Source organism: Pelmatolapia mariae, linkage group LG12, assembly GCF_036321145.2.
Source record: "Pelmatolapia mariae isolate MD_Pm_ZW linkage group LG12, Pm_UMD_F_2, whole genome shotgun sequence".
Classification (NCBI taxonomy): domain Eukaryota; kingdom Metazoa; phylum Chordata; class Actinopteri; order Cichliformes; family Cichlidae; genus Pelmatolapia; species Pelmatolapia mariae.
The window spans coordinates 7,822,586-8,110,943 of NC_086237.1; the positions used below are offsets into that span (position 1 = coordinate 7,822,586).

General features: G+C 39.8%; 15 protein-coding genes across 34 annotated transcripts; 10 read left to right on the top strand and 5 right to left on the bottom strand.

The window, feature by feature from the left end:
• The first annotated feature begins 271 nt into the window (after positions 1-271).
• On the top strand, positions 272-18,262 carry LOC134639223 (uncharacterized). The gene is made up of 15 exons (XM_063490336.2): positions 272-360; positions 456-462; positions 518-1,744; positions 2,847-2,882; positions 2,977-3,155; positions 4,685-4,856; positions 4,934-4,984; positions 6,233-6,325; positions 10,496-11,230; positions 12,040-12,204; positions 13,509-13,624; positions 14,920-15,024; positions 15,183-15,354; positions 17,920-17,961; positions 18,047-18,262. The coding sequence occupies exons 1-15, from the start codon at positions 272-274 to the stop codon at positions 18,143-18,145; spliced, it is 3,288 nt and encodes a 1,095-aa protein (XP_063346406.2). The 3' UTR covers positions 18,146-18,262.
• Positions 18,263-18,806: 544 nt separating this feature from the next.
• Positions 18,807-25,146, top strand: gtf2h2 (general transcription factor IIH, polypeptide 2). Of its 3 annotated transcripts, none has more exons than XM_063490474.1 (15): positions 18,807-18,912; positions 19,915-20,015; positions 20,101-20,178; positions 20,281-20,317; positions 20,763-20,849; positions 20,934-20,984; positions 21,584-21,638; positions 21,856-21,961; positions 22,041-22,131; positions 22,239-22,434; positions 23,200-23,263; positions 23,354-23,457; positions 23,561-23,663; positions 23,742-23,781; positions 24,413-25,146. In XM_063490474.1, the coding sequence occupies exons 2-15, from the start codon at positions 19,960-19,962 to the stop codon at positions 24,521-24,523; spliced, it is 1,179 nt and encodes a 392-aa protein (XP_063346544.1). In that variant the 5' UTR covers positions 18,807-18,912; positions 19,915-19,959; the 3' UTR covers positions 24,524-25,146. The 3 variants fall into 3 exon arrangements, with proteins under 3 accessions (XP_063346544.1, XP_063346545.1, XP_063346546.1); XM_063490475.1 differs by lacking the exon at positions 18,807-18,912 and adding an exon at positions 18,933-19,119; XM_063490476.1 differs by lacking the exon at positions 18,807-18,912 and adding an exon at positions 19,168-19,260.
• Positions 25,147-27,149: 2,003 nt separating this feature from the next.
• Positions 27,150-36,728, top strand: dhfr (dihydrofolate reductase). The gene is made up of 6 exons (XM_063489964.1): positions 27,150-27,280; positions 27,770-27,819; positions 31,663-31,768; positions 31,968-32,091; positions 32,333-32,448; positions 36,327-36,728. Exons 1-6 carry the CDS (start codon positions 27,186-27,188, stop codon positions 36,406-36,408), a joined length of 573 nt encoding a protein of 190 aa, XP_063346034.1. The 5' UTR covers positions 27,150-27,185; the 3' UTR covers positions 36,409-36,728.
• A 6,946-nt stretch (positions 36,729-43,674) lies between these two features.
• Positions 43,675-83,467, top strand: si:ch211-158d24.2 (multiple epidermal growth factor-like domains protein 9). Its single transcript, XM_063490275.1, has 6 exons — positions 43,675-44,362; positions 51,227-51,446; positions 66,920-67,059; positions 73,280-73,429; positions 80,932-81,201; positions 81,398-83,467. The coding sequence occupies exons 1-6, from the start codon at positions 43,816-43,818 to the stop codon at positions 81,907-81,909; spliced, it is 1,839 nt and encodes a 612-aa protein (XP_063346345.1). The 5' UTR covers positions 43,675-43,815; the 3' UTR covers positions 81,910-83,467.
• Positions 83,468-85,253: 1,786 nt separating this feature from the next.
• LOC134638844 (lymphotoxin-alpha-like) lies at positions 85,254-90,713 on the top strand. The gene is made up of 4 exons (XM_063489764.1): positions 85,254-85,632; positions 88,050-88,074; positions 88,161-88,220; positions 88,457-90,713. The coding sequence occupies exons 1-4, from the start codon at positions 85,408-85,410 to the stop codon at positions 88,864-88,866; spliced, it is 720 nt and encodes a 239-aa protein (XP_063345834.1). The 5' UTR covers positions 85,254-85,407; the 3' UTR covers positions 88,867-90,713.
• Positions 90,714-110,058: 19,345 nt separating this feature from the next.
• On the bottom strand, positions 110,059-134,018 carry LOC134638681 (endophilin-B2-like). 2 transcript variants are annotated; one of them, XM_063489486.1, is made up of 12 exons: positions 133,881-134,018; positions 133,155-133,296; positions 132,254-132,265; positions 127,480-127,608; positions 123,059-123,192; positions 121,385-121,477; positions 119,323-119,385; positions 118,030-118,053; positions 117,733-117,822; positions 115,210-115,310; positions 114,041-114,242; positions 110,059-110,970 (listed from the first exon to the last, which is right to left on the bottom strand). In XM_063489486.1, exons 1-12 carry the CDS (start codon positions 133,941-133,943, stop codon positions 110,863-110,865), a joined length of 1,161 nt encoding a protein of 386 aa, XP_063345556.1. In that variant the 5' UTR covers positions 133,944-134,018; the 3' UTR covers positions 110,059-110,862. The 2 variants fall into 2 exon arrangements, with proteins under 2 accessions (XP_063345556.1, XP_063345557.1); XM_063489487.1 differs by lacking the exon at positions 132,254-132,265.
• Positions 133,271-142,253, top strand: dph7 (diphthamide biosynthesis 7). Of its 3 annotated transcripts, none has more exons than XM_063489483.1 (10): positions 133,271-133,333; positions 134,986-135,159; positions 137,033-137,166; positions 137,235-137,322; positions 137,947-138,041; positions 138,135-138,292; positions 140,249-140,321; positions 140,407-140,472; positions 140,552-140,724; positions 141,602-142,253. In XM_063489483.1, exons 2-10 carry the CDS (start codon positions 135,028-135,030, stop codon positions 142,000-142,002), a joined length of 1,320 nt encoding a protein of 439 aa, XP_063345553.1. In that variant the 5' UTR covers positions 133,271-133,333; positions 134,986-135,027; the 3' UTR covers positions 142,003-142,253. The 3 variants fall into 3 exon arrangements, with proteins under 3 accessions (XP_063345553.1, XP_063345554.1, XP_063345555.1); XM_063489484.1 differs by lacking the exon at positions 133,271-133,333 and adding an exon at positions 134,633-134,671; XM_063489485.1 differs by lacking the exon at positions 133,271-133,333 and adding an exon at positions 134,659-134,671 and having other exon boundaries at positions 135,022-135,159.
• A 918-nt stretch (positions 142,254-143,171) lies between these two features.
• Positions 143,172-144,312, bottom strand: mrpl41 (mitochondrial ribosomal protein L41). Its single transcript, XM_063490029.1, has 2 exons — positions 144,234-144,312; positions 143,172-143,775 (listed from the first exon to the last, which is right to left on the bottom strand). Exon 2 carries the CDS (start codon positions 143,758-143,760, stop codon positions 143,353-143,355), a length of 408 nt encoding a protein of 135 aa, XP_063346099.1. The 5' UTR covers positions 143,761-143,775; positions 144,234-144,312; the 3' UTR covers positions 143,172-143,352.
• Positions 144,313-144,682: 370 nt separating this feature from the next.
• Positions 144,683-169,242, top strand: pnpla7b (patatin-like phospholipase domain containing 7b). Of its 6 annotated transcripts, none has more exons than XM_063489688.1 (35): positions 144,683-144,765; positions 145,417-145,466; positions 147,547-147,618; positions 148,949-149,036; positions 149,613-149,692; positions 152,189-152,283; positions 152,369-152,509; positions 152,837-152,996; positions 153,580-153,660; positions 153,823-153,951; positions 154,134-154,214; positions 155,086-155,206; positions 155,302-155,382; positions 155,877-155,953; positions 156,129-156,278; positions 156,463-156,540; positions 157,032-157,237; positions 157,330-157,461; positions 157,878-158,001; positions 158,117-158,306; positions 158,802-158,951; positions 159,143-159,206; positions 159,318-159,486; positions 159,817-159,999; positions 160,086-160,204; positions 161,996-162,152; positions 162,332-162,448; positions 162,580-162,649; positions 162,866-162,982; positions 164,115-164,263; positions 164,375-164,527; positions 164,616-164,732; positions 165,706-165,790; positions 165,949-166,082; positions 166,197-169,242. In XM_063489688.1, exons 2-35 carry the CDS (start codon positions 145,419-145,421, stop codon positions 166,260-166,262), a joined length of 3,984 nt encoding a protein of 1,327 aa, XP_063345758.1. In that variant the 5' UTR covers positions 144,683-144,765; positions 145,417-145,418; the 3' UTR covers positions 166,263-169,242. The 6 variants fall into 6 exon arrangements, 5 of the variants coding, with proteins under 5 accessions (XP_063345758.1, XP_063345759.1, XP_063345755.1 ...); XM_063489689.1 differs by having other exon boundaries at positions 147,550-147,618; XM_063489685.1 differs by lacking the exon at positions 144,683-144,765 and adding an exon at positions 145,184-145,310.
• A 4,832-nt stretch (positions 169,243-174,074) lies between these two features.
• zgc:64051 (leukocyte surface antigen CD53) lies at positions 174,075-179,983 on the top strand. Its single transcript, XM_063490522.1, has 8 exons — positions 174,075-174,209; positions 174,943-175,027; positions 176,040-176,228; positions 177,862-177,936; positions 178,029-178,130; positions 178,218-178,325; positions 178,440-178,523; positions 179,874-179,983. The coding sequence occupies exons 2-8, from the start codon at positions 174,965-174,967 to the stop codon at positions 179,943-179,945; spliced, it is 693 nt and encodes a 230-aa protein (XP_063346592.1). The 5' UTR covers positions 174,075-174,209; positions 174,943-174,964; the 3' UTR covers positions 179,946-179,983.
• A 459-nt stretch (positions 179,984-180,442) lies between these two features.
• Positions 180,443-204,294, bottom strand: araf (A-Raf proto-oncogene, serine/threonine kinase). Of its 4 annotated transcripts, XM_063490520.1 has the most exons (16): positions 204,230-204,294; positions 202,482-202,717; positions 199,643-199,746; positions 199,412-199,514; positions 199,089-199,243; positions 196,128-196,226; positions 195,870-196,020; positions 195,750-195,777; positions 195,526-195,656; positions 195,200-195,402; positions 194,772-194,948; positions 194,560-194,606; positions 193,892-194,010; positions 187,017-187,148; positions 186,542-186,676; positions 180,443-184,891 (listed from the first exon to the last, which is right to left on the bottom strand). In XM_063490520.1, the coding sequence occupies exons 2-16, from the start codon at positions 202,590-202,592 to the stop codon at positions 184,751-184,753; spliced, it is 1,836 nt and encodes a 611-aa protein (XP_063346590.1). In that variant the 5' UTR covers positions 202,593-202,717; positions 204,230-204,294; the 3' UTR covers positions 180,443-184,750. The 4 variants fall into 4 exon arrangements, with proteins under 4 accessions (XP_063346590.1, XP_063346587.1, XP_063346588.1 ...); XM_063490517.1 differs by having other exon boundaries at positions 195,526-195,777; XM_063490518.1 differs by lacking the exon at positions 204,230-204,294 and adding an exon at positions 203,860-203,933 and having other exon boundaries at positions 195,526-195,777.
• An 874-nt stretch (positions 204,295-205,168) lies between these two features.
• imp4 (IMP U3 small nucleolar ribonucleoprotein 4) lies at positions 205,169-212,721 on the bottom strand. The gene is made up of 9 exons (XM_063489863.1): positions 212,626-212,721; positions 210,877-210,985; positions 210,677-210,760; positions 210,473-210,582; positions 207,519-207,651; positions 206,882-207,036; positions 206,697-206,791; positions 206,541-206,614; positions 205,169-205,529 (listed from the first exon to the last, which is right to left on the bottom strand). The coding sequence occupies exons 1-9, from the start codon at positions 212,626-212,628 to the stop codon at positions 205,417-205,419; spliced, it is 876 nt and encodes a 291-aa protein (XP_063345933.1). The 5' UTR covers positions 212,629-212,721; the 3' UTR covers positions 205,169-205,416.
• A 265-nt stretch (positions 212,722-212,986) lies between these two features.
• si:ch211-102c2.4 (uncharacterized protein LOC568178 homolog) lies at positions 212,987-217,838 on the top strand. 2 transcript variants are annotated; one of them, XM_063490643.1, is made up of 5 exons: positions 212,987-213,070; positions 213,650-213,943; positions 214,428-214,517; positions 216,453-216,475; positions 216,555-217,838. In XM_063490643.1, exons 1-5 carry the CDS (start codon positions 213,034-213,036, stop codon positions 216,630-216,632), a joined length of 522 nt encoding a protein of 173 aa, XP_063346713.1. In that variant the 5' UTR covers positions 212,987-213,033; the 3' UTR covers positions 216,633-217,838. The 2 variants fall into 2 exon arrangements, with proteins under 2 accessions (XP_063346713.1, XP_063346714.1); XM_063490644.1 differs by having other exon boundaries at positions 213,650-213,937; positions 216,555-217,112.
• Positions 217,839-217,989: 151 nt separating this feature from the next.
• On the bottom strand, positions 217,990-236,834 carry rabl6b (RAB, member RAS oncogene family-like 6b). Of its 5 annotated transcripts, none has more exons than XM_063490636.1 (19): positions 236,702-236,834; positions 233,892-233,999; positions 233,603-233,758; positions 233,386-233,520; positions 232,630-232,644; positions 232,361-232,408; positions 232,173-232,202; positions 231,699-231,751; positions 231,417-231,505; positions 229,919-230,059; positions 228,008-228,113; positions 227,735-227,838; positions 227,004-227,386; positions 225,265-225,418; positions 224,844-225,047; positions 223,305-223,560; positions 222,967-223,153; positions 221,672-221,730; positions 217,990-221,182 (listed from the first exon to the last, which is right to left on the bottom strand). In XM_063490636.1, the coding sequence occupies exons 3-19, from the start codon at positions 233,730-233,732 to the stop codon at positions 220,991-220,993; spliced, it is 2,286 nt and encodes a 761-aa protein (XP_063346706.1). In that variant the 5' UTR covers positions 233,733-233,758; positions 233,892-233,999; positions 236,702-236,834; the 3' UTR covers positions 217,990-220,990. The 5 variants fall into 5 exon arrangements, with proteins under 5 accessions (XP_063346706.1, XP_063346705.1, XP_063346707.1 ...); XM_063490635.1 differs by having other exon boundaries at positions 233,603-233,791; XM_063490637.1 differs by lacking the exon at positions 232,630-232,644 and having other exon boundaries at positions 217,991-221,182; positions 233,603-233,999.
• A 1,105-nt stretch (positions 236,835-237,939) lies between these two features.
• traf2a (Tnf receptor-associated factor 2a) lies at positions 237,940-259,011 on the top strand. Of its 2 annotated transcripts, XM_063490641.1 has the most exons (11): positions 237,940-238,362; positions 240,559-240,637; positions 240,975-241,073; positions 246,007-246,168; positions 247,094-247,168; positions 247,297-247,371; positions 250,688-251,170; positions 252,534-252,711; positions 252,826-252,974; positions 253,930-254,148; positions 257,550-257,561. In XM_063490641.1, the coding sequence occupies exons 1-10, from the start codon at positions 238,175-238,177 to the stop codon at positions 254,146-254,148; spliced, it is 1,707 nt and encodes a 568-aa protein (XP_063346711.1). In that variant the 5' UTR covers positions 237,940-238,174; the 3' UTR covers positions 257,550-257,561. The 2 variants fall into 2 exon arrangements, with proteins under 2 accessions (XP_063346711.1, XP_063346710.1); XM_063490640.1 differs by having other exon boundaries at positions 253,930-259,011.
• The last annotated feature ends 29,347 nt before the right edge of the window (positions 259,012-288,358 follow it).

Below are 288,358 nucleotides of genomic sequence, written 5' to 3' on the forward strand. Positions count from 1 at the left end.
AAGCCAAAATTCCTCCACAGCAGCGTTGGTGGGTATTCGGTGTACCAAGTATTTATTGGAGCTTCTGTGTGGAGCACTGACACAGCAGTGCAGACTGGATAATCACAGTACTTTTATTATCTTAGAGGGATAATTTTGGAATTTGTAGACATTTAACTCCAAACAGTTTACTGTTCTTCAAATTGAGTAAAGACTCGTGGTCTGGGATGAGATGGTTTGGACATGTGCAGTGGAGGGAGAGTGTCCAGTTTATCCAAAGGATAATGAAATAATGAAGATGGAGCTGCCAGGCAGGAGAAAAAGAGGAAGACCTCAGAGGAGGTTCATGGATGTAGTGACAGATGAGGATGCTGGGACAGGGTGAGATGGAGGCAGATGATCTCCTTTGGTACCCCCTAAAGGAAGCAGCTGCGAGAAGATGAGGAATGAAACTAAGGCCTGTGTTTTTATTTTAGAGGTGCTGTAAGTTCAGATCTTGGTACTATGCCATTGTAATCCTCTCTGTTTCTCTTGGCAGAAAGTCAAAGCTGCGATGTTTTCAGGAGTCTCCAGATTTGACCGAGTGAGGGAGATGCCACTCTATGACCAGGTCCCAGCGGATTCCCTGTATGGGGACCTTGCGATACCTCCACCTCCACAACTCCTGCATGGGACAGTGCCAGCTGTCAGCTTAGACTCCCTGCCCCCTCCCCCTCTACCTGAACAGCCACCTGTTGGACCTGAAGCTTTCTATCCCCCCAGCAATGACGACCCAATGGACGAAGACCGTGACGCTATGGACATTAAGCCAGTTCGCCGCTTCATCCCTGACTCTGTCAAGAACTTTTTCCGTGGCAACAGCAGTAACCGTGGTAGCAAGGGTGGGTCTGGCCCTGATTCCCCTGCTCCTTCATCCAAAAAGAGTGCTAAGTGCCACACCACATCAGGAGTCCCCTGCTCACCGCCTCACTCTGCCCCTCCATCTCCCTCCCTTCCAGGCTCCTGTCGAGACCGCTATGGTGGCTCTGGAGGCAGCTACACATCTCAAAAGGTCCGAGATGGACTGCTGCTCGGTGCCGAAGCATTTGACTCTGCATCTGCAGTGCCCACCAATGTCTCAGTTCAGACGTACCAGGAGCGGGTGGAAGAATATCATGCGCGCTACGCCTACATGAAGTCATGGGCTGGCTTGCTAAGGATCCTGGGGGGTGTGCAGCTGCTGCTTGGAGCTGCAGTGTTTGCCTGTGTCTGCGCTTACGTTCATAAGGACAACGAGTGGTTCAATATGTATGGATACTCTGGGCCGCAGCTGTATGGAGGGCTTGGTGGAGGTGCTGCTGCATATGGGTCTGGGGGTTATTTATACACAGGACCCAAGACGCCTTTTGTTCTGGTTGTGGCTGGCCTTGCATGGATAGTGACAGTTATTCTGGTTGTTCTTGGCATGACCCTGTACTACAGAGCCATCCTTCTGGATTCCTCATGGTGGCCTCTAACAGAGTGTTCCATAAATCTGGTGCTGGGTGTGCTCTATTTAGCCGCAGGGTTGGTGTATGTGAATGACACAACTCGAGGGGGGCTGTGCTACTCGCCAGTCTTCAATAATGGAGTGAACGGTGCATTCTGTCGCACCGAGTCCGGCCAGACAGCAGCCATTGTCTTCATCTTCATCACCATGGTGCTCTACTTTATTAGTGCAGCGGTGTGTGTGAAGCTGTGGAGACATGAAGCAGCCAGGATGAGGAAAGAGGGGCTGGCACAGGAGGTCTGACACACACACAAAAAGCACAAAAATAATATTCACAGCTAAATACCTAACCTGACCTTTAATGCAGAGGCCTGGAGATACTCCAGAGAACATTTTGGGGGCTTAGGGTTAATTTTGTCATGTAATAAAACATTAATTTTATTACATGACAGTGTACCCCAGTAAGTAAACTATCATGTTAACTTATTTTTGCACCCATCCTGTGCTGTTATATCCAAGATAAGAGATCAGCACATACAAAACCAAAACCTAATGCCAATCAATCCTCTAGAAAATAGAGTCAGCATTCCTGGACGCTGTTGTAAGACCGCTTTGTAAGTAATGTTAAGTAATCACCTGCTCCACTGGATGAGCCTTTTTTACATGCAACAATTTTATTTTCAGTGTAATTCATTGTTATTTCTATTGCACCAAATGACAACAACAGCCACAGCAATTTCAAAGTGCATTACACTGTTAGGTAATAACCCTACAATGAAACTGAAAAGTAATACTGAGCAGTGATTTTTATCCTGTTGTGTTTTTGAATAGTTATGCCCCCCAAAGAACTAGCCATCTGTTATTCTCTTTGTCTCCAGTTTTTATTCTAATCTAATATTCAATTGTGTATAAAAAAGCATAGAAAAAAGTGCTTGTATGATTGGGTCAATAAGGCAAGTTGTATTGAGTGATCAGATGGATTAGAAAAGTGCTATATAAGAGCCAGTCCATTTGTTTATTCGTGTGTTGCACACCTTGATGATTTCAGCATGGACATTAAGCTAAGAAACAATCTGAAGCCCAGCATTCTACAGGGAGAAAGATTATTCACAAGTGGATGTCAAAGCAAATTCAACCCAAGGTCAGATTGTGCACTGCTCAGAGACACAGTAAAACAACCCAAGAGCTTCATGTCAGATTGTACAGGCCTCAGTGAACATGAGAGTTCATGACAGTAGAATTAGAAAAAGACTGAACAAGCGTGGTTTGTTTGGAAGGGTTGGGTGGAGAAAACCTCTTCTATCTAAAGAGAACATAGCATCACAGCTTAGGTTTTGCAGAGAGAGTGTATTTACCCAATGTCAGTAAACTCCTGTTTCACTTTTTCATTACACAATAGATAAGAACCATTGGCTCATCTGTCCCACTCTCTATAGTAAGTATGAGAAAGTGTTTGAAATGTTCCTGCAGACACCAAGGTGCACACAGTATGTATGATCTGAACATGTGTCTATGTTTACCTGCCGCAGCTTGGTCCATCCTCCAGGGTGTCGGAGCAGACCCCTCTCCCCACCATTCAGCCAGACATCATGGATGCTCCCAACCACTTAAAAGCTGCTCCTCTCATGGCACCAGAGCCAGAGATCCTCCGAGGTCACATACCAGCCGGACACATCCCCAAACCTGTTGTTATAGCCGACTATGTGGCGTGAGTATTACCATCTAGGTCTCGTCTTCCAGCTGTGTATTGTGCATTTAACAGGGAGGACCTAGTGTAGTATCAGATGTCACGTGTATATTTGACTGATTACAAACAGACTGATTAAACACAGTCCCCAATTTTGTTCTCTTGTTGCAGTGTTTCCCTATTGTAGTGTCTTTACCTTACATTATAAAGTGCCTCAAGGGGACTGCTGATTGGATATGATGCTATATAAATAAAATAGAATTAAATTAAAGTGTTTTAACAGAAATAAAACCTCCAGCAGTGCAATGATGACCACTATGTTTTTGTACATGGGTATTCTGGGAAAGCAGTATCACACTTACGTCTGTAAATGAAAAATACATAACTCCAAACCACCCAGAATGGTGTGGCCTCTTTTAGTTTGTGAACACTCCAGTACAGACTATGTGAATTATGGCTCTTCTAGAAAACTCACTGCTACAAAGGCTGAATAACCATTTCACCAGTGCTACTGTTTGTCACACTTTCATGTTAGGCCCATCTCACACAAAGTGGCATACAGTTCAGGTGTAGCTTGTTGCGCGTGTTTCTGTTTACACCATCTGATGTCCTCCTGTCGGTCCAGTTACTGGATCAACAAATTTAATGTTGGTCCAGGTTTCAGCATTGCAAGTGACTAGTCATACTGTAGTGATGTCATAGCTTTGCGATGTGGAAACACCATCACATCACACACCAAACCCTCACCACAATCACATCCTAACCTTGGCCCTAACAGCCCTCATTTTGGATTTATTTTTTTCTTGAGTGGACATCCGTAAAGCTATGACATCATAACTATGTTTGGTCAGATGCGATGTTGATCCTGGACAAATATTATTATGATGATCCAGGAACAACACCGACACACATCAGATAGATCTTCTGGCCCAGTGTGGGAGGGACTGTGAAGTGCTGGTCTTTGGCATTTAATGTGCTACACTGTCAAAGAATGCCCCGTGGAGAATCAAAAATAAGTATTGCCACACATTTAATTCCTTTATCATTGAACTCCATTGTTATCCAGAAAGTGTCGTCACACAGTGTCCTGCTAGCCTAAATACACAGCACACCTCTAAATGTGGGTTAAATCCACACTGCAAATAGTACATTATTACTCGTGCTTGATAACAGTTTGCTAAAAACTCCTCTGACCAGCTCTAATAGAACATTACTGAGCCTTCAAAAACAATTATTTTTTGAGTGCATATTTAAGCTGCTTTCACTGGTTCCTTTATGATCTTAGATCTTTTCATGGATTTGGTGTCAGTAAGACAAAAATTAAAGGTGCACACATGGTTTAGAAAGTAGTTTATTCACTTACCAGTTTACCAAACTAGCTATTTTCTAAACCATCCCCAGAAATCAGATTTTTATTAGCAGTTTAAGATCAAGAATAAGATAAGATAAGTAAGATAAGATAAAGGAGGGTATCCCAGTTAAACACCTGTGTTAGACACATTCAGCTGCCAGTGCTCCAAGAAGTATTGTTTCCTTTGCTGCTTCTACAGGAAGTATCCCAGCATTTACACAGATGAGGAGAGGGACCAGTACAAGGCTGTGTTCAATGACCAGTATGCTGAGTACAAAGAACTGCATGCTGAGGTCCAGGCCATGGCCAAGAAGTTCGAAGAGATGGATGAAATGATGGCGAACCTTCCATCCCGGCCCTCCAGCCAAATGGTAATTTTGCTAGCGAGCAGATAGACAGACACACACATTGTAACATTACATCCAGTAACACATTTGCTTTGTTTCAGGAGAAGGAGCGGATAAATGGTATTTTAATGGAATATCAGAGGAAGAAAGCTGTGAGTATACATCATGAATTGTTGTCTGTCAGACTGGGGTCTTAGGGAAGGGATACTGTTTCTATAAAAGATATCCCTTCATGTCTCTGCTAACAACAGTTATTATTTTTAATATTACTTAGATCAAAGAGCTGCCTCACTAACACTCTGTTGTGCTTTCATATATATATATATATATTTTTTTTTTTTTTTGAGGGGGGTGGGGGTGGTATGTTTTACAGAAAGGTTTGGATAAACCAAAAAACCTAGCAGACACTTGTTTGAGTGCATAACTCCAAACTCTCATCAAACCTCAGAAGAATCTATTTACAACATATGAATTTGTTTGGAAAATAAATGCAGTTTTTCAGCTGAGTCACACTTGTCTCACTAACCATTATATATCGTTCTTGTGTTAGCCTCATATTTTTGTAGTTTCCAGTATTTGTTTCATTATTGTTTTATTTTTATCCATCCATTTTCTGTTACTTCACTGGGCTTGGGTCGCAGATGCAACAGTCTGAGCAGGGAAGTCATTTTTAATTGGACTTTAGCCAAGGAACTGAAACCCCAGAGGTTAATAATCTAGGGCTTTACTGCGCAGCATTAACCTAACATGGTTTTTGATTACAGGAGCATCCTCACCTCCCTGACAAGAAAACAAACAAAAAAAACCAAACCTACAAGCAAACACAAAAACTCCTCATAGAAGGGTCATACCTGCTGAAAATCCAAACCCAGTGCACAGTACCCCTTAAAATGAATAAATCATTAAAAAAAAGTTTAAAAAGTGTTCTTCCCTTTTATTTTAGTGAAAAAGCACAAGTAAATTGTTTAAATTTACTTCACATCCACTGTCACAGATGATAGATGAGTTGGTTTTCTAAGTCTCTCTGCTGCTGTACATACAAATCCTACTGCAGGAATCAGAAAAATGCAGATGCCAAATCACCTTACTGTAGTGTGGTACTGTAGTGTGGTATAGCAGGTGATGGGTAATGGCTTTTGTAGGATAGAAGGCCATAACAATGACAGTGATTTGGAGCTCTAGCTCAGATTAATCATGGCACCTTTCTTGTACTATCTATCCTGTTTTCATATTTTGACAAGCAAATGAACACAAGTCTGAAAAACCCAACTTGGGACCTCTAATGGTGTGTCACCATTAGGGTTAAAATGTACTGCCTGGTTTCTTAATACTTGTGTGGTTTACTGAAATCTTTGTGAAGAAATCTACTCAATTTTACTGATTTCTGTTTTCCTTGTTAGGACCCAACATATTTGGAAAAAAGAGAGAGGTGTGAGTATCTAAAGAACAAGCTCTCTCACATCAAACAGAAGATTCAAGAGTACAACAAGTCCGTGGGCTACAGCGATGCCAACTAAGCAGTTAACACAGGTGTGCTCAGGTGTGCTCTGCTGCAACACAACAGTGGGACTGTGGTGTAAATTTAAAAAAGACGTTTGTCTCTTCCAAGTGAAACTCCCCGTTACTGCTGAACCATAATTCCTGACAACAGAGGTGACATTATCACATGGAAATAGATGGAAAACACTGCAGTCACTCCATCATGATGGATGGAAGACTCACTGTCACTAGAAGAAACATCGTCTGGGATGTGTCGTCATTATAGAGGGAATAGTAAAAGTCACGGAAAAAGTAAACTTCAACAGAGTGTTGGTAAATGAACATGCACACAGCACTCCCCGATAGGTGTAAAAGAACATATTGGGGATTTTGCTGTTTTAGAGACTGTAAGATGGCCATGTTAGCTTAGCATAACAGCAACAACAACAACTTCAAAAGAACACTGGTAGACAAGCAAAGAGATGAAATCTTCATGTTGGATGTTGCTATGGAAACATTAATACAGTTACTTTTATTCATGGGCAAGATAATAAAGATAGTTGACTGCTTTCCTCTGACTGGACACTGTTTTTTTTATCTGTAGTTTGGTTTGGGGGTCATATGTGCTACTACTTTATACAAATTGGCCTTTTCTAGATATGTGTATTTGCCTTGTTTTGCATTTAAACATGAAACCTGTGCTCTGAATTTATATTTTTAAGTATAATGTAAATTCTGCTTTGTGATTTGTACAACTTTGCCATAGTAAATATGTGTTTAAAATTGGCTGACATGGTGGTGCAATGGTTGGTACGGTCAGTCCACATGAAGAACAGATTCTCCACAAGAGATCTTTTAGGTGCTTGAAGTTAAAGCGAGATGGGGAGGTAGGGAACGTATCACAGCACCCTAAAGTTTCCCAGCAGAACCTTGAATCAGTTGACTATTTGAACTCTGACCTGTCTCCGACCACACAGCTCCATGAACAACAAGCTGTCTTCTGGTACCTTTCTTTTGTAACCATCATTAAAGTTTTTTGTTTCTATCAATGTGTGCTGCAGTGCCTTCCTTTAGTGCCAGGTTGTTGTTTTCTACTCACTGTTCATTTCATGGGAAAACCTTTAAAGCCGACCACTCTGTTCAAGGAACACAATACGACTCTCGGTGCCAAAAATCCTTATGCCAACTCCCATGCCCCCTACCTGAAACGGTGCCCATTGAAAGATTGGTAATAAGTTCTGCTTCCAGGGGTTTTAATTTTGCAGCTACTCTGATGAATAAACTAACAGCTATCCAAGAACAGCAAACCCAGCGACATTTTCCTGCAGCAGCCATTCCTGAAAAACTCAGTATTGTCACTCACACCAAATTTAAAATGGACTTTTAACAAAGAGTTTCTCTGCATTCACGTGTTAAGTAAGAGTATTTGTATTAATGAAAATGAATACAAAGACAGCAGTGACACTGATAATGGGGTAAAGGAATAGAACATTTCCTCAAGGTGTGTCTTCTAGAAACTGTCCAAAAAGCAAAGAAACAGGCGGGCTACTAGAAGTGGTCTACTGATGCAGGGGTCAAGGTGGCTGCTGGACTCACAGCGGCGCACTCAGCAGAAGCTCTACCTGCAGGACAGGTTTGACAGGTTACTGTTTGTCCTACCAAGTTTCACAACAGTAGGAAGACGGGATGGGGATATCGGCTCAGGTTTCAGGTACATCGAATTAGTGCACGAGCTGTATGCATTTTAAGATCAAGTCTGGCACGTCGGGATTCGCATTTCTTGATAGTAACCCTGCTTTTTGTCGAAATTGCGGGATAAATAGATGTTCAAAAGAGATTATGTTTGTTATTTTAAGTGGAGCAGATTGAGAGTTCATTTGTTTATAATCTGGTTTTCTGTATGAATGATTAAAAGTATTAAGAGCGATCTGTGCGTGGACTGGAAATAAAGCTCAAGCAGTTCCTGGAAGAGTACACGCATCTTCTGCCTGTTTCCAGAAGATGCAGGCACTGAGGACAGGTTGGTCCTGTTTCAAGGAGGAGGCGACCACGTGACGAGCACACGCCTATATGCGCGTCTCATTGCTACCTGAGTGCGCGCTGTGGATGGAGGCGGTCGCGAGCACAGTGTTTGCGTTCGTATTTGAGTGAGTGTGTATTGTGTTCATCAGCAGGACGCCGATCATCACACAGGTAGGTCCCTCTTAAAGGTGTAACTAGAATTTACGACAGTTTGAAGTAGAAGAGATGAGCATTGCTGTTAAAGTCAGTTTATAGGTGATGGAATGGATCTGTGTTATCTGCTCAGACAGCTGCTTTTAATCTGAAATGGCCACCATATTAACAGGCTTCCCCATAAACACAGGCGCTGTTTTCCATCGTAGTGCTTTCCATAGCCAGACACTGGTCCCCTGATACGTCACTAGTTTGTTAGATTTTCGCATTCATCGTTTGAGATTACCATAAAATATATCATTTTTAGCAAAGCGGCAGAATAAGGCACTTCATGAATATTAGTGCCAATCATTTCTAATCATTCCTAGCCCCACATTTCAGAAAATCAAACGCAATTTGAAGTGTTGAATTTTTGAAAAGTATGTATCACATAATTGATTCAGTTGCCTTAGACAAGAAAAACAAAGAAATCATGTGAGCTAGGAAATCTCCACAAACACACATTTGTAACAAAAGGCTGAGAGCTGGTATGTGACTCTGCAGGAAAACTAGTCTGACACATGACATTATACAAAAGGTTTTGAATGCTCATTGCTTCTTGTGTGTTGTCCTACTAGAGTGAGTGGAAGTTGAACTTAAGTATGCCGAGCAACAAACACAGCAACCACAGTGGCAAAAAACGGTAAGCTGAATTCCCTTTATCATTCACTATGCACAGACACCTGCTTCATCTAGTCATTTATGGACTCAGCTGACTTAAGCTCAGCGCAGTATTTATGGTAAATAAACCTCTGGAAATGTAGACATGTTTGAAGAAAAGCCTCAGAATTCAATGATTTTAAATGAATGTAAGGTTTAAAGGATTTTCACATAGCAAAAGTGACAAATTCCATCATTTTTGAGCAAGCGTTTGCTTGTTTTTAAATTGCCAGTAATACGTTTAAAAAAGCTTCAATATAGGCATCAGAAGACCGTAAAAGGTTGTGTGATGAAATTCAGGCAATTGGTAATAATAGTTATGCCTTTCTATTTTGTGGCTTTCTCTTGTTTTGTATATATTCCTCTTGACTGTATATATTTATCCTGTTTGTTATTTATTCCTGCTGTCCTACTGTATGTTTTATTCTGCATAGTTGACATGGAGCACCCATAATTTCATTGTACATGTGCAATGGCAATAAAGGGCTTTTCTATTATACTCTATTCTATTCTATTCTAACATTAATTTCAAATACATGACAAAAATGTTTCATTGCAATTTAAGGCATCAAAAAAACTGTTTCATTTTCACTGGGAACTATCTCAGTATTCTTTAAAGAGTGGCCCCCACCCAAAATTCAAATGACTGGATTGTTGTATTTGTAGGGCCACAGAATGCACTGAACCATATTTTCTGTTATTAGATAAACCGCTTCCGCGCCGGACTTTCTGACGTCTTTAGCTGTGCGTGCTTTTCCTGTTAGTAAAGTCTGTGTTCAGTCCCACACCATTTCTCATTGTCACCCGACTGTTGGCATAATTTTCATAGTTGCCAGTTTCCAGCACTCCAGTATTCACAAGGCATTGCTGCAGTGAGCCGATTCACGTTTGATTAGATTTTTACGTCAGATGCCCAACAGCATTAGTGTCACCTTTTGGGCTCAAACCATAGATCTTTGACTTATTAGTGTGTAAACAATTTGTTGTATTAAAAAAAAAAAAAAAAAACTTGAGTTCTACCAATTTTTTTGTTGTTGTTGTTAACTATTTGACAAACACGTCCATCCCTAATAAACTTTTTTTTTTTTTTTTTTATCATCTTTAGCCTTTGGAAAATGTGTGATGGACATCAATGAGGCTTTGGCTTAGTTGGGTTTTAGATGACATGAGGATTTTCTTTTTCAAAGTGATAACCTGTTCATTTCAATGACGTGAAGTAGATCACACCATTATGAGAAGTTGCCCTTGTGATGAAAACATTGACAATATTAGACCTTATTCTTGGGGTAGCCTTGCTATTTTTATATCAGTACTTGGTGTTTTCTTTTCCATGTCTTGACAATGACCACAACTCTTCTTCTCTCCTCTGTTCCAGCCACAGGCACAGTGAAGTCATGTCCAACCCAGCATTTTCCTATTATCCTGGAAATAAGGTGCTTCACTTCTATCGCTGGACTTCACCACCTGGTGTGATGAAGATAATGTGCATCATCATTATCATCATGTGTGTGGCTGTGTTTGCCTGTGTGGCCTCCACACTGGCCTGGGATTACGAAATGAGTCTCATGGGGGGCGGAACTGGTCTCCTGCCAGGCTCATATGGCAGTGGATATGGAACCGGTTATGGGGGCTCTTATGGGGGTGCGTATGGTGGCTCATATGGTGGCGCATATGGTGGTTCCTATTCCGGCTATGGAGGAACACAAATGGATCCCAGATCTGGCAAAGGCTTTATCATTGCCATTTCTGCCATTACCTTCATAGCTGTGCTTATTATATTCATCATGGTTGTGTCAAGGCAAGGTACTGCCCGTTCATCAAAGTTCTACCTGGCATCAATCATTATCTGCGCCATCTTGGCATTCCTGATGATTATTGCCACTATTGTGTACCTGGTGGCGATAAATCCAACAGCACAGTCCACGGGGTCTATGTACTACAACCAGGTAGTACAGATGTGTGCCCAGTTCCAGAACCAGGTCCAGCCCCAGGGCCTCTTCTTAAACCAATACCTTTACCATTACTGCGTGGTGGAGCCCCAAGAGGTGAGACACTTTTTTTTTTTCTCCTCTCTAATAATGTGTGGTTGGTTCTTTGGCACAGGTACTGAGAGTTTGTTTAGTTTCAGCCAGAGAGGCAGCAGTAAATTAAACTCACAGTTAATGGACACATGAAGATGAAATTACGACTTCAAAAGACTAGAAGAAAAATGCAATAGAACTGAGTGGTGTCAGGAAGAGAAAAGTCTGCAAATGTTCATTTTATTGGAAGTTTATGTGTTTGTCTATTTCAAAGTTATTAAAAGCAAAAGAAACAAAAGAAACCTGACAAATGTGTGTGCGCCTCTTTCAGTACTAAATCAGCTTGTTCTGGGCGCACTCAGGGACTGGTGCAATTGAGCTCCAAACTTTTCACATTTCTTAAATCGGGGAAAATACTGAACACCAGTGTTTGTTTGCCTTATTTTTGTTAAATTGACGTCATTAAATGTTACCTGTAAGAACTGCAAACATCACCATAACCCTGACAGAAACTGCGTCACTGACTGTCGTTTGTGGGCAGGAGATATCTTGAGCAGCAGAAGACATGTTGGTAATCAGGAGTTGCGGTGTGTTTCCACACATTTTTGCACTAAAGCAGCAATCAGCTGAACTGATTGTTTGTTCTACATGAATTTGGAATCATTGTTTCATGGCAGACTTGTACCTGCAAATGTCCTTTGGCCAACTCATTGTTTGGTGGCAGGTGTTATAAGATTGAGATTTTTAGGGAAATGTGAGAAACTTGCCTGTCATTTACATCCCTGATAATGGGTACTACTTCAGCTCCATGATCTTGGTTGTGGTTCTTGCAGGCCATCGCTGTGGTTATGGGCTTTTTGGTGTTTGTTGCCCTCATCATCCTGCTTGTGTTTGCGGTCAAGACTCGCCAACAGATCAGGCGCTGGGGCCCAGAACGCATTCTCTGGGAGGAAGTCAAGGTTGTCAATGTTGGTCACCACAACAGCGTTGGGGAGTGGGTGAGTCTGTGTGTGACTGTGTTGACATCAGCATCGCATTTACCTGTTTACTAAATAGCAAAAGCCTGTATCAGCTGCAGCGTAACTTTATTCAGTCAAATTAAGGTCGAACTAAATATATCAGGTCAGCTCAACAAATTCCCCACTCAGTCTCCAACTCTCTGTGAATATTTTTGAATATTTTAAATACTGTAAACATGACACACATCTGCAGTGAAGAGCTGGAACACACAATACATCTCTAGGGTGTGTCAGAGGGCTTTAAAATTTCCGCAACATTAAAGTCAGTTGCAGGGTGATAATGTGTTATCTGTTCTTATCTACTATTCAGAATGCTTGGTTTTGTGAAGTGATCTGTGTAATCTCTAAACAGACTGTTAAGAACATTAAAACAGTCTGGGACATCCTAACAGCACTGTAAATGGCAATAAAGATGCATAGGAGCATAATTCATGTAATTGGCTGTAGATTCTAACCACTACTACTACTTCAGAAATTACACAACTTGTTTGTTACAACAGCTGAGAATTGGTGTGTGTGTGTGTGTGTGTGTGTGTGTGTGTGTGTGTGTGTGTGTGTGTGCGCGCGACAGGTGAGAGAGACACTGGGCAGAGGAGGTTTCACCTGTAGTTTCTGGGTGTGGTCTGTTTAGCCACTCTCAGTTTCAGCATGATGTGCTGTGGTGTCACTGTGATGTCATCTAAAGTGAAACAGCATGCTGTTATATTTTTATCCTTTTAAACATTAACTCATTAGATCTTTCACATGTTCAGACTAACTAATTTATTCCCTGTCTTCCGATGGTAGTGATACAAATGGAAAATGTTTATCTGAGTATTATGTCCATAGCCCATGTAGCTTTGATTCCAGCTGTGTACTTTCCAAGTAGCACCTTCAGTCCTGAGATTTCATCAGGTGTGCTGGTTGAAAGGCACTGACTGAGACTTCTTGTTGACAATAGTGAAGGTATTTGTGGTATTCAGACATACAGGGACAAGTAGAGGAACCGGTTGGTCCCTGCGGATGCTTCTTGCTTCATATGGAGGAAACAGGTTTCCATGACCTCAAGTATGAGAGTAGTATCTCATTAGGTTATGATAAGGCACTCTCATTAACGATATGGGAGGACACTCATTAATGTGAAAAATCTTCGTGGTATTTTCACCTTAAACTTAAACTCAAAATATTTGTAGAGCCATGTGGCTACCACTTTCACCCTTAAACTGGTCATCATTTGGAAAAGTCCCTTTAATTTCAATCTGGCATTGTAGAAACTCTGAGGCTGACTATGTTTGTTGCTTCAGGTGACCAACGTGTCTGGTGATCCAGAGGTGTTTGTTAATGACCATAACGATAAAGTTGGGGCCTCTAGAGACTATTTAGACCAGCTGGACTACAACAAGCCTCTATACCTACCAGGGTAAGCATGTTCTTCATTGTTATGAAAAGGTATCATTAAGCATTGGGGGTTTTGGGATTTTGTTTTGTTTTGTTTTGTTTTGTTTGTTTTTTACAGATATAGTGATGCTAGCAGCTCTATTGGGTTTTTATTCTTGAATAATAAATTACTGAAATGACTGAACAGTGTTATATTATAATTTGTTTAGTTAAAACATGATAGCGTCTTACCTTAGCTGTCTGACCTCTTGCACATGCAGCATCACTGTCAGTCTGTTTTTGTAAAATTCCAATGAAGTTTTGTAGGACTAAATGTTCTGGGGTGGGGTGCAGAGGCGGGGCGGGGGGGGGGGCGGGGGGGGGGGGGGGGGTGGGGCTCACATGATCAGGACTGTGGCCTGATGGAGTTAGTTACACAATTTCCCTCTGTAAACCACCAAAGTTCATCTAAAATAAAATGGCTTGGAGACTTCTGGGTGGGGCACCTGGAAGCTATCCCAGCTGGTGAGGAGGGGTAGACCCTGAACAGTCACCAGTCTATGATGGGGCTAACACAGTGAGACAGACAACCATTCACTTTCACATTCACACCCACACCTACGGTCAATCTGTGTGTTCGGACTGTGGGACGAATTGAAAATGCCCCACACAGTACCCAAACAGACATGGGAGAACATAAAAAACTCCACACAGACCATGACACTTACAATCCACCACCAAAGCCTCTTTAATTATATTTTTAAAGTCGCTAAATTCCCAAGAAAAGGGTTTTGTATTGTTGGTGCTGTAGTGAAAACACCCACTGAAACACAGAGAATAAATAACATTTCAAATAGAAATGTACAATGAAGATACATTTATTTGTGAGTGTGGGTCAATAAGAAACTGTTCTTCATGGCTGTGTAAAAGTGCATCATTATCAACTTTGCGATGTTGAACATCTCAGCTGCTGCAGAAACTGTTTCCTGTGCTGTGTAGAGGGAACTCCAGCTGGTCAGACGGGGATACTTCTGTTCAAATCAGGTCAACAAACGATCAGTGTCCCTGTACCAAATTTGAAATGAGGTCTGGTGCAAAGAGAAGAGGTGCACATAACTCTGTAGTAGCACTCGATCACAGTGATCCACCTCTGATGGGTCAGCTCATCCTTAAGTATTGAAGTTTAAGGTGCTGAAGGATAATGGGGAACCATATTAACCATATTTGGTACCAGTTGGCTCTGTAAGCATGCTACAAGGGTTCAAGTGTGTTTGTTTTAATGGCAGATACTTATAAGGCTTTTGTAAAAATGGATGAATCAGTAAATCCTGTTTGCAGAGACTCTGACATCAGCAGCTATGTGGGAGGCCTGCAGCCCAGGCTGAGGGACTACGACACTGGTGTGGAATCTGGGGATGACCTAGAGGAAGAAGATTTCAGTGTGTGAGTGCATGTGATTCCATTGCCAGTTATTAGCTGATTGCAATTAATCTGCTATTTCTAGATCAAAGCTGGTAATAAAGAACTTTGTCTTTGACCTTGACTGATTTGTATCTCTTTTGTTTTACTGGTTATGTACTGAATTGTCTTCTTGCATATAGTTTGTTTCCCCCCATTTTGGATGAGCAAGAGCGTCTGGCCTACAAACAGGAGTTTGATAGGGATCACCAAGAATACAAGAACCTACAGGCTGAGCTGGACGGCATAAACCAGGACCTGGCCGACCTGGACCGAGAACTGGACCGACATTCTGATGGCAGTCCAGAGTTCATGGTAAGGGCAGCAGCATCTGTCTGGTTCTTTGAAGTGAAGGTGGCTGGTCCACCCTTACTTGACTCATGGGGCGATCGTGGCTCAAGAGTTGGCAATTCGTCTTGTAATCGGAAGGTTGCCGGTTTGAGCCCCCCGGCTCCGACAGTCTCGGTCGTTGTGTCCTTGGGCAAGACACTTCACCCGTTGCCTACTGGTGGTGGTCAGAGGGCCTGGTGGCGCCAGTGTCCAGCAGCCTCACCTCTGACAGTGCGCCCCAGGGCAGCTGTGGCTACAATGTAGCTTGCCATCACCAGTGTGTGTGAATGGGTGGATGACTGAATGTAGTTGGGGTCCCTAGGGACTAAGTAAAGCGCTATACAAATACAGGCCATTTACCATTTTTACCATACACGTATTTAGACTTCGGATTAGAGTTTCCAAAGTTTTACTACTACTAGTACTCATTTTTTTGCAAATCAAAGTTGAAGTCATTTCATAAATGTATGCCGTACCCTAGGTTTTTATGCTTAACCAACAGAAGGCATTTCAGGTAACTGAAATAAAAATTAAAACTGCACTTTTTAAAAAGTACTCTCCATATTATAATAATTTTAAAAAACTAAATCTAAAACAGAAACCAATGAAAACTACACAAACAATTTTCAGACAATAACAGTTAAGCGACCTAATGAGTATCTAACAAAAACCAAACACTAAAAATGAGTTAACAATGGCCGTGATTTAGATTTCAGGTCAGATAAAATATTTACAGTGGGTTATTTATTTTAAACATCCATGTAGATACTGAAAATGACATAGCATTTAATCTGTAATTAGAGCCAACTGGCTTCACTCAAAATGTAAACGAGCCCACCCACCACTTTAAGCACACTCTGGATCTTGTTCTTACATATGACATTTTTTTTTTTTTTTTATTTAACCTTTATTTAACCAGGAATGTCCCATTGAGATTAAAAACCTCTTTTTCAAGGGAGTCCTGGCCAAGAGGCAGCACATTTCCAAACAAATACATACAAACAAACAAGATTAAAAATTACACAAAACAATTACACATTATTGAGGCAGTCTGTAGGCCTTTGAGTTTAGTTTTAAAAACATTTAAAGACAACAGTTCAGTCAGTTTCCAGTCTTTCTGTAACAGGTTCCACGAAAAAGGCGCAGAGTGGACAAAGGCTTTCTTACCCAACTCTGTGCAGACAAGGGGAACCATATAACATTCATATAACATATAACATTCTTCCCAGAAAAACCTGTTTTGTCTGTTCATTTCTTTAGAATATTTAAATTTACAATATTACACAGTAGATGTCTTTCTGAAAGTGCTGTAACTTAGTGTAAGGATATAATTCCTCCACTGTTATCTTCTTCAATGATATGTGCCAGCACAATGCAGAGGAGCTACCTGAACTCTACTCCCACAGAGGCTGATTATCTTGCTAATAGTGTTACATTCTAACTGCGTATGACTCTGGATACTGTAGCTCCTCTGGAAAAAAGCCTCAAATCAGAAGTGGTGACTCCTTTTAATGACTCACACATGTCCACCTTAAAGCAGATAACCCATAAGTTACAGAGGAAATGGCATGTCACTTATTTAGAAGATCTTCATTTAGGTTGGAAAAAGAGTTTGCTGCTCTATTTAACAAAAAACAAAACAAAAACAACCCTGTAAAGCTAGAATATCTTACTATTCATCTCCGATTAAAGAAAATAACAACCCCTATTTTAGGCACGCTGACAAAAAGTCAGATCTCTGTTGAACTGACTAGTTCTTTAACCTTAACTAGTAATGACTTCATGATTTTTTTTTCACAAATAAAGTTTTAACCAAAAAAATATTCACATATTCTGGAATATGTGCCACAGGCATAAAATTCAGTATTGGAATTTATCCTTCTGAGTTAACTTCAGTCCTTACTTTCTGAACATGCAAAGTGTGTGTGTGTGTGTGTGGGGGGGGGGGGGGGGGGGTTGTTTTGTTTTAGACTCCATTCCTAAAGACTGTTCAAAAAAGTCTTGCCATCAATTAATCCTACAATTTTAAATCTGATGAAATTTACATTGTATTCAATTTCATTGTGAATGTACAAGTTGCAGTGCAAGGCAACAAATTAGCTTCTAACTGTCAACAGTTTAACAGCAGATGCGAGGTGGCTGAATTTATAGGAAACTTTATACGACTGATATGTTGGGGCGACCGTGGCCCAGGGGAATTGAGAAGCTCATCTGTAACCGGAAGGTTGCCGGTTCGATCCCCCTGCTCTCTCTGTCCTGGTCGTTGTGTCCTTGGGCAAGACACTTTACCCACTTTACCCTACTGGTGTTGGCCAGAGGGGCCGATGAGGCAGCCTCGCCTCTGTCAGTCTGCCCCAGGCCAGCTGTGGCTACAACTGTAGCTTGCCTCCACCAGTGTGTGAATGTGAGACTGAATGAATTGAAATGAATAAATCCAGTAATAAAGTGTTAGAAATGGTTTGAAAACTTTAGCATAAAAGAAAGTTCTGTGTGAGAATTTGGGATGATGCTTACTTCTTTGGACAACTAATATATGTAATCTGATTTCAGGATGCCTTGAGTGACTATAACAGGCTGAAGGACTTCAAGAAGGTAAGGTTATTATTCACATTCTCAGCAGTGAAATTTGTGTGTAAAGAATTCAAACAACAATACCTTTCTTATGTATTGTCCACAGTCATCAGAGTACCAGATTAAGAAGAAGAGGTGTAAATATCTCAGATCCAAACTGTCGCACATCAAGAGAAAGATCAGTGAATATGACCGTCGACCCTGAACCTTCAACCCAAGACCCTGTCTATGAACTGAACTCTCCAGTTTATGATGAACTCGTGTATGATTATTATAGTGATGCTCTTGCCTATGAAATGCATTTTTATAAGCCAATCAAGTAAGAGTTTTTCTACAACAAAAGGATAAATAAAATGTGGATTTTTTTTCTTTCTTTTTTACCTCTCAGTTCCACAAGGAACATTTTGAAAAACAAGTAAGGTTTATAGACTTTGTTTTTCTCTTGTGATCCATAATGTTTTGCATAAGTGTGGGCACAGTTAAGATGAGACCTATAAATTTGTTCGGTATCGGAGTAGCTGTGCATGTGCCCTTGTAAATGTTTATTTTTATTCTTTCGATTGTTCTGAAGTAAACTTTTCTATACTTTATTACCTTGGCATGATGGATATAAAGGAAAACTCTGTTTAGTATGGGCGCAGAGCTTAGGTTATTAGCACATAGCATAAATGTTCATGGATCTGGGCGCTAATAACTTTTAACAATTGCCATGTACTGCATTAAACTACCATTAAGCATTGTCATTTTTTTCCCCACTGATTTTTGCACTCTCCCTGATATGTACAGTATGATGTAAAATCACAAAGCTATTTGTTTGTATATGACACTGTGTAAACTTTCATTAAAATGCCGCGGCCATCATGCTGCGATCATAATAAATACTATGTCACCGGATCCCTTTTCTTCTTTGCCCGTTTCCATCCGGAGGAAAAGTCTTGTTGCACAGCTTGCGTTACAGTAGAGTCAGAGTTGGTGAGTGTTTATATTTATTGTTTAGTTAGTATAGTAAGTTATAAGGTGTTTAAAATCATAGTCCTGTGTAACTGCATGATATGAGTCCCGCATCATGCTTGTTGTTTGAACTGCATGAAAATCACCGATTTATCAGGACTTGTAGCTAGCTAGCTAGCAGGCGGAATAGAGTCGGCGAGCTGGAGTAATTCGTTGGTGGTGGAAAGTGTAAGTTCATTTCAAAACCCGACTTCATCTGTCGCTTCTCTCACTGTAAGGTCAGCGAACCCAGTGTCAGCCTCACGCTGTCCTGGAAGAACATGGAGGGCTATGAGTGGCTGTAGCTCAGGTGGCAGAGCTAATCAGAAGGTCGGTGGTTCGATCCCAGGCTGCTCCTGGCTGCATGCCAAATATCCTTGGGCAAGATACTAACCCCATGTTTGCCTACTGGTGGTGGTCAGAGAGCCCGGTGGCGCCAGTGTCCGGCAGCCTCGCCTCTGTCAGTGCGCCCCAGGGCAGCTGTGGCTACAATGTAGCTTGCCATTGCCAGTGTGTGAATGTATGTGTGAATGACTGAATGTAGTGTAAAGCGCTTTGGGGTCCTTAGGGACTGAGTAAAGCGCTATACAAATGCAGGCCATTTACCATGAGCTGTGGCTCAGCGGTCTGCACTTACAACATCTGTTATTTTGACTCTACTTACAGGCAGGTCTGTGGCGCTGATAACGACCCGTACGTAAAAGGTGCTGTTTGGTCTGATGATGGGGTTTTTGACATGGCCGCCTCGCTTCAGTCCGTGTTTTTATTAACATGTTTTTATTTACCGCCAACTTCCTAGAAGGTAGCTAGTCACCGAGGTAATCTACAGTAATCGATAACTGCCACTGTGCTTCTAAGCAGGGCACATGGGTTAAATGCAGAATGAGCAATAACCGAGATGTGGCCATACGTCCTATCCTTAATGCAGCGTGTCATGAGTTATTGTGAGTCTGTAGTACCGAATGTGTGTACTTGGTTTGGCAGTGATTTGGCTGGGAGCGTCTGTTGAATTTCTGGCCGCCAAACAGAATGGATGAAGAACCAGAGAGAGCCAAGCGCTGGGAAGGGGGCTATGAGAGGACATGGTGAGACTGCTCAGCCATGGGCATCTGCAACTTGAGCTGTGTGTCGTCATTCCCTGGATTATTGTGGAATATGTTTCATCCTCAGGGAGGTGCTGAAGGAGGACGAGTCAGGCTCACTCAAAGCCACAGTGGAAGAGATTCTGTACCAGTCCAAACGGAAAAGGTGTGTGTCTGTCTGTCTGTCTGTCTGTCTGTCTATCCATCCCATGATGAAAATGCTTTTGTCTTCTTCTGCTCCTCATCTCATGCTTTCTTTGCTGCACAGGGTGATAGAGAGCCATGGGCAAGTGAGACTTGGAATGGTGAGTTGTGCAGAGCCTTGTGTTTCCCACATGCGTAACACTTTTTGTGGTTTGTTATTGAAGTGGAGTGCTGTTTCAGTACTCTGAAATAAAGCATAGAAAATTTACACACAGTTAACTAATTATTCTAAATCCGTGAGTAGTTGTGTGTATATCTGTATAATAACATGTTTGCAGAATGCTGCTGGATCTTTACTTTTCAGTTTAAAACCTTGAAGTGACTGTTGATGTGATTTGGTGCTCTATAAATAAACCTGAAATGAATGAGAAGTTTCCTGTCGTAGCACAAAGCCAAGGCCTCTGAGCTATCATGTCAATATAGGATCTGCTGCACATTCTATATTTGTAGCCCAACATACCCGCTGGTTAATATTGTGCATAACATCTATTTTTTGAAAAATTTGAAAAAGAAGGTTAAGATGTTAAAGGTTGTTTTGTACTTCAGATGCGTCACCTGTATGTGGTGATTGACTGTTCGCGTAGTATGGAAGACCAGGACTTAAAACCAAACCGCCTCACCTCTACTCTCAAGGTAAAGCAGAGCTGTCTCCCTGGACACCAGCAGCTACATGGTGTGATTGTCTGCTAACCATCTCATCTCTTCTTTCCTCCTCAGCTCATGGAAGTATTTGTTGATGAATATTTTGACCAAAATCCCATCAGCCAGGTATGCCATAAGTCATATTAAGTCATATTCTGCCCCTTGTCACTGTATACAAACACACACTGGTTTCATACTTTTACTCAGATGCCCAATCCAGTTAGTTTCCCTTTGACTCTTAGCTCCTCCTAAACTACTGAATTCCTCATGCTCCCTCTAAGGCTGGGCTACTCAGCTTATACGCCTGCTGATATATGACAGACAAAAAAGTTTGATTTGCCAACCTGGAGCACAGACTTCATGCACAAAGCAACGCCTGATAATTTGATAAAAATGCACAAAGACAGTTGGGTGTCTTAGATTAGTGAGGGTGACAGACCCTGGTTGAAATGGCCCAACATGCAGTTCTAATGGAGAGACGTCCTGTCCGTGAAGGTCGACCGGGTTGTAAACATGCTTTCTAATCTGTATATGTCGGGTTTAACATACGAGTGTCCTGACATGCTTTCGAAGCCAGCCTTACTGGAGGCTGGAGGTACCAGAGTTTCAGCATTGGCCCCAGGTTGCTGCTGGGTTACACTCGGCTGTGTGCGGATGTTCAGCAAACTTCCAGAGACTAATGAGTGACTGCTAGTAAGTGAGTTGTGCTGTGTTTTGTTTTGTAGGTTGGTATTATCACCACAAAGAACAAAAGGGCTGAGAAGCTGACTGATCTGGCAGGTAAAAATTACAGATGTGATGCATTCACTGTGGTCTCTTTGAACCAATGTTTTTTGATTTGCCACTATTTCTTTTTTCTTTTTTTTTTTCTTTTAATTAGCGTCAGTGTGCCAGTGTTAGTTTTTTTTTTTTAACCTCACGTCATCTGTTCTGTAATGCAAATGTACTGTTTGTGTGTGTGTGTGTGTGTGTGTGTGTTGTTTCACGGCATCACCAGGAAATCCAAAGAAGCACATCACTGCTCTGAAAAAAGCTGTGGACACTGTTTGCGTAGGAGAGCCGTCCCTCTACAATTCCCTCAACCTGGCCATACAAACCCTCAAGTAGGTTGAGCAGAGTCATTGTTTTTGATTAGCTTCTGTAGTGAGACGTCATTGAGCTGCTGTCTGCCTCTGTGTGAAGGCACATGCCTGGACATACGAGCCGGGAGATCCTGATCATCCTCAGTAGTCTCACTACATGCGACCCAGCCAACATCTATGAGCTGATCAAGGTGAAGCCACTCTGTTTTTTGTGCTGACAGTCATCAGTCCATTGGTTATCTTATAGACAAGTTAGCTCAGGTCCAGAGACAGCTCTGTGCTCCATCTCCTCCGTCAGACCCTGAAGTCTCTGAAGGTGCGGGTGTCTGTCATCGGTCTGTCAGCAGAGGTCCGGGTATGTACAGTGCTGACGAGAGAGACAGGCGGCTCGTACCACGTGATCCTGGATGAGAGCCACTTCAAAGAGCTGCTGATGCTTCACATCAAACCTCCTCCTGCCAGCTCCTCCTCTGAATGCTCTTTAATCCGCATGGGTGAGTATGCTGACACCGTCTCCATCTCTTGGTATTCAGTCAGCTCCTCTCTCGTCACTTACCTACAGCTGCAGCAAAAGCCTTTGGAATTAGTAGGATTTCCTTGTGGATCAAAGTTATTAATAAAAACAATGGAACTAAACCAGTGACACTGGTGAACCCCAAGTAATCACTGGAAGTGTCACGTTCACCTTCTCATATACTTAAGCTCTTTATGTACGTTGCGTCCAATACTGAGGCCACCAGTAAAAGTAACGCACTTGTCCACCTGTCCAGGGTACAGTGTGGGTACATGCTGTCAGCAGGTCTAAACACAGAAGCTTTGTTCTGTTAAGCTTCAGTGCTTGCTGCTGCTCTGGTGATTCTTAAGTAGTGTTCTGCTTTGTTTTATTCCCTCACTGCATCAGCAAAGCTGACTCACTTTCAGCTGCTAGACTTTGGAGCTGTTTTCCTTCAAAATAAAGCAGTGGTTATTTCTGTGTCATCTGTAAACTGTTGATCTTATTATGTGCTGATGAACCTTTAGGTCTTTAGAATTGTGTTTGTATGCTTTTGTGGTTTTGTGTGTCTGTATAATGCTTCTTCTAAGCTCTTGTGAAAGTTGCTGTTCATGGTTAGATTAGTGTTTAAATCCTTCAGAGTTTCTGATAGCTATTTCTTGTGGTTACGTTTTGAAATGATTCCTTTGAAACAGAACCAAGATTTGGAAAAAAAAGCAAGTCATTCTCACTGAATCCACTTGATGTGAACCTTGTGTTTGCTCAGGTTTTCCTCAGCATACCATTGCCTCTGTGACTGACCAGGATGCCAAGCCGTCGTTCAGCATGTCGTGAGTAGAGAGCAGTGCGATTAACCACATGGCTAAGACTGCAGGTTAAAATGAATATTTGTTTTGACGCTCGTCTTTGTGTTTGTCCAGTCATCTGGACAGCAGCAGTGGTCCAGGACTGTCTCTGGGAGGATATTTCTGTCCGCAGTGCCACTCCACTTACACTGAGCTTCCTGTGGAGTGTAAAGTGTGTGGTATGTATTGCGGGACTGTTCAGTTAAAGGATTAGATGAAAAAAAAAAAATTATTTTTTTGTTGTTGTGTGTTGACTGGCCTGTGTGCTGTTTTATCTCCAAGGTTTGACTCTGGTGTCAGCCCCCCATCTCGCCAGATCCTTCCACCACCTCTTCCCCCTCCAAGCTTTTATAGAGAGTCCAGTGGAGAACATCCAAGGAGACAGGTAGCTGTGATCTACTCTCACATTGAGATGCAGATGGTGTTTCACTGCATGTCTTATACTGTTTTGGTTTGGTTTCAGGTTCTGTCAGGCATGTCAAGCAGAGCTGAAGGATAAAAGTGTAAGTTGGCTGAATATCTGTGCAGCACAGCACAATATTATTCTTGTTGTGAAATGAACTTCCAGTTTTACTCATAAAAGCCAGTTTACCTGTCACAGTCAACTGCCCTCAGTCTTTGCTGTGTAAATTGAGTCATTTGTCTAGGTTTACAAGTGATTTCTGCTCACAATGTTCCTCATTGTGAAATTGTCAAAACTGTGACTTGTGCCATAATCTTCAGTTTATAATAATAATAATAATTATATCAGTGTCTCCATGCTGCCCCTTTTATTATCAATATTATTGTTATTATTATATGTATATCATTTAGTTTTTTTTAAAGATTAAATAATTATTTAAAATATATGTAAATATAAATATGTAAATCTAAATATATACCCATCTGAGAACGAATGCAGATAGGATAAGTCAGCAGACTAGTTGATTATTTACAGATTTAAGCAGCACACTTTTCCACCCACATGTGCTGGCTGGCAGAGCTTAAGTTTTGGTGAATTCAGGGCCCTGCCTTCAGTTGCTGTGACACTTTGTGCCCTGCTGGATTCATTTAGATTTTTTCTTGTAAAAACTGTATAATGTCTTTATCTGCCTTTTATTTATTTGCTCTGTCTGCATGCCTGTGGCATTCCAGATGTTCAGCTGTCCATCGTGTCACAGTGTGTTCTGTGTGGAGTGTGATCTCTTCATCCACGAGTCTCTGCACTGCTGTCCCTGCTGTATTTACCGTCAGACTGCTCCCTGAATTTCTACACCAGCTTTATTCACATCTGATAGGATGAAAATAAGGACACGTGATTTTTCAACACGGATGATTCCTATGGAGCTTCTCACTGAACACTTGAGATCTGACGACTGGGAGTATGAGATGCTTTTAGTCCATAATTTGAGGTGGAGACTCCTGTCTATAGCGGTGGTATAGCGCCTCACTGCTGTCATCAAATATGTCAGAAATCATTTGTAAGCATTGTAAGAATATGTTTTTGTACTCTAGCTCTGGCTGTAGCATGATAGCTGAACACATTTCTTGTACTTCAAGTTCAATTTCAGCAGGTTTCATTGAGTTTGGATTTTCGGGGTTCCACTCACTCGTCAGTCGTAAGCTTTTTACATTTTATGCTCATACTTATGACTGACTTTGACTCACTTTACTTTAAGGCAGCAATTTTTTGACTAAATAAAAAAATGCAAATGTTTTCAGCAGAATCGTGTAATTTCACAGAGAAGATGAGCCGTGTAGCTCTCCAAAAGAAGAAGCAGTCATCTTTCATCTCTCATCAATATCTTTTCATGTTTGGGTGGCTTGGACTTTATTATTCTCTGCAACTACAGTATTCAGAAAATCCCAATTAAACTCTCAAACCTTCATTAACAGGCTCTTTTGGCATGGTCTTTGATCTATAAACATAACTTTTCTCCACAAAAATATTATATTTGGAACAACCGTAACATTCTATACAAGAATAAGTCACTATTCTTTGAAAACTAGTTTAATAATGGGATTCTTCTTGTAAGTCAAGTATTCAATAATGCAGGCTTATTATATAATTACTCAGTGTTCCTGTCCAGATATAACATTCCAGTATACCCAAAGGAGTTCTGTATTGTTTTTGATGCCATACCATCTCATACCAGCTGTCCATGTTGTTTAGAAATACCACTGTCTCCCCACATCTGTTCATGTCCTGCCCTGTTCTGAAAGAGTCTCCTTTAGGTCAGATTTTTTCCTCTTGTAAAGGTGTGAATGCCAAGATTGGGTCTCTTTTTCAAGAGTCACTCATCTCTGTTCCTCCATCCATTTCATTCTGGACTCATTTTGTCAGGACACTGACTGGAAAAAGGTTTGGTCTTTGTAACAAAAAATCCTCCTTACTAACAAAGTGAGATTTAATTTAAGCTAATTCATAGATTTTACCCTGTTAAAAGCTTCCTTTAAAGATATAAGTGATATAGACACATTCTGCGCCTTTTGTAAGATTGTCCCAGAGACCTCCTCGCATTTATTTTGGGTTGTGTACCTTTACTCAGATTTTATGGAAAGATATCACTAGTTGCATCTCTAACAGCATCTTATCAAAATTTGGAGTTTTTATTTTAATCAAAACACATTTTTATTTGGTTATACTGACTCTAGTGAGCTTTTTACCTCATGAATCTGATTTTACTCCTCGCCAAATACCGCATCCATAAATTCAATTTCAATTCAGTCTTTATTGACAGACTTTATTTCCATAGTTAAAACAAAAGAAACAAGACAAAACACAACATATTAATAAAAAAAAAAAAAAAAAATTCAAAAATATAAAACCATAATGTACATAAAATACACAATTATTTAGAAAAAAATCAATAAATACACAAACCAGTGCTTCCTCAGACTGGATGAGAAAGGATGTCTCACTGTCGGATCTGTGTGTGCTAAAATTATACTGTTTCTAGAGCCATCCCGTCGTTCTCTAAAAGTGAACATTAAATTCCTTAAAAGTCCAAATACCCACAGCTACAAACATCTGACTGGCACTAGACCCTCTAGGTATCCTAAGAAGGATTCTCATTGCATCATTATATGCAACATGCAACTTCTGCATGCTACATTGTTTGTAAGATGACCACAAGCGGGCAGCATAGCGGTGTGTAATACGCTTTAAACCCACTTTAACTGGAAGTGAAGAAAAGCTGAATTTGCGTACAATAGTATTTGCCTGCACATAGAGTTTACATCGTTGTCACTATATTTCATCATCATCATCATCATCATCATTTATTTCATCAGTAAGGGGGTAAAGGGGGTAGGAACAGTAAAAGTGTAAACAGTGTAAACTTCATCCTACTCCTTTTCGAGCACACACATTCTGTAGACATAAATATATACATGAAAACTTGATGATTTTTAAGTTTTGTTTGTTTTTTTCTTTTTTTCTCTTGTTATTTCAGTTATATTTGCATGTTCGAAATAAAATTCTATAATATTTTATTCAATTCTAATAATAAAGTGAAAGAGGTATTTCACCATTAAATGTAAGTTCTCAAACAAGAACCCGCACTTCTCCCCTTTCAGGAAAGAAATAGATCTCTGACTAGAATTTGTTCCTCTCACAACAAGAAAGCTTTAAAAACCAAACATATTTGTAATATTTTTAATCTATTTATTTAATTATTCAGCGTCACAGCATCTCTCGCCTTTGTCCCCCTTTTAACCTGTATTTCTATCCTATTTGTATAATTATACATACTGTTCCACTGTATTACAATTTTGCAATACAATAATACATTGTGTTCTCCGTGTATTATGCTTGCTGATGTTAAAAAAGGTTTCTGTTGAAATAAAGTTGGAGAAAAAAAAGAGAAGCAGTCGTCGTCATTTCCGGCGTTTCTGTGGCGGGAGTGTGCAGTGTCGGTCCACGGTAATGATGTCCCGCGTTTTGAACGCTATTGTGGCCGTGTGCCCTGACCGGGGCATCGGCAACAAGGGAAACCTGCCATGGCACCCCATTAGGCTCAGGTCAGTCCCGCCGGCCGATGTTTCTGTGTCTCTTATGTCGAGTATCTGTGCTTGTATTGATTAATCGACAGGATTTCTGAAATGAATCGTTTTGTATGGCACTGTACATCGGCTGTGCTACATTTTTAATCACTGTACATATCTTACATATGTACATATCTTCAGACAATCACTACGCTTTGGCTAGATCTTTGGTGAAGAAAACATTTTTAATATCTTATCTGGGTAATGGACATGTACAAGTGACTTTGGCAAAACCTGACAGTAGCTTCCACACTGACAGAAATGTTGTTTCTGGCTCAAAGTAACTTAATATCATTCATGAGAAATAAGTCTGAGATGTGTTTGACGGATTAAAGGCCAACAGTTCATTCACAACAGTTTAAATATGGGACATTTGTTGGTACAAGCTAAGTCTAACCTAAGGTCAAGCGAGCTGATGTAGCGACGTTAAAATGTACATCTGTTAACATACATGCTCTTTTACAGTAAGGAATTCGCACATTTCCGAAAGATGACAGCAACTCCGTCAGTGAAAGGTAACTCATCTCCACCTTGTCTTTGCTTAGTCACAGGTCAAAGTTCTCTGAGTGACATAACTTAAACATGAACATAAAGCAACAAGTGTGCTGCTTGTATCGAAGGGCCAGGGTTGAATAGAATAGAATAGAATAATTCTTTAATTGTCCCACAAGGGGAAATTTGGTTGTAACAGCAGCAAGAAAAACACATATACAAACAAACAGGACGCAGAACAGAGACATACACAATTTTTTACATATTTACATCAAGGACAATAGTCACCAAAAACACAGGTGACAAAAGTACACACAGTTATCACTTATTCATTAGGACAGATATGTGTGTTTGGGGTGGGGCGGGGGGACTTTGGTAAAAAAAAGTTTCAAAAGTTGTACAGGTGCTGCTGACGTTCCTGGGCCTGGAGGAAATTACTTTCCCTGTACCTGTGTCACTTTGCTCTCAGGTACAAGACGTTTCCGTCATTTCATCCTTGGCTTTCCCAAAGTCCTCCTCCAGATTGTCATCTGATGCTGCTTGGCTACAATCTTTCCTGACACCAACTTACAGTGTCCTATCTCTTTAAGACTGCACCTTACTCCACCCTTACCCTGTCCCTCCCTCTTCTTGAGGTACATGTCTACCACAGCTATTTCAATCTTTTTTTTTTTTTTCTTTGCAAAATCCACCAAGATTCATCCTTCTGGATTTCTCTGCTTAACATCATACTAACCCAACACCTACTAGTTACCTCTGTTATTTTACCGACATGTTGGTGAAAGAACACAACTTGGTGTTGGTGCTCTCTATGGTAGAGTATCACTCCCTGCTCCCGTTACTATGAATGATGGTGTTTTTGTGTAACTTATGTTACAATCGTCTATAATTTTAATAAAAAGCTAATAAAATGCACACACGCCAAAGCACACAATTTGATTCACCCACTAATTATATTTGCAGTATTCATTCAGTGCGTCTTTCAGGATTCGCTGGCTTAGTTTAGCTCGTAGCCAGATCTCTAGCAACATGGCCTCTCCACCCGTCCCTCCTGCACTTTCCTGCTCAGTGTGTCAGATGTTTAGTTACTCCTCTGCCTCCTTTAGTAATAATGATACTTGTACCTGTAGTCAGTGCGACCGAAGCCACCCTCATGTGTTGAGGAGCAAACTCTGGTTGTTGGCGATACTGTTTTGAGACGTAAAAATAATAAACGTGATAACCTCAAATTACAGAAACAAAACTGTCTAGATAGTGACTATAAAAACGATTGACCAAGTTACAAGTATTGCAGCTCATTTATTTAACTTTTTCTTTGGTGTGTGGGGTGACATAAATGGTGTGCCCATCAAAAGTCCCACTCCTGCCTGCATGGATTCTGAGCAGGGCTGAGGATTCGGCTCCCACATACCGATGGACAATTAATAACTGACTTATGAAATTATTCGTGGGACAGATATAATTGTGTCAGACAAAAATGGGCCAGATGTGGCCCGCAAGCCATACATTTGCCACTCCTGTTCTGGATCTTGTATCTGGCACATATGGCATAGAAACTGAACACTTAAGAGTATTTCCTGACTGTTTTTCTACTTTTGTCTAATCCTTTCCTATTAACATTTAAATGAATGGATTACACAGCACATCAGAATAGAATAATCTATGGGATAATCGATAATTACTTGATTACTAAAATAGCTGATAGCTGCAGCCCTACAGCTACCTGAATGCTACTCCGTTTTTGTTGTCAATAATTTTCCTTGAGAATTCCTTAATCATTAATATGCAAATTGTCATGACCATTGATCAAAAACTGATGAATGGCCTTGAGTACCATTCACAGAGAGTTGGGGAATAGGTGCAATCATAGCATTGTAAGATGTTGAAAGTATGATTTACAATCTTTCTTTCAACATCTTACAATGCTATGATTGCACCTCATGGTTTATTTCACTCACTGCTCAATGACAAAGTTTACGTCACTGGGATTCAAGCAGATTTGTGGAAAGTGGGGTTTTTTTCTCCCCTCCACAGAATCAGTGACCACGTGACATTTGACCACATAACATTCCTTTTTTTTTTTTTTTAGCAACATCCACATAAACTAAACAACATGGTAAATAATGTAATTTGCTTTACAATATCATTGTGAAACTGCATATTTTGGAGAGTAGTATATATCGAAAAGTAATTCACTGTGTATCATAACACACTCCAATTCAATAGATGTAGCTCAGGATTTTAGCACAGCTTTACCTCTGTCCAGACCCCTCATAATTATGTCATTATGTCAAACCCATATTTTGGGTTTTGTGAAAAAACAGAAGCTTGTCAGAAGTTGGTTATTATTATTAATTATTAATGGCCCGCTGGTATGTGGGAGCTGAATCTTCAGCCCTACTGAGAATCTATGCAGGCAGGGGTGGGACTTTATTTTGATGGGGCACACCATGTGGCCAGTCACATGAAAAGACAGACTGGGACCATACCATCATACCAATTCTTGATTTAACAGGGAGCCAATGAAGGGAAGCCAATATAGGAGAAATATGCTCTCTCTTTTTTAGTCCCTGTCAGTACTCTTGCTGTAGCATTTTGGATTAACTGAAGGCTTTTCCGGGAGTTTTTAGGACATCCTGATAATAATGAAATACAGTAGTCCAGCCTAGAAGTAATAAATGCATGAACTAGTTTTTCAGCATCACTCTGAGACAGGATATTTCTAATTTTAGAGATGTTGTGCAAATGGAAAAAAGCAGTCGTACATATGTGTTTAGTATGTGCATTGAAGGACATATACTGGTCAAAAAAATGGTTCCTCACAGTGTTACTGAATCTGGTGAGATACCATATTTTTAAGATTTTCACGGCCGAGTACAATAACCTCAGTTTTATCTGAATTTAGAAGTAGAAAATTAGAAAACATCCAAGTCTTTATGTCTTTAAGACATTCCTGCAGTTTAACTAATTGGTGTTGCTTCATGGATAGATAAAGTTGGGTGTCATCTGAATAGCGGTGAAAATGTATCCTATCCCTTCTGAAGATACTGCCAAAGAGAAGCATGTATAATGTAAATAGAATTGGTCCTAGCACGGAACCCTGTGGAACTCCATAGTTAACCTGTGTGTGAAGAGGACTCTCCTCCATATCTATCTTTTAGATAGATATCTATCTTTTAGATAGATATGATACAAACCACTGTTGGGCAGTACCTGTAATACGTACAGCATGCTTTAATAGAATATTATGGTCAGGGTTTTGGGTGGATAACGGGAGGAGAGAAGCTGCAGAGAGACATGTAAGACATCTCTGCTTCCTCCTCCCAACTCCGGATAATCACGTTTTGGGGGGGTTTAATAAATTTGGCCAGATTTCTAGAAATGAGAGCTGCTCCATCCAAAGTGGGATGGATGCCATGTCTCTTAACAAGTGGAGGTTGGCTCCAGAAAGTTTCCCAATTATCTATAAAGCCCACATCATTTTTTTGGACACCACTCAGACAGCCAGCAATTTAAGGAGAACATGCAGCTAAACATGTCACTCCTGGTCTGATTGAGGAGGGGACCAGAGAAAAAAGACAAAACAAAAGACTAGGCGGTCAGCTACCAGGACTTTTTCTGTAATTTTACACATTTATTTCTTACAATTTAAGTCTGAAGAGTTCTGACAAATTTCAGTTACATATTTAGCTTATTTACACAGACACAAAGTGGAGTTTCACTTGTTCGTCCCATTTAAGATCAAACTGGGCAGTATGTGGCCTGTGACGTAAAAGGAGTTTGACACCCCATGCTCTGGAGATTGCACGCTAAAACATGTGATAATAATAATTGATTGACTGAATTCAAAACTTGTCCTTGTGCAGGCAAGCAGAATGTGGTGATCATGGGCAAGAAGACGTGGTACTCTATCCCAGAGAAGAACCGACCTCTGAGCAACAGAATCAACATTGTCCTCAGCAGGAAGTGCAAGTATTTGTCACACACAGTTGGTGCCCTTTCACGGTGTCACGTTTTATCATAATGCCCAGTTTGCAGTGCATTGACTCCCTTCGTGTGTGTGTGTGTGTGTGTGTGGGGTGGGGGGGGGTTATTACTCAGTGCAGAGTTTTGCTACACAAAGTATTGCCCTGTTCTAACTGACATGCTGTAACTGGTCATTCTGGTCCAGAGTGCCCCCTGCAGGAGCACACTACTTGGCGTCAGACTTCAGCTCAGCTCTCAGGCTAATCGAAACAGAACTGGCTGATCAGGCCGATCAGGTCTGGGTTATAGGAGGCAGTTCTCTCTACAAGGTATGTTTGTATTCACTTCCACGTTTTTTAGAGTCAGAAATTGGTCATTTTGAATTAACTGAAAAAAGAGTAGGCCAGGCTAACTGATTACATATTAATAGTCAGCTGGCCTCTAAATAATTACTCCAAGTTGGTTTTTACTGTCACACTGGTGACTGCTACTATTGGTGGTTATAGTGAAGCACTTCAAGAGAAGCTGCAACTACACATCTTTCTCTTTAATTATGTTTTGATCACCCAGGAGATGATGGGGAGCACGGGAATGAGAAGACTGTTTGTCACTCAAATTCTGAAGCAGTTTGAGTGCGACACATTCTTACCTGAGATCAGTCTGGACAAATATCGTCTGCTGCCAGAGTAAGACCATCACACATGCTTGGCACTAGTTTATGCATATTTGTCACACATTTCAAATCATTAAACAGAATTTAATATCAGCTAAAATACTCCTGAGTCACACTAATTGTCGGGAATCCTCGAAGAACAGGCCGAGGAGGAGGGGGGTGTGGCAGCAATTTTCCACTCCAAAAACACCCAGATGGAGTTTATCGTATTTATAGTATTTATCGTCCACCAGGCCCTTACTCAAAGAAGTCCTACCATTAATTAATGCTTCAATTCTTTAATATGATCAACCTATCTCTATTAATTGGCTACGTACCACAGGCTGTCGAGCTGGCAGTAGCAATCACCTGACCCATCTGTCAGCTAATTATATGCCATTTGCCAACATTTGTTTTATCTCAAAAGTTCTTGAAAGAGTAGTTGTCAAACAGTCAGTCAGGTTTCAGAGCTCATCACAGCACAGAAACAGCTTTAGTGAAGGGAAAATGATCTTCTTATGGCCTCTGTCAGTTTACTTGTCTCTGTGCTTATCCTTATATTTTATTACAGTGGTTAGAGCATGCTGATAGGTAAGGTGATGCACTGCAGTTGCTTGAAACATATCTATCTAACAGTCTCCAATTTGTTTGTTTGTATTGAGTCCTCTTCACACACTTAATTACTTGTGTGTAAAGAGGATAATTTTGGAATTCTGGATTCTGTGCTAGGACCAATTCTGTTTACATTATACACGCTTCACTTATGCACTATCATTAAAAGGCATAGCAAACATTTTCACTTCTATGCAGATGATATCCAACTTTTTCAATCCATAAAGCCAGATAACACACACCAATTGATTAAACTTCAGTGATGTCTTAAAGAAATAAAGACATGGATGATCTCTAATTTACTCCTTCTAAAATCAGATAAAACTAAGGTTATTGAACTCGGCCCTGAAAATCTTTGAAATATAGTACTGAATGGGAAGTAGAGACTTCAGCTTCCAGGCCCCTCTTCTGTGGAACCAGGTCTCATTTTGGATATTTTTGCATATAGATTGGATCAGGTGACCCTGAATCCTCCTTTAGTTACGCTGCAATACGTCTAGGCTTCTGGGGGATTCCCATGATGGACTGAGTGTTTCCCTTTCACTCACTATGTGTTTATACACCACTCTGCATTTAATGATTAGTTATTATTAATCCCTGGCTCTCTTCCTCAGTGTGTCGTTGTCCTGTCTTCCTCCCCTCACCCCCAACAGGTTGCAACAGATGGCTGCCCCTCCCTGAGCCTGGTTCTGCCAGAGGTTTCTTCCTGTTAATAGGGAGTTTTTCCTTTCCACTCTTGCTAAAGTGTTTGCTCAAACGGGGTCATCTGATTGTTTTCTCTATTTTCTTTGTATTATTGTAGGGTCTTTACCTTATAATATAAAGCTTGAGGTAACTGTTGCTTGGAGTTGGCACTACCATGAGCCACTGATATTTGGAGGTTTTACTGTATTCCACCAGAATCCCATTTGTCCCATTGTGGGCCAGTGCATGAAATTCTTGTATCTTTGCAAGTTATATAATGGAGCCATGTGACTATTTTTTTTCCATGCAAGTGTCGAGAGGGAGTATCTGACACTACACAAAAAAATAATAATGCAGTGCATCATCCCAGTACAATTTTTTTTTATATGGAAAATCATTTGTTTGATCCTCTACACAGGGCATTTTGTATAGGGTCACATCAGCTGTGGCAGTTCATCTTGGAAAAACAACTATCAATCAATCAATCAATCTTTATTTATAAAGCACTTTTCATACAAAACAAACTGTAGCACAAAGTGCTTTACATGGTTAAAAGCAGCCCACCCCACCCCACCCTCCCACTCATCCCCCGCACTCTCATTAACAGAAACGGTCATGGATACACACACACACATATACACACACACACACACTTAAAGAGTAAAATTGGGCTGGGTACGCATTAGCCAAGTGAGGAAACACTATCACAGGGAGCCGTCTGCACCGGGAGCCAGTCACAGACCGCAGCCTCCAGGCTGGGCACACAGCAGGAGGGCGGCAAAGAAGCCCCCCAGCCAGGCTGAGAGGATCCACAGAGCCCCAGCAGCCACGGTCGATCACAGCCCCGGTGCAGAGAGCCCCCTCCGAGGAAACACTGGAGATATGACCTAATAAGAATATAAACAGGATAAAAAGATAAAATAAATAAGAGTGGGATACAATATAAATATAAGTATAAACAGAGTAAGAAGATAAAAAATGAATAAGAATACAATCAATAGATATTAGGTAAAACTAAATTAATAATATAAATAGAATAACAGGATAGAATAAATAAGCATAAAATAAATAAGCGTTAGTTATAAGCTAAATTAAAAAGGTGGGTCTTGAGCCTGTTTTTAAAAACATGAACGTTCTCTGCGGCCCTGAGCTCCTCCGGCAGGCTGTTCCACAGTCGAGGACCATACCACTGAAAAGCTGCCTCTCCGTGAGTATGTGTCCTGACTTTAGGGACAATCAAAAGGCCAGTACCAGAGGACCTCAGGGTCCGTGAGGGTTCATATGGTAAAAGCAGATCTGAAAGATAAGAAGGCCCAAGACCATTAAGACATTTAAAAACCAATAAAAGAACTTTAAAATCGATCCTGAAACACACGGGGAGCCAATGCAGCGATTGTAAAACCGGTGTAATGTGGGCCCGCCCTCTGGTCTTCGTCAGCACACGAGCTGCAGAGTTTTGCAAAAGTTGCAAAGGTGAAATATTCTTTTTGGGGAGACCAGAGAGCAGCGCATTACAATAATCAGTGCGACTGGTAATAAAAGCATGCATCAGCATCTCCGTGTTGGCCCGAGAGAGAATAGGGCGGACTCTGGCTATATTTTTTAGATGATAAAATCCAATTTTGGTTACATGTTTAATATGTGGGATAAAACCAAGCTCAGAGTCAAGAATAACACCCAGGTTTTTCACTTGTAGTGAAGGGCATAGTGAAAATGCCTGTAATTTAGACAGGAGTTTCTCTCTCTGAGCCTCAGGACCGATGCTTAAAACTTCAGTTTTGTCCTGGTTAAGCTGTAAAAAGTTTTCTGCCATCCAAGATTTTATATCTAGAATACAGTTAAAAAGGGCATCCATTGGTCTGGTGTCATCAGGAGACACGGAGATGTACAGCTGAGTGTCATCAGCGTAACTGTGGAAGTTCACTCCATGCCTCCTGATGACACCGCCAAGAGGGAGCATATACAAATTAAAAAGTACATTAATTTGGACATTTAAAAGTGCCATACTAAACAATCAAGTTTATTATCTAAAATTAAATCATTAATAATAAAAGACTTATTCAACAGAGAGCGGACATTTAAAAGTGCCATACTAATTGAGACTGGTGGATTTTTGACAGTAGAGTTCAATGAAGTCTGAGATTTTTGAAGAGGCCGGAGGTTATTAATGTTTTTGGAGTTACTGGATTTATGATAATTGTGTTGCTCTCTGTTTGTGATTATGACGGGTATTGTGTTGACTGTGGGAGACAGAGGTCCGAGTCCAGAGTTTTGTGTATTACTGTTAAAAGTGGAACAAATATAGGAGCTGGGACCAGGGGGACAACTAGTCAACACATTTCAACTTTATAGTCAAAATACTATTTCAAGAATTATCTCAAAATTTGTACCTCCTTCTCAAAATGATCAATAGCATTTCTTTCTTAATGTGGCTCTAATACTCCTTGGTACACACATAACAAAGTAAGGAAAATGTGTTTGGTTGATTATATAATAAAGTGTTATGTGAATGATGTTGAAATTGGGTATTTGAATGTGAAATAATGCACTTGCCTCTAAACTTTATTTGTAGATGAATCAAGATGCATTAAAGGTTAAAGATCATTTCTCCTACAGGTTTCCAGATGTACCACAAGAGCTGCAGGAGGAGAATGGGATTGAGTACCGATTTGAAGTCTATGAGAGCATCCAGGAATGAAGAGGCAACACAGAAATCAAAAAAGCTGATGTGATTTGTAAATGATCACCATTATGTAAATGCTGGACTTATTGTTTGGAACAGACGGCGGGAAAAAAAAAACAAACCTGTGTTAAGTAGTACTGGAATTGACCCACCACACTTCACAGGTGTGAGGGAAGTGATGCTGGGACCAGATCTAGTTTGATTTGAGTTTGTTCAGTTTTGTTTTCTTCAAGTAACAAATGATCTTGGAAAAGGAAGAGGCATGTAAAGGTGTATTCTCTGATCTCTTTTCTCATATAAATATGTCACAGCAAAGTAAACAAAATAAAGTGCAACCGTAGCTTTTGGAAAGTCACTTGTTTAATTTATTTATTATTTTGTCCTGTCTTTCCTTTTGCAATCAGAATTTTGATCTGAATGCACAGTGGTGATGAACACATTTTGCTTTTGCAAGAACAATTGTCAATTTTAAACAATACCTTATACATTTTTGATGACCATTTGGGGGCACAGAGATTTCGTTACCCAAGTAGCTTTTTCTAGATTGCGTTGACTGGGATTTAATTTTTCCTGTACGATGGATTTCAGTTGCTGATATTCAAGGAATTTACTGTTGCTAATTCTATAGTTATTCAAATGAAATACATCTGCCATCTTGTATAACATGTTCTAGATTTTTTTTATCCCTTTCTCATACCATGATGAAAAATTTTATTTTCTTTTGCTGATAAATATCTGGATTGTTCCAAGTGGGTGTTAGTTTACTAAGTTATTTTTAAGAATTCCCACAATCTGTCAGTGAAGCATTTATGCCTCAAGGCTTTGAAAGCAGTTTTGATGCTTAATACTGGAGCTGATGAAAGGCAGATTAGAGATCTTTACTTTTCCAGAACATGCTTGTTCTAGGTCCAGCAATCCTGAATCTCTCCCCTCAGTCCTAATGCTTCCAAAGATTCAGTCTTTCATTTACAGTCTGTGAATCCAGGCAACATTGTCTCTTCACTAATCGACTTGAGCCACCTCCTCTACATGAATGACACCAAGCTGAATGCCAAGCGTGAACGAAAAATTGATTCACTGATCTACACCATCAGTTTTATTTTATATTACCTTTTTGACAAAAGCTACAAAAGTTAAAAAATGGATGGCTACAACAGCTAAATTTGCTTCTTAAGCACTATATGTTCACTAATAAGGGTAGGATAAAGCTGTCATTGTATAAAAGGTGGCGATAGCTACCATAGAAAATTAGTTAGAGAAGCTTTGAGATGCATGTTTTCACCATCTCCATCTTAGCTTTTTCCAGCCAGCGATCAAATGTGTGAGGAAACTGAGGACACCACACACTAATTGGCCAACGGCTTGTAATTATCAACCTGGTAGCCAATGATTTATATTCATCTGTGACTCTAATGAGGACCAGAATTTTAAAAATGAGCTTAATGTTTTAATCCATATAACTTCAATCTAGTGAACAAGCCCATAAAGTCATCAAGATAGTGGTTCTTCAGGCTGGAGACCTAGAGTACTTTTGCCCCTTTTCTCATAGATTTACATACAATCAAAGTTGTCTCTGAAATCACAGGAGTCACCCTCTGCTGGCTATTAAAAGAATGTTGGTTCAAGGATTGTTAACTTGGTAAAATTTTATTGGAGTGTTAAATGGCTGCAAAGTAAAGTCTACAAGGCTTCCCACTCTGACAGCTGTCAGCTGATACAAACGACCAGGCGATCGACCTCCAGTACCTGCTGGGACAAAACTGCCCCCAGCCCTCTATTCAAGGCATTTGATGAATAAAAGGGAGGGAAAATTGAGTAGTGTGGAGTAAGGGTTCCCCATAGAGGGCCTTCTTTACCTGTACGAATGCCAGCTGGTACTGCTCCATCCACTGGACCAGATACTTGGCACCTTTTGGTCAGGTCTGACCACAAACCAGTGGTAGTAACCGGCCAGCCCCAAGACCTGCCTCACCTCTTCTTTTCTTTTTTTTAGGAATGTACTTACCAGTTACTGTACCTCCATCCATCCAATCCAAGAAAATTTGCCAGTAGCCCCTGGTTGAATAAAGAAACATGAGCAGTGTCTGCTCGGTCCAGGAGCTTGCTGACCCGGGCCATGGGATAAGCGTCAAACTGTGAGACCTTGTTCACCTTACTGATAGTCAACACGTGATGAATGACTGTATATTTGCACAATTATTTCTTCTTTGCAGCACCTTTTCAACTACCTCCTGCTGCACACCACAGCTCTCTCCTCTGGGTCCCAGCAGCAGAGCGACAAACCATGCCCTGACACAGCAACAGAGGAGAGCTGCCTCCATCCTCAAAGACCCCACACACCCCCAACACAGACTGTTCACACTTCTGCCCTCGGGACGAAGGTTTAGAAGTGTGAAATCCAGAACATCCCGACCCAACAACTCCTTCTTCCCCACTGCTATCAGACTCTTGAGCAGCTGACATATTTTAACAGTAATAACAATTTTTGCACATCAGGTCATCTTACATATCAAACCAGCATATTAAGCTCATGGCTCTTTTGCACACAAATCTATTTAATACTTCAATTTTTGTCTCTATTTATTTATACTATTTGTATTTTATCTGTTCTAGTCCTATTTGTACATATTAACAGGCATCTGTGTGTGGACAGCAGAGAAAGAATTTCATTGCACAGAGAAATTCTTTTCTTTGTACACATGACAACGCTTTGAATCTTGAATTTTTTCTTAATCATGAACTATAAACATTGATGAGGTGCATCTTTTGATTTTGCCTTTATTATAGTTTTAGCACTTTGATGTTCATATACATACTGAGAAAATATGATGATAGCAGCTAACCTTTGCCATGCCCAGCTGGACCACAGACCTTTATGGCATTGTCAAAAGGAGCAGGAAGTGAATTCTGCATGGGACAAAACTCTTCATGTCATTATTTGTGCAGCTATTAAGGATTCTTCAGCGATACTTAAAAATAACTGTTTTGGCAGGTTTTTGGTGGAGTCTAATGGAGTATAAAACTGGGGCCCATATGTAAATCTGAACCCTTCACACACATAAGTCTTTCTAACTGTTCCCTTTTCTGTTTTCAGACTATTTCTTCATGAAATGAAGGGAAATTGTTGAAATTAGAATTTACTTAATCTTTATTTTCCAATTGAGGTGAATTGTTCTGGAGCTGGTTCATTTTATCCAACTCAAACCTGTCAATTCATCTTAATACTGGGAATAATGTAAAATATAGCTCAGTTTAAGTTATACACCTTTTCTTAAGCACTGCTAAATGGTCATTTTCATCAGTAATGTTTTGAAACAACACTAATATTAAATAAGATATTAATATTAAATAGTACCTGAAGCACACTGAATTTCTTTGCATCATTTATTACACAATTTGCCCCTGAGGATACTCTTGTGAAAGCTGAACTAGGGAAGACATAATAGAAGATATAGTACAAAAACAATGCACAGTGTATTGCCAACTGCAGCCCCTGTAACAAAAGCAAAAAACAAACACACACCTGGGACATAAAATTAAAAATAAATCACAGGAACTCACAGGGAGAGAAAAAATTAGAGCTAACTTCACTCAAAGTTGGAGAAAGATGTAAGAAAAGACAGGAGAAGGAGAAGGCAGGTATAGACTGCTAGGTGAAACTTGATAAACTGCACATTTAAAGATTATATGTGATGTCATTATTTTTAATCACATATTGGATCTGTATATGATGTGTTTTGATCAAATGTGTGTTTTTATTTTGTGAAACATCTTTTGTGTTATTCAAATGTTGCATGACAATTCTCTGTATCTTTTGCAGGATAAGCAGTTTGGCTTGGACACAGTAACATATAAAAATATTTCTGGTGAACACCTTCAAAATATTGTCAAATTACATAAATTGTTACATATGGTTCTTTTTTTCGTTTCTTTGTGTGTGTGTGTGTGTGTGTGTGTGTGTGTGTGTGTGTGTGTGTGTGTGTGTGTTTTCAGTATTTGTCCTTGGTGTAACGGATAATGTGTGTTGCTCACAGTATACACATGTGCTACATTACTGTTTCTGAATATGGCCATGTGATTCCGAGCTTTTCTAACAAACTGACTTGTTATCGCCCCATGAGGCCACTAGGAGGCAACAAACACTTGGCAATCATAATCTGACTACAAGAAATCAAGGGACCATACCCTTACTTCCTGTGGTGACCTTAAAATAAACGTCTACACTTTTGTAGGCACAACCTAAACATAATATGACTCCCCAATCCTTACTCCTCACCAGCCCCAAGAAAAGAGCAACAGCACAGTACCATTTAAGATGCTAGAATCAGTTTCTTTGCTCTGGAAGTGGGCAATGCCAAAACATAAAAAAAGCTTCTGTTGAGCTTCCACAACAGAAATTTTAAAAAAGACAATTCTCTAATCTAGGCTCCCTATCAATGAACAAGAGGAAAACAAGGTAAAAAAAAAGAAAAAAAAAAAGCAAAACAAAACAAAACAAAAAAGACTCACTTCTGCTGAACTGCTGAAATGTGCTCGATATGTACAGTGGTGAAATATTCACAGTTCACTACTTAACAAAGATTATTTACAAAATCCTCTCAACAAACATATCAGGAGTAAATATAAATAAATACATATCGGGTGATATCTTTTTCAGCTGTACTATTGTGCAGTTGATGGTTGTTTTTTGAGAAGTAACACAGTGAATCCTCCTGCAGGAGCACTGCTCCAGCCCACACAGCACTGGCATCCACCTCGAGTTTAAGATGGCACATGAAATCTGGAGCAGCAAGGAGAGGAGCGCTGCAAAGGAGAGCGTTAGTATCATCAACAAATATCTTAACAAGTGTCAAGTGTGGAAAAACTACTTTTGCAAACAAATCTACAGCATATACAGTAATTGAACATTTGAATTCTTCTAATGTCTTGATGCATTCTCAATCATCCAGGTAAGTAAATCTCCAAAAGTTGATTCTGTTCATCTGGATGTAGCGTTTTCAGTGGGAGAAACGTTTCGTCACTCATCCAAGTGACTTCTTCAGTCTCAGCTGACTGCAGGTTTCCTCACTGAAGGAAACCAGCCCATTGTTCCTTCAGTGGGCTGGTTTCAGTCATTATGCAAATGTACTGTTTATAAGATTGGGGAAACCTGCAGTCAGCTGTGACTGAAGAAGTCACTTGGATGAGTAACGAAACGTTTCTCCCACTGAAAACGCTACGTCCAAATGAACAGAATCAACTTTTGGAGAATTCTTCTAACCAGTACCGGGCACTGTGAACAGCTAACAAATATGAGAAAACATCACGAATAAAGGGTTTTCTTAACTTTTTTTTTTAAAAAAAAACTTGCATGCTATAAAATCAACATGTGATGCATATGTGTAATACTGCAGATATTAACTGTATGTTTGAAGTGGCACGAAGGCTATGTCCATATTTTTAGGGAACATTTGGGTGGTTAAGGCAGTGCCTGTTATTACCGATTTAGTAGTCAATTACTAAATCAATTAGTAATCAATTATGCTGCAGAATTTTTTTCATTCTACTTTTGCAGGCACATTTTTGTTGTTTCCTTAGAAAAATTAGGAATGAAAACTGATTGTAAAATGAATAAATTGACTCATAAATAACAATCTATAAAATATAAAGCTTTGCTTTTTTATAGTGTCACAATAATTCCATTCCTGGTGGAATTCATTTCTATTTTATTTATATAAAATTGAACTAAAGTAGCTGGGTATCCTGCAGAGAGGTCTGCGGGGGCCACCCTCAGCTCAAAGGAAAACTACACCTCATTTCCTAATGCATTTACCCGTCCATCCCAGAACTGTGTTTCTTTTTCTTTCTTGTAACTCTCTCTCAGCACAGGAACCATAGGATTCACAGGAGGACACTCTGCACCCTGAGTTTTTCCAGCTTTACTCTTTTATATTTTTAATATACCAAACATCTTCTAAGTGGTCTGGTCTTTGTTAGTGGAACAAAAATGGAAATGTGTTGCTTGAATATAATTCATTTACATATTTGTTGTTGTTTTATAATAACAAGTCCTATAATTCTTATGGGTTAGTATTTTAATGCAACATTAAACCTGTCAGTGTGTTCTAGACAATTTCACCACATGCAAGATAGGTACTGCTGAAAACACAATGAAGAAAAACAGGTATGTAAAGATAATTATTTGTTTTTATAAAATTATAAAACAATACAATATTAAAACCGGACTCCTTTTGATTATTATGCAATATAAAAACACATTTAAAGCAGCAGCATGCTCTGACTATAGCTCTCCCCACATCACACCTGCTGGATAACAACACTGAAGACCTGACAAACCATCTTCTTGGTAGAAGGCTTGTTCAGCTTTCATTGTGGGTTTTTTTTTTTAAACCATGACTAGGTGATGGTTACTCTGCGTTTAAATGTTTGCTGGATTCACACGTTTTTATTAGCAAAGCCTTTTAGCACTGTCCCATTCGCTCATAGCCTTGCTGTCCCATTTTGGGTAAATGAGAAAACTAAAAACGGAAAAATGATATTACTGCTTTAGTTGTTGTACATGTACATGTAGTACATTAAGCTTGCCCGCTGTTTAACCCGTGATCTTTTACAGCCTGCGCTTTCCATGGTCAGCTTCCTGTTTGATGGTTGGCTCAAATATGCCACCATGTCACTGGTGAGGACATGGAATATGGATAATGCGGTTTCACAACCAGGGTTTAGCAAAAACGTGTTCGTTTTCACATACGTCAGGAGAGAAAATACCCATGATCCACTCGAACTTATGCCCAAGTCACCTTTATTTCACACAGAGCTTTTTATTAAGCTGTAGATTGCATTTCAGGAAGAGTAGCTCCAGGAAAATTTTAATGATGCTAGTAAATTTTATGACAGTTAATGCGTGTGGTGTTATTAAGAGCAAGGCAATAATTGGACCTTTAGGCCAGCAATTATTGGAAATTTCCATACCTAAGCGGGCGCATAATGAGGTGTAAAATGGGACAAAAATAATAAACTTACATTTGCCACATTATTTTTACAAAGTACCCTATCAATACAAAAAATGATTCCTAGCGTGGTCCACTTCATGAATGGAAACCGGTTATAATTTTCGGGGAGGCTGAGACGTTTGATAATTTACAACTTATTGTCTGCGGCGTGAAAAAGGGACTATCCAATCAACGAGCGATCGAGTGCCCCGAGGGCATTTTTCCTGGGCTCCCATTGGCTCACTGGTACGTCGATCTGAGGAACGGCTCGCGCTAGGTTGCAGCGCAGGTGAAGTGTTGACGGTGGTTCATAGGGCAACAAACAGCAGTGTACGCCGCCGCTGGGAGACATCAATGCTGGAGTACACGTCCATTCAGGGAACGGTCTGAGGAAGACCATTACTGGGGCTTACATGGAGAGCTGAGGCTGAACATGACGTTAACGTCCTTAATGATGTACATATCTCTGCTTTTACTATTTATTTTGTATGTATATAGTGGGTTTTCTGAAGCTGCGCCCCGCATCAGTACCTACGATGCGTCGTCTATCTCCGGGAAAAGCGGCTCAGCCTCCGATGCCTGGGATACCTTCCGCAACGACATGCTTCGCAGTTTACCAGAGAGCTGGTTCACTCTCTCGCCTTCAGCCGGACTCGCACCGTTGCCGACTATTGTTTCAGCCGACCCTTCCACCACCACGGCCATCTCCAAAACGCCAACCACGGACCCGAAACCCACCCCCACCAACACAATTCACGCCCCTGATGTTGGAATAATCCCATACACTAAAGAACAAACAACAACACCGTTTTCCAGGCTAACCGGCGTGCGCAAGCGGTCCGCCGACGCGCGAACATCCCTCTTCACTCCGGAGAAAATGCTGCAGACCTTGGTGTCCATGGTTTCCCAGCGCACGGCCAACGATGCCTGGGCTGCGGATAATATCGGCACATCTGTTACCTCAGTGGAGAGCAGCCAGGGTAAGTCCTGTGAAGCAGGAACCTTTGCAGATTTAACGTTTGTGTTGCGCAGTCACATCAGTAGGCTCGGATGGTGGCTCCGTGGGTTTGACGCATCCACCGAATTAACCAGATTGCAACAATGGGCAGACGCCTCAGAGTGCATAGTGTGCCCCTTTGAAAGTAAGAAAGAGCCTAGATGCTCCCCCTGCACACCTCCGTTCTAACATATGGTTTCATTTTTAATTATTATTATTTTAGGACGAGTGTGACATATATTACATTGTTGGGGTTGGGTGTGGGGGGTTTGAGGGGGTGTGTAATCCTGTTGTTGTTCACTCAGTTTCTCCAATTCACAGAGAATTCATCCAAGCCTTGATCCTGTATAGTCAGAGCAGCCATGTTTGCAGCTGACAGGGAGTACGCTGCTCATATAGCTGCTTCATCTTCTCCATTGTTGTTTGCTTGGCATATTCAGAACAAGGCCATCCAAGCAAAATGGCTAGGCAGGCCAAGCCATGAATGAGCAATGACAGTGGGGGAGTCTGCCCCCTCCTCCTCTCACACCTCACACACATCTCAGCATCCATGGTGTTGTTCTCCAGTCTGCCACAAATACCGCACAAATGTCCAAAATTCACCTTCAGCAGATGGTGTGTCTTCGTGCTTTGGCTTTTTTTTGCCCTTATCCTGTTGAAACCACATAAAAAAATTTTTTTATGTGTTCTTGTTCAACACTGTCTATTCCCTTTTTGTCTGTAAAAGCTTTATCCCCTATCTCCCCGGGCCACACTGTGTTCTGGTTGTAGCTTTATAGTGCACTACACACACCAACACGTACACACACAGTTGCACACCTCCTGAACCTAAGTGTAAAATTCAGGCTACTGTATTTGAATGATATTGGCTTCCCCACACCAGGGGGTCCAATCTAGTCATGTTTTTTTTACAGTGACCCCTTTGTTCTCCTCACTGTGTCCTACCTGACTGTCAGCATTCATCTTAGTGATGGTGGCGGATTAAGAAAGCTGGTCGTGGTGTGCTGCAGCCATAAATGGCTATTGAGAAATCTCCAGATTTGACTGGTTTGGGAGGAAAGAAGTAAAGCTTGGGTTCTGGTTGAACTCCTGGTAGATGGGCCATTAAAGATGCACAAATGTTCAGTGGAACATTGTTAAAGAACATCTTCCATTTTGACTGTTTCGAGTTTGATTTTGGCTTAACCTTATAACAGAAGTAGCGTTATGCTAAAATATACATAAGAGGCCTAATTTGAGAGGCAACATGTTTTAGTTTCTGAAAGTGGCATATATCTAAAATACAAACTAACTCTGTCGCCAAGTGGATCACCAGTGACCTGGTGGATGCTCAGAGGTTATTTCTTGGTGCTGGATCACAACTGTATTCCAGAAATGAACACAACAAGCACAATATTCCCCAGCTCTGACCTGTTATGTTATGGAAATGGAATCCCTCAAGGTGTTCATCTGTGTTGTCAGGTACCTGCATGTTAGCAGGGGATCCTGTGGGAGCTTAGAGGCCACATAAACACCCTGGAGTCTTTGTCTTGTTCCTCAAGCCAAGAGGCTGCCGCCATGGGGGTCTGCTTGGTCTGCAACAGTGTTTAGGCGAGCAGCCCTTTACAAAGTAACATCCACATCAGCATTATCCATTTCACCTGTAAGTGGTTTTACTGTTATAGTTAGCTGTGAGTGTCTATAAGTCTATAACATGGCACATAAACAAGAAAAAAATTCTATTGATACTGATTAAACGTTATCAAAAAAACATTTTTCGAGTTTATTTTTCTTTTCATAATATGTAAGTAATAAATGTGTAAGTCTGTTTGCGCCATAAGCATTCTGGTTGGACAAAATAAGCTTTTGAATTGGTTTACCTTATTTTCTGTCATATGCACACTGTCACCATGGTGGATGCTCACATTAAAAAGGCATGATTGTTCAAATAATGAGGTTAATGTACCTACAAGTAATCCCTGTCAGCTAAAAGCTCAGGCTACAGCTCTAAACACTGAGTTTCAGGCTGTTTTTTGTGCTCTTGGTTATATAGAGGTAATATCCCTAATATGGTCACCAGCCACAGCTCTCGCTATGAGCACAAAAGTGAACAGACAGTCGCTAGTAAGATGGGTTAAAGCAGAATGAAACAAACAGCTTTGTCTCAGTCAAAAGGCGAACTGAGGAGGTGAGCCAGGGCCTAGTATATGTTAACTAAGAATGGTTTTCAACCAAAATCATGTAAAATTGCTCTAGTAGAGTTCAAGGATTGAAGTATAGAGCTAGAAATAAATGAGTGAGCAACAAAGTTAAAATGTTGAACTTTGGCTGGGATCACAGAAGCCCCACCCACCTGCTGTTCAGACCTTCTGTTCATAATTGACAGCCAATAAGAAAAAAAAGTTAGCCCAAAGAGGAAAAACAGGTTCTGCACGCAAGCAGATAAATAAAGATTTTTGAACTGCGATTCATGCAAATATACTCTAGCAGAGTGCAGGAAGTGTTAGCAATAGATCCACTTTAAAGTTCAGTCAAAATGCAGCATATTTACCAAACTGCTTCCTGGATCCTTTTTCATGTTAGTGAGGCATTTAGTCATTTCTCCTTTTAAGTCATTTGATCCACTTTGTTACGTGAACCGTGAGGTCAAAATGAAACACATGGCCACGTGTCAGGTCATAAATGGAAACTTCAGCTGGCCTTGTTTAGATTTGTAACTTCAAAAACCCCGACACTCTCTATTCTTGTAGCGCGAAGGCCACTCACACGACATCATCACATCATTCGGGATAACGCCTCGCTCGGCTACCTCAGTAGATTCTCTTCCAGGGCAGAGGCCCCATAGACCAGTACCATGTGGTGTTTTTCCACAGCTTTACTTTGCAAAATCTCCCAGTGCTTCATGGAAGATAATGTGTTTTGACTCTCCAAACAAATCTCAAAGCACAATGATTGTTTTCACCATAGCAAGCTCTAAATTAGGCAGGACAGGAGGCAGTTGTTTTTTTTTTCTTGTTCTTTTTTCATGGCGAGCGGTCTGCCACTGCCTGTGCCTGAATACCAGCAGCCATGCTGTCACAACCCTTTACAGCAAGTTAAATAGGAGAAAGATGAACTCTTGCTTCGGTTCCTCCTCACCTTCTCTTCCTCGCTGCACGCAGTTCCAGTGCAATCTAAATCAAACTTGCTGCCGTGGCCTCACAGAATCATCTCACACCTAGCGGAAGCTGGGTTTTAAGAATGAACTTTGTGCGTGTGTTAGGGGTGATGCATTCGCTGGATCGCACACATTTTCAGGCGTGATCAGAACTGACAGTTCCTCTGCGGACATTGCTGTAGCAAAGGCCCAGACTGTATATTCAACAAGCTTGCGTAACCACAGGCCTTTATTAGTTACATAAAACTCCAAGCAGCAGTGGCAGACGAGTATAATCTGAGTAGGACGCCTGAGCAGGAATGCATTAAAATTCAGCTGTCCTTTCCTCTCTTAATGTTAGTTGAGGTATTGTGTGCACACCACATATAAAAACATGCTGTTCTGCTCTCTTATTTGTCTGTTTTCTTTGTCTCACTGCTGAGCACAGAGTGGAGACACACAGTCGAGCCTTCAGTTGCCACACCTAGCCCGAGATCAGATGAATAATAGATTGGCACTCTGTGGGTTCATCCACATGTCTGTCATTACATCCTCTGCAGAAACCCTTCATATGCAGCACAGTTGCACACTTATCTCTAGACCGTCTAGAGTCTCCATGAGATGAGAATCTTGTTTTTTGTTTTTTTGAAGCATAAGTGAATTGTGCTTTCAGCAAAACAGAAACCAGCCAAAGAAAGACAAGGTTTCCTTTGAAAAATCTGGATGAGCAAAGTGTAACTTTGTGCACTTCTTTAGCACAACACAGTGGGCAGCTCCTAGATGCAGATGATATTAGGGGACTGTGGTTCGACTGTGCAGCTTAAAGTGAACGATGGTGGAAGCCAGGGCAGCTCCTAGTGTCTTCATTTCTGGGCATGCTCACATTTGGTCCATTTTCAAATTAAATTTCTCTTCCACTACCAGTTCCAAAGTTTCCAGGTGCAGTAAATGTGTAAGGCAGGTGTCTGTGTAATGTTGGGCTAAACTGGTTTATGACAAATGCTAGCATAAAGACTTTGCTCTTTACAAACACAGTGCATCACGCCGATTCCATTAGCTGTGCAATGCTGCAATGACAGTGACAGCATAATCAGCTATAAAAAGGCTTAAAACATTAGTTCAAATGTTTGAACTGAGATGAGTGAAATTCTGGGTTTTCTGTTCCAGGAAAAACTGAATCAGTCACCATGGTAACAGACTCTGTAAACTTCAAAGTCTCAATTTCTTCCTCACTCTTCCCCTCTTGCTGCACCTGATCCACCTGTGTGATGCCACATTTCCCCATTCATAAAGTTGCTGTCAAAGCGTAATTCATTTTACAAACACTTAGATGTTAGTGTGCTATTTTTTTTTAATGAACATGAGTGCTATGACATTCACTCAGTTGTCAGTATATAAGGACAGAGACAGAGTTATTATCTACTCGGAATAAAATTTTAGTCTCCATCCTGCTAACTCTGACTCTGTGGGCAGTAATGGAGCTATCAGAGTGACAGCCTGTTTTTGTCCACTGCAAACATCTATTGAGTCTTACTGTAGCAATCACTATTTAAAAAAAAGGGTCTTTAGACAGAGAAGACTGATCAATGATGAATCACTTGTCATATAGTAAATGGTCACAGTCATAGAAAAATGCCTGTCACAGCTGGGATCTTTGAGATGAGACTCTATAATACAACTAAATGAGTTTTTAAAGTCCGTTCTGACATTTCGTGTTAAAATTTGTTCACAGATTGACATTCAGTCATGAAATGATGTCAAACAACATTTTGAAAGGTACATGGTCTGAAATTCAGTCTGAACATGTCTCAGTGGGTTTTTACAAACACCTGCATGGGTTAGGCCAAGTGCAAGTGGCGTCCTCACATTGACATCCAAAATGGATATGGATCACGGATTCTGACTGAGTCGGGCCCGGATCTTTGGTTCTCATCATTTCCTAGCTCCTCTGATTAGATCCATTCATAATGGCTTACTCCCTGGCACAATCTGTGCTCCTTATTTAAAATGGCTCATCCCCCAAGACTGTATTGAAGTATTGAAGTAAAATCATGTTTAGCTTTACTGATAGTACTTTTCCAAGTCTTTATTAAATGCAAGCTTCACGGAAAGTAACGTACAGCATCTCTGTTATGACTGTAAGAGAGCCATCATTTGTAAGGGAAGCTGCTGTTAGATCAGGTTAACAAGGGAACATTAAAGCAGAGTTTTTCTGTAAATCTCATTAAGGGTTTTAATCCAGTAGTGGGGAAAATAAAAAAATTGTATTTTTAAAAAAAGTGAGGTTGTTATAGTACTCCAGTAGATTAAATTTTTACTGAATAAATATTGAAAAAACAAAATGATCTTTTGCTATCTGGGTAATTAACAGCAGGTCTATCAGTAAACTGTCTGATCTGTTTCTCCATATTTTAATCTTCAGTTTCTGACTCCTACAGTTTGAATAATTAGATTTACAAATCAAATCTAAATTAGGGTTCCAGCTTCATCTAATGACAATTCAAGTTGGGTAAATGATGCCAGCAGACATTTATTTTTTTGTATCAATTTTTTTTTATTAAACATTCATACTTTTTATGAAGATGACATAGTATCTCAAGCTGATTATAATTACTCCTCTTCCTTGCTGTGATTTCAGGTAAATATCATAGTCAGTACTGACATGTGTTCATTTCTCTTAGGCCACCGGATTACAAATGCAGATTGTCCTTTCCACATTCATGCATGTGCAGCTGAATGTGCGCATGAACATGCTCTGAATTGACTGAACTTGCTCTGATCAGCTGGTCTGGAACAGGGAACTCAGTTACAGATTAGAGTTAATCAACTCAGAGTTTACTTTTACACTCAGAGTTTACTTTTACACTCAGAGTTTGTTGAAGGTTCTTCCTGGAGTAGGGCTCAAGTCACTGGTGACCAATCTAGGGTCATGGAGAGGGTGTGGTGTAATTTTAGTGACCTCCAAATGCAAAAAGCTTTTAAGTTAATGCCATGTTTCACTTTAAGTGTTGTTTTTAATAAATTGCATGCTCAAACAAATGTTTTGTCTCACTCCCATTTCTCCTTGTTCCATGTTAAAGCTTGGTTCCAAGCTTGTTAGAACCTTGTTAAGATCCAACCGTACAAAATATGATTTTTTTTGTTGTTGTTGCCATTTTCAAGTGCTTTAAACTTTTGATCGGGACTGTATAATCTGCTGGCGGTTGTCACAGTTGTGGGACACATAACTGTGGTATCCAAGGAAATGGCAAAGACGCTTATTGCCGATGGGAGAGGTTTGCTGTGTAAGATGTGGTTAACATTGTGAAAGGATGTATTTTAACCCAAAACGCAATGTTTGTTTTTTTTACCTAATCCCAACAAAGTAGTTTGTTGCTAGACCTAAACAAACAGGGAGTGAAAAGGAGAAAGTGTTGAACAAGCAGGGTGAAACCAGGGTAAAAAAAATTATAGATGAAAAGTTGAATGGTTTATGATTTTGAGGGAAACGTATATGTATTTTCATCTTTAAGGGTCACAACAAAAAGGTTTTAAAATCCCTGTTTTGCACATTACACATAAGTGACTGCTTGTCGCATTTCAGATGTTTTATTGTGAAATAATATTTGTGAAATAAACACAATGTTCATCATTTTGTTTAGTGTGGTCAGTACTAAGCTGCTTTCACTACTGTTGTCCTTCATGCATTATTTACATTTTTTTTGTCTTTCCCTTTTTTTTGTCACACCCCAGCCACCCCTCACTCAGAGATCCTTTGTAACTGCAGCAGTGACTTTGAGGGGATTTCACATCCCGACGACTGTGACAAGAGCACCGGTCAGTGTTCGTGTGTGAAGGGCTACACCGGTCTGCAGTGTGAGGACTGCGAGGAGGATTACTTCACAAATGGCACCAGTGGCTGCCAGCCCTGTTCCTGCGACTCATACGGTGCAGTGAACCCCCTCTGTGACAGGTAAGGCTGCTTTTTCAGTTTCCCTGTGAGGGCAGCCTCTGGCAAAAAAGTCAGTTTGTTTGTTTTGTCAACACAACTGAAGAGACACGACTCATTTCTGTGCTGTGTCTCACTAGTAAATCAGATAAGCTTTGTTTACATATTTACTGCTTTTCTGCCTAACTGTGGTATAAAATGCGCATGTCAACTGTGTTTCGAACCACCGTATAGAATGTAAGTGGGGCTGTATTTTAGCATTTTTCAGCTTGTTGTTTTGGTTCAGCCTTACTGCTTGCCCCAACAGTGACCAGCAGAAATAGATGCTTACATTGCCCAGAACCACATTGCTAGTATTTATCAGGTAAAGTTGGGTATTTTGTTAACTGGTGAAGGACAAAACAGAGAGAGTCAATTCTGAAGCTGTTTTGGTGTTAAACATGGTTTCTTGACTGTTGTGTGTATAAACAGGCAACTACTCTGGTGGATTTGGCATAAAAATCAGAGCCAGATAAGCAAGTTAATGATTTTTTTTCCTGTATACATAATCACAGCCTAGACTTTCAGGTAAGGGCAGAAGCGGCTGTTGATCAGAAGGTACAGTGGTTGGTTGACCCACTGTTAACCCACGGTCAGTGTCTGGATCTTCCAGCGTGTTTCAAAGTGAAGTTGCCCCTATGTGTCCATCAGAGTGCGAGTGTGTCCTTCTTGGATGAAGTGCTTATAAGACGTAGAATGAAAGCATTGTATGAATGTGGATGGCAGGAAGATTGTAGTAGAAAGCTCTTTAAGTGCTCAGATTGTATGGGCCGGTCCACTTGATCATTAGCCAATGGCATGACATTGTATTTTGATAAGTAGGGTGAGCCTTTTTTTCTTTTTCTTTGTATTGTGCTGGAAAATTGGGAAATGGGTGCAGTGATCAGTTAAAACGTGCAAACATAAATGGAAATACAGTGTATAAGATAAAGCGTGAAAGTCCATATTTGGTATGACTAACTTTATTCTTCATAGCATAGTCTAGACTGTCGTAGGCAAGCTGTCTTTTAATCTCTTAGTAGTTAAGTAAAATATTTTTTCTGGGTTCTTGGAGGTCATTCCAGAGCCTGTTTTGGATGTTGGCTTCCTTTTGTTCCATTCTCTGTCAAGATGTTCCCACACTGCTTCAATAATGTTTAGATTTAGACTCTGGCGAGGCCAGTCGATGACTGATAGTGTTTCATTGTGTGTTTTTTCTATCTAGGTATCCCTTTACTGCATTGGTGGTGTGTGTGGGATCATTGCCATGATGAAAAATTAATCTGTTACTGTTCAGATTTTTCCTAGATTGTGTTCCATGGTGCATCAAAATCGAATGGGTTTTTCTCCCACTCCCAACGCTACAGCCTGAAATGCAGCCACAAGCCACGACAGAGCCTTCAGCATGTTTTAAAAATGGCTGCAGACTACTCACTGCTGTACCTCTGTCCTACTTCAAAAATGTAAAATTTGGATTCATTATTCCAGAAGACCTGTTCCCACTGATGTTCAGGGTTTAAAGAAAAACCTGAGAACAACCTTCAGAAAGACTGGAGAACTATTGCTCAAAAAACGAACTCTGACACCATGGAAGCCAATTTGGGACTAATGCTAATAAATTTTAGGACATGATTACACCTGAAATGACCTCAAGCTTTTGTTTGAATTCTGGAGGGAAAAAAAAGCTTTCACCCATTTTGGATAAGAGAAATATTACAACTGGTCAGTACTTACCAGTAAAATCAATAAAACGAAGACATCATTCGGGCTTTCCTTTAACACTGGCTCAGTCACTGGCTTAACTTGAATTTGAACATGTTTTGCATAAAGGGCTTAGTGACAGCACTGATTTGCACGTGAGTTAACGACAGAGTGACTGCATTTAACCACCAGTTTGTCGAACACAGGGCGACTGTTGCTCAGGAGGTAGACCAGGTTATCTACTAATCAGAAAGTAATCAGAATTGTTGCTGGTTTGATCCCTGCCTGCATGCCAAATATCCTTGGCCAAGATATTGCAAATTGCTCTCTGACACATCCATCAGACTGTGAATGTTGGACAGAAAAAAGTGCTTGTATGAACTGGTGTAAATGGGTGAATAAGACATGTTGTATAAAGTGTTTTGAGTGCTGAGGTTGAGTAGAGAAGCACTATCTAAGACTCTAATTGTGTCACTGTGATCTAAACTCTGAAACAAATCCTCTTTATGAGGCTACTGAGATTTACTTTGAGCCTTCATGAACCCTTTCAGGTATTTTTATTATGTAGACCAGCTGTACACATTTTGTATACAGTGGGTTATCAGGACAAAGGCAGACCTCTGATTTGTAATGTACCTGCAAATTGGCTGCAGCATTTTAAAGGAGTCTTAACTTTAGCTCCAAAACTGCTGTGACACACCAAGCTTGAACAGACTGTCTGCTGTGAATTAGTGTTTGTTATCTCTAAAGATGGGGCCGAGATGTTCAAGGGATCAGCTGTGCTCAGACATGGTGTTCATCATTGTTCTGCTCATTGATCCAGGCCGTCTTGCCGCAGGCCTCCTGGAAGATGTCAAAATGTTACCCACCCCGGTTACTTCTCAAATCCAGTCAAAGAACACACAACAGCTCTTGTACACAGCCTTTCTACAGTCACAAGAACAGACTGGGAAAAGAAGCTGCGTGTGTGGGTTAGGAATGCGGTAAAAATAGCGGCTGTACTTTCTGCCTCTAGCCATGAAAAGGAAAGCTGCTGTTTAGAAGCTTGAGTCAGTGTCCGCAGCGTGTGGAGGATTTGTTTTGTCATGCCCCGAGAAACATGTCACTCACCTGAACTAAATCCTACTGGGTGGAGTCCTGTGATGCAACTACAGGATGTGTTTTTCATGCTGATTGAGATTTTGCGTGCACAGCGCTTTCAAATGATGGTAAAGGTGGAGGCAGGAAGGTTATTTTGGGGCTCTGGGCTTTCACGCAGCAACACACCAAATACACTCCTCAGATGTCTGCGCCTGGCCTCTGATAACCATCCCGGCCTAGCCTAGCCTCATTCAGGAGCTTAGCATTGTAACTTATCCAGATTAACCAGCTTTCAGACCCCCTGGCCTGCTGCTTTAGGTTTCTTTCCCATTAAGTAATGAGCTGAAGTAATGTGCTGTGGTCATGTTCACTGAAATCACAGTGATAACAGTAGAAATTATACCAAGATTTCAAAGAATTAGTTCAGGAATTACTGACCTGGTCAAGAAGCTGGGGAGGCGTAGTTACCTTTAGGCATGGAACATGATGAGTTTCACTCCCGACAGACATCTCATCACACCTGTAAAGTTCCTCCTACTCTCTGTCATTAACTTTGCATATTCAGCCAAAGCAAGAATATAAACTGGAACATTTTAGAGAATCTACTTAATTCTGTCAGAAAATTCACTAAGAGCCCTCTTTCACATAGTCTGACATAAAGACTGGAAATGGGCTGAAAACAGTTAAACATTTCACATCTTAAGACTGCAGATTATATGACTTTGTTTATATCAAACAAGTGTTTGATATTTTAAGTGTTGCTTAAAATATTGTTGGATGAATTTTCTTACACAAGTAGGACTGTCTGCTTGCTCTTCGGAGCTGAACAGAATGCACAGCCGCGTTTCCACAAGAATTAAGCTCTTAGCCCCAGAACTGCTGAAGAAAAAAATAGTATTAGAACATTTTTCTGTGCTAATGAAGCTATTCAACTACAACTCTTAAATGCTTGTGCCTAAAAAAATTAAAAATACAAATTTCCCGAAACGTTTGGACTGACAGTGGGTTAATTAAGGCCAGGAATAATTTGCAACTATGCCAATGGCAGAAAGCTCACAAGCTAACTCTACTAGAGTGACAGAGCAACTTACACCCTTAGGAATGAGAGAGTTTGGCTGTTTGGAAAAAAAATTGGTCAGTATAACCAAACCAAAACCTTTACTGTACTTGTTGAGTTGGAATCTATTTCTTTTTAAATATGAAATGGGAAATGGTGAAACCTTGCTAAGAAAGATGTAAATTGTTAATGTTTCTTCTACATAACTTAATAATGAATAAAATGCATAGATTATGTAGATTATGTATGTCTGTTTCTCTACATAAAGATTTCAAAAACATGGCATGTTATTATGCATCAACATATTGTTCCTGTGTTGTTGGCATAATGTGATATTTAGAAGGTTGGAAACTAACAATGCTGCTTCCTGTTACATACCTAAAATGTCTGTGTACAGTTTTCAGCTAATAGCTTTTTTGGGAATTGCATTGTTGTTGCAAAACTGTCTGTCAAACTGTTATTTTTGGCATTTTTCATAGATTCAGCTTGTGAAGTGATAACATATTGTGTTTTTGTGACAAGTTGCTAGTAATTAAGTTCCCTTTAATTGGGTCTTTGCTCAGTTATTTTTCAAGTGCAGATACAGCACTGGTTCATCCCTTAGGTTAGCTGCCTTTTTTATGATTGAATGATTCATAGGTCAGTGTTGTGTCTTAACTAACAAAAAATATTCCTCTGAAAATAGACTGGACCCGAAAACAAGTGAAAAAAAAAACAGCAAACGACCTTGAAAGACCCACAGAAAGCCTGTAGAACTATTGCTCTAGAGCACTTTTTAAAAGGTCTAGAAAGTCTGGCAAGGTTATCGAGAGCCTGATAGGCTTTAATGGCAGCATTTAGTTATAACACAGTTGTAGTTTCCTAAATCCAAGCGAGCAACTAAGTCTGAGCTTTGCTGTGAAGCAGCATTATGTAACTGCCGGACAGCATGTAGCTCACAGCAAGTGCTCAACGCTGTGCTCTTCTGTGAGCCTCTGTTGGGGCATTTGCCGGGGTGGAAGCAGAAGATTTTTGTTGGTTGTGATGTCATGCTGCATACACATGCTGAGTGTTTTTAAGAATGTCCCCTGCATTTCTGAGTCACTGTTTTTGTTTGCTGGTGCATTTATCTGTTTGGCTGGCCAAATATAGATAACACGACATCTCAGGCAGATGCTTAAAAGCGCCTATTTTCAGTTCTCTAAAACTTCAATTTAAATGCCAGAATTCCACATTTGTTCCTTAGAATTGAAAAGCAAGACCTTCTTTCTAGAATATCTACTTTATTTAGTTTTTCTGCACAGAGGCAGACACCACTTTATGGAAGGTCATTTTGTTCTTGTATAGCCTCTAAGGAGAAAATAAAGCATGCCCAGGGCCTGCTGAGTGAATATCTGCCACTATCCTCAAACTCAGAGTCACATGTGATCAAACTAATGAATTTATAAATTGACAGCAGTAGCTTATGTCAGGAAGAGGAAGTCGGGTTGGAAAAAAATTGAGGCCAAAGTGCCTTCCAGTACTTTGCATTTGGTCTGTTCTTTACCCTCAGATGACATTAGTTGTTCTCAGTGTGAACTGATCATCTGTGTTCTTTAACTAAGTTGCAGTGGGCACACAAAATGGGGAAACGGAAATCTTTCAGCACAAGCAAACTTTTTAGTGCCTTGGGTTGTAGATTAACTCACCCTTCAACAGAACTGCTGATAATGATGTGACCTCTGCTCACAGGAGGAGTGTTAAGTGTGGTGAATGCTCAATATAAAGACATTAAGCCACAGTTTGGGAAAATAAAAGATGACAAATGAATGAAAACTATATAACAAAACTAAGGGCTGGGTAAGATTGTAAAAACAAACAAACAAACAAAGCAAAAAAACAACAAAAACAACAACAAAAAAACCCCCAAACTTTGCCTCACTGGAGAACAAAAATATGAAAAGTAGTTTCTGTTACACGTGAATTGTACTTCTACATCAGATCTATGCCGTAAATTATGTCATGAGTTACGCCACTGGACGTGCACCTCCCTAGAAATGCAACTCCACGCCAGGTTAATGTATGCCACAGCCACTTGAATGGCATTGAAGGTTCCGATGTAGGGCGTAAAGGAGTTTCTGGTTACTATGTAAGGTAGAAGGTGGATTTCCTGCATATATATATATATATATATGTATATATATATATATATATACATATATATATATATATACATATATATATATATATATATATAAGGGGGCTTCAGAGAGAAGTTAAAACCCTTATACTCTTCTTCTATCAGTGCCACTAACATGGTTAGTCCATGTGTCCTGATCATTGCTTTGACTATCTTTTCGAGTGCCGTGAGAGTATTCCGATATGAGGATGAGACTAGAGGCCAAGATCAAGGTAGCATGGAGGGAGGTTAGCCAACTATCGGAGCTGCAGAAAGATGCGATGAAGAAGGTGCCTAAGAAGTACAGCAACCTGTACCTTGGAAACTGCCAAGCAATAACCGACAGCTGCTTGAAGAGGTACACCAGAGGGATAGAAGGCAGGAGAATAAACCTGCTGTTCTCCACAGAACCATCCAACCATCTGCTCAGTGGCAGAGGAACAATATGAGAACAGAACCACCAAGGCTGGAGACTGAGCAATACTGGAAGAGCATATGGGAGAAGGATGAAACGCATAACAGCAATGCTCAGTGGCTAATGGATCTAGGAGCAGACCGCAGCAACCTCCCTGAACAGGATAACCATCACAGTGGCAGACATCCAAGAAAGGGTCTCCAATATGAAGAGTTGGACAGCACCAGGCCCCGACATGGTTCACGCCTACTGGCTGAAGGAGCTTGACTGCACTCCATGAGCATCTGCCAGCACAGCCTCAGTACCACATGGACGCTCCTGTCAGGCATCATAGCAGCTAAGATGAATAGGCACATGGCTCAATACATGAGTGGGTCACAGAAAGGAATAGGCAGGAATACAAGAGGAGCAAAACACCAGCTACTGGTAGACAGAGCAGTCGTCCCACAACTGCAAGAGCAGACTGACCAGTCTGTGCACAGCCTGGATTGATTACAAGAAGGCCTATGACTCAATGCCCCTCACCTGGATCCTGGAATGCCTAGAATTGTACAAGATCAACAGGACCCTTAGAACCTTTATCAGGCACTTAGCGGGGATGTGGCATACAACACTAGAGGCCAATTTCAAGCCCATAGCACAAGTCACCATTAATTGCGGGATCTATCAAGGAGATGCTCTGTCCCCACTGCTGTTCTGCATAGGCCTGAACCCCCTCAGTGAGATCATTGACAAGACTGGCTACGGATACCGACTACGGAACGGAGCAGTTGTCAGACACCTCCTGTACATGGATGACATCAAGCTGTATGCCAAGAGTGAACAAGACATCCATTCACTGATCCACACTACCAGGATATACAGCTATGACATTGGAATGTCATTTGGATTGGAGAAGTGTAGTCGGATGGTAACGAAGAGAGGGAAGGTAGTCAGAATTGAGGGGATCGAACTACCAGAAAGCAACATTGCAGACCTCAAGGACAGCTACAAATACCTGTTTGATTGGGTAACCAATCAAAGTTTTCTTAAAGACAGGATAGCTTGATAGGCAGAGGAGCTAAAATGACAGGAAATTGTTGTCCTGCACTAAGACTAGGGATGGGTACCGATATCCAGTGCCATTATGGTTCTGACATAAACGGTAGTAACCAGACCGAAAAGCAGCGCACATTTCGGTGCTTTATTTCGGTGCTTTTTTTTTCAGTGCTTTTTTTTCCCTGAGATGTCATACACTTTGGATTCTAGCCAATCATTTTACGTTTCCGAGGATAGTAGGCGGGCCCAGGTACGTACGTTCTTTTAGAGCAGAGCTACAGATTAAAAATGCCCAAGGCGAACCCGTCAAAGTCTGGCTGTACTTCACAGCAAAAGATGCAAACTCAGCAGCCTGCAACAAGTGCTTTAAGGTGATACTGTGCGAAGCAGGTAACACCTCGAATCTGATGAAACACCTGGCAACGCATAGTGTTTTTTTAAAAGCCGAGAAATGCACCGTATTTGATAGCTTGCTGCAAGACCTCACACCGAGCACATCTACTGCGGGTGTGATGCCTGTTATCGGACCCGGAGTTAGCAACATCCCCCAAGAACCCGAAGAGGAGAGTCCTGGCCCCTAGCCCTGCCAGTGTAGCACCGGTTCCAACCAAAGGAGGTATATTGTATCAACAGAAAAAGCTAATGGTTATCATTTTGCAGAAAAAAAGAGACTGCTAAAAATAAAAACAAAAGAGGTTTTTGGACAAAGTTTGTGTTCTCCATTGTTTAAGCACCGGTTCGAGCACCGTTTAAGCACCGGCACCATTTCAAAAGTACCGGTTTGGCACCGGTATTGGATAAAACCTAAACAATACCCATCCCTAACTAAGACCCACTACAAGATAGGATTATTCTATAGTAACATAGGTGGTTGCCTTCAGTAGTTTAGTAGAATAGTGCTTACTTTAGAAAGTATTTCCTTATTTTTCATTTTTACTGGAAATCTACAGCTGTGAAGAAGTAATGAGGATGATGTGCATCTTGTTTCAGGGAAGTGTTCTGCTTTTTAAACCTTTGTGACGTTCATGTGAATTGATTTATCACTTCCCTAAATACCATTGCACGCTGAATACTCCACCCTCCTGCTCTCTGCTCTCTTATGGCAGTGGCAGTTATTTTGACCCGTGAATAAACCAAACCTAAATATGGAGCAGAATAGGTCCTCTTTAGTGTTAATAGGACCATGTTAATTTCAGTTTGAGCCTGACTGATCAGTTAAACAATATTTTCAGCTGATATTATTACCTTATCAGGTATTAGCTAGGTAGTCTAGCAAATACAAATGTGTTTCACACATATTTCGGTATGCATTTCACTATTCACCAATAGTGAAATTTTGGACCAATTTAAATAATAATTGTTTAGCTAGATTTCCTTCCCCTTTTGAACACAAAGAAATAAAAGAAATAACTGTTTCAAGCACTGTACGGTACTGGATAGCAGTCTGTGCTTTGCTATATGAGAATGAGGAACTTGTCAAACCTGTTTATGTTAATGTTAACTAAATAACTCACCAGTAGCTGTTGTATGCGGACATATAAATATGTGATCATTATTGACCCTGTCCTAGGACACTAAGCTTCTCTATTACCCACTCTAATAGAATTCTCTCAGGGCTGGCGACTGTTTAAAGCCGAGTGACATTTGTAACTCTGTCCTTGCTCAGTCTTCTTAACAACCTTAATGAGATTCCCCTCGTTTGCTCTCTCATGATGTGGCATTCTGTCTGTCTGCAAATCATGTGATGTAAAGTGGACACACACTGTTACCCAGTTTGTTGGGTTAGGTCAGGCCAGTCTTTGACAAAAGAGCTTTAATATCATCTTGTATCTGTCAGAACACAGGAGTCAGTAGTGTATGTGGGTCAGATCCTGTGGGCAATGTCTATAAGGCTTTTTTTTTTTTTTTTTTACCATTACTGTGTCAAAAAGCACCACAGTCTGTAATGAAATATTGATTTTGGCTACAGATGTTTCTGTGTCTGCGTCAGGTCACTGGAGGCATTTTTGCTGTTCATCTAGCATTACTCTGCATCGATTGTGATATTTCAGTGGCGAACAGTATTATTAGAAATGACGCAGAAGATGCAAAAGTCTTTTTCCGGACTACATTTATTCAGTGTTTTATATCAGGTAGCTTGCTTGTTTAAAGGTAATGCACATTGAAAGTTTTGGTTAAAATGTCTTTAAAGAATCCTTTAGCTAATTTAATTAGGTACACAAATAATTTTTCCCTAAATGGTATTGCCATTTGAGAGATGAATTTCATTGCAACCATAGTATTCTTCACATATTGCAGTTTTAAGCTGGCTCAGTCCAATGGGTATTCAATTTTCTTTACACATTTTTAGATTTAAACTTAGCAAAAGTGACTGTAGCTAGTAAATTAAAAATGGTGGCCTTTGAGGCAGCTGCTCGTTCTGTGTTTGAGGGCATGCCTAACTTTACACGGTGACCTTGATAAGTAATGGGGGAAAAGCCTAGGTTGTCAGCATGAAGTTTGAGGGAGTTCAGCAGCAGGCTTTACTGGAGGAGAGAAGAACTCCCTTTGCACTCTGCTGACCCGTTGAACACACAAAAAGGTGTATAAAATATTTAAGGAAAACCCTGAAAAGCAGAATATTGCATCTGTAAAGTCGGTAGTTAGGCACAGGATAGTTTATGAGTGTAAACCCTCCTCATAAGGGCAGCTGCTGGTCCCTGCTACCCTGCAGCTCCACTGCAGGATGTTTGAGTGCCAATAAGAAAACACAGGCAACAGCAGGTTTGCGTGCCTTTGCTGACCTGTTCGTTAGCTACACAGAAAGCTTAGGAGTGCTGACATCCAATCGAGACCTCAGGGCACTGCAGAAGGTGACTGGGGTGAGAAACCATTAGAGATTCCCAAAAAAGGAACCCTGCAATCATTAAAGCTGTTCTGCTTCCCCTGTGTAGATCCTGTTGATCTCAAGCAATGATCTTAGCACAGACTAAACTAAATACTGAGTGCGTTTGGGCTTGTAAGGAGAGGAGCTGCTGTACAGGCAAGTGATGGGGTGCCCCAAATTTACAAGACAAAACAAGAGCCTGTTAGTGTTCTTTGTTTTGTGGTTTTAGTACCTCAGGCATTCCTGCTTCCTCCAAGTGTTTAAAGACATCCATGTTGGGTTAATTGGAGAATGCAAATTGACTTTGGTTTTGAGGTAGACAGAGTGCTAAAATTGAATTAAGTGCTAAATGAACGATGGTTAAATATGACTTGTAGTCTAAATGACTTTGCCAAGTGCTAGAAAAATGTGAGCATGTTACATTAAAAAAAGATAACCTTTTCTTCCCCCTTGTTTTTGTTTTGTTTTCATGATCGTGGGAAGTGAAAGTAAAACCAGACGCGCTAAGCCCTGCTATAACATGGAATATTTGGACACGTTCATACAGATTAAAGGCTAAGACGGCAAAGGGAGATCTGGCTCCGCTTTTGGTTAACACACCCTTTGAGCATTTCACTGCTCAACCAGAAAAGCAACTAAACCTGCTTAGTGTACTTCCTTGTTTATTTTTACTGAACCTTGTGGCTAACTGAACTGTCAACGTCCCCGTTACAGAGAGGACATTTGGCCTGATCCAACACAGGAGCAGCCAATGGGGCAGCGCTGGCGTGGCAGCAGCAGCAGAATGGGGTTAAGCTTTGTTGCTTATGTTATACTGACCTACTTAACACGCAGATCTGACGCAGAGCAGCTTGGCCAGCACGAGGCCATGAAACTACATCAAAACAATAACAAACCCCCACCTTCTGGCCACAGAAGAGAAAGAGAGGGTCTTCATAATCTCACAAGCAGGGCCACTGAGATGCAACGTAAACATTTAAAGCCTAGTTCAAACCTATGGGTTCCTATAGATTAGATGGAGCTACAGTAGACAAACAGACGGGCTGCATCGCTGTGCAATACCACGTCAATGTAAAGTCATTAGTAAAGCTGCATTAAGATAAGATAACTCTTCTCTTCAGAATAACCACTTCAGAAAGATTATGATCAAAATATAGACCACAGTGTAAAATTCTGTGTTCACTGTAACCAAAATGTTGACACTTGTTTTATCCTGTTATCCTAACACATCTTCACCATTAATCACCAGACGATTGTTATATGAATTAGAAAGCTCTTGCTAGGAATCATTGGAAACATAGTTGCAACAGTAGGAGTATAGAATGAGCCACAGTAATACAAATCAGATCAAATCTGGTGTCCTCTGTACGTTACACCATGCAAAGTGTTTGAGGTTAAATCAGAATTTATGTGACAGCTCCGACAGTGTAAAGGGCATTGCATAATGGTAGCCTTTATCAGTCAAAAGAGGGAAATACAAGAATAAACTTTGCAAGAAGAAGCTTTCTGAATATAAATCAGTCACTGGTGACATATTTATTTGCCTCTGACAGGATCCAGGATGTTTAACATCAGTCAGGCCAGGACTGCCATATTAACTGAGAAGTCCCAGCACTAAAGCAAGGAGGAGGAAGTGTGTTGAAATGAGCTGAATATGTGAAGGTAGCAGGGATATGACATTTATGAACGGCAGCACTGAAAGTCTGCCAAAACACTGGCTGATGGCAAGACTCCCACTCCTCAAAGTTTTTAGCACCCAAGAGAACCCTCCAGGAACGTATTTAAATTAAATTCTTTCTTTTAAATGGGCAGAAATAACAGCAGAATGAATCAACTTCTGGTAGAACCCATCTAGGGGTAAGGCTGGGTTTTATTTTATCCACATGTTTTATAAACCGATTTTCAGGGACTATAGGCTATTACCTTTCAAATGAAGTATTATATTTTGGCATTACAGTTTGTCTGTTGAAAGCTTTATTTAAATTTCCAGCCAAGTTAAAACTCTTTATAAAGGCCTGGAGGTTAACCAAGTGTTTTCAGACCTGTTGTGCTTACGTATGTAGTTATTCCACAAAAGATCCCCAAAAGAAAAACGCTGAATTAGAGGTATTTTAAAAGGAGAGAGAAAGCAACACAGGGCCTGGTGGATTTGCAGGCTGCACATAAGACAGCACAGCTCTTAGTAAATGAGTCTTTATTTAGAGCTCCGCACAGAGGAAGGCTCACTAGAAACTGATGACAGATTGCGTTGCATTGCCACAGGTCAGTGTGTGACTGACTGCCAGGCAGCTGGAGCAGAAACATGTTGGTGCTTTAAAGGAAAAATGCATCATGTTAGTTTAGCTGATTTTCCGGCTGCTGTCCCTTGTAGTATTTATTACTGTACAGATGGCTATTTATTATAGCATACTTAAAATGTTTTAGTGTTCATTTCAGGCAGCTGCATGCTGTATAGTGTTTTTTGTTTGACATCTTTCTTTTATTTTTTCCTCTTAGAGAAATAGACATGTATAATTAGCCAAAGGTGAAAGGTTGTATTTTGTACAAGGAAAAGTAAGGAATCAAAGCCAGTGGACCATCTGGCCTTACTGGGATGCTGCACATTTGATAAAAAGTCAGCTTTCAAGTACACCTAACCGCAGATCCTGATGCAGAGTGAATGTTAGAGTTGAATGATAGAACATTACAAGTTATTTTCTTCTCAATAAAATATGGAAGTTTCAGCACATTAAAAAAAAAAAAACTCTAGCTCCTATCCCCCTAACTTTACAAGCAGCTTTCATATTACCTGCTTCTCACAAACAGAAGGTGTAACCGCGGGGCGTTCTTAAGATGACGATATTAGGTGTATCCTCTCTCTTTGACCACATACTGATTTTGCCGAAGTAGAATCTCGATTACAAACTCACATCGCTGACTCATCAGGAAAGTTGCAAGCTAAAAGTTTGACCAAACTAACAGATAAAGACAGACAAATAATATTTCCCCAATAATTTGTGTTTTAGTTTAGTTAGTTTTCCAGGTTCACAAAATTCATGTTGAATCAGTTTTCAAAAGTCTAGTTTCTATAAGCCCCACACACTCGTTTATAATCACTTCAAAATGAATCAATAATCAAAATGAACTTTTTTTTGTTTAGAATGGCAATGAATGTAATCTAATCTAATACAGATAATTTGGCTATTGTAAAAACAAATCCCTTTACATTTTCTGTCATTTTTTGATGAGCAAAGTATCTTTCTATTTAGTATTAAATGGCAATTTTAAATAAATCTGTTTTTTTGTACCGTGTTTTTATTTTTTCCTTTGGCAGCTGGACATTATATCTTTCACTTGCTTGTATTAGGGTCATGATGTATCACGCTGATACTTTTTGTTAGTGCCTGATGTTTGTGTGTGTGTTGTAGCCAGAGGATCGAGGACTGTTGATCTCCCAGCCTCGTCTTCAACAGTGCCCACGCCTCACTAAGCATCGCTATGGGCCTCTTCATTTGCATTAAGTGCAGTTGTTTTAACAAAGCCTTGTTTGTATGAAGACCCACGCACACATTCATGGAAAGTGCTTCGAGTCACTTGTGATTTGCTTCAATTGTTTTGAAGTCATTGTCCCGAGATTACATTTCTGAGTCCATTGTCTGGGTTTAAGAGCTGATCGGGCTCGATTTAGCATTGTTCTCTTCCAAGGAATTTACCTCCAGTGAGAGGTGGATGAGAGAGAAAAACAAAATCTCTTCTTGACACTCACACTGTATTAATGAGCATTTGCTATTTTTAACACAGGATAATGAGAGCAAAGGTCTGATCTATGAAAGACACATTACCATGTGAAATAACTCAGTTGCAAGTGTGTTATGGCTGAAGAACTCAGATGTAATTGGATTTAAGTTTGCTGGAGGATTCTTGGAGACATTTTATACAATGAGATTTTCTCAGCTGAAAGCAATCATTCTCAGTTATGTAAAGAACATGTGGCCAATAAAAGCCTCGATGCTCGATGCTCTGACGTTTCATAACCTGACAGACAAAGATCACAGTATTCTTTAAAACCTCTCATATGTCTGCTGTTAATATTTTTAAACATAAATTACAAAGAGCTGCTTAGAAATTGAGACAGAGACTGTCTGCTCCTGAACTTGAGTAGAAACAACCATCTGCCTCTACTCTGAGTACCTCCTCATAGCTCTGTGTGATCACATGTGCACCTTTGTAATGTGTTGTAGTTTCATATTCCTGAGCTATGTGATTTTTAAGGCACATGTGCTCACATTTAGGCAAGACAGACTTCAGGAGCTTATGTCCAATTGTCCAGGTCACTGCTGCACAGGCACTGGCCTTTTATAGTGGAAGAGGACGGTAGCAAGTCCTCTATCTTTATACACAATACAGTCTGTGGTTTAATCATTTCATTTACTAATCTTTTTTTTTTTATTTGACATTAGAAATTGTACTTTATCAGAGTCAGTCTATAGATCAGGGGTGTCTAACTCTAGGCCTCAAGGGCCGGTGTCCTGCAGGTTTTAGATGTGTTCTTGATCCAACAGAGCCGATTTAAATGGCTAAATTACCTCCTCAACATGTCTTGAAGTTCTTCAGAGGCCTGGTATTGAACTAATCATTTGATTCAGGTGTGTTGACCCAGGGTCATATCTAAAACCTGCAGGACACCGACCCTTGAGGCCTAAAGTTGGACACCCCTGCTATAGGTTGTGTATGTGTACATGACCTTAAATCCACGGTTTTCTCATGGGTAGGTTTGTTTTCAGCATTCAAGAAATAGAACCGTGAACCTTGATTTATGCTACCTTTGTATGTAATAAATATACATTTGCACAATGTGTATTTTTCGTCAAAGGTACCCACTCTCAAAAAAGTGCATGCTGGGAGGTCCACTAATAAGCTACCTTTGTTTGTAATCCAGCTTTATATGCTACTCAGCAGCACCACATAGCTTTGTCCAGTATATAATTACTTTACATGATTTCTTACCACATTTGCCACTAATAAATCACCTCATCTAATTAATCAAGGCCACTGTACATGGAGGGAAACCTTTTGTTAAAACCAAACACACACACAGAGTACCTCATTGACATGCTGCCATGGTGTTATGTTCCATTGAAATGCTTTCTGCGACTGTATTTGGTCCACTGGGTATTGATTTTTGTCTTCTGTTCTGCCCCCACAGTTCAGGGACATGTGTGTGCAAATCAGGAGTGTATGGACCCAAGTGTGATGACTGCTACCCGGGTTTCTTTGACTTCAGCAGCACTGGCTGTCGGCCTTGCCAGTGTAACAACCACACCAACTACTGCCATCCGCAGTCCGGTGAGTCAGCTGAGGACAAACGCTGCAGTTCAATGATCTCATTTTCATTGTCACTAAAACCTAACCTTCTATTTTGTTTTGTAATTTTTCATTATTCAGATTGTCTGAGTCAGCTGTGAAGAGCCACAGTAGCTTAGTTAGTGAAAGCATCTGCCTTGTAAACAGAAAATCCTGCAAATCCGCACAATCTGATTCCAAAATAAGAGCTTTTGTTTAGACAAACTGACTCCAATGAATATTATTTGGAAGCACTTTCCTTTTTGAAGTAATTTGTTATCAGAGACTGATTTTTTTATATCATTTTTCTCAATAAATAAAGTCCAAGAAAACAATCAGCTTCATTTTAGAGGACAACTTTTACTCTCTCTGCTTTTTATCCTACATCATTTTATGTGGAAACCTCACTTAAAATTATAATCATCATAAAAACAAAATATATATATTATTATTATGATACCAGTACTGACTACTAATAATAATGACAACAGATAACCTGTATTTGTAAATGGAACTGATATTTATGTATATAAATATTGTGATGGTTTAACCCCAAATTCATGACATCACTCGTTGGTTTTTGGCTGTCAGAGTGGATTTTCAGAGCCAGTAGTAAACTGTGTTGGAGCAGTGTTATTGCTAGCAACTACAATTTCACTCAATAAAGGCACAGACTTCTTTGGTGGTCTGTATCATACACCAGCTTGTGTTATTTGTCAGATGATTCAATTGAAACGCTCCAAAAGGCAGCGAACAAGTCCAGCTCAGAGACTCCAGGTAATGGAGTTGAAGCTTAAACACTGATCAGCTACACCTACTAGTTGTAGGGTCAAAGTGTCCTTGAGCAAGGCGAAGACAAGCAAATCCCAAAATTGACTTTCAGTCAATTTCAGTTGGATGCATTTGCATTGGGCTTTTTCTTGAGAACCCTGACATGGACAACACCAATCTGTTAGAGCTTGGAATGAAAGAAGCAGCTTTTTCAACATGCACTGTTTTGTTCATTGGCATTGCATAAGAAAGGCAGTGCAAATTGTCCAGTCTTTGCTGATTAAATACTCATAAAACTCTTTAAATTCAAATGTTGGATTTGTCCAGGTTACAGTACCACCTTGATCACATACCCAGAGAACAGTCTGCCGAGTTTAATTCATCTTTGGCAGCACAAAACTCCTCCACTTTACTTCCTTGAAGTAAATATTAGCTCTAGTCTGTGGTCTCAGCAACCCGAGAAGCAAGTTAAACACTAGGGTGCAATTCCAGTTTGGTTTGTGTTCTTGAAAGTTTGCACCTTCTTCAAATGTAAAGGAGGATTGCTGCTCGCTTCCCAGCAGTCAGGCCTTGAGACTTAGAAATCACTGGCTAGTGACAGCCCTGAAAAGGAGGAACTGCACAGGGGGACAGTGTGTGTGGGTGGGGCATGTGTGTAGCAGTTTTAGACGCCATATGTCTTTGCATTATAATGCGGGCGCAGATGGAGCTCTTTAGCCTTCACTTGGGCTCAGTGTTCATAGTGCTGTGGATTACCATAGCTCAGGTTTGACAGCTCCCTTTAAAGAGCGATTGTGGCTTCTCCCTAGGGCTGCTCACACAGGAACTCCTTGCGCAAATGCAAATTAGGCAGTATCCCAAACACTGTCTCATATAAACACAACAGAGATGCATTATTGTTTTTTCAGCACACATTATTTTCAACCTTAAAAGTATCTGATGCAGGGATAAGTAAACAAGATGATGTTTCACTAGAATCTCTCTGAACCTTAAAACATACATTCAAATTTCATAATACTTTATCATATTAAGTTCTGCTTATAAATTGGTGTCTCTGAACTGAAAACAAGCTGTCTTTGCATTTAGATATTCACTTTTCTGTATTCTTCTTTAAACAGTAATTTAACCTCTGTGTGGTGATGGCTGAAATCCTGGTTACACAAAGATATGGCATAAGCCTGTAGGCAGACTGAGTCACATCTACATGACCTTTGTCAGAGCTCATAGAGGCAAAACAGTTCAAACACACATCGAAGCTCAACTCCAAACAGCACAGTAGTGGTGATGCCGTCACAGATATTTACAAGAATAACAATGCCTTTAATCTGGGATTCTTTTTCTTAAATAAAGCACTGAAGCAAAGAGTATGTTTTGAAAATTCTTTAAATTTAAAAAAGACGAAAAATATGCAGTTATGCTAAAGTGAGAATTAGCATGGACAATCAGACATCTCCTTGAATGCAACAACCCACATTAAGTATTTCCAACAAGTGGTTTAAAGCCTGCTTTATATGTTTTCAGTAAAATTAAAATGTTATCTGTAGATAAACATTAAATGAAAATAAAGGTACAAAGCAGAGTAAAGTTGAAAGACAGAGCATGTTGTAGTGAAGAGGTAAACACAACATCACCAGGAAATGCAAATGAACTGGTATTTATGCAGTCCTTCCCTGGTCTCACTGAACATTCAAAACAACAGCACTTTTCTTTATGTAGTCTAAAAACTGTATTAATCCCACATCCACACCTATCAGTCATATCTGTCATAATCATATCTGTCGACATGACTGATCTATTTATATATAAATAAATAAATGTAACTTGTTTCTTGGTTGGTGTGTTAAAGGTGCAGTTGCACAGCCTTTGTAACATTATTATATTAACATTTTTGCAGAGTGCACAACAAGCTATTTTATCTACTTCTGAAATGCTTCCTATTTGGGAAAGAAATTTCTATAGGTGAGCAATAAAGCTGTACCCACCTTTTCAGGCGTAGCATCCTGGATTTTATTTAGCAGCCTAAAAGAGACTTGCAGGTATTACACAAGGCTGGAAAGACTAAAAAAGTTCCCCTGTACCTGTATTTTCTACCGGTGTCCTGTTAACCCTGGCATCTATTAGACTGATTTGGATATATTGCAAGCCTAATAAATATAATGTGATTACATTAAAGCAATTGGTCAATCCAGGATTGGTACGTTGTAACAGGCCAGGATGTTACCTTGGAGTTCAATATAACCTCAACATACTTCATCCTGAAGTGAGCTATGGTTTTTATTGAATGATTAAGTATATATAGTAACATGAAAGTTAAAAACCCATTCCTGTTAACATGCTCAAAGCATTCTAAAAGCATTTCTCTTTGGCCCACCAGGCTGCCCGCATGTAGTGCAAGGTGATTGCTTTGCAATGTGCCAGATTATTTTAAACCTTTTTAACCAAATTCACCATTTCAGTATTACTTTATATTATTTAAAACTCTAAATGGCAATAGGCTAGCCAGTGAGTTCCAATAGCCAGATCACATCCAAGAGTTTTGATGAATTAGGTCATAGAATCAACTTCAAACAGGGTTTACTTTCTGTTTGGTAGCTCGCAGTTCAGCGATATTAGCATGCTATCTGGCGTTCAGCAATATTAGCTGCACATTTGGTGAAATTCCAACTGTTGCCTTAAGCGGTCTCAGCATAGTTGTTGCTTTGTCCTCACAGCCATTTGATATATTTTAGAATGTGGTTAAGTATGTCAACCCAAGGAAGCTCTAATAGATTATTTGGCTATTTCCTGTAAGAGCGAATAATGGTTTGATGGTATATTTACAAAAATAGGAATCGTGACTCTTACTCCTCACCCTGATGGTAAACAGTGAAAACTATTAAAAAATATGTATTTTTTTTGTCTGACCACCAGTCCAGAATCCAAAGACATTCATTTTACTGCTATGTATTAACAAAAACATCAAATACACTCTGCCTCAAGACTTTTTGCATTGCTTTGCACTAGTACCTGGCCAAGATGCCACCAGCAAGTATCTCACAGTTACAAAAATTATACAATAAAACACACGCCATAACAACACACACAAACAAATGAATAAATTAATTTAATATTCAATCAAAATTGAAACCATTTCATGTTTTGGAATTGGCCTGAAGGATTCTTAGTTTTGCTTTAAAGCACTTGATGAAATGAATTCTGTCATTTTCTAGTCATTCTGCACAAAAGCTCTTTTTGCACAGAAAGCAACAAGTAACCTTGTTGCTGATGATGTACTTGTTGTGCTGACTCAGCCCGAAACATCAATCCCCTCTCTGGTTGAAACTATTAATAAGTTTAGCGAAATCTCAGGCTATAAAATTAATTTTAATAAATCAGAAGCGATGCCATTGGGCAGCCTGAAACAAAAACCACGGGTCCCTTCTCCATTTCCCTTCACTTGGTCCCCACAGGGCTTTACGTATCTGGCGATTAGGGTCACGCCCGCCTTTGAACAGATGTATAAAAGTAACTTTACCCTCCTATTTGAGCAGGTCAAACTAGATCTGGAGAGATGGAAGTCCTTACCGTTATCCTGGCTCGGTCGTATTGCTCTTCTGAAAATGAATATTCTACCCAGGCTACTTTACCCAATACAGATGGTTCCGACTCTTTTCCCACATAAAACTATCCAAACTCTAAATGGCTGGTTTAGCTCCTTTGTTTGGGCAGGGAGGAAACCTCGTCTTAAAATATCCACGTTATGTCTTCCATCCTCAAAAGGGGGCCTTGATTTCCCAGATATAAGGAAATATCAGCTGAGCACCCATATGCGTATAGCTGCCGACTGGGTACAACAGCCCTCTCCTGTCTGGTTGGATATTGAGAGCTCTATGTCTAACTTCCCTCTGAAAAGTTTGCTTTTTGTGGGGAAACTTAAGACCTTAACGACGCTCTGTAGCAACCCACTCACATTAGCTACTGTTAAAGCTTGGCGAATGGTTCAAAAACTAGTACTTAACATCTCTTTTATCCGATTATCCTCTTTTTGTGCCTGGGACCACTGACCCTGGCTTTCGGAAATGGGCTGTGAATGGTATTTCTACCTTTTCTGACTTAATGGACGGGTCTAACTTTATGTCCTTTAACCAGCTAATCGATAAATACAACATTCATATGCATGACTTTTTTAGATATTTACAAGTGAGGGACCACATACAAAGGGCTACAACGATACTTACTAATCAGACCGTCTCTAAATGTGAAAAGCAGATATTTCAGCCAAATCTTAGAATTTCTATAAAAATTTGCTATGGCCTGTTAACAAAATTTGGCAACCTATTTGAAGAGGACTTGGGAAAAAGAATTACATATAGAGATCAGTGACGGGGTATGGGACGAAGTATGGGAGAATGCTAAATCTCTGAGCGTCTGTAATAAAGTAAAGGCAATCCAAATTAAAATCTTACACAGAGTTCACATATCACCTTCTCAACGCCATAAATACAATTCAGACCTTTCTCCGCTGTGCCCTAAATGTAAAATAGAGGTGGGCAACCTAACGCACTGTCTATGGTCCTGCCGGAAAATACAACAATTCTGGTTTCTCATAAAGAGCGAACTGGATAAGATTTTCACCACTGACACTGAATGTAATCCACTGTGTATGCTACTTGGAGCGGCAAATGATAAAATCAGGGGGAAGTTTGGAAAGCAGCTCTATGCGCTGTTGACATTCTGTGCAAGGAAATGTATCCTCTTGAACTGGATCACGGACACGGCGCCATCTAAAATTCAATGGCACCGGACGGTATTGGAATATGTGTCACTAGATTTCTTAACATGTAGGCTACATAGTAAGGACAAAAAGTTTCATAAAATATGGGACCCATTTATGGCGTATGTTGGTTTGGATATCTCTGCTATTTTCTCACGGGCCCTGGTGTAATGCAAGCAGATCACTGCTATTTTACATGTATGTATTGTTAATCGTATCTCATAACTAAAATGTCTGGATTCTCCATTTATTTTTTTGTATTCATGAGCCGGGTTGTTTGTTTGTCTGTTTGTTTTGTTTTGTTTGTTTTGTTTTGTTCTACTATGTTGGTTTTGTCTTGTTTAATCTTGGTGTCAGTGTAAAGTTTAAAATTCAATAAATATACAGTTTAAAAAAAAAACAAGTAACCTTGTGGACGGAGAAATTACCAGCATGTTTCATTGCAAACAGGGAACATATATAGGAAGGCAGCAATCTGAGTATTGTTTTATATTTAAAACTGTATAAATGAGAGTTCCTCCGACTGAGAGTGTAACTCACATTTGTTGAGGGTCTTAAAAAGGTCTTAAAAAACTTTGATTTAGATTTTTAAAATGTCGTCAGATTACATTGTTATATAACCAACTACTTTTGTTTTCTGTCATAAGCAGATCAAGAAAGAATAACAGCTAATCTTGTGACCTTTGTTCTTCCTTTCAGGAGTGTGTCTGAACTGCGAGGGCAACACCCAGGGATCGAACTGCGAGAACTGCAAGCCTGGTTTTTACCGCAGTCCTGGAGCTGCCCTGACCGAAGCCTGTGTGCCATGCCCCTGCTCTAACTCCACCTCCAATGGCACCTGTCACACTGGTGAGCACTTGTTCACATGTCAGGCATTTAGCGCTCATCCAATGGCTTGTTGCAGTGATTAAGCAGATCTGGCCTCCTGGCTTTATACTCCATTAATCCTGGGATTTATGACATAAAAACCTGACAGTGATGATGTCTTGGAAAGCATTTTCCACCTTCAAACTGTTATTGCTGGAAATAACTCGGAATGACATCATGGTGTCTACTGCTGGCTGGTTATACAAACTAAAAAGAGAAATGCAGTCAAAGGGAGATGTGATGAAAAGGAAAGAAGGTGACATCAGAGAAATTATGTAGATAAGCAACCAGCAGCCAATTGTTAGATAACCTAAAAAGCAAACTACATATAATACCACATATACTGCATACACACCTTGTGTTTGTTGGCAGATTTTGAATGGAGTGAAATTAAAATGAGCCTTTCAAGGTCTGGTCCTGTTCCTGGATCTGCCTATTCACAACACTGCATAAAATGTAAAGTATAAAAAGAATCCAGTGATTTGCAATCCACTATACATTTGAAAGAAAACTATTATTTCAAAGGCAACATATTGAAACTGAGAACTTTATTACAGATATCAACTCATTTTGAATATGATGACAGCAGCGTGTTTCTCACTGTGCAGCCACTGCTTTGCACCCTGTGACTGTACCATTAAATACAGCGCTGCTTCACTGCTCAAAGATGAGTCACTCACTTTGTCATTTCAGGATTCTTTCAGTCCTTTAGGATATTACATTAGCATGGCTTAATTTTCTGAAATTATAATGATTTCAAAAATTGCTGAACAGTTTGGAAACATACCATCTATGAAAAGTGATAATTCTCTCCCTATTGTTATCTGCTGCTTTTTTCTATATCCAGTCGTGTAATTAACTGATCTAATTATTTGTGTATATTTCACCAAGTGTAATGCAACATTTCTTGAATTTTACTGATATGTTATGTGTTAAAATGCAATATTTTTTTAAATGCCAACATGGTTGCAAGTCACAACATTAGATATGTTCTTTTTGTATTATTTTTGTTTATATGTGGGATTTAACTGACTTGCAAAAACAACTTGTTTGGAAATGGAGTATCAATTATTTCCTTTGCGCTTTTCTGATAACTTTTCAACTGTAAACCACAGTCTTTTCGATGTTTCCAGACAAAGATCAGCACTCTAGTTCCCATATGATCCCACTTCTTTCACCTCAGGCTGCTGCTGCCCTACTTCCACAACCTCCTGGAGGTCTCTGTGGAGCTGACATCTGAGTTGAACTACAGTCCCTATAACATTCTCAGACTACCTCAATTCTTCCTTTAATTTCATCGCAAGGAAGTAGTTTAAAAAAAAAAAAACATGAAGATCAGCATCTGGTCAACAACAGTGTTTGAAATGATAAAATGGTGTATCACATGTCCCATATCAATGTGCAATTACCTTCAATTTTCTTGAGTAAAAAAATCAAAATTTAACATTTGGTGAGTGAGAAACACATAACATAAATAACATATATATGTAATACAGAAAAAATCATGGACCAAAGATGAGCTTGGCATCAATATGTCAGTAAAGAAAGCCTTTCAATTGCTATTGTTTTGAAGTTTAAAAAACACACCTTTTCAAATTGTTGTAAATAGGTTTAATTGCGTGGGTTCTCTCCGGGTACTCTGGCTTCCTCCCACAGTCCAAAGACATGCAGTTAGTGGGGATAGGGTTAACTGGAAACTCTAAATTGCCCATCGGTGCGAATGTGAGGGCAAAGGGTTGTCGGTGTCTATGTGTTAGCCCTGCAACTGGCAACCTGTCCAGGGTGTAGCCTGCCTCTCGCCCTAAGACAGCTGGGATAGGCTCCATCCTATGAAAGAACATGCATAGATATACTTCCTTAGATATACTTAAGTTAAGAATCAGCTGAAACTAAAGCAAATGCAAGGCAGACCAGTTTGCATGGGATGAACCTGCATTTAATATACTGCAGTTTTGAAATACAGTTATTTAATTTCAAATAAGATACTGTGCTGTCGACCAAACAAGGGAATTTGGCAGTTACCTTCAAATTGCCTGAACTTCATTCCAAGGCGTTAAATAAAATATGACCAGGAACCATGCTACATGTGCTGTGCAAGTGATGAGTCTCTCATGGTGTGAGTTGGTGTGCTTCAGACATCACAGCTCATCCTTGTTGAACTGTACCATAACCCTTTCTGCAAACTGCCTTTGGAGGTTTGTGTTCAGCATTGCGTCACTGGCCTCGCTTTCTACTGCTTATCGTCTTCTATCACCTTGTCCTTCCCCCTTTTGGGGCACACAGCTTTGCTACATCTTGATATGCCCTCCACCACTATTGGTGGTGGCCTGCATGGCAACAGCCATGTATAGATGCACTTAGACTGCCGGGTCAGGGTTGCCACTGCCAGGGGCCATAGCAGAGGTTACAAAATGTGGGAGGGAGGGGATGGGACATGAACCAGGCAGAGCGGAGCTGGGACGGCATGTTCACAGCTGGGCCATTTCAGCGCCAGCCAGGCAGCAGCAGACTGGAGCAGGGGGATGGGCATCATCATGTCCTCTATTTAGACAGCTTGAAATATGCTTGGGATGGTTCACAGGGTGAGGTGCTCTCATGTTAGTGGTGCACGGCTGTCGAGGATCTCACAGACTCAAGACTAGAACAGGAAAGAGATCAGCCTCCCTGTATAGGTTGCCCCGGCAACAGTGACAAGTGAGAAGATGCCACAATGCAGTATCATAGCTCCACTGTGAGGGGTAGATGCTTCCTAAATGTGCTGATGTGGCCTGTTGCAGTAAATGAATATCCTCTGTACTGACACTCGGAGAGGTGAACTGGAGCATTGCACCAGTTCAGAATGTGGGTCACACATATTAAATCATCCATGTATGATTGTGTCTTTACCCAGTGGTATAGAACAGCCAGGCTCTTTCAGTTTATTCTAAGCTTCATCAGATATTTTGACTCATTTGTTTAAATCGTCTTGTGTTATATAATTGTGTATGTGGGACCTGCCTGCCTAACAGTACCACTCATATGTGTGTATGTGTGTGCTGTTGGAAAGAGGAGTGCTTTCTGCTTTTCGCTTGCAAAGCAGCTCCTGTTTCCTTTTGGTTGTATAACCCAGCAGGCGACTGCCTTTGAACCCCCAGCAGAGGTTAAATCAACCTTATCAGATGCGCCTTCCTTAGTATTGCTGGAAATCAACACAGCCGTGTGACTACAGTAGATGGAGACCAACATCTAGGCCACTGGAAGGCAGCTATCTGTGCTTAAATCATTCAATGCCGACAGCTCTCCTGTGCTGACGACTGGAGGAGGGAATGGTCTACTATGCTGCAGTGTCACACACATTATTTATACGAGTTCTCAACTTCTCATAGCCAAATTGTGTGCCTTCACCCACTGCTCAATGACCCAGTTTTTTCTGTTCAGTTTTGCACATCAAATCAAAGCTCTAACAGTAAGGTTTAGTAGCTCAGGTATCAGTGAGATTTATCCCACTGCAGAATCAGACTGCTTCAAAGACATGAAAAGAACATTTAAGAACCAAACTGATGGTTCTTTTCTTTACTTATTTTCCACCACCAACATGTTGACATACACACTTTTCAACAAGTTTCAGAGCAGAACGTTGAGCAGTGCAGAACTAAGTTCTGTCAGAAGAAAATCAGTGGCTCCTAGTTTTGGAGCACACATTCTGTGGTTCTGTGCCAGAAACCAGTCTTTGTTATAAGAAAGTTGGAACCTGTTATTCTTTGGACACAGCAGTGTTTTGATGAGAAGAGCTATCTGAGAACCAGTAAAATGGAACTGCAGGCTTGTCAGCTTGTGTTGAAAAGGGAAAAACAATGGGACCGTTTGCCATATTGTTCATGTTGCAAAAACTTTTTATCTATATTGGTGGAATATTCACTACTGACCTGTCTAACCCCTTTAGATTGAAGTAAATGTTTGCTATATGATGTGTTAAAAACTCCCCTCTACCAGGTAAATAACACAATCCTCCAATCCCCACCATCTTGATGTTGTGTTTTGTCTGTTGCACACGGATGTGTGTAAAAGTAATTTTGCAGGCTTGGTCAGTTACATCAGATACACAAAGAGAAGTTGAAAATGAGCCCAAAAAGACTCCAAAGTGATCACCTCACTGTTCTACTGTAGAAACATGGACAAATAGAAATAGAAACACTACTATTCTGCAAGATTGCACATCCCTACTTATATTGCCTGTTGAAGTTCAGGGCTAGGGTCAGCGTGCACTGGGCTTGAGCATCAGTCTCTGTTCTTGGCTAGCTTTACATTAGCACACATTAGCTTGTGCAGATGCTCTCAAAGAGACAAAGCTTTGTTAGCAGCATAATGTATTGTGATACAATTCGGTCACTTAAATTAGTTTAATTATAACTTAGACCAGAGTTGTTCCAGCGTTGGACGAGCAGTGGCTGAGAAGGAGCAACGCTGCTCCTTAGTTTTTAATGGCGCCAATTAAGATGCCTCAGGATGACCATTGGTCTTACTATGAATTCTTCAGTGATAGTTACCTATGTTGTTCTCATATTCTCTTGGACTGACTGAAATAACTCTCTGACAGATTGTTGAAAGTTTGCAAATACTTGCTGTTTAATTTATAAATGCAAACAGATTGCCAACATGTTGCCATCAGTCTGTATGAGTCTCTCAATAAGCACAACTCAAGGGGATTCAAGTTCAATTTCAGACTGATTGCAGACTTGACTGAGTTTTGTCTTATGGCAATTATGGCGTTTTTTACTGGCAGCGTTGTATGCTTGATGTCATTTTGCAGCCAAAAAAATAACTGACATGAGATAACTTTTATTAATTAAAAAAGATACTGGAAAGGTTTGACTTTGACAATTTGTAGTTGACAAAAGGTAATAAATCGCAATACTGAGCATATCACTAAATGTTCAAAATCACAATACCACATTTTGAATGAATTATTGTGATAATTTTGTGTCATGGGGATGATTCCCACCTCTAAGTCATATGGCAAAAATCCTCCTACTGCAGACAGATTAACCCTTTAAAAGCAAAGGCTGGTTTGCCAAACACTGGAGCCCTTTGAACAGTGTAACACATACTTAGCTTAAAATAATATTACTTGTAATTAAAATCTAAAACTGAATACTTATTACAAAATAAAAATTCTAATCATTTGGCAGATAAGAATTTTATCCAATTCAGACTTGATTTACTTGTTCAAATAAGGCGTTGATCATTTGGTTTGATTAATCATCAAGGCTACCACCATGTTTACTTCAGAATCACAATCAGAATTGTGTTTATTGGCCATGTATATGTGCAGACACATACAAGGAATTTGGTTCTGGTAGATGGTGACTCTCAAGCACAGCAATGTAAATCACACACACACACACACACACACACACACACACACACACACACACACACACACACACACACACACACACACACACACGTGTCTATATATACATTACACATACATACACAAAGCTGTGTAAACCAACTATAAATAACCAATCTAAACTTATATACATAGAATACAGGATGACAGAAATGAAATGAGGTGGAATGAATACTACAGAATGTACATAAGGTGCAGTTGCAGTCTGGCAGTGGGAGCAGTGTGACAGGTCAACTGTTTAGAAGGGAGATGGCGAGGGGAAAGAAACTGTTCCTATGTCGGGTGGTCCTGGTCTGCAGGCTTCTGTACCGTCTGCCAGAGGGCAGCAGGTCAAAAAGTCTGTGTCCAGGGTGTGAGGGGTCTGTGATGATTTTCCCTGCCCGTTTTCTGGTTCTTGAGAGGTACAGGTCCTGGATGGAGGGCAGGGGGACGCCGATGATCCTTTCTGCTGCCCGTACAGTCCGCTGCAGTGTGCTCTTGTCCTGTTTAGTGGCTGCACCATACCAGACTGTGATGGAGGAGCACAGGACAGAGTCAATGACTGCAGTGTAGAACTGGATTCGCAGCTCCTGTGGAAGACTGTACTTCCCCACTTGTCTCAGGAAGTACATCCTGTGCTGGGTCTTTTTGAGGGAGTTGATGTTGGTCTCCCACTTCAGGTCCTGGGAGATGGTGGTACCCAGGAACTTGAAGATCTTCACAGTTGACACAGGGCTGTCTGATATGGTAAGGGGGAGCAGAGTTGAAGGATGTCTCCTGAAGTCCACTGTCATCTCTACAGTCTTAAGAGTGTTCAGCTCCAGATTGTGCTGACTGCACCAGAGTACCAGCTGCTCAACTTCCTGCCGGTATGCAGACTCATCACCATCCTGAATGAGGCCAATGACAGTGGTGTCATCTGCAAACTTTAGGAGTTTAACAGCCGAGTTCTTAGAGGTGCAGTCATTAGTGTAGAGGGAGAACAGTAGTAGTGAGAGGACACATCCTTGAGGGGCACCAATACTGAGGGACCAAGTTTCAGAGGTGATCTCCCCCAGCCTCACTTGCTGCTTCCTGTCTGTCAGGAAGCTGGTGATCCACTGACAGGTAGCTGGTGACACGCTGAGCTGGGAGAGTTTGGAGGAGAGAAGTTCAGGCACGATAGTGTTAAAAGCCGAACTAAAGTCCAGGAAATACTAAAGGAAATATCTGACACATGTCCGGTGAAAATTTTCCTCTTGGTGACACAACACTGTTGAAGGGAGTGCACTGCAGTACTGCAGTCTCTGTTTGACGTGCCAGAAGATGTCATGTGACCAGTGGCTCAAGGCTAGGAGAAAGCTGACATTTGACATGAACTTGTTGCAGATGAACAGTGTTCATGTAAATTCTGGTTGAATACAAGCTATTACTGAGCTTTAAACAACTCACTGTTTTTCTTTTTTTAACCCAGAATTAAAAAAAAAAACACTAAAAAAATGTAGAACCTTTTCAGAGTACTTCATAGTGGGCCTGGCTGAGGCATAAGCACTCTGTGTTTTCACTGAGTTGCACAGGACAAACAGGGAAAATCACACCCTCCTCTGGAGATATGACACAACGTGGTTCTCTCACATCCATATACTGTCAGCTTGAGCCACCTAGTGGCCCGACAATAGCTGTTTCATTTCAGGTTGTATAATATAACACAAGATCAGACATGTTCATAGGGTTGTTCAGAAAACACAACATAATATTGCTAGTCATCATTACAGCTAGATTTTAGAACCTCTGCTTGTAATATATGTGACAGACTGATGACAGGGTGCAACCTGCTTCTCACCCTGTGGCAGCTGGGATAAACTCCTGAATTGGCAAAGCAGAAGAAATAAGATGGATGTATGTTAATGATATATCGATCAAAGTTGAGACTAAAGAATGTGTTTTGATGTGGGGTTTTTTATATGTGTTTAACTTTCTTTTTGTCCCTGCAGTAAGTGTAATCCAGCAAATGCTCATATTTAACATGAGTAAACCTAAATCTCAAACAAAGCTCAGATCATGCTTGTGTACTTGAAAGTCATAAATAGCAGTGATCAGCAGCTGATGTGCACCTCCCTCTGTTCCTGTGCAGATCAAAGTGGCTCTCCAGTATGTGACCAGTGCCTTCCCCAGTACAGCAAACCACACTGTGTTGAGTGCAGTGCTGGTTTCTACAAATCAGCTGGGATTTGTGTTCCATGTGACTGCAATGGAAATGCAGACCCTCTGGGCCCGCCCCAGCTCTGTCACCCCGACACTGGCCACTGCCTCCGCTGCATCAACGGCACTACTGGGACGCAGTGCCAGCTTTGTGCTCCCGGCTTCATAGGGGACACCCGCAAACTTAACTGCACCCATCCGAGTAAGTCCAAAACACACTGCTGGGTTGAAGATGATTACAAACAAGCATTATATAGAACTGCAAACCATGCAAAGCTACTTAAGTCAAGGAATAAAAATAACGGGTTGAAATTTGGAAGAAAAGGTCTGCTGTAGTCTCACATGTTTAAAAATAAAATCTGAAATGATTAAATACTTGAAATGCTTTTTCTCCTCAGCTCCCCGAATTATTCCCACACCAGAAGCTACAGCAAAGCACCCCACATCCTCCTCCACCACAATAACCACCAGCACTACTTTGATGTCTCCCAGAGCAAGAGGGATCCCAGCCTTCACATCAAGCAGCAACACCAGTACCACACTAAGCACCACCTCCACCACCCAGGCTCTGCTGACCAGTCTAAGCAGCCCCACTGACAACACCACAGCTGCCCTGACAGAGGTCACCTGGACTCAGTTCAACATCATCGTTCTGGCTGTCATCATCCTGGTGGTGCTGCTGCTGCTGGGCTTTGTCGGAGGCGTGTACACCTACAGGGAGTACCAGAACCGCAAACTCAACGCCCCCTTCTGGACCATTGAACTGAAAGAGGACAACATCAGCTTCAGCAGCTACCACGACAGCATCCCCAACGCTGACGTGTCAGGCCTGCTGGAGGATGAGGCTAATGAAGTAGCGCCCAATGGCCAGCTGGCACTCACCACGCAGGGAAACTGCTACAAAGCTTAGCTCTCCATCCATTTCCAAAGCAGTCAACTAGATTTACAGATGACACAAAGCTGCTGGAAAGCACCAAATCCAAAGCTCCTTCATGTTTGACAGTTTGTCATTATACTGCTCATCTGCAGCATTTACAGCACCTGGCAACCTGATAGAGAGTTCAAAGCAAAGAGACGCAGAGTTTCCACGTTTTCGTGCGATTTTGGGTGGAATGGGTGATCAGTGAAACGGGGTCCAAAGAAACCAGTTTAAGTCTTGCCTGCAGAGGGCACTGCTGGGCAGATTAATGAGGGCCGGTGAGAGGCTGGTGAAAGTATGCACCTGTTGGCTGAAACAATGATTCTGGAACCAGTCAGAGGACTTCCAGGAGCTTAACATTTCAGATATTTTTTAAATGAATTTGTGACTGTTTAAGTTATAACTGAATCACTTGGTATGGTGATTTCAATCTGAGACGATGATTGTTATTTAATGAATTTGTATTCTGTTCTTATTTATTGGTTGGGAGAAATGCTGCACATATATGCTGTGTTTATTCATGGTGTTTTATCTTATGTGCTGTCAAATGGTACTTTGAACTGGCTGATATGTTTTCATGTATAGTTGGTGTGTTTTGGAGAGAGAGAGAGGGAGAGAGAGTTGTAGAAGGAAACAAAGTCTGTTAGCACACGCGTCTTAGTGACCTCATCTTTTGTTCATAGCTTTCTCACTTTTGTTAAAGTGTGCCAGCTCACCTAAAACATCTAAGAGGAGTGTTTTGTTTAAAGAAACTGCAACTGGTATTTACAGACTGCTTTCTTTTGGCAGTATGGTGAGACAGTGACACATACTCGGATTGTGTAAAAGGCCATAATCTTATAATCTAATCTGCTCTTTGCTGCCTTCCTCAGCAAAAGTTGAACAAACCATTTCAATAAGTGCTTCTCATTCTTAGAGAGGGTGAGTACTATGACTCAGATGATAGAGAGTTTAAAAACATAAACAGTATTGTCTTGTTGATACTGTTGTGTAGTGAAACCAACCTGCAGATGTTTAAAAAAAAAACCCACACACATCTTGTTCTCACCTACGATCAAATTGCATCATCTCAAGCAGTGAGTTGCTGTAATATTGATGCAATTCCTACCTGATCCCGGACAGGACCCCACGTTTTCTGTGTGAATATAGCTACCATTGGGTGGGTGTGCTTCTTTTTACCATGGTGAATGAGTAAAGCTAATTATGAAACCAACTCCTCAGGTACTGGCTCTTTCCCTAATGTGATCTCTGTAAATATTATTATTGTACAGATGAATGTGAATAGTAGCACTATTATTGTACAGGTAGAATACTGTGTGGACACTGTCACTCAACAAGCTCCCAACCTTTCACTTCCCAGAGCGTGATGTGGCGGTCGACCTGCGGCTTTTTGTATTTTGATTTCTTATTCTCAGTTGACTTTGCCATACACGCAGCTACAGAACTCAAATGCACCCACAACTCATAACAAAGAATTTAAAAAAAGAACAGTGTAAATAATACCTCACAGTCAGAGCCCAACTCTCAAATAAAAACGGGTTTAACTGTTGTTTATGTCTGTTGCACATCTCTTTATCACATTTTAACAATCCCCTCCTGAGACATAAAAAAAGACTTGTCTCAATTCATTTAAAAAGTACAGAGATATACTCACATGTTAGCCGTTTAAAATTTACACTGCAAGCAGGGTTTTTTAAGCCTTTTATTTTCCACTGTGCAAATTAAAGAAATTAAAACATTCAGTTTACATCCTGTATGCAACACACAAAAGTTTATGTATGATAAAAGGGAATTGTTATCAAAAGGTATCCAGTGACATTCTGAAAAATGTAACATTATTCCTTTCCCTTGATTAAAAAAAAGTCTGTGTATGCAAAGCGCTTAAATTTCAGCTTTGTACACAGTGCCCAGTTTGCATTTTCATTACTTACACTACAGTTTCTGTTCAGTTAATTTCAGTTATTTAAACTGCTACATTGCATAAACCAAAGTATGTGGGAAATTCCAAGAAAATATTCCAAGTTCTACTGGACAGCTGAGATTTCATATTGGCTCTGATGATGCAAAATCCTGTTTGTTAAGTTGAAGGTGATTGCAAAGAATCATTCCTTTCGAAGAATGCAAAACATTTACTGTTCACCGAAACAATCAAGGGAAGTCACAATTACAAAGATGAGTGAAGAGGAACTTGGTTTACTCACACATTGTTTCTAGGTAACTAATGCCCTAGTTACTGCAGGCTGACTGCTGCTAACCAGTTGACATACTCTCTTAAATTCTTTTTCAAAGTCTTTTTCAACTGCAGGCTACTGAAAATTGCTTAACATTGATAGATGGTACATAGATGGAGGTTTCCAGTTCAAATGTTACCAGGACTTTGCAGTCTCTTTTAAGACTGCCCAGTGCAGTTTGTGTAACTTGGTTATTGTTAAAAGTTATTGTTATCTGGGGTGGCTGTAGCTCAGAAGGTCGTAGTAGTAGGTACTTCCGATCAGTAGGTGACCTACTGATCGGAAGGTTGGTGGTTCGATCCCTGGCTCCTCCAGTCTGCATGCCAAGTATCCTTGGGCAAGATACTAACCCCAAGTTGCTCTCTGATGCATCCATCGGAGTGTGAATGTCGTTAGAAAAGCACTCAGTTTAGTGTCAGTGCTTGTGAGATTGGGAGAATGTGGCATGTTGTATACAGCGCTTTGAGTACTCCGGGAGAGTAGAAAAGTGCTACATAAGAATCAGTCCATTTATCTGTAGTTATCGTTCAGCTTGTTTTACTGGGTATTTTTAGACCTGTGAAGGGTTTTTTCTTTTCTTCTTTTTTTCTTTTTTCTGCAGAAACCGTTTCAATGCATTCCTTGCATTCAACTCCCCCCCCCCAACATCTTTGTTAGATTCACATGACATCCCCTTTATCACACATAACCATGTGTTTTATACTGGATGTTGTTTTATAGATCCGCTCACAAGCTACACCATCCTCTAGTTCTTTGGAAAATGTGTAAACCTACTACAGCATACCACTAATGATTTATTTATTATGTCTAGACTACACGGACGTGATTACAGCTAGTCTGCAAATTACATCTGGACAAAGGGGCAGATAACAGCCAGCAGAGTGCTGACGTTCATTCGAAAACACTGTCAGTGTCCTCACGAGCAGCTGAAAAACAAAGTCTAGCCAATGGTCATTAATGGGACTGTCATTCACAGCGTGGTCAAAAGGAGGTGAGTTTTTATGGTCGTGGTTTTATATTATAATCAATCCCTCTCCTAGCATTCGTGCTTTGGTTCCACTAAAAACCAAACTAGCCAACGTATTTCACGGTGTTAGAGAAAAGCCAGCCCCAAAAAAGAGGAAGTTCGTGCTTGATACTCGATACCCGGTGAAACTCATTTAAAGCGAGACTTGCAACAACGTGGGCGACACCACGCTAATAAATGGAGATGGAGGATGGGAGCCAGCGGCTAATCCGGGAATAGCGAAGCAGAGGCATGGAGGAAGACAAATGGGGTTTCGAAGTAGGGGAGGAGGCAGTGCTTCAAAGCCCGAACACCTCTCTTCAGTTACTGTCGCCGAACGAGACACGAAACAGGCGAATGGCTAAGCTTTTAGCCCTGGTGCTGGTTCTGGTGCTGGTTCTGGTGCTTGCAGGAGTTCTGCCTTTACTAATCACGATTTCACTCGGAAGTCAAAGGCATGCACCGCCGGGCAGCCAGGTAACATATACCCGACACACTCTAAGATTTTCCGTTTAGAGCTGCTGCTGCTGAAATATTATTTTAACACTGCTTTAAAAAATCAAAAAGAGAGGAAAATAGTTTAGCGCATATTAAACAATGTAATCTATTATAAACGCAGCTAACTCATACGCCTATCCTCGGCTGATGCGTTCACGATATGTTCTACTCTTTATGTTTCCAAGCCAGCTAGGTCAAAGTTTATTCCCTCATGCAATGTTTTGATAAACTTGGCTACAGCATTAGCCATAGCGCGTTGGCGGCGAAATTTCCACGAAATTATTCGCACTTGTGAGTCGTGGGCACACTGAAGCCAAGCACGCGCGGTAGCTCGACACACACGCACACGGCCAGCAAAACAGAGCGCACGTGCCCAAATGTTGTTACCGCGCCCATTGCAGCTGTAGTTTGGAGTGCTTAGTTACAGAAACGTACTTGCTTAAAAATGCTTACAAAACCTTAAAAACGGCCTCTGTAAAAGACACCGAGGAAGAACCCAACCTATCATCTGTGTTAGTTTCGTTGCCTAGGAAGAGGTGCCACAGGACACTGCACTAACCGCTTCTTAGGCTACGTTCACACTGCAGGCGAAAGCGCATCAAATCCGACTTTTTTGACTCTATGCGACCCATATCCGATCATGGTATGACAGTGTGAACAGCACAAATCCGATATTTTCAAATCCGGCCTGGGTAACTTTCGTATGTGGTACTGAATCCGACACACATCTGATGTTTTAGAAAGCGACTGCTGTTTGAATGGTCATGTCGCATTAAATCCGTTTTTACGTCACTGACACAAGACAGACGCCAATTATCAGCGCCCGAGAAGACATCGTGAACACTTCCTGGCCATCCAGTGAAACTGTTGGGAAGACAGCGTTGGAGAAACATGAACATTTTATTTGTACTGTATAATCTGCAGATTCTGACAGAAATCTGCAGCTATCCTTTGAAGCACCGCTCCTCTCTAAAACGGCAATAAGGATCATTATTAGGCCATATGTAAATAACAAAATAACTTTATAATTTAAAGCAAAATTGGGAAACGTAAAGTCAAAACAAATCTTTATATTAAAGGCCATCAGTCAAACACTACTGTTTGGGTCTAAACAGCGCGTTGTGTGTGACGTCTTCTTTTGCGCATGCGGGCCGCTTTGAGGGTTCACACTAGAGCGCGTTTGCTGTCACATTTTATTTATAGTGTGAACAAGCAGACAAAAAAAATCAGATTTGATCAAAAAATCGGAATTGAGCATTAAGACCTGCAGTGTGAACGTAGCCTTAGAGGGATGAACTCCAAAATAAGGGATCTGTGATTCAGGAAAATATGGCCGGCGAGTTCATTTTATGACCACAGTGACCGGTGTTATGCCACAAAGTGATTTCCGGTATTTGCTAAAAAAACTGATTGCGGGTATTTAAACTGTTATAAGTGACCTGTTGGCATATACTCTGTCAAAAACATGTCAAACGGATTTCTCGTGAATTATATCAAGTCCTTTTGAGCCAGAAAGAACATTCTTATCACAAAGTAGAAGCCACAATCAGTTTTTGGCAAAGAGGATTTTACATATCTTTTATTTATTTAAAATGCACAAAAAAGTAATTTCAAGAGAGATCTGGCCAAGAGGTGAACAGAACTTGAAACAAATATACCATCACAGTTCTAAAAGAATATTTTATGTGACTGAAAAGGACTAGATTGTTTACAGGTACAATAATGCAGCATCATAAAGATGCTGGCAGAGATACTTGGTCATTTCTTACATAAAGCCTTCCTGGATTGTTTTCACTGCAGTCTTTTTACCAATAAAGTTCTTGGTAAGTAAAGATATTATTTATTACTTAGAAAAATAATTGCTGAAATAGAACACTGAAACATCAGAAATCACTTTTTGTCAGATGATCGCTTTTTGGCACAACACTAAAAACTGTGTGGTCCTCAAACAAATGAGGTCATAATATTTCAGTAAATCTGAACCACAGAGTCAGTGAAGCGTCCAAAAACATTTAAAGACATTCATGACAATGCTGTTTTTGAAACCTGCTTCCTGCAGTAAAACAGTTGTATAATGTATATTAAAAAACCCTCATATTTGGAGAGTGTCTCTCTATCTTTTAGTCCCAAACCATTATTTAACCAGGAAGCGAAACTGTTGAAATTGATTGAATATTCCCTAAATGTTCTAACATAGCTCATTTACCAGGCACCTATAGTTTGAGTGTTCCTGTGGTTATTGTTTCTAATATACATAAACAGTGTTCTGCTATTACACTTTGGTGAAAATAGTGTAGGGTAGATTGGCATCGAGTTATATCATATTTTTGGGATCGTCTACATTCTAAAGTGTCATTATAATAAAGTATTCTAAGACTTTGTCTGTTTCCTTACAGCCAACCACGCCACCCGACCTGTCAGGTAAATGTTACTGTGTTAGCATGAAGTTAAAACAGAAACGCCATCACCACATTTCAAACAATCTCTCTTTTCAATCTGTGTTGTAGTCAACAAACTAGAAGCTTCAAGACATCAAAACTTGGATAATCCAGCTGCCATGCTAACAGGTAAAGTTAAAAATGGTGTGTGTGTGTGTGTGTGTCTTTATCTTATGCTGATTTAAGTTTTTTTCATTAACCACACTTTGTATGGAGCTTATCATAAAAAAAGGTTCTGTGCCTAAATTATTTGCACATGACTCTGCAAGAAGTCATTCACTTTTATTTAAGTTTGAAGCTAGCTATAAATTATAGACAAGTAGAAACATGAGTAACCTTAGTTTTTATTTTTTTTTCTTCTTTAGCTCCTGTAGGGAATAACACGAATGGGGTGTACCTTCAGTGGGCACATGACATCGGAAATGCTTACTGTCACGGGGGCTTCAGCTACTCCAATGGGGATCTTGTGGTGCCCAGAGATGGCTTGTACAGTGTCTACCTGCAGATCACGTATAGTGGTTCAGTGTGTCCTTTCCATAAAAAACTGATGAACAAGGTATTGCATTTTTCAGAAGAATACAGAAATGATATGACTCTCCTCTCATCGATCCACACAATGAGCTGCAGCGAAGATGTCTGGAGTAAATCCCTCTATACAGCTGGCTTCTTTTTCCTGAAAGCAAAAGACAAACTACATGTGAAGTCATCACATCCAGAATATATTACCAAGGCAGAATACGAAGTGTTCTTTGGCGCTGTGCTTTTTCCTCACTAATATCTATATCACATACTCAAGATTGTTCGAATCCGATCTTGAGGATGGTTTTTAGCCTCTTCTCCAGGAAAATCAGTGTATTTTATGGTTTCTCCTTTACTCTTTTTGCTCATGAAACATATGCAGCTACTGATTGATTAACAGCAGTGAGAAGCTATTGAACAAGCTATGACAGTGGGTTAATTTCACCCTATGCAAGTTATAAGCTGCATTGTTTTTTACTCATTAACGACAGCTCACTTTACATACTGCCTCCTAAACAGTGGTTTCCTGGTATAAAATATAATATATGTCCTTGACAGCACCTGACTCGTATAACTGCAAAACTCATCAATTATAGCCTACATAGCCTTCTTCTTATTTTATATGTGTGGAATTAAAATATGTATTTTGCCATTGTGATAATTGTTGGTGATGGTCCCTTTTAAAGTGTTTTGAAATATTTTCTCAAGTTCGGTTTAAATTTCTCAAAGTCGAACAGTCTCAAGGTCTAAAAGCAAAAGAGCCAAAGACATGACCAAGTGTGAACTTTATGTTGAAATAGAGACACTGCTCAGAAGTTTTCGGAAGACGGTGAATCATTAGCCCAGAATTTCCAGCCACACATATACTGTTGCCATCATGACTGTATTTATTTCCGGTCACAACTAAGAAGGACTTGGCCCGTTTGGATTGGCCCTAAAAGTGAGTCAGTTCTCATAGATCTCTAGTTCAAAGTCCTACACTCTACAGCATTTAAACATTATGTTTACAGCATTTTACTGAAATAGTTTTGGTCTCTATAGCTAATTCCTCTCTTAATTTTTCTATAACGCTCTCATTTAAATTGTATCGAGATTTAAAAGTTACACTGAAAGCCACTTTGCCTAAATTGGAGGCTGATACTTTAAGCTGTAAGGCTCCATCTCAGCTAACTAAAAACGAGACTTCTTGGCTAAATACCATGTATTATGAAAAATTAGGTTTTAAAACAAGAGATTATATTGGCTCAAAGGACGCCAGTGGAAAGTTAATTGGCCACGTGGTGAATGATGCAGGAAACAAAAAGGAGTGGAAGCATTAGCTGAAATATGAATTTTTTGTACAGTTGTAGATACAGTTGTGCTGTGGTATGCTGATTAAATGCAGCACTGGTTGCTTAGTGTCCAGTCCTGTAGTCATTGTAACATGTTTGTAGTAGTCTAAACATGTGATGCTCTCATCAGGTAATAAAGCTTAAATGTGGTGATAAAAGCATCTCAGTGCCACACAACTTTTATTGTGTTTTGAAATGATGTTTAAAAGATTTAGCACAGCAGTTTGTCCGTATGAACACTGTGCATCGCTGGTGTCAGTGTTTTAACGCTGACGGTAAGAGAATTTCTCCCACTCATATACTTACAGTTTATTGATGTGTAATAGGAAGCATGTGCAATGTTGAGGAACGCTTAAATCACTGCACTACCTGCAGGTGTGACTCGAAATGTTTGAGGGATGCTGGAAGACTCAATTGTAGAGTTAGTGATGGATTACATTGTATACCATAGTATTTATATGTGGTAGAATGTAGCTATTGTTTGTTGTTTTTTCCACGGGATTCATTGTAAACTGATGAAAACATATATGTGAAACTTTTCACTTTATACTTTTAACCTACGAGTTGCTGCTGTGTGCTCATATACACTTATTTAACAAGCCTAGAAATGTGTTTGTATTTAATTATTTAATTCATTGCTTGCAGGGAATTCTATACTTGGTGGTATATAAATCAGCATTTGCTACAATGAAAGAAATTACATAATTTGTAAACTTTTTACAAACTATTTTTGTGCGAGTTGTGGGAATAGTTTCTAAAATAAAAGTTTATGCCAAGACACGATTTCCCGTTTTTTGGTGATCATTACAGATTTGTTTCACTTTCTGACCTTATATGTAAGACATTTCCTCATATTTCAAATGTTTCATGTCCGAAATCAGAGGCTCAGTTTGTGGGAACCGTTTGTCTCCACAAGTAACGGTTCTGTGCCTGCAACTGTCAGTGGGTGGAAAGTTTTAGTTTTCACTTTATCTTTTCTCCTGATGAATGGTTTCTTTGGTAAAAGGGAGTGTGTTTGTTGCATCTTCACAACTCTGTAAGATAACCTAATGTTATTAAAGCTGTTGTCCATAGTGTTTGCTTTCCCAGTTACAAGCAGAATATTTTTGTAAGACCGCTCCCTTGAGGCACTGTTCCTGGGGATTCCTGGCAAGACACAACCACTTAGTCATTGCAGTGAATCACAAGTGGAAACTTTTTCTGTTTTTGTGCTCCACCTAACCGGGCTGAAGACAAAGCTTTCCTTCAACCAGGAACGTTTTCTAAAGATATTCAGGAATATCTTTACACACAGACAGTTTGGCAAGTGATTTACATCAGCACTCAATATTAAGGAAATCTCTTCTTTATCTTAATGGAGCAAATTAGCACCACAGGAACTATTTCCTGCTTATTTAACTGCACCCAGAAATCTGAATCACCCTGCAGAAGGAAGCATGCACTTTGCCCTGATGAATGAATAAATGATTGTGTGACAGGTGTAAATAATGATAAGATATCAGTTCTGTTATTCTGGTATATCTGAGGATTATTGTTGTTAATAATACTATTGTTAATGTTAATAATATTAATATTATTGTTCCTCACACTGTGGTTGTTTTTGTAACACGTGACCTGTTTCATTGCAGCGTTTGATGGAAAACATGTTTTTTTCCCTACAACTCTGCAAAGAAGCATGAGCCAAAATTTCTCCACAGCAGCATAAAAGACTCAACCAAATGCTTGATTTCTAGTCTTGCTGGCAACTGTGTTATCACAAGTTGTTACATAAGGGGGCAACTATACTCATCAGGCATAACATTTTGGCCACCTGCCTAATACTGATTCGACCCATTAAGGCATGGACTTCACTAGACCCCTGAAGGTGTGCTATGGGTGCTATAGGCACCAGGATATTAGATCTGGGCATTTAGAGGCCAAGTCAACACCTCAAACTCATTGGTGTGCTCCCCAAACCGCTCTTTATGCTTTTGGCAGAGCTGAAAGATGCCACGGCCATCAGGGAATATTGTTTGCATGAAAGGGGCTACATAGTCTGGAACAATGCTTGGTAGGTGGTACGTGGCAGAATCCACATGGATGGCACGGTTTCCCAGCTGACCTTGCCATCTTTCCATAGTGCATCTTAGTGCCATGTGTTTTCCAGGTAAGTGATGCACACGCACCATGATGTAAAAGAAAATGTTATTCAGGCCAGGTCACCTTCTTCCATTGCTCTGGGGTCCTGTTCTGTTACTCACATGCCCACTGTGGGTCCTTTCAGTGAGGGACCGGGCTCAGCACAGGCACCCTGACTGGTCCTTGGATTAAAGCTCCATAAACAACAAATTACAATGTACTGTGCATTTTGACACCTTTCTATCAGAACCATCACAAATTATTTTGGCAATTTGAGCTAATTGGCAAAATTGAGTTTTGGAGATGCCCTGACCAAGGGTTCTGGAGCCAATGGGTGGTGGAGGGGACTCGCCCAGCCTGACTACCACAACATCCAGGTGTTTTCCGTGTTTGCCCTGTTTGATATGAAAAAACCTGAGTAGCATTGCAGGTCAAATATTATCAGTCACACCTGGCAGCTCCATTCTAGATCGTGGCACTTAACCTGGTGTGGTTTTAAGGCTAGAGCAACCTATTAGAGTTATTTGGACTAATATAGATTGATACTTTCATACTTTTATTGTTTCACAAAGGGTTAAAAAGGAAATGTCCACAGTTTAGACTCTAATTGCAGAAGATTTTATAAAAACATCTTGGTAGAAGCAAAGCAAAAGTAAAAAAAGATCAATTCTAATTTTGTTCTCATCTGTGGGGAGAGAGAGGTTGGTGGTGAGATAGGCATTTCCAGCACTGACGATGTGTTCCACCTCAGTGCTCTGTGTTAATAGAAATAATCCAGAAAACAGGATTCCTTGATAGATCCCACATCATCTCCAAGTTATAATCCACAGGGAAAACTTTGGAAGTCTTAAGAAGCTGCAATCCACTAGGAAAATGATGAAAGTCCAGATCCTTCTCAGAATTACAATTAAACACGGCAATAATGATAATGATGATGATGACGATGAGCAGAAATAGAGTCCAATCCAAGTCCAATCTGTAAGTTCACCATGGGCATCTCCCCTTGGCACCTCTGCTGGAATTTCAATTGGTGAACTCCTGAAATCCAATCCTTTTAACTGCTCAACTCGCAGGGTGCCAGTGACTGATCCAGAATGCCTCCAGGTATCCCAGTTCATACTTCAAGTGCCCACTCATCCCAACTCTCTAATATCTAGTAAACCAATCAGGTGTACATAAGATTCACTGATCTTCACCCCCACCTTATTACCCTCTCCTTCCTCAACCCTTCACCTTTTTTTAACTAAGGCAGAGGTTATTGAATTTCATGTCTTCATTAAGATCAGATTTTATTAGCACATTCACTTTAGCATAATCACAATTAAACCAAATACATTTTCTTAGAACTTAGAACTTTTTTATTGTCATTGTGCAGTTGCTTGCACAGCGAAAAGGTGCAAAAGCACTGAAAACAACATACAAAGGAAAACAATATAAGTACACTGTATAGACGGTGTATGAGTTACAGAAACATTGTGGGGGTGTGTTACAGGGGCAATAATATAATATAATAAATAAATAAATAAGGGTGGAAGGGATGACTGGTCATTAAGGATGGGAATGGTAATTGCACATCTGCTAGAATATTGCACAGAGGCCAAAATATTGTACAGTAAAAGGAAAGACCGAAACATTGCACAGGGGATGGCAGCAACAGAGTGAGCGACGCCTTGGAATCTGTTCATGCTCTTAATTTGCATTTATGATTCTGACAGCCCACAGGTAGAAGCTGTTCTTTAGTCTCTTGGTTTTGCACCTGATTGATCTGAACATTTTTCCAGAGGGCAGGATGTTGAAGAGGTGGTGGTTAGGATGGAGATGGCGCCCTCTGGCTCTGGAGAGACATCTAGAGCTGGCAATGGAGTCCAAGGGGGAGAGGATGAACAGCTGATCACCTTCTCTGCAGTTCTGATGACCCTCTGGAGCCTCTTCTTGTCAGCTGTTGTGCAACCAGTGTACACAGGGATGGCATGCACCAGCATACTCTCACACACTAGTAGGTCAGTCAGTAGCCGGTTCCATCTCAGAACCCTCAGGAAAGGAGGCACTGCTGTCTGAAGCCTACCCTACTAAATCATAAACTTTAAAAGTCAGATATTTAGAGACCAGATTGTCTCGTGTGGACTCTCATTTACTCACACACACACACACACACACACACACACACACACACACACACACACACACACACACACACAGAAACACACTCCTGGCTGTAGCTCAGGTCACCTACTGATCGGAAGGTTGATGGTTCGATCCCTGGCTCCTCCAGTCTGCATGCCAAGTATCCTTGGGCAAGATACTAACCCCAAGTTGCTCTCTGATGCATCCATCGGAGTGTGAATGTGTGTGAATGTAGTTAGAAAAAAAGCTCTCGGTTTAGTGTCAGTGCTTGTGAGTATGGGTGTGATTGGGTGAATGTATAGAGCGCTTTGAGTACTCCGGGAGAGTAGAAAAGCGCGATATAAGAATCAGTCCATTTACCATTTACACAGCTCTCAGTAGCCCTGCCCCCCAAGGTTCTTGTGTGTGCTGACATATCGTGAGATAAAATGACTATAGTGTAATTAAACAGTAGGAAAAGATGGGCGCACAGCACAGCACAGCCAGCAAAGCCACTTGAATTGCACTACCAACTGTTGTTCATTTTGTAAAGAAAAGAAAGTGAAGAAATTACTTGTGAAAACGTTGTTCTCTATGGAATCCTGTGGAAAAATGAGTAAATCCCATCATCCTTGATATTTTCATGAAAAACAAGTCATACACTGTCCGTATGACCTCATCTGTCTCGCAAAATCACTAACCTTTGTAAAAAGGACACCACTACATCACAATTCTCATTCATTAAAGTGAAGTTACAAAACAGGAAGTGCAACAGCTGTAGAATTATTGATTGCTGAGCTAGTAAGATATAGTCCAAATATTTGTTTGTCTGAAGCTACCGCTGGCCAAACTGACACATCAAAATATAACAATAAGTACTGATTGCTACTGATTACTCATTGGCAAATAATGTTTTAAAAAACACACCTAAAACACAAAAAATAATTAAACAACAGGAGAATGCTTGAGTATTGTAATACAAGCCTAAAATATTTCCAGAAGCCAGTTAAGGCTTGCTAACACTAATCTTTTAATGTTTTACTCATAAATGTAGATTTAAAGATTTAACTACATTCACTCCACTGTGGAATATAGTTATTGTAGATCCATGAATTTATTGTCTTCTAATTACAGTGCGCCTTTTGTCCCGTCTTCCTCCCCTCACCCTCAACTGGTCATGATAGATGGCTGCACTTGCTCAGCCTGGTTCTGCTGGAGGTTCCTTCGTGTTAAAAGAGAATTTTTCCTTCCTACTGTTGCCAAAGTGCCAAAGATATTTAGAGACCAGATTGTCTCGTGTGGACTCTCATTTACTCACACACACACACACACACACACACACACACACACACACACACACACACACACACACACACACACACACACACACACACACACACACACACACACAGAAGTCCAGACACTTTTCTTGTCAAGCTCCTTAGAATACAATGACCTGGATGACTAAGAACCTTCACGTACATTACTAACTAATAATGACATCTGATTTATGTAAAAATGTCTTTTTACATTTTTTAAATTTTCTTTACATTCTTCTAATGTCAAACGTTTATCTCTAGGAACACTGTGAGATCTAGATTTTACAGATATATCCTTATACCTCCGCACACCTACCATAATCTCTAACATCTAGAAACCTCCACACACATTCCTCAGTCACACCACACATTCTTGTGCTGAGACCTGGCTCTCGCTCTCACAGTTTATATAGTGTTAAATCACTACAGCAGCCACCTAAAGGCGCTTTATATTATAATGTAGTTACCCTATAATACATATTATCATATGTGCGATAGTTTTGGCATAAACCAAGATTCCATTCCAACAAGGAAAGAGCACTTCTTCTATATGATAACAGAAATAATACAAAAAAAAAACCCCAATATGACTGAGATTTAATTTAAATTCTGTAATTTCACAGCAATGAAATGCAAACCATTGCTGTGAACTTCTGTATTTGTTGCTCTTAACTGTGTAAATTAATAAATTTACACAGTTAAGAGCAACAAATACAGAAGTTCAATATTGCAAGTAAAATCTACTTTCAGCATTTAGCCACAAAGGAATCTTTTACATAAACAGGATGTGATACAAAGGCAATAGGTGCTAAATTGAGAATGTATAGAAGAGTTTTATTTTCATGAACTTCATCAAAAGTGCAGGAAAGAATAAAAACTGGTTTAAGTCCTTTCTGTACCCGTTCTCCTGCATACACTCTAACAATGCACTGTGGATTCAGTCAGTCTCAGGTAATCCCAGATGTCAACCCTGTTGGAGAAGAAGCTTCTCAGAAGGCAAGGTGAAGTGCTTTCAAGAAACTTAAAGATGTTTAGTCACTTTTCTTTCCAAGCTCCTTAGAGTACCCTGTCGTACGATTCCTTGCTCTTCTTGGCTTTGGTTAAATGAATGAAAATTGGATCACTAGATTGCTTCTTGATGCTGTTGGGTAATTAGCAGGGAATAATCTGTCAATCCAATCCCAAAGAAGATATTTCCTTTGATGAAAGTTAAACTAAGGAAAAGTGATGCAACCTTGAAAATTGCTTTAATCTGACCTAAAATATCACTTTTTGTTTGAGATCATTTTTGGCCTGCTAAGTTGTAGCTGAGGTCAGTGAAAGACTTCATAAATAGGTCAGTTCCTTGATCATTAATATGCAGATTCTCATGACCATTGATCACAAACTGCTGATCAAAGACCACTGATCAATGGCAATGAGAACCATTCACAGAGAGTTGGGGAATGGCTGCAATCACAGCACTGTAAGATGGTGAAAGATAGAATAGAATAGAATAGAATAGTTCTTTATTGTCACTGTTACAAGAACAATGAAAGCTCTCCATGTGTGTGAAATACACGATAGCGTAAGTATTTACAAAACAACACAGACAAATTTGCATTTACACAAGAAAGATATGTACTAGTTATTCATACATCTGTATGTATGAGTGTACAAATACACTCATATATATATATATATATATATATATATATATATATATATATATATATATATATATATATATATATATATATATATACATGCATACATACACACACACATATTTCCACATATACACTTACATATATATGCATACACATACATGCCATCTGAGGAGCAGGTACATTGTGATCAGTGATATTGCACATTTCCTTGTACCCTTGTACAATTAGGCCCCCTCCTCGATTCAGAGATGGTCTTTCCCTTTTCACATAAATGGCCGCCTTGACTCCCAGCTCAAACCAGCGCTCCTCATCATATCAGTGATCATATTAATAATCAAGGAACTTCAGTGGTGAAAGTAGTGAAACGTTTCTCCCACTGAAAACACTATGTCCAGATGAACAGAATCAACTTTTGGGGATTTACTTACCTGGATGATTGAGCATGCATCAAGACAAAGATATTATTAGTGCTGTAATTATATTGGTGATGTAAGAGAAAAGTACATTAGTACATCAGGACTACCAGTTCCATACTAGCAGGAGCTGCAAAATTAAGCTTGTCAAAAGAGGATGTAAGAGTTGTCTAGCCTTCTTTCAGATCTGTTGTTTGACTGTGAGGTGTCAAAGTGAGTTTGAAACCTGGGTTTCATTGATGAACATGGCGACAATATCTGTCTGATGCAATTGCATGAATCTGCATGAATATGTAGACAGTGGGAAGGAAAAACTCCCTTTTAACAGGAAGAAATTCAAGCAAAAGCAGTTTCCCAGAGCTGAATGTTTTCTTAGCATTAGAATGGGTTAATATTCCTCAAAACCAATGCAAGTACAAAGGCTTAGACTAAATACTGAAAGGAAGAAGTCCTTTATGGCTTTCCCTGACAGACAAGCTGTATTTGAGTTGTTTTTCTTAGTAACCCAAGAACCAAGATACACTGAATTATGGCATATGTGGGAGTGATCAGTCATTCCCAAATCATTTGTCAATGAGCAGGGTTACAGAGTGCAACATACAGAGTGCAAAGTTTGCAAGGGAACACAAACAAGGAAGCCCTGGTTGTTAACTAGAAATTATTTGACTACCACCCATCCAACTTAGGTTACTTATGTGTCCTTGCAGAGATGTGGCCACTATTTTAAGCAAACACTACAGTAAAAATGGCTATTACAAGTGCTGTTACACACCACTATAAAATCAATAAGATTATATAGAAAAATTAGTCTACAAAAGCACACACACTGGTCCTACTAGGAATTGAGTTAGGAAACAAGGGAGCAGACATAGGTTGCAGCACACTTGACTACCCCAGTTAGCCCACTGGATGCCAACAGGAAGCCCTAGAAAAGACAGCTAAAAAAGCACTAGAAATTCGCTTGACTGGAAATTCAGTCCCTACCCTCACCTATAGTTCACAAGCTGTGGGTGGTAACCAAAGAACGAGATCATGGCTACAAGCGGTAGAAATGAGCTTCCTCTGCAGGGTGGCTGGCCTCTTCCTTAGAGATAGGGTGAGAAGTTCAGCCACTCGGAAGGGTCAGTAAGTAAAGCCACTGCTCCTCTACATCGAAAGGAGCCAGTTGAGGTGGTTCGGGCATCTGACAAGGATGCCTCCTGGGCGAGTTGTTCCGGGCATGTCCCACCGGGACGAGGAGGCCCTGGGGCAGACCCAGGACATGCTGGAGAGATTATATCTCTCGGATGGCCTTGGTTTTTCCACAGACAAGCTGGAGGAGGCAGCTGGGGAGAGGGAGGTCTTGGCTTCTCTGCTACCCCAGATGGATCCATCAGTCCAGTGCATCTATCAGTGTGAATGTGTGTCAATGTTTGAGAGAAAGCACTTTGACAAAAAAAAAAAAAAAAAAAGCATAAAAAAACCCTGCTTCTATGAATGGAAGTGAATGCGTGAATCATAGAATCTTAGAATGAAACATAGCATTAACACAACAAACACACACTTAGTAGCTACCAAAAGCTTAAATTCCCACAGCTCAGGGAGTTACAGGCTAGGGTTCCTAAGGAAATGCTTTAACACTAACCTGTATAAAAAAGACATAATGAGTACAAAGGTACTTTGTTAACAGTAGTATACACTAGTTTTTTTGTTTGTTTGTTTTTTAAGTTTATGACATGGACATCTAAGGAAAACATCCAGCCATCAGTCATCAGTTCATTAGTTATAGTGACTCAGAGATGCAGGAGACACCTGACAAAGCTGTTCTGCTTTGCTGCCAAATGCATGCACTGCAGAGATGCATCTTACAGATGTTGGCTTCTTCAGAGTTTTCCATGTAGTGTTTAGTGAATTTGCAATAAGGTTTGAGGGGTATTTTTATTATTGAGAAATACATGTTTGCAGCCGTAAAAAAAAAAAAACAACAGAAACTGCCGAGCTAAGAAAATAGTCACAGCACTCATCAGAAAAAGTGGAAGTGGAACATCTATGTCACACCGCAATCAAAAACATACGTCTTATGACTTTGACGTCATTAATCAGACCTGTGGTTAGCAAATTACAATTTTTTCATGTGACTCTTTCTTGGAAATACAATTCAGTTTCTTGGCCCATTAACTGAACTGCAAACAAACTTTTTTTGTTGTTGTTGCGAAAATGAAAATTGATTAACGTCATCTTTGTAGATTATTGCAAAAAGACATATTAAGAAAAAATTCATATCCAGTTTAATGTTCACATTCAATATGCAAAGGGCATGATTGCTGTTTTTGTACATATTTTTTTGTTAGATAATGGATGTAAAATGTAACTGGCTATTTTTAGAAAATCACATGCTTTTGATTACCAAATAGTATCGATTTCCAGAGAATGTCTTCAAACCATTCATGTTTAAAAAAAAAAAAAAAAAAAAGAACAAGAAAAAAAAGAACAAGAACAAGAAAACCAAAGCAATCGATGCATTCTCAGGAATAAGGGTGCTATAAAAATCTGTTTCCTTCTCTACAGTACAATCTATATATATGTACTTCCTAGCACAGTTTTAGAACTAAAGGTAAATATGTCTTTAATATATCTTTGAAAACCAGGAAAAGTTCTTCTCATCAAAACTTTCCATAAACACATTCCTAAGCCTTCACAGAAGAGTCAAAGCTGTTATAGTTGACATCAAAGGGTGGTTTGACATCATATTAAACCTTACGGATTAAGAATGGGCTATTACTCAAGTTCATATGTGTGTGAAACCAAATGGCCATCTCAAGGGCGTAGATTTGGCATGGGCGGAAGGGACATGTCCCCACCAATATCCAGTGATTATTGAATCGCTGGATATTGAATTGTAATTTTAAATGGTTTAAAAGTATGTAGAATAGCATATGTAGGCAAGTATATTTGTCCCCTTTTATCAAGAAGCAAAGACAAAAAGGAAAAAGAAAAGAAACAGGGCAGGGTTCGGTGGTTGAATCATCCGTCCCCACCAATGCCAAAACCAAATCTACGCCTTTGGGCCATCTAGTGTATGTGCACTGTGACAAGGCAGCCTTTTGCAGCTCGATTCACAGTGAGGAAGACTGAGACACAGTATGGTGGAAGCAAGAGGTGTTTATTTGCCCTGGCAATAAGATAACATAAGATAAGATTTATTAGTCCCACATGTGGGAATGTTTTTGGTCATGGCAGAAAGTACAAGTTAAGAGCAGTAAAAAAAATTAAGAAAATAAAGCAATAGAACAGAATAAGATAAAATAGAATAAAATACTATATACAATAGAATAAAGTACTATACAAAATAGAATAAAATACTTTGTTATATTAGGAAAATTGCACTAGATAATATTGCATATCAGGGAGATAGGACGAAAGTGGGTTACCATTGTTTATTGGATGTGTGTGTGTGTCTGTCTGCATGTGTGTGGTGATCTGCAGAGACCATGTTGTATAATAGTCTGACAGCAGTTGGAAGGAAAGACCTGCGAAATTTCTCCGGCCCACATCGTGGGCCTGCCACTGAAGGAGCTGCTCAGTGCTGTCAGAGTCTCCTGCATGGTGGGAAATGTTGTCCAACAAGGATGACAGCTTAGCCACCTTTCTCCTGTCACTCACTACCTCCACTGGATCCAGAGGGCATCCTAGAACAGAGGTGGCCCTCCGGGTCAGCCTGTTCAGTCTCTTCCTGTCCCCAGCAGACCACACCATAAAAGATGGCTGAGGCCACCACAGAGTCATACAAGGTCTTCAGAGTGGGTCCTTCACTCCAAAAGGCCTGAGCCTCTGCAGCAGGTACAGCCTGCTCTGTCCTTTTCTGTAGAAGCCATCTGGATTGTGAGTGCAGTCCAGTTTATTGTTTAGATGAACACCAAGGTACCTGTAGCTATCCACAGCCTCAAGGTCCATACCTTGGATGTTCAGTGGTTGCAGTGGAGGATGTTTGTGCCTGCAGAAGTCCTGCTCCTTGGTTTTTCTAGTGTTGATCAGGAGGTAGTTCTGTTACCACCAGTCCACAAAGCCTTGGGTCAGTTCTCTGTACTCCCTGTTGTCCCCATCAGTGATGATGCCAACAATTGGCCATGGCAGACAATCACTGGCATGATTGCTGAGCCTTCTCACAGCACAAAAAAATCACTCTCCTGTCTAATGACCACTGGCAGCCTTAAATACTCTCAGCTGTTAAGGACTAAACCATTATTTTACTTTCAGGTGAGTTTTGGCAGACCTACGATGTGGTCCACTGCAACAACTTGTCAAATCAAATCAGTTTCTGGCTGTTGAGGGCCCAGCCCCCGAATGTCAGAAGAAAAACAAAGACAAGATCACAACATTAGTCACTACGTACGGGTTTGTTCCTCGAGCAGGAATGAATTGCTTTTACTCCTCTTAAACTATTATTCACCTTATACCTCAAAGTTAATAGCAAATAGCTTTATTCTTCATTATTTTTGTTTTGTTTACATAAATTGCATGAATAAATAAATAAAAGTGGAGTATGTAGAGAAAGAAACTCACTTGACAACATTCTGGAGTTGAAATATTACATCACGGTACCAGTTTTACTTTAACAGTAAATATTTAACTTGGATAAACCAGCTGGCACATCTAAAAAAAACTTACCATTGTATGGGCAAGATCACCTTTTCATAGACAAAACAAATCCTATTCCTGAGCCTGATGAATAGGTTTCACTTGGCACATTTTATCTTGTTAGTCTGGCTGTGTAATTTCAAATATGTACAGTGCATGCCTTTGTGTGTGGGCTGAGGCACCCACACAAAGGCATGCACTGTGTACAGCACACATACTTTACGAAGTTTAAGTTCAATGAAAGTTAATAAGAAAAATGTGCTCTTATTTTCTTGTTTTAAACCAAAGGGATTTTGAGGCTGAATTGGCCATCACATACGTGTTCTAAAATTGTTAGTCTGAACTGAAAATCCATTCTCAGATTTTTGCTTTCAAATCAAATCAAATCAAATCAAATCAAATCACTTTTATTGTCACATCACATGTGCAGGTACACTGGTACAGTACATGTGAGTGAAATTCTTGTGTGCGAGCTTCACAAGCAACAGAGTTGTGCAAAATACAATAATGTAAAACAAGCAAAATATAAAAATGGCTAATCTAAAAAGTAATAAATATATGTACAATATGTAAAGGTATATACATTACTGAATTCCACAACACATTTGTAATGGTTAAGTTCAATTTTAACAATAAAGGCCTGTTAATTTGCAGCAGCTTGTATTGCAAGAAATACATTTAGGTGATTAAAAAATTCCTTACAATGCCCTGACAAAGCATAAATACAGGTTCAGCAGCCTGCTTATCTCATCAAACGTCAAACTGGAAGAGAAGCAAAAAAAAAACCAAACAAAACCTGAAATGTGTCTGTGAGTTTCTATCTACTCTGAAAACGTGCCATGGTCGTCTTTGATGATGTAATGCTGAGGCTCTTCTGATTTCTATTGGTACTTTCACTGCCACCTACACCAAATCTGTGGCATTTATGCGACCGAAAGGTTACACCATGATGCAATCTTCCATTAATCTGTCTGCTTATGAGCACTTTGTCTTTCATAACTTATTGTGTCCTATGAAGAACAAAGCGTCCTGACATGAGTCATTCCAGGGTTATTCTTAAGTACAGGATGAATAGCCTGTTTACATTAACAAAACCTAGGTACAGTGCCTTGAAAAAGTATTCGTACCCTTGAACCTTTATACATTTTGTCAGTTTACAACCACAAACTTAAAAGACCAACACAAAGTAGCACATAATTGTAAAGTGGTAAGAAAATAATACATGTTTTTTTTGTTTTGTTTTGTTTTTTGTTTTTTACAAGCGAGCATTTGTATAGAACGACGTAAAGGTTGACGTTTGCCATGTAGGGGACATGGCAAAAATGGGTACAAAAGTTAAACTTTTGGGCATAAATGCAAAGCAAAACTACGTCTGGTGGTAGTGGCAGCATCATGCTCTGGGGGTGCTTTTCTTTAGCAGGGACAGAGAAGCTGGTCAGAGTTGATGGGAAGATGGATGGAGGCAAATACAGGGCAGGCCTGGAAGAAAACCTGTTGGAGGCTGCAAAGGACTTGAGACTGGGAAGGAGATTCATCTTCCAGCAAGAAAATGATCCTAAACCTACAGCAAAAGCTGCAATGGAATGGTTTAAATCAAAGAGTATTCATGTGTTAGAATGGCCCAGTCAAAGTCCAGACCTAAATCCCATTGGGTATCTGTGGCAAGGCTTGCAAATTGCTGTCCACAGCCACTCTCCATCAAATCTGTTTTTTTTGCAATGAGGAATGGGCAAAAATTTCAGTCTCTAAATGTGCAAATCTGGTAGAAACATACCCCAAAAGACTTGCAGCTGTAATTGCAGCAAAAGGTAGCAGGGGGGCTGAATACAAATGCATGCCTTGCTTTTCAAATTTTTATTTGCTTAAGATTTTGAAAACCATGTATTATTTTCATACCACTTCACAATTATGTGCTACTTTGTGTTGGTCTATCACAGAAAATCTCAAAAAAAAAAAAAAAAAAGCATTTAAGTTTGCAGTTGTAAGGTGACAAAATATGTAAAAGTTCAAGGGGTATGAATTTCAAGGCACTGTAGACACCAAACCTGTACCTGAGTTTCTATTACCTGTTAAATGTTCTTTGGAAATCCTCATTGGATAATACAGTGATGAGTCTTCTGTCTCTTGTTACTTTCCCTCCTACTTACACATTGCCTGGACTTGATCTAAAAGACCGTTTGGAAAGGGTAAGGCTGTTTGTGCAGGTTTTTCAGCAAATGTAAATTTGTGCAGCTTTTAAAACATTTCAGATACATCTACCAGTTATCCACTTACAATTTTTTTATGATTGTTTATTTTTATAGAATTAGATGAGTATATATTCCCTATAAAAGTCTGTTAGAAGACTTATGTTAATTTGAGTAGGTGCCAAATGCTGTGAATTATGTGAGTTTGACATATTAAAGGAGTTTATTATCATTTTCTTATATGGGGCAAACCACCAGTAGGGCTTGTGCATAGACATGATTGCACAAGCTGCCTGTATGTCATCTCGTTGGGAGAAGTTCATTTTAACATAGTGCAGTGCAAGCTAAAAGGGTAATGGGAACTAAACCCTCCTACTCCCTTATAAATTGGCTAATGCTAGAGAGTTCAAAATTAGCTATGCCATTTGTGATTTGTTAAATTGTCATGGATGCAATTTCATGGAAGTGTGCATGTACACACACACACACACACACACACACAGAAACACACTCCTGGCTGTAGCTCAGGTCACCTACTGATCGGAAGGTTGATGGTTCGATCCCTGGCTCCTCCAGTCTGCATGCCAAGTATCCTTGGGCAAGATACTAACCCCAAGTTGCTCTCCGATGCATCCATCGGAGTGTGAATGTGTGTGAATGTAGTTAGAAAAAAAGCTCTCGGTTTAGTGTCAGTGCTTGTGAGTATGGGTGTGATTGGGTGAATGTATAGAGCGCTTTGAGTACTCCGGGAGAGTAGAAAAGCGCGATATAAGAATCAGTCCATTTACCATTTACACAGCTCTCAGTAGCCCTGCCCCCCAAGGTTCTTGTGTGTGCTGACATATCGTGAGATAAAATGACTATAGTGTAATTAAACAGTAGGAAAAGATGGGCGCACAGCACAGCACAGCCAGCAAAGCCACTTGAATTGCACTACCAACTGTTGTTCATTTTGTAAAGAAAAGAAAGTGAAGAAATTACTTGTGAAAACGTTGTTCTCTATGGAATCCTGTGGAAAAATGAGTAAATCCCATCATCCTTGATATTTTCATGAAAAACAAGTCATACACTGTCCGTATGACCTCATCTGTCTCGCAAAATCACTAACCTTTGTAAAAAGGACACCACTACATCACAATTCTCATTCATTAAAGTGAAGTTACAAAACAGGAAGTGCAACAGCTGTAGAATTATTGATTGCTGAGCTAGTAAGATATAGTCCAAATATTTGTTTGTCTGAAGCTACCGCTGGCCAAACTGACACATCAAAATATAACAATAAGTACTGATTGCTACTGATTACTCATTGGCAAATAATGTTTTAAAAAACACACCTAAAACACAAAAAATAATTAAACAACAGGAGAATGCTTGAGTATTGTAATACAAGCCTAAAATATTTCCAGAAGCCAGTTAAGGCTTGCTAACACTAATCTTTTAATGTTTTACTCATAAATGTAGATTTAAAGATTTAACTACATTCACTCCACTGTGGAATATAGTTATTGTAGATCCATGAATTTATTGTCTTCTAATTACAGTGCGCCTTTTGTCCCGTCTTCCTCCCCTCACCCTCAACTGGTCATGATAGATGGCTGCACTTGCTCAGCCTGGTTCTGCTGGAGGTTCCTTCGTGTTAAAAGAGAATTTTTCCTTCCTACTGTTGCCAAAGTGCTTTCTCAAAGGGGGTCATCTAATCGACGGGGTTTTCTTCGTTTCCTCTGTATAATTTTAGGGTCTATACCTTAAAATATAAAGCAACTTGAGGCGTTGTTGTGATTTGGAGCTATATAGATAGAGCAGAATAGAACAGATTAGAATTGAATAGGAAAAACCAGAGTTCTGACTCTCTTTTCACAGACATACAATTGTCTGTCCAACTTGGAACAATCCGAAGTCTACATGAACCACAAAAGAATAGAATTTTGTATAATTTTCGCTAAACACCCTCAAATACAATTAGATTTTAAGAGCAGAAAAAGGAGAACCAACAAAGGAGAGCAAAATATCTAAAGTGTTTATTTTAACTTGGAAAAGTGATCCAAATTTACACAGTGAGTTTGATTATTATCAAGCCGAGCAGATAAGAGAACCATTTTTGAAGAGTTGTAGGACTCCACAATACCACAGTCAAACTGTGAGATACTTTTTTTTTCTGACAACGCAGTATTTTATCCTTTTGCATAAAGCATTTTATTCCATTGTATATTGTATTTTATTCTTTTTATCTTATCCTATTCCACTGTTTTTCTTAATTTTTGCTGCTTAACTTTGCACTGTCCACTTTCTGCTGTGACACAACAAATTTCCCACATGTGGGAATAATAAAGGCTTATCTTATCTTATAATTGCTGCTGCCTATCTTGGCCAGGTCTCCCCTGAAAAAGAGGTTTTTAATCTCAATGGGATCCTGGTTAAAATAAATAATTAATAATTTTTTAAGAAGTCTAGAAAATATCAATTTGAGCTTTTGGTTCCAAATGCCTGAGTCAGAAGAGACCTGACTCAGGAACACTGTTGTTGTTCCAAACTACTTCCACTTTTAGCTGATAGGACGATGTGTAGGAAGGAATACATTTCATAAACAAACTTTTTGCATTGACAGCATCTTATTACAGTACAACACCCACATTTAGGAGGAACAATTCTTTCACACATCTAAGGAGCTTGGAAAGCAAAGGATCTAGACTTCTTTAAGTTGCTTGAAGACGTTTCACTGAAAACGTTTCATCTGAAAAAGCTTCTCAGATGAGAATCTGAGAAGCTTTTTCAGTTCTGCGGTCACAATCAGCCAAGGTTTCGAGTGAAAGGTTACTTTGGGGCAGATTAGTGGATTAGGTAGAGGATCAATAGGGGGTCCATGACCCTCTTGGGGGACACTCCCATAGGGGTCTTCCTCCCCTCACACTAAACTGGTGATGATAGATGGCTGCACTCGCTCAGCCTGGTTCTGCCGGAGGTTTCTTCCTGTTAAAAGGGAGTTTTCCCTTCCCACTGTCGCCAAAGTGCTTGCTCATAGGGGCTCATATGATTGTTGGGTTTTTCTCTGTATGTATTATTGTAGGGTCAACCTTACAATATAAAGCGCCTTGAGGCAACTGTTGCTGTGATTTGGCGCTATATAAATAAAACTGAATTGAATTGAACTCATTGTGAAATCTAGCCCCACCCTATCATGTGATTTCCTGAGGTCAAATGGCCCAGGATGTGAGTAGGCGTTAAGGCATCTGGAAAGGGATCTCATGACTGGATGGCAGACAGTTGGTGTCATAAACCACCGCCTCTGTTCAAAGATGGTCACTCACAGTGGACATAGATGGCTTCTTTCACTCCTCTTTCAAACCATCTGTCTTCTCTGTCCAAAATGTGAACATTGGCATCCTCAAAGGGGTGACCTTTGTCCTTTAGATGCAGATGGACCGCTGAGTCTTGTCCTGTCAAGGTGGCTCTTCTGTGTTGTGCCATGCGTTTATAAAGTGGCTATTTGGTCTCTCCAATGTAAAGGTCTGAGCATTCCTTGCTACATTTTGCCACAACTATTTGCAGAGTGCCTTTCTAGAGACTCAAACATAACTAGCTAATTGACTGATACCCAGTTCATAACTAGGTGGGGTCTACTATTCCACAACAAATTAAGCAAATACAAGATCTGGAGTGATTTTTAAGCATTTGATAGCTTATCATTTGATCATTCAAGAACGAATGAATGAAATCGAAGGAAAGGAATGCACTGCCCAGCTCACCAATTTCCAAAGGCCTGGAAGAGCATAGACAGCCACTGTATGATTGCATACTTTTTTCCTTGGTTAATACAAACATCTTCATAACATTTACTCATATTCTCTGCTTTTGAGACCCCGAAAAAGTACAAAAATTGCTGTAATCCCCAAACAGTTAATGCAATACATTTGGTAATGTTGTAAAGTTTGTAGAGTGAAGATCTCAGGTGCAGGCTCATAGGCAGGCAGGGATTAAATGAAAACAGCTCTTTATTGAAAGCGACCCATATTTTAAGCAAGCCCTATGGGGGTGTCCCCCAAGAGGGTCATGGATCCCCTATTGATCCTCTACCTAATCCACCAATTTTCCCCAAAGCAACCCTTCACCTGAAACCTTGGCTGATTGTGACACACACCTGTTTTCAAACCTTGGCTCATGTGATTAGGTAGAGGATCATTAGGGGGTCCATGACCCTTTTGGGGGGACACTTCCATAGGGCTTAAAATCTGAGACTTTCCACCAATTGCTCTTAGAACTGAAAAAGCTTCTCAGATGAGAGGTGAAACGTCTTCAAGCAACTTAAAGAAGTCCAGATGCTTTTCTTTCCAAGCTCCTTAAACTGGGAGCTAAGAAACTACAAATAAACTTAGTGGCTAGGATGCATGTAGGCAGGAAACAGGCAGCAGGCTCGTAAGGTTGACGGGATGATGTAAGGTTATTAGTGAGATGCGAAATGCAAAGGAACACAGCTAGAACTACATGGGGAAACGAGAGCAGGGAAAGTGAAAAACTCTAAACGCACAAGACGAAGGTTACAAAAATGAAAGAGGAAATAACTAAACGGGGACATCATAGATGGAGACAATACACAGGGAACACTAGTAAGGCAAGGTAAACTGAAAGAAGGAATATCATAAGCATAACAGTAACTGGAAAAAAGCACAACGCAGAAAAACACAATGCCAACTAAGAAACAGACCGACAATAACTAATAAAGAGAACTTAAAAAGCCCAAAATGCTTAACTCAGGGTCAATGACACAGGCACCGTGATCGTTACATACCTTGAATATAAGGTGAAAATCTGCACTTCACGTCACAACTTGGCCGATTGATTTAAAATGTACAGAGGCAAAATAATTAAAAAAACCCAACAAAACAAAAATCCCAAAAAGAGTAGTTGGGGTTCTTATGAGTCAAACTGAAAAGTAACTGAAAACGAGGAATTCAAATCAATCAGTTTTATTAATGGACACATTTCATTCATTCATTCAGCAAGGAACAGACAGATAATAGAAAGTTACTTCAAATTTGTGAAATGAGCAGAAGAGAAGAGAGCAGGACAAAAACGCACACGAGTAGCAAGAATTCTTATCATGTGACATGACCTGCAGGTACCATACGCTCGTTTCACGTGAACGTATCAGCAGGCTGTGTTAATAAATAAATAAATAAATAAAGGCAGTGCATGCATGTACACATGCAGGACATAAGGGAGCACAATAGATTTAGATCTCACACAAACAGACTTGTCTACATTCATATACACACATATAAGTGTCCAGCAGGACGGGCTACCAGCTGTAGCACATGCAGCACTAAGACTGAAAATCCTTTCATTTAATGACAAACACTGGAAATACAAAAAAACTAAAAAAACCAACAACACTCAAGGCCAAAGCACACAAGCAGTTGTGTAATTGCAGGGGTGCGTCAGTGTCGCATGCTGGCTGTGGTGAACTTTAAATCAGAGGACATTTGTACAATATTTGAAGAGCACATTGTCAGCAGTCCCCACCCGTCCTCTTAAGGCAGTTAGAAAAGAGGTGGAGAGTGTTCATATTGTTCGTAGGAGCAGCTGCATTGGTGTGGAAAAATGCGAGAAGCAAAAAACAAAAAAAGAATAAGTCCAAATGACTATTCTTGCTTTAAATAACATAGGTATTGCATTCGCTTCAGCTAGCAGTTAAGGCAAATATTTTTCCCCAAACAATCCTCACAAACAGTTTCAGTGGTTTACAATTCTGCAGTGTAAACTGTAAACTATGGTAAATCATCATATGTGACAGTTTCATCACCAATAAGTTAACGTAATCACAAGAGTCACTGTGAGGAAAAAAAGGGAAGGGGCAAACACATTTGCAGCAAAAGAAGGAAACTGTCACATCTTTCAAACAAACCAAAAAGTGGCCTCAATGGTTTCCCTGCTCCTCACATATGAAGTGGGACTGGAAAATAATACAACATAAAGAAGTCCCGTTTGTTTTCACTTCTTCTTTAGTCGCCTAATATCACCACTTTAACCCAAAGAATTAAGAACAGGAAATTGTTTCACGCGCCCCGCTGCCTTTTGAAGAAAAACTGAGGCATTTCGTCATTTAGACCCAGTTCAGTGAAAGCTTACACTTCTAATCTCTGTGAGAGAATAATTTAGACTTTTACAATTCAATTCTTCATCAGAGCTTAGCAAAGAAAGCAGTTTTAAAATATAGCAAAGACATGAAACGCACCAATATAATTTCATTCAAGCATGGGGACGCCTGCTTGAAACTTTGGGATGCACATAACACAAAAACATCACAAACAGAAAACTGAAAGGAATGTTAACCATCCCCAATGAGGATTTTCCTCGAGTCACTATAAGAGTGTCTCTATTTTCACTGCTGACTGAGAAGCATTTTGTGTATTTGGGAGAAGTGTTATTGAGGATTAGAGGTTAGTGTAAGAGTGAGAAATTCTTTGTGGCTTCACTATGTGTCCAATCACACACATGCACATGCATACGTGTGTGCGCTGTCTAACTGAGAAGCTCCAGGTATGTGACCGGCACTTTTCCTTTATGGTTTCCTTTCTCTCCAATCAGCCAGTCAGAGTCCATTCCAGGCACTGTGTAAACTGTGATGAGCTGTAACGCAGAAAGAAGGCGAGCATTCAAAATGTGCAAAACAGAGGCAAATGTAAATAATCAGCATTTTATAGTATAGTATATTAACCATATTATCCATATTTTATTCAACAGAAAACAGGAAAACACTGGGGTAAATGGTGTCATCATACAGGGATTACATTCTTCTGTAACTCTACACATGTAACTGAGTAGCAATGTTTCTCACACATGCTTGTATTTCAATCCTCGAAATGATTTAGCTGCTTTCCAGGATCTTATTCATGCTCAGGTGTTGCAGGTGAACCCTAACTTCACTGTTTAGATCTGCAAGGCTTCTCCTAGTCTAGCAAGAGTCAATAAGAAAGACCGTTCCATCAATCTACAACACATGATTGTGGACTCGGAGTTCATCTGGAATATAAAACACAACATCATAAACAGAAGGCTATTGGACTGGAATATAAATTCCATCTTAAAACCAAAAGGGGACCATAAACCTGCATAAACACAGAATAAACATAAAGATTGTTGAAAGACAACCTCAGAACTAAAGGCAGGAAATGTTGTATCAAGCCTACCCTGAGAAATAACAGAAAGCTAAACACCAACAACAAAGAATATAGAGCCATGAAGTGATGAGCAAAACTAAAAAAAACTTCCCTAAAACTCAAAATCCTGGGTCCTAGATCCAGGGACAATGACACTCTGCTCACCCCCCACCAACTGGTTGCGGCAGCTGGCTGCTACTCTCTGAGCCTGGTTCTGCCAGAGGCTTCTTCCTGTTCAAAGGGAGTTTTTCCTTCCCACGGTCACCAAATGCTTGTTCACATGCAAGTTCACAATATAAAGCGCCTTGCGGTGGCGGTTATTATTATTGGCTCTATATGAATAAAATTTAATTGAACTGAATTGAACAAAAGTCACACCATTTCAGTTCCCTTGTTATTCACAAGGGGCTTAACTCCTAATTGCCCACCGGTGAGGACAAAGGCACGCCTGAGTTACTCATGATGCTCTCCTGGCTTCGTTTCTTTCATATAATTACTCCGACACTCAAACACAGGGTATGTTAAGCTTTTCTTATTTCTCTACTTTGTCTCTTTTGTCACCTTTGTCCCCAAAGCCACCCTGCTTTTCAACTCCAGCCAATAAGACCATTTCCCACACCCATAAACTACACTCTTTTTATACTGCCGACACCTCACTTACAGTTATTTATTCACCTTTCAGTCACTTTAATTTCCAAACTGTGTCATTTGTGTATATTTGTGTAATTTGTGTATATACTGTATATTCTGTGTATTTATTATCTCTTATTGCCTGTTTATGCCCTGTCCTTATCTTCAACGTCATTCTGCTCTGTTTTATGTTAGTTGCCCCTTGGGGATAAATAAAGTCTGATTCTGATTCCTGTTACACAGGTCATCCAGATCTGTTCACAACATAATGAATGTCTCAGTTCCTAAAATTTATCAAGGGGAAAGAAGCAGGAGGGAAGAGGAAAAAAGGAACCTTACTGGAGAAACCAACTGATGACGCACAAGCGTATCATTTGAGGAAGTGTTTTAAATTCAGCATATAAAAGAGACACTGGACACAGCTGACATACAAACCACGGTAGGGCGAGATTTCTCAAACCCCTTTGTGGTGTTCATAAATTAGATGATCAAACTTTCAATATGTGAGTGTGATTAAAAAGCGCAGCTGTGTCTGAGTCAGAGTAAGTTATGACTGAAATCTAAACGCTGTGTGTATCTACATGTCTGCTGACACTGCAGAGTTGGAATGAACACATGGATACTTTCTCAGATAGACATTTGATTGCATTATTTTTTTAAATAGACAGTCATCTGTGAATGACATGATGATATTGAGAAATGAAAATATGCTAGTAACTCAGCAAACGTTTACTAAAAAGGTCATGCACAGTCTTTCCAAAGAACAAAGTGTATCTGGATAAAAGCATAGCAACATCATGCCAGGAGTTCAGTTTAAATTTTCTGCATCTTTAACTGAACTCCTAATTTGTTTACAATTAATCTATAAACTATCCAATGTTGATCAAAGTCATCTCTTGTTGATTTTGTCACTAGCTCCTTTTTAATTTGCATGAAGCTTGGAACTACATTTGAAACACAATATCTGCGAACATATTTTATCTGTTTTAGAAATCAAAATTAAAACAGGAACCTAAAATATGCGGTTTTTACATGGATCACTTAACATCACTGATAAGCTGTACCTTATTAAGGTCCAATACATGTTTCCCATCCTTTAAATTTCATTTTCAAACAATTATGAGAAAAGCTTTTCATCAGGGGACAACAGAGGTTGTGATGCAAAGTTCTATAAATCGTGAATATTTCTGTTGTTGGCTATAAAAGACCCCACAATTTATTTTTTACTTTCATTTATTTTATTACATACAACTACTTAGGCTGTATCAACTGCCTGTTTTTCCAGTTACCCGTACTCATTAGTACACTCTATGTGGACTGCACAGCTTTTGCCACATTGGAGTAATTTTGGTAGGCCAGTCACTCTCAGAAAGATTCAAGGTTTCTTCACTTGTGAGTGATGGCTCGCACTGTGGTTCGTTGGAGTCCAAGAGCCTTAGGGTTTTGTAACTTCACACTGTCACACAGGTTCCATGTAACAGATTACTTGACTCTTAAGGTCCAGCAGTAATCAGGCCTGATTGTGTCTCGTGAAACTGAACTCAGCTTTCCAAAAAAAGCATCGTGGGAGAGTGGTGGAAATTACTTTTACACATAGGGCATGTCCATGACTAATGTTACAGTGGAATGCTGATTTTTTTTTAATCTTTATACTTTTAATGGGTGTACATTTGTATACGTCTCTGCATGTGAATAGCAAGATTGTTGTACTTGTTTCCATCATCAGAAAAGGAAATACACACAAACAAAAGATTAAAGATCCGGGAAAGTGTAAGTGCATTACATAATTACAACCAGCAAATGCCACATGACTGAGCCTATTGTTTAGACCAAGCCCTGGAGAGATTTCTGGCCAGAGACCAACAGCCATTTACCGGCTGCCTAGTTGCAGGCTGATGATGAAACCTCACCTCGTCAGCCAGAAGGGAGAGCTCACTGGAATCCGCTGCATCGTAATCATAAAGGACTCTGGCTTTGCGGGTTCCTGTAGCTGGTGCTTGAACTTCTTCGATCTTAAGGGTGTCAGTTTCCACTGGGCTGCTGCTGCCTTCTGTCACCATACTGGGAGTAGCAATGGCGTTTGTGGAGTTCAGTGCGAAAGCATTAGGAAGCCTGGGGGGGAGAGGTAGATGTGATGGTCTGAATATCCAGAACATGTAGAACACTAATAAACTAAAATAATACAAAATGGGCAAAAAGTTGTATAAAAAACTAAATAAACAGCTTTTTCTGCATCTACACTGCTATAACTTGAAGCAATGCATACAATATATTATATGCTGCAAAGTGAAAAAAAAAATACAATATTTGTATACATGTTGAAAAATGTATAATATTTTTTAATTATGGCTTTTGGCACTCAGCAGTGCCAAATAAGTAGCTTTTTGTAGATTTTCAGCCAAAATAGAAATGCACAATGGAATGCAGAAACTACTCCAAGAGAAATCATCCTGGTGTTGCAAAGAGTCGTCCAACATGAACACAAAGCAACAAAAGGGTGAAAGGTGAAAAAAATATGACTAATGATGCCATTCTATGATTGTATTTAGACTTTTTATTCTTAATTTTACTTTATCCATTGTTGTAAATCATAAAATGTGGATCATAAAATGTTATATAGAGGATGCCAATCTTTACTATTTTGAGTAACACAGAATATTGCAGGGAAGAATGACAAGATAAAGAGCTGCTGCAGTCTGGTGGTTAGGTGAAGAGCAGCAGGATAAAGGTGCTTAGTATACTAGTGAAATTAAATAAAAAGTGCTTCTCCAATGCCACGGGAAAAAGCATGATAAGGCTTGATAAGGGTTATACCAGTTGCCTAGTTGTCCTTTGTTGGACAGGGGTCGTAGAAACTGCTACAGTGTAATTATATTAGTTATTAGTTTATATATTTTAAGAACTATATTGTTATCAGGTTTTAATCAGTTATGAGTAGATCATTAACAGTGTTAACCGAAGTGTTTGGCATTACAACTTCAGGCTTGGGGTATAAAGGATACAGGCTATCAATTCTCACCAAGCACGAAGCTGAACGAATCAAACCATCCACCCACATCACCCCCCATTTTACTCTTACCTTCCCAGCTCTTTCTGTAGCTCCTGCATGTGGAGGTGACACTGCTTGTAATAAGCTGCTTGGGCCTCCACAAATTCATGCAGGCAGCGCAAATGATTCACCTGAAAATAAGAATCAGCAGTCATTCTTAAAGGACCACAACGATGTGACTGGATTTTTTTACACTAATAAAACCTCTACCACAGTGTGTGAAAACAATATTTAATATACAATTATCTATCTATCTATGGTTCCTGAGCCACCCTTCTCTTTGGTGACAGTGCTTCAAACCCTTGGCCTTCTCTCAATGAGCTTCATATTTTAAGAACTATATTGTTATCAGTTTTTAATCAGTTATGAGTAGAAATGGTTTTCACTTCACATTTCTGCCTTGTCAGGGTTCAGTTGTGGAATTTCTTGCTTTCTTAATGGGGTTTGGATCATCAGTTTATGTTGTGCAGAAATCAGGTTGGTACAGCCATATTTGACAACTGTATATACTGTGTATTTATTATCTCAATTTTTATTGCTTGTCCTTATCTTCAATGTCATGCTGCTCTGTTGTATCTTAATTGTCCCTTGGGGATAAATAAAAAGTCTTTCTGATTCTGATTCTGATATTATGGCATGAACCATCAGCTAAGTAAAGGGAAACGACAGTCCATCATTACTTTAAGAACTGAAGGTCAGTCAGTCTGGAAAATTGCTAAAACTTTGGATGTGTCCCCAAGTACAGTCACAAAAACCATCAAGTGCTACGATGAAACTGGTTCACATGAGGAGCACCCCAGGAAAGGACAACCAACAGTCATCTCTGATGCTGAGTCTAAATTCATCCAGCCTCACAATTCGCAAGTTAACAGCACCTCAGATTAGAGAATAGATAAATGCCACACAGAGTTCCAGAAGCAGACACATCTCTACGTCAACTGTTCAGAGGAGACTGTGTGAATCAGCCTTTATGGTCAAATAGCTGCTAAGAAACAACTACTAAGGAAAAGCAACAAACAGAAGAGATTTGTTTGAGCCAAGAAACACAAGGAATGGACAACAGACCAGTGGAAATCTGTGCTTTGGTCTGATGAGTCCAAATTTAAGATCTTTGGTTCCACCCGCTGTGTTGTGCATAAAGTAGACTGATGGACTCTACAAGCATGGTTCCCACCGTGAAGCATGAAGGAGGAGGTGTGATGGTGTGGGGGTGCTTTGCTGGTGACACTATTGGGGATTTATTCAAAACTGAAGGTACACTGAACCAGCATGGCTACCACAGCATCCTGCAGCGACATGCCATCCCATCCCGCCCCTCACAACACCACTCAGTTTGTAGAGTGGTGTGACAGCTCCAAACTTGAACTGAACATGAGCAAAACCAAAGAGATGGTGGTGACCTTCTCCAGTAGGCAGAGGGATCTGGCTGCTTCAGTCACCACCACCATCCATGGGAAGCCAGTGGAGGAAGTTGAGGAGTATAAGTACCTGGGAACCATCTTTGACAACCTCCTGAAAATCTCTGCCAACACAGAGGAGATTCTCAGGAGGTGCCACCAACGGTTATACCTCCTTAGGAAACTCAACTCCTTTGGAGTCAGCACACCCATCATGATTACGTTTTACTATGCCTTCCTGCAAAGCATCATGACCTTCTCCATTACCTGCTGGTTCCACTCCCTCAGCTTTCAGAACAGGAACAGACCGCAGCACACTGCATCAGTGTGCTCTAAAATCATTGGCCTGCAAGTCAGAACTCTTGCACAGGTTTTCAGCCAACAGGCCCTTAGACAGGCAGCCAAAATCATCAATGACCCCCTCTCACATTCTCCCCCCCGCATTTCAATGGCTCCCCTCTGGGCGGCGCCTCCGCTGCATTTCCTGCAGGACTGAGAGGATGAGAGCCACCCCATCCTGTTTGTGTTTCATTAGATCATCATTTATTTTTCAACAGCACAATGACCCCAAACACACCTCCAGGCTGTGTAAGGGCTATCTGACCAAGAAGGAGAGTGATGGAGTGCTGCACCAGATGGCCTCCACAGTCACCTGACCTAAACCCAGTCGAGATGGTTTGGGATGAGATAGACCGCAGAGTGAAGACAGAGTGAAGGGCCAACAAGTGCTCAGCATGTCTGGGAACCGTTGGAAAACCATTTCAGATGAGTACCTTATGAAGCTCATTGAGACAATGCCAAGAGTTTGCAAAGCAGTAATCAAGGCAAAGGGTGGCTATTTGGAAGAATCTAAAATCTAAAATTGAAAAACCATTAATTGAGATGGTGTGTCCAAACTTTTGACTGGTAGTGTGTGTACTATATATCTATATGTAGTCTGAGCAAATCTATTCTCTAATCTTAGGCGAGAGAAAAAAAACTGTACTGTATTTACTTTGTAATTAATATTTAATGTTTACAGAGAAGAGCTCAGTGAAGTGTTTGACTATTGCCCTCTATGGTTACACAAAGTTACTTTTTCTTTTGAAAGTTCAATGTCAAGGTTGTGTGTGGCTGGAGCTGATAGAAGTCAAGGCTGTGGGTGTGACTCACATACATGCGTACTACTGATGCCCTCCAAAAGCAATCGTGTGACCTCTGCTTGGCGATCAAACTCTGTTTGGGCTATTCGGAGCTCATGTTCAGCCTGAAATAATAAAAACAATATTACTAACAGATTTCCAACTCTTGGACCAATCTAAAGCCTAACTTTGACTAAGAGTCACCTTAAATTGTGGCCCGTTGAAAGCAAGCACATGGTATAACTTAGTTTGTTTAAGGCACACTGGTATCTCAATCTAACGACCAGACAGACAATCGACAAAGTACACAACTCACACACAATCATACTTACTTTTTCCACTTCCTCGGTCCAGAGCTGATGGGCCAAAAACATGCAGCATAAGAAGAGAAAAATTAGTTTTAACATGAAAATCCTAGAATAACTTCACCATGGTCACCTAGAACCAGCATCTGAGGTCGTTACTAAATAAAACCTACCACCCTGTTTTTACAAAGGTTAACACACTGTTTAAAATGTAAACTACACAATGTTAACTCTACATTTAATTGAAAAGTAGTAAAAAAAAAAAACAAAACACAAGAAATGTTGAAACAATATTTCCAGTTATTGCTTTTTTTTAGAACTAAATCTCATTCTAAATTCTAATACTCATTCACACTCTGATACTAAAAACACATCTATGATCTTAGTTTAAATATTTTAATATTAAAAAAGACATTTAATTCTGTGCATATTGTCAAAATGTTACCTGAATTATCTGTATTAGATGTTTTTAAACTCTGAAATTTTGACACTGAATAAATATTCATATTTATGAATTTTGAAACTGATATAACACACACACACACACACACACACACACACACACACACACACACACACACGTCTGGTGTTGCTATCCTCGTCGGGACATCTCATTAACATAATGCTTTCCCTAGCCGCTTAGCCTAACCCTATCATCAAAAATGAATGTGTACCCCTGACCCTTGCCCTAAACCTAACCATAACCCAATTGTAACCCTGACACTAAAACCACATTTTGAGCGTGAAAAATGCCTTGCCTTCAACCCCATGGTGACCTGGATTTTGGTCCCCACCAGATAAGAAAAACCGGTACACACCCACACACCCACACACACACACTTTTAGTCACACCCAGCAGGTGTGGTTTGGCATTGCTCAAAAGTAAAGGCAGTGACAGACTGCTAGATTTAAACCAATGAACAACATCACTCTGGGATGTGGGATGTTTGTTATCAATGGTATGACAACAATCATTCACAATACATAATACAGTGATATGACACATAAGGATGCTATGCAAACTGCCACCAGTAATGATTACGGGTAATAAACATTCTTACCGGACTGACACACCTCCAGTCAAACATTAATGAAGCATAGCTTCACAGCTACCTGAACTACTTGCCAGCATGACAAAGTATATCAATTTCTGAATTGCCTCAAGTTTAATTATGAATCATAAAAAGTCAGTGAACTATGCATTGGTCATAGGAGTGAAAGATCAACTTGACAAACAGAAGATGAAAAAGTATTGCATAATGACATAGGTTTGTGTTATTTTTCTCATCAGTATTTAATAAAGCAGGATTGTCTTCTTACCGCAGAGGCGCTGGCAGAAAGCACATAGTTGCGAGGTCTGGTTTCCTGAAAATCTGGAGTTGTCTACAGAAACAGTACAGTTATTTCATTTTTGTTGTTGCTTACTCAGTGTAAACAAGGCACTGCTACTAAAAAGAATTCCTCCAAATTACAATCAGGAAAACACAGCACTCAGAATAATTGCAGAGGTGTGACAGTTTGCTGGTGATTACCATCTGTCAACATATCTGTAAACAGAACACTGACATATTTTTTATTTATTCATACGCATGCTAACATGCATTCTGGTTGCAAAAGTTACTGAAAATGAAGGATAAAAGTGCAACAAAAGTCCTGTTTAACAGTGGAAAAACAAAAACAAGCTTCAAGAGAGGTTATCAACTACAAGGGTCTGCCACTAACTATGAAGGGGAAAGTAGCAGAAGATGTTTTTGTACTTGTTTCATATCATTAATTAGGTTTAACTGAGAACAGTAGTGGCATTTAGTGAGGCATCTGGATGCAGCCTGATTCCTTTTGCAGAGTGGCTCTGTGTGCCACAAAGGTTACAGTTTACAGCAAGAACATGCCTGACTGCAGTAATATATAATCAGCTCGTTCAGAACACATGCTTGTAAGGACTACATGAATATCCAAGTACATTTTCTGATGCCTATTGACAGACATATACACAGATGCTGTACCGGTTACTGCTGTTCATTTGAACTATGAATCACTGTGGCTGCCATATTGGTCAGCAAGTGCTGGGCATCCTAAGGCATTTGTTTGTGGCATCGTGCGTCTATACACACAGGCACATAAATAGGGCTCAGACCCCAGTGCTGAGAAAGGTGGCAGTGACAGAGACAGATCCTACATCTCCTTGTACATATATATATGTATGTACTGTATGGATGCTTGGCTAGGAAATTGAACACAGTCCTAGAGGCCGTAGGGACAAAATAGAGATCTCCATCAATACACAGTTTCTATCCGTGTATCCATGAAAATATTCTCAGTCTTCAGTGAAAATGAGCACTAAGTTAAGATATTTGTAAAGAAAAGTCACTGCAATATTAACCAGGGATGCATTCTCCATACTCTGCTTAAGAAATCCAAGGTCCCTTGATGATCCAGGATCGTGTAATCCTGATAATACTGATTCACTTAATGATCAAAGTAGCAGCACACTAAGGACATTAGAACAACAACAAAAGGAAAATACAAAGAAATTCAGGTATGTTATTTATTTAGCTGATTTGTTAGTTTATACAAAAGAGGGCAACTAATGTTCTTTTAAAGAAAAAGGGATGCAGGCTGAATTGTAATAACTCACATTTACCCTTTATGAACTGAATACATTGTTCATCGGGGAAGGGAACATTCCTTCCTGCCAGGAAGCAGGAGAGCTGACTTTATTTCCGGTAAAGTGAGCCCATTGAACATTCCCACTGTTTTTGTGGTCTTGTGGTGCGCCTTCTGTATTTCCTGCCTAATAGGTTGCAATAACTGAGTCAGGGTATGCTAAAGAGGGACTGTGCAATGTTCTCAGTTCCTGAATTGTGTCATGGTCAACAGTGAGTTTAAGACAGTCATTAAGTCTTGTTTATGTTAAATAAATCTGCTCCCAAGTAGCTTGCTGTCACAGCCAATCACATATCTGCTGTGAAGAACCAAAATATCAACGACCAAATCATAAAAACTACACATATAGAATCCATGCAGAGGGCCCCCAGGTGAGATGCCAAATGGTAAATTAACACAGTTTGCCAAATTTGACTTATCACCACATTCCGTCGTAATGTAATAGTCAAGCCTTGTCTGTGAAAATTTCACTTATTAACAGTAAAACCTGCAGTAACAGCAGAAAATTAAATCGAGCCAAAGCAAGTACGACAAGAAAAACAAGACGTGCATCCAAGAGTTTAAAAAAAACATGTCCTCAATACTCACTTCCCCTTCGCACTGCAAAGAATGCATAAACAGTTAGCTATGGTTAATCCAAGCATCGCCAAAGATTAATCATCTGAATTATTGAGGGAATGCGTGTGGGAATTTGATTGTGAGACGCTTATGAACTCACCACGGCCTTTGCTTCAGCCACCTTTGCCTTCTTCACTCGTGTTTTACAGGCATCAAGGTCCAGGCGAAGATTCTCCAGAAGGCGACGTTCTTTCTATACCGTGAAAAGGACAAAACACAAACTAAGCAGCAGGCAAACGTTAATGACATGCAGAAGTAGCATTTAAATACAAGCATAGTAAAAGCAGGGAGTGAATGAGAAATGCCGAGTGCATCATGGGGAGTCTTCCAGCAGCCTGTAGCAGCAAAGCTAAGGGATTCATCTGATTTAGTCCTAATCATAAACGTTAACAAAAAAAGCAAAGTTTATAGGTCAAGCAGGTTATAAGGCTACTAACTTAATGGGACATGTAACATTTAATACATGCTGTGGTGTCAGACAACAGAGAAACAACAACAATGCTGACCTCTGCTGGTTTGCTCATATGTTACAAGGAAAACACTTGATTGCTCACTGGCGGTTTGTAAACAGTGAAAAACAGTATTTAAACATACTGGCTGATGTACGTTTAAAAGTATCTTTTAAAGCTAAACTGTCTCTATGCAGTGACCTGACTTTGCTTTTTGGCAAGGTAAAATACTACCTGAGGTTAATTAGCCTTCCTAATTTTGTCTTCATTGTTTGTAATCTTAAGCAATATCAAGTGGAGAAAATACAAGCATCATAAGCAGACCCCACATGGTATCTAGCAGCTCTGATGTACAGGAGCCTTCCAGCAAGTCGCTGGTGAGAAGCAGGAGTGGCAAGCTCATCAGACATTCATCCTGTTTTTGTCACCTTTCTTTAGGTCATATTCAAGGTCATATTCATTTACAGACAGTGGCAAGAAAGCTTGCATTTTGAATCAAGTAACTTTCCAAGGTCATGATGATTGTGCAATATTCGGTGATACAAGTGGCCTCAGTTTGCAGATCCTCCTGACATCTCTCTAACCCACAGCGCAGGTGTGCAGCAGCACTTCTGAAGTAGTGGACATGAGGTCTGCTTAATGACTCAGCTTTCACCAACTCATTCGGAAAACATAACATTTCTTTACGGAAATTCGCCACAGGAATTAGTACCACAATTTACAAAATTAAACCCCAAACACTGATGTTTTCAATAAGACTTGAAACTAGCGATTGAGACCATAATCCCATCAGGTGAGATGAAATGTCTTTTCCCCCCAGTGCATACAGAGGAGTTCACCCCTTCTGGGACTTCCATGTTGGCTTCAGGAAGTTCGTCCATCTTTTATATACGGTCTATATCATTTTGCTCTCTTTTGCAATAGGTTAGTGATTCACTGGATAAATATCATTTCTTCATGATTCCTTCTTACTCAGTGAGGGGACAAATGAACAAAAGCTCACTAACAAGAAAAATAAATAACTCGCAGATGTGAACATAGCTGACACAGCAGACAATAAGTAAAGCACATTGAAGAGCTAATAAATTGAATAATAAAGTTAATACACAGATACACACACCAATGGCATACATAATGTTTTTTGACATGTTCATAGAGATTTTTCTTTTTCAGTTATACTGATATCAAGATGTATTGTACATTATTGTCTTGCAACATACTGAGTATCAAAGAATCACTTTGTCGTGATACAGTGTGTGGTATATTGTGTATAATGGATGTATGACTCAAACAGCATTGGAATAGATGTGATATTCCAGACTCACTGAAATAGTTCTCCAGTCTCCTTCCAGAAAGTTCCTGAGGGGTGTAAGAAAGCTGATGGCTGACGTCTGGAGGAACTCCCTCTCTGCTTCTCCTAATCTTTTCTCACACTCCCCCACCTTCTCCAAAGTGTTCCCTGGAAGAAACACATTAGATCTACTCACCAAAAAGACTCCCACCATGCTGTAAGTACAGCATAGCATTGGTAAAGAAGAGAGAATTGAAACTTTTTTGAATGAATGACATTGCATGCCCATGTGCACATGCTAGTGTAGCCTTTGCACACTTGCATCTGCTTGCAGCAGAATAAAATGGATTAAACTATAAAATGTAAGTTTAGAACAAAGAAATTATTGTTTCCACAATTACAGTTCCAGCAAAAAATGAGGTGACGGCATTTATGTTACCTTTTCATGCCTTTCCTGCAGTTTGTATTATTGCTGATTTTATAAGTGTGCTGTTAACAGCTTAAGGAAAACATTCATGAATCCTAACTACTATACTTCTGTTCTGTTTGTCTGCTTTAATCCATTTGAAATGAATGATGCAGCATGGTGTTTGGCATTGACTATGCCCTCGCAGCAGCAGCAGCTTTTTCTGTGCTGCAGCAACACCACGTGGACAAACCACAGCCAGACCTACAGTACACTGTAATGCTCAAATGGGTAGTGATGATTATATTTATTTGCAGAAGTTTTTTCAGACACACAGATGAAGCCAGTGTCAACTGTCATATCCAATTTGGGACCAATCAGATATTCCATTATGCAGTTACATGAGTTCGGAAGTAGCATCCCTCATCTAGCTTGGCATAATTTTGTAGTTGTTTTTTATTTATTTATTTTATAGATTTATGTGATATATCCAGGTATCTGTTGTTTTAACAACTTTTGCAGAAAAAATATTATATACAAGAATCCATTTCATATATATGAGACATCACACAATGTGAAAAACATGTTGTGCTGTTCTACCTACAGTATACATTTTGGAAACTTTTCATGTTAAAGCTCATGAAATCCGGAAATCCAATCAAACCATCTTCTAAACCTTCCTTTTCACTCTTGCTATCTTTCTGTCACGGATCAGCCCTGACACGTATGTCCATCCACTCTACCTGCACTCTCTTCTTCACCTTTCATGTACACTGTCCATTGCTTCGGACAGCATTTAAACTCATCTACATTCATCATTTGCTTCTTGCAGCTTCACTGTTACCCCTGCCTCCCTCTCATTCATACAAATGTATTCTGTACTGCTTCTACTGATTGTCCTCATACCTCCACCTGCTCTAACTCTCACTACAGATCACAAAACAAACGTCATAGTCCTGCAAACATCATAGTTCACAGAGACTCCTGCCTGATCTGCATATAGACACAGTGCAACTCCTTCTGACCTTCTCTATAGTTCTCCATCAAAACTCAAAGGCAACATTGCATCTGTAGCGCTCTTTCTTGGCATGAAGCCATACTGCTGCTCACTGATCATCACCTCTCTTCTTAATCTAGCTTCAACAACTCTTCCCCATACCCTAATTATATAGCTGATCAGCTTTATCCCTCTGACATTACAATAGCTCTTCACATCACCCTTGGTTTTGAAAATCGGTACACTTCTCTATTTCTTAGGCTGCCCACTGTCTTCTCTCCTAGACATCTCCATACCCCCACATGTATGTCACTGGACCAATCGCCTTTCCACGCTTCAACATTTAAATAGCTGCCTTGTCCTTCTTACTAATTCTTTACGCTTCCTGATTCACAAACTTTCCTTCTCTCATTTTCCATGTTCCATCTTCTCAACACACGCTTTACTCCTTGATACATTTCCATCTCTGTGCTTTATCTCTCTGCCTATCCAATCGATACAAGTCCTTTGTCCTTCGTCACATACAGTTTACTATAAGCCCTTTTTTTGCTTTACACCTAGCCTCCAAATATTCCTGTCTATTTTCATGCCACTTGTTTGCTGACTTCTTCCTTTTAATACTGTCCTGTACTTCTTCATTCCAATACCAAGTCCCTTGTCTTCTTTGCTCTGTCCACGGGATACAACAAATAACTTCTTGGGAGTTTCACTCTAAATGTCTGGGAAGGAGATCTAAATGATAAGTTAAGTGCTCCTGCATAAATCTCATTCTCCCATTGATTTTTTTGAGACCTGGAATTCCTCCTCTGTGACACTGGTCACATTTGGCCCTGACTATTGATGCAGCAACAGAATGAGGTGCACAGACTAGCTCATTCAAAGCAGTATTGATTCTTAGATTTCCACACAGGGACATGGATCTGATTTACTGATCTGACACATATGCCTGTATTATGCTGTAGAGTGACCTACATGGTGACAGAACAGAGAGTTATGCAAGACAAATATGTATTTTCTTTCTATGTCTTTCTATACATAGAAAGACAACTCAGAAAAAAATACCTCCAGCGGAACAGAAACTTCTGGAAATTAACAAATTTTTGTTAGCAAGAGAACGGATAAAGCAATCTCGTTATTTGTTTCACTTTTCTCCAGAGCACTATATTCTTACTCTCTCAGTATTGAATTCTTCTAGTTACATCATGCTTGCAAGAATTACTTGCTTCAACTCTTCCCGATGCATGTTTGCCATTTTGGCAGAAATGTTGGCTATGTCCATGTAAACTAATACCAACATATACAAATAACAAAAGTCGCTTCAAGGCACTTGTAAGGTAAAGACTCTATAGTATTCTGAAAAAGTGAACCAAATGAAATAGTATGAGTAAGCACTTTGCAGGAGAAGGAAGTTATAACTCCCTTTTAACAGGAAGGCAGAACCAGGTTTGTAGGGCAGCCATCTGCCCCGACAGGTTGGGGGTGAGGGGAAAGAGAAAACCAAAAAGAGAGCATAATGAGACAGGATAGAACACACACTATGGGAGAGGCAAGACAAAATGTAAAACAAGCAGAAGAAAACGTACAGTGCATCATGGGGACAGCTTGAGTTTACAGTTTCATAACTAACAGAAGGTTCAGAGTCACCTGAACCAACATCTTGATAAACGTTATCAAAAGGTGTCTTCGTGCATGCTCAATCATCCAGGTAAGAAAATCCCAAAAGGTTGATTCTGTTCATCTGGACGTAGCGTTTTAAAGGGGGGAAAGGTTCCATCACTCATCCGAATGACTTCTTCAGTCTCAGCTGACTGCAGGTTTCCCCAACCTTATAAAGAGAACATTTGCACAATGACTGAAACTAGCCCACTGAATGAACAATGGGCTGTAAAAGCTGGGCAGGCGCCTAAAGAAAGCTCCAGCCAATCAAGAAGAGAAGGACAACTGCTGCCTAAATGAAAACCCGTCGTGATCCCGTATGTGTCAGAAGTATCGGAACAGTTGAGACGCATTTTTTCTAAACACCGCGTCTCTGTGGCTTTTAAACTTTAAAACTTGCTGCGCCAAAAATTGGTCCACCCCAAGGATCTGGTCCCCCGACACAAACAGAGTTATGTAGTGTACGCTGTTAAGTGCCAGGAGGATTGCTAGGATTTATACATTGGGGAAACCAAACAACCTCTGGTAAAGCGGATGGCACAACACAGAAGATCCATCTTGTCAGGCCAGGACTCTGCAGCCTATTTACACCTACAGGCCAGTGGACACTCTTTCAATGATGAGGATGTACACAAGTCAAGGAGTCATGGAGGCTATTTATGTGAAAAGGGAAAGACCATCTCTGAATCGACGAGGGGGCCTAAGGGTACATCTATCGCCATCTCACAATGCTGTGATTGCAGCCATTCCCCAACTCTCTGTGAATGGTACTCATGGCCATTGATCAGTGGGCTTTGATCAGTAGTTGTTGATCAATGGTCATGAGAATTTGCATATTAATGATCAAACTGACCTCACAGCCCATTGTTCATTCAGTGCTGCTACTTTCAGCCATTGTGCAAATGTACTGTTTATAAGGTTGGGGAAACCTGCAGTCAGCTGAGACTGTAGAAGTCACTTGGATGAGTGACGAAACCTTTCTCCCACTGAAAACACTACGTTGTTAGTGAACAGAATCAACTTTTGGAGTTATCAAAAGGTAAAGTTTAAAGTCTAATCTCAAAATTAGAGAGGGTTTTTGTCTCCAAAACACGTGGCCTGGTTCCACAGGAAAGCCAGGTTTTTCATACCTCAAAGTTCTGCCTCCCATTCCACTTTTAAAAACTCTAGCAACCACAAGTATGTAGCTTGTACCAATAGAGCTCTAACATGCTCTATCGGTACTACAATGTCTTTCACATATGACCGGACCTGATTATTCAAGACTTTGTTTGCGAGTAGAAGAATTTCAAATTTAATTTTAGTTTTTCCTGATACAGAATTAAATTAATAATTAACTTACTCATTTTTTTTATTAACTCCTAGGACTTTGTTTGTTGGGACTTTTTATACTCACCATATGGCGTTCCAAGATCAAACTCTTTTGCTGCATCCTGCATATACTGACCCAGCAGCTCTGCATTAGTAACCCTGGACGGCACCTTCCAGTCCAGTTTTTCAAAAAGAAACTCCTCAATTCTGGCACCTGCAGTGAAAAATAAAGAAGAGTTTATTCATGGCACAACTGAGAAATAAAGAACTAGTTGAAATTTTTACCCACATGCTGATTAAATGAAAACTATATTCAGAAATAATGACCCTGTGTGGTCAAACCCTTCAGACTGCACAGCACAACAGACAGACCGAATTACAGGGTGGACAGCTTTCAGCAAAATAAACAGCCACCACTATTACTGTTTAATAACCTGTAACCTCATTGGTAAATATCCATTTTGACACTTCTCAGCCTCCTTGTGGCTAAAAACAAATTCTATTTGAAACATAGTAGGGTAAAATTTCAAAGTTGCATGAAATGCAAAGAGTGATAATAGTGATAATTTCATTTTAGAACAGTACTTAAGTAAGATGTATTCAGCCATATATATAATACATTTCCTTTGTTAAAGCAAGTGCTGCTGTATATGTTCAAAATCATGTGAAACTACATCTCTGAATATCATGGAATCTGGTAGCGAGGTGGTGCATAGGTGAAGGAAAAACCCTTCAAACTTTGGTGCAAATGTGCATCACTTGGCATGCAGGGAAAGTTTCCCCTATGAGGCACTGCAGGTAACACAGTGTGGCAAGATAATACACAGCATTTCTGGGTGTAGTCTTCATTTAATTTCATTTAATTTCTATATGAGAGGTTTCTATGTCTGGCTGCAGCAACTGTAAATGAAAGGAAACACATGGAAAACGCAGGGAGACAAAATAGCATGAATACTTTGCAACAGGAAAGGGTTGAATGGATGCTACTCACATTTTCACTATGGTAAAAAAACAAAATAACCCCCAAAACATACCAGATAAGGGTCGTTGAATTGACAATGAATTGTAAGTTTTCTGTTATTTTGACCACCGCAATGTAGTCAGTACATAAAACCCACTTACTGCAGCCTTATAGCGTTGAATGAAATTGTTTGACACAAGCCCAACATCAGAAGCTCTTCAGAACAAACATTTTACGTCATGTAAGCCTTTAATTACCTGAACGTAGTCTATTAGGCTTGAAACTCTAAATATGGAGCCAAACTGCTGAATTAATGTACAAAAGCTCAGACACTGTGATGACCCAAAGCAAAATGTTGTTTTCTTCTTACAGTACGATGATATGTTTGAGCCACTGATTCTCATAAACTCCTGCACACAGCCATTTCATACAAACTGAAATTCTCCTGCTCAGCTCTACATAACCAAAGCCAGAGAGAAACTAACAACCTTTACCAACAGACTGTTGTGCACACAAACTAAATATAAAAGATGGACATAGCAGCTGTGACATCACCCATTAGAAAGTGAGGTCTCGCTATGAAGCCTCAAGCTGAGGACTTTATCCCTCACCATTATGGTGCTTTGGAATCAAACAATCTGGATCCGACTGAAAAACCAGGTGGCTTATGAATCACACGGCAAAGCAAAACCGGCTTTATCCTCCTTTTTCACTCAAATAATTTGTTTTATTCAGTTAGACCTGAAACTAGTGACTGAGTGATTTAGGACACTTTTTATTGGCTTTTTTCCAGCTTTTCTCTGGGTATTTTAGAGTTTTTCTTTAGAAATTCCCTGCTTTTTCACTCATTTTCAGTCCCATCCTCATAACTTATCATTTTCAGAGTGTGCCATTTTGGTTTTTAAGGCACTGCATTGCATCCTGGGGTGTTGGGAATCTTGTCAAAAAGGATGGGAAAGGTTTGGCTAAGCAGTTTAGGTTGTGTTGTAGAATAAAGGTGGTCATGCCAAATACTGAGTTTCAAGCTTTGTTTTTGCCTTATATACTGTAACTCCATACATGGTTGCATATGTTATAATAAACTGTGACACACGTTCCCCATTTTTCTAGCAAAATAGAAATAAAGTAGGGTTGGCTCAACTGTTTTGCACACTACTGAATGCTGACTCATTCTTTTGACATAAATACAGAACTTAAAAAGCCATTCTTCTCCATTTGTCATTTCCTCTTTGGTTTGCTACATGAAGCACAACATTTACAAGTGAGTCAAAGACTACTGTTGCACTATAGCATGTACACCTGAAAAAAAACATTAGCAGCATTAGCAGTGCATCACATACATTAGCACTTCACCATAACATTAACAAAGAGTTAACAGCACTAGATGCTTTCTAATTGAAAGCTTGAAGTCCCACTGTAGTCCCCTGGGCCGCTCTACTATTGAACTAGCTACCAGTTTGAACTTAGCATGCTCACTACTTAAATTTAAGGTTTCAAACTAACTTCAGACGAAGAGTTATTCAGCTCTTCGTAACTTCTATAGTTTGTCTTTTGTCCTGTCTCTCTTTGTTCCCCTTAAACCCAACCAGTCGCAGCGTATTTCTGATCCTCCCGAAGCCAGGTATCTAAAGTACACTGAGGCGACTCTTGTAAATTGGTGAATATGTGAATAAAAGTGACTTGAATTAAATTGAATTAAAAGTCAGAACAGCAGGTTGTGATCTACGCACAGCAGGGACCAAATGTGTGTTCTGGCTCCTTTGGCTTGCGTCAAACAGAAACATAAATTAAATGAATCGCAGTTTTAGAACAAATTCAATTCAAATACTGAAAATACAGTGTTTGAATTAACGATACAGTAACAATTATTAAAACTGTTAAAAAAGTCTAATGTTACATAGAATATTATGGAAAAATAAAGCCTAGTGGATGACTTGGCCATACCTAAAGTAAACATGTTTTCCACAAGTAGAAGCTCTCAGAGAGAAAAACATGACCAGAAAAGTTGTAGCTTGCTCCTATTGATGTTGTGTGTGGGTTTTTTCATTCATTTGTTAGTGATCATAGCTTTCTTGAATAGCACATTGCTTATTAGCTCAGTTTTTTTCATGTATTTTTTATTACTTGTGGAAAACTGTAAATCAAATAAAGAAAACGTCTATCTGAACCATCAGTCAACAGTTTGAACTGTTGAAGGATGGTTTTTCTTTATTTTTACTACTTTCTACATTGTAGATACATACTGAAGACAGTAAATATATGAAGCACGATATATGGAATTACAGAGCAAAAAAGAATACGGATACGGATAATTAACTCTAAATATGTCTTATATTTTAGATTTCTGAACATAACCACCCTTTGCTTTGTTGACAGTGCTGCAAACCCTTTGCCTTCTCTCAATGAGCTTCATGATGTAGTCACCTTAAATGGTTTTCACTTCACATTTGTGCCTTGTCAGGGTTCAGTTGTGGAATTTCTTGCCTTCTTTGTGGGGTTGGGACCATCAGTTTATGTTGTGCAGAAGTCAGGTTGGTACAGCCCTATTTGACAACTGTTAGAATTCATACTATGGCAATAACCAATCAGCAATTAAAGAGAAACGACAGTCCATCATTACTTTAAGAACTGAAGGTCAGTCAGTCTGGAAAATTGCTAAAACTTTAAACGTGTGTCGCAAAAACCATCAGGCACTCAGATGAAACTGGTTCATATGAGGAACGCCCCAGGAAAGGAAGACCAAGAGTCACCTCTGCTGCTGAGGATAAGTACATCTGAGTCACCAGCCTCAGAAATCACAACTTAACAGCACCTCAGATTAGAGAATAGATAAATGCCACACAGAGTTCCAGAAGCAGACACATCTCTACATCAACTGTTCAGAGGAGACTGTGTGAATCAGCCTTTATGGTCAAATAGCTGCTAAGAAACCACTACTAAGGAAAAGCAGCAAGCAGAAGAGATTTGTTTAGGTCTGTTGGAAAACCATTTCAGGTGACTACCACATGAAGATCGTCGACATAATGCCAAGAGTGTGCAAAGCACTCCCAGATAATTCCATATGGATTCACTCATAGTTTTGATGCCTTCAGTGAGAATCTACAATGTACGTAGTCACGAAAATAAAGAAAACATTAAATAAGAAGGTGTGTCCAAACTTTTGACTGGTAATGTATGTACACAAATTTGACTTTACATCTTCCTTAAATACACACACCACTACACACTATGAAAGAATGTAAAATAAGCTGTAGAAATGAAGGTAATTGTAAACTGCTAAAAAGTTACTAGAGGAGTCCAGTGTATGGATAGCTACTATGAGGGAGAACTGGGTGTCAGTGAAAAAGGGTAGCCAAATGTTTTCTAAAATCTAAAATGTCCCTGCCATCTCTAAATTTAGCATTATCTCCACTAGCTCTCAACCACCAGTGTCATCTTCTGTGGAGTTTCTTTTGTCATTCTCTCTTAAGAGGTTAAAGTCATTATCATCCTCATCACAGATGTGATGTTCTGTCTGAAGTACAAACTGTTCTGTTAGAGAACTAATTTAACAGAAGAAATACTTTTAGCATTTATCTCTTCGCCTCTAACAAGGTTTTGATGGTTTGTGATACATTAATTCTTGTTAGGGTACATACATCTACATCCAGTGGATGGCTCAATATAATTGAATACAATCTGTAAAAGCTAGTGATCAATACAAATCTTATAAATGCCTCCAATTTTGCATTTGAAAGTTGGTATACTTGCCAGGATAATCTGCACTTAGCCTGCAAAACACTGACTCACTGTATTTCACACTGATTCCTGTTAATGAATTATTCGTTTTCTACTAATAATTCAGAGACATGATAGGTTTCTAAAGCAGGTCACTAGAGTAGGCAGGCGAAATACTCACCAGTATGATCAACTGTGGCATGCAGAATAAAACGGTGACAAGTTAGAGCCCCTGATTTCATATATTTAATCAATAGCTCAGGATGTTGTAATTAGATCACAGTTAAGATTCTTGGCTTAGACAGTCCCCTTAAGTTTAATATAATCATAGCATACCACTAGCCTGGGGTGGGCTATTGTTCTTATGAAATACTTACTAAATATGGCAATATGAACATTATAACACAATCCGCTTAAAGCACGGTCACGCATGGTCGAAAAGCATTCACAAAACATTGTTCTCCCAAGCAATATATGCTCTCAGAGCACATAAATCAAGTTAGCAAGGTAAGGTTAGCTAGTTAGTTGTAAGTCTTGGGAGTTTGGATGTCTAAACTGATGTAATCTATTTAACATACTGTTTTGCTAGATAAGTGCAATTCATCAATATTACCAGGCAGCTAACACTTCCAAGCAGAAAGCCATCGCAATGTGGGAACTCATTTAATGGACAGGTTGCTAGTCTGTCACAGGGCCAACAACACTTATAGAACCATTCACATTCATATTCACACATACGGGCAATTTAGAATCACCAATCCAAACTCCATACAGAAAGGCCCCAGCCAGGTGGGGGTCAAATCTACCATCTCACTGTGAAGCAGCAGTGCTAACCACTGTGCCACCATGCTTTACATAACACATCAGTTAATATGGTTCCTTACATATACGTATATTATTATTATTATTATTATTATTATAGACAAGATTTGTCATGTTTAACTGCTTTAAAATGAGTATGTGTGCCTAATAAAATTGACAGTGAGTGTATAATTTAATTTCCTTAGTAAGTAATATGATTATTGATTATTCTTTCCACCTATAACACCTATAATAACGAGACTTCTATGTTGATGTCATACTTGGGTTGGGCTGTAGCAGGACCTCAGTCTGTCTGTAGATTTTCTCGGTCCAGTGTTTGGTGCAGTCTGCTCGGCTGATCAGGTTCTCAAACTGAGCGTCCAACTCGGTCTTCTCTGCTTGGCCCAACTTCTCCTCTGTGAACTGAGGCGTCAGAGCGCAAACAACACACATCTCACAGGTGAACGACGGTACTCGAACACATCTGCGTCTGTCTGCTCTGAGATGGAATCAGTTTTTACACACATACATGCGAATAAAAAAATAAAACAAAACAATAATATTAAGAAAAGTGACGTCACGAAGGAGTCCGGTTAATGATCTGCTCGTGCTCACTTAATCGTTGTCACTTCCGTCCCCCTGTCACCCTTAATCCAAATGAAAAAAAAAACCGTTTATATTTGTACTATATTTGTGCCTCTTTTAACTTGAGAAATAATTAATATTAGCTACGCTAGCTTGCCAGAGATAGCACTTCAACAGTCCTATGTTGAACTGCGCCGCCGGCCCAAACTACGAGCAAGGCACAGCTGAATATCTTATCAATTTCACCTGCTTTAGATGCTGATATGCAGCGTCACGTTAGACATAGTGCTATACCGCAAAGTCATATACGACTGTACCAAATTGTTATTAACGCTAGTAACAATTGACTGCCAAACTGAAAGGATGCGACAGCAAAAGCCACAACACTTTTCCGCTCGCGGCACTCACGAGCGCTTTATTACCTGGACAGCCCGTGTCAAAAACAGTCCAGCACCGGAGGCTAATTTCTTCACGCTGAAATCCATTTCGTTTATTTATGATTTAAAACACTCGAGAGAGAGCTCTCTAACACTATCCACTAGATGTTGTGGCACACGCCAAAGTCACGTGACCTTACCTTACGTCAGACGCATCATTTTACGGAAATAGGAAAAGCAGCTCCTTTGTAGAATTACATTATAGCAGTATGACTTTTTGTAATTTAACAACAATACAACATGGCAAGACAGCAACAGTAACTTGAAATCTGAGCGTAATCAGATCTTAAATTTCAGTACGACTGCGATATAGAAATTGACCATAGCCGGTGGTAGAAGGTTTCATACCAGCAGATGTCGCCATTTTTATTGTTGACAATGCCGCAAAAATGACGCTGAACCAAGGAAGAGTCTTCTAAACGAAGGCTAAAACCTCACAACAAAATTAAGAAAGTAAAATGCCTCGGCATGTGTCTGCATTCCTCCGACTCTGGCATTAATTTACTTGCCTCTGTTCCACATTTTGGTGTAAAGGGCAGATACAGTTTTCATACCACATGAAATAACTCTGTCTCATACTTTAAAAAAAACAACTCTTTACAATACCTTTATTATTGATTGAACTCCTTTAACAAAAGAATTTATCCAAATACGGGATAAATAAACTATCTCTTGTTCTTAAATAGCAATTCCCCACTTTGGCACCTAAATACACCGTGACGCTCAGAGATGACGTATGGACGCTAAAAGCGTCGAGTCTCAGGGCTGGCACACATGTGAGTTTTGTTTGTTACGAGTTTCTCTGCGGTTATTCAGCATTAAACTAAACTAAAAGTGACTTTAAATGTTCATATACAAAGAATGTGTATATGAACGTCAGGAATACGGTATACTAATATGCTATAAATCTCTGACTGGTGACATTTTGGCTCTTGTGAGGCTGCAGCCAGTTATTCATAGCTTGCTAGCTAGTGACCAAAACATTTTGTTACGTTAATTAAATTGAACTAAAAATGCTTAAGATGTCATGCACTAGTTTACTGGTCTCTTAACAACTGAGTCGTAACAGGATATATTTTGGAATTTGTAGCAATTGCAACCCGTGGGATAACGGTATGCACATTAGGTGGTCATGGCTTGGAAGTCGAAGACCCGCAGTCTACAGGTGTTCGACACGGAGCTGAGCGCTGACGCGGTGGAGTGGTGTCCTGTTTCACCCAACCACAGCATCCTGGCCTGCGGCACGTATCAGCTACAGAAAGGGGTGAGATTACATCCCCATTACCTGTCATGGGAATAGAATTGTATACAAATTCCTACCAAACAAATGTGTTTACACCCTTCCTTCGCTTAAAATTATGAGAATTTGGTCCCGTGTACATTGCCCACCTGTTTTGGCGGTGTTTGGATCACCGGATTGGATTGCTAAAAGAGGTTTGTGGCTAAAATGCTTACCTCCAGCGCTGGCTGTAAGCATTTAGACCAGATTAGTAAGAAGTAAAGAAGCCAGAGGACTCTGACCACTATGTTAATTGGTTTGTTAAAAAACAAACAAAAAAAAAGTGATGGCTTGTACAATTGATGTCAGCTGACAAGTATAATATATAAAGCTTCAGTGTTTTAGATATTAATGTGGGCTGTGATTTATTTATTTTTTAAATGGTGGGGTAATAGATTTACCCAGTGTCTGGGCAGAAGTTCCAGTTGTTCACTTACATGGACCTAAAATCTTTAAATTTTTTATATATGTATACAGTTCCAGTGTTTGGGTCTCATATTAAACATGGACAACATTTTAAATAATGAGGTCAGTGTATGTACAAGTAATCCTAGTCTTCAGACTGGGACTTGGTTTGAGTCAGTTTTCTTTTTCCAGTCATGGCTCTGTAAGCTATAGCTCTGACTGTGAGTGCAGAAGAATAGTGTGAAAGTAAGCTTAAAAACAGGATGGTTTTAAAGGCAGAGGCATTAAGGAACTTATTTCAGACTGGGGGTAAACTGCACCATGGTCCAGTATAAGATAAATATGAGCAGAATAAAGGGTTAGTACATGCTAACAGTAAACCTTACTCCAAACTAGGAGATATTGATATTTTTAAAAATTCCGGTATTAATAGATTGGCCCTTGCTTCCCTTAAATAAAATGTTTGTTGCATTCTTTCCTAATTACCTTAAGCATGTTCTCTAAGAAATTAAAACGCTTTCATATTACGTCAGACAACTTTTTCATAGTTTTCATGTGACATCACATCTATTCAATTAAGGTAAAAACCCTACAGTATTGGAGAGAAAAGCCCCTAGAACAATCCCCTATAAGTAAGCACTATATGATGGTGGCAAAGAAAAAAACCTTTTTAACAGGAAGAAACCTCTGACAGAAGCAGCCTCAGGGAGAGGCAGCTGTGAAAGGAAGCAGAAGAGAAAAAGGAAAGATGAGGGCAGACTATGGGAGAGAGAAGATACAATTTAATGACATGTGGCAGTGGTATATAAAACATGTGCGGGGTGAAAAGAAGTGAGTGGAGAAGAAATCCTCAGAGTATCACAGGAAGCTCCCCTCCGATCCAGCCCTACCTGATATGCTTTATCAAAACGGGAAGTTTTATGTTCAGTCTTTAGAGCAGAGGGTGTCTGTCTCCTGAATCCAAACTGGGAACTGGTTCCAAAGGTGAGGGGCGGGGTCGTATATGACAGGGCCTGATTAGTTAGTATGTAAGGAGAAGGATTGTAATGCAAGCTATTCCTCTATTGCCTGCTAACTCTTTTTTTAGTTGGTTTTCTTTTTAATAGGTTTCCTCCTCTTGCTCTAGTGCTAGCTGGTAATTAAAGCAGACGCACTCAGGAGCCGCTCGGTTTGCTTACAAATGCTGTATAATCGTATGGCATTACCAGCACACGGACTTAACTTTGTTATACAGGCACACTGGCCCAGATCACAGCAGCTCATTTAAACTCTCCCTGGAAATCATTTTTGATTACATTTATGTCATCTAACTTAAAAAAAAAATACACTGCTGCCCCAGAGTGCTGCATACATCTTATTAATAAAGACTTGGTAGCCGAATGAAGCAACCAGTGGAGTTAATGAGGACCCACCTTGATGTCTGCTCTGTGTCACTTCTGCTATCATGTTGCAGGGAGGGGAAGAAGATGCCACCCCGAGCAGGATTGGTCGTCTCTACCTTTTTGAATTTCGGCACGAGGGACCGATGTGCCCCCCTCTCACCGAGCTGCAGCGCATGGACACAGCAGCCATTTTAGATTTGAAATGGTAAGAAAGCAGATCAGTGTGGCTTCTGTTGTTATTTCCCTCATATTCATTGTTATGCGTGTTCATAGGTGCCACGTGCCTGTGTCAGACAGAGCAGTGCTGGGGATGGCAACAGCTACTGGGGAGCTGCAGCTGTACACACTGTCTCGCAGTCAGGTGAGAAATGTGGCATCAAAAGATTTAGACAGTGACATGTGGGGCCTGTATTATGAAGACATCTCAGCATACCCAGAACATTTTTCCATTATCTGGATTCACTTAACCCCATCATTGGTAGTCAGGATAAAAAGTTACACAAAACTGGTTGTCAGCTCACTAAGGTAACCTAGGCTTTCCTGATCTAACGTCAGAAACATGAAAGGGGCAGCAAAATCTGTCCAATCACATTGATTAGTGTACTGGAGAAGAGTAAAGTATAACTTTTCTTTATTTTTTACATATTAATTTATTGACTTTTATAAATGTAGATATGGCTTTATTTATGGTTAATATCAGCTGATTTATTGGCCCCAAGATCAGTCGAGTCTATGATTTTGATGTTTCATTAATTTTGCCTGCATTTAACAGTTACTAAGTTTGGCACACTAACATACGCATTAAGGCCTTGATTGCCGTGTAACGGACACAGACAGCTGGAGCTGCAGTGCATGGGCACAGCAGCTATTTTAGATTCAAGCTACAGGAGGGCTGCTGTTTTTATGCCTCAGCTCTAACTGTGCATTCATTTGTTGTTTTGTGTTGATGTTGTGGTGTGCACTCATGAATGTGTGTATCCAGTAGGAGGGCAGCCACAGTCTGCAGTCTCTCAGTAGTCTGGAGGTTGGAGCAGAGCGGCTGGCTCTGTCATTAGACTGGTCCACTGGAAGACTGGACAGGTCAGCTTACTGGAGACCGCTCCATAAAAGAGCCAATGTCACATGTTGTGCAAATATCGTTCATATTAATACCTCACCCTGTCGTGTCAGCAGCAGTGACGTGCGGATTGTGTGCAGTGACTCTGCAGGCTGCATCAGCGTGCTCTCTCTGGCTGAAGGTGCTTTAACAACACTGTCTCAGTGGAAAGCCCATGACTTTGAGGCCTGGATCTCTGCCTTCTCTTATTGGGACACACAGCTCGTGTACTCTGGTAACATATATCCTGTCACTCTTAAAAATTAATGTGTTAATTGTTGCAAACAAAGAAAAGCGTAGTCTAGAATCTTACGTATCATTTGCATAAATCCAAATAACTGGATTTTTCAGTAAGAACAGGAAACCCATCATAGCAGGTAGGTTTGAATAGCTTTTTTCATTTTAAAAACTGTTTTGTATTTACTTGGATTGGCTCTGTGATTAAAAAATAAAATATTATTTGATCTGAAACATTTTTTTGTTTAGTCCATCTTTTTCTGCAAACAAAAAAAAGGTTAAATACTAATTAGGATTTAATTAGTAATTGGTGAGTGGCATCTTATTTGCTGAAATCAGTCAGTAAAACTGATATACAACAACAGTCATGTGAAAAATAAAGTAAGTACATCCTATTTCAGTTCTGAGGTTTCACATGTGAATCCTTTTCAGCTTCTAAAATGATTAAATTACTACCTCAGATGAGCAACACATGCCATTATTTATGTATTTGAAACTAAGCCAAAATCCAGAAGCAGTGAGTAAAACCTTAAGTGCACCTCATGATTCAGAAGATTGTAGAACCAATTTTAGCAACTGTAGCTTGAAGTAATCATTTTCTGTGTGACTTCATTAGTCTCTGACATTATTGTGGATGCATCTTGCCCTCATTCTGCTTTACAGCTTTACTGCAGTTTATTGATGTTTGTGGGCACAGCTGTCTTAAAGTCCAGACGACTTTGGGTTGAGGTTCTTTTGGTAATTGCAACGTCTGTTCTATGACAGCATTTGGTCCTGAGTTTTAGCTGTTTGACTCCTCTGTGTTCTTTGGTATACAGAGGAGTTCATGGTCAAGGTTCCCAGGTCCTGTGCCTGCAAAATAATCTCAAATCATCATCCCTCCACCACCACAGCTCCATGACAGATGGTATGAGTTGGTGTTTCACTTTGACCAAATGTTATTAAGCTGCTTCAGTATGAGATGGTATTTGTACTACTATGCAATGTTTGGTCTTCACCAAATATGGCACTGTGCATTATAGCAAAATCTCTCCAATTTGGTCTTGTATGTCCAAAGGTCATTGTTCCTGAAGTGTTGTGGTTTGCTCAGATGCAGCTTCATAAACCTAAGCTATATTGCGGTGTGTATTTGTTTTTGGTTTTCTTTGCCCTTTCAAATGAGACAATGTTGTTCAGTCTGATTGTACTGTCAAGAAGTTTAACATTTAACATGCTAAGTGAAGCCTACATATTCTGAAATGTAGCGATTTTCGGAGTTTCACTTGGCATTGCACAGTCTGACTTTGGGGTCAATTTGCTGGGATCGCCACCGTTTGGAAGATTCGTATTTGTCTTCAGTGTTTTCCACTTGTGACCAATTATTCTCACTGTAGAGTGATGGATTTCAAATTGTCTGGAAATGGCCTTATAACCCTTCCAAGTTTAATCAATAGCAACAATTGCTCCTCTAAGTTCATTGTTTACGGCTTTCCTGCTGGGCCTTGTGCTAACACACTTATGAGTGCTCCGGACCAGAAAACTGTCAAGCCGGTAATCAGTATTTGATTATCGGCTCCTGACTGATGATTGCTAATGATTAATTGGCTGCTACTCAGGCTGTTAATTCCCATGGAAGCATATTGTCCTTGGTTTTTCACACATCCCTTCTGCATTTTGGTTTATTGTTAAATAAATGACACAGTGTAATATGCCATGTGTTGTTTATCTGACGTTGTACTTACCTAATTGTAACCTCTCCTAAGAAGCAGATGATATTTTTTTGTCCTTGTATATAAAACCTTAGATTTCAGATATGGCGTACTTTATTTTTTTTATCATGAATGTAAATCATACATATGTGCCACCAATTTGTGTGCCTTACACGAGTAGTTTGTGAGCTCACATTGATGCTGCCTCTAAATCGGCCATCTAAATATTCTCCTGTGCTGTGTCATGTGTTGTGTTTTCTCACCAGGTGGTGATGACTGCAAACTGAAAGGTTGGGATTTAAGGATCGGTCCCTCCAGCCCCACTTTCATAAGTAAAAGGTGAGGCTGATAGTGTATCAGTTTTCATGTATATGTTCCATTTTGACAGTGTGCAGACACAAATTTATGTTGTTTTCTTTCAAAGGCACTCGATGGGTGTGTGCAGTATTCACAGCAACCCTCATCGGGAGCACATTCTGGCTACAGGCAGGTAAATATCCTGATGTTGAGCTGTTGTTGTGTAAGAGTTGTATACTTGTTGCTCCTCTCACACACTCCTCTTTCCACAGCTACGATGAGCAGGTTTTGCTGTGGGATGGCCGAAACATGCGGCAGCCCCTGAGTGAGACTCCATTGGGTGGTGGAGTGTGGAGACTGAAGTGGCATCCCAGCCATCAGCACCTGCTGCTGGCAGCCTGCATGCATAATGACTTCCACATCCTTCACTGTCAGCAGGCTCTAGGTGTGTTTGAATAAGTGATAAACAATAAAATGCTCGCTCTGAATTAGACCAACTTTAGGCCTGTGAAAACACAATTTTCACCTCACACTTTATGTGGTGATTCTGTCTCTCCCATTGGACTGTCAGCCTGCGTGGGCTGTAGCCTCTTGCCTAGTTTAGCTGGGTTGGACTCCAGAGAACTGTCTAGTTTCAGCTTCTTAAATATGAGAATTGTTTGACAATTGTCTAATTATAATTGATCTTAGCCATCTTTTTAGCTTCTCAGAGCAGAAAGGTAGATTAATGAACTCATCATTACTATTTATAGATACTGCACAATTTGAAGAAATTAAGCAACAGAGCATATACCTTTTTGCTTTTTTTATAGGCTCTTTAAAAACGATGGACTAGAGTCCAGGCCTGAAAAGGCAAACCATGTAGCATTTTAAACCTGCATTCTTTCTAATGGCCAGCAGGGAGCCACTCCTTGTCGTGAAAAGAAGTCTGACTCTATAATAATGTATGGGAAAATGAGCATACTGCTCTATAAATCTGTTGCCTCCCAAAATGCTTTCCTGATGACATTCTCTGTGTCCTCAGTTTCTCAAATCAAACATGGACACGTGTCCATGTTTGCCAAGGGGTGTATAACACACAAAAAATTATACTGTCTGAAACAGATGGATGCCAAACACGCTAAAATGGTGTTTGTGTTTGATAGGAAAGATTCTGTGAATGGTGCTGGCAGTGTAAATAGCTTTGAATGGTGAAAGGCTTCCTTCTCTACCTGAAACATCAGTAGACCTCACATATTGTACAAATGGTTGTTTTTACCAGGAGAAATCTGTGGGGGTTTTTTAATTTATTTTTTAATAACTTACTGTTTGTTTACTTACAGAGGGCAGTGCAGGAGCATGCCCCATCGTAACCTCATACATCCTCCACAGTTCCTTGGCATATGGAGCAGACTGGTCCAGGCTGTCCCTGGAGGACCATACTCCCTGTTCCCCGCCTGCCACAGAACCAAAGGAAAGCCCCGCAGAGAGCCGAGGACACTTAAGGATTCAATATGAATCTCCCACAGCCAGCTTTGACACTTCCCTGGAGGACGATGCTGGTCGATACATCCCAGAGGGAATTGCAGCACCTCAGACCTCCCCTGCTCCAGTTCCCACCCTCAACCCCGATGAGGATGCTCCCTCACTGTCCTGCCTGCTGGCGAGCTGCTCATTCTATGACCACATGCTCCACGTGTGGCGCTGGGACTGGATGCCAGACCAGGCTGTACAGGAGGCATAGCAATGTTGACGCTATTAAAATCTAAATGTATAGCCTGACTACAGCAAGAGCATGTCATGCTGTTATTCCAGTCACTGTTTTTATCATGAAGATTCCTATACTTTGGAATGACTTATCACATTATATGCAATTAGCAAGACCCTCTATTTTCATAATGACACTGATTTTTTTTTATATATATATATATAAACTTGAATTTAAGAAAAAAAAAAGTTTATAATCCTCATACTCTTGTGTACTGTAGCTACAAGCGCAATACAACCATTCACCTACACATGTTCTTTGTTTGTTTTTTTCTTCTTTAGCCCAGACCAGCTACAGGGTAGTGTGAGGTGGTTGTTATGGGGCTAAAATAGATGCCCACTTGGCAAGCTGCATCCCTAAAGTTGAATCAAAACACATAGCAGCTAATTGTTAATGTTAAGGAGCAGGACAAAATATCAGAAATGCACCCACAAAAATTATAACAGGCCATGTTGTTTGTCAGGTGACTCTCCCCTTGAAGGGAGAATTCTGTTTGTTAGCAGTGTAGCATCCAGTTTTCAAGATATCATTTTGGTGGTTTAAATCAAGTTGATTTAATTTTGGTGATATTCAGGTTAAGGTCACACCACATGCGACAATCAGTAATAATTTTATATTAAGTGAGAACAAAAAAATAAAATACTGCACAAACCTGTTCAAGAGGTTCGGTTCAGTTTAGTGACTCCAGTTAGCACATGTGAGCCCTAACCCACTGCAATCAGCTACAGCTGCCTTCATCTATACACATCTGAACTAAAGCGGCCACCCTTAGAAGTTACTCAACTCAATGTAGAGATATTATGAACCTACCTACAGAACAAAACTATTTGTACCAGACTATAATTATGCTTTTTAATGTTGTTTAATATTGTAATATGAGTCTATGGGGATTGATTCACTTTTAGCCAGTCTCAAGTGGACATTAGAGTACAGGTAAGTGCAATTTTAGGTACTTAATGGCCTGAAAAATAAAGCAAACTATTATGTGGTAACAGAATAATTACCACTGTTTAACTTTGAAATATGTCACATGTAGCTAGTCTGCATAGCCTTGAACAAGATCACCAGTCCCTCAGTGAAGACTCATCATAACTTAAAAAAAAAAAAAATCAGGAGCTCAAACCATTATAATGAATATCTGACAGTTGTGCAGTATTAGTCATGCTTTTTGTTTTATTTTTCCAGGTCATCAAATAACAAAACCTGTAAGACAAGGCCTTTTTCCTGAACAGTTTATGTAGTAGTTGATTTTCTAGAAGGGGCTCTCATCAGTTGATCTGCAGCTTTCAGTCCCCAGTGAATCAGCGAGTCTTTGGAAATCCATCATTAACGTACATAATTCTTTGGATAGAGCTTGAAGAGCTTCCCCTCCTGTGTGGGCTCAAATCCATACTTCACTAGCTGGTCTTTGCTGAAAGTGCCTGCTTCAAAGTCCTGTTTGATCTGAGGAGCCACAACCTCATCGAACAGACTCTGTGCTGTGAGTGGAGATTCTGTTCCTTTCGGGGCACGGTATGAGACATATGGTCTGAGTTTGAATCCCTCCAAAGGAGGCACCACAAACTCCGGAATCATGGCCCGAATGGCTAGAAACTTGGAGCTGGGGAGATTCCGTCCAGCGGGCCTGGCGCCCCTGCCTTTATTATGAGTCCTTGATCCACGCTTGCTCGTGAACTCAGACATCCTGTCAGCGCCTCGCACCAGACCCCTCATCAGCGTGGATAACACACCCATGCTGGCACAGCCTTCCTACAGGACAGAAAAGAGTAAAAACAAAAGCGTTGATTTTAATAAAGAGTGGGTATACACCACCTCATGAAACAGCCAAATACACTGCCAGGGAAGATGGACAACATCCTGTTAGAATATTGATGATCAATACACAAAAATTACTTTCATTTTTCACTTGGTAGTCAGGTAACAGTGATTCTTTAATGTTCAGACTGCACTCTGGGTTAGGATTAGGGTCAAAATGCGTTACATTACAGTTTAGTAAGAAACCTTAAGTGCTGATTTCTGTAACTTGCTCACTGGTTAGCTTGCTAACTAGCAAACAACTTAAATGATAGCTAAATGTAATGCTGCTTTCGAGCTCATAATGAATTTCAGATAAAATTCTGGATAATATTTGAATTTTAGATGAACTGCAGATTCAGAAATGGTTACATTCATATTTATATAGCTATAAAATATTCGACTTCACTCACCTTCACCACACCGTCAGCCCAACGCTATCGAGCTGCTTCACGATCTAACAAACTGTTTGGTGATTGGACGACATTAGGCACCATCTACCAATCAAAATACGAGATGCTTGTTTTGCTGCCAGTGATTGGAGGTACGTCAATTAAGACGGAGCCCATGAGCGGAGAAACGGCCCTTCAAAATAAAAGTTGTGTGTTCAAGGGCTGCATGCTTCGAAGGATGCAACCCACACAGCTAAATATTTCATAAACACGTTAGCATATAAAAAGATAAACATTTTTTGTCCGTGTTGAAATGAACTATGGATATAATTTCTATTATAAAAGCTATTGTTTTTCATTCGACATCTTTAAAAAAAATCTTATATTCTATTCGGTGTTGCTGTAGCCTTTTGTTAAGAGAGGTTTTATTTTGATAGGTATGACAGGACATTTAGATTGCTTTTTCCAAAGAACTGGAAGGCACGTAAACGTAAAAACTTTGGCATAAGAAAGGTGCATGGCAACATTCTTTGCTTGACTTTAGTCTAAAAAGGTAAGCTAGAGATTGTATCTTGCGGTTTATCACCGAGGGACTCTGTCAGCGCAGACCTACTAGTTTAGTGTTTCTTTTCCACTCCATTGTCCTCTTGGGTAACGGAACAGAGCTACACACACATATAAACATGCAAAAATGAGAATTGCAACTTTACAGTTAAAGTTAAATGTGATATTAAAGGTAAGGTTGGAGCTGTAGGTAGACGCTGTTTCCATATTACGTTGGAATCCCGCCAACCAGGATCAGCCTCGTTATGATTCGTGTTGTATTTGGATCTTTTATATGATGACAAGCAAATAAGCGAGAAGTAAGTTTAGTAAACAAAGTGAAAACGTTGTCTTTCCCCATGGTCGAGCTTTGTACTTCTTCAGATATAGATACGCATGCGGCAGGGTTGCAGTGTGTCAGCGCGGGAGGGAGTGTCTGGTTACCAACAGTCAGTGAGAGCTGGAGGTGATCTTTAACCCAGATTTCTGCTCTGTGACCTCGTTTCGATCAGCTGGCGAGAACAAAGCATTAATGAGTAAAGAGTCACATGAAAGGTTAGGCTTTGCAAAGTTTTCAAACATTGTTTTAGGGTGGCATTTTCTTTCTTTCTTTCTTTCTTTCTTTCTTTCTTTCTTTCTTTCTTTCTTTCTTTTTAAATAGGTATGGAAGACAATGATGAAGAGGAGCTCTGCAGTAAGACCAGTAATCCAGTAAGTCATTTGTTAAACTTCAGTGTCTAAGTCTCATGTTCTTAAAGCTACGTAAAAAAAATCCCTCTGCTAATTGAATGATAATTTACACTGCAGAGTTGCAGCACCTCATTATAAAGACTTAGTGTAGCTGTTCACCTCAGTCAGATCAGAATACTTTATTAACCCCAGGAGAAAATAGTTTTGTTATAGATGCTCAATTAAAATACAAATATGAAAGGTGGAGCATGCAAATCTTCTATATAAATAATAAGGCCCTCAAAGAGCAATGTTGAATTAAATATTACAAAGTAAGTAATACATGTACAAGAAACAAGTAAACAAGATATTGTAAACAAGATATTACAAGTGAATATAATCCCGGAGGAGTTGTAAAGATTAAACCCACAGATAGACCATAAAGAGTTTAATTTTCACGGGTAGGAATGATTTGGCATTCTGTGGTGCATCGTGTTGGAGGTGTGCTCCTGTGGCTGGCCAAGAACAAGAGGGTGTGAAAGACTGGACAGCATCCTCTTTTCTGAAACCTCTGTCACAGAGTAGAGCTCCAAACCCACAACATTACTAGACTTGCAGATTGGCCATATCAGGCTTGGAACTTGCGAAAGCAGACCTGCAGCCAGCTCTGCTGACGAGAACAAGTCTGGACAGCAACCGGTTAAAATTAATTTTGTCATTAGCTGCCATTAACCACAATTTTAAGCAGCAGAGTTCAGTTTCACTAAACGCACTCATGCCGGATTACTGGACTTGACTTTAAAGAGCAGCATGCTTCACATGTCTCAGTTAAGGTCAGAGTTCATTATTCAACAATAAGAAAGAGACTGAATTCACCCATGCATCAGTACACTAATGTGAGAAGGGTCACACCAGCGGTTATTAACAAGAATGGCAAGCCTCCCAGTTTTCCTGTTTAAGCTAGTGGCGCAGTCTTTGTCCCATCTGTGGACACATTGCAGTTAATGCTGTTGCAGACATGTCTCCATGAAGAAAAGTAAACTGCACTCCCGGAAATCACTCTGACTTTGGGCAATGCCGTCAGCTCCTTCATTTTATTTGCCCAATTGGAATCTCTGCTGTTCTAGCTTACAGACCAGCTGACTTTGGGGCATTCAACTAATCTCTAAAATAAACCCTGGGAAGGTGTCCAGTGAATGTGTGTATACACTGTTACAATGGAAGAAACCGCACCCACATTCTTCTGAAATGTGTTGTTTGAGCAGCATGTGAAGAAGCTAGGCTAAAGGGAAAGAAAATGGAGTTCAAATGGCTTACTTGAGTCAGAAGATGAAAAGAACTAAGGGGCATAAGATAAGAGAAAATATTAGATGTACCATAAGGTGAGGATGATTTTGATCCGTGATTCATGCAAACATGCTCTAGTAGTAGAACATGTAATCAGTAAAAGAAACCGTTTATGTCTTTCCCCCTATAAAGACAACATATATGACAGAGTTTTAAATACATAAAGTTCTGGTTTGATGACTACCAGTATGTTAGTTTATGAGTTTTTCCAAGGGCAACTACATAGTCAAAGATCACCCTCACTAACTTCTGATGCACACCAAGTCATTTTGTTCTATAAGAAGGCCTGAAATATGACAGAAAAGAGCTTCAAGGCTTACTCCTAGTCTGCTTTCATTGAGTAAGAAGTTAAGGCGTTGTTACATGGAAACAAGAAAGCAAATAAAAAAATAATTTCAGTCTGAAGAAAGTTAATGGGGGATGACTTAAAACAATTTGTTTTAGAGGTTGAACTGTAGGGCTGTACAAAGGACCAGCATAGAGTAATTAAGAATTATAACTTTGAGTACATAAAATAAGTCTAATAGACCCCAAGAATAAAAACACAGAGCTGGAAATGAACAGATATTTTCCACTGTGGCTCTCAATTACAACTAATATATTATAGAATATTGTGCAATGCTTTATCAGACTGTTAGATCTTTTGTGTGAAAACAGACTGTATTTTAATCTTATCTTGACTGTTCCCAACCCTGATTCTTTTCTGAATGCACACCCTGGCTCACCTTCAGCTGTGAGGCATTTCATTTCCTTTGTGTTGTCTCTGATGTTTCAGAAGCTGGTTCCGCTGGACAGGCTTAAGGCCACGATGGAACTTTTTGTGGAGGAACAGACAGAAGCCAATATGGTAAACAGTGGAAGTTGGCTTGTGTGCCTTTATATACTAAACGATATATAACAAAAAACTGAAAGGAAACAAAAGAAAGAATTAAGTAAATTCATGCAAATAGTGACTAAGTGTGAATGCTTTCTGTTATTACTGTATGTTTAAATATTATTTATATTCCTTTAAAGGTACTCATTGTATTCAGAATAAGTTAAATTTAGAAGAATTTCTACCAGCAGGGGTGGTGTTTTACTTTCTGGTAAAAGACCACCCCTGCTAGTGGAAATTGTCCACCCATGTAATAAGAAAATGCAGTATTTAGCCTGACAAATATTCTGTTTAACAGACAAAAGCTACAACCTATTGATCGTTCAATACATAGATATATACATCTGTAGATTGATGTAGTGATCTGTTGATAGAAAGATCTATAACTATCAGGTGATAAGAAGCCAGCTGAATGGTAGAAAAAGATCCAAGCCAATGCATGCACCCTGTCGGTCATTAGAGATACCCAGCTGGAATAATAAGGACAGGAGGAGATAGATGCCACCGAGGTCTTCACATGTATTCTAGCGCCCTAAGGCTCTATGAGCAACAGAAAGAGGGAGGGTCAGGATTAAGGAGTGTCAGAGCCACAATCCAAGATGAAACACGGAGCATCTGCGAATACATCCCCCTGCATGGGATGTTCCATTGACAGAGAGAGGAAGTGGCAGACATCAAGAAATCCTACCAGTGGCCAGAAATGGGCGGACTAAAGAAAAGGATAGTGTTTCTTATCATGGCAGCACAAGAACAGGCACTAAGCATCAGATCAATAGAGGCAGGACTCTACCACAGCTGACAGGTTCTAGACTGCAAAGGTGCCAGGGAACTGATCAACACAGAGCAGCAGGATGCAAGGTGCAAGCTGAGACTTCAAACACCGAGGCACAACCAGTTGGCTAGAATCTGGAACATCTGTACCACATATAGACAAGAGGTCCCCAAGTCCAGATGGGAGACACCACTAAAGGTGGTTGAGAACAGTGGAGCTAAGGTCCTGTGGGACTTCCAGTTCAGGACAGACTAGCAGCACAGTGGGGTTTGACAAGGAGCAGCACCATCTTGTGGTAAAAGTTGGTCTTGCATGAAAGTATGGTTTGGTCCTATTTTAACTTAAGCTGTTTATTTTCTCATTACAACACAGGCAAGCTTTTTAAATACTCTGTTGACAGCCTTAGTTGAAGGTTTGAATATACAAGGAGTACCTTTAAAATGTGTTTTAGCTTTTACTTTTTTAGGTACACAAATGTACAAGTGAAAGTGTTTTGATGTTGGGTATGCTGTTTTTTTAAATTTCTTCCAGTGGACAGCTGTACTGATCGGAGCAGTGATGGTGATGTCTGTCGTTGGAGTTGTTGTGTTCCTCCTTTACAGACGATACAAACTATCAAGTCAGTTGTCTGCACGCTGTACGCCCCAAACCCATGTTGTTTAAGTGTATCTAAAAATATTCAGTGATGAACCAATTGCACTCTGAGCGTTCAGAGTCATAAACCTTATAGTTTAAGTATAAGAGTTTTCTAGCCTACCATTGATATGACTGTTTTAGCTGATGTTTGTTGTTAAAGTATTACTGCAGGGTGAGGTTTAAATGCAAAAATAGCTTATAAAACGTTTTGAATGTAAACTATTAGATACTAAATACTATTTGTACAACTATTTCTGTCTTGGTTAGTTACATTAAACAGGTGCAAATGAAACAAAGAGGTGGACAAACTGTCCATAAGTTAATGTAATTCAAGTCAATGATGGTATCTCTTCGGCCCTGATTTAAAATACATAAATAACTTAATTAAACAGAGTTGCAGTAAAAATGTGACAGTAAGGTGACCTTTAGCAGATAGCCTGAGGGACAGTGCTTATTGAAGCAGCAGTGTTTTATAAATCAACAGTTACATTGCAGAGTTAGATTTCCTGCTCTGTGCTGAGCACAGACAGATCTTACAGAGGCTTTGTGGTTGTTTTAGAGGAGGAGGCCGGCGTCCCCCACTACCGTTTTAGGAAGCGAGACAAAGTGATGTTCTACGGCCGAAAGATCATGAGAAAGGTCAGTTATTTCTTGATGCACACTCTGAGGGCACCATCACCCTCAGCAGGCGCCCTTCTGTTGTGTGTGTTTGATAAACCATGTGTCCATAGTCTTTGTTGTCTGTTATCATATTTTGTTTTCCTTTTATTAATCAAGCTAAAGATGATGGCAAGAAACAAACTTATTCAGGAATCTTGATGACTCATTTGAATGCTATTATTATATACTTCACTGCATGATCACTAATAGTTTGCAGAAGTCTTTACTGAGTGACAAATGTTAGCTGAGGTTGCACTGAGCATTTTTTTGAGTAATTGATGATACTTAAAAAAACCTGAAACTTTTACAGAGAAAAACAAAACCTCAATGCAGGTCTGCAATGTCATGTATATGCTATACAAGTTACAGAGAACCTCAACAATCTCTTATAAGCAATCATTTAGTGAAACAGAAGAGACCTTGGGCAAAACCATAGACTGTATATAAAAGATGGACATAGCCACCATTATGTTACTTACCCAATTCAGGACTCTGCATTTCAAGGTATTTCAAGGCCTCACCATTAGTGTTTTGGCCACCATAGTGTGAGGCTTTTCAGAGCTAAAAGTGACTGTAATTGTACAAGAGTGTGGAGCACTAACTTATCAGCTAACATGTGTATTCCAAAAATACCCGAAGTTCACCCACTAAAACTGAAGCACAAACTTGCTGAATCGTCTGTAGGCACCAACAGGACAAACAGAGTCAAGATGTTCAGTTCAGTGACTCAGGCTCTGCTAGTTACTAAAGCATTTTAACACAAGGGTTTATGGGGAATAGTCATAGACAGGAGAACAGACAGTATAGTCAACCAATCCATTGGTTTGTCATATTCAGTTTTGAATCCTGGTAGTAAGAGTTTTTGCTGTCACCATCTTGCTGTCTTGAAATTTAACCCTTTAAAACCGGTCGGAGCGTGTCCGCTCTGTTTTGCGTAACTATTTTTAAATCCACATAGAACCGGAACCACGTAAGCTAGCACAATGATTTTTTTGGCATATGAAACCGTAGTAGTTGTACTTACATCTTGTGCCATCAGCTTGCCCTAGGTCACGGTTTCCTTCCACATATAGCTTTGCAAAATATACTTTGCAGTATATAAAAATTGGTGTATCTCAAAAATAAAACTATGAAGACACTCAAAATAAATTTCCTGTGGTGGGAAACTATTTTGTGTAACTTTTTTGTATTTACAGTTTTGAGGGATAAACCTCTTAAATTTCTCTAACTAGAAATATATGGGGAAAAAAACAAAAACGAGTTTCAATTTTTTTGTACTTTATTGCACTTTTTTGCAATTTATGTAGTTACTATGGACTTAATGCATACATATTATTAAAATTTGGGCTATAACGGTTGTATTGATGTATAGCAACTTGAAATGCTCCCAAAAATGGCACTACAGCATGTAAAAATATAAAGATAAGCTCTGGTGGACTTGGTTCTATGGTAGGTCTTAAAGGGTTAATGTAATTAGTGAGCGGCAGATCTGACTGTGGATCCACCCACTCATTTGATAATAACTTGTCCTGAGCATTTCCTGGATAACTATCCTTCTGGCACTGAGTTTACTTGATGTTTTACTCATTGTGACCCAAAATGAGTGACTGACACCATAAACGCGGTAGGAAAAAGAGGCATTTTTCCACATCTTTCTTTAGGACCAGAAGTGTTTTTGCAGCCACAATTACTGAGGCCTTTAAAAATAATGCAGTCTTAAAGCTTTACTTTTCACACCTGAAAGCTGTGTACATCTTTTAAACTGTCCATGGGAATGAATTTCTTTTGAAGGTGGCCTTAGTTTAGGAACTGTAGTTTTTGGCACTTTTGCATCAGTTTTATTTATTTCTCTAGCTTAGAAGTTGCCACTTTGGCAAAACCTTGCTAGGAAAAATTCCAGTTTCCTACAATCCCGTTGGGGGATGAGAGGGAAGAAGGAGGGAGAAAAGAGAAGCAAACACAAACTACAAGAGAGAGAAGACAAAAGTCAGTGACATGCAATAATGGCTTATAAATCCTGAAAAAAGGGAAGTGGAGGAGAAGCGTGAGTAAATTGAGACACTCCGGGATTTTTGCACTTCCAGATCATTGGCAAAACTTTTTAATTTTTTTTCTAACAACCTTCTAACTTGATTATTTTTAGCTAAACTTTTTAACATTGCATCATAGGAGGTTATAACAAAGGGATGGTTAGTGGTTACACGATACCACCTGGAAGATATGGTCGTTGATTTTTCCTTTGTGACTGCAGTGTATGGTCATCTTAACTGAATGCTGTCCAGACAGATTAGTGATGACAAATCACAAAGACATTAGTGTGCTGGAATTTAGCTGGTGCTAACAGCCTTGTCATTAGGCATGGCTGCAAGAGAGAATCATATACCTTACAGTATCTATATCTATCTATACTGGTATGTGTATTATCATCAGAATGCCTTCTGTGTAGCATCATGTTTCTCTTTCTTGCTGTTGCAGGTTCAGACACTTTCCTCGGTGCCTGCTTCCAACTCAAACTCAGCCGTGCGGCAGCGAGTGAGGAAGAGGACCAAAGTTCTTTCTATAGCTCGCAAGTGAGCCCCTGTATAAACAGAAGAAGAAACATAGTGTAAAAAAAAGCAAAACAGCAACACAGTGTGATGAGTGTGTCTGTTTTAGGATCCTGCGCATTCGTAGGGAGCCCCCGACCCTGCAGCCCAAGGAGCCTCCTCCCTGCCTGCTGGAGGCTGACCTCACTGAGTTTGACGTGCAGAACTCCCATTTACCCTCTGAAGTGCTGTACATGCTGAAAAATGTCAGGTCAGTACTCTTGATACATAATGGTCCTCATTCAGCACCAAACTCAGAAAGTAAAGTGATTCACATAGTGTTAATGTCAAATTAATAATTTGAATAATTCACTCAATTTTTATATTTATATTTCAATGGGTGAGCCTGGTGCCCATGCAGTTCCGTCTTGGGGACCTTCAAATGCAACTTACTGTTATCTGTAAACCAGAAAAGAATGACTAGGTCATTGTAAGGATTCATCTGTGGTTTCGCAATCAGTATTAGGCATGTTCATTCTTTGATATGTAGCATGATTATCCCAGCTAGCAGTAACAGAACTATGCCGTGTGCACACAGGGTGCTCGGGCACTTCGAGAAACCTCTGTTTTTGGAGCTGTGTCGTCACATGGTGCTGATCCAGCTGCACCAAGGAGAGGGACTCTTCCGACCCGGTGACACTGATGACAGCATTTACGTTGTTCAAGATGGCCGCCTGGAGCTGTGCATCCACGAGAGTGTAAGCACCCGTGCAGCTTCATACAGTTAAATGAGCTGAATATAAAGGGCTAGTATTGATTCGGGGGGGGGTCCACATTCTTTTTGATTATTAAGACTCCAGATGAGTACCAATGCTTCTTTCTGTTAGGTCAAAATTTTGACATAGCCCTATGTCTTACTAGGGCCTTTAAGTCAAGTGTTCATAGTATGAATGTAAAACTAAAAAAGAAGTTACTTTACAAAAAGCTGATTTTGAGTGGGTCAGATGGGAACAGCTGATTTATTTTTCCTGTAATGACTCCAAAAAAATATATGATTGATCATGCCAGCTTGAAAAAAAGGAATTCAATTGAATGGAATATTTTCTTTCTCTCTTTGTAAAACCTAGAGATGGTTGTGCTGGAAAGTACCAGTAGATCAGCAGTTTCTGAAATCGTCAGACCAACCAACAACCGTGCCATGTTTAAAGTTATTTAAATCACCTTCCTTCCCCATTCTGTTGCTCAGCTTCACCAGGATGTCTTGATCTATGTGACTGGCTCGGTTCTTGTGTGCTCTTTTTCTGTTCTCATGTTCTGTTCTCACTGTGTTTATTACTGCAGGATGGCACCGATGCCGTAGTGAAGGAGGTGTTACCTGGAGACAGTGTTCACAGTTTGCTCAGCATCCTGGACATCATCACTGTATGTGTGCAGTCCCTCTCTCTCTTCATATATCTCTCACTGCACTGCTAATTGAGGATTTTTTAAAAAATTTTTTTGCATTTTCTGTATTAGCAATTTCTTGGTTTCATAAAGCATTTTACTGCGAAACATCTCCTCTGATCTGCATCATTTAATTTTCAGGGTTACCCAGCACCTTATAAGACAGTATCTGCGAGAGCTGCAGTTCCCTCAGCTGTCCTGCGTCTTCCAGCTGCAGCTTTTCAGTCAGTGTTTGAGAAGTATCCAGAAACTCTGGTTCGTGTCATCCAGGTAAAGTGTCCACAGAAAAAAATTAATCATATTATTTATTAGCTGGGCTGCAAATACTGTATGTATGCTCTCCAGGAGTAAATAGCATTCAGCAAAGCACAGGGCGATGATTAAACTGAATCCACCCTGTACAGCTAAAAAAAAACAAATTTTCTCTGTCACCTTTCCTTCTTGTCCTGTAGATCATAATGGTGCGGCTTCAGAGAGTGACATTTCTTGCCTTACACAACTACCTTGGCCTTACCACTGAGCTCTTCAACCCGGTAGTGCTCTTTCATTTACCAGTACTCCAGACTGTAACCTGTGACATGAATAGTGCAAAACTGGTTTTGATTGGATAATTTCTCCTCTCACACTTGTGTTGTTGCCTTCTTTTATTAACTCATCATTTTTTCCAGTTATGTAACACTGTCTCAAAACAGAGAGTAGTGTTTACATATAAAGACACTGAGTAAATTCTGTCTGGTGATCCGCAAACAGGTCGTTTGGTAGGACTGGTACTGTACAGTACTACCATTGGTAAAGACAAAACTCCACAGGACACATTTAACAAAGTAATCTTGCAGAAGTACTTTGTGTTGTCTGCTCATGTCATGTGAGCCTTATCTTTGTTTCTGCCATTCTTCTCTGTTGCAAAAGCTTTTTATGTTTGTTTTTTCAAAGTGTTTTCTTCAGAGCACATATTTAGTTGTCCTGCAAGGTGTGAGTTATCATTAATAGTGACAAGTACCCTAATGATATCAGCATATAACATTGTTCTCCATAATCTCAAGAGACCCCCGATTTTTCTTCGAGGCTGCTAAGTTACCGACCTAGAGTTCTTACCAGAGTTTAGATTTTGGGAATACTATCAGAATATCTGAATTTTGACTTTTTAAAATTTTTTACCCAAGACCTATGTCTTTATCCAAAACATAGGGGTGGTTTTAAGGTTGGTTGGTCATCTGCAGACTCCTAGAGGTAGCCTAACCATTAAATCTGTAGTATTAGAAACATGGTTTTGGGCTTTTGAAAAGTTTTTCTCAAAGTCAGAGTTTAAGTTTGATTCTTACTAATATTGATTTAAGATTTCAGATCATTTAAGAAAATTCTTGTATTAAAAGGTGACTTTGTTGATTAACTTGTGTTCATCAGGAGAGCCAAGCGATCTCCATGGTGTCTGTGGCAAACGTTCTGTGTGAGACTCATCCACACAAAGGTTTCCGCAGGCAGCAGTCTCACTCTGATGATCTGGGCTCTGAAAAAGCTGACACAGGTCAGAAATAACAGCATTTTCTCAATATGTTCACTATGAGACGTAAGCGATGTGCATCAAGTAAAGCTGCTGATGTTATCTGTTTTTTGATGTAGCAGAAAAGTCCAGCCTCTCTTCCATGTCCACATCAAAAACCAAGAGATCCCGCTCCCTCTCCAACCCGATTATTGTTACAGGTATACATACATGCAGTGTCACTGTACACACACATATATGTATACTTATAAAAAAGTAAGGGAATTGTTGGCTTTTTTGACAGTGCCATGATAAGCGTTTGTTGTTTTGCATATTTGTCAAATTTAAACATTTCAGGTCATCAAACAAATGTTAATATTAGACATATCTATCGCTCTATCGATCGATAATACAAATACAGGTAAATACAAAATGATGATATACTGTATACAGTGCTGCTGACTTTAACTGAGGATACAGTCAGGAGAATACTTTAAGGCTCTCCTTAATTTGGGTTTCGGTCAGTTTGGGTTTAAACCAGTCTCTGTTCAAGCTTGTGGCTTAACCTCGTAGGACCTTCACATATGTGGACATCACATTTTGGGTTATTTAGACTAAAATACTCAATTTTGCTCTACAAGGGCCTGATATCCACTTACGAAGACATTATACTGCTACTGTTCTATCGAAATTTTAAACAATTTGTGTTTTGCAGGGGAAATGTCACCTGACTTCAATAGTACATACGTTCCAGGTGCCAAAGAGGAGACGGTGCCTCATAGTCCTGTCAAGGTCTCTGGATAGAAACTATCTTTGTTACACTTTCAGGGAATTGCTGGTTTATGTTGAACATTGGGCATACAGGGCATCTAACTGTGCACCCATCACACCATATATGCACATACACAGTTACTAGAATGAGTGTGGATCTCACACACATTGTGTTTTTTTGTCTTTACCTCCTCAGTCTATTCTAAAGAAGAGTGTGACAGTGCAGCAAACTCCATCTGCTGTGTACCATTACAGTGATGCAGGAGGAGGAAGTGTCTACTATAATAAAGTCAATGCCATTTTCCAAGCTGCTAAAAAGGATCTGCTGCAGGTCATCCAATTACAGGTAGCTTACAATGAAAAAGATACATTACCACACCAAAGGTCAACTGAAAACAAATGAGGAGATCGTGTTTTTAGCAACAGTAAAATTCAAAAATATAAACTTTATTAATCCCACAGTGGTTGTATATTTGAGTCCTGGCTACTTCTGAGACTGTCCTCTGTGTGTGTTTTTTTGCACATGTCAGGACCCCAGTCTGCTGGATGGGAGGGTGAATCTTCGCCAGGTCAAAGCTGGATCTGTTGTAGGCCACCAGGGAGACCAGGTCAGTTTAATGACAACGGACAAGAATCCTCATCCTCCTCTTGCTCCTCCTTGTGCTTCTTCTCCTTTGCCTCCTTCTGTTTCTTCTTCTTCTGCTTGCTTTGGATTACCAATGCTTATTGTAATTGGAGCAAAGTAATATTCTTACATTTAACTGGTTATTAGTCTCAGTAGCTCAGTTTAATAAAACAAATGCAGGTCTTAAAGGTTCTCTGTCACATCTGTTTTCTTTCTTTTCTTGACGTTTACTGTTTCTCTTTAATCAGGGTTCTCGTGGATATTAAAAACTGGGCTGATCAAACACATCAGCTGATACTGATTTAAGGATGTGTTGCTCAGTTTGAATGAGGATATGTTTTAAACCATGGGAGAGTCAGCAGTAACAAATGAGCATCAGGCTGCTGAAAATCCAGCACTATCACCTTTTTGGTTTCATGCCACTGACTGGTGAAAAGTAACATGACCTCATTTTCTTCTCCATATGGTTTTCAGGATGTGAGCGTGGCCTTTGTCATCTCAGGGCTGCTCCATGTCTATCAGCGTATGATAGACCGCGAAGAGGAGAGCCTGCTTTTTGTTACTCACCCCGGGGAGTTGGTGGGTCACCTGGCTGTCCTCACAGGGGAACCCCTCATCTTCACAGTGCGAGCGCACCGAGACTGCACCTACCTCTCCATTTCCAAGGCCCATTTCTATGAGTATGGCCGAGCACATGCACAAGCAGTCAGCTGTTTGCTTGCCTCAGTGTCACAGCCAGGCTTCAAATACATCTTAATTTTAAACTTTGCAGGATTATGCGCGAGGAGCCCAGGGTGGTGCTGAATGTGGCTCACACTGTGGTGAAGAGGATGTCGCCATTTGTTAGACAGATCGACTTTGCCCTGGACTGGATGGCTGTGGAGGCTGGCCGTGCTGTCTACAGGTACTTTTACTAAAACTGTTAATGTGCAGGCAACATAAACTGCAATTACTTTGGTTTCAAAAAACTTCCTTAATCTATGGAAACACTTTTAAGTTTAATTATTAATTGTGATGGAGTCAAAACACCTAAAAATTTGCCTTCACATTCCCATTCAGTCCACTTGCACTTGTCCATCTGCAGTGTGCGCTAAATGTCATCCAGTGTAAACAAAGCAGCCAATGAAGCTGAATTTCATTTTGAGAAATAGAGCATGAATTTCCATGATGTTCTCACATGCAAGGTGTCATAACAGCTCCGAGAATAGCAGCAGAACTAAAAGCAGATGACTATGAAGTGGGAACTTTATGATCACAGCTTATAAATGTGTGATTTATATGACAGACTTTTTTCTTACATGATTTCCTGTTTGCTTTTAGACAGGGAGACAAGTCAGACAGCACCTTCATCGTCCTCAGTGGCCGACTGCGCTCTGTCATTGCAAAGGATGATGGGAAAAAAGAGCTTGCCGGGGAGTATGGCCGCGGAGATCTAATTGGTGTGGTGAGTTGTTAGAATTGTGACCTCCTGTTTAAGTTTGAGAGAAAGTTTTAGAAAAAAACGAAAGACGTGGAAAAACAATATTTTGTACCATAACATCTCTTTCATGATTGAACAGGTTGAGGCCCTGACCCACATGAACCGAGCCACCACAGTCCATGCTGTTAGGGACTCGGAGCTGGCCAAGCTCCCTGAAGGAGCTCTGAACTCGATCAAGAGGAGATATCCCCAGGTTGTCACTAGGCTGATTCATCTGCTGGGGCAGAAGATTCTGGGCAACATGCAACAGGTCACTGGACCCCTGGCTGGTAATCTTTTATTGTTTTTACTTTGTGTGTTTTGTGGTTTAGGTCCACTTAGACAAGGTTCACTATAAAACAGTACAAAGTTGTCCTGACTGATCCTTTTATTCTATAGAGGTGAAACAGTAGAGTTACAAAGGAATCAGTGCTGAGGTGAACTGATCGATCGATCTATCTTTTTACTGTTTCTGTAGTTTCTCCTCTTTGACTTTCAACTATCAAACATCAGAAACTCGTGGTGTAGGTGGTCGTGGGTGGAGTTTTAAGTCTTGATTATAAATTTTTATATAAATTTTTGGAGAATATTGGCTTTGACCATTACATTTTTTTGCTGTGGCATCAGTTTGCATAGTGTGTGAGTGTCTGAGAATTGTGCTAGCCTGTGTCACATGCTAGAAGCATGAGCGTTTGAAACCCTGGAATTCATATTGGAAACACTATGAACACTGTACAGAAGATTATATTGCATATGTGAAATATCTAATGGCAGAAACTCTTCAGCTCGTAGTTTGGGTCTCCACACGCCTACCAGCAAGTGGGATGCTGGGAACCCAGTCTCCAACCTGTCCACTGTGGCCATCTTGCCTGTGTCCGAGGAGGTTCCACTCACTGCATTCACTCTGGAGCTACAGCATGCGCTCTGTGGCATTGGTACACACACACACACACAACCCCGTTCAGCTATCTTAATGACCGCCTTCATTGACATAATGCTTTTCACACACACACACACACACACACACACACACACACACACACACACACACACACGATATGGGATACTATTAGCTAAGGGGGGCGTACTGTTAAGTTTAAACAACTTAATGCAGGTCTTTCTACAGGTCCCACTTTACTCCTGACCAGTGACAACATAAAACAGCGCCTGGGTTCTGCTGCTCTGGACAGGTAGATCACGGAAATAAATACAGCTGTAGTTGAAATTCACTTCTGCAGTGTTTTCTTAGGTTGATCTAGCTTTGATGCAGTGACATGCTTCTACCTCATCTCTACCTCAAGTGTCCACGAGTACCGCCTGTCCAGTTGGCTTGGCCAGCAGGAAGACATCCATCGCATCGTCCTCTACCAGTCTGATCCCAGCCTCACACCATGGACCCAGCGCTGCATCCGCCAGGCTGACTGCATCATCATTGTGGGACTGGGTGAGCAGGAGCCCACAGTGGGCGAGGTCAGTGTAAATATTACCTTATTTTGTAGAGTTTGAGAAGATTGTGAGTTAAAGTTGCAGGAGATGTTACTATCCCACAGCCAGCCAATTACAACAGCTTTTCATTCGCTTTTCTTTCCAAGCTCCGTAGATAATGCTTGTGTTGAATTTCAAGAGAAATCAGAGGGAAATTCTTTCTTTAAGAAACACCTCCTGGATACATAGATACCATATAGAAGTTGTAGAAACCACATCTGTTTGTGACGCTTAAATACAAGTCTGCGTTAAAGGTGTTTATTGCATTCATAACGACCTGAGTGAAAGCTCTCTGCTCATGTTCTGCATGTGTAGTTGGAGCGAATGCTGGAGAGTAGTGCAGTCCGAGCTCAGAAGCAACTCGTGCTGCTTCACAGAGAGGACGGCCCACCACCCAAAGGAACGGCGGAGTGGCTCAACATGCGAAGCTGGATCTCCAGACACCATCACCTGTGTTGCCCCCGCAGGGTGTTCTCCAGGAGGAGTTTACCCAAGCTGGTACAGACTACAGAGTCTTCACTAACTACTGACCTGGTTAGCAAATGCCTACATTTCTTTTCTGTGTCTGTGCATGCTTTTTTCAGAGGGAGTTATACCAGCGTGTGTTTGAAAAATGTCCAGATCGTCATTCCGACTTCTCCCGCTTGGCCAGGATCTTGACCGGAAACAGCATCGCCCTGGTGCTAGGTGGAGGGGGTGCAAGGTAACTACCTGCTGCTTGGGAACATATTTATTGATTAACCACCTAAAAAGGCTTTGTTCAGCTAACTGAAGTTTTGCACTTTTGCGCTCAGATCCGTGAAAATATAAATGTCTAAATTAGTGCCAGCCGCTGGTCTCAACCTCTTGCTTGCAGCCCCTACCCACTCTCCTTACTTCAACAAGAAAACCCCACTCACTCACAAATTCACCTGCTACATGGAAGGACACATGGCATATGTCCACACTGCCAAAATGTTTGTTTGATGTAGCAGAAGAGGCGAATACAGAAAGGTAGTGAGGAAAAAAAATCACAGTATACCGAACGTGTGGATTTATTTATTTAGTTTGCTCAGTTTTTCTTTCTTAGTTTGATTTTTTTTGCCCTAACTCATCTGATAAGTAACTGAAAATATAGACATTTGGTTAGCAAGGTGCTGATACTTTTTTACAGGAGGACATAAGACCATATTGATATTTTGTTGATTACCATATGAGCCTTCCTCAGGTTGGGAATATCTGCGCCAGAGTTTTGGGTACACCCTACTTACTGCTACATTAGGATTTGAATAGTGTGACGCCTGAGTTATTCTTACTGAAATATTAGATCAGCAGCACAGTTCTTTTTTTGTGTGTTTTTCTTGTTGTGTAATGACTATTTTTTTTCTTGATGAATCTGTTTCTTTTTTCACCGCTCTGGCTTATCCTGGAGCTCTGGCAAGGTAGGGACCTGAGACACCCGATGATCACATGACTACAGCAGTAATGCTTTTACATGTGACCTATTATTGAATCTGTAGATCCAGTCTTAGCCATAGGTATTTGCTGTGTGTCATCTATGTAAGCACTTGTGGTTACATTTGGTACTTTTACTGCATCAGTACTGGCAGTTCAACTGAACCCTGGGAACTATTTTTTCTTCCTAAATGATTTGCACATTATTGCACCGGTGTATTGCTAATACCCTGACAAAAATATGTTGTATATTGAAATTAATTCAACATAAGCATAGCAGTTGTTGTGAGAACAGCATTTGTAGGACACAACCAACAAGTATTTGTGATATATAATCACACAGTCTTGCTGCTGATGCGAGATGAAAGAAAAAGGCCTGAAAGTAACACAACATTTGCTTACATAAAAATGAGCTATCCAAGTTGCTTCCTGCCAAAACTGATGAGCACTGCTATCTTTCTGGCTCCATTTAAAATCATCTGAAATATTTTTATATCAGCACTTAAACATGCCCATTAAATTGCCAGCTGTGTCCTATTTTGGTAGCTTCACCAACATGAATAGGCAGTTTCTGCTTTATTAGCTAAAACTCGATATTTTGCGTTAGTGTAAATATTTTTATGTAGTCTAAATATGAAACTAAATAAAATATCTATTTGAGCAAGATATTATGAATATTTATAGTACATTTTATTAGTAGATTGTGTTTCCCAGCACCTTCTTTCTTCCAGCTTTAGCCAAGAAGAAGCTAATAATTAATGTTTTATTAATACTTTTTATAATAAAGCTGTATTTGCAGATACATTTAAACCAGTAAGTAAAAAAAGATCCACATGATAATGTAATTGTGCAGTGACACATAATGCGTCCTGCCTCAAGTCTCCCATCATCACCAATTAAATATAAATTTTGTTAAATGCAATATGATTGTTTAAGGCTGTCACTGTCTCCTTGGGCTTTACATTCAGTCACTGCGTGCAGGACTTGGGTAGAACTCCTTGTGCACATATTGGTATATATCTGAAAAGGAAAAGAAATCGTCTAAATGAATGTGTTTCAGAGGCTGCTCTCAGGTGGGCATTCTGCGGGCACTCAACGAGGCAGGGATCCCTGTGGACATGGTGGGTGGCACCTCCATTGGCTCGTTCATGGGAGCACTGTATGCTGAGGAGAAGAGCATCAGTCGAATGAGGGTCCGGGCACACGAGTGGGCCATGGTGTGTGGATGACACACTCTGCTGACACCTGCACTGATATTTTTAAAGAGTTTCACCTCCCTGAAGTTTCACTAGTTTCACTTCCAGATTTCTTTAGACCCAAGTGAAAAGCTGAATTGTTCTTTATCAACCATGGTGTGTTTTTCTTCACTTCCCTTTTTTAAAACTTTCTTCTTCAGGGTATGACTTCATACTTTAAGAAGATCTTGGATCTGACATACCCAGTTACCTCCATGTTTTCTGGAGCCTCCTTCAACTCCAGCATTAGCTCAGTCTTCAAGAACAAACAGATAGAGGTAAGGAGAGGGGCGTTTCAAAAATCCAGCAGCTTGCATCATGTGCATGTAACACATTTCTTGCAAAGTCACAGCTCACGTGCCTTTCTGCGTTATGTTTTTTTTTCTGTTTCCAACCTCTCCACTGCCAGGACCTGTGGTTACCGTATTTCAACATTACAACAGATATCACAGCTTCCGCTATGAGAGTTCATACTGACGGTGTGGGAAACCTCGTTTTTCCTCTAGTACTAGAAGCACTCTTACCATTTAAGGAGCTCCACTCTTTCCTCAGCTCTTTAAGAAGGAGCTGAGGAAAAAGAAGGGAAAATATTAATTTAATTGTGAGATGTTTTGTACTTAACCTAATCATTAATTTGTGGACAGTGTTTTCACACACTTCATACTTGAGACTGTACGATTGTCCTACATGATTAGGTTCGTTGTGGCGGTATGTCCGGGCCAGCATGTCTCTGTCAGGTTACCTGCCACCGCTCTGTGATCCCAAAGATGGACATCTGCTCATGGATGGAGGTTACATCAACAACCTACCTGGTGAGAAACACCGAGAGGGTAGTAAACTTTTCTACTCGTGCTGTGTACGAGATGAAGTAAACAGCACGAGTAGATCGCTGTTTGACTCACAAGAACAGTTATGTCAAGGTCCTCTGTATTTGTAAGGTAAAGGATCCACACTAATAATAACAGAGAAAACCCTTAAAGTCAGACAGTCTCTATAAGCAAGCACTTGGTGACAGTGGGAAGGAAAAACTCCCTTTTTAACAGGAAGAAACCTCACATCAGAACATTAGGCTCAGGGAGGGGCGGGCATCAGTCAGACCGGTTGGGGGTGAGAGGAGGGAGACAGGACAAAAGACACTCTGTGCGGGAGAGCCAGAGATTATTAATAACTAACAATTAAATGCAAAGTGGTGTGTAAACACATAGTGAGGGGAAAAACAGTGAGAGAAGAAGAAGCCCTCTGTGCATCATGGGAAGCCCCTAGCAGCCTAGACCTGTTGCAGCATAACCTTGAATCCATAAGGAAGGATTAAAGGTCACCTGATCTATCCTTAACTATGAGCTTTATCAAACCCCCGTCCCCAAAAAACAACATCTTGAATGACTTAATTTACATTCATAGTAAGCATGACCAAACTTTTTAATAGTGAGATCAGCATATGATTTCTGTAAACCATGTTTATCATATTGTTAGATCTGTATGATGCCTCTGAGCACAGAGAGCCTTAACATGGTCATCTGAGACACACAGCCCTGTTTGTGAGCACAGAAGCCCCCCCTACTTGATGTTTCTGTCTTCCTTTTATGAACAACAGCTGATTGGAAGAAAGCTCACTTCGAGAGAGAAGAGCTAAAAGTGCTTATTTCATAGTGAGGATGGTCATTCAGAATTTGTAAGCAGTCATTAAAATATAGATATGATGCAAGCAGATGCAGACCACCGTTTAACAACAGATATTAAGAAGACGAAAGTGTGGTGTAGTGAGACAGCATGCTTATCTGCAAACTGCAGAGATGTGCAAAGCCAAAGAAAGTTATATTAGCTTATCAGTGGGCGTATGTGATTGACAGATACACAAACAAGAATAGGAACAAACATTTTTGGCTATATTTATTAGCTGAAAGAGGAAACTGGTTATCAGAATGTGTCTCTCATGATATCTAGCTGACGTGGCTCGCTCCATGGGTGCCAAGGTTGTGATCGCAATCGATGTTGGAAGTCGAGATGAGACCAATCTGACCAACTACGGTGATTATCTGAATGGCTGGTGGTTGCTGTGGAAGAGGTTCAATCCACTGGCTGAGAAAGTCAAGGTGCTTTGATTTTACCACAGCCTGACGTCAACTGTGGGCAGAATGACGCCCACTAAACACTCTTTGTTCTGCCATCATAGCCCTGTCAGACTGAACATACTTTCCCTCCAGGTCCTGAACATGGCAGAGATCCAAACACGGCTTGCCTACGTCTGCTGCGTGCGGCAGCTGGAGCTGGTGAAAGACAGCGACTACTGCGAGTACATCCGACCGCCTATCGACCGCTACGGCACACTGGAGTTTGGCAAGTTCGATGAGATTGCTGTGAGCTTCTCCTCTCTTCCTCCATGTTTTATTTAATTCTATTTAATCTGCTGGCCCACAAACTCACTGAGAGGTTCACTATCTGCAGGAGGTGGGGTACCAGCATGGGAAGACACTGTTTGATGTGTGGCAGCGCAGCGGTGTGGTGGACAGTATGCTTAAGGACCGACATCAGGAGGAGTTTCACAAGACCAAAACTGGTCACGTGAGTGTAAATAACAATACAAATAGATTGTTCAGCTGCGATCAAGTTTGACTCTTATTCTTACTCTTGTTATATAAGTTTGGGTCAGATACACAGGTAACCTAACCAGGGCCCTGTACTATAAAACAGCAGCTCACCACATTTATGACTTTAACGGTTAATAGTCCATCATAACTAACTGCATACAGATTTACAGACGTTAAATGTTTTCTCCTGTAAAGCAATTTTAATCGTATGTTTTCAGAGACGGTTAAACCCTACCTATGATATCAGAGGTTTAATGGTGATCCTATTCCTTTCATCCATCCATTTTTTTTAACTCTTTATCCAATTCATAGTCACAAGTGGGGCTGGAGCCTGTCACAGCTGTCACAGGGTAAAAAGCCTGCGTTGGACTAGCAGGTCAATAGTCCATCGTTGGAGAGAGGCAACCATTCATGTTGACATTCAAACCTTCAGTCACTCAAGCTACTTGTTAATCACCAAATCATGCGGCTAAAGTAAAACAGTTTCTCTCTTTCAGAAACTTTTAGAAACTCAGTTTGAGCACTTTTTGGAGCACTTTGTTGTTTGGCTCCAGCAGAGGAACAAAATAAAAAACTTTAAAGGTCTTTAATCCTTTAAGCCCTGAGCTGCGCGTCATCTTTAAAACTCCATCATTGGATCTGAGTTGTTATATTGTTCTACTGCATTATTTTATTCACCGTTCATAGCTCATTAATTATTTATAGTGTTTTATTCAGCATTACTATTTAATTTTCTATTTGTGAATATTTATTTACATATGCATTTATTTTTAAATTGCTCATAATTACATTTTAGTGTATCTATAGACTAAAGTGAATGTTTATTTGCTTATATTATTTGTTTTGGTGTTTGGCTGTCGAGTACTACAGTCTGCAGTCACAGACAGTATGAATCCAGTGAAGGTGGTCTCAAAGTCTTCACTGGAATGATGAGCTCTGTCTTTCAGGTGGTCACATGTCCAAATGCCTCCTTCACTGACCTGGCAGAGATTGTGTCGAGAATTGAACCCGTCAAGAATGCTTTAATCGAGGGTTAGTAAAATCTAAACTAGAAATCTGATTTCTTACATGAACAATGCATATTACAATCCATACTATCATTTATTATTTTAGCTTCTTTTTATCTGCTCTTCATTTAAAAGCCTGATCAATGAAAGGTTCTCATGCCGTCTCTGATTTTGTCCGCCTAGAGGAACTCTCTGATGAGTACCAGACAGACTACGATGAAGAGGCGGTGGAAAGTGCACTGTCTGACTATGAGGCGTTCACCCCTGGCAGTGAACACACAGAGGAGGAGGAAGAGACAGCAGATACTGCTGAAACTGTGTGTATTAAACCAAGCTTTACATGAACTCTGTCAACATTTGGCTTGTTTGGACCTCCAAAACACTTAAAAATGAGAAAAATAAAAAGTTACATGTAAAAAATCTTTTAACAGGATGAAGACGTTCCAGTCAGAGTTCGACGCCGATTGAAGAACCCCCTGCAAAGTGCTCCGCTGTGATTTCCTGTCAGGTGTGCTATGACTGGAGCACAGTGCTCACTCTCCAGTGCAGTGTTGGCTGTGGTCCAGTGAGCAGCGACGTAACACGCTCACTGAACACTTCAGTAAGGTACAGTCAATGCTGCCTTCAGACAGTCACAAGTTGCCGTTGTGGTCTCCTTTGGGCTGATGCGATGCTCTCCTACTGATGAGCACCTGTAAAGTTAGGAGGTTTGGCAAAATAGAAGTTTTAATGATGAAATGAATACATCTTAAAAAAACAGTGTGTTTTGTTTCAGCTTGTTTTATCGTCACAGACTCTGACAGTGTAATTGCACCACCAGTCTTCAAAACCTAATACTTGATAAACACCGAGCCCTTTCTAGGACAGTTCTCTTTCGCCTTGCTGCCTCCGGCCATGATGTTCTGATCCATACAGTCCTATACAGTATTCTATTTTATACACATTCAAGTTAAAAAGTGTTATGTGATTACAGAACACTTCAAGTACAGTGTTACCCTCATTTCCATCCAATAATAAAGGGATTTCTCCTCTTTAAGAACAGTCCACACACACACATGTGCCAAATGCACTCTTAACAGTGGCTGTAATAAGCTCTTTCAGACAGTGTGTGCATCAATCACATGTTGAATGTATGTTTTTTTACATGAAGGATTACAAATGTGTATGTCTCCTTTCAGCTTGTGTTCCAGTTTCTGTCTAACTTGAATGCATAATTCAAAGTAGTTGATGATTGAATGTATCATTAATGTAGCTATAGATGGTTCTGACCAACAATATCCTCACATGTCATGGCATTAAAGTTGGAAGTATTAATGATGACTGTATTCTACTTAAGGGAGGTGCTTTCACAGATTCACTGTCACAGGAATCCCCTGGTTGGTGCTAGGTGGGATAAGGCTGTGGGCTGCTCTGCTCTGCCATCACTGATAAATTACGTTGTTGATTACATTTACACTACACACATGTCGCCCATGGACATGCCCAAGGACAGATAGACACATGTACTTGTGTCATACTCCATGCTAGTTGGCATGGAGGGAACAAATTGGAGGAGTGGCTGTCTTGAGAAAGCCCTGGTGTGACACGGGTGTAAGACAGACTACAAAGTAACACTGTCACTGCTTGTAAAATCCTATTGAGAAAAATCCTCACATCACAACTTCCCACTGTATATGCACATGGCATTTTTTATACTCTCTCACATAGTGTGTCTCTCATCAAGTTTATTATCAGTTCCAGTTTTCAAAAAGAATCCCCTTAGTGTGCCAACCAAACATGTGTTTGACTATTCCAGTTTTATTAAAGCTATCCCATCACATTTCAGAGAAACACTGCACTTTTTAATTACTTAAAAAAAAACCTTTTTTGTAACAAAACTATATTTTTGATATTTATCTGACAGCATAAGGTCATTACTTTCATTCTTTCTTATTTTTATAAAAACATCTGTTGCAGTTTTGAAAGCTTTCGGGTATCTGTTAGAAAAAGCAAATATATTGAGGGTGGTGACTGTGAGCTCTGAGACTATATTCAGAGTTTTATTAATCCATCCCTTTTTTGGTAGGCACAGACACTGAGATTTGTTTGTTCAATCAGTGCTGTGAAAGCACTGGTTCTGTGAAACAACTTAGTTTACTTCCTCCTCCTTTTAGGCACCTTTCTTCTGATTGGCTGCCCCTCTCGCTTGCATTTGGAGCAGTCTGAATCCTGAGCTTTTAGCTTAGGAATTACTTGTACATACACTAAACTATTTGAACTTTGGACATGCCTAATACGAACATCAGCCATTGTGACAGTATGGAACTCACCCACGTTTATGTTGGGTAATTATGGTGCAACATTTGTAACTCTGCAGAGCGTCATCAGTTCCTGAATCACAGCAGAAGAGAACATGCCCATGGCTGATCCAGTCTAGCACCAACCACGCCTAATGGATCATTATTAGTCCTCCTGTGCTTTTCATTTCAGAATGGTGTCTTAAAGAAGCACTATGTCTCATATTCTGTTAGTACAAGTCATTGGAGAACATTTTATTATGCATGCTGATACATACTGTGTTTTTATTTGCATAGTGTGTGATTTTTTTTTTATTTTTTTTAAGGATAAACATTGTCTCAAATTGAAAGTAGCGCATTGTGCACCTATCAGAAATGACCATTTCAGCTTGACCATCACTGACAAGCTAACTGCTGCATGCTTCATAATACATACATATTACTAAAATACTAATAGTAAAATGATCTAAATTTTAAAAACAAGAATCAAATTTTTCTAACCAAGTATACAGCACACCATTTACCTTGTTATTGCAGGGAAAACACAGATGTAGCTAATATCACTAACAGTGACCATGAGACAGCCGAGTTAAATGGGATGAAGAGAACATTGATGCTATTCAGAACAGGTGCTCTTCACTATGACTGTGCAGGTCAATGCAACTGTGCCATTAAAGGGCCTTACCTTTTTTATGCCTCCTGTCTTTACACCAACCAAACTTCAATTTTAAGGCCTGGAGTAAATGAGTTTTACTATGTAGTTTGTCATGCAGTTGCAAGCAGCACATCCTGCCCTGTCTGGAAAATGAGTACCTAACATTAGCCCTACACTATAATGGATCATTATGCAGTTTAAAGCCAAGCTTGTACTTTTTAATCATTGTGGTTTATTATGTGGTGTATTAATATTTCATATCAACTGACTGTCCAAGTTTTACAAGAAAACAAAAGTTAAAGTTCCATAGAGGGAATAGTTACCATGACATTGCATGTGAATAACTGAAATCTTTGTTTTCCATTTGTTGTGATGTTTCATCCTTAAACAGAATTATGGAGAGTGATTCTGAATGTTAAATTGTCAATACACTGTGTGTGTTTATTTCTTTAATCTGTGGCCTGTCTGAACGCCAAAATGATGCGATGCTGCATAAGTCTGCAGATAAAATGTTGTTACTATCTCCAAAATAAAACTGGAAATATATGCTTTTTTCAGATGGTTATTGGTTCACACGACAAACTTCTAAACTATAGAATTGTGTAGGCCTTCAACTTGCAGAGGTTCATCATATCGGAGAGCTGAAAATTTTGTTTCAACTCAGTTCAGTTTTGTATTTATCTCAGATATTATATCTTTGGGATATGATGGGGCCTGATTATTCAAAACCTTTTATGTGAGGAACAGGCTTTTAAAAGCATTTCTGGATTCAACAGGGAACCTATGAAGAGAAGCCAATATGAGAGAGACATTTTTATCTCTAGTCTCTGTTGCTATTCTCACAGTGGGGTTTTGGATTAGAGTAAGTATCCTGTTACACGCCAATTTATTTAGACTTTTTGGGCCAACTACAAAAACTCAGTTTTGCCCAAATTTAGCCGTAGAAGAAAAAAAAAAGATCATCCACCTATATCCTAAAGTCATCATATAGCTTAATAGATAAATGTAAGTGGATATTATCATGTAAAGTCACAAACTCTTCAAACTTTGTAGTAGCCATTGAGCACACTTTATGCACCAAACTGAGGATCTAACTAATGTCTGCAGATAAGGGGAAGCTATAAATAGATGTCAAAGTTTCCATGCCTGGGGAGTGTGACTGAGAAATGGGAGTTTCAACAAGATTGGCAAGAGCAAGAAAAGATTCTCATCTATAAATCTGCTGACAGGGGCATATAGACATCCCAAAGTTACCATGTGATTATTCAGCTTTAGAGGGGAAGTGGGAGTGTGAATGATTTGCATCTTCAGCAGAAGATACCTCGCCAACAGCTCTAAACTTGTTTGTAGACGTGACAAAGTGGCTCACTTCCTGGTGCTTGCACTGACCATTGTTTTCAGTCATGAACTAAACTACAAAACAAAAGGAAGAAAAATCATGAGTAAAAAAACTTGTTTGTTGTGTTGGAATCTAGGCCAAACACAACCACAGAGAAACATGCAAATGTCAGGCAATTTCTTTCTAATAATCTGAATAATGTCACAAAAACAGATGGAAGCACTGCATGGCTCTGATGCTCTTCACTGAGGCAGGTAGAAAATGTAAAATTTAGCTTTGTGTTATGTAGTGCATTATGACTTTCTGACATATTTGGGGTTTATGTTTCATTTTAGGTCTCCTTATGGGTTGTATACCTTGACTTGGGTGCTGGTAGAAGGTCCACGGCTGGTATTTCATTCTGCCTGACCCTGATGAAGACAGAGTTGATACACAGTTGTCTTTTTTTAATGCTAACTTCAACTTTTATCAGAGACTGAGTGCCTCGCTTGTTTTCTGTTATTTGATTTTAATATGTTTCTCTTGAGTGTATCCAAAGGTGTTACGAAGATATCATCCACGAGCAAAAATGTTGTTTTAAGCTCATTTTATCCTGATTTTATGAGCTTGAGAAGTTAGACTTGTAAGAAAAAATTGGATTGCTTCTCCAACACAATACAGTATAAATGGACACACAGGACACCAGCCAGAACATCCTGCACAGAATGATGAGTAGGCTGCATGCTGTGTTTGGAGATGATAAGTCAGCGGAACTGAGAACGGTAAACATGTAAATTCCTGTGGAAGCAGTGATGTAAGTAATAAAACAAGCAGCTTACAAACTCAGAAGTGAAACTGTTTTGTGAAAGAATACTAATATACCTCGTTAGAAACTTGGAAAAGATTGATCAGGAATCAAAGGTTAATGTGGTTTAAATTGAAGCGCTGAAAGCAGCTAGCTACAGTTGAATCCATAATTTGTTGGACATACCACCAACAAACCATCAAGATATGATAGAACTGCAGACTTCAGCTTTAATTCAAGCGATTTTACAAAGCGATTTTAGCTGGAAATGAATTAGAGCCTCAGAGGCTCCAAAGTAATTAGACAATTGAGTGATGAGATGTTTCATGGTCAGGTGAGGCCTGTTCCCTTGTTACTTCATTACCAATGAAGCGTCTGTCACATATCTGCTATCTAATATCTGCAGCTGATTCAAAGTGTTGAATTTGTATGTTATAGCTTTTCACTGTAATCTTAAATAGAAGACCGAAAGAGATGCAGTGGAAGTGAAGGAGGCCGTCGTTAAGTTGAAAACCTAAAATACATCTATCAGCAACAATCTGATACATGCATAAAAACAGGATTATATCCATGGTTCAGAAAAATAGCTTCACAATATTTAACCAAATCAAAAAGACTTTCAGATTTTCATGTGTACATGCATGTAGATGCATTGATGAATGGAGGTACAGAAAGTTTAAACAAGGTGCAACTTGAACTTGTGGACTTGTACCAGGGAAAAGTGTGGAGACAGGAAGAAGCAGCTGATAATCGCTTTTCAGTAAGTGAAAATAGAAAGACCGACAAACAAGAAATAACTGAAGGCAGCTGCAGTAAATGCGTCATTTCCTCGTCGGAGCAATTGGTGATGTGCATCAGTCCTAGACTTCAGGCAGACACTGAGCGCAATTTTCAAGAATTAAAAAGAGTTTTTATATTTAAAATTCTGTTATTTTGTCTGAGGGATGGGTGTAAAATGTAAATAATTCCTAAACAGTTGATCAAGTTAAATACAGTATTTGGTTTTTGTTTACTAATGCTAAAGGAAACTATGAATGCTCACTATTGTTATAGTTATAATTGGATTTTTATGAGGGCGTTAATTCCCACTCCAGCCCACTCTACACACAAAACAAATTTTAACAAAGGTTAAAATGTTATTTATCTGAGTAAGAAGGTAGAACTGGAACATGAAATCTGGTCTAAAACTGTCCCTTTCCACTGAAGGTTTTTCTTTCCACTGTCGCCAAATACTTGTTTGGTAGGGTGTTGGTCTTTACTTTACAATATTAAATGCTTTGAGCTGAATGCTGTTGTGATTTGGTGATATAAAAACTGAACTGAATTGAATTAGTAGTCTTATTCCAAAAGAACTGCTCCTAGAAGTGGAGAAAAATTCATTTTGAAGTGAACAAAGGGGGTCTGAACCTGAATGACAATTCATCCAACAGAGTTCAAAATGAAAAACTAAGCACTACTGAAGAGACCCTCACTGGTGCCTGAAGAGAAGCAAAAGGATCAAAGGCATTACAGTCTAAACAAAAACGGTGTCTTGGTTTTACTATAGCTAAAAACTACAAACCAGGTGCATTAAGAGGCCCTTTTTAAAGTACATTAGTTGTTTTACTCTTAAATCCCCATTTGTGGTTGCACAGTTCCTCTTAATGGTGATGGCTAAGCTCCCCCTCCTGAATGTCACTGTTCCTGCTCCCACACAACAATGCTGTGAAGTTCATCACAGGCTTCCAAGTAATGATAAGGTAAACTTTGAATGACTAAGTGGTCATATACTTTGGCCTATATCAGTAATGCATCGCTGTATTTTAGTCTACAGCTGCCCTAGTTGAGGGATTTGCCCAGTAGGCCACCGAGAAGGTGTGGTTTAGTTTCACCCTGAAAGTGAACCAGTGCTCAGTCAGCCTTACTCTGTTTGTACTATGCTTCAGTTTACTCGTGCGTACTGATCTGTGGCACACTGGCTGTATGTGCAGCAGAGATAGAGATTAAAACTGTGTCTTTATTTCAACCCTGGCACACTGGTGATAAGATGAAATAAAAATGGATGATCTGATTGTGAGTCAGGAAATGACGATACTACTAAAACAAGTGTTGAAGAAACTGAACGCTTGCCTCTGATGTGTCGAGGTTTCTCATTAGCTGACAGTAGTCCTGAGAACATCTGGACATCCTGCCGTGGGCTCAGATTTTAAGAATTTTAAAAACATTTTCAGTGTTTTTGTGTCAACTGTTATACAGAAAATGTTCTTTGTTCTTTCTCCATTCCTGTTGTTGCCATAACAAGCAACAATCTCAGGTGTTAAAAGTGACTGTGTGGCAGGGTGTGGTCTGTGGCGCAGCTGCAGGGGAGGGGTGGAACAGGGGGTTCAGGGCGTAATGTCAGGGGAGGCTAGTTGTCAGGTTATATATAACATTAGGAATGAAACAAAGGCTAGAAGAGGAGCCTGGTATCAGGAGACCGTTTAAATGAAATTTTGAGTATATAAAATAACAACAGAATGAACTGATTCTGAGGGATCAGGTGAGAACTGTTTCACATTTGATTGTTTTTACTTGGAAATACCCATGAATGTAAATATCCCCTATGAGCAAAACTTTGGTAGGGAGGCAGGGGTTCCTTTAAACATGGAGGGATTTTCCAACAAAATCAGGCTCAGGAGGGGGCAGGCATCTATTATAAATGGTAAATGTTTGGAAGGTGGGGGAGAAAGAGAAAACCTCAACAATCAGACAACTCCATGTAAGCAAGCACTTTGGCAACTGTGGCAAGGAAAAACTCCTTTTAAACAGGAAGAAACGGCCATCAGAAACAGGTTCAGGGAAGGGCAGCCATCTGAGAAATAATAGCTAACGATTAAATGCAGAGTAGCGGCCTCTGATAAAGAAAGCAACACTCTGCAACACGACTAAATGAAACCAGGGCTGCTTATGCCGACAACTACCTTGGCACGTGACACATCGAGAAGGTGAGAAATGACACCAGTTAGATGTTTTAACCAGTTTGTGTTCCTCTGTGACAAACATACAGGCTTTATTATCTCTAGTTGTGCAATAAGAATATTAACAATCGATTTCACATCAGTGAGGGGTTTTGACCTCTGCAGCTGCTGACCACAGTTTCAGCTTGTATCTAAATATAAGCAGTGTGTCACAGACATGCGCCTAACGTCTCTGCAGTGCTATTGGTTGCCCCCACTGCACTTTCTCAGTCATCAGTTTCTTTCCATGTTGCTAGACTTTAGGAAGAGGAAGTGAGAAGGGCTGCTGAAAGCCCCATGATGTACTCTGCAAGCTTCACAGAGCTATGAGAAGGGGAAGTACGAACAGCAGACGAGCTCGACAAGCACACGCCTGAAAACAGAGACGATAGCAGATATCATTTTCTCCAAATAGGTAGGAGTTAAACTTTATTTTGTCTTGAAGCTCTAGAGCTCTCTTTAAATCTTCAGAATATTGTGAAGATGTTTCTTTATCGGTCAGAAACGTGTTGATGTCAAATCTCTAAAAAATACTTGTGAGAAAAGAAAACCCAATGAAGATGAAAAAGTGAAAAAAAATCTTTCAAATTTAGACCAAAATAGGCAGTCATCTAACTGAAAGTGTCTGTCATGTGTACGTACTGACTTAAGTGGAAAACAAAATATAAGAGCTGTACTTTAGTAGTTTTAATTGCCCGAAGAAGAAGAAGAAGTCTCTTTTTTATTCTCAGAACAAAGATCAGTTAGAAATTTCAATGTTTTTCACATATTTATAACACAAATACAGGAGATTTGTACTTAGAACGGGTCACCTTGTATTTTGAGGAAGTTTTGGTATTTCCACAGTTAAACTGCCTGCCCTCTCATGATGTAATTTTAAACCCTCCCAAAGTATAATGCACTCATATCGTGTTGTACAGAAGAAGAATTTTGGTTTTGCTTGTAAACTGAGAGGAAACACAGGAAGCGTGATGTGTGAGCATCACTTCCCCGCTTTGTGACCGTGACGTTTTGTCCGTTTTAGCACTTACACACCCACACACAAACGCAAGACATAAATACGAGATGCTGCATTAAACCTTGACCACATCCAGCCCTGCTTCCGATATTTATATTAAATAAAAAATAACGGCCTTTTCTTGTTGCAGGTCTGATCAGAGGAGTTGCAAGATGGCTCACAGCTGCCTCAAGTGTTTAAAGTACACCATGTGTGTCGCCAACTTGCTTTGCTTTGTACGTATGTCTAAGTCATCCAGCATTACATCACTGTGAAACATCCTGTCACATTCATCCACTCACTTTTCATACCTAAACTGTCGGGTGTGACAGACATATGAGTGTGTGAAAATTAGTTAGCATTTATAAATGCTTCAGGTGTCTGCTTTGGGTTTCAAATATTCTACCAGATGGTCAGATTCTTAAAAATCAATCAGTTAAGAGGATTTACCAAAAGTTCACACTGTGGGAAAAAAAGGACAGTGTTATTTGTTTACTCTATGTAATTGTGTTATTACTATGACGATTACGTGAGCCAATTAGAGTGGAGGCAGTTAATTTTGTTTGTTCAATTTTAGAAAGCCAATATCTGCTAATATGTGAGAAGACAGACAGACAGACTTGCTGTACAGGCTAAAATATCCAGATTGTGCCCAAGTATGATCTACATTTGCAGTTTTTTGAAGACAAAATTGGGCCTATACTGAAGGTGGACACTCAGAGTCTGATTGCATCCGACGTCTAACCCACACAGTACTTGCCGGTGTCATAATTAACCTTACGCATGGGCCGAATCTGGGGTACTTTTAGCATGTATCTCTACTTAGGTATTCATATAGATTCTTTTGGATATCTGATGATCTTCTGACCATAATGATGTACATACTTCCTGCACCCTTTCTATGTACCTGACTCACAGGGGCCATGAAGAGAAAGAGTGTTAATATATTTAATATAATAATATATTTATAATGTATAATAGATTTTTTAATATATTTTTTAATTCAATTTCATTTCATTAATTTTGTTCCACAGACTTGGTGGATACAAAAGAAAAGGAAAAGTCAACATTTGCCAGAAGTCTGTTGCATAACAAATAAATTAAAAGCAGAAGCACTTGAGAAAATGTACTGTCTGACACTGCTGCCTGTAGGCAAGCTCTGAAGCAGACCAGGTCCCGGTGTAGCTCACTCTACTCTGTGTAGTGTGTATTGTGGACTTGGCTTCAGTATGTCTTCTCCTCTGTCAGATCTGCGGTGTGTCCATTCTGGTCTTCGGCGTCTTCTTGATGGTGGGTTCAAATTATGCTGCTCTCACCCCCTCACTGGCCAGCTTCAACATAGCCAACATCCTGCTGATCACCGGCATCATCATCACCTGCGTGTCTTTCCTGGGATTTCTCGGTGCACTCAAGGAGAACCGCTGTCTCCTCCTATCGGTAACACACACACAAATACTCAAAGCAGAGTACAGATTATGTGGTTTTCTGCTCCCTCTGATTACTTCATATTTTTAGGTAAATAACACTCTAGTTTTGGTACCCACAAAGGGTATAATTTGTTTGTTTTTTTAATGCCTGTATAATTTTGATAAGGGGGGTGGGCTCTCTAACACTGCCTCTTCATTGTTGTGTACTCCAATTTTTGAATGCTACAAAAATACCATTTATGTAACAAACGGCAATATCTAAAGAGTCAGTTCTCTGGGAAAAAGGTAATTTAGATGTTAATCGGGACTAGTTTTTCCTGCAGAATACAAAAATACCGGTTTTGTTTTGTTTTTAATTTAAAGATACTTTGAAAAGCTTCCACCTCTCCTAATTCAGAGTAGAAGAACCCTGTTACAGCAGCTTCTGTTTTTTATTGATATATAAAAAAATACTTGATATATTTTTGATTTCTATATATCAGCTTTTTATTTTACTTTATTCTGTTTTTCTTGTTGTCATAATCGATTTCATGCTACAAAATTCAGTCATAAGAGACTGAATCCTATATATTACTAACTTTGTAAATTCCCTCGCACTTTTGGAAAGAAGCTTCCCAAGTGTCAGTACCATAAAAACAAACAAACAAACAAACTGTAAAAAAGCAATTGATCCAGTTGCTGCACCACCCAGTCAGCTACAGCTCCCTGTGTTGGCACACCTGTCATTCAAAATGTCCATAATTTTAAGTCTTAGTAGTATGCAAATAAATTAGAAAACATAGCAGTTATATACATTTGTTCTGTCTGCTGTAACACTGGGAATTTTAACATGGGAGGCCGTGGACACTGACTTGGTTTTTGGGACAGTCAATAGAGAAACTGCAGCTTCATCTTTTCCATGTTGACTTAACTCAGCCTCCATTTGTCACTTGGTTTTTTAGTGATGTAATTGGGGTCTGTGACCTTAGGAAACAAAAAATTCAATGTCATATAACCCGAAGAAAAAAGTTGTGACAAAGTGAAATGACTCTTTGTTTAATCAGTATTAATAGCTCCATAGTGGTTTTTCAATTCAACTTTATTTATGAAGCACATTTAAAAACCAATTTGTGAAGACAAAATTGCTGTACAAAAGACAACTCTGATAAGACTTAATAAGAGAATAGACAGAAAATACATGTTAGTAGGTACTAAACATATACAGTCATGAGTGAAAAAGACAAAGGAGATACAATAAGCAAACCAGACAGAATCAAAATCAATGAATAAAAAGAAGTTTTGGTTTGAAACAAGTTTTTAAATAAGTTTCTAGTTGTAAAAGACTCAATAAAGGAGCAGCTTTGACTATGAGGAGACTGCTGTTTCACAGTTTGGGAGGTTTCTCCAGTGAGTTTAAAACTAGCGCAGGGGACTGTCAGAAGCATGTTTGCCAAGCAAGCAAAAGATTCCAAGCTCATTCCCAGGAGGAAACACAAAGACTTTTATGGGCATTCAAGTTTAAAAAGTTCTCAAAATCAGATATGTTGAGCTACATGCTGTGAACTAACAGCCGAAAATAACTTCACTATACAGTACCGTTTCATATGTGTATGTAAAGTGTTTCAGAGTAACATTCACATAAACATTTTTATTTATTTTTACAGTTTTTCCTGATGCTCTTCATCATGATGCTCTTGGAACTGACGGCAGCATGTCTGCTACTTGTATACGAGGGAGAAGTGTGTGACACATATGCTATACACAATATGTTCTGTTTTTAAAGCAAATGTATACATTGTATGTAATCACCAAATCCTCCTTTACTGTTCAGATTACTGAAAGCGTGAAGACTGATCTGACAAAGGGCTTGAATGATGCAAAAGGAAATTCAACACATTCAAAACAAAGTGACTGGGATTATATTCAAAAAAACGTAAGTGTGTCAGAGTGGAGATGTCATGTTGTGACACAAATGACTTTAGAAATTTATTTTTTTGTCTGTCAAATTAATTTGTTTTAGCTTGACTGCTGTGGAATCAATAATGCATCAGATTGGGGGGAACACGTGCCGGAATCCTGCTGTATTCCTGAGGAATTCTCTTGTAACAATCGTGAATACAGGCAAACGGTAGGCTCATCGTAATCACTGATCATTCCAGATTCACACTTGCTTTAATGTACCATAGAGGTCAAAGGTCACATTGTTACTGCCGCAGGTAATTTCAAAATGTTTTGTGTGCAGGGTTGTTTGTCAAAGGTGACAAATTTTTTTGAGAAGAATTTCCTAACCATTGGGGTCTCTGTCATTGTCCTCTGTATGATTGAGGTAAGCTGTTAACATACTATTTTACGCAGGTGTTGCAAGGTTAACCTATGAACCTGCAGATGTACTATGTCTCAGAAATTACCATCTTCACTTCTGTATAAAAGACAACAGGATTGTAAAGTGAATGAATTGGTTAATACAATGTTCTGCTCAGAAACACGGCATCTTCCTGTTAAAATATACCTAAACTTTGTTGCCTTTGATTGTATGGTTTCATTTATACTAAGAAGCAGTTAACAACCATGGCCTCAGTGTGTTTTATACTATAAAGATCCTTCAATGTTGGATGGAGAGAACTCTGATGATCAGATAACCCATTATGAGCAAGTACCAGGCAATGGAGGGGAGAAAGAACTTTTTGACAGGAAGAGATCTCCAGACAGTGTGTGGGAGTAACTGTATACATGGTATTCCGAATACAGTTACTTTGTTGAAATAAATGGATTACACAGCGGTCTTTTCCTGTTTCATATGTTAGGCTATGCCCTCTCTATTTTTGGTAATTCCACATTGGTGGAAACCCAAACAAAACACACATTAAGAGGCTCTGTGTCTCAATCTTGCAGCCCATGTTACATCTACTTGCGGCCCGAATAATGACGTGAAAAAATATATTTTTAACTAACCTTCCCAACACGGTCTCCAGAAGAGCCAGTGACAGACAGTCATCTGGCAAGACTGGTTGGGGGTGAAGAGAAAAAAGGAAATAAAAGATGAATGTAGCTTGCAGCTCTGGAAAATAAAATAATAAAAAGCTAATGGTCAAGTACTTTTAACCTACATTCTTCTGTCCTAATGGCCAACTCCTGCTTGGAATAGAAGTCAGGATGTACAGAAACGTAAGAAAAACTACCTTTCAGTTCACTTCATGGCATCGCTAAACATTTTCCTGATGACTTTATACTTTGCCAGTTTCACATCTTACTGTTAAGACTAGTCCCCACTAAAGTTATAAAAGTGGTTTACATGTCTTTAACCAATGAATGTCCAGCATCCCTGTATATCAGTCACATTCGCTATCTGGCAATGGCAAAATAATGTGTGACGTTAAAGCCGCTATAGCCATCCTTCAAATACAGTCTATGATTGCCGCAGACCAAGACCTGCTCCCCTCCCACTTACCAAAGTGGGCCTCCAGCTGGACAATGTCCACTGCCACACCCAAAAACGCAGCTCTAGAATGGATCGGGGAAGAAAAGACCACTCTTTAGATTGCAAAAAGAATAAAAATACTTCATATAAACAAGCATAAACCCAATGACATTTCAGTCAGCTTGAGAAGCTCAGAATAATTTTTATAATGGCATTTTATGTCCTTTTCCAGTTTAATTTCTATATTTCTGTTTACAGGTTTTGGGAATGTGCTTTGCCATGACACTGTTCTGCCACATTAGCAGAACTGGACTGGGCTACAAGTTCTGAATATGATACCTTCAAACATGATCTTCACATTTTACAGTAAATATCACTGTAAAGTTCTTTAGGAACTAGAGAGGAAAAGTTTCTGGAAAAACTTCCTTAAAATGAGAAAACTATTTTTCTAAACTCTTGCTTAAAGCTTAAACCTGTTTATGTACCTGAATATAAAGTAAATTCTGTGTAAATTCTGGCACCTTTGACCTTCAGTGACACTGAGCTCAATAGTATGCACTATTCCATTTCAGGTGAAGCTGTGTGCTGAGTTCAGTTTTGTACAGAACTTGTTTGGTGCCAAGTTTATCTTAATGTCTGTCAATTTTTTAAAATGGTTTCTGTAAAATATTACCTTTGTACTAGTCTTTAATAAACTACTTACTGACAACAAATTTGGAAACATCAATTAACCTTTTTTTTATTTTTTAGAGCATAAACAGTGTTCTGTAGACTTCTGAACAATCTTGCTGTCAGATGACTTCCTGTTTCTAGCTTGCTGTTTACTGATCTGTGGTGGAGCCTTAAAAATAACCACTTCCTCTTTTGACCCTGTTCAGCGAGTTTCCCTGAACAAGATTTAGTTTTAAGCTTAAGCGGATCGAGAGGTCGTCGTTTAAAAAAAACAAAACAGTTAAATGTTTCAATTGGTAAGCTGACGAAACGAACTGTGTCCCGAAGCAGACAAACACAAGATTCCACTAATGGATTCCACTGATTGTACTGAAAGCTAAAAACAACAAGTTATAGATGAATTCATTTATTTAAAGAATAAATCCTGCATCATTACTGACAAAAATCACAACACACACACACACACACACACACACACAAAAAACCCTTAAGAAAAAAAATTTGATTTACATGTTAAAATAATTGTTCTCTTTGAAATCACAAAAACAGTAACAAGAAAACAAAAAAGAAACAGACTGTACACAGCAGAAAATACTATTTATTGCAAATTAACACCCCTGACACCTCAGAAACTATAGACAAGTACTCCAACTCACCTACAGATATGAAAAGACAATAAAATAAAATAAAATAAAATAAAATAAGAAACTACTCTGACACAGCTCTCATCCTCTGTGAAACAGTCGCAGTGCCTCTCTTCCCCCACATTATGGTGCCCCTGTGAGTCTCCAGATGAGAATCTCATGTTTCCTGAAGCTGTTCAGGTCCACTTGAACAGAGATGTGGCACCCGTTCCCTCATCCTCCAGATGAAGACATTTGGGAGGCACCACCTCAATGTGAAACTGAGCCAAAATGATTCAATAAGCTCTCCAAACCCACTCTACTTTTTACAGACACACAGAAAACCTGGTCTGCTGACATTATACTAAAGCACTCCTGATCTTACATTGTGGTTTAAAAAAAAAAAAAAAAAAAAAGTTTTGCTTTTTCTGAAAGTTTTTAAAAAGCAGCTCATTTAGAAAAAAAAAAAAAGAAAAACAAAGATTTCATTCAGCAGCTTCAGGCCATTCAAATACCCAAGTTACACTTAAATATCACTGGACAGGATCAAGTTTTAAACACCGCCCTCCATGCTGTTAGTTACAGTTCCCTAAGTGTTGCTATTGTAGTGAAACCCTATGGACAACATGTTGCTTAGAAAAAAAAAATAATAAAAAATGTTGATACCCAATTTGTACTCAGGATGTGTGAAAGCAATGTTTCTAGAAATGCCCCTGCATTTGACAGAGTCCGAGTGAACAGAGGAGCCAACAGTACCGCGCTGAAACATACATTCATGTTGAGAATGTTTGAGAGAAAAAAGAAAGCGAGAGAGCGCCTGGCGCTGACAGACATTTCAAAGAGAAACATTCCCAGTAAACATCTGATCCATCTCAGAGTGCTGTACTTGCAGATTAACATCTGCAATAATATCAATAAATAAGAAAGCAAAGCAAAAAAAGCCCACCACAAAACCCCTCCCACAGCCACCACATAACTGGAATGAGCATCAGTCAGGGTACCCAGCCCCTAGATTAACATGAGAATATTAAATTATCAGTTCATTAGTGACAGACATCTGCATCAACAGGTGTTCTGCTTCATGTCTGTCACATCACCTGCAGGATTCACAGAAGCCTGAAACATCACCTCACACCTACTGCTGCTGCCTTCACACTTGTGCGAGACACGACCAGCAAGAGAGTCAATGCCTAAGAATACGGCACTGTTAGAACAGACCAGGAGGCATGGCTCCTTATCCCCTACTGTTAAGTCACCAAAATCACCAGAGAGAGTTGCGTCTGTGCCCTTAAAGCAGATTTAATCCATAGTAAATGGAGTGACTGCACTGTCAGGTCAACCTGTGAGCACTAGCCCAAAGATGCTAACAGTCCAGCTGAAGGAGAAACTAAAGGTTCTGTAGATATGATGACTATCGCTTCCATTTCTTTCATTAGTCAGTACTACAAATTTACAAAGGATTACACTGAAGAAGAGCAGTGGCTGATCTTCAGTGTCCTGCTTTTTGTTGATGGGAATGAAATTGTTGTGGTTGATAAGCTTTAAGTAAAGATGAGTAAAGCTTTAAGACAATATTTCCCACCAGTATTACAATGAGCAAAAATGAGGGGCTGAAAGAGGGGCAAAAAAAATATCCACACAAACCCCCAAAACAAGCCACACAAACAAGGCCACACACTATCACTGATCAACAGCTAAGGCTACTAGTTTTTAAACCAGCCCAGCTGAACCCTCAGCACATCCGTATTTCTTTGAAAGACATCATGAAGCAGGACCGAGCCACCTCTGTGTGCGTGTAAGAGGCGAGTAAATCCTCAACTAATTAAATCTCAGGAAAATAAAATGCAGGCCTTTCATTCATAACAAGTGAGCATCCTACCAAAGAAAAATCAACTGGATACAAGCTTAAAGCAATCTCACGGTTGGTAACATACAAACGGATGGACGAGCGAACAAGACAACCCTCACATTTGTTCTGTTCTCTGAATACTACAGATTTTAATAATTCAGATATTTCTTCAGAGTAGACTTGTGGCCATCACAGCAGAGTTTGCACATTTGCCTTTAGATGTGATCTCACTTTTGTGAAAAATGTACACACCTCTTCAAGCCTAAATTAGAGCAACTAATCAACCAAGGTTCTCACAGTTTTAAGGCATGCCCCACAGCTATAGAAATATTTTGAGAATACGCGGACATGTGTGAGTGAACTATGCACGAGGGACTGCAGCATTGGAGAATGGACCTCTGGAGTGTGGAAAAACTAGCCAACACTGCTGAAGCTGTGTACCAAGCAATTCAATCTTTAAGGTGTACAAAACACTCACAATATGTAGCAGCAATACAACAAACCACTTAAGCCCATCGTGGAGAGACCTGTGGATGGGCAGACCTGTGGTGCAGAGGCTGATGGCACTCTGCTGTTCCTGCAGTGTGAGAGCTGTAAGGTGCGTGCCTCAACATGGAAACCTCAGTTTACACCTGGAATTGAAATGAGCCATCTGCTGAGCCCTTGAAACTACATCTGTACATTTCTAACAACAATGTCCTCTGATGACCTGACTGACATTTCACTTTGGAAAACATTTTGGTTTAGAAATGAATAACATCCACTGCTGAAGTATTGATCCTAACCATTTAGTCCCCGTGTTCAGTGGACTTAGAACATTAAAAGTATCACAGTGTTGCCTGGTAAGTGACACAAGTTAGGTGATGTTTCAGGACTTGAAAAGGGTGGAGGGGTGGGCAACTGCTTTTACTAAAAATTGGTTTGAAACAGCACATTCTTAAGACTAAACACAGGATTTAAGGAATGGGATAACTTTCAAACCCTCAAACTGTAATTTGTAATGTTTAAATTTGGACATGCAGCCAGTTCTGCCAGGCCCTTCTCACTGACTTTCCATGCCCCCCCCACAAACAGCATCAATGGAAACTTGATTCTCAGATGAATTTAGTGAATTTCAAAGTTCCTATTTGAAGAATATCTACCTGACAGGATACATTTATGTTTTATGTTAGTGAAAGAAAATATCTACCCCCAGGCCTTTCACTGCTTTGCTTCATGTACAGCAAAAGACTATTACAGGTTAAATGAACAACTGGTATACATTTTTTCCCTAAACTTCTTTGCATAGTTCAGTGTTCTAAGTTGCCAGGTCTTGTTGTATAGATATTTGCAAGACCAGTAAATGAAGCTAAAAGTCCACACTGGGGGCAAACATCTAACCTTTTACAAAACATATCAAGACAGGCACGTATTCAAAAAGAGTTGCTTTCAAATGAGTGGCGTTACATCTCAGGTCCCCATTCCATTTATGCTGTGTTACAGTGAAAGGGGCGCATGCCCGCTGAGCATGGAGTATGTAAGTGGATCATGTGACTTGAACCAGCAGCTCCAGCTCTATGGCTGATTTAAGTTTTTGGCTATGATGACAGTGCTCCTCAAAGATCTGAATTAGACTCTTTTGCACTGTATGTGCAACCATGTGAGTTTCTTTAGAACAACTGAAACCCCAAAGCAGGTCTAAGAGCCAAATACAAGTTGAGATGTCGATTGACTTTCTCAGCTGGCAAGATGAGACATTTTACACATATGTCTACAAACAGAAGGTCTTTCTTTCACCTGATGGGCATGTGCGTGTCATTTGCTGTTGAAGGGAAAAAAAAAAAAATTCACTGTCAGACTAAGGTTACTTCTACAGTCTGTTACTGAGTTTTGCTGCTGAGAGCTGCAGCTCCACAATGAGTGGAGAGCAGCCAGCTGTGGCCTCTTTGAGGCACTGGAATGCTGTGGTCCTTGACAGGATGGCGACCTCTCTGCTGTGTGCTGTGGAGAGCTTAGAGGGGCATGAGCCTGGTGGTGTGGAACAGGAGGGGGTTCAGGTCCTCAGCATGGACAGCTCGATGGAGCGACGGCTCGGAGCGACTCCGCTCGATTTTCGGCAGCAAATCTTGCACCTGCTCAATGGACACCAGAATCTGAGGAAGGACAGAAATATTAGGAAAATTACAGACTATAGTTTTGTCAACATTACGCAACTACATTGCATATGTTTGGCAGTCACCTGATTTAAAGGATAGTATGAATTTACAGGCAATTACAATGACATGTCCATGTCTTGCAAATTATTTGTATTGAACACTCCGATTTGCTTTTCCAAAACTTTCATTAAAGCATCCTGTTCAAGATTCCTCACTGGTGGCCTAAAGTCCTGCTGTATATTGCTTTACACCAGGGGTCTCAAACTCGCGGCCCATTTGCGGCCCACGTCACCTCTACTTGCAGCCTGCATATTGATGTGAAGAAATATTTTTAAAAAACTATTATACGAAAAATGATTTAATACGACGACAGAGTGTTACAGGCATGTCCCTTTAAGACTGTAGCCTCATGGGCGGTGTAGTCCTTGCAGCAGGGAGAACGTATGGGACCGCCCCTCCTGCTGTGTGTGTGTGTGAGCGTGAGGGAGGGAGAAAAAGGAGATAAATACGAGGTGCCACCGAGCAGAAACGGGAGCTGGAAGCATGTAAATATAATAATAACCACTGCAGCCAAAAAGAGTGCCTGACGAGCCCAGTTGTAAGTAAGCTATTTAGACTCGACTGTACACTGTGTTCGTGTTCTCCTCCGAAACAATAAAGTTCTGCTGGAGCAGCCTTTCAACAGCCTCTTTCTGTCTCTCGCTAGCAAGGTTGACCCAGACAGTAAAGCTAGTTCCCGGCTACGAGCCCGACACGGAACCCAAAGTATTAGCCAGAGGTCTCCTTACCACGGTTCGGAGCCGCGGACCTGGCCGAGGTAACAAGAGAGTGCAAACATGTTGAGGGCTGTGTTAGTTCAGTGAGAGATTTATTTGGAAAGAAAACAATTTTCACTTGCAGTCGAAAACTAATGTGTACGCTTATGCCTGCATTTTTATTTTGTTAAATACAAACAAAATTGTAGCAAAAGTGCTGCCACGTGTCTGGCCAGAAAGAGCTGTTTATTTGGTAGTTCAATGAAACTACTGTACTATACTGCTGAGTCAAATACATTTCATTGCAATGTTGACCCTGTGCTAACTTGCATATGACAAATGAAACTGAAAGGCTTCAGATAGTTAAGAGTGAGAAAAAAAAATTGCGTTCATGTTTGCAATTTTGTCTTGTTACACAATATTTGGAATTAAATAAAACAAACAAAACACTACATTAGTGTAAATATTAGTGGGTGTTTTTGTTTTTTTGTACTACTTGGACACTAAAGTGGCCCTCCAATGAGATGACGGTGCCAGAAGTGGCCCGCGGCTCATTTGAGTTTGAGACCCCTGCTTTACACCAAAAATTTCTCCAGGTCTTTATGTTCACCTAAATTCTTCCAAAAACAAATCCTCTTTAGATTGATACAGAGGAGTGGCTGTGGCTCAGGCAGTACAGTAGGTCACCTACTAATCGGAAGGTTGGTGGTTCGATCCCTACAATAAATGATCATCTTTCTGACAGAACCTAGTTGTTGCCAAAAGTTTTGGATAAAGTAAAAGTTTCAAGTTAAATTTAAAGAAAGCCCTTACAATGTCGAGTCACAGGACATTTTAACATTGCAGGATATTTTTAATTAAAGTGATAAACGATAAACCATACAAGACTGACCTGTGGAAAAAGGGGCCTTTCATCACGTTTAAACTTCAGGCAGTCGACGATCAGCCTCTTCATTGCTTTGGGTGAGGTACTATACAGCTTACTGAGGTCTGGAGACAAGTAACCACGTCCAACCATGAAGATTATCTGACAAAGAAAAAGAGGACCGAACAAGGTGAGCTACAGAACAAACTTAAGTATTACATCAAAGGTCTGAAGACAGCTTAAGAAACTGGGCCATAAGTCAAGTCACACAAAATTTGCTTCATGTGTTCCAGATGAATTATTTAATGCAGAGTTACATTTAACAGTTTATCTACTGATCTCTACTAATATTTGTTAGTTTATTGGAACTGTGACTTACTCTATGGCTATATTTTTGATGTTAATAGTAATTAACAAAATCTTCAGAAAGAGTCCATCAGATATTTTAGACTGACTCAGTGTTGTGTGTTAACATAAACAAGAATAAACTGGGTAATGGAACCTGGTCTCTGTTGTTGATATTGGAGTAAGGCAGGGTTCCTGACATCAGCTCAAACAGAACTACTCCGTAGCCATATACGTCTGACTGGAACGTGTATGGGTTTGTGTCCTGCATGCGGATCACCTCAGGAGCCTAATGAGAGGAAAAAATGAATTAAAAACTGACAAAGAGGTACTTTAACACTGCCGATTACACTAATTTAGCTTTTTGTAAAGATGTTGAGACTTAACCATAATAGAAGCAAATACACTACAAACCTTTGTACATAAAAACTGCATGTATGGATATAGAGTCTATCAAATAATGTGCGCGTGACCTTTACTGTGTTTAAACAAGTGCATGGAAAACTTCCAGGGTTCCAATATACAATGAAAGACCATCATATTTCTATTATTCTGCTTTATAGTTAATGATACAGATGTGACTTGATGTTATTTATGGTATCAACAGTAATCACTTTTCAAGAAAAGTGTTCAAACCAACAATATAACTTAACCTGTCAAGACTCAGATGTACACAGGTTATAAAAGACAACATTAACATGCATCGGTAATAGTATGCATCAGCCGCTCATTTTGCAAGACATGCAGTGCTTCCAAGTATCAGTAGCTGAAGAACGACATGTTGTAAAAGTATTACTAAAGATCGACAATTTCTTTACGAATTTCTCCTCCCCCTTTTGTGAGTGTGGACGCTTCCTCTCTTTGCTCTTTAATGCTTTGCTTCTTTTATTGATTTTTATGCTGATTTTTTCCCTTTTTTTCCGTATGAGCTTACCTGCGATAGCTTTTGGACACTTATAGATCATTTAGACTAAAGTGTTCTTAACAGAAACAGCAACATTTTTATAGTTACCTTATCTTCAGCGCTCCGTGTGTCTGTGGCCTATACACAGCTGAAGCCTGATTACTGCGTCTGGGCACCGAACAGCCTCAGTAGCCTGGAAAGGTGCTAACCGCTAGGCTAACTAGCAACAAGATGCCTCCCCTCTCCACAGATGACTACCACAAACTCCTGCAGAAGATTGCAGTACTGGAGACAAAAATTCATTGCTTAGAAGTAAACGTGGAGGTAAATGGACTGTGTGGAAATGAAACAACCTTGCCTTTTATTCAAAACAATGGCGATGAGCAAGCTAGTACACAGCTAAGGAGCACAGATAACATGACCAAGAAAGTAGACTCTGTGCATTATTATAAATCATCAAGCAATAACCCCCCCTCGGACTGTCTTGGTGCAAAACCAAGACATAAATCATGTCTCCTGGAAGGGGGAGGACGTATCACAGGCAGAGCACAGCGAGCTGAAATCTCTGAAACCGACTGGCCTTCACTTCCTACGAGACAGAGAAGCTCTTCTACCCCTGTATACGGGAGGAAACAGGACTGGACAACCGTGAATAGGAAGGCTAACAACAAACCTCCAAAACAACTGAATGCGAAACTGCAGAACAGATTTGCTCCACTATCAAAGGACCCTGGATCTATATCGGACAACCATCCATCTAAAAGTAGTGAAGTAAGGTCTGAAAATCTGTTGAAAAGTAAAAGGCCACAGGGAAAGCTAAAGGCTAGGCCTGAAACTCTGATTGTGGGTGACTCTGCCGTAAAGGATGTACAAAGGATGTGCGGTAAGAACACTAAAGTCCTATGCTTTCCTAAGGATATGGTCAACAACCTGAAGGAGAGAATTCTTCAAATTGCAGATGAATATCCAACTGTGACAAACATTATTCTGCATACAGGGTCAAACGATGTGTCCAAACAACAGTCGGAGGTTCTGAAACGGGACTTTACTGGATTATTAAATACTGTAAACTCTCTGAACGCAGCTGTATTCATCAGTGGGCCTGTACCGCCCGTCAGAGGAGGAGACGAGAGATTCAGCAGGTTGTTTGCACTGAATAAATGGCTCATATCAGCATGTACTGACCACTCAGTGCATTTTATCAACAACTTTAATATTTTTTGGGAACGCAGGCATCTGTTTAAAGCAAATGGATTTAATTTTAACAAGTCTGGGGTGAAACTGTTCACCTCCAACTTGTTTTATTCCATACGTCATCCATCTGTGCTTGGTGCCAAGGCTGAGATAAACGAGGAGTTATCTCATATAGAGGAACAAACAGTACTCCAAGAACAGACAAAGCCCAGCAGAAACCTTGAGGAGGAGCTCCATCTGCCCCCACCCGGGAAGAGCCTCAGAAAGGAGAGACATCTGAGGCAAGAAGAGGGGTCCCTATTTGCCTCCAACTCTCTCAACAACACCAACGACCAGGACCAGGGACCACAACCTTCCTCAGTCCCCCAAACCCCTGACAGGCCATCACCCTCCTCCCCTCCCTTTCTCCCTCCTCCCCACACCTGAAATTCACTGAGGAGATGATGGAGCGGGTCAATGCCGGGGTCAGATCTACCCCCCGGCCCAATCCCTTTTTGTCCCCCATAAACCCCCCACCAGAGCAGCCAAAGGTTCGCCATCGAGCCCCGCCCTCAACAGAGCAATCGAAGTCACATTGCCCAGCCTCGCCCCCCTTAGTTCCTCCTTACCACCTTCATGCTCTGTCTCCGCAGTCTGATGTGTGATGTGTGGAGGGTCCGGGCTGCGAGGATTATGACAGTGGTGACTTTTCCCAGGAGAAGCTGGGACCCTGTTTACTAGAAGGTTTTAAAATTTCTGTACTTTTAGGCGACAGAAGGAGACATGTGGCCTGGTCAAAACACAGAAAGCTGCACTCTAAAAGATCTTTAAATATAGTAAACATACCTCGTGTGCCACAGACTGCTCCCAAACACGAGGGTGCAAATAATACCTCTAAAACACTTAAGTTGGCTTTATTAAACGTTAGATCTTTAGCTGGGAAAACATTTTTAATTAATGAGTTAATCATTGAGCACAGCCTTGATTTTATGTTTCTAACTGAAACTTGGTTGGACCAAAGTAACAGTGGACCTGTTCTCATCGAGACGACCCCTCCTAACTACAGTTTTATCAGTGAGGCCAGGGTGAGCAGGAGAGGAGGAGGGGTTGCTGTCTTATTTAATGAATCATTTCAATGTAAGCAGCTATCTCCTGGAAGTTTTCAGTCTTTTGAATATGTGGCTTTACAGCTGAAGGCCCCATCCAAAGTTGTGTTTCTTAATGTTTACAGGCCTCCCAAATACTGCACAGACTTTTTTAATGACCTCAGTGAACTGCTGTCTGTGATCTGTGTTGATTTCGACTGTGTAATTATTGTTGGGGATTTTAACATCCATGTGGACAACCCTCAGGACAAAGGGACAAAAGACCTGAGTAACACTCTGGGCAACTTTGGGCTGACTCAGCATGTAACAGAGGCCACACATAGCAGAGGACACACTCTTGACCTACTGATCTCCAAGGGCCTGAGCATTTCAAAGGTTACTGTGTCTGATGTGGGCCTGTCTGATCATTACTGTCTTTTCTTTGAAAGTAAAATTTCAGCCCACATAAATATATCAACAGCAGTGATCACAAAACGGTGTATAACTGAATACAGTAGTGAGATCTTTAACCAGGTCTTCCCCTTAACACCTGACCTGCCCAGAGGTTCAGTCAATGAGCTCGTCAATAGCTTCAATGCTAAAATGTTAAATGTTATGGACACTATTGCTCCCATTAAGGTGAAGGTTATCTCTGGAAGGAAAAAGTCTCCATGGAGAAACTCCGCACTGGTGAAAAATGAAAAAAGAGAGTGTAGGAAAGCTGAGCGCAGATGGAGAAAAACAAACCTCCAGGTTCATTATGACATCTATAAAGAGAAACTTCACAATTATAATTTACAACTGAGGAGTGCAAGGAGGTCCTACTTCTCTGACATCATCACTAAAAACAGTCATAACGCTCGGGTCTTATTTTCTACAGTTGACAGGCTAACAAACCCTCCTGTGTCAGTGGCAGCTGAACTTCATTCGACCATGGCCTGCAATGACTTTGCCAAATTCTTCACAGAAAAAATCCAAAAGATTAGACAAGCAATTGGTACATCAACAGCAGATTCAGGATATGTACTGTGTCCACTGAAAAACAGTTTAAACACAATAAAACAGTTTCACCCTATTAACAGCAAGGACCTGGAGGACATCTTAGGTCAACTGAACTCCTCCTCTTGCTGTTTAGATGTCTTGCCAACAAATTTTTTCAAAAAGGTCTCAAAGACTTTGGAGTCAGACCTGTTACAGATCATAAACTTTTCTTTAACGTCAGGTGTGTTTCCAGAATCACTAAAAACTGCTGTAATTAAACCTATACTGAAAAAGGACAATCTTGACAAGACACAAATGAACAACTACAGGCCGATCTCAAATCTCCCATTTTTAAGTAAGATCATTGAAAAAGCAGTTTCTCAACAGCTCAATTACTTCTTAAAACAGAATAACTGCTATGATGCCTTCCAGTCAGGTTTTAGACAGAACCACAGCACTGAAACTGCTCTGACCAAAGTGTTTAATGACATATGTCTGAATACAGACAGTGGAAAAATGTCAGTCTTAGTTTTACTGGATCTCAGTGCAGCATTTGATACAGTTGACCACAACATATTACTCAAACGACTGGAGAACTGGGCAGGTCTTTCAGGAACTGTACTAAACTGGTTCAAAACATACTTAGAAAACAGGAAATACTTTGTATCAATAGGTAACTTCACATCTGAGCAGACAAGTATCACATGTGGAGTTCCCCAAGGTTCCATCTTGGGACCCCTTCTGTTTAACATTTACATGCTCCCACTGGCACAGATTATAAAGAACAACAAAATAAACTATCATAGCTATGCAGATGACACACAAATATATATTACAATGTCACCAGGAGACCGAGGCCCTGTACAGGCTCTTGGTAAATGCATTGAGTAAATTAATGACTGGTTGTGCCACAATTTTCTCCAGCTAAACAAAAACAAAACTGAAGTAATAGTCTTTGGTGCCAAAGAAAAACGATTACAGGTCACCAGAGAACTTCAATCTATACACCTAAAAACCACCAACCAGGCGAGAAATTTGGGTGTAGTGATGGATGCAGACCTAAACTTAGAAAAACACATTAAGACAATAACAAAATCAGCTTACTATCACCTCAAGAATATTTCAAGGATAAAAGATCTGATGTCTCAACAGGACCTGGAAAAACTAGTCCATGCATTCATCTTTAGCAGGCTTGATTACTGTAACAGCATCTTTACAGGTCTACCTAAAAAATCAGTCAGACAACTACAGCTCATTCAGAACTCTGCTGCTTGAGTCCTCACTAAGACCAAAAAAGTGGACCACATCAGTCCAGCTCTGAGGTCTTTACACTGGCTGCCTGTCCGTCAGAGGATAGACTTTAAAGTTCTGATGCTGGTCTATAAAGCTCTGAATGGTTTAGGACCAAAATATATCAGTGACCTCCTGACCCAGTATGAACCTTCCAGATCCCGCAGGTCATCTGGATCCGGTTTTTTATCAGTTCCCAGAGTCAGAACCAAACACGGAGAAGCTGCATTCAGCTTTTATGCTCCATATATCTGGAACAAACTCCCAGAGAGCCTCAGATCAGCTGAAACACTAAGTTTATTTAAATCCAGGTTGAAGACTCACCTATTCTCAGCTGCATTTGAATAAAACACCAAATCCACACTTTTAAGCTTAAATTTCTAAACTTAAATTTTAACTACTGATTTTATCTACTGTTCTGATTTTATCTACTGTTTTTTTTAATCAATTCTAATCATGCTTTTTATTTGTTTTTGTTTTTAATGTCCCTGTAAAGCACTTTGAATCACCCTGTTGTTGAATTGTGCTATATAAATAAACTTGCCTTGCCTTGCCTTGCCTTACCAAAATTGTTTTTTGTGGTGTGTGGCACCCAGCACAGTCAGAACCTGACATCCCTTTGGTGCAACATTTCAGTCAACTCCACCAACTTGACTGACATGTGGCACTGTGACATGACACAACAGTCCCGAAAGGAACCTGCCCAATGAGTGCTGTGGGAAGCTGGATAATCAGCCAACTGTGGCCACGGGCAGGATCAACACTGTTGCCAAGCTAGAACCGAGGAGTAATAACACTAATGACCGACACTGCAGTTTGTTATGTCTGTCGGCATAGCAACGTATCAGTGGGGACTTAAACACATTAGATTTCAGACAGAGCCATTGGTCTTTAGTAACTAGTTAGGAGGAAAAAAAAAACTCCCTCGTAGAAAACAATTTAAGTAAGGGCAATGTCAGACTGAAGGTGAAAGAAGACACAGCCACAGTTCATGTACGGGTGGCTGTGGCTCAGGTGGTAGAGCAGATCAGCAACTGATTGGAAGGTTGGTGCTTCGATCCTTGGCTTCCCCAATCTACATGTCAAATATCCTTGGGCAAGATACTAACCCCAAGTTGCCCTCCGATGCGTTCATCGGAGTGTGAATGTAGATTAGTTTGCACTTGTGTTTAGAAGTGCTTATGTGAATGGGTGAATGAGGCATGTTGTATACAGTGCTTTGAGTACTCCGGGAGAGTAGAAAAGCGCTATATAAGAATCAGTCCATTTACCATGTAATCAAGAGTCAAGTTAAAGTTAAATCCATGTTGGATTTTTAAAATCAATGTCACTAGGACAGGTGGATCCGACTGGGAAAAAAAGAGATTCTGTATGCTGAACTTACAAACTGATCATTTCAAATTCAATAGGACTTGAAACTAGCAATATAGCCCAAGAACTCCTCTGAAACAGAATTGAGTACTCCTACGAAGGAGCAGAGGCTAATTTTGCTCTAGTGTTCTATAAAACCCAAAATCTTTTCAAAAACTGCTCCCCCTACTGGCATTAAAATGTCATATAGACTCTGAGCTCTACAATAAACATGTTAAGTATCCTTACCATCCAGAGAATGGATCCGCTGGGTTGTTCTACCTGCTGAGAGCCAGTCCATCGAGCCTTCACTGTAGCCAAGCCAAAGTCACCGATTTTAACAGTCCAGCCCTCATGGAGAAAAATATCTGGCAGCAAATCTCAGAAAAATACAACAGACAGCTGCTGGACGTTTTCATAGTATCAGTTACTGCATAAACATTTCACAAGAAAGAAGTTATAAGAAGTGAGACTGACAGAGGAAACTACCCAAAGTAAACAATGGGAAACAAAGAAACGTCCAGCTGACAGTGTGGAATGACTCAACACACTCAAATTTAATACCCTAGTTTCAAATTCAAATGTTTGTCCCTGACAGCAGCGATGTACTGCATCATCTTAAATTGGCCTCTTCATGAAAACAAGGGAGAGGTGTCTTCAAGGTAAGAGTCAGCATAGAGTTTGTTTCTCTTCTTGTGTTAAGAGTACTGACACATCACAGTTTTAATGGTTTGGCTGCTCTGTATATCACTGTCTATTAAAAGGAAATGCTTTTTGTGTGTTGTTAAACCTTTAATAACTGACGAACATGAGGCTCAAATTAGCGCGTGTGATTACTGGTTAAAAAGGTACAGCTATCTAAACTCAGAAACACACAATGACTGCACTTATGTACACCATGCACAAGAGAAGGATACTGTTTGATTTTAGATCTCGATGAATTATGTTCTTTGCATGAAGATAACTGAAAGAAAAAACAAAAAAAAAACAATTTGAGAACTAGTAAATTAAATTCATGAGTGCCAAACATTTGTATACAGAATGAACTTCTTGCACTACAAAAAGACTTGTCTGCTACTTGGCCTGACTAAGTGATGATGGTGAAATGGAATATTGCAGCAAGTCTTACTCCATGCCCTGTGCCGTCTGTCTGGCCACATCAATGCGACGCACAGTGTCAAACTTGCTCTCTAAGACATGCAGATGGCGGTACAGGCTGCTGCCTTCACACCATTGTGTGATGATGGCAAAGTTGGGCTTAGTCATGAAGCCCATGAACAGCAGGATGTTGACGTGGCGGGTCTTCCTGCAGAGAACAGAAATGGTGAAACTTACAAATTCCATTACCTCATCCGCAGTCAAAAAGTTACAGTCACCACATTGTTAAGAGTTAAATTAAAGTGCTATAACAATGTGAACTGGTGTTAATAAAACCAGTTTATGCAGTGTTAATAATACTAATATCATTACCATTATTAATAACGCCACCACCAGCAGCAGTTGTGGAAAGATTTGTGCAAATAAAACCAAGTTAAAGTCATGTAAACCACTGCTCACCGCAACACCTGCATTTCATTTTTAAAGGCTTGTAACTGCTCAGGCGTTGGCTCTTTGACTTTGAGGATCTTGATTGCCACATCTCCATGCCACTTTCCCTTGAAGACAGTTCCAAAGGAGCCAGAACCTATTCTCTTCTGGATGTTGACTTCTCGAGAGTGGACCTCCCAGTAGTAACTTGAATCTCTGTTGCCTCCTCGGTGCTGAAACAACAAATTGACTGTTAAATTTGTTAAAAAGAGATAGCAGTTCAATGCATTCAAAGGTTGCCCTTGTGATTATGTAAAGTGACCAGTGGCCTGTGAACAATGTTAAAGACACCCTACCACTTTCTTTTTGTCATCAGAGGACGAGGGCTTGCGCTCCCTGGGTTCTGAAGGGGACTTTGGTGGCTTCTTCCCTGGAGAGCCAAAAGAAGAGGGCGGGCTGGTGGAGGGCTTAGGTGAGGGTTCAGGACCTGCAGCAACAAGAGACAGCACAACATAAGTGTCATGCATAGAATAACAAATGTATTCTAAAACAGAAGAGAGGGGAAAAATGGAAAACATACCTATTGTGTTGTTGAACTTTAGTGCTTCCTAGGAGGAGAGATGCAACAAAGTTATTTTGATGAATACACAGTGGAGGTGACAATCCTTCAAGCAAAAGCAAACAAGCAGCCAACACCGACCTCTATAATCATGGCAGAAGCAGGGTCCAATGTGCTGACCATATGAACATTGGGAGTAGATGTGGAGCGATGCCTCTGTAGAGACTGACCATCTCCGCCTGACACGGGGAAGTGAAAGGTTGAGGACGGGGATGGGGACAGGTGGCCCATTCTGAGCAAAAAGAAAGAAGGGCAAAATTTTGATTAAAATATACATTTCACAAAATAAAGCAATGCTGCAATTTTGATAGAATGCCATTTGTTTATAATGGAGCTCACCCAGAAGGCTCTGGGGTTAAGGCTGGGTTGCTCTGCGTGGGGGAATTTTCTGGCAATATTATCTGTGGGTATCCATCTGGGCAAGGACTGGGATCAGAACTGGACATAGGATTGAAAGAAAACAATTAAACATTATCACAGAAGTTTCATATTATTAAGGCTCCGCGAAGCCATACCAAATTACTATTAGAGCTGGCCTACTGGTATTATACAGCTAATATATATATCGTTTACTATTACGCTTTGCTTGTTCCATATTCAGTTTTTCAGCAAAACTTGTTTGAGTCCATAAGAAAAGATTCATTCTTATATTTGTAGGAAGATTTTTTTTTTCAATAAATATTAATGTTAGCCCTCGACTTTGTTCCAGTTTTGAATTTTGGCCCACTGTGTATTTGAGTTTGACACCCCTGATCTAGGCACATCACAAAAAGATGGTCCGTATATCTCCATTTTTCCCTGAAACTGTTCTGAATTTTAGGAACTTCAGGTGTTTTAATTGTTTTTCATCATCATTAGGGCTGGGCCATATCATACCGTTCACGGTAATACCGGTATAATGTTGGGCAACGATAAGAAAATGAAATACCGCGATAGAATATGGGTAAAATGCGCACACGCAGTGCCTTTGTTTTCATACGCACATGGCGGAAAAAGCATGGTGGCGACGGAGAATGAGAAGGGCGAAAGCGGATCGTTGAATGAAACGGATGAACCAGAATTGGTTTGTAAAAATGCTGCAACTTCAGTGGTGTGGAACTGGTTTAGCTTTTGTCCATCAGATACACAACAAAGCACTATTTTTAGTAGAGTATGCTAGCGGGCTGTAGTTATTACCGTCTTTTTTGGAAAATACGGCACACTTAAAATCAATCCTTTGATTTTTCTGAAAATCGACAGTGCTCCTTATAATCCCGTGTGCCTTATGTATGAATTCTAGTTGTGTTTACTGACCTCGAAACGATTTTATGTGGTACACGGCGCTCGAAAATCTGTCAAATGTTTTAGTACGACTTTGCTAAGCTACGAACTCTCTCTGCTTGATGGATTGTCGGAGCATTACCGCTATTGTAGGCAGGAGCCTCGTGGAGTACTGTGCTTCAACATAATATTACCGTATTGTGTGTGTATAACCTCTTTTTAAGTTTAATAATAATAATAATAATAATAATAATAATAGATTGCATTTATATAGCGCTTTTCTAGGCACCCAAAGCGCTTTACAATTCCACTATTCATTCACTCTCACATTCACACACTGGTGGAGGCAAGCTACAGTTGTAGCCACAGCTGCCCTGAGGCAGACTGACAGAAGCGGGGCTGCCATATCGCGCCATCGGCCCCTCTGGCCAGCACCGGTAGGCGGTAGGGTAAAGTGTCTTGCCCAAAGACACAACGACCAGGACAGAGAGAGCATGTATACATGTGGATATAATACATGGTTATGCTGAGGATATGTCGGCCAATTTCCACTGAAAATGCCTTTAACTTTAATGCACATAAAAACAGCTGCTTGTTTAAGTGAAAATACATTATTAGTGCAAAAAAACTCAAAGTTGTGGAGTTGTAAAGTATTTTGTCTAGTATCAATTACATCGTTATCGCAAATTTTCAAATGTATATTGTGATAAATATTTTTGGTCATATCGCCCTGCTCTAATCATCATCATCATCATCTCAGGGAAACAGAACTAATTGCAAACAATGAGGAGGAGGAGCAATTGATGTTACGGCCCTCAGGCTCACATTCGCAAAGCTTCCTAGTAGTAAGAAGAGTTTCTAGTTATAAAATTCTGGGAAAATTCTAAGAATGTCCTCTAGAATATTATGACTCCAATGTCCCAATAAAGTTATTTACAAAGACTAAAATAAAAGACTCTTTTAAGAGTGCAGAAGGAAAATTACAGTGTGTAAAAAAATCACTAGATTTTAGTTGACTGCAATCTGCCATCTACTAAATTTTTTTATTTTTATTTTCGTTTTAAAAACCCTCCCAATTCAAGTTCATAATCCTAGCTACGTTGGCTGTTCTAGGAGAAACATGTGTTAGTCAGCTAAGAGAGTGAAAGGGGCCGATATGAGTTGATGAGTGAGTTGTTGAGGATATCCTGAACTAAGGAGCTCGGAAAGAAAAACGTCTGAACTTTGAGTTTCTTGGAAGACGTTTCACCTCTGAGCCGAGAAGCTTCTTCAATTCACAGCTCCTTAGACAACAATGACCAGGATGACCAAGAACCTTCACAGACATATCCTGACCTTTTCTTTTGTAAACGCTGCTGTTAGCATTAGAGAAACTCTCTTTGAAGTGGATCCAACATTGTTGAACTTAAACATTTAGCGGACAAACTCCTATACAAAAGGAGAATGCACTCAAACTGTTTATCAGAAGGAAAGTGTGATTTTTAGGACACTCCAGTCTAACGTTAGCTGGCCAACTCTTATAACCAGCTGTTTAGCTAGCAGTCAGCTGTCTGGAGTCTAATTATAATAAGTAATTGCAATAATACTGGGAATAAAGAAGCATGTTTTTGTGTGCTAGAGCCTTGACTGCAGTTCAGGAGATGAGGCTTGATGTGAAGAGGATGAGGTGGAAATGAGGAAAGAGCATTTAAAAGAGCCTTTTGTGATCTTTAAAGGCTTACATAGTAAGCCTTACATAGTAAGCCTTTAAAGATTACATAGGCTTACTGCATAAAACATGATTAGCCAGAATACAATGTTCATCTCAGCCACTGTAATCAAAATTACAGGGGAACATGGCAGCTATAAAAACCCCCCAAAACAACTGTATGGCCTGTATGTCGACATCATGTTGCAAAGTCTGGAAGATATCGTCTGAATCCATAGAATTGTGGCCCTCCTTCAAAATAGGACTTATTTTCCAACTAGCCACCTTCTCTTGGTGAAATGTTACCAGCAAAGCATCTGGTACAGCCAACGATAAACACTACTCCAACTCACCGCTCTCTTATAGTATCCATGTCCACACACACGGTGGGGACCTTGCTACTGCAGTGTTGGTGAAACTTGTAGCCACATGTCTGACATCTGAAGCCATTGAAAAGGAACTTGTGGCAAAAATCACAGTAAGCCAGCTTGAAGAAAGTTTTGCGTACCTATACAGATAAAGTTCATGAAATTTACTTTGCAGTAATAACATTTAAGACCATCAAGGCTAAAAACAGCAGCAATTCAATTAGAGTATCACAGGCCAAAAACGTAAGAACAAAGGGTATTTCACATAAGCTATGAACATTTTATACACAAGTATGTGAGATACTTACAAAGTTGTGCATGGTCAGGGGAATATCATCCAGGACCTCAACTAAAAGCTCCTCTCCAACTAGAGGAGTTATGTCTGTGTCCCAGTCTGTCAGTCTCTTTCGACTGGAGGGGCAAAAAAAGGAACATTTAGAAGCAATTTAAACAGAGTTTCATGTGGGCAAAAAGGAATGCAAAGTCATTTTCCCAATATGATGTGAGAGGACGCGGCACAAACAGCAGTGCAATCTTACCCTCCTAGAAGGCGAAATACAGCACAGCACTCTTGGCTCAGGCCTCTCACTTTGAGCGCTTTATCTAGAATTTCATGCACAGTCTGTCCTTGGCGGACATTCACCTGAAAACAGAACGCCATATTTGAATAAGTGTGACTTTGACATGACATTCTCTGATCACACAGGTAACACAAGAGGCATACTTGGGCAAAATGGCAGTAACAAACAGCATCAATTTTGACCATACAAGAAACAAACATTACATTAGATGATGCAGGTTATTGTTCCCATTATGTGTTTAGGATTGTGGAACGTAAAGCTACATGTAAATGTGGCTGAATATGATTCTTTGCTTTCCAGCTTATTCTTCATGCTGTAAGTGGGAAATAAATTCCTCAGTCTCTGTCGCCATCTCCCTCATCTCCCCTTCTCTAGTTAGAGGTGCACACAGGAGAACAAACAAGCAAGACAAAAAGGGACATCATGTCTCTTGTCTGAAGAGCTGCAGATGGGAGGAAACACCATGAGCAAATCAACCGTTCTTTCTGTACCACACACCTAAAAGTTTAGAGTAACAGTGGGTGGATTGCGCAGAACTAACTGAACTACATCCCTGACTACCCCTTACACATCTGGGCGCTAACTTAGGCTTAGACCCCCATCTAAATGGACCTCTCCATAAAACCTTTTATTTCAATAGTCACCTGAAAATAAAAAAAATATCTACTGAATCACCAGCCAAATGTCATTTAAAAAAATAAATATAACTTCAATTTACACATCATTATGGCATTAATTGCTTGGTCGACAGAGCCAACACAATCAACACCTTTGGTTATCTCAATGAAGAAAAACCAATTACACTTTTAAAAAATAATAACAACAACACAGCACTTCATATTATCTCAAAAAGTAAGAAAGCACCTTCCTACTTGTCTGCTACAATAATATGTAGTGACATACCCTTGCCACCACACATGTGGAACTGTCAAACGTCAGCTGTGTGCTTATGTTAGCACATCACAATTGGCCAATAGGTTCTCTCATTTGTGGCTGGTTTGAAGGCAGGGGCTCAATAACCAACCTCTTCACAGTTACTCAGTTCTTCCCTACATTTCTATTCGGGACTGAGTGTCATGTCTCTCCCTTATAATGTCTGCTAATTAGGGCTGCCACGATTAGTTGACTAGTCACGATTACGTCAACGACTAATTTAATAGTCGACGCGTCGTTTGAAGCTTTGCAAGATCCCAAAAGACGCAGGAATAAGTAGTAGGATTTAAGAGTGTAATAACAGACTGAAACGGAAGATGCCAGCACTGCATGTACAAGGATGCCAGCTGCCGTTAAACCTCAAAGAAGAAGAAGCAGTGTCCGGTATTGTAGCTGTGTCCAAATTCAGGAACCGCATCCTCCTGTGCCCGCATTTGTAGGCCGATTACGTTACAGCGACACGACGAAGACTGTCCAAATTCAAAGACTCCGACAAATGCGGCCGACAAATACGCCCTTCATTTCCCCAGATTTGAAGGATGGGTCGGTGTATACTTTGTGGCCCAACCTGTCCCAGAATTCATAGCGCGGCCCTGCTCAGTTTCCAACAATAGCGGCAGCTAGTTAGTTTTAATATTACTCTTATTATTCTTTCTGGGTCACAAAATAAACGTTTAACATATTTTCAGGCGAGAATGTAGCTGTGTAAACTTCAAATATCTGCTCAGTTTTTCAAGACACCACATATTTTCAAAAGCGCTCCGACGTTTTCGGATACTTCTGTTACCCACCAGCTCGATAGCTAGGCTCACTAGAGCCGGTGAGAACACTGACCTCCCGGCAAACCGTTTTCAAACCCACCGTGTTTGGCTTTTTTCAGTATTTTATTTGTTCCTGAGTAAACCGGTTTGGCTGAGATTAAAGTTATAGTTTTTACACAGCAGAATAAACGTCAAGCAGACAACTGATTATCAGAAGTGTGAGATGCTCGAGAATATACTCCGGTGTCCTGTTATATTTTAGATAGCACGGAGCAGACAGCTGAGTTTATTAAACTCCACCGAAACAATCTGCAAATTTAATTAAATTTAATAAACTATCATCTTGTCTTTATTTTTAGTTAGCACATACCTTAAACACTTAAAGCTGTACGCTAATGATAGTTATATGAGAGCAGATGCATGATGGTGCAATAAGCTGTACATTTTACGTCCAATGGATGCATGATCTGATTAGTCGACTAATCACAAAAATAATCGGTGACTAGTCGACTATCAAAATAATCGTTTGTGGCAGCCCTACTGCTAATACTACACAGATTTAGCACATGTGCTCATTCTTTTTACAAAAAAGGTCCAGCAGAGAAGGGAAAAGCTCAGTTTGATGTGCTTTGGAAGGATCTGTACAGCTAGTAAAACTCACCTGTAAACACTGAGGATTTAAAAGGAGAATTCTCCTACAGATTCATGTTGGATAATGCCATGAACACAGTGTCCTCTACACTGCCACCCATATCACTAAATTTAACACTGACATTGTGACAGGACTATGCAACAGCTACGCTTCAGCGTATGAAAACTTGACATCTAACAGGAATTTCAAGTCAAATTAAAGGACGATGGTGGCAGGCACCATCTGAGAAACCTGATACCAACTGTCCAACTAGCTTACTCATTAGCACATTCTGAAAGATGTCAAACTTGGTGCAATTACAGTTACAACCAACAGTGATGGAAGATTTTTTTCTCTCTCCTACAGAAGTGTTAAATGTCAATTGTTTTCTATCAAACAAGGCACTGTTTATAGTTACGTTTAATATAAAAAATGTCACTGGTCAAGACAAACATGGAGAAAAGTATCTCACCACTGTCCTCTGTTTGTTGGGGAGGTAGACTCGGATGGTTCCTCCACCTCGGGGTGGATCCTCTGGACTGGTCTCCCCTGAGGAGGAGTAGGAGGAGGAGGTGGAGGACATGGTGAGAGGCAGGAGGGAACTGGGGGAGGGCAGGGGGGAAGGGAAGACGCAGTACTTGGACACCAAAGCCTCAGGAGAGCTTCATGCACAGTGGGGTCCAGAGGAGTTTGCCCTTTACCTAGAACCTACACAAACACAAAAAGAATATGAAAAGGTGCACATAGGTATGATAAAATTGATAACGCACAGATTTTAACTACTTTTATAAACATTAATATAATTAATTGGTAATTAATGTTAGAAGAATACTATAAATATGTTTTTGGCAGCTCTCTTTAGGGGTTGCACAGCAGAAAATCTGCCTCCGATGAACCTCATTCCCTAGCATCCTCATCTATCACATGAACCCTCTGTACCCCTCTCCTTCACAACATCCCCAAACCTTCCTCTTTTCCTCCTTGCCTAGAAGATCAGTCTTCAACATCCTGTGTTCACCATCACTCCTCTGCACATGTCCAAATCAACTCAGCCTTGGCCAACTTTGTCTTCAAACCGCTCAACCTGAGGTGTCTCTTGGATGCACTCATTTCTAATTTTGTCCATCATAGTCACTCCTAATGAAAATGTTAACGTCGCCAAACCATACATCATAGCAGCTCTCACTACCATCTTGTAAACACCTTTCAATCTTGCTTCTGTCACGAATCTCCCCTGGCACTCGTCTTCACCCTCTTTTACCATTTCTTTTGGATAAAAATCAATTAAATTAGTAAGAGGGAGTGATATTTTCTGTCTCAACTACTGTACAACACGCTAGTAAAAACTTTAAAGTTTTAAAAAAAATCACATACTTTAAAGTGTTGTTGAAAATAACCGTTGTTTGATTAACCCAAACACTAAAACCTCGCGAAAGCTTTTTCCCGAGTTTTGAATTGTGGTGTTACAACACTATACCGGTTAGCTTGTAATCCAGTGGCACCAACAACTAAGGTGTTCGCAAAGTGGCCTACAAGAGCAAGAACTAACTTTTTCTAAACGTTGTAGCTCATATTTGAGACCTGGCGAGCTTTGAATTAACATTGAAACAAACCGCTGACAAACAAAGTTGAACATTTGGTTAACAGCCGAAAGATGCTAACGCTAGCTCATATTAGCCCGGTAGCCTAGCATGGGATTCGACTGCCTTGTAAAATGACATTTCGAGTTTGGGGAAGCCATGTTCCTCTTGGGGCGCGAGTTAATCGTCTCCGGCTAACTAGCTGACTGCCTTTCAAGGTAATTTGTAGTAAAGAGGTGCGAAGCGATATAATAAAAACATAATTCATACAAAGCAAAGTAATCAGAGTTTTCGGAAATTCCTCTTCGCTCAACCAGCTAGCAAACTAGCATAGCTAAGCATTAGCATTAGTTGGAACGGGAGAGATTATGTGGCTGCTTCAGTCACTAGCGCAGTTTACAGTTAAAACCTTTAACGCTAGTCCCAGCCTGCTAAGGTTAGCAAAGTTAGGGGTTTTACCACGGCGTCAGGCTGGTGCCTACTTAAGAGTCACTTTTCAGATATGCAGGGAATAATTTCTTTGACATGCTCAACACAGGACGGTCCAGATTGTGCTATGCAGTGCTTACGGTGACAGCAAAATCTCCTTTCGTCTCAGTGTTCTGAAACAGTTGGGATAAATAAAAAGTTAAACTCGTACCTGTAACGGCCATCTTGAATTCTCGCAATCTGGAGGCGAATCTGTCAAGAACTTCAGGGGAAAGCGGAAAAACTCCATAAATGCTCTGTGCTCATTGGTCAACTTTTGTAGGCGCGTTCTTTCATTGGACAGAAGCTGCAATCCAAACGGTGGGAGCTGCTGTGTAACGACACACATGTATACTACAGCAAGAGTATATACACCTGTGATTATTGTTCAGCGTTAAAACCGGTGGAAATGACAAATGTTAATCTGTTTTGTAATTATATTTTGATCACGAGTAAATTAATTAATTTTAAAAACTGCTACAAGATTGTACTAGGTCTACTGACACAAGTATAAATGCATACTAGTGCACTGTTCAGACACTTAACACATATTTGCGGATGTGTCATTTTGGCAAATTGGTACTGAAAAAAGGATGAAAATCTCTGTGGTGAAATATTACTTTAAGAAGAGAGAGGCACAAAGGGTGACAAGAGAGGAGAAAGGCACACACAGATACATTTTATGGTTTAATCTGAAAGAGACAGGAGACTGTAGTGGCAGGGGAGAATGTAGTTAAGGTAGCAGTCTGCAGAACGACTTCGGACATCAAAAAGAGGAAGTGAGCAAAGGCAGAGGCAAGACAGACAGCAGGTCCAGCTGGAGGTGGCAGATGCGAAGTCGAGGATGCTAAGGTTTTCACTGGAATGATCAGAGTGGATAGGATTGGAAAGGAGTACATCAGAGGGGCAGCTCAGGCTGAGCGGTTGGAAGACAAAGTTAGAGAAGCAAGGCTGAGATGGTTTGGACATTTACAGAGTGACGGCAGATATGTTGGACAAATGTCAGCCAGGAGTAGAAGACAAAGACCCGAAAGAAGAAGGCAGATTGGTGTAAAAAAAATTTTTTTTTTTTTTTAAAAAAGAAAGACACTCATTGCAGATCAAGTAAACTCTTTATTATAAAACAGCATAAAAGTTAGAATAACCATATAGAATGCGATGCTTTATACTGTATATATAACCCTACAAATAGGGTTGTCATAAAAAAAACAAGGCTCAATCTACTTGAGCTCAGCTGTCCTATTCCTCATCACTGTAGACATCCATAGCTGTTGACTACACTTGGACTTGTCATCCCTCGTTATGCTCCTTTAACAAAAATCACATATTATTTTATAATTCCAGACGATGACTCAGTTCCTATTCAATGCTAAGGAATCTTCTTTTCTTCGCTGTGTGTGTATATGCGTGGTGACGCCACTCCACATCTGCAGTGCCCTCGTTCTCCAGGGTTCCCAGTTTGATCATATACACTAAATAGAAAGAGGATGTGGTGTTAATATTTAACGAGCCCAAAGAAAATTTGTACAGAGCAGAGGATAGTAATCCATTTTTTCTACAACTGGAGTTTCCCCTGATGCTCTTACTTCCAATCAGTTCAAAATAAATCTGTTTTCTTCCTGGTGTTGCACATTAGTATACAATACATTACACAACACACAATACACTGATTTATATTAAAAATTGAAGCTACATATTTTTACTATACATTTTTAAACTTCCAAAAAAGTTTAGACTACATGTACATAAAAACTGTAGAATGTAAATTTCATGAAAAATACTTCAGCAGCAATGGCACCAACATACCTCAAAAACTTGGGAGGTGGAAAGAAAGTGGTAACTGTATGAATTGGCAACACTCAGTAATATGATTGGGTATAAAAAGAGTTTCTCAAAAGTACAATTGGGCAGAGGTTAACCAATCAGAACAACTCTGTGTCTGCCATGGATGGCTGTGATGTTCGGGCCCGGAGGCTGCACTGTATTATGCAGCATGCATGCAGCCATGATTCTCATGAACATGACTGCACATGCTCGGCAATGCTTTCAGAAATCATAGTCAAACTAATCACAATTTGAAACAATTTCCACCAGACTAAATTGACTTGTTATCAGTGCTCAGTTCCTGCATCATAGTAATAGTGCAATACTGCAATAGTGAAAGATACGGCTCATTTATACACACCATGTTGTTTTAATCCTTAAATCAGGTGTAAATTGCTTTGGTGTAATTTTGTAAACCTTTCATTGATCACAAGAAATCCCTCTACTACTGTGAGGACAGCAGCCATGCATTGTCTAGGGCTTTTATTGTGAAAGGTAAAGACAGGAAAAAAAGGCTTTCTCCTATGTATAAAACAAATCAGATTTCTGCTATGGATCAAGTAGTGACAGATGGAAAAACAAAGAATTTCCAGAGAAGATATAACCACGTCAACAATGGTTAATTCAGTCTCTGAAGAGCGGTAACTTTCCATACTTACATTTCATTTCAAACCTGGGCCCTACTTCTGTCAGCTCTATGTTCTTGTGGTCTGTTTTCTTATAGGTGTGATGTCTGTTAAAAATAAATGCATCACATCTTACTCTTTAACCCAAATAGCATTTTGTTTATATGAATTTTCACTTTTGATGCTCACCTGAAAGAGATGAAGTCTTCTTGGTTGGCGAATGTGATCACACGCCTGCTGTCCTCCTTTGGCACTGGAAAAAGATACTTGAGGATATTGGATACCTGCGTGAGTAGAATTAATTAGTTGTGCGCACAAACAAGCGGTGTGAAAGAATATCCAAGGCATGTGCTGTCCAGCACTCACTCACTCACCCTCTTGCCGAGCCGTGAGGTGAAGTTGTGAAAAATGAGGTGGGGGTAGGCCTCAGACATGGTGCCTATGTCGGGAACATCGTGCCTCATTACCACGTTGTAAAGAGTGAAATAAGCTGTTGGGCCAAATGGCAAATGGCACACCACCAGGCCATCTGTAAATATATAAGAACAAACAAAACTAAGCAAAATAACAAATATTATGGTCAATACTGAGAGTTAAACAAAAACCCAAACACTCCATTATAAATTTTAAAAGTGCAGAGTTTTCATATTGGTAAAGAAACTGTGTTTGTTTCTCTAGTGTTGACCTAATGTGAAGACTATAGGGCAGCTAGGATGAAAAAAAAACAGCAATGCACATGTGCAGTGGATGTATGAACAAGCTGTACAATGTGGTCTGAAACCACCAACCAGTTTTAGCACTGTTGGTGGATGTTGTGCATACAAAACACAAAACTACGTAGTCCTTTAACTCTATACCCCATGAAAGCTGAGTGGGAGTAACCATTAAAGCTCTTCTGAACTGAATGTTTCTGTCATATTTGAGGCCTGCCTGTAGAGCAAAATGACTGAGTGTGGGGTTAATGAGGGTGGACTTTGCAGCAAAATGAATAAGTGAATAAAGCGAGTATACCTGGCTGTCCTCTTGTCTCATGCACGATGACGAGGTCGGTAACACTGTTAGCTTTGCAGGCTCGTACCAATGCAGGGATCTCATGATTTCCTCTGTTCATTCGCTGGGCACCAGGGAACATCAACTTTACCTCCTGGAATCACATACAAGATGGGATTCGTGTATTATTCTCAACTCAATTTTTAATGTTCATGGTCTACATTGCTTTTTTTTTTTAAATATATAAAACCCGAACCCAGTTTGTTCTCAATAGCTGGGGCAGCACCTTATACAGCATCACTGTCTGTATTTGTGCAGCTAAAAGAGAGCAAAAACTTCAGAAGACAGAAGAGTTTACCACCGACCACAAGCCTCAAGAAAAACTCAGAACTACAGCAAGGCATGCAATATGTGGCCAAATTAGGAAAAGCAGCGCAGAAGAGGTGTGTGCATGTCGGGGAGCAGTGACAAAGTGTAAAAAGTCACACATCTGCGCAGATCACAAACTCACTAAGGCTACGTCTACACCGGATAAATTTGAAAACTGCGTTTTCGTCTAAAAACGCTCCGCATCCACACTATGGTTTTCACAGAGTTGTTTATCCACACTGAAACAACCTAAAACGCTTACATTCCAGTACTGCACATTGGTGGAAAAAAAGACGATTCGACCTGCGTCATTTCTGTCTGCCATTTATTTACCTTCCGGCTCTTTGAAACATTGTGGCAAAATGTCGAGGAAAAGCACCAAGTTTTTTAAATGGACTGACAATGAGGTGGAGTTGTTGCTGTGAGTAACACGAGAGTACAAAGTTCCAAAAGCGAGTGAGAATTAAAGAATTTGAAGAAAAGCTATCTGAAGCATGTACAAACTGATATTAATCTTTAATAGGGCTGTCAAAACTGAGAGCAAACAAAACAACTGCTGCATAATTAAGATAGCACACTGCTATCTTAGTTTAATTGGTCACATGACTGCATCATATGACTAAAATGTGTCGCTTTGGAGAGCATTTTCAAAACTCTCAGTTTTCCTTGACCAAAAACGCCATCTGTGGACAGAAGGCCAAAACGGAGAGAAAAAGATGCGTTTTCAAACGAAAACGTATTAGTGCAGACATGGCCTAAAGCACATAATACAAATCACTATGGGGTCTGACAAACTACCCGAATCTGTCAGAACTATAGCCCCTTTTCCATTAGTATCTACTTGGCATGGTTCGCCACGGTTTTCAGGGTTTTCCATTTAGATCACAGTACCTGGCAGCAGGTACTTTTTTAGTATCTGCTTGCCCTGGGTTCCAAACAATCCAAGCAGGTACTAAAATGTGATGTCGTCAGGCTACATGCCACCAATTGCCTAGTCAGTAGCGTCACTTGATGAGTCACGAGAGTATCTCATTCATGAAAATCAGAACCGCCATTTTGGAATCCCGGTAACGAGGGAAATAACTACAAAAAACAACGCTGTGGTCCCCTGAGACTGGCGAAAAGCCACAGACCGAGCAGCGGGCATGTTCTTGCCTCGATGTACGCCTTTGCTGTAGCGTCCGTGTCACATAGTAATTACTTTGTGGGACGCTTGGATGCTTTGCTATGACGACAGCCATGCATAACAGGTACTACCCGACTGTAATGGAAAACCAGTCGATCCAAGTCGAGTCGTGGCGAGTCGATCTGAGTAGGTGCTAATGGGAACAGGGCTTATGAGTCCAACTAGCACAATGTAGCCACTTACAGGAGGCAACTGTCATTTCAATTTTATTAATATATCACACTTGCTGCTTCATCCCATCTATTACTTTTTACTTATTGTATTATATCTAGGTGCCATTACAATATGTTTTTGCTATTTCTACAATATCTGCATATGATACTGTGGTCAACAAGAACCTATAAATCTGAACAATCCACCTTTTTTCATGGCATGCATTTTTTCTCTTTGCTATTATGACAGTCACAATTAAGTAATGATGTGCAAAACTCTTTATTTGGTGACTGAACACAGCAGCATTTTTCTTGAGTACAAAAACAAAATGAGAAACAACAACTGTGCCCCTGTATGGCTCATTTGAAAGAGCAAAATTTTGTATTGTGGTCTAGACAACCCAAAATGTGATGTCCACATATGTGGACGCCAGGTCCTAGGAGGTTAAGGCCTAGTTTTACCACGCGTTTTCACGTGTTAAATGGCTCACTTGTCTCTCCTTTTCACTCAAACAAACAACAGACTAATGGAAACACACACACACACGTTCAAATCAAGCCGACAGACAGAAGCACCCTTCATCCTTTTACTCTTTTTGAGTGTAGCTGCTCCCTACACAGACAATCATTTCAGAAGGGGGCAGATATTCCATTTAATTTCAATCAATTTTTTATATATATTACTGTAAGGTAAATATAGCTCCTACAATAATACAGAGAAATCCAAAACAATCAAATAACCCCTTATGAGCAAACACTGGGCGAAAGTGGGAAGGAAAAACTTCCTTTATACAGGAAGAAACCTCTGGCGGCACCAGGCTCAAGGAGGGCTAGAGAATTGTTGGATTAAAAATTTGCTGTATCCTTCAAAGAGTTTTGAAGCCTGTCAATAAGCCTGCATATCAGTATTTTTTACATTTTAATGTAAATGTCAACGAAAGCACCATGTAACACCATATTTCCAAGTTAGCACTATTTGTACTATTTATTTTTTCATTCACAGAACTCCATTTAAATTCTTTAATACTGGACCTCCCTTGGTTTTAGACGTTGTTCTATATTTGGAAATTATAAAACGTCTCTCTCAATTTTTCATGCGTTTTCATTTTTCATCTGTAATATACAGAAACATCTCTGAAAACCAAGAAGAACCAGGGTTGAAATAACTGCACATGCCTTAAATATGTGTTGTAGTAAATGTTTTGTGTTAATTCTGTCACTGAGGTTTTAGATGCCTCTACGTGCTTGTGCTCAGAAAGTGATCTAACCTTGGCAAACATTTTGAGCCTGGAGCTTGGGTCTCTGGATGTAGTGACCATGACTTTAGGATCTTCTACTCCAGCCCATTTATACTCATCATCCACATGAGAGCTGACACCTGCACACACAAGAAAACACCAAAATTTATGAGTGAACAAAATGTGAGGAACACTGACAAAATGCTGCTGATAGTAAGAATTCACAACACTTGCCTTCTGCCCCTTCGTCGTCATACTCCACTAGTTTCTGTAGCTCAAGAGCTTCTTTGCGTATCTCAGTGGGAAGGAGATGATTTTCTGCAGAGAAGTAAAAGATGTTTTACACACTTGTGTGTGGTCAGAGCATTTTGGTGCCAACTCTGGTCAAGCAAAATGTAGTTGGAAAAAGGATCTTAATGATCACGCCAACCTACCGTCGAGGGCACCCTTCAGCTTCTGCTTCTTCTCCTCTATTGTTCGGAGCCTGTCCTCCTGTGCTTTCCTGTACAGGTACTCCCGCCTCAGTCTCACCTCTCGACGCAGCTACGCAAACATTACACCAAATTACTCCAAAGACAGGCCTCTTAACATAATGACATTACCTTGCAAAATGACAGTTACCACAATATCTGAACATGTCTACACATCTCACACAACTTAGGAAACATGGTTAAAGGGGGACTTTGTCAAAAGTTAGTGAGAAAACAAGATGAAATGTTAGAAATAACTTATAATCGTAAAAACTTAATACATAATGGCAGACACATAAGTAGAAAGACTGAACATATCTGAACAGGTCTATGGTTAAATCTTCCTACAGTAAAAATTTTACTTAAGTAAAAAAAGAGAATTTAAATTGAATTAAGGTCACTTTGGACTGGTTCTTATATAGCACTTGTTAACTTGAGCACTTAAAGTGCTTCATAACTCGAGCTTCAGCATCTTGCCCAAGGATACGTTGTCTGGACTGGAGCAGCCAGGGATCAAACCAGCAACCTTCTGATTTGTAGAAGACCTGCTCTACTTCCTGAGCCACAGCCACCCCATATAATTAAGGATGTAAAAGCAGTTACTCTAACTTGGAGAAATTTTAAAATGAGGAAGCCACTAACAATTCACTCAGCTCATTAACCTGGATTAAAAGGAATGAAAAGTAGCGCAATAATAGCAGCAACTTCATATAACCCCCTGGAGTTGGGAGTTAAACCCAAGACACTCTTTTTGGAATTAAAAAACAAAACAAAAACAGATGCAGATTTTACAACAAGTAAAAGTGCATTGTGATTGTTACTGTTGTAATTTAAACATTCAATCCAGTCCCTTTCTCCGTAGACTTACCCAGTAATTTATCTATACACATGACTTCAACTGAAATTGATGAACAGACTCCTTAAACTGAGAAAAACAGAAGAGTCTGTGGACTTATTTCATTAAACTCTGTGACATAAATGATTAAACAATTCTCAAAAACCCTGACATTTGCAAATAAAACCCACTTTATCTATATTCTATTTTCAAGGCACTCAGACATACAAGTTCAGGTAAAAAAAACAAAAACAAAAAAAGCACATACAGTGTCCCGTTAATTCACATTTAATAACCTACAGGGGTTCTCCCTTCACTGGTCTGTGTCTGGCAATCAAGATTGTATCTTCATCAGTCACATTTTAATGACACATTTGTAAGAATTAACTAAAGGTTATTACATGTAATTCTCAATTATTTCTTTCTGACACTCCTAAAGTGAGCACAAAATTTCATATTTCTGAGACCTGAGACTTTTTTTCAAACCAGGGTCCTGGAGAGCTGCTATCTTTGTTTTGATTAGAAAACTCACGCTTCTTGACCAACGAGCAAGTTATTTTTTTTCACTCGTTACATAGGCTTCGTGGATTTATTTTTCCCAGTTATACACCAGTCTGTGACGATACAGAAAAAGCAGCTGGAACGAAATAAAGCGTTTAAACAGTACTCTAGTATTTCAACATTACCAGTTAAAGAGCTTTACTGCTGTGCTCTATGGCTCTAAGTGAATGCGTGCTAACACTCGGGTGGGGAAATACGCTCGGTACATCCACCTTGACCCTGGCTTCTGTGTCAGCTTCGACCTTTACCATCTCCTTTTAGTATCAAACTAAAACACAAATTAACGCTCGCACAAACCTTACAATTTTTCAACTTACCATGATGTGTTTATTGCTAGTAGCTAACCCACGCTACTCACATGGACACGGAGAGAGACGTGCCTACAAGAGTTTGCGCCATTGGCTGAAAGAAGGACCAATGGCAAACGTCGATACTGACTTGTACTGTACTGTACTGACTCATTTTTCAAATTAAAAGCCAAAGAATTCTTTATCTTTTTCTTTCTTTCTTTCTTTTTACCGACAAACTTGTGAATAAACAGACACATAAATCCACCAGCTTGTTGTTAGAACGAAGTTTCTCCCTTGAGGATTAAATCATCCCCTCACCATGAAAGGCAGGCAACAACACTGTGGCCAAATATTTCCTGCGTCAGTTGCCATTAAAAGCACCCCTTCCTGTTTAATAAATTAGACTTGAGTATAACCAGATTCGGTGTTTGGATCATGCATATTCTGATTTCAGTATTTCTTTTGGCAACAGGTAAGCGTACACATCATCATTACAGAGAACTTGAAATCATATCTTAGAGTTTAAATATTTGTTTTTGTAGATTATTATAGTGTCTGACTGAGCCACTAACGGAAGTAGATTAAACTATCTAGTCCAAAACGGGTTTTAACATGGCATCAGTGCCATTCGGTATATCATGAAGGAAAATTATCTTCTGTCACATTTTCTTTTGCATAATTACATTCAGTGATATTATTATTATTTAAAAACTGTGAGAAAGAATAAAACATAAACTATCAACTTGTACTTTATCTTGTACTCTGTTCATGTGGGCTTTTAGAGTATTGGTATTGTATTACTTAGTACTGGCTATTACTAATATATATTAGTACAGGAGTATTAACAGGTCAGTATGAAACAGTATGGCTTAACAAAAAACCCCAAAAACATTCCTATTCAAATGAATATCTACAAGTACTGGAATGAAACTGAGTAAAAAAACAGCCAACATCAAGAGGAAAACTTTAGTAGACCCCCAGAAAGCCTAGAGAACTACTGATCAGGAGCATTTAAAAATTATTTCCACACCTAAACAATGTCACTGTGCAGGTACCTGTGAGGCATTGTTTTGGCAGAAGCTGACATGTCCTTATGAAGTGAAGTACAAGAGCCTTCCGAGGGTTTGGTGTCAGCAGAACTCTGCCGAGTGCTGCACCGGCCTCACCTTCAGTCACAGTGAACACTTGGTGGATGGAGGGAAACTGAAGGTGACCCAGGATGTGAGCTCCTTCACCGTGGAAGTGTTGGAGTCAAACCACAAACAAGGAGTGTACTGGTGTGGTTTGCTGAGCAGGAATGGCACCATCATCAAGCTGGCTGAAGGCTACATCCACAACTGTAAGCGTAAGATAATATTTCTATTTTACATGCATGTTAAGCTTTCATCATTTTAAAAATTACAAACGGTGATGTTCTAATATGAGTATTTATGAGAGTCATAGTTTTCTATGATTATAAGCCCAGTTAAGATTTGGGACTGTTGCTCAGCACTTTGTGTTAACTAGGATTTCAAGGACTATTTCCTGTTTTTGCACACCACAAATTTTGGTTGGTTAGAATAACATAAATTAATAATAGGCCAGGTGGTAAATATAACTAGCCATATATTCATCTCTGGAGATAATGGAAACCAAAGTGGAGTTAGTAACACAGTGTTTGTGTTGCAGTGTGTCAGCTGGATGTGCAAACAGATATTAAAACACTAACAAGTCAGTAGTTTCCCTGTTCTAGTGCCAAAAAGATGGATAAGCAAGTAAATGTCAATATAGTGCTCATGGGCTGCACAACATGTATACAAACCACATGCTTTTTCTGGAACCCCCTGCAGCCACTGCTTCATATATCTGGAGTTTCATTCGCTGGATTTCACTCCCTCTGCTGCCCATGGTGACCACATTTACCCGCATGTACCTGAAAAGTAAGATATTTTTATACTTCAGCACAACAGACACAAAATTATTGCACTGAAGCTAAAGTTAGAAAGACTTTCACCCAAGCTGTGTGACACAGCTTGGGTTCTCATTCCTTTCAGATTATAATTCAATTTTATTTATTCAGCACCAAATCACAACAACAGTGGCTTCAATGTGCTTCATATTGTAAGATAGACCCTACAATAATACATACAGAGAAAAACCCAAAAATCACATGACCCCCTATGAGCAAGCACTTTGGTGACTGCAGGAAGGAAAAAAGTCCCCTTTAACAGGAAGAAACCTCCGGCAGAATTGGGCTCAGGGAGGGGCGGCCATCTGCCGTGACCAGTTGGGAAGAGGGAAGGAAGACAGGAGCACAACAATTTAAGACAGCAATTTATTGGATTTTGAGAGTTAAAAGATTTATACATGTTAACTTTTAATGGAGCTTAGAGCTGTTGATATATTAGAAACAAAGAAAACAAAAATAACAGTTTTACAATATTATCATTCATGTATACACGATATTTTTAAGAATCACTTTAATTTTGGCACCTCTACAGATTATGTGGGATGAGAACTTTTAAAAGATGCAAATGTGTCTTAAATGCCTGAACAGGGTGAATGTAAGTCAGGAGGTAGAGGAACGTTGGTGGTTCCCTGGCTGCTACAGTCTGCATGCCAAAGCATCCTTGGGCAAGACACTAAACCACTAGTTACTTTACAGTGTATGAATGTTAATGAAAGCACTCAGTTATAGAAAAAAAAGTGCTGATGTGAATGGGTTAATGAAGCATGTTATATAAAGTGCTCAAGTAGAGAAACACCATGTAAGAACCAGCAGTTACACTGATAATGTTCAGCACAAACTGTTTCTGGTGGTGGTCTTCTTATGTTTGGTTGATGTCATTAAAATGCTGTCTGAAGCAGGTAGGACCCAAAATGCAGCACTCCCAGGAGGAACTAAACTCAGAAACACAGCTTTATTACTGGAATTACAGTAGACATTAATCTGGAGACTGGAGACAGCCAGCACACCGTGGAACGCAGGAGAACACAGGGAAATGCAGACAATATATACACAAGGAGGATAACCAGGGAGACGGGCCACAGGCGGGAACATAGCTGTCACTAATCTGAGTGATGAGACAGGGGAAGCAAAACTGAAAATAATACAAATGAAACAGACAAGACTATCAAAATAAAACAGGAAATAACAAACTTGGCGGAGCAAAAGGAGAATGAACACACAAAGACATGACTGACTAGGGAGGAAAGAAAGGGAACACAAAAGATGATAACTAAACATTGCCTAACCTAATAAGGAACACAGAGTGGAAACAAAGGGAAACTAAGATAATCAAACAAGAAACCAAAAATAGAGATAATGAAACTCAGAGGCACAGGAAAAAAGAAAAAAAGAAGACTATGGAGGTCCAACCCAAATCTCATCTAAACCTAGGATGAACCAAAAAACTCCTATAGAACAGGACATCAGAATTATAATACAAAGATATGGAAAAAGAAATGAGAACAAACCCCCAAGACCTCCCAAATTCAAAACTTGGGGTCAATGACCTAAAGACCATGACAGCTGAAAATGAAATTAAGAATATCATGAAAATTAGTCAGATGAAATCTTTGTTTGCACATTCTGGATTCAGGTCCTTCACCATCAGCTGTAAAGACAGGCCTTGTCTTTTTTTTATATGTCACTGTTCATTAAATGTTCTTCATTTCTAATGAGTCCTTCAGATGATAAATAATGGTAAGGGAAGCTATTCGCGCTGCATTACTATATGAGATGAACCATTTTGCAATGTAAGAATTTTAGCTCTTGTTTTAATATTTCATAAATAATAAACAAGGGTCACTTTATCGTGCTGTAGCATGTAACCGTGGTGGTTTCACTAAACTCTCCAACTTTTCTTTCACAGCAACAAAAAAACACCTTTTTAAGGTAAAACTTTCCACACCTTGAAACATTTCAACAGCATGAAGAGTTACAGATGTTACATCTTTTTCTGGTCTTCCCTCAGAAAGCAGACGGACTTTATGACGACGTGGGCAGAGCTGTGACTGAGCAGGAGTATGAAAACGCAGAATCTCTGCTGTGAAATGCAGGCACGAGGAGCATTGGCAGAGTCTTTACATGTAATGGAATAATTTAATTATTCAATCTGAAATTCTAATCAATTACTGAGAAAAAACAACAGTTAAATTACAATTGCCAATGAAAACGTTCAATTCAAATCATTTTTTTTAAATAGATCAACAATTCACAGCAGGAGTGGCTTCACAGTTCTGTATATTGTTAGCCAATGACCCTACATATGTTTTTCACAAAATGTCCAACTGTAAGCTGGCTAATGTGAAGCATAGAGTTTCTTTGCACTGTTTTGAAGCCACCAGGGGTCGATACCTGTGGTTGTGAAAAGACTTTCTCTGGAAGTCTGTGGGGAAATGGTCCTCGGACTTATATGCTGTTGGCACTTTTCTGATTAGTCTATAGACTCAGCCATTCATTTCGAGTCACACTGAATAAAACTTCATTTTTGTCCCAAATTACAGATTCTGATTCATGTTGATGGTAATATATTTTGAAAACTATTTTATATATGAAGATACAAGTTTGCAGTTATTATATGTGCTCAAACCTTGGAGTTTTTTTTAAAATGGAAAATGGAGGTAGTTAAGCAAGAAATGTTCTAAAAATATGCTGCTTTGAGACCGAATGACGATCCAAAGTCCAAAGAGTGTCAGCGACCTCTTCTTTAATATTTTTGTAAGTTTTCTCAAACATTTTCACTTTAACCTTGGAGAACATTCACAGATTGTTTACAAAAGATTTCGGCACTCATGTTACTCATTGGTTAGTGAAGCAGTATGTTATAAAAACCTGAGCTGAGCTTTTTCACCATCACCTTGGATTTTGAAAGTGGATATAGCAAATGAGGAATGGATATGACAATACTATCAAGGACATTACATATTTATTGCCTGTCAACTTGCACTCTAATAATAACCATAATTTACAAACTGAAATTTATGTTTTATTCAAAATGACCTGAAACTGATGACTGAGCCCATAATGTCATCAGACTTCCATAATATCGAAAGCCACTTCACATTAATGTACTCTTTAGTCCCAGAAGTGTCGTCTAACCTATACTTGTAACAACAGCCAGCTTCACGCATTACATAATAACTTTGCTAAAAACCTATGTAGTGTCTTTACCTTATAATGTGAAGCAGCATAGTGAGAACACAGATGCTGTACTATACTGTCATGTTTAGGGTAACTAGTAACTTGTTACATGTTAAAGTACATAACCGTCCCAGTCATGGTGTTTGTTTCCCCTCATTGTTAGACCGAGTGTTCAATTCAATTCCATTTTATTTATATAGTTCCAAATCACAACAGCAATTGCTTCAAGGGGCTTCAATATGTTCAATATGACGAGACACACACATCTTTTTTATGAAGAAATAAGTTTGCATTTATTGGACAAACCAAACATAAGCAAACTCACACATAGTGTAAAGATGGACCATGTCATGGGGTGACAAATGAAGGGTTTCATTCCAAAATGCCGTACAACCATTAGGAGGAAAAAAAACAAAAATAAAAACAAAAAAACCCACGGTATTTTAAAGAGCACATCGTTCATTCAGAAATCTTATTACTTTAGTCACAACAACCCCCTAACGAAGCTTTGCTGTATTTATTTCATGGAGATGACATTATTCCCACATGCTGTACATTTCATTTTGGAACAAAGCTCTTCAAATATATCTTTTTATTTTTACACTTTTTACATTCTTTTCTTGCTGTACATTTTAAGTCTCATGCTTTGCTTGAAACTGTGCTGTCAGCATTTATCCTCAATCACATGACGAGAGACAAAAAGAAGAGCATACAGTATTCAGGATCAATGCTGCATAGTTTCAACTTTGGAATAACACAATTACTTTTTTGTAAACTGTGTGTATATGTGATGGAAAACCATATTAAACCTGTCAAAAGAATACATGCGATGTATCTTGGAAGCTTCACTTCTTTGAAAAATTTCAGTATTGGGAGATGATGCATGTCATCACGAGTCCATCAAGAGGCGCTGAAATAAAGAAATAATGTGTGAAAGGTGGAGCAGCTCATATCATCGCAGAGTTTCTTAAGAAGCTCTGGCAGTAAACCACTGCATGATGGATAACAGGAAATGGATGACAAATATCAACAGATGTTACTTGACAAAATACAACAACTAAAACAAGCAAACAAACAAAAAAAAAAAAAACCTGCATGAGTTTTTAGGAAAGTCTGGGCACAAAAACATGCAAAGAAAACAACAAAATGCAAGCAATAAATAAAGAAAACGTCCTGGGAATGTTAACAAAACTCCACTGAGAGTGACACCAAAGCAAAGGACCGAGTCACTGCAATCTTATAACAGAATTTAAAGATGATACAGATCCACCTATAACAAAAGGCTAGGACAACATTCTTAACCTGACCGAGCTAGCCAACAGTTTACAGTAAGAACACTTGAAATGGTTCACGAGGACAGCTGCACATCATTCCCTTGTAGTAAACCTCCGTTAAGGCAATCGGAAAACAGGCTGAAGCAGAGAGAGTGGGACAGAAAACCTGTAGCAGCCATTGTGATGTGTGGAGAAAATGTTATATTCAAAGCAGCGTCAGCAGGTGACTGAAGCAAAACCGTTATTACGATGAGTTTCAGAGTCGTTATGGACTGCGATTAAACAATACTGATGTCTTTCATTGCGGTCAAGCTTACGCTTCAGTTCACGCAGGTTAGAACGAGACAACTCACAAGTTCTTTTCTCACTTTGTCTTTTTTTAAGTGAGACTTTAATCGTTGGCTCTTCCTAAACTACACGAATCCCTCTAAACTATCAGAGAATCACACACAGCTTGCTTTTATGTGGGGAAAAAAAAAACTGAGGGTCATGGACGCCTCAAAGCAGATTCATATGCAATTCAAATGTATTGAGATGTAACTCTGCGGGAACTTCGCGTTCCTGTTTGGTGGTGATGTCTTGATAACATCAGTCACTTGCAGATACTTTTCTGGATGCTTCCAGTTAGTGTGATGTTTCAAATCAGTATGCAGAAGTGCAGTGAGGCTTCAGACTGCTTTAAATGCTCCATTTCAGACATTTTTTCTACTCTGTCCAATATTGTGTCCAAAAAATAGCTACAGCCCTGGCCCTGCTTGACCTTCTGTCCGTATAAGATCAGTAAGGAGAAGATGTACACGGTGTACAAGATTTACAAGTCTAAAGAGCCAATCAACAGTTGAAATGAGAAACACTTTAGCCAATCATGCTGTTGCACTGACGCATGCACACAGAGGTTCGTAACAGCTTCATTTGCTGTGCTGTAGGCGTAAGTAGTAGCAGAGTCGCGGCTCTCTCCCCAGTCTCAAAGCGGTTTTTAAATAAGTCCCCAGATCCGATTCAAGATGGCTGCTGACTTGAGAGATTTGCTTATTGAAGGCCTTTGTTAACAGCTCCTTCTAAAATACATACAGCTAAGAACACAGATTAGAAGGTGCTCCTGTAACTTACTCCTGCTGTTCAGGGAGAAGGCGCTAAAGCTGCTGTTAAAGGAAGCTCCGGAAAACAGTCGCTGCTGTTCTTACTCTCACAGAAGAAAAATCTGGAAGCAAGACAGCACCAGAAACCTACCAAACAGATCCCACTGAGATGATCTTGCTTAATAATAATAATTTAATAATAACACAAGCACAAAGAGCCTAATGAAAGTTACTTACAGAAGAACCTAATGTTGAGTTAAACACAGAAGGCCATGAGAAAAAAAATATCCAGTTTCAGATTCATCCGACTTTGCAAGGACGATGAACTTTAGGAGTGTGAAAAAACAGGAAGGCCTTCTTAAATCATCTAAATTCTCCTCCAGTGTTCATATTTAGACAAGACTAAAATTACCATTAACCATTAAGCTCAAGAAACAAAGAGAAAGAACACAATGGATTCTTTAAGAGGTCACTTCTCACTCTGAGCATGCTCTCAGTTATTACACCAACCACACCAACATTCAGACTAAATGGTTAAGCTTTATTTACAGCAGCTGGTTCGTGGAGTGGATGATGTCAAATAAAACCTCATTCCAACATATTTAAATGCGTCAGAGTACAAAGAGCTGAGCTGCGGCCACCTTGATCATCGTATTTCTGTTACCACTCACTACAGTACGTGTGGGTGTCCCAGCCTGTTCTTATTGGTTGGAACGGAAGTGACAGCACAGGCGCAGATGGGAAAAACAAATGTAACAAACGTAATATACAGGTCAAACGTAGCAGAGTCCTGGCTTATTTTACCTGGGTTCTGTTAGCCTTGTATACAGTGTATGGCTTGGATATGCTGCTTTATGCACATACAAGTCAAACCACCAACAACCCTGTTCCCTGGCGCTCTTCTGCAGGAGCTCTTATAGCTCTTCATAATCGCCATCATCTCTTTTGATCGATGCTGCCCCGCCGCCCAGAAAGTCCTCCAGCTCGTCCACTTCGGTTTTCTTGGTCCTGGATTTCTTTTTCTTTTTCTCCTTCTCATCGGGCACTGTAGCTTCATCCTTTTCCTTTTTCTTGTGTTTGTGTTTCTTCTTGCTCTTTTCATCCTCCTGTAAGTGACAGCACACAGTTTACTGTAGGACACGCCGGCAGAACCTCAGAGGTTATTCACGACATAAAAAGCTGAACTTTTCTATTTCTGTTATGTTCACGTTCATAGCAAAACAACAGAATCCTTTTAATAAAGGAAAAAAAACCCTGCAGTTTGCAGACTTGCAGTTTAAAAGACTTAAATCAAGTTTGAAGTCTGAAGTGTCTGACCCCTCACTGGTGAGTGCGTTAGATAAGAATGTCCACTCATTATGTCTTTGAATTTTCATTCAAATCTTTCCAAATAATCATTTATCATTTTACATACACCTTTGTAGCAGGAATGTCTCCACACTATCCTCTTGCTCACCAACCGTCACCACAGCTCAGTACCAGGCATTCAATTTCTAATAGATATTATACGCTCGATGGTCAATGAGAAAAACGGCTTTATTTCTCTTCTTTAGACACAAAGTCCTTACAGTATGTAATATCAACAAAAGGTTTACCTCTTTGCTCTTCTTCTTCTTTTTCTTCTTTTCCTTGGAGGAGTGTTTGCTTTCTTTCTCTGAAAGAGGAGCACATGCATACAGCGCTCTCACAAGTGGTGAACAGCTGAAGGAGTCATTTTAAATACGTTTTATGTTAAAGTTCAGTTTCTTAACAAAACCAGCAGAACAGACCATTTCAAAAAAGGACAATTGTTTTAACCACTTAATAACATGAAAAAATTACATCCTTGCTTCTAAATTCAGATAAAATTGACGTTACTGTAATCAGCCCTAAAACTCTTAGAATATGGTGTCTAGACCAATACTCTGGATGGCATTACCCTGGTCTCAGTTAACACTGTGAGTAATGGAGTTGTGTTTGACCAAGATATTTCCTTCAATATACATATTAAATAAACACGTGAGGCTGCTGCCTTACTTTGTAAAATTAAAAAACCTGCTGTCTCAGAGTGAACCTGAAAAACTAGTTCATGCATTTATTACTTTTAGGCTGGATTATTGTAATTATTCATTATCAGGATGTCCTAAAAACTCCCTGAAAATCCTTCAGTTGATCCAAAATGCTGAAGCAAGAGTATTGACAGGAACTAGAAAGAGAGAGCATATTTCTCCCATACTGGCTTCTTTTGATTGGCTCCCTTAAATCCAGAATGAAATTTAAAATCCTTCTCATCACGTACAAGGTCTTGCATAATTAGGCCACCCCATCAGAGCACTTTGCTCTCAGACAGCTGGGTTAGTTGTTGTTCCTAGAGTATTTAAAAGTGGAATTGGGAGGCAGAGCCTTCAGTTTTGAAGGCTCTGCCTCCCTGGCTTCATAGGTCCCTCTTCTATGAAACCAGCTTCCAGTTTGGATTTGAGAGACAGACACCATCTCTACTTTTAGGATTAGACTTAAAACTTTTCTTTTTGCTAAAGCATATAGTCCGTGTTGGATCAGGTGACCCTGAATCCTCCTTTAGTTATACTGCAATAGGTGTAGGCTGCTGGGTGATTCCCATGATGCATTAAGTATTTCTTCTTCAGTTACCTTTCTCCCCCAGTATGTGCTTACACACCTCTCTGCATTTAACAATTAGTTAATATTAAACTCTGGCTCTCTCCCATAGTGCATCTTTCGTCTGACTGTTGGGGTTTTCTCTCTGTTATTGTGGGGTCTTTACATAACAATATCAAGCAACTTGAAGTCACTGTGTAATATCAATTGAATCTAAATGGTTCTGTTGACCTAATCTGCCTGCTCATCAGCTAATCAAATGTGGAGTTACATCGACAAGTATTTCTGGACTTGCCTTCCTGATCCTCGCTGCTTTCCTTGGCTGCAGGAGGCTCTTCTTGGATCCCGAGACCAAACAGGTCAGTGTCGTCCTTGGGTTTGAAGGTGATCACAGTGGGTTTTAGGGGTTCTGGCACCTTGGCTAACTGCATGTCATCATCAGAGAGGTCAGACAGAAGCTCATCCCTGACTGGAAATGTATCCTGCATTCAAAAGGGATGCAAATGTATATTCATTAAAGAAGCAGAACAGAAAAGTTTTAATTGACTTTTCATCTATTTAATTTCTGTTGCAGATTTTGCTTTCCAGATCTGTGACCTGAACTGACCTCGTAGTGGAAGTATCTTGGTTTACCTTTGCAATTTTAGGTGTGTCTGATGCTTCAGAGTCAAAGTCAGGGTCATCCATCACAAACGAGAGCATTTGCTGAGCCACAGGAGCCTCAGGGTCTGTGTCAGAGTCCTCCACTTTGGGCGTGCTTCCCTTCTTCTTGCTTTGGTGTCGGGCTGGCTGCTCTGCTGCGGGAGTTAAAGTGAGGGAGACGGGTGGTGTGGTTTGGCCCTGGGGATCCGGAGCTTTAGATGCCACCTTTGGTTTTGTGATTATAGGCCTGATTCAAGGAACACGTAAAAAAACAAAACAAAAAACATATCAGATCACAATGGGGGATTGGGGGGGGTAGGCTGCATATCTACACTGATATGCACTGGGTCATGCGTTAGGAATGCCACATCGTTTACACATCAACCTACAGTGACACCTCAAAAATCAAAGTGAATGCAGCAGGATAATCCATTTTGTCAAAATTTCATTGCAAAAATGGTACTCAGTAGTTTGTATGGGCTTATATGTATGTGTGACAACATCGGGGCATGCTCCTAATGAGACGACAGCTGATGTCTCAGGACCCACTGCACCAGTGTAGGGTCTGACAGTGGGCCCGGGAATTTCAACATGATACCTAGCGTCACTCAGGGTGCTGCTGCCTAGCCCTATAGTGGTCTGTGTGTCCCTCCATTGATATGTCCCCCTGACACTATCAAACCAGTCAAGTTTAACGATGTTACAGACAGAATAACGTTCTCCATGGCTTCTTCAGACTGTTTCACATCTGTCACATGTGCTCAGGGTGAACGGGCTCTCGTCTCTGAAAAGCACAGGGTGCTAGTGGTGCCAATTCTGCTATTCTATGGCAAATGCCAATCGAGCTACATGGTGTTGGGCAGTGAACACAGGACACTACTAAAGGATGTTGAGCTCTCAGGCCACCCTTAATGAAGTCCGTTTCTGATGATTTGTTCAGAGACACTGACATGAGTGGCCTGCTGGAGGACATTTTGTAGCTCTGGCAGAGCTCACCCTGTTCTTCTGGGACAAAAGAGCAAATACTAGACCTGCTGATGGGTTAAGGACTTTTTGTGACTCTGTCCAGCTCTCACAGAGTAACTGCCTGTCTCCTGTATTCTCCGCCATGTTCTTGAAACTGTGCTGGGAGGCACAGCAAACCTTATGGCAAGTGTATGTATTGATGTGCCATTCCGGAGGAGTTGGACTACCAGTGCAACCTATGTGGGGTCCTGATATAACCTCATGCTACCAGTAGTGACACTGGCCCTAATCAAATGCATACAACTAGAGAAAAATAGTCAGAAAAGATCAGGAGGCAGAAAATGCCAGTGGCCTCCACCTGTAAAACTATTCCTGCTTTGCTGTCGCATTGTTGCCCTTCTAGGTCACCTCTTGTTAAGTGAACTGATTAACAACCTTCTGTGCTACTTAACTAACAAGATCAACATCCCACACTGACTTAATGCTATACTCAGATTAAAAAGTGTTTCTTTAACTTTTTGAGCAGTATATCACTTGTGTCACTAGTGAAATTTCTTGACTTACGCTTTGAGCTCAGGTTTACTTTCCAGGTCTTGATCCTGTGAGATTACAAGCGCTGTTGGTATTCCCTCCTCCTCGTCACTGCTCAGAGTGATATCTTTAATGGGGGGGAGGGTCTTAGAGTTGGAAAGGCTTGGCTCAGTATCATCAGGGTCAAGCTCATCCTGGAAACTGGACACCATGGGGTTTCCTCTATCCTCGCCATCACTGGGTTGAAGCAAGAACACGAAAAGTTGGTTCAAAGAGGCTTGAAGAGGTGACCGAAAGCAGACACTTAGTGACTAACAATGTTGTAAAACATTAAAAAATTTAATTCAACCTCTTCTAAATGTCGAATAAAGAAGGTAAAATGTAAAACATTGACAAAGAGTATTTTCTGAAAGTAGAAACAGGCCAAGTCAGAAGTATTTGTGAAAATTCTCACCTGTCACTGTCCACAGTGGGAGCTGCTGCATGTTGGGGCACCTTGGTCTTGGAGGACAGGCTGTCCTCCAAGAAACTCTTGTCCAGTCTCTCATCTGGCACAAAATCATCCACACTCTGCACCTTAGCAGGACACACTGGTACAGGAGGCTCCTCTGAGGAAAACATTGAGACAATTTTTGACTGAGAGCAAAATGACTCAGAATAAAAATCTACGCTTTAACGTTCAAAAGCTCCAAAGCAGAACCACTGTGTGTTTACTTTTAGCTAATTATACAGAAACTGCAGGGAAAGACTGAAATCACATGACATTCCAACACCAGCCAGTCTTTTGATCCTTTTAAATGCTCCGCATTTCTCAACTCCCAAGTCTCAAACCTTGTGACTACTTACTATGGACCTGGCAGTTTCAGTTACGGTTAACAAATGTATTCAAAAACTGGTCTGGATACTCTCAGTGCCCGGAGGACCAAGAAAATTCAAAGTGAACTCTTTATTCAGTAACTTATATAACAACCTCCATCGAATGTGTCCATTAGCTCACTACATTCCAGTTTATCAAGATTTGACGGATGTCACTGAACAGCTTTCTTAACCCTTAGATGATTCTTTAAAGTCCTGACTCTTCTAGTCTTCGTTTGACTCTAAGGACAAAACAGTGGCGCTTCTCAAAAAGTGCTGTAAAAGTATTATATAATAATATTTTTTCCACTTTAAATGACTCAGTCTTTTCAAACTACTTCGGTCTGAACTTTAAATATCCAATATTAATAATATTTTATGGATTTTAATGATTTGAAGGCCAGTATGTTTATATAGCTCCACTGATTTTTATCAAAAAAACAAACAAAAACAAAAATAATTTCCATGAAATAGATTTCAAGGAATATTTTATTATTATTTTTAATAGGCCCTAAAATAAGTCTATGATTGGCAGCAACATTGTTTTTCATGATTTATTTTTTTTTGCAGTGTCATAGTCACCTCTCGTTGCAACAAAAAACCCCAAGAAACTGTCACACTCAATGCCCTAAGGACAAAATGTGGCAGCTTTGCAAAAACTGCTGCAAAAATATTACAAAGTAAGATTTTTTTTCCACTTTAAATGATGAAATCTTTTAAAAATACTTCATCCTGAAATATAAATATTAATCACGGTTTTTGGATTTTAACCCTTCAAGAAGAGGGACTCCAGCTGAGGTGGAGCAGCAGCTGTAAATGGACAAACTGATCTTTGCATGTAAGCTTCCCACGTTGTGCTGCCAGCTCTTCTCTTGCAAGTCACAACGCCGTTACATTTGCTGATGAGAGGGGCTTGCAGCAGCACCCTGCAGATTTAAACTGATTAATTTTTTGACCTGTAAACAGCATCCAAAAATGAGCATCTCTATATAAGCCTGCAGTTCCTCTGTGTCTACATAAGCCACGGAGTGATTCATATGCAGGTTTGTCATGGCCACAATTTGCTGCAGGACTTCAACCAGCAGCAGTGCATGGTCATGTCATGGTGTGTATGTCCTGGGATCAAACCTCCGGTTGCTACTCATCATTTACTGTTATTGAATTCTTTTATAATTGAGAGTGTTGATCCACTTAACCTGAGTGCAAAATTGCAGTGTTGGACTGTAATGCTATGTGGACGAATGTGCTAATGGCTGTGAATAGACAGAAATATTGTCACAGATGGCTGGTGTAGAGACTACATGGAGCACTCTGCTGTGTGTGCTGTGTAGGACTGACCTGGTGCTGAGGCAGAAGTCTCGGTGGCTGGGGATGAGCCAAACCAGCGGGACATGAAGCTGCGTTTCTGGGGGCCCGACGCTCCTGCAGCTGGTGACTGAAGGTGTTCGGGTGACTGGGCCAATGATTTTACCTCAGCAGTAGGTGAAGCTGCCCCACCAGCTGCTGCTGTGGGAGGCGGAGGAGAGGTCGTGGACACAGATGGTGACTGTGGGAGTGGCTGGGAAGGGATTGGTGGCTGTGGAGTGCTGGGGCTTGAGCTGCCAGTGGAGGCCCCACTGGGAGGGACAATGGGGGACTGAGAGCCTGATGAGGGACTCTGACCGTTGGCTGGACCAGGGGAACCATAGCCCTTACTGCGAGACTCCAAGTTCTCCAGGAAACTGCAGATATCACAACAGGACTTTTAAGAGACTTTGAATAACATCTGAGGCCATCAATACAGTTTAGGAAACTAGAGTAAGGAAAAACTCAGTAGAAGGAAATGTACACAGATGTGTAGTTCATTTTACAAATCTGTTAAATTCAACTGCTAGAAGATGGAGGTAGTAGTGTGTACCCAGCTCACTGGTGTAAGCCCATGAGAGCAACTAATGCACAAAGGCTGAGGACACACAACATTTTACATAGAGTGGGGGAGAATTTTGGGAAATAAAGCTTTTGATCTAGTCCCTCTAGTGGCTCAGTAACAGCAGGACACAGGCTGTCAGAGAGAATAAAGATGAGCATACATCTCATAGTTCTGATCTTCAGTCTCCTGCTGGACACAGAGCTCCTCCAGTGTCGCATCCATGTCCAACTGGTTGGTCTCCAGCTGCCTCAGGAGGGTCTCCCTCTGCACACAAACACATGGCATGAATACCTGGGCACGCGCTGAGATGAAATAGGCGTGCTTTGTCTTTCATTACAATAAATAAATCATAATAAAAAAATTATAGCTGTTGAAAACCTGATAATAAAAATAAATCAAATATTCAGCACATAAAACAAAACAAAAGAATAACCTGTAGCTGAAGGAACGGGATGTTGAAAAACTTGTGCAGATATTTCAAGCCAAAGCCATTCTTCATAGAGGACTCGGCATAGTGGATGTAAGATGATCCCATAGGTCTGTAAAAGGAAAGCATTAGGTTTCTGAACATATACCCTATATTTACATGACTCATTGATGTCCAAGTGTTATTTAATCAAAAAAAACAGAAAGAGGTGTAGCTGCATTTAACACCTCAAGGGCACAAAAACATCAGACACATCATCAGCTTGTTAAGTTGTTAAACTGACAGTGGATAACACCTTCCCTTTGACACTAGACAGCTGTTAGTGTCAAAATATCCATTTGTATTAGACAGGTTAGTTACCAACCAGCCAAATAAACATAAGTGACGTTCACTTTTGAACACTATTATGTGAGTAATCTTCTATCCACAGTCTACTGTTCAGCGTAGTTTCTACTGCTGTTTTCACCGCAGGGTCTATATAAAAATTGTAGGTAACAATCTTCAAGTCCCTCATTGGTTAGTGATATTCTGTTTTGATGCCACAAGTTTAGCGTTTTTGCTGTGACCATCTCAGCTTTTTGAAACTAATGCCACATTGATGTGCTCAATGGATAACAAACTGTAAATGAAAACATTTTGTATTATGAGCACATACTGTTTTATCCTCCCTTTTGACTTTGGGGAACCATCATTTACAAAACAATCATATTGTATTTATTAAGAATAAAATCTAGGAAGGAAAGTTTACTGAGGTCAAAGATCAAGAGAGCTGAAGATTGATTCTATAAAAGTCTCTGGAAAAACAGACATCTTTTCTGTTAGAGAGAATGCAGGTTTAAGGCACTTCCACACTGGCAGGTAGCAGGAGTTTCTGTTTAAAATCCCCAGGAAGTACCATGTTTTCACAGATTATTTTACTTGCAGCATGTTTTGTGCAAATATGTTTTATATGTGCAAGATGCTAAGCTGTACCTTACCACCTTATGTCTCTGATTGGAGTGGTGGCACTCATAGGGATCATTTTGTGGGGAAGAAGAGTCGGATGACCCACAAAATTACCATTTTACGCGACTGTGCATCGGGCCTGAAGCAGACAGCCCACTAGAGAAAGTTGATGACCACTGTTGTGATACCTGTTATCTACTACTGGGGTTTTAGGTTTTGCAGAGCCAGTCCCTCTGGTGAGGTGTAAGCTCAAATTTGGGTAAGAAGACAAAATTAACAAAAAAAAAAAAAAAAAAAAGCTTCTTCCTGTTTTGGTTGTGTCACTGAGCCCTCAGTTCCCTGGATGTCTGGTTTGTGACTGCAGACACAGCCACAGCAAAAGAACACTAATCTAGTTGCTGATTATGTAAATATTTTTTAAAGTTAAAACAAAAAATTAAAGTCCTTAGAGAATTATATTGTTCCCGGTTCTCTTTTCTTCCAACACTTCCTCTTTATTCCTGGTACTGTTTCCTGTATTTCTGCTATCTGTGACTGAACACAGTGACATATGGTGCAGTATTCTGAGCCCCTATAGGCAAGTCCTGCGACTTGACACCATCCTGGTAATGTGCTCATGCAGTTGTTGTGGAAAAACAAGACAGTCCCTGTATAAATACAGAGGTACACGGACAAACGTTGGTGAACTTTCGGTTTAAAAATAAGATTTTAAAACTTTTTTACTTCTATGTGTGTGCAAGGTTTGATGACATTATAGCTTTATTAACAGCTCAGAGTGCAGACACAAAAAAGGTCTGTGTAGCTTATCCCAGAGTACTGAGCAAATGCGATGCTCATTGAAATGTTCAAATTTGAAAACATTTTCCACAGCTATATCAGGTAAGAAGATTTACTTTTTACTGAGAAAACAACTTTTATTATTATCACACTTTTTATTTCAACTGTATACGTTCAATTATTATCTATATCTACCTGTTCAATCCAGCAATTAGGTCCCTTATATCATCAGGGAGGATGACACGATGCTCGCCCATGTCCCTGTAGTTTCCCAACACACACACCGGCACATGGGTGGGTACTTTGGGCAGCTCCCTCAGGATGTAGTTAAAAGTCCTGCAATTGATAGGATCACAACATTTATCTGGGAGTATCAATATTCACTGGAAACTGACTATTCTTCAAATATCGCTTCCCCAACTCCGCTTACAAATGACGGTACACAGTTTTCTAAAATACTTGTGTTTTCCTGTTTTTATGACTGGTGACCCTGAAGTTCAGGATCTGGCTTCAAAATATAGAGAATTAAGCAGTGACTCAAAACAGTAATGTATAAATGTTTTAAAACATAGACACACATTTTTTGATTTTTGTGTAATTTAATGACATTCTGAAGAGTCAGAAAATAATGACCCACCCACTGAGGTGTCTGTGAAAATTATACACCTGCAAGGGCATATTTTCTATTCAATTTAATTTTATTTATACAGTGGCAAATCACAACAACAGTTGCCTCAAGGTGCTTAATATTGTAAGGTACACCCTGCAATAATACATAAAGAGAAAAACCCATCAATCAAATGAAACCCTATGAGCAAGCACTTTGGCGACAGTGGGAAGGAAAAACTCCCTTTTAACAGGAAGAAACCTCCGGCAGAACCAGGCTCAGGGAGGGGCGGCCATCTGCCGCAACCGGTTGGGGAGAGAGAAGGAAGACATGCTGTGGTGTGCTTTGCATTCACACCATGACAGGAACACTAATATGGATCCTAGACAGCTGGCTAGTCTTGCCCATCCAAGACTGGCTTTACAGTCAGAAAGTTAGTCTGAGCCTAAGCCTCTTCCAGAGGACCCTTTGTCCCCAACCGCCACCTTCACCTTAAACAGTTCACTTATTTGCTTTACATCTGAATTTGAATTATATTTGAAATGTGAGTAAATCCCCGTGTTAACGGTCATTAAATCCATGATGAAAAACAGTATTTAATAATGGAGATTCGACTACAGTATTAACCAAAGTAATTATAATAATAATTGATTATAATTTTTGCCACACTTAAGCATACCTATCATTTACTGTGCTTAGTCACTGTAGCACCTAGAACAACAGCGAGGCTCACTCATGTGTTTTTAATTGTGGCTGAATAACAAAAGAGCTCTACAGCACAGAGACATAAGATACACCAGATCCTACTTTACATGAAACCCCATTGAAAAACCTACAGTTATATAATTTGCCATGCTAATATATATATATATATATATATATATATATATAAAAAATCTTCTCCCTGGGGATGCCCAAAATAGCAATAGTGGAATGTATTTTAAGGATTGTGCATCTAGAGCTGAACACAATCCAGCAGTGGAAGCTTCATAGCCACAGACAGACACAATGAAACTTTATCTGCTCATGCATATTAAAGAAATAGACTTGCCTGATGAGACAACAACACACACAAAGCTCTCTTACCACTGCTTGGTGATGTCAAACATCATGATCACTCCATTGCAGTTCTTGTACACATCCAGGAACTCTGCATCCAGGGCCACCTCATCTGACTATAACACAAACAAATTAATATTTAAGGACAATTGGAGGAAAATATTCTGCTGAGATCATATGCTTTTTTTCCTTTTTTCCCCCCTTTATAATTTCCTCCTTATAAGACATCTTTCTCTGATTAAAATCTGCAACCCACATACTAGAAGTGAGCCTTTCTTCCAAAACACATGGCAGCCATGTGATAGTCACCTCTTGGGGCTCATTCTCCAGTTTCAAATTGTCACCGCGCCTTTTTCCTTTGCCTGAAAGAACAATTGGTCACAAATGTTAAGATCAGACAAGCTGACACACAGTGAAAGTTTGGTTTGTTGCTTCAAGTTAGTATAAAGGTATAGAGCAAGCAGAGCAGCAGCACAACTGCTTTTCTAACAGAAAAGTATCTCGCAGCCTACTTTGACCACACAGTGCCCTTTAAATACACGCAGCAGATGCTCACGCTCCAACTGGGTGCAGCAGTAGCAAAAAACAAAAGACAAATAAACAAAACAATAAAAAGGAAAGGAAAGAAAACCCCCAAACAAAACAGCCAAACTCTGAGACATAGCTAGGCAGCAACCCTGAGCCATACTCTGACAATATTGACATTCAGATAAGAGTGGGGATAGGCAGGGCAAACCCACAGCACACAAGAGTTTAGTATCTACATACTGTAGCAGCGCTCACCTACACCTTCAGGAAGAGGATATTTTTGGCCTGAGATGAGTGTAAGAGAGGTGCCCAAAAACAAAAGACAACATCAACACTGAGGACAGAACAACAGACAAGCAACAAGCATCTCTATTGGATGCGTTGATATAATGCAAGAGGTCAGCCTCAGAGGAAATTTGACTGGCATGTGTGTCAACACTCACCTTTGTCCACCACGTCCCACACCTCTACCTTCACCACATCATCAGTAGCTGAGGCAAGCACAGAGAACACATTCATTATTCATGTTCTGAGACCACAGAGAGAAGAGTTCAAATCTATTGAATGTTCAGTGACTCTAATGTGGATCTACTCACTAACATGCTATGTGGTTGTAGTGTTTTCTCACTAATATGGAAGCACTGACACAAATACAGGATGCCTCCTCTAACAATCAGTTAGCTCAAACTACAGCTAAACTTTTTCTTTTTACCTTGATATGGTGCCACTGGAATAAATTATGAGGCACAAACAGCAGATGTCAAATATTCACCAAAACAGAAACATAACTAAAGTAGTGGTGACAAGCAGGGCTGGGTGACATGACCCAAAAGAATCCTCTCAGTATTTAAAAGCTCCTTTTGGCTGATGCACAATATATATATATATATATATATATATATATATATATATATTAACAAAAACAACATGTGATGTGTCACAGCCACTTTTATTAAAGCAGACATCTAATTTTGTTGGTCCTAATTAAAAGTAGTTGGGTTGTCAGTCAGGACAGGAAGTGAATTGCAAAGGAAGTGAATTGCAGTGAGTTCCATATTAATTCAGTTTTGTGTAGTTCAGTGTGCTTGAAGAGGGTGGAAGTAATGCAAATTTCATCATCAGACAGTAAGCACGAGGCTTTGTGCAGATGTTCATGTGCACTCCAGTTTTTTTGTGAACATGCAGACTCATTTACAGAACTGTACTATAGAGTAGCAACTACCCAACCTTCAAGCAGACTTCAACCAAACTAGGAAAAAAGTCTGTGTGTACATGAACCACAGAGTCTACTTCACCTAAAGTTGCAGTGGCAGGATAAGGGTATAAGTTGGTAACGCAACATTGGACTACATTGGTATAAATTAAATGGCTAATTCTATCGCTCTGTAATGATATTTATTTTTTTAAATGTATACATCACCCAGCCCTGGTGAGATGATCACATGTGGTCACAGCTATCTTGGCTTACTTTTGTAATTCCAATGGATGCTTGTAGCTTGGATCTCCTGAGTAGGTATATACTCCTCCACAAACTTCTTGCCCTGCAGTCGATGCCATAAAGTACTCTTTCCAGTGTTCCTGTCTCCCCGAATCACTATTTTCACTGGAGTAGGAGACATGATGGAGATGCCATAAAACTGAACAAACTAAGACACAACATGTATTTAGCTGGCTGGATTACTTACTGTTATACTGGACCCCTTTGGCAAAGCGTCTCTGCAAGCTCTGGTTCATGGACTGCAGGCCAGCAGGAATGTTCTTCTCCTTAAGCTGGCCAGGCTCAGAGCCCACCAGCTTCTTCAGCGCTGAGAACATCTTTACTGAGCTTCACCAGCTTCACTCTGCAGTAGAGAGGAACTCTGGCTGATGACTCCCTAATGACAACACAAGTAAAAGTGTACCAGCGTGTCCTCACGGGCAAGGAAGTTAAGGATCCATGCTGAGATGCAAATATGATGCCAAATCACTTCGTACCAACTTCGGTGGTTTACTGAATTTAGCAGTGCCTCTTTTAAAGTTGACCAGATGTTTTTCTTTGCCTGTCACAAGTAGAATTTACTACCATGTTGTTTTGAGCATCATCTAAGGGGAAAAAAACAAAGAAAAACACAGAGACAGAGGTTGGGGATTAAAGACTCTTGTTTAGATGAAATTCTTCTGTTAACATGTAGGTGTGATGAAAAGGACAGGTTTGTTATTTTTTGCAAAAAATGAAAATTATATCAAACTATGCTTAAGTGTTAGAACATAAGAAAAACCACAAATCCACTAGTTCCAGCTTCTTGTGCGAGTTTGTCACTCTTATGTGGAAATAAAATAAATTTATACGAATTGCAAGTTATTCAGCTTAAAAAAATTAAGATATGCTTCATTTATTCAAAAAGTTGGGAAATCTGCTGTGTCACAGCTGGAAACTAATTCTCAGTAAAATAAACACAATATAACAAGAAAACAACAACAGCACAGCTAGTATAAACAGCATTAAACCATGACAGCCAAAAGACAGTTTATGTGGAAGTGCATTAAAGGTACAGTATGGAAAATCTCACTGACAAGACATCAGCAGATTGTATTCAACTAAAATATGTTTTCTTACCGGTCCCAATTCAAATTTGTCCTACATGGGCCACTGTAGCTGGGACAGATATGTTTTAGTCAGCCGAGAAAGTAAAAGGAGACCGACACAAGTCTATGAGTAAGTAAGCTGTTTAGCCAGAATTAGTGAAACTTTCTTTGAAGCGGATCTAACAGTGTTGGCCTTGAACACTTATCGAACAACCTCTCATACAATGTGAGAATGTAATCAAACTTTTTATCAGAAGAAAGAGTAATTTTTCAGTCACTCAAGCCTGGGATAAAGTTGGCTTATGACCAGCTTTGTGTTGTTGAAATTAAAAGAGCTGAATGCAACCTATATAAATAAAATTTACTTAAAAGACATAATTAAACATTAATAAATGTATATTTGTGGATGCAATACTCTTTTTTTTCTGTTAAATAACCTCAAATGACTGACTGACTGACTGACTACTTTTAAGGCTGCTTTACAGAGCAAGAAGTCCTGAGTTTGACTCCTCCATCTGTTGTGTGGGTTCTCTCGGGGTACTCCGGCTTCCTTCCACAGTCCAAACGCATGTAGTTAGTTGAGTAAGGTTAATTGGCAATGCTAAATTGCCCATAGTTGTCAATGTGAGCGCGAATGATTGTTTGTCGCAATATGTTAGCCCTGCGACAGACTGTCAACCTGTCCCAGGCGTACCCTGCCTCTCACCCTATGGTAGCGAGGATAGGCTCCAGCATCCCTGCAACTCTGATAAGGATAACCGGAAGAGAATGGATGAATGATGTTATCTGTTATCTATCATTATCTACATTTATACTGCCCAATAAATTTAAATTTTAAAAACAAAGAAACAGGAGGAAAAACCTTTTACCACGTTTTGACAACTTCGCTGTTACACACACGCTTGGAACACCACAAACACAACAATCGCATGATCCAAGCAGAGTTAGCCAGAGAGTTAACGAGATAAAAGTAGTTCTAAAACAACTGTCCGTCCATAGAAACGTCCTTTGGGGGTAACCTTTGAAAATACTTTGGTCTCAGTCATTCACACTCACAATTTCTGCTCACATCAAGTAAAAATTAAGTCCCTTTTGTAAATGTTAGTATGTTACTAAATATAGTTTTAGATTGCACTTTCACTTTGATCCATCCCTCTCCTGCCAGTTTCAAAACGCCAGGAAGACAATCACAAAGATACTCATCTGGGGTGATGTCATAGTAGCTTAGTTTATTAAAGCACAGCTTCAATTACAGCTGAAGATGACAGGGTAGAAAGCATGAGGATTGTGCACTTGACTAAATATTCATTACTGTCAATCATTCCTGCCACAGAAACAGGACTGGTCAGAACTTAACAGTAAATCACAATCTATACTTTACCCCGCCTTAGAAGGTTAAGCTCACTCACACACACACAGTCCAAATTTTACTGTTAAATCATTTGATAAACGGCTGGCTTTGACGGGTCGGGGGAGGTAACCTCGACTATGTTACCAAAATGGCAAGAGACGGCACTGTTTCACACAAGTGTAATGGGAGCACATGAGAGGCACAAGCAGAAGCAAGACATAATGACGACGTTGTCAGATGATTCTTCGCAGTAGGTTTGATGACAATGAATTAGAAACTGTCGCTAAGACAATATTTGACCAGCTGAAAAACAGAAGGCTTCAGGACACGTCTCCGTGTCTTGATGGGAGCAGTCACAGTGTCCCTACAGGAAATACATTATTCACTATCAAGATCAGATTTGTCTTCAGTTGACATTATTAGTAAAAGCTCCGTGTCTGTTTGTATTAAAAAGAGACTAGCTCAAATCCAAAGAGCCGAGCAATTATCTACCAATGGCTGCGAATTAATTCTGTTTTCAGGTTGAATTTCCCCTTCACCGTTATCCTGCTAGCATTAGCTGACTGTGCTGCTCGCTCAGCTAGAACAGTGAGCTTTAATGAATATATGAAGCAATGTGTTTAAGCATTCTTAAATCAGAAAATTCGAAAGAGTATGTAAAGGTCAATTCGGATTTCAAAAAGAGATGAGGCAGTCCGACTTGTTACCTAACGTTACCCCAGCTAAAGGGTAACGTTATCCTTTGGCTTCTCTTTAGCTAGCAATCCAGGCAATATTAGCTTAGCTTTGCCACCTCTGCGCTCAGTGACACTACACGGCAGCACGTCAGGATGAGTTTTTCAGGTTAACGTCAGCTGCAAATACTCACGGGTATATATTAAGATAGGAGCGTGCAGTCCCAGCATTTTTTCCTCAAAACATCTGTCAGACCTCCATCCCGACAGAGATATAGCAGCGACATTCCTTTGCAAAGAAAACAGCTACCGCCGACCAATCATCAAGTAGCACGCAAAGCTTGCGAATATCCGGTTTCAAAGGGTTTCAAAATAAAGCTCAAGCTTAGCGATACCAAAACATTATTTAAGCTTATGCTCCAAGTAGCTTACTCGTGGATATTTTTTACTTGAATTTCAATAGGTCTGAGTACCAACAATACAGAAGAAGTTGTGCCTCGAAAACCTTTTCTGCATATTTATTTGTTTGTGTTTGCAGATTGCCACATATTGTGAAACCAATACAATCTGGATTGTATTGGGCTGCCTCATCTCTGAATGTGAAATCTCCTGCTTACTGACTGACAACTTGTGACTCACAAATTATTATCCAGTGAGCACAGGAATGATTCTCTTTTTTCCTTTGAACTCCAATAATGAGTAATCAATTTAGGCTCATGTTTTATTCAGCATTACCTGAAAGTAGTGACTAAGCCCATAAAGTCATCAGGAAAGTGTTTACTGACATCACAGATGGTTATTTTCCCATAGACTTCTATAGAACTAAAAGTCTTACTGCAACCAAAGGAGTTGCCAACTACTTACCATGAAAGAAAATGCAGCTTTAATCTTTTATACTGTTTATGCCAGGTAACTGTAACTACTAAAATCCATGAGTTTGGTGTTGGTCATTTATGAGGTAATAAATCAATTTACAGATACTAATACTAGTATACTAATTTACCAGCAAGCATAGCCCTCCGAGTTTGGTTGAAATACAATTACATTAACCAAGCTAAAGAATATTTTATGAAGTTAGTTATTTTATGAAGTCTGGGCAATAGTTCACTTGAATTGTGTATACTAATGAGAATTAACACATAATACCTGGTAAGTCTCATGATTTTGCTATTTTCCACGTGGATGTGCACAGTTTGAGACAGCTTTAGAGTAGAACAAGATCCATTTTCTTTACTTTCTCACATTACAACCGATTGCCGATTTTCGCTTTTATTTTCAAGACGCAACTATAGTACTTCCGAGATTAAGTGCAGTTAGCTTGTGCGGCTGTTGTGGTCCAATCTAGACTGTCCAGCTTCCTGATGATACCCGCACAGATGCTCTTCTTTTGGACTTGCGGCACCTAGCGGCAGACGTAGCAACTTACATTAAAGCGCAGCATCCTCAGCTGTCACTTTTATCACATGAAAACGCATGGACGTGTTTGTCAGTGCAGATGAGGAGTTAGATGTCGTCATTTGTTCATAAACAAAGCAGGTATACACGCTTTAATAAATTGCTAAAGAGCAATGAGTCGTTGCTTGCGGGTATTTTTACAGTCATATTCAGCTGTGTTTGCTATCTTGAACACACCCCGCTGAGTACCCCGATATTGTTCAAGGGGAATAATGGCTGCACAGGAGCCGTCTCCACCATCTTCCCTGGAAGGTAACAAACCGGGCTTCCCAAAGAAAATTTTGGCTAACAACCTGGAGGATAAGCATTTGTGCAACTCGTGTCAGAAAATCCTGAGAAGGCCCCTGCAAGCCCAATGCGGTCACCGCTTTTGTTCGTTTTGTTTCAACAAAATTGTGAGGTGAGTATTCCTGGATGCTAGTAAGCTAGCTAGATATATGTAGCCCAAAATAAGCATTCAGATCCCGTCACCAGCCTTCGTTCAAATATCTCTCCATGTAACGTTTATTGACACGTGTAACGCTGTATGCCTGTATAAAGAGAGTTGAATTACAAACAAAATACAGCTAAACTGAACCTACAGGTGATAAATGAATAGCGTCCTTATCTAAATAATATCTCAACTTGTCTATGTGCGATAGACTGGCTAGATGTCCTCGTAGTCTCGTCCTGCTAACCTCTGCTGGGGTCGGCAGGACACCGGAGCCAGCCAGGGGTGTGCATTTCGAGAAGTTGAACCTGACAGCGCTTTATATGGAAGTACTGTCAGGTCGGTATTGTGCCGAATTCACTAGAAGGTCTGGCACCTCTCAGGGTCTTTAAAATGTATTATCTCCCTGCGTCTGTTGTCTAGTTAGTGTGCCAAAATAAAGTTGCCATTTTTTCCCATGTAAAATTCGGGTGACCTAACGACTCAGGCTTCAAGAAGGACCAGATGTTCATAGATTTTTATATGTTTAGTATTTCTTACTAGTATTGTTTTATATGTTTTATATATTCAAATGCAGTAATAAGAAGGAGTGCATTTTTAAATGTATATATTTCTGTATTTATAGTGGTACAGAAACGAAAACACAGGGTTAAAGCACCGTGAGTGGACCTTTGTAGTGACTCACCTGTTTTCTTCTCTCACACTGCGCAGGTGTGTGATGACACGAGAGCAGTTTCAGTTTCACTTATGTTTTAGATGACTTGTTTCTCAAGAATGAATCAGTTATTTAACTTCACAGATCCTCAGGTGTTAGACATCCATCTGTACCCTACACTCACTTCTGACTTTTACTAATTATTGTGTGTAATCTAATGTAAGATATAATGATTGTGCTCATTTTATTTACCTAGAGAGGGAGGGGGGACAATACCCCCCCCCCCCCCACACACACACACACACACACACGCCCTAACTTTTTCACAAATGTTTGTGTCTTTGCATTTGTAGGTGTAAAAAAAAAAAAAAAAGGGATTTATATACCTACGAAAGAAATTCAACACAAATCATGTTTGTGTGAGAGATTAAAGTTGTTGATTAAAGAGAAAATAGTCTTCTGAAAGTAAGAAGGCATCTATTCTGCTTATTTTCTAGCTCAATACTTTACTAATGTAGCTTTGCGGTATTTTAAATGGATCCTTATTTATGTTACTCCTGGGCCTTAATCCAGCCCTTCAATTCATCTGCAAAGCAATGTGTTGCATCTCCTCTCCATTTAAAACCACCTTTCTTCCTATTGGCTGCCCCTTGCAAACACAAAGTGGTTGTTTCCAATGCTGTGTACCTCACCATACCTCACCTCCTGACATTATACAGAGCCAACAAAAAAAGTGTAACACCGGTGCTTTTCTTTTCTATTTACACATATTCTTATGGTACTATTTGATCATTTGACCATGTTTAACATGGGCATTCACCATTGTAAGAGTAAAATATACAATGTGCAGTACTAGACTGACTTGAAATAAACTGTCTGTGTAATAAATGCATGTCTGGATAGAAAAACACAATGGAAGACTATCATTGACTAGCCTCCCCAAAGCTTGGAACTCAACATTATAGAAACACTCATCTTGACAGACAGCAAAACGAATGGCAGCCAACATCCAAAGAAGAGCTTTAGAAAGCCCTTAAAGAAGCCTGGAGAACTAGTCCTGAAGGCTAGTTTTAAAAAACTACAAGAAAGCTTCCCTAAGAGAGTTTAGGCTGTTTTTAATAAAGGTTTACAATTGGGTTTGACCAAATATTAGAGAATTCAGAATAGGTGCCTTTTAAAGTGTCACATTTCTGTATTTTTCCCCTTTATAGATGACCTTGAAATTTTCAATTATCTGTTATTTTCAGATAAATATAATGAAAAATGTAGGCCTTATTGGATTTTCACCCTCTTCCAGCCCTTAGTTGTTTTTCAACCTATAGTTGTTGTATTGTGCCATCATACTTGAAAGCCATGACATGCATTTTGAGTGTTCAGACAAAGTTGAGTTAAGGTCATATGTTAGACTTACTGAGGCCAGAGTATCTGCTGTGCATTGTATGCCAAATGTTCAATGGTAGTTTGACATTGCTACAATGTTTATTATTCATGTGCTTTTTTCTCTTTGGAAGTTGTGGACCACAGAAATGCAGTGCATGCATCAAAGAAGACCTGTTTGAGGAACCCACCTCAATCCTTAAGCAAGGTGGTGTAAGTACATTTTCTTACAGTTCCACTTTATTAGCATTTTTAGCAGTTTTCTTAATTTGGCCTGGTTTGGAATTTTTAAGAAGCACTGTAATGTCACAGTCATTGTTTCTGTTCAAATCTAATGGCCTGCAGTTTAGATCCAACACAACAGAAACTTTGTGACTGCTCTATAGGTCTTAGCAGTAACAACAATAGATGGAACAGCTATAGCCATTTTATCCTCTGACCATATGTCCTGAATCTCCCTGAAAAATGAAATTGGTGCATCCTGGCTTGTAGGAAACTGAAGATGCAAACCAAACAATACTGAAAACAACCTCCTTTTTTTCCCACCCAGGCTTTCCCTGACAATGCAGCCCGCAGAGAAGTGGAGGCCTTGGCAGCTGTCTGTCCCAATGAAGGATGCACATGGACTGGAACTGTCAAAGAATTTGAGGTGATTTGCTCTTTATATTGGTCAATAAGAAGACAACAGTTCAGCATGTCAACCCCCTCATCAATAGCCCTGTATCACTGTACATATTAATATCCTACATTCTGTTTCCAGGAGACAACTGTTGAACAGTGAGCAATACATAAAATGCTTAAGTACAGCCCTGCAAATAAAAGCGCTGTATATGTATATAAAATTTGCATAAAAATCTACATATGAGTACCATGGTATTATGGTGCATTTTGAGATCTTTGAGTTTAGAAATTTCCTGGTATTTCCTGTTTATCTTACTATAATGATCGTTGTGTATGAATGTGTGGCATGCACAAAGTGTTATGACTTTTGTGTTTATCCCTGGGATTGTTTAAATAGACATTTTAAGTTTTGTATTTATTTGAATTTGTATGCCATGAAAAACAAAATATTTTGGTATTGAAGGGAGTTGCCAAAGTAATTAATTATACCTGAAGTAACAACACAAGTTTTGTTTTTTTTGTTTTTTTTTTAAATTAATGATGTAAATGGAGAGTGGATCCAACCGAGGGAAGCCAATGTACTCTGAGGTGTTGCTCCAGGGCTTCCTAAGGTGAGGAACCCCTCCCTGCCCTCAGAGGAAATTTGGGAAGCGACAACATTGAACTAGTGTCCTTTGGTACTGTGGAATAACCAGTTTTGCGGTTATTTGATGGGCTGGTCCAGGATCTCTTCCCTACACAAACAAGAGAGAAGCAGATCCAGTGATAATAGAACCACGAGACCAAAGTGACAAGATGCAGCTACAGCCAAGGGTGGCTTAGTTAGTGGATGTGGAAGCAGGGACCTCAAGTGTGAAAATAAACTCTGCTGCAACAGGGAGAGATAGTTGATGTTGAATGATGTGACATGTGATGATATTAAGACCCGTCCCTCGTTTGGCTTACCAATAGTGCATCAGATGATGTTATTTCTCAAGTCATACCCAGTACCAGCCAATCTACTGTGATCCCAGAACACACACCGTAGTCATACCCTCATTTAATCAGCACAGCTATGCATCCACATTCCCACTCCAATACACATGCTCATACAACCCAACAGTCAGTAGAAGACTTGAGAAGATTATATGAAGAGCTGGGTGAGAGGCTCAGATGATGTGAGCCAGCCTCCAACCCACTGGTCACTACCTTAAGCCAACAAAGTTGGTCGTTGCCATGTGCAACACCAGAGATGGCAGCACCTTTCAAATTGGGGATCAAAGCTCTGACACAAGTTATAGCAGCATCAGTAAACAAATTGATGAGGGGGTTAAGAAGGCTTTGCTGGGTCAGAAGTAGTCTAAGGTGCCATCTATTATAGCACCTTAGTGTGGAGAAAAACTAATAATAGTCTATCTGCCAGGGCCTGGGGATTAAGCATGCTGATCTGTGACAGAGATTAAGACCCCTCCTCTCTAATAGCCACATCACTGATGAAGAAATACTTCAGTCAAGTAATGAATATAATAAGTGATGAGAACGAGCACCAGCGTAGACTAGGACAACTCCCCTGCCAAAAGACGACAACGCTACAAAACATGAGGTTGGCAGGGTGATGACAAAACAAGAGACACAACAGACGAAAGGGACCTTCAGGCCATTTGACAGCTGGCAGAGCAGGGGAAGACAGTGACACACATGGTAGCCACTTTAATTGACCTGTAGGTGGCAAATACTCAGGTAGCCCAATGTATGGCATCACCAGCCCAAGTGTTTTCACGCAGTCAGCCACATGCTTCTGTCCAGCTGCTCTCCAGAAAACTCTCTCAACCCCTGCCAGGTCACTCTTCTGGCCATGCTTCAAGAGGGAAAACAGCCCATTGTCTGAAACCTGCAGGAATGAAACCATTGTTTTGTGTGCGGAGATCATGGACACCAAGCAGTGGGATGCTTAAAGCATACCAAGTTTCAGGGAAACAAGACAGTCTTTTTTGAGCGAAAGCCAGAAGCCTGTCAGCAACCAGAGGCCCCTCCAGTAAGCATTGAACCCAAGCAGCTAAAATCATATCAGCCGACATCCACATTCTCAATTATACAGTAAGACCACGTCAGGAACTTCTTGATGAAGGCCTTGATCTTTATGCAGTTAATGCCCAAAACATGATTGTTGGGTAGAGCTCACGGTCAACTTGGCAGGGAATAACAATCCCAATCTCACCATTCAAGCCCCCTTCTTGGTTAGCCAGCTGTCACTGCCCCAGACTTTAATAGGAGCTGATGTGCTCATCAAGAGACAAGACCTTTCAGGTGATGCCATTGCCACAGTTGTCAACCTCTTATGCAATGCCTTTGTGATGGGGGTAAGAACAGGTGTTGGCCATTGTTTGTTTCACCCAGTTATGGCCAAGGAAATATTGTGACCCAGCTACAGTAAGAGTAGAAAAACAATATTCTCATTCCAACTGGAAGAGTGGTACAGGTATTGTGCAGAGTACCCCCAAACTTTGACATCTCCGATCCCCTTGTTTTGTAATAACCTACAGAGGAGGACAGTGTCCTAGCACAGCTGAGTTCAGGGAATGGCCTTCTGGAGGGTCCAGAACTCCAGTCACCCTTGTGTCAAGGTCCCGATCTCTAACCACTCCAAACGTGAGATCACACTACCAAGGAGAACACTTCTCTGTACAATTCAGCATGTTACCAACCTTATTAAGATGGGCCCACCAGAGACACAAAAGACTGTTTCCACACAAACCAAAACAACCACAGCTCAAAGGCTTGAGGTAAAAGAATATTTTCAAGAACTGTTGGTAAAAAGTTGGATTGTTAAGTCTGATTCAACTACCACTAAGGTTTCATAGTAGAACGATTAAGGTGCTTGACAGCTTTCATAACTCCTTGGGTGGACTGCATAAGTGCCTCGGCCGACCCAACCAAAAACAAAGCTGGCCAGACAGCCGCTTTTGTGTTTTGTTTTGTTTTTCTCTCAATGATTACATCCCCAGGTTCAAATATCCCACCAAACTTCACCACGATCAGGAGCAGGAATTCAAAAATGAGCTCTTCAGGACACTCAGGCAGTTATCTGGTATTGGTCACTCAAGAGCCCCAGGGGAAACCTGGCAGAGAGACTAAATCACACACTGTGTTGCAAATGCTATGGACTCTGGGAGAGAAAGAAAAGGAGAACTGGAAGGACCACCTACCACATGCCATTCATGTGTACAACTGTACAAAGCATGAGGCTACAGGGTTCTTCCCCTACTAGTTGTTTTATGGCCGTCATCTATGTCGCCCCATTGACCTCCTTTTTGGACTCTAAAGATCAGGAGGCTGAAACACCAAGTGGTTATGCTAAGAAGTGGACAGGAATGATTTAGGGATACTGAATAGCAAATGCAAACGGGCAACGAGCTCTTATTGTAAAAGATTTTATGACAAGAGTGTGGCCCTCCATTGTGGGGATAGAGTCCTTGTACACAACCTCAGTGAAAGAGGAGGTCCTGTGCAACTTAGACCCCTATTGGTAACAGGACATCTACACTGTGAAAGAGCAGATAGGGGACAACCCTGTCTATAGAGTATGCCCAGAGAGAGAAGGTGTAGCAGGAGGTACCGCAACCTCCTGCTACAGGTGAATGACCTGCCAATTGAGCCCACACAGAGTCCTGCTGCAAATAGATTAAAGCCACAGAAGAAAATAAGGAAGTCATCAGATCCCTCAAAATCAGCAGAACGGGCACGGAGTTGGGATTCAAGTTACTCTGAGGGAGGGGAAGATGTGTCTCATTACTGGCTGTGAATACCTGTAGAGACCTGTGTGTTCCCATACCCACCCATCCCTTGGCCAACACGTATATCAGGCTCACCCCGCTGTGGGTTCTGCTGAAATCCACCCATTGTACTGTACTGACCTGTGTTGCTCTCACCCACACTCTCACCATTTCAGGCCCCCGTCAACACTCACCAGTCACATATCCAATCCTGAACTACTGAGACAGACCTAAGCATATATACACACTCTATCAGCATTTCAAACTGCCCCTACTTTATAGTGTTGTTTTTATAATATCTGTTGGGTAATATACACTGTTTATTCTGACATGGTTCATGTAAAATTTGAATTGTTGGTGGTTTGGATCCTTATGGTCAAGTGTCAGGAGCCACTTTATGTTGTTCGGGAGTATCTGGCACACAGAAAATGGTATGACTTTTGTGTTTATATAGTCATTTTAAGTTCTGTGTTAATTTTACTTGTGTAAGCCATGACAAACAAAATATTTTTGTATTGAAGGAAATTAAGTAATTAATTATACCTGTGGCGACAACAGATGGTTATTTTTTTAAAATCGATGATGTAAACGGAGAGTGGAACCAGCCGAGCAGAACCAATGCATTCTGAAATGATGACATTGAACCAGTATCATTTGTTAATTTGGAATAACCAGTTTTGGGACCCGTGACATATATATATATCTGTATATATATGTCTGTATGTGCAGAAGTTTACTCTTACACTTATATTTTTTTCATCATTACCCATATGAACTTTTGCACTTTTTGGATGGGTGCATTTTATGTGACTGGAATGGGTTCTATGTGGCAACAAGAGAGATTTTCCCAGGGGACAGTAAAGCAGATCTTGGATCTTGATTGCTTTTCCACTGTAGTGTGAATACTCATTAAGACTGTGTTCTGGTCGACTGAACTATTGCCTAGTGTTGAACTTGGCTCAGTCATGCAACTTCTAACTGAAACATTAGAGTATGTTCTTCTAAAATGGTTTTAACAACTTTTTGTACATGTTTTATTTTATTTTATTACCTGGTCAGTATTCTCACCTCGAAAGGGTTTAACTTGGCCTCATGTGAGATACAACATAATACTATATCTGCTCATTGTAACGTCATCAAGTTAACCGTACAAACAACTTTATCATACGGTAATTGGACAATATGTAAAGTTGTTTTGGTCACCTACAGGCCAGCCACGAGGGCAACTGTGACTTCATGATCATCCTCTGTCCTTCCTGTAAAGAGCTCATGAGAGCCAATGAGCAGGAACGCCACAATGAGAGAGAGTGTCCGGAGAGAACGCTCAACTGCAAATACTGCAAAGAACCCTTCCTGTTAAAGAATATCAAGGTCAGGCTTCTCTCTGTTACTTGTTAATGCAGCATAAAAAGAGCTATTGCATTCTGAAACATTAACATGATGCTAATTTAGTTGACGTTTATGTTATGATTCAATATATGTGATTAAATGCATATGATAAAATATTCTAATTTGCTTATTACGTTTTCCATGGTGTTCAGCCTTATCTTATGGCCATCCTGTCTCAGCACTTAGTCATCAGTGAAGTATAAGATATGTAGAAGTATATGGCAAGTGTGTCTAATGGGAAATGATCTGAGCCTGGTTCTGCTGGATGTTTCTTCCTGTTAAAAGGGAGTTTTTCCTTCTCACTGTCACCAAAGTGCTTGCTCATAGGGGTCATATGACTGTTGGGTTTTTCTCAGTATGTATTATTGTAGGGTCTACCTTACAATATAAAGCACCTTGAGGCGACTGATGTTGTGATTTGGTTCTGTATAAATAAAACTGAATTGAATTGAATTGAAATGCTGACTCATGGTCACCACATACCCGTAAACACTTGTTTTTGTGCCATTACATTTGGGTTTAAATTGACCCTTCTCAGACATATTCCAGCACACAGATATGATACAAATATAGTTTGTGAACTTTTAGTGGAAAAAAAAAAGGAATACAAAGATATATTTACCTTTTAAAGCTATTCATAAATGACCATTGAGTAAATTCAGTAACCACTGAATGAGCTTTCACCAGTATTGTGGTATTTCAGTGATAGTCATCTGTACACCTACAAACAGGACTAACAACAATAACATCTAATTTGGCTAATTTATGTAATTTTCTTATATCAGTATGAACTACCTCTGCATGCCTTAAGGCATCTATATAGTTAAACTGACGTTAAGTTAAATAGTTAAGGCAAAGAGCTCGACGAGAAGTGTTTGCTTTTATTCTGATCTACTTATTTTTTCAGGCTCATGATGAGATCTGTCCAAAGTATCCAATGATTTGTGAAGGTTGTGCGAAGAAAAAGATCCCCAGAGAAAAGGTACTGCAGAGATTTAATAGTTTTTTCATAATTCTGTTAGATTAATCTCATTTGCCATTTAGCTAGGGATCAAATTCTACACCGTATTCTACAGATCATTAGCTTCTTTCATATTTTTTGTTTTGCAGTATGTGGACCATATTAAGTTCTGCAGTAAATTTAAAGCTCCATGCAGATTTCATGTTGTTGGCTGCGATACGTCTGTAAGTAGACATTTTTGTCATAATTTGCTGTATGTGTATCACCTGATCACCTGTTAACGTCATAACTATTGAATCATTTAATACCTTGGCAAAATTCAACTAAATCTTCCATGTAGCAGACTAAACTATAAAACATTTTTCCAACAGTTTTAACTAAAACAACATAATGTAAATACCTTATTTCTTTACTAAAATAACCATAATTTGACAAAAGTTGGGCAGTGTAAAATCTCTATTAAAAAAGTGTATGAATATTCCGCAGTGGTTTGCATATAATGTAAAGCCAAGGTATTATATTCTTCAGCAGTTGCAGAGTTGGTTGCTACCCGCCTGTATGCAAATACTGTGGTGTTGAGTAGGAAGCTTGTTTGTATATTAGCACAGTGCCTATACGAAGTATTCAGCTATTGGGTTTTTAAGGCTTTCTCTAAAGGACAGATGGTTTATACACAATAAAAATTTGATTGCAGCATTCATCCTTTCACATCAGTAGTTATTCATCTTCAAGTTTGCCAGAGACAGGGCTCATTTCCACAACAAAAACTATGCTGAGAAGTGTGTTGATAACCTTCTTTGTGACAGGCTCTGATAGAGATGTATTGAATTCTTATAAATACTGAGTGAAAATATAAATGATGAATGAAGAAAGTTGTTGGACTGCTGTTAACGACTGGTATTATTATTACTAGTTGTTAATAATGTCCATGTCACGATTGGTGTCATATGGCAGGCTTAAATAGTAAGAAAAAAGTGTGTAAAATTACAAGTTCTGGTAGCTCATTGCCCAGATTGTCCATTTTGTTGTTGTTGTTTTTTAACTGTAGTCATAAAAATCTGAGATTTTAATAGTAGAAAGTGAAAAACATAAACTTTCGTGTCTGTGAAGGTTCTCAGTCATCCAGGTCATCGTAGTCTATGTCCACTGTGAGCGACCATCTTTGAACAGAGGCGGTGGTTTACGACACCAATTGTCTGCCATCTATAATCCAGTTTTGAGATCCCTTCCCAGACGCCTTAACGCCCACTCACATTCTGGGCCATCTGACCTCAGGAATTCACATGATAGGGTGGGGCCAGGTTTAACAATGAGCTCACCCGAAACCCTGGCTGATTAGGTCCCACACCCGCTTTCACACCTTGGCGCATGTGATTAGAGGATCACCAGGGGGTCCTTTGTCCCTCTTTGGGGGATACTCCCACTGGGTTTAAATCTGGGACTCTCGGCCATTTGACCTTAGAACTGAAGAAGCTTCTCGGATGAGAGGTGAAACGTCTTCAAGCAACTTAAAGAAGTCCAGACGCTTTTCTTTCCAAGCTCATAAACTTTTGTGTTTTTCACAAAGTTACAGAGATTTTATTAGACACATAGCTAAGCATTTTGCAGTTTGGCATAAATTGTGACCGTTGAAATTTATTTGGCACTGAGTAGCAGAAATTGGACTTTCTTGTCAGGTGTTATTTTTTTTGGAAAACAAAAACAGTTGCTGACAACACTGTACACAACGGTAGACAGGTGCATAATAAGCAAGCAAATAAGGCAGAAAATAGAGAGTTGTGATGGGAAACTAGTCCTGAACCACACTGAGAGATGGTGGTGAGGGAAAGAGGGAAAGAAAGAAAGTGGGAATTCATTACAATGTTTTTCAAATGTGATCGTGATCTTGTCTTCTTGCTGGTTGAGTGAATTTTGGTTGGAGAGTGAAGAAATCTGGAGTTTCGGAATCTGTGAAATGTCAGCTTTTTGCACCCAAAGGGCATGTCGTGTACGTGGGATCCACACTTTGTGTTTACATCTTTTTGCGGAATCTGTTTACCTGCTCTTTAATCTTGTGCTGTTTTGGCTTTCTGGTGGTCGTTGAAATGGTTTTATGAGTTTTTAGCTGAGTTTCTGTGGATACCACACGTATATTTAAATAACAGATCTGGCAGTACATCACTCTCACCCCCAGTACCGGGGGCATTGTGGGATATAGTAAACTTATTTTAAGACAATCATGCACAAGCCCCTGTGGGCCACATAAATGATTTGGCGGGCCACATTTGGGCTGCGGGCCTTGAGTTTGATGTGTTATATGGCATTCTAGCCGCTGCTTCCAAACTGGATTCTATCCGAACTACCAGCTGTGGAATCTGCCAACAAAACATTGGCAGTAGATGATTTTGTTGCAGCTTGCGGCCTGTTCATAACTGGTTGCTGACCTAGTGCATCTTAAATCAAGTTTCTCACGGACCCAGTGATCTGCCGTTAAGAATCTGAAGCAAAGTCTCAGGTCTGAAGTCTAACCATTTGAACAAGCCAATTAAAAACAATAAAGAAAAAATGATTCAACATGATTTCAGTACTAGTTTTAAGTTAAGCCTAATTTGGGAATGTGGTACATGTTCCACAATTTTGTTGTACATGTACAATGAAAATAAAGGATTATTCTAGTCTATTTAATAAAATTTATGTTTTTAGACTCAATACGAACACTGTTATTGTTCTGTTCTAAAGTTGGGAGCTGCTACTGAGTCTAAGTTCTAGTGCTGGTTTCCAAGAGCTAGCCCAATTAGTCAATTGTTATACTGAACAGGTAGCCAATGTGGACGTGCCAGGATGGGTAAGATATGCTCACATTTACTGCTACAACAACAGATATCAGCTTGTCACTAGGGAAACAACAAACAGGAAGGGCAAGGGATGGATGGTTAGCAGCGACTGAACTTTCAAAATAAGATTAAGATACAGGATTGTTAACTAGTAAATGAACTATAGTTATCCAGGCATTGACATGCTGAGTTGCGAAACATATTGGATTTTTAGTTCATCTGTGAGTAATTCTTTCACTCACTATTGTCCATATTTATCAAAAGATAAAGATCTGAACACTTGTGTGTTCAAGACCACTTAGGATGCCTTTATAATAAAATTTTAACATTATTAGCAAAGCACACAAATAAAATGAAGCCAAACAAAAATAAAGAAAATGATCAAAAATCTATTCCACGTCATCCAAAACAGTCTTCTTCAGGAAAAAAAGGACTTAGTTTGCATGTTAGAGTCATATTTAACCTGATTAAATGCACATTTTATTAGATGTAGCTAGTTTATTTAATGTAATATGCAAATGTTTTTCTGTGCAATCTCTTGAATCTGAACAGTTACAGCTGTGAATACTTTGTATAGTGTATATATCCATTAATTTCTCCATTATTTGCTTTGTGCTCGTATTATTATTTTCTTCTGTGGTGGCAGTGTTTCACATCATAAAACACCATGAAGGATTTTGTTTAGTTTCCTAATGTGTTTCTGCTTTTATCTTCCATTCATTTCAAGGTGGAGAAAGAGAAGATCCATGACCATGAGCGCCAGTGTTCGTATGAACACCTTAACCTGCTTCTGCATTTCATCATGGGCATCAAGGTGAGCCTGGAGAGCCTGCAACCCCAAAGCCTGGAGGTGGCCAGCCAGAAGCTGCAGGAGCTCCACCAGTCCCTCAGGGATCTGGAACTCAAGATGAGCCAGCTGGGTGGGTGTGTTGCAGCTCCCGTGCAGGGAGCATGTGCCCCGACCCTAACCACATCCTTCACCCCGCTGCCCAGTGCCATGGGTGCCGCTTTGGAACTGCAGCTACAGAGTGAAAAAACCAAAGTGGCTGAGCTAAGCCGGCGCTGCCAGGAGCTGGAGCTCAAAGTGAGCACTTTTGAAAACATTGTCTGCGTCCTCAACCGCGAGATGGAGCGCTCCTGCACTACCATGGAGGCCTACAACCGCCAACACAGACTGGATCAGGACAAGATTGAAATCCTCAATAACAAGGTGTTAAAATGACACATGACCTGTGAACATCCTCGATGCATCCCTTGACTTTACCACAGAGTAAACATTATCTTTTGTAAAGGTTTTCACTGTGGCCTATTTCCTGCCCTTTGCAGTCCACGGTACAAGTCATTAGGATGCCTCAGCGGCTAAACTCATTGATGAGTCTTCCGTCTCTCTGAAATGCCTGTACCCGGTTATCATTAGTTAGCACTTTAAAACAATTCATAAACCATGGCCAGGTCGTTTCTGATGGGTCAAGTGATTTAAAAAAAATAAAAATCACAAGACTGTATAGACTCCTGTGAAAACCTTGAATACATCCCATTATTTAATAGGTTGTAGAACCACCTTTAGTAACAAAAACTTGAAGTCATCTTTTTGTGACTCTGCACATCTGTCACATGACTCTTTAAAAATTGCTTCAGTTCAATCAGATTTGCAGTTATTTGTTTATGTACAGCTCTTAAGGTTCTGCAGTTGGATTGGAGTTTGGACTGGGCCTTGATTCCTTTGTTTTTGTCCAATTCTGTTGTAGATTTGCTTGGCACCATTGTTGTATGAGCCAGTTTCAGCCAAGCTTTAGCTGCTGGACAAATGTCTCACATTTGACTCTAAAGCACTTTTGTATGCCGAGTAGTTTGCAGTTGATTCAGTGACCACAAGGTCCTATGCCTCAAAGTAAGCCCAAATCATCACGCCTTCATCACCATCAGCCAGACTAAACAAAACCAAGTCAAGGGAAGAATAACTCCTGTTCATTTTACAAATGATTTTTGACTTTTAAAGTCCACTCTGGGCTTGCACTGCATATCGAACATTTCCTGACACCGTGTGGCCTTGGTCTTAACTTGAGGTCCTCAGCCAGGACTCAGCTGGTCATTCCACAGTCTTGACTCATAACCAGATCAGAATTTTTCTATCAGGCTGCCGATTCTTTGAAACATTCTTCCCGACAAGATCAGATTGGCTTTTTATGTTCCTTCTCTTTGATTTATTTCTGTGTTGTGATTATTTTCATTTTTTTTGTTATTTTATATTTGCTTTTGAATTTTTTTTATTGCTGCTTTTTCCTCATACATAATGTTGTTTTACGTTGATCTCTTCTTAAATGGTTCATTTGCCGTTTTCTTGCTATTTTGTAACAGAAAGAAAACTTGTTTTTTTTTTTTTTTAGATCACTTTATCACTACTAAAATATCTTTCAGATGTGTTTTATATTATTGTGTTACAGTAAAATTTTTATCTTTGCTAAAAAACACATTGCCCTACACACTCATGGAGTATTGGCATTGCTGGCACTTCTTCAAAGGTGTCATATTGAGCTAAATTAAAAACGTGACATTTTTGTGTTGTGCTGCAGGTTCGTCAGCTGGAGAGAACGGTGAGCCTGAGGGACCTGTCCATCGTGGAGATGGAGGGGAAAATGAGAGAAATGTCCGCAGCCACTTATGACGGCATATTTGTCTGGAAGATCTCTGATTTCACCAAGAAGAGGCAGGATGCTGTGGCTGGCCGGGCCCCTGCTATGTTCTCTCCTGGTAACCGCATTACACGATGAATTCCTGATTAAGGATTTCCACTTCCTGACGGAAGTAACATGACACTTGATTATTAGTGTTATTATTTAATGTACTGATGTTAATAATTTCCAGCCTTTTATACCAGTAAATATGGCTACAAGATGTGCTTGCGGATCTACCTGAATGGTGATGGGACGGGGCGAGGCACCCACCTGTCTTTGTTCTTTGTGGTGATGAGAGGACACAGTGATGCACTCCTCAAGTGGCCTTTTAATCAAAAGGTGAGAGCTTTATCATTCATGTTGCATGTATGAAATCCTGCATGTTTTCCATACAACATTAGTTACAGGCAAAAGTTGAGATTTTATAGTTATACATAAATATGAAGTCAAACATTATCAGATTTTCACACAAGTCCCATAAGTACTTAAACATGAATCATGTAATTAAACTTTATTTCGTTAGGATTAAATATTCTGTATCTGTGAAGATTAGCAGAAAATGCAAAGATTAAATTAGAAACAATCCGTTGATTGTTTTTCCACATTTATCCAGAAATCTGAGGCAGAGGTCCAAAGTTACCAAACATTTTTTTTCTGCAATTTTATGGTCAAACATGGCCTCTGCACTGGTGGAAGTGATCATTGTCAGTTTTGAATGAGGCAACATCGGCTAGCAAAAAGCAAATCAGATACAAATGCAAATACAAATTAGACGCAAAGAGACAAATTTGCACCGGACGAAGGAAATGGAAGCTGTGTTCCTGATGGCACTGGCATACAAAAACAAGATGTGGTTATTGTGGCCATCTTGCGCTGTATGATTCAAGTAGTCTTTTTATTAAGAGCTCTAAAAATGTGTACTGTAACTTAATTTACATTGTTGGATGTCTTCCCATTGGCTGTTGTGACCAAGTATTTCCAGAAACATTAGAGCAAGTGTATTTGCATGAGTTAAAGAAGGCAAAACTTTGGTTCATGTTTGCTGTAAACGCACATTAAAAATCTTTAATCAGAAATTGCATTCTGAGAATTTGAACTTATTAGCGCTTGTCAATGAAAGGAACAAGGTCTTTAAAACCTACATTCTTAATGTCTGTGGCTGAGGTCAAGGCAGCTTTCCAGAGAAATGATTGGGCATTAAGTGGTGGGCTTTTATGCATAAATCTACTTGAACAACGTCATTGTTTTTTCTTGTGAGAGTAATTACACTTCTGCACTCCTAACGTCTGCACAGGTCACCCTTATGCTGCTCGACCAGAACAACAGGGAGCACATAATTGATGCCTTCAGGCCTGACATTTCATCCTCATCCTTCCAGAGGCCTGTCAGCGACATGAACATCGCCAGTGGTTGTCCGCTCTTCTGTCCGCTCTCAAAGCTGGACTCTAAAAACACCTATATACGTGATGACACCATTTTCATCAAAGCCATTGTAGACCTAACAGGCCTTTAGGTAAAAGTTGAGGGCATGAATCCAACTCTGCCTTTTGTTGCTACTAACCTGTTTAAGTCAACAGGATTTTGTATCACGAGAAATTGGGATTTGCCTTTTGACATTTATTTGGTTCTTTTGAATTTGGTATGATTTTATTGGTGGCAATATGCAAGACCAGAGCAAGTTCTTTTGGGCCACTTGCCACTGGCCAAAAACTTGTGTAGCCATTCTTATCTTACCAATCGAACTGAGTTTGTGTTTGACAAAAATTGCAAATACCTACCAAAGTGAAAATAACATCCATACTGGTATTTGGCTGATAACGTGTTATTTTCCCTCCCCCAAGAAGTCCCTCAATCTGCATTTGAACAGATAAAAACATTCCAGGACCTGTGTACAACTATAATAATGTGACTAGACAACTATAATAATGTCATTGCTATGGCTTCTTGTACTCTACATGGGTCTGATAACCTTAAGTTTCTCGCAAAAGTGTGGCCAGTGTTTTGAAACAACTGTGCTATCCTAATGACAAAGTAATAGGGAATAGCTAGCATGCTTATTATAAGTCCATCAAATGAAGTGTACGTTAGTGAATATTGGATTTTTACAAACTCCTTAAAAATCTAATATTATTGGCACCCTTAAAAGATTTAACAACAGGAGATTCGTTTAGCTGATAATGTTTTATTTAAGTTTCCAGACATGTGTCTGACAACTTGGTGATGTGGTAAAAATAATTTTTATCTCCTTAGTACTGTTTTTGTCTCCACCAACTCTTAAAAAGGTTTTTGTGGCTCGTTAGCTAGCTAGCTAAACTAGCTAACAACTATCTTGTTAGCTTAATTTGTTTTCAGACAGTAGGTTTGACAGTGAAAACAACTGCCTGCTGTTGGGAACAGGCTGAATCAGAGTGGTGTGACTGAATTAAAACTGTGTAATCGAGCTGTTTTATATGACATGTAGTTTCGTGGCCAATCATTAATATAAAAATTCTGGTAGAGCAGCTATAAAAAGAAAAAAACAAACTGTCCACTACAGTGCTCATGTTGAAGCTAATGCTAATTTGTTAGCTTATTTTAAGCATTTAGCTTAAATTTGCAACACCAAAACCTGTCCTAAATGACTGAAAATATTGAACCTTAGACCAGTGACACCGTAGCTTTGTATATTGAACGGCTTACAGACATTGCAAGGTCTAGGCTCTTTATTGAGTTTATTGCCTAACATTTGGTAAGCTGGTTTTTTTTTTTCTTTACAGTCAAGTTTGTCACACTGTTAAAGGAACTGTAACAGTGTGACACCCATGTAGCCTACAGAATATTGCGCAGCTGTGCACACAGTTTGTAGTGCAGTAGAATTTCAAACTGGTTTGCTTTTTTTTTTCCCCCCATTCTGTGCCTCCAACTCAGACTCCTGTGTTCATTGATAATCATTTGTGGTGGTGGGCATTGCTTGAATTCCATGAATTCTGAATGCAGTATTTCACTCGAACGTTCGGTCTGTGAGTGTCTGTGTTCATGTGTACACTGTTCCATTTCTTTTGTTATTTGCAGGGTTAGTTAATGTTGGATCTGTGGAAGATACAGTAGCTTGCAGCAGTGTGCTGTTTGCCCATGAAACAGTAACAGAGATGGTCGTTGAGCTGATTTGCCCAAATGGAAATGCAACATATTTTATTAAAAATAAACATATATTTGCATACAGGTTCTAAAAAAGTCTATAAGTATCTTTTGATAGTAATCTCTGGCTTTTTCAAAAAAGTATTTGTTCTAGCTAATCCAGTTGATGTCGATTGCTTGGTTTGTAACATTGTTCAGTTGGTTAGTACATGTTAAAATAGCATCCACAGCCACTGGGACGTTTTTTTTCTAGCTGAACATTACATTGTAAAGAAATGATTGTTTTTCACTTCCCCTGTCAGTGGTTTTAATATTGTGACAGTTCGTCCATGTGATACTTGGGACACTTTCCTTGTTAAACTCTCAAAAGCTCCTGAGATGGGATGAGACAAATCACTGAAATTGGTGACACTGAAAGGAAATGTGCCCCCTACTAGCTAGTGGGTAACATGATTTTCTCTATGAACAGTACCTTTAACAGTACAGAAAGTACATCAAGTGTCATCACAGAAACACAAAGTCAGAACAAAGCTACACTGAAACATGAATACAGTGATGCAAAGTGAGAAAATAACTACAATGATACAGACTAATAAAATAAGTACAAAGTGATTCAAAACCACAAGCTGGGGAAAATGACCATAAGTAGCTAAATCAAGAGAATGTCAACAAAGAGATTTAAAAATGATTTAAAGCGACAACTACAGAAAGATGCAAATCTATTTTGAAGAGAGTAAATAACTGCAAAGATCAAACAACAAAGACTAAAGGATTACAAAGATATGCAGAGAAAATGATGCAGAATAAACAGATTCAGGGAGATGGATTACTATTCCAAAACAAGACCTACAAAGAAAAATCCTGAAGACCAATGGCTACAAAATGATATCACTTATCATTTGCAGGAAGATTTAAAACGATCTAAAAGAAGGAAAATGACTTCGCAGAATAACTAAAAACAGACCTAATAATTACAAAGAGAGACAAAGAGATGCAGAACAACTTCAAAGAGCCATCTCTTCAGCGAGATGCAAAGCAATTTTAAAGATAAAAAATGTCCACAAAAAGAAAATAACTGTCCCCACAAGAAGCCCCAGAACAAACAGATATGTTGAATGAATAAAATGAGATTCAGATGACTTCAAAGACACAGAGAGATGCAAAAAAACTACAAAGACCAGATGACTCCACAAATAATGTAAAACATAAATAGATGTAAAATAACTACAGAAGAGATTGAAAACCATTTCAAAGCAATGTCAAAAAGATAGGACAAACTTAATCACCAAGTACAACAACAGTGAGATATGAAAAATAATTTCAGTGATGGAAAATTCCCACAGGGGAATTTAAAATGTGTACAGAGACAAAAAAAAACACCTCAAAGAGAGACAAGAGTACACAGACATGCATAAAACAGTCACGCACTGAGATGTAATGAGTACATGGACACACTGCTTGTAGTCATTTTGTGTTTCTTTGAGTCTCACCGTCTAGTTCTTTTGTCACAGAGGGGCTCATTGTCTCACAGGCTACTTTAAGTTACAAACCGTAGCGTTTAATTGATATTATTTAGCTTAAATGATTTAATCTTCATGCTGTGAGGTTATTAGATGCAGAAAACTTCAAGATTGCTGTATTTTCATATGGGTGTAACCTTTGTTCTCAGACACAGGCGTGTGGAGGCTGGAGCTGAGTGAGATACGAAAATCTTGGGTTGGAATCCGAGTTGAGATATTAAAAGAGCAAATTGTTGATGTTGTTGTAATATTATCCTATTTTTGGCTTTCTTCACAGGTTTGAACTGACCTACTTTTTACAGAAAAAAGAAGTGCCTGTACCTGTAGTGTTTTTTTGTTTTGTTTTGTTTTCACGATCCCATCAGGATGAGAATGTGCTTTTCTGTGAGTTCAAACTCACAATATGACGCTTTTGATTTGTGCGGTGTATTTATTTATTTATTTTTAAATTCAGCATTTTTATTGTCCTTCTTTTACGAGGCCCCTTTACTAGATGTGATAAAACTTAAGTGACTTAAGAATGTTTCTCTTTACATACATAAACTAGTGAATGTTAGATGTTATCTTTAATTGAAAACGAGGTCAGCGCATTGTAACTCGCAGCTTTTGGCATCTGCACCTAAACACATCGGCATGTTTTTAAATCTGTCAAAGGACACTGATACCTCTCTGTGCATGAGATGTGTCAGTAGGAAAAAATACATGTATCACTGGTTCATATTGTAGACCAGCATTTTATTTTTTTATGATTTCTTGATAAAGTATAAAACATATGAGTGTGTGTGATCTAATTTTGATGCTGTGCTCAAGTTTGAAGTGTGTGTGAGTTAACCATATCTAAATAATACATAGATTTTATTTATTGAAGAAGTTATATGTTGAGACAGTTTAAAAGCATGCGTTAGCTGATGGTGACAAGATGCAGCTGCGGTCTGACCTCAGCAGCTTTTTTTGCTTTCTGGTTATTTCAGAAACATATTTCCTCTGTTATTCTCTTTAGAATACGTTGGTATTGTTGCACATTATGTAGATTACATTTTGCATGTGTAACTGCAGCCTCAAATGAATTAGCTGCTACATTTGTGTGACCCTCCAGTGTGCGCTGATCGGAGCTCATAGATGCAGCCTTGCAAGCACTATGCGGACATTCATATTTAATCTTACAAAATGTGCGACCTGATGTGAGCCAGGACTTCAAATTTCTTCTTAACAAAAGGGCTTCACATTTCCTTTTCATCTCCTAAATGTCACATGCAGACATACATAGACATGTCCAGTTTTGGTCCAGCTTATAGCTTGAACTGTTTAATAGAGGAAAAAAAAGAAAGGAAAAAAAACCTTCACAGGCTGGGGAACAAAGTCACATTTGAGCCGATTGATGTTATGCTGTATCAGCGATACTGACTTGTAGGAAATGCCACACTGCCTCACTGTTATTGCAACAGAATAAACACTATGTCGATGTGATGTGTGTACTTCAAATAACACTTCAGAGCTGACAAACTAAACCAGGTTGGTTTAAATTATTTACATATCTGTTTCTCTCTTCGTGGATCCGAAGCCCATGTTGAGATTAAGATGACGAGCTTTCATCTGTAGCAATGACATCAAACTGCAGTCTTACTTGTTGTTCTCTCTGCTACATTCTGTGGATAGTAAGTCATGTGTTAGTAAACTCTTTGTACTACAGGAAATTTGTTCCATATTTGTATTTAATTTTGACTTATTAAAGGTTTTAAGATGCCCTCTATGCAAAGAACTGCCATGTCTCTCAATTTGTTCACACTCATCAATGTCCTTGAATTCACTTCTACCACATGAGGGCACTCAATGCAAACACATGCACATACAGTATTGTGTCCTTTCAGAGGGTAGGCCAAATTCATGGATCATAGTAATGTCATGTGATGGACTGAAAACAAATGGCATTTATGCTGATAATTAATCAATCAATCACATTAAAATTTAACAGTAACTTTTTTTCTTTTTTTTAGAAATAACATTTATAGAGGGTTTAAAGAGAGTTTTGCAAACCTATAAAATACTTTCTTTTAAAATATATTCATTTAATGACTCAATATGATACTGAGTAGGCATAAAAAGGTATAGACTGTATATAAATGTGGGCAACCACACAGTTCCCCCAAAGTGTAACCAAAACATCTTGATCACCCGCCTGGAATTTATACTATATTCCACTTTCGGATGCAGTCAAACTAAAATGTTAACACATATGAATTTTTCTGAAAGGATGCATTCTGCCATCTTATATATTTCTTACACTGATATAAGTCCAAGAGGCCATTTTTTCATACAATTGGTTCTAATCAATAAGTTACTGTTTTCAAACAGAGTTCAGTATCATTGTTAGCTGGAGTCACAAAGGGTATCTCTATTCAGGAACTGTACATACAGTAGAAACAACTGACCAGAAATAAAGTGCTTACTTTCCAAACTTTGCCTTACCTCAACAGTCACTTTCAAACTGGACTAGCTGATCTGAATTAACATATTTCTGTAAGTTAAACATGGTTATAGCCGACATCTAAAAACAAAGGCTCTAGATGTCCTCAGATGCGAAAAATCATTTAGATGCTCTCTTGCCAGGCAGTAAGCCATCTTCTATGACGATTGCTCTGTCTGAAAGCAAACCAATGGCCGTGATCCTGATCATGAAGGAAGCGGACAGTCTGTGTAAATGTTGGAAGCAGCTCTACAGCTGCCAACAGATTTCCACAAAACTGACTTGAGTAAAAAAAAGTGGAGGAGGAACACAACTGAACGTTACTCAAAAATGTACATCAAAATAAGATGATCAGAGATGAAAGTTGCAAGGTTCAGGCAAAAGGGTTGGTGTCTGTACTGAAACTCTCTGTGTTAGTGTGGGGTCTTTACAGGTGACTGTTGTTGTGATTTGGCTGTATTTAATAAAACTGAATTAAATTTACTGCTTTTCTATGTTGTAATGCTAATGCTTAGTCTTCAGCTTTTAGAAGTAAGCATAAAGATCAAACAATGTACTGAATATCTTATGATGAAACACATTCTACTAACAGTACTTGCCATTATATCCTCTTCTTCAATATGGGTGTAAATTAATAAGACTGAAGAAAACACAAGTTTATCTTCCTGTCAAAATGATGTCCCAATCATTTTATGTAACTACCCAGACTTCAAAAAAATATATAAAAATCTAATATAAAAACAGAGACATTTAGTGTATTTTTTAAATATCAGATTTAAACTACTGATGTTAATGGTAACATAACAAGGTATACTATCTTTCTAATTATCGTGACTTAATGTTTTTCCACCAGAAAAGTTCTGGAAAAAGTTCTTATTTGTAATAAATAATACACACAAACAGATGAACCTTTGTTAACCTTTGGAGCATGGGAATCCATACACCTATATCTCTCTTTTATTTCTCTCTCTGCTTTCAGCTTTCTTGCAATGGTAGAAAATGTTCTGGAAACACAGATGCTGTATGCAGTTGCTTGGGAGAGAAAACAAATCAATTCTGGCCAAAACTTATGGGAGGAGAGGAGCAACCTGACTTCATGTTACGAGACCAACTGTTATTGACTGTACACTAGTCTACCTCAGGGTGAAAAAATCACACACACTCGACAAGTTAATTAACTATAAGTTTCAATTACACACATGAGAATGTGTGCAGCCACATTCCAATCATCAATTGCACCTATAACCACTTGATAAATGACTGTAGTGAAATGCATTGATCACCTTGTTACAATGCAGCATTGTGCTGGGAAAACCTGTGGTCCCCTATCACAGTAGACTGATATCACCTGTACACTAAGTCACCTCCATATTTTCTGCGGGAAACTGCCACTTATTTGGGAGTGGTTTTGTGTGTGTGTTTCACAGTTGCTGTGAGCAACTGTAATGCTACAACCACTGCTGACATTTCCTAGATCTTTGTGCAGGTAAGTTCTATAGCACAGATTCGGGGGTAAAAACTGTATTTTTATAGAAGAAAATATTTTGTGGTTTTATGAGTTGTACAACCAAGATTCAGCTAAGTACTTGCGTTTTCCTGTTTCTTTGTGCTGACCAGGACTTGCTGCTGATCCAAGCTGGAGAGTGTAGTAAGCCTGTGGCACAGCTGACCCTGTTGTCCAACTGTATGATTTGCCCCTTCTGCAAGAGATCCTGGATTGTCTTCCTCCTTAACTTTTAAGCATCAAATACCGTAGCTGTTTCCCTTTGATGTTAGTGTTTTGTATGATAAATTCTATTTTAAAATTCTCACTGGAGCTTATATTTTGCCTACAGCTCAGACTGTTGCTCAGACCTATACTCTGTGTGTGACATGTTCCAACAGTAGTGGGCTCCCCCAGCCCGACAATGCCATCCTGTCCCACCACAAGAATTACTCAGGAGCAGCTCAAAGAAAACAACAACTACCCTAGAACAATCACCTGTGCCAGTGGACAGAAGACAGACATACTGTGCCCATGCCCCAGTGGGTCAGAACGCGGGGTGTAATATTAGGCACTGGGCACAAACTTAAAAGATTGGGAGCCACTGATGAGGTCATCTCTCTCTTTCCTAGCGTCTTCACAGCATGTGATCTGCTGCATGGCTCTGTCTTCTCCATTTGAATTGGTCGGGCGTCCTCTGGGGCGAGATTCACTGCGCGCATGTCTTCGGTGATTGCGTCAATCCACTAGACTTGTAGTCAAGACCCCCTAAACCAAGACCAAGACAATACCAAGACCAGAGGGTATCGAGACCCAGACAAGACCAAGACCAAGACAGACCGAGTCAAGACCAAGACAAAGTCGAGACGAGACCGAGACCCAGACAAAAAAGTCTTTAAACTGCAGCCAGATGCTGCTTCATTTACGGGTGTCAGGCATATTTATGTGTTTTTGCGATGCACTCACACAGTCCTCCTCACCGCTGTCTACTGTCTCACTCACTTACTGAGAGGACAGACCACTTGACTGTTGCGTCTCTCACCCTCTCTGTTTTTCACATAATGATATTATCCTATATCCTCGCATGTGATTGGCCACAATATGGAGGGATTGGAGCATAGCTGAGCCACTGTGTGAGAGCTGAGCAGCGAAAGGAAATTAAGTGAGGAGCCGGCTCTCGCCCAATGGGAGTCGACTCTTCGGATTCACTACAATGCACTCTCTAAGCACGGCTCTTAGAGCTGATGCTTTTGCGCATGACACATTATCGAACGTTATGTTGTGTGTCATATATACTGTTGACTCCAAATCTCCGGACCACTATGTCGATCTGAGACAGCAAGACCGAGACAGCAAGACCAAGACAAGACCAAGACCAAAGTCCGTCGAGACCAAGACAAGACCAAGACCACGTAAAAGTGGTCTTGAGACCAAGACCGGTCTCGAGACATCCAACTCTACCATCCACCGCTTCTTCGCTCATCCCTGTGGTCGGCGGCCTCATTGAGTTGGAGGGCTTTTCTCACTGCGCATGACGTAAGCGCAATTCCGAGTCATTTTCAGGCATCTTGGTTCGTCACATGATCAAGGCAGGTTAAGCGTATCATCCTACATGACGTTGAGGATCTGCTCGTGCTTCTTGGTGGCTGGCCAACATTCCGCTCCATACAGAGCCACCGGCTGTATGACTGTCTTTTAGATCTTAGCTTTAAGGTGTTTGGGGTCATGTACTTTATATTTCTAGGTGACCTATCATTTAACTGGTGTCTAAATTTCTGAAAGTGCCCTGAGTTATCTGTCATCAAGACAAGTGCTGCTAGGACTTGCACAATCAGAAAAGTGGACCTTCTGGTTCTAACAACAGGATTAACAGACCACGTGATAACAGTGTGTCAGGGATCTGCTGGAAGCTGTGGTAGCACTTAAGTAGAAAAAAGAGGGAGACTCCATCTTAATTTTACTGCTGATCATTCCGTGGGAAGTTCAAAAAACAGACGTAATGACTGCAGTGGATCTTTATCTCATCCAAGAGGTTTGAGCTCTAACATCATGTGGTAACTGATATGCCACACAGGCTCCTTGTTACTTCACCCTCAGTGGCTGTTAGCTGATCCCCTGGAACAAATGCAAGCATAAAGTCTTTCACACATCTGGTAAAGCTCTCAGGGACTTTCTCTGACAGGCTCCTCCTGCGTGTATGATTGAAGATCGAACAGTAAATCATTCTGTTTCAGGGAGCATGGATGGAGTGACATACTTAAACAAATATGTTACATGGTTTATATATTTGGATGGTTTGAAACCAAGGTTATTATAAATAACTGAAACCAAAGTAAACTTAAACAATAAAACATGTTTTACTGTTTACCACTAACACAAAAATACTAAAACAACCACAACATTTTAGAGTCAAATGTGAGGCCATCTGTCTGACAGCTAAAGTCTGGCCAAAATTAGGTAATGCGACATGACAGTGATGTCACGCACATCAGTAAATCTACAAGAGAATGAAATGCCGTGCTGGGAGCTGTGCATAAGCTTATTTCCAAAAACATCAATAAACTGAAGCAGCACTGTAAAGAGTACTGAGCCAAAATTCCTCCACAATGATGTGAACGAGTGATGAAGTCATAGATAATGATTACTTCAAGTTATTGCTCATAAAGGTGGGTCTATAAGCTACTGAATCACAGGGTCATATTAATCATTTAGTGAATCATCATAGGGTTAGTGTGCCATAGGACTACATAGTCTTTTTACACATATCTTGATGAATTCATCACATTAGAAAAAATATAAACAGCTTTGTGTCTAACCTCAATGATCCTGCTTTTCATTATAACATCAGTGCTTTTGAGCAATTATTCTTGAACATAAAAAGATCGTATAACAGTAATAACAGAACCCGAAGCGCATTTTCATCTCTGATTTCAAAATTTGAACTACAAATGGAAAATCATTTAAAATGGACAAGATAATAGTGGACACAGTCCAGGCTTCATAGTTAATAAGGAGAGCCTGATGTGCACCATACCATAGCATTATTACTATGTATTATTGTGTATTATGTGTGAGTGGCCTGAGGCACCTTCTTCCATTACCAGTATAAGGGCAGAGTATGTAATCACAGAGCACATGCAATTAGGATCTAAATAATGCTTCTGCAGTCAGTGAGCAATGCCTGGGCATGTGGTCTAATATGTGAATTAGCATGAGGGATATCCTAGAGAGAGAATTTCCTTTTTATACCCAGAGGTATGCTCGGCTGTAAATTCTCATGCCAGTGCAAGGGCAGAGTACATGCTTGTTATCAACTCATCTGTGTCACTGTTAAATTATTAGCCGAGGAAAATTAAAGGCTTGAAAATTTACAAACGACACAGTGACCGGTCAGTTTTTTTTTCAATAGAAATATAAAATATAGTTTATAAATGGTAAAAAATATATTTCTGAAACACTGGGCACAAATATGGGGAAAAGAGCATTTGTTGTGTATTTTATGCAGTGGATCAATAAACTGCTGGTACCTAATGATTACCTGCACACATAGTAGAGAATATGGGATGTGATGCTTGCAACTCCAAAAAAGCTTTCATTTTTGATTACTCTCCAGTGAATAAACTCAGATATTGCTTAAGTGTTGTATGATAGCTAGATGAAACATAACACAAAAAAATTAAACAGATCTATTATTCTTTTAAATGTTCACCAGAAACTTTTGGCTATATCAAGATCTGGACTGTTTGTTTTCCATGTCCCTGAATTAATATGACTTTTCTTAAGAAAAAACGCTCTGTGGCAAGATACTAAAAAATGACTTTATCACCAAACCTGCTGTCCAAAATGTGCATTTACTTTTGAGGTAACTAACAGTTTTCCTCAGGCAGTCATCTTAATGAGTGTCATTGGAATGGCCCCACACAAAGTTCTAGCATTGTCTTCCTGACCATTGCAGATTTGTGATTCATCGCTAAGCATCACTTTCATCGCATCATCCACTGTCTGTGATTGCCTCTCTTTAGCCTGGTGTAGCCTTGTTTTCTTCTGTTCAGGTGTAAGTGCTACTTTTCGTCTGGGTTTTCTGTATGTAAATTAAATTTCACTCAGTCCATTCTCTACAGTGCTGTCACAATCATTAGACAGTTGTTTTTGTTTGTTGTGCATGTTCTCTTTTCAAGGCATAGCTCTTTGATTTTTCTGTCCTGACTCTTTCATCTCCTTGAATGTTTTCCTTTTTCCATTCAGTTGAATTGAATTAAATTAAATTGAATTGAATTGAACATAGCACTAAATCACAACAGCAGTCCGCTCAAGAAACTTTACATTGTTGTTATAGATTATAACTTTTTGATATTTTATATTGTCTTATCACCTTCTCTACTGCCCATGAACAACCAACGTGTTTTCAACAAACTGTGTTTGATTTCTTGAGCGAGCTTGTTGAGAGTTCGATTGCTGGGCCCATGCCTTCTTTCAGTCAGCCAAGTTAAACGACTTTATTTAATTACAGACTATTTTACATATTCATTTTAGAGGGTGATTCCTTTTCCTCAACATTAAGCAATTCCAGATTTCTTTCACTACCTGTAAAGGAATCTGCCATTATTTAAAATACTAGTTAAGTTAGTTTGAGAAATACTTATATATACTTATATGTGTGTGTGTATGTATATATGTACATATATATGTATGTGTATATATATATATATATATATATATATATATATATATATATATATATATATATATATATGTGTGTGTGTGTATATATATATATATATATATATATATATATATATATATATATATATATATATATATGTACACTGTATGTATATGTACACTGAAATATTTCTAATCCTCTCCATTCAGCTCAGTCTGGTACACCTCACCACTGTCTCGCTGTCCACACATATCCTGCACCACCCTCAGACACTTCTCTGCCACTCCCGACTTCCTCATGCGGTACCACTTTCACTCTGCTTCAAATTCATGATCCTGTCTGACGTTCTTTTCACCTTCACATACTTTTCCTTAAAGAATACCCATACTCTATTTTGCTTCCTATCTAAACCATGGTAGAACAGTTTGAATCCACATCCGATGCTCCTGGCTTTGCTTCCGTCCCACCTGGTTACTAGTGAACACAATATATCTGCAAATCAACCATCTCTCTCCCTTTACCGGTTACAGTCCCGTCATTTAAAGTCTCTACACTCACCTCTTCACTCCTGCCTTTTCTCCTTTGGCCAGCAGCAGCACAGTTTTTGCTGAAACTCTGTTGGCCAACAGGACCAGAGGCGGTCCTTGTTAAACTGGGCCCTGAAAAGTCTGATATAGAGAAAACTCAGTGTTGATGATCTAGCAACGATTTGATGCCTGTTGCCCTCCCTGATGCAAGCTTCCCCATTTATCCATGCTTGAGACCGGCACTAGCTGTGCACTGTGTGAGAATATTTCTAGAAAGAGGAAATATAAAGACTGGTGGCTGGTAAGGAGAATGATTAATGTTGTCTCCCATCCATCCATCCACCCATCATTATGCCCTCCATCACTGTCACCTCCTCGGCACAGTCACCTTACTTGCTTGCTCCCATCAGTGATATAATTTTGACCACTTCCCCTTGGTCCTCTGCATCTCTAGTTTCTAAACACAGCTTTCTCTCAAAATCCTGAAATGACGAGGTTTACCAGAACTCTAATGTTTCAGCCATGAGCTCACAAGCTGCTGTTCTCCATTTGAAATGTAAACTGCGGGTGGCCACTGAGGATGATGGGGATGTGATTCCATCTTACATGCAGGGAGAATTACAGCCACAAATTGCAGCAAGATGCAATAATTCAAGTTAATGAGTACTTTCATGTTCCTTCTACTTTTATAAAGATGTTTTTCTCACTCAAGTATATACCTGATAGGGGACTTGAGTTGTAATCTGATCTCTAAAATAACTAACATTAAGCTTGGAGATAAATAAATTATACTGTTTTCATTGTTTTGAAACAACTTCAGGAGTCACATAAACATGGCTGTTGAAATTAATGGAGAAAATGCTTTGTACACAATATACTGTTCATTACAGAACTTCACTGTACTGCATTGTTGGCTGATTCAAGTTACATTTTTTCTCAGATGAGGTCTGAGTAGGAGACATTTGGAGAAGATTCTTCATCCTGTCATGGCAGCTTGATGGGGAGGTGTAGTCATGCAGTCAGTTATGACTACATGACCTCACCTCTGTAGTGCATGCATTCATTAGTGAGAGATCACACAGTTCTTTTGAAAAAAATTATTGTCGCCTGTTCATTAACCTAATGCAAATTTATTTTAAAAGGTGACGTGCCAGCCTGTTGTGGCTGTGTATGGTTCTTCTACATGTTACTGAGCCCCCTGTTTGTTAAGTGAAAAAAATGATAATTGCCAATATGTCTCGTTTCCTCAGACTTCAGTCACCTAGTCCAATAAATGACACGGAACAAGACTCAGTCAGAATAAGCTGTTTGGGATTGAGAAGATTTGGTAAGTTTGGCAGCTCAGCTCTACTGCTCAACCCACAAATGTGTTTTCCTTACGAGTATGACACCAGTTATGGGGAATTAAACAGGCTTTTATATAAGATTTATTGCACATAAGCAATTTTACAACAAAATATTTTTTGACCAAACACAAATTTCCTTTTCATACCAGGTTTATGATATCTGATAATTCAAGTTTCAAAGCAGTAATTCAATGTGTGACTTCGTGTTAGCTATACTGTATATGAGCATAGCTAATTTACAAGAGAGGTGGCTTAGGATTTTTTGGTCACTAGCATTATTTTTTCAGATGGGGGTGGGGGTGTAGAGGCTATATATATTGAGTTTTACTATCTCATCCCCCTTGGTGTCTGTCTTGGCAGAAGTACTGCTCAGTTCTTATGTTTGTCTTAGATCATTCTATGCCAGACAATCACTTATTGCTATTGCTTTTTGAGGCCCTTGAGAACACACACCACTCTGTGTGTTCTCTGGGCTAGCAGATGTTTTACTACTCAGTGGAAATAGTGAATGGCATTCAGGAGATGCTGCCGGGCATTCAGAGTTTCTACCTGCTGTGCTCTTCATCTACAGTAAAGTTACCTACTGAGCAGCAGGGCTGTGTCTGAACGCAGCCCCATCTGCCCTTACTTTGAAGTGAACCTTATATAAGCAAAAGCATTTTTTTTTCCAGCTGAGATGGAAAAGTTGGTTCACCTCTTTTTCAGCAAACTAGGAACGTTTCAGGTAATCACCAACTTAGCTGTGGGTTGGCATGACTGAGTTATTCTAAGCTGGCAAATTTTTTATTAAACTCCTAACATTGAGGATATTTATGGTTATGGTTATGGTTAATCTCCACCCTTTTCATTGAATTTTTGCCCATTTCGGATACCCATATGCAAAGAGTTATGGCACCCCCCCCCCCCCCCCCCCCCCCCCCCCCCAAAAAAAAAAAAAACCCAAAATGTTGGGGACTTACTTTCAATTGTACCACCCTATAGTTTCTAAAATTTAGCATGTGTTATGGTTACAATTGCAAATACCTGAATTGTCCTCACATCACACATCACACTGCTAGTTATAGAAAAGTATCCGTTTTTGAATGTGTCTGATAGAAATTCAACAGATGTACTTAAACATACAGTGAAATTAATGGTAGCTGTTCACATATCACTCAGCAAACACTCTATCCATGATTAAGCTGGGACCCACTGCTGGAAACGTTTGCAGTTGGGGGTGTGGGATCACAGATTCCCACAAAACCCAGAGGAGCCTCTTTCATGTGGTGTTCTAACAGTGTTACCCACATTGTGGTAGCCTGAGCTCACTTCCATACTTCATTTCATGAGTTGCCTTGCCCCTGCTGATGTGGTGAATACACACATTCTCATAATGTCCTTCATTAGTCATTGCCAACACACACACTTTGAAACAAAGTAAGCTGCTGGTGGGAATGGAACAAACCAGAGATGACGGAAGGTCAGACTCCACATCTTGAAAATCTGCCAAGCTAAACTGTACCTGGTGCCAAGGTAACAAGGTTAATTGAAGAAAACATCAAGAAAGCTTCCTGGTCTGAGAAGCTTTCTTGCATAAACACTAGATGGACACGTGCTTATCTAATATCTGGATGCTGGGTGTCAGAGACAAATGTCTTGAATTTGTTTAGGTTTCCCTCATATTTCCATGGCACTGAAATATTGTGTGGATCATCAGAGCCTCTCTTTCTGGGTGGGTGTGGGCATTCTGTGGCCCTGGTGTGGTACAGCATTATTTCATGACCACTAACCAGACTGAAAATGAACCAATGTGGATAAAAGCCACAACCAAAACTTAATGAGTCAAGCAAAATCAGCATGTTACCATCTGAAGATGGAAGAATGTGGCTAGCAAGTTTACCCAGATGGTGGAGACAAGGTTCCTGCTAGTGTTTACCTTCATGGTTGCAGTGAAACTGTGAAAAATATCTGCCAAACACTGGCAACAGAGCCTCCGGAGAAGGAGACACAGTAAATGGCCTCGGGGCATCTGTATTAGACTAACAGCATACGAGTCACTGGCCCCAGCCCAGGCCATTTTTACTGTGCAAGCATGTGTAAGATATGAAGTCATTGTTTTAAAATACTACACAGTGGTGGTGAGATTGGCTTAAGATATGACGCTTTCAGAGCGTTCATATTTTGAGCTCTGATCTATGGAAATGGAATACCATTTCCTGGGAAGTGGAAGCTAAATTCCTTCTAGATACAGTATTCCTGAATTATTGCATTTAGAATAAATTTTATTTGATTTAATTCACAGCACAGTATGCCTGATGAGACACTGACATCAGGCAACTGAGACAAATTAATGAAAAGAAATGAGGGATTTAATGTTTTTTGATTTGTAGTTAGGGAATTAAAATGGGAATATGTCTTGGATGAAGGAACCAAATATCTGTTATTGTAATGAAAAGATTTTCTTTTCTGCATATTCAATTCTTGTATGTTACAGTGGTGTTTTACTACTGATACTACTGGTAAAGCTTTGAACTTTGAATGTTGTTTTATTTTCAGGAAATAATAATTTTATTTTAAACATATTTTTATGTATTCTTTCATTAATTCTCAGTACATACAAGGTCTAACTGCATACTAGATTTAAATACATGGGACAGTACATGAGTACTCAATTTCTGGTATTGCTTTGCACCTTTGGAACCACAGGTGCAAAGCAAGGAAAATGTTTTGTCCATAGACCTTCATGGTTGTAGTGAAAGTCTATGCGCCCATTCTGGGCCATGCACTACAAGTTCACTCTACCCAGGGTATCTTTCCATCATCTGGATTCACTTACCCTAACACTGGCAGTCAGGAGAAGCAGTCATCCAAACCTCGTTACCAGCTTGCTAACTTGGGGTTTTCTGATCTATGTGTGAGCACATTCGCACAAATGGGTGGCGCTGAAAACATCTGGCCTGTCTTACTGATTAATGGAAACAGTTGATTTACAAAGGAAGAATGGACTATAATTTTAGAAAAATCTAAAGAGGTCACACACATAATACAGAACAAAAGCAATACAGCTGCTCCAGATAAATCAATACTACCACTATTTTAGTAGGATATCAACAGTGTTAAATGAATGCATGTATACTTCAAGCATTATGGTCAATAAAACTGGAAAAGAATTACTATAGTAAGATGACTGTGTAAGTTAACAGGCCAATCAATATCACAGCTCTGTCATTAGGACACAGGAGAATGTGATGGATTATAATCAAGCATTTTATCAATTTAGTCTTTAAAAGACAATTTTAGGTTTTATTCTCTCAGCTGGAGCCTTGGAGAGTTTGAGAGTAAATAAAGAATGAATATAAGAATAGAATTCAAAATTAGTCTACATGCAAATTTATATTTGCAGAAGAATGTATATTTCTTACTTTTCATCAGGAAAATGTTAAGACATTAGGAAAGCTTTACACCCTCCTACTGCTGTCACACAGAGGTCTAAGCTATCTTCCAGGAATGGTGACACTATTTTCTGTATAACTGATTGGTCAGTAGGTGGTGACAGTTTCATGACTGTTGATCTCTAATCTGGAGCAAAACCTGTTCTGGTGCAGGGAAGATTCAAGGCATAAGTTTCCAAGGTGATATATCCTGATAAGAAGTGAAAATAAAACCCAGGGTTAACTGGAAAAAAATGCTGCTTTGTAGTACGAGCCTCAGGTCACACAAGTTCATGTTCTCAATTTCATATCCACGCTTTCAGAGACACAGAACAGTCTACAAATCTTCAAATGATCTAGAACCAATTGACATGGAGTAAATATGATCTGGGTGGCCCTGAACAGTTGCCGGCTTTGTGCAACCACAGCAGAAAGTATTCTTTGGTATCTATTATTCATTTCACACATTCACAGCATTTATGGCATAAATAAATAAAGTTCAGAAACCCTCTTAACATTTGAAATAATTTATCACAGTTTTGGCATCTAAGCTCTGAGCTCATCACTCGTAACAAATATGATACACAAAGAAGCTGGGTATGAATAAACATCACCACTGGAGCACCCGGAGGGACATTTAGGTGGTAGAGAGACTGAAAAAGCAGGTAGCAATGCAGGGCACCAGCTGACGTGAATGGGAGATGGGAAATTCTGCAACTTAAACAGGCTGCTGTATTTGGTGATAGTTTGGGATGTGGTGACGTGAGACCATAAGGCACACTGTAGCTCAAGTTGCACTGGAACTCACTTACATGCTTTGTGACACTGATTCTAGTCAGGCAACAGGAGGACCATATTACACTGGAAATGTGAAACCCCCAAATCTTAAAAAGCAAAAGTAACTTTTAGCAAAATTGGTGTCTTTGTTACAGGGACAAAGAGTCCTAAGGGCAGAAAAATTCAAGCTATATTTATTTCTATCAAATTAAATGTTATTGTACACTATATTATATATTAACAATTTATTTGCTGTTAAATATTACACACACCAAACAAGGCTTATGTAGCTCATAAAATATCTAAATCATAAAACTTGGTTCTTCTGTACAGATATATGCCGGATTGTTCAGGGTTTTTTTTCACAGCACAGAGTTTGTCAGAATTAAAAATTTCATTAAAATATTTCAGTTTTATATATTTGTGTTCCAGTAGTGATCACAGTTAGAAGGTCCTGGCTTTGACTCCACCAGTCGGTGAGAACCTTTGTGTGTGCAGTCTGCATGTTCTTCCTTTATAAACGTTACACATTAGAGCGACACTGGTACAAGTGGTACAACCAAAATAACTGCAACCTCGAACTTGTCAACTCATTCATTCCATTCGAGATGGTTGCTTTAAAGATGGGGACCAGGTCTGCAAGCACTCACTGTTAGCTGCCATTTTCAAAGTGACTTTGGTGCTTTGTGATGGCAGCAAGATAGCAATAAGAGAAAATGAGTCTGCTATCTGCCTGCTACCAGTTTGTGATTGAATCCTGTTTCAAATTCATGCATTCTGATTGTGATAGTAAGGCATTAACTGTTATAAATCAGTGAAGATTACATTCAGAGTCCAGCAGGAACATCGTACATTTGAAAGAGAAATGAAAACTGAAAATTGCATTTGACTCATTCTAGCCAAGTTCGTCCTACTTTGGCTTGGAAGCTTTCAGATATGCTTTGCAAGTGAATAGGTCATTTGTAAAGGAGCTTTCTATGCAAGTCACACTAAAGATAATAATAATAATAATAATAATAATAATAATAATAATAATAATAATAATAATAATAATAATAATAATAATAATAATAATAATAATAATAATTTTCAGGTTACAAAGTTCTCCAAAGAAAGAAATTTATAGAATATGAAAAATCCAAGAAACAATATGATAGACAAATAAATAAATAAATAAACTAAATAATTAAAAATAATGAAAATAGAGGAGACATTCATGGAATTAATTCATTCTCAATTAAAAATGGTTCTCAAGTAAAGTAAAAAAGTGCATGATTGCTAAAATGTGTTAAAAATAAAATGAGCAATTGTAGGACATATCTGTGCTATAAGTGGAGGACTTCATTTGATAAATTATTTTAATTGAGACATCAGTTGTTTTGAAACTGTAAAAGTGAAACAGTGTTGTTACTGAACTAGATTACCTGAAATGGGCTTAATTTGTGAACAAGCTAATTCAATTTTGCCCACACATTTCTCAGGCCAATGATTTTACGGTGTGAGATCTTTCCATAAAGAACCCTTGAGAGCCAAATTTAAGCCCTTGAGTGATGACCTTGGATTGTGACTATTCCTGGATATGTCAGAGAAGTACACTTACCTGGCACCTTGAACTGCTGATTTCTTATTGATCCCTTTAAATTTGTGATTTTTTTAAGCATTGTGCGCTTTCCATTTAGGTTCCAGTTTTCTGCATTGTTGTCTTTCATCATTGTTCATCCAGGGGACAGAAATATTTTATTATTCCTGCATTTAAACAGAATGATATGCTTAAGAACTGAAAGGCAATCTGAAAGAGTTTAAAAGTTGATGAGGATTCTAAGAGAAAGTTGTAATAGGAAAGGACCAGTTGGCAAAAGCATTAATTAATTTATTTGCAGAGTCAGCAGTAAAGATGCAAAGTTGCATTAAGGAGGAAGAACAACTACAAAGAACTGCTTTGTGCTCAGAAATGAATGCAACCACTGCGGTTAAGTTCACTGTACACACACTACATGTAAGAACCAGATAAACTTTGTCACTGTTGGAAAGAGTAGTTACATTAACTGACTCTAATGCCTCTTTTCCAATAGAACCTACCTGGCTTGAATCTACTCTACTTGGTTTCAGTCATTTTCTGTTACAAATTAGTTCCAGCTTAGTGTGCACAGGGTCATTATAGCGTATAGCAGTCACTATCTCATGACTCACTGAGTGATGCTACTGACTGGCCAATGGAGTCTGCTGATGTCACATTTTTGTATTGACTTACCTGGCCAAGCAGGTACTAAAAAAGTATGTGGCACCAGGTACTACCACCTAATGGAATACCCTAAAAACTTAATCAAGCCCAGTTGAGCTGAGCTGAGTAAGTACAAGTGGAAAGTAGGCAATTAAAGCTTTAAATCAATCAATAATCAATCAGTGAAACAATAGGCTTGTTATTCGCTTGACATGGAGTATGTAGAACAGCTCTAAAATCACCAAGAATCACTTGGAGAAAGCAATGGAGAGGAGTTTAGAGAATTATGTGTTTCAGGGATCTGTAAATCAAAACGGACAGCATGGGAACAGGACTTCTAATCAGAAATCCAAGAACTTCAAATGCAGAAAAATACCAAAAGCAGCAAAGAACACTTACTTATTATAAACAACAGCTCTTCCCCACCACTTCAAAGGGGGAGGAAGATGTAAGTGAATAGATCCTTGGACAGTACTCTCCACTCAGCTTTTAATTTACAATAAAATTATTGTCATTGCGTTTCATTAGGAAGTTTTAAAACAATTAAACTAAATAATAAAACTTGAATGTGTCATCTAAATGATAAATTGTGAATAGATGTGAGACTGGCTGAAAGATATTGCACAAGGCTCAAAAAATGTGACATGTGGTGATGTAGATGGGCTAAAAAGAATTGTTTTATTCATGCTCTATGTTTGGCTGTATGGGGACTACATCAAAGTCAAATGTTCACTTCTTAAAGCTCTACTTTGATTGTCACTTTATAAATGCTTCACTATTATTGAGTAGTTGTTGGCTAATTGTGCGTAGTGTGAATCCTTAAAATGTGTGGAAGAATTCTGTAATAACAAAGATTGCTGCAGAATCAGAACTTTCAGGGAAAAAAGATTCTTAAGACTTTTTCTCAGTTCTCGAAATGTTTTATTAGAAAAGCTTTTCCCATTTTATCAATGAAAGCAAGATGAAAGCAAGATTAACCTCTACCAGCATGATAACAAGAAAAAAGTGTGGAAAAGCTCAAAGCATACCACATCATCTGTAAAACACGGTGTGATGGCTTGGGCGCGCATGGCTGCCAGTGGCACTGTGACACTAGTGTTTATTGATGATGTGACACAGGACAGAAGGAGTTGAATGAATTCTGAGGTGTTCAGAGACATACTGTCTGCTCAAATCCAGCTAAATGCAGTCCAATTGATTGGGCGGCATTTCATAATACATATGGACAATGACCCAAAACAAACAGCCAAAGCAACTCAGGAGTTTATAAAAGCAGAGAAGATTGGCCAAGTCAGTCACCTGATTGTCACTCAGTTGAACATTTTACACGTTGAAGACATGAAACTTCAGAAAGGCTGCTGCAGTAAAGGCCTGGCAGAGCATTAAAAAAGAGGAAACCCAGCATCTGGTGATGTCCATGAGTTCAAGACTTCAGGCTGTCATTGCCAGCAAAGGGATTTCAAACAAGTATTAGAAATGAACATTTTATTTTCAGATATTTAATTTGTCCATTTACTTTTGAGCCCCTGAAATGAAGGGATTCTGTTATAAAAATGCTTTAGGTCATCACATTTTTATGCAATCTTTTTGCTAAGCCCATTGAATTAAAGCTTAAAATCTGGTTGTTTCATTTAAAATTCATTGGTTCAATGTACAGAACCAAAATTATTTCTCTGTTGAAATATTTATGGACCTAACTGCATCTGTCTTTGTGTCAAGCTTATGAGTCTTAGTTCTGGTCTCACTGTTGGTCACTTCCTGTTTTATTTTGGTAGTCTCCCATCCTTGGGGATTGTGCTCAGTTTTTCTTTCTTTTATCTTGTTTTTCATATTATATCCCTGCCGTTTCCCAATCTCCCTAATTACCTGGTGAGTATATATTGTCTGAGTTACTGTTTGTTCTTTGTCATGTTATCCCTCAAGCTGTGTGTTTCCCTCCTTGTGCTTTTCCTTTAAGTTCCTACTTGTCAGATAATTAGCTCCTGGATTTGATAAGTTTATTTTTTGCAAGGCTTTGGCAATAAAGCTGTTTTTTCAAATTGACTTCTGAGTCTTGCACTCCCAATTTCTGCCTGCCGCACAGCTGAGACTTGACAGTTCCATCCATCCATCCATCCATCATCCATCCATCCATCCATCCATCCATCCATCCATCCATCCATCCATCCATCCATCCATCCATCCATCCATCCACTGATTCATACATCTTTAGTGTTTTTTAATATTAAACCCTATGTTCAAATAAGAAAAAGTTCTGATGATGTGATACAGATTTCCAGAGCTGATTGCCTCACTGATGAAATACAAGACTTGACAATCAGTAATATTGTACTAATTCAATCCAAGTCCTCTATGTGGTTTAAAGACAAAGCTTCTTCATTTTCAACCACTTAACTGTTCCACAGATATGTTCTTAAACCCGTAATGTACATTCTCTTCATGCTGGTGGTATGCTGGCAGCGATGGTCTCACAGAGACTCTATTGTTTGGATGGTTTTATAACCATCAGAATCCTTCCAGATTGCCTTGTGGTTGTTTCCAAGAAGCTTCAGTCTGTTTGTCTCCATATGATCTGGACTTACAGGAGGTTTTATTTTCATTGCTGGAATCTGTACTCTCCGAAACCCCAGGCAGCTCACTAGGGCTGTGTTTTCTTTGTCAGCAGCTACTGTTTGCTTTCGAGGTCTCCTGCTCCCACTGATAGAGCTGCAGTAGCATAATGTGAGGAGTTTTCCCTATTGAGCGACATTTGGGGGACAACACAAAAAAACTCCCTCACGGTAGAAGCAAATCTCTGTATGGTTCTCACTGTCACACATTCAGGACTGAGCCTTTAATTTATGACCCAGCTCGGCTCTGAATGGACTGCTACACAGATGTTGCCATTTTGTTAAATGAGTGCCTTTTGCATGTGATGTAGAGGGACACAAATCCTGCTGACATCCTTGACCCTGCCCTCTAACTGTGACCCTCCAGTTGCACGACTGAGTATCTAATAGTTTGCAGATGTAACCTGCTGAAAAAAATGAAGATGAGTATGTTAAATTTAGTGCGGGAAACTGGGTCCCACTGAGGTTTTTACCACCACTTTTTCATCGTACAACACCTGTTTGCTAAGGAGTATTGAAAATGATTAGAAAGTAATGAGTAATGTAAAATTACTTTTTTTTATTAGCAACCCCAGCACTGCCTAAGAGAAGTGGATTATTCCAGTGTGCAATATAAAGAGTTGATATTTATACAAAATAGTCTGTCACTTAACTGGTTACTGAGTTACATACATTTTATGACACACTTTTAAAGTTCTGAGAAATTTAAAATTTAAACTACAGACCAGACAACATATTAACACTTTTCTAAGGTTAGCTGGGACTGCACTCAGATGAAGTAGTCACTGGGACAGGGATAGCTATTTCAAGCAAAAAATGCTATTTACTGGAAACTTTTTCAATATAAAAGTTACTACCCCATTGAACACTTTGCTTTCTGATGCCTTGTAGTTGTTCAGGTAGAAAGAAATCTTTCTATGGATCACATCTGGTCTCAACTAAAGCACTGACTCAGAATTAATCTGGCTATCTCAAATGGGCCAGATGTCAGGTACACTGTGACATCAGAGCAGAAATCGGGCCTAATCATCATTGTCAATCACTGCTCATGACTTTTGATCCATGCCCACGCGAATGAGTTGCCAGGGGCAGCCGAGGGAAGGCCTTCATGTATCTGCTTTCTGGGTAGGTGTGTGCTCTTTTTGTAGTTATGCTTTTAACCTGCACTGACAAATTTCTTTGGCCTATCTAGGATTCAAATGAAAGAGTTAAACATTAAATGTTAACGTTGGGAGAGAAACAAATGAACTCAGTCTCTTTTGAAATAATTTGTACCCTGTCCTGTGTATTTTTGGAGCATAAGGTCCCTGAAAATTTCAACAAAAAATTATAAAGTTGGGAAAGTACAAATTTGTAAAGACTGGTTCACTTTCAAAGCCCTGGTTAAAGCACTATCCTGACACAGACACCTTCATTAAAAATACCCGAATGAGCTGTGGCCTTCCACCTAGTTTTAAGTAGCTATTCATTACAAAAGCCACTACTACTTAGCTAGCCTATACCTTTGAGTGTTGCAGGTGCAGTTTTTCTAGACCAGTCTTTGGGGTCTGCTTACAATGTGAAGGAACAGTACCAGTGTATTTCAAGCCTGTCCCAAAGGCTTTGATCATCTATGTTCAAAGTCTACGAGCACTATGAGCACCTGGATCTTTCACATTTTTTATGAGGTGCAACTGGGTGTCAGAAATGGTAATAATAGTTATTATTTTGTTCTACTGCTGTCCAAAATGTGGATGTTAACTTGCAAAACAGAAATGATGGAGAGAATTCTCAAGAGGTAAAGAGAGAGTGAATAATTATGAACATAAGAAGTTTATTTATACTACTTACAAATAACCAGATGTCGACATGCTAACAGCATCATACAGTATATATTTATATAAAAATTGACAGAAAAAAAGCAATTTAGTAGCTCAGTGCCAACATGGCAGCTTACCTGATAAAACAAATGTTTCTAGCTCGACTAGTAAAGCATTAGCAACACCACCCTGACTGTCTGCCTTTTCTTCTTGTATTTGAATGGTAAAACTGTGTGACTTGGCTGAGCTCTCTTGATGTATCACCCGCAGATAAATCTGAAGCTGTACAGAACAAAGTACTCCGACATATTCATGGAGTCAACCAAGTTAAACATCATTAATGATGGAGCTGAAACTGTGCAGCATTTTTGTAAGCACTGCCCCAATACTTTTTATTGCTGCTGTATAATTGTTGCAGTTTCAGCAAATGGGATTTACCTGGGAAACCAGTGCAGAGATGCATGTTTAACTCAGGAAAGACACCATACTTCCACTGATGTTTATTAAAGAAGTGAAAAGTTCTTTGACAATGAAAGCCCATCAGGCCCATCAGTGAATCAATTTATGGGGGGAAACCATATAAATTGCAGTCATTCCACATATCCCATAGGGAGCCATGGTGGGGGCCCTTAGACTAGTGGTGGAGAGAAGAGGCAGCGAGGCAGAGGGATATTACCAGACGGGCAATGCAGAGAGTGACCAGGTGGTGCAATAAATCTACAGGCACAAAAACAAACACAAAAGGTGTGATGGTTTGCATGGGTATATTAAAACTTTGCATGGGTATATCGTATGCATCACAAGCACACATTGAGAACTGCAGTGTTGGGGGCCTTAATATATTTATCCTCTGACTTATAAGTGGGGGAAATTTTTTTGATGCGCTCTCTGAAGGACTTAGAGAGGTTATGTAAAGAGAAGTGGGCCAAGATCCTTCCTGAGACCTGAAACCAGGTGATGAACAAATAACGTGTTTGCTCTTATGCACATTTTATGTCATTTTTCTTCTAGATTTTTTCGTTGATATTCTATCTCTCTTAATTAAAATAAAACTACCAACAAATTGGACTGCAAACTGTTCATTTTTTGTAAGATAGCATACCTACAAATTTAGCAGGGGATCAAATAATTATTTTATCCACTGTTGGTACTTATTATTATTATTATTATTATTATTGATATAACTTTCTTCTTAGTGAAGTTACACTTATATGTTGTACCATGTGAAACACAACATGATTCAACACTGACAAAGATGCATTGTAAACCTGCTTTTCCAGATTAGGTTAGATTAATCACAGAATATGCAGTACAGTATATGGTACATCGGTGTGTCTGGTACTACATTGGTCAATCCGTGGACATCACATACAGTCTCGTGAAAAAGACAGTATAAAACATTCTTTAAGATACATAACATTGCCATTTAAGCTCGTATGAGAGAAGATGTGAACAAACAGGTTTCAGTTCACACACCAGCCATTGCTGAGCACTATTAATATTCATTATGACTCATTCATATGATACATTTTCATTCAGTGTCCTTTTAGTTCTGATTACAGTTTTCTACATATATTATATTATAAAAGTATTATTATTTTAAATAGCTAAATACAATGATTTTTTCTGATAGGCAGATAGCACACTGTAGCTTGAGTATTACAGTCTTGTGAAAACAACCATCTGATGTTCATTAACTGCTAAATGAAGTTAATGAGAGCTTTGGTAGTAAACCAAATAATTTAAAATGGTAACGCAAGAAAGCTCTTTCACAATGCATGTGGTAAATTATCTGTGGTTATTATAAAAATATTGATTTTAGTAGGTTTAATTATCGCTACCTGAAGTAATTGGTAATGAAGGAAAAAACTGCTGTTTTGCAGTTTTGTTCTATAAATTGACTTCCCTCAGTTGATTTGTTTTGGGTGCTAGGTATCCGCTCTAAGGGACTGATACTCCTTAAAGAATTTAATTATGTTTTATAGGAAAACTGGTTTAGTATTACTTGCTTACCCAAATGCTGCTTCAGCAGCTTTTCCACTTGGTTAGCACTATAAGTGGGTGAAAACTCCAGATATTTAGAGTGTTGTGGGATAAATCATTGGAAGCCAATGTATTTGCAGCATCAACCTATGTTAATGATACTTATAGGGGAGGTGAAATAAGGTGTCATGGCACACTGGGAAAATAAGCATACACAACATAAGTAGCAGCTCAGCAGGACTACATAAATGAGTTCCACTCACTTCAGTGGCACACCACAGGACCAGGGGGTCCGCGGTGCGGATTGAGCACAAAGACACTCTGTTCTCTGAGATCTTCTGTCCTCTCAGCACAAAAATGACCTCTTCAAACCCCCAATCCTGACAGCCAGCTTTTAGTAGTCCCCGACTTGGAGCCTCTGCATTACACAATTATATTGCAACTCAGTGTTTTAACCATAAATACCAAGCAAACTCCCCAAGGGAAACTTTTCTGATACAGTGACCCTTTTGAGTCTTACTAGGAAAATATTAAGGGTGAGTTGTTCAAATTAAAAGGGGAGGTAATCATAATACTAAACTGGAACATAGGAATGCATGCAGCTCATTGGGGAGGCATGAACCTCATGTGAAATGTGGTTAAGGATATTGACAAACTCTCTGCAACGGTTACTGTTAAAGTTCCTTTAGGCAGGTTTTCCTTCAAGCAGTTTGTCTGTGGACAAAGGTAGCCATCTAGCTGTGCTGGAAAGTTTTGTCGGTGAGTCTTAGTGAGTAAAAGACATTAAGATCTGGCTCAATTTTTGCAAAATCTGAAGGACCTTAGAGCAAAAGAGGGGAAAAAATTAGGACTCGCTTTCCATTTTTTTGTATCCTACAGAGGCAATGTCCCACCTCTGGCATTAGTATCTCCCCACCAGTGCAACTGGGTACTATTGTTCTGTTCAGTGGCCAACCACACTGGATAAGATAGGATGGAATATAACTTTACTCAAGTACTGAAGCACAGTTTACATTTACTTACACTTCATTTAAGTATTTCTACATTATATTATTTAACTTCTACTTCACTCTAATTTGGATTTTAGTTACTTCTTAGAGTAAGTTGCATTATTAAATCTATTTCACAGTATATAAATGCTTAAATTTATCTCCACCTGCAACATTAAAGTAATTTACGAATTCATGACTGCAGCTTTGAATCTCAAAGCATCCATAATGACCAGCGCTGATGGTGGACAGATGACCAGGCCACGGTAATTCACTAAGTTAAGGTTACTATCAAACTCAATGTTTAGTTTCTTCAAACGTTCCAGAGAATTTGAATGAAACTGTAGCTTTAAGGCCATAGTATCTCTTCTTTTTTAACCTGTAGTAACCACACAGCTGACATCATTGCTGAACTATGCCAATGACCCCAGTGAGGCCCTCCTGGTGAGGTGATTGAGAAGGATCTGAGCTAGCTTTTGGCATCCTGCTTCCTCTGGTTAAGCCATGTGTAGTGACCTATAGCTAGCCCGGAGGAGGTTTTGGGAGGAGATCACACACACAGTGAGTGGAAACACACAGTGTAACAGAATGAATGATTCCCATCTGGGGATATTTTCCCATTGCTTCAGGATTCCCTGTGGAAAGGGTTAATCCTCTCTGAAGATTGATAGGACTCTGTTTTTTGTGCTTCCTGTTCTTTTAATTCAAAGCTTTGTTGAGTTATTGCCTGTGACATTCTGTTAAACACTGAATTTGTTGTTTACTTTTCCTGTAATATCATTTGTATTGCCAGCTATTTTACAGATTTTTCTTTGCACGCAAATTGAACCCTCATCGGGCCCAGTTAAGTAAACATATGGTAATTATTACTGATTAGCATTTCTCATTGGCTGAGCTAACTAGGGAGGTCTGATGGCATTCTGCATTTGCCATTAGTGTTCAATAGGATTTAATGGCACTAAAGCCCAATCTAAGCCCTTGGAGTGATTTATGCTACCAAATTAAGAGCGTTGGGCAGTGGGGCCTGTTTCAAGGCCTCCCTCTACATTCTGGTCTAAAGGCTAATAGATTCATTAGGCCTCGTTTTTCTTTTAATCTGTTTAATTGCCAGCATTAATCAAAATTAAATCCCTCACCACTGAGCAGCACCAGAAGTTACTGACGCTCCCTTACGAGTGCTTTTACACCTTCTACAGTACCCGGTCTCAGCTCACATACGGCTGTCGAGGCTTTGGCTGTGCTTTAGTTTTGCTGTAATTGTTCCCTCTGGATTTAGCTCAAGTTGCTAATGATCAGATAAATGCTTGAGTGTAGCTTTTGTGGATGAAGTCATGTGTTTTGTTAGTGCTCCAGAGGTCAAACCAGCAGGATGAGAGAACGAGGGGGTGTTGCAGGTCATGTCTGGAGTTTGCAATCCAATCCTTACGCCCTTCTTTCTCCCCATGCCTGATTCAGTTTTAGAGCGTTATTATGAAATTGGGTGAAGTTTACAGCCAGCTGCTGCTGAGTGGATTTTATTTAAATCTATTGGGGAACACAGAAAGTTTTGAAAAGTAATAATGATGCAGTCTGGAATGAGTTGTAAGTGTAAAGCTACAGTGTCAGAGTAACATGCTAACAAGTAATGCAGCTGTGTGTTATTTTCATTCATAATAACAAGACCTTATACTTATGCAACACACAGCACATTTGTCATCTATCCAAGTATCTGTATGGAGGATATAGATAAAAATACTTGTGTTACATGTTACAATAAAACAATTTCTTCACAAAAGAGGTAGAGATGTGTTTATAGTGACAAAGTACTGTAACTGAACTGGTAGTTCTGCATGTGATTATTTCAGTGGATACTGCTTGAATTAAACAGTTGTGTAGTGTCTGCTAGGCTTCATCAAGTACGTCTTTCAGACTTGACAAGATCTGTCAGTATCAGTATGACTGTGAAAGACTGCTGACTGAGAATCGGGAAATTCCAGGAGAAATCATTACAGTACCTGCTCATTTCTCTCTAGCTGTTCTCAGCACAGAACAAGTAAAATATGAATTTTATTGATCACACCTCAGCTCCTGTCTGCATGCATTGAGTTAATATAGCATGAGCAGGACTGCTCTACAATCAGCCTTGTACTTAACCCTCTATTATTGTACTTCTGATGAATACAACCAGGCAGGCTCTTTTTCTAAGCTCTCCAAACTGGGGCACACTTAACCCTCCAGCAAGTCCCCTTTATTGAATGCTGTCTGGCTGTGCAGACTACATATAGTCCTACCTGACAAATTGTGTCCTCTAAACTGTTTCAGACCTGCTGAAAGGGTTGCGAATTTCACCTTATTCTGGAGAATAAGGTGAAAATGACCTGCCTGGAAAGCTGTGTGTGGTTCTATTGAAACACACTAATTAAAAAAACACAGTGAGTCATGCTGACAAACTCATTGTACTGATATATTAAAGCAGTTAATTTCAGCACCGACACACTGAGAAAAATAAATCCCATAATTTTAAAATATACTTTAAAAAGTAAAGTATATTTACTTATAAATGAGTGAGTTTTGACTCTAGCCTGTGCAGGTGTAGAGTTCAATTCAAGTCAATTTTAACAACAACAGTTACCTCAAGGTGCTTTATTTATCGGGGTGATACGGTACTAAGAGGTCTTTAAGATAAGATGGGGCCTGATTATTCAACACCTTGTTTTTAAATTTAATTCTGGATTCAGCTGGAGACAGTGGAGAAAAAAGCCGATATGGGAGAATTATGCTCTCTCCTTGTCGGTACTGTCACTGTAACATTCTGGATCAACTGAAAGCATTTCAGGGAGCTTTAAGAACAACCTGATAATAATGAAATAAAATAAATAACAAGTCTGGCCTAAAAGTAATACACATGAACTAGTTTTTCAGCATCATTCTGAGACAGGATGTTTCTATTTGCTGTCCTCAAAGTGGAGTTGAGTTAGGAGTTAAATGCAATCTGCTTGTGATAATCTGATAATCATGGGCAATTTGATGCTTTGAATCCTTTTGCATTTTTGACTATTATTCAGAGAAGAAAGCAATTTGAAGACCTTACTATAATTGTTTGTTTTTTTTTACGATCAAACCCTGACATAACTTTAATTTGAGCATAAGAGCTAAGGGCTGGTGTGGGTTTTAGAGATTCAAATATTAAATATATGTACACTTATCTCTGCACTAGCTTAGGATCCTGCACCTGGTGTTATGGTCAACCATTAATGTTAAAAAAGTAACATAAAACTGCCAGATTTTTAATAACCTGGCTGAAACTTGAATCATGGCCATCTCACTCTTTACAGTTTCACCTGCAATTTTAATTCCTTCAGCAACATTTCAGAAAATATATTGATATATATTTATTTTGTTGATTTAAATTTCAGACTTTGCTTGCCCGCAGGAACCCTGTATATAGCAAATTTATTGTGTCCCGTGTCACCTATCACATGGAGTACAAAAACAATTTCAGAATGTGAGTGGTGCATTTACCTGCATTTACCCTCGACTACAACCTACAGCCTGAGGTGCTTACACATAAATACAAACTCTCGCTTAAGTAAAACACTTAAACAGTCTTTGAACTTCATATAAATGTGTATATGAGCCATTGTGGGTTTTAAGCATAGAAACCCTTCAGGGAACAAGTGTTTGTAGAATGACAGTTTCCCTTTGGATATTAGCAAAGCTTTTTGTAAAGTATGCCCCCCCCCCAGCCACCCTTGTTTGGCTTGTAATGCAGTGTTTGGCCTGAAGGTGCAGAGAGAAATCATGGTGCTCATTCACGGTTTATAAATAGAAGGCATTTTTTCTGCAGGATCTTTTGTGCCTCCTATCAGCTGGGCAGTGATGTCAGAGGGTTTGGGGAAGCCCTGAGTCTGCTGTGATCTAAGCCAGTGGAACAAAGCCATGTTGGTGGGGGCTGGCAGGGGAGGGAAGATGGGGGTGGAAACCCAGCTGTCTGCCTCATAGTGCCACTATTGTCTCCACATTACCCAGACCTGCTCCCAACTCCCAAACCGTTTCAGAATGCGGTCTGTCTCTGAGCTTCCACCACAAACAGTATCCTGTTGAACCTCATATAAAATGATCATTGCAATAAAGTAAGTTGATGGGTCACTTCTGTTCGGCCTGATAGCTACTTCTGAATTTCCATCTATGCCTTCAAGGCCAGTCATTATGAGACTGAACAGAAGAATTTTGCTCAATAGCTCACATCTTTGGGATTAAATACAATGCTTTTGGACACAATATAATTACTGCATTAAATGACAGGCAACCATTGTGTCTCCACCCAACATATTTTGACTTTCAAGTTCACTTCACTAATGTGCACATTTGCTCTTTGGTGACCTACCGAGTCCCCAGAAGACCTGCGCCTAACTAGTACAGTTTAGTCATCATTAGAACATCGCAGCAGTTTGCACTATAACTAGCCATTAGCACCTTCACTAGGTCAAATCTTAGAGTCTTTTTGTGCACCTTGTGATGAACCCTTTGAATTTGCATTCATGAAAGCGACTCTAGTAATGATGTTCCTGTTACTCAGCTTGGCCATATTTTGTGTAGTTGTTTTTCTTAAGCAAGGAAAAAATTCAGTGATCATTCACTTTTTTCCTTTTGGTGTTGCTGAGCCGGTCACTGCTTTACTTCATTTTAAAGATGTATCAGATTATTTATCTGGTTGCTCTTATGGTTTATTTTGTTTTATTCAGCCTAATTACAACATCCTTGCATTTCATTGGCATCTCTTTGGACCTTGTATTGAGATTTATTAGCTAGCAAATGCATATTCAACATCTTGACCGGGTAATTTAAAATCCAGTGTTGCGCTGCAAAGATTGATAAATTATAAGAACTGTTTCATTGTCCAAATACCCATGGACTTAACTGCACAGCTGCCCTTATTTACTATATCTATAACATTTTGAAATCCCGAAATGCTTTTCAATACAACATAGAATATTGGTGAACCACCTCACATTGTCAGTCCTCTGGCTGTGGTCCTGGCCCATTAGAACATTGTTGGCTTTTTTCCTGTCTAAGACCTGGTGCAGTTATTATCCCAACAGAGAGAAGGGAGCACTGTAAATCGTTTCCTCTGCATCGTCTTCAGATGCCAATTTCAACTACTGTGCAATCCTCCATGAATGTCTGGGTTGCTGAAAAGGCAAAATTGTGTTACAGTCATCTAGGGAGTCACCACTACTACGTGAGAGCCAGCCTACTGAAAGGAAAGAAATCGTAAACCCACATGGTGCAGACATTTACACTTTGTAGTTGCAGACACAGAACTGGCAACATGCTGCACTACACAGATGGTAAAGTACTGTGGACCTGCACTTTGTGGTTCAGATTAGGTTCAGTATAGGTTCCTACAGCCCACTGAAAAATCTTGCTATCTTTGTTTGTGCAGGCTGACATATGTTTTTAATCTAAATCTGACAAATTATTCAAACTATCCTTCCAAAACACTTAAGCAACATAATCCAGGACACTCGGAAAAGGACAGTCGGAATGACGATAGAGTTCAATAGTCTGATCTTGACCCTAACATTTAGGGAGGTCAAATTCCAAATAGGTTGGAGACGTCGGAGGACACCGACAGCCCTCCCTACTCTGACGTTGACATCTTGGTCAGAGATCCCCTCATTCGAGATGATGCTGCCAAGATATGTGAAATTCTCCACCTCTTCAGCACGGTGTTGGTTGATCATGACAGGAACGCGGGCAGACAAAGATAACACATTACTTTATTTCTATAAATAAAAGTAATTTATTGGCTGTCATGTGGGACGTTTTGGAGTTTGTTCTCATTCTTTTTCAGTATTTCTTTGTATTATAGTTCTGTTCTACTGTTCTATAGGCTTTTTTTGGTTCATTCTAGGTTAAGATGACTTTTGGGTATGAGCTCAATAGTCTTCTGTTTGTTATTTTTTTTCCCTAGTGCCTCTGAGTTTCATTGCCATTCTCTCTTTTTGGTTTATAGTTTGATTATTTTAGTTACCCTTTTTTCCACTCTGTGTTCCTTATTAGGTTAGGTTTCAACTTTTGTGTTCCCTTTCTTTCCACCTCAGTCAGTCATGTCTTTGCATGTTTATTCTTCTGTTGCACAGTCAAGTTCATGTCTTAGTCCCGACCTCAGTGTTTGTTACTTCCTGTTTTATTTTGTTATCTCGTGTGTATGATGTTCAGTTTTGCTTCCTCCGTCTGCCCATTCTGAGTTCTTCTGTGTGGATATATTGCCCAAGTTTACCTTTGTTCCTTGTTGCATTCTTCCTCTAGCTGTGATTCTTCCTTCCTACTCATGTTTTCTCCCAGTTTAACTGTTTTGCAGTTTTTGCAGCTATAAAGAAGTTTTCATGTTGTGCTTTGTGAGTCCTGCGTTTGGGTCCTGCCACACATACTGTTGGCACAGTGTAGGCATACTGGGAGAAAACCATATGGTAGTGAGTAAACTGTGGGGTGTTACGAAATCAGTTCCACCCCGGTTCTTTTTATTCCTCAGGCATCCAGAGACGGCACCGGACTCAGTAGTCATTTTCACAAAAACCTTTATTCATCTTCATTTAAGCATGCATCTTCTAGAAGGGGAGACGTGCAAGGCCGGTGTCCCTCTGCAGATCTTCCACTCCTTTGTTTGTTACAGTCAGCTTTATAGAAGCGACCCCATCATAAAACCCCCATGGTGTGCTGCAAACTCTGTGTTTGTGTGTGTATGCGCGAGCACGTGAGTGCCTGTATGTGCGCGTACCCGTGTGTCTATGTGAGTGCACGTGAGTGACTGTATGCGCCTACCTGTGTGT

Bases quoted from the DNA above. Each gene is read 5' to 3' on its own strand.
- zgc:64051 (XM_063490522.1), top strand. From the start codon at position 174,965: ATGGCTCACAGCTGCCTCAAGTGTTTAAAGTACACCATGTGTGTCGCC. The intron at 175,028-176,039 runs GTACGTATGTCT...CTCCTCTGTCAG, and splicing joins TCGCCAACTTGCTTTGCTTT to ATCTGCGGTGTGTCCATTCT. The intron at 178,326-178,439 runs GTAGGCTCATCG...TTTTGTGTGCAG, and splicing joins ATCGTGAATACAGGCAAACG to GGTTGTTTGTCAAAGGTGAC.
- imp4 (XM_063489863.1), bottom strand. The intron at 207,652-210,472 runs GTTAGATCACTT...ATGTGATTCCAG, and splicing joins GGCTCAAAATGTTTGCCAAG to GAGGTAAAGTTGATGTTCCC. The intron at 206,615-206,696 runs GTGAGCATCAAA...TATTTTTAACAG, and splicing joins GAAGACTTCATCTCTTTCAG to ACATCACACCTATAAGAAAA.
- araf (XM_063490517.1), bottom strand. From the start codon at position 202,592: ATGTCCTCCACCTCCTCCTCCTACTCCTCCTCAGGGGAGACCAGTCCA. The intron at 199,515-199,642 runs GTAAGATTGCAC...TTGCCCCTCCAG, and splicing joins GTATTTCGCCTTCTAGGAGG to TCGAAAGAGACTGACAGACT. The intron at 195,403-195,525 runs GTAGGGTGTCTT...TTGTTGTTTCAG, and splicing joins CTGATGACAAAAAGAAAGTG to CACCGAGGAGGCAACAGAGA.
- LOC134638681 (XM_063489486.1), bottom strand. From the start codon at position 133,943: ATGGATTTCAGCGTGAAGAAATTAGCCTCCGGTGCTGGACTGTTTTTG. The intron at 123,193-127,479 runs GTGAGTATAAAA...TGTTTCTTCCAG, and splicing joins TGATCTTGGAACGCCATATG to GGAACACTTTGGAGAAGGTG. The intron at 115,311-117,732 runs GTATGTGAGTCA...TCTTATTTTCAG, and splicing joins AGGGCATCAGTAGTACGCAT to GTGAATCATTTGCGCTGCCT.
- rabl6b (XM_063490636.1), bottom strand. From the start codon at position 233,732: ATGTTCTCAGCGCTGAAGAAGCTGGTGGGCTCTGAGCCTGGCCAGCTT. The intron at 233,521-233,602 runs GTAAGTAATCCA...CTCCTACTCCAG, and splicing joins CAAAGGGGTCCAGTATAACA to TGAAAATAGTGATTCGGGGA. The intron at 228,114-229,918 runs GTAGATATAGAT...TTCCTTTTACAG, and splicing joins CTAATTGCTGGATTGAACAG to ACCTATGGGATCATCTTACA.
- gtf2h2 (XM_063490474.1), top strand. From the start codon at position 19,960: ATGGATGAAGAACCAGAGAGAGCCAAGCGCTGGGAAGGGGGCTATGAG. The intron at 20,985-21,583 runs GTATGCCATAAG...TTTGTTTTGTAG, and splicing joins ACCAAAATCCCATCAGCCAG to GTTGGTATTATCACCACAAA. The intron at 22,435-23,199 runs GTGAGTATGCTG...GTGTTTGCTCAG, and splicing joins ATGCTCTTTAATCCGCATGG to GTTTTCCTCAGCATACCATT.
- si:ch211-158d24.2 (XM_063490275.1), top strand. From the start codon at position 43,816: ATGACGTTAACGTCCTTAATGATGTACATATCTCTGCTTTTACTATTT. The intron at 51,447-66,919 runs GTAAGGCTGCTT...CTGCCCCCACAG, and splicing joins GTGAACCCCCTCTGTGACAG to TTCAGGGACATGTGTGTGCA. The intron at 67,060-73,279 runs GTGAGTCAGCTG...TCTTCCTTTCAG, and splicing joins CTACTGCCATCCGCAGTCCG to GAGTGTGTCTGAACTGCGAG.
- pnpla7b (XM_063489685.1), top strand. The intron at 153,952-154,133 runs GTAAAGTGTCCA...CTTGTCCTGTAG, and splicing joins CTCTGGTTCGTGTCATCCAG to ATCATAATGGTGCGGCTTCA. The intron at 154,215-155,085 runs GTAGTGCTCTTT...TGTGTTCATCAG, and splicing joins CCACTGAGCTCTTCAACCCG to GAGAGCCAAGCGATCTCCAT.
- mrpl41 (XM_063490029.1), bottom strand. From the start codon at position 143,760: ATGGGTGTGTTATCCACGCTGATGAGGGGTCTGGTGCGAGGCGCTGAC.
- LOC134639223 (XM_063490336.2), top strand. From the start codon at position 272: ATGAAGATGGAGCTGCCAGGCAGGAGAAAAAGAGGAAGACCTCAGAGG. The intron at 11,231-12,039 runs GTGAGACACTTT...TGGTTCTTGCAG, and splicing joins GCGTGGTGGAGCCCCAAGAG to GCCATCGCTGTGGTTATGGG. The intron at 15,355-17,919 runs GTAAGGGCAGCA...ATCTGATTTCAG, and splicing joins ATGGCAGTCCAGAGTTCATG to GATGCCTTGAGTGACTATAA.
- LOC134638844 (XM_063489764.1), top strand. From the start codon at position 85,408: ATGGAGGAAGACAAATGGGGTTTCGAAGTAGGGGAGGAGGCAGTGCTT. The intron at 88,075-88,160 runs GTAAATGTTACT...TCTGTGTTGTAG, and splicing joins CACGCCACCCGACCTGTCAG to TCAACAAACTAGAAGCTTCA. The intron at 88,221-88,456 runs GTAAAGTTAAAA...TTTCTTCTTTAG, and splicing joins TCCAGCTGCCATGCTAACAG to CTCCTGTAGGGAATAACACG.
- si:ch211-102c2.4 (XM_063490643.1), top strand. From the start codon at position 213,034: ATGCATATTCTGATTTCAGTATTTCTTTTGGCAACAG. The intron at 213,071-213,649 runs GTAAGCGTACAC...GTCACTGTGCAG, and splicing joins AGTATTTCTTTTGGCAACAG to GTACCTGTGAGGCATTGTTT. The intron at 214,518-216,452 runs GTAAGATATTTT...TTTCTTTCACAG, and splicing joins TACCCGCATGTACCTGAAAA to CAACAAAAAAACACCTTTTT.
- dhfr (XM_063489964.1), top strand. From the start codon at position 27,186: ATGATGTCCCGCGTTTTGAACGCTATTGTGGCCGTGTGCCCTGACCGG. The intron at 27,820-31,662 runs GTAACTCATCTC...GTCCTTGTGCAG, and splicing joins AGCAACTCCGTCAGTGAAAG to GCAAGCAGAATGTGGTGATC. The intron at 32,092-32,332 runs GTATGTTTGTAT...TTGATCACCCAG, and splicing joins GAGGCAGTTCTCTCTACAAG to GAGATGATGGGGAGCACGGG.
- traf2a (XM_063490640.1), top strand. From the start codon at position 238,175: ATGGCTGCACAGGAGCCGTCTCCACCATCTTCCCTGGAAGGTAACAAA. The intron at 247,169-247,296 runs GTACTGCAGAGA...TTTGTTTTGCAG, and splicing joins AAAAGATCCCCAGAGAAAAG to TATGTGGACCATATTAAGTT. The intron at 252,975-253,929 runs GTGAGAGCTTTA...ACGTCTGCACAG, and splicing joins AGTGGCCTTTTAATCAAAAG to GTCACCCTTATGCTGCTCGA.
- dph7 (XM_063489483.1), top strand. From the start codon at position 135,028: ATGGCTTGGAAGTCGAAGACCCGCAGTCTACAGGTGTTCGACACGGAG. The intron at 135,160-137,032 runs GTGAGATTACAT...ATCATGTTGCAG, and splicing joins CGTATCAGCTACAGAAAGGG to GGAGGGGAAGAAGATGCCAC. The intron at 140,725-141,601 runs GTGTGTTTGAAT...GTTTACTTACAG, and splicing joins TCACTGTCAGCAGGCTCTAG to AGGGCAGTGCAGGAGCATGC.